This window comes from Betta splendens, chromosome 4, assembly GCF_900634795.4.
Source record: "Betta splendens chromosome 4, fBetSpl5.4, whole genome shotgun sequence".
Lineage (NCBI taxonomy): Eukaryota > Metazoa > Chordata > Actinopteri > Anabantiformes > Osphronemidae > Betta > Betta splendens.
In genome coordinates, this window is record NC_040884.2 from 27,823,779 (window position 1) to 28,103,351 (window position 279,573).

The window sequence follows — 279,573 nt, forward strand, 5'->3', positions numbered from 1 at the left end:
GGCCGCCGCGGCTCGTTTGGACTTTTCCCCAGGGCCCTAAATGTTCGTCCCGTCTGCTTTAGTGCCTGCGCAGAGCCGGAGGCAAAGGTTCAGAGCGGGGTCTGTGTGACGGGCTGGTTCTGGGCCTGGGCTGGAGCGCTGATGTGTGGATGTGGATCATCTGAGCTGTTAAAATGACCCGGCACCGTCCCCGTGCGAACGCAGCACAGAGCCAAGTTCTGATCTGTCATCATCATCCTCCCCCCGTCGGTCCCTTTCTCAATTAGCTCTGTTATTTTTGACGCCTCATCCACACGTCTGTCGTCTTTTCTGCCCCAGAAGCGTCGCTTCTGCGAGTCCGGCCTCTCAGACTAAACAAATCCGCGCGTGCGAGCTGACAGACGGGCTCAGTCCTGTCGCTGCCTCTGACAGGCAGAACGGACCTGGGTTCGGGGCGGGTCAGGCACCTGTGAACACAAATCTGCTGCGGAGGAGCAGTGATGTGGAACGCGCGGCTCCCACCGGTGGGATCAAACCTGAAGCTGATCTGTGATCATTTACCTGCTCCTGCTGCTTTAGATGAGATTATCACCGTGACTCAATCACACGCTCACATGCTCTCAGCTGACGGCTTCTGACCCGCAGCGGAGCCTCCGTTTATCTAACTCATGTGCTTCTCCCACATGTTCGCTAGCGACGGTACGGACCCAAGGCTGAGGACCCCTCACTCATTCATACGCGCACGCACACCCACGCAGCCTCTGCCTCCGGCTCGCAGACGCCACCGGTTCTGAAGCGCTTTGTTTGCCTGATTCAGAGGCTGCGGCCGACCTCCTCTGGGGATTTCAAGGCCAGCTCTCTGTGTGGCGTGCGTGTCCTTTGTGCGGCCAATTAACAGGCAGGGAGCCTGTCAGGAAGGTGCCGGGCGTCTCGTTCGGCGCTTGTGTTAGCGGAAGTCCAATCAGGCGGCTGACGGCCCGAGTCACGTTTTGTCAGGCCCGTACGCGCAGTAAACAGCAACGTGACCGCAGTCGTGTTCCCCCGATGACGCGGATGTCGCCGACGCCGGTATTTTAATAAAATGCTACGCGCTAAGCGGTGTTTTGGTCCCATTTCCTCCTCGTGACTCGGCTTCTCCTGGGGCCCACCGCCGCAGACGGCGCCTGAGCCCGGCCTCCGATGAGCACATAACGCCTGCTGCAGGGAGGAGCGGTGGTTGTAAACCAGCCATTAGGATATCACAAAGTGAGAGGGGACCTAACTGGACAGAACCCACTGCTCCGAGGAGCGGGACGCGCCGGGGCTCACTGTCCTCAGCAGTGGGTTCTACAGAACCGCTGTGACCCAAGATGGCACTTCAGGCTCAAGCCCTTCTGTCGTGTAACGCTGGCAATTTACTGCCATGACAGACGCTCGAGCGAATTCACATATGCATGTATTGTATTAAAAACCTTGAAGGAAGCTTTTTCAGGCATCTGGTCGCCTCCGTGGCAGACGTTCTCCTGGGTTGATGCAAGAGAGAAAGTCAAGGTGAGCACAGTTTACTTTCTAAAGGTAAAAAACAGAGGCTTCCACGTATCCTTTAAGCTGACGCGTCAGAGAATCCTGCGCACAAATATTCCATTCAGAACCAGCGTGTCAGAATATTACGCCTCCATCCTGCAGAGCCCGGAAAAGGAAGCCGCTTACATGCGTTAAAGGTGTTGAGCGTTTAAACTGTGGCTATGATAGTAGCTGAGGCTGGTAAAACAAAAGTTGTCTGTCCTCCAGACACAGACATGACCTCAGTGTGAATGAACATGTCACATGACCGTGACAGAGGGACAGAGTGAAAGTCACGTTATCTCCATTCAAGGCATTCACATAGAAACATTTTTAATGGGTTGAGCTTCTGGTCGATGTCTGTCGCCAGGACTCGGCTCCTGATGTGATGGATCGGCCCCATATACATCAAAGCGTTTTCTGTCAGCTTACCTAACTGCATGCACTTCATAGCGGTGCGGAGACGAATGCACAAATGTCACTAGGTGACCTAGTAAGATTACCATCACGACTTTTACAGAAAAGTGACCCGGGTTCTTGTTCAGACGTGAAACTGACACGTTCAAATGCCATCAGATTAATGGAAGCTCATGTCTGAAAAGGGCAACGAAATGGGGACACTGCTGCCAGGAAGTCCTTTAACACCTTAGTGTATATAAGCACTTTGTATGATTCTTTTCTCTACCCTATTACATCCAAATCTCCCATGTAATTCTGTACTAGAGGCTGATAAAGGCCTCAGTAGTTCCACGTAGCAGATCTCCGGTCTCTCAGGCACCTGGCAGAGTGAATTATTGCGGTTCACAGGGCTGGAAAGTAGGTCAGGCTCCAGTGCTTCCTGCAGGATTCGCAGCTCACTGTGGACATGCATTTGTACAAACACATCTATTGTTATTGACTGTGAGGACAAGATGCTCCCGAGCCTTCAGAGTGATAAAGAGCAACCCAGGAATCTGGATCAGCTATAAAAGTGAGGCATGAATGCAGCGAGTGTGGTGTGAGGCTGAGTTGTGCTTTAAGGACGTTTGGATGCCGGTGAAGAGTCACAGTCTCTTCCCACAGTTTAACAGCAAAACAAGTCTGTCAGCGCCATTTGGGGGAAACGTGGGGAGAACTAGGTCAGAGTTTATGTAGCTTCACAGCAGACACCCAGTGACCCCCTGACCCCCTGTCATGAACCTGTGTCGAAGTGAAAGCTCTGCGAGCGTCCTTCTGTCAGTTTCATCACGTTAGGAGTTCGCTGTGCGCATGTATTCCAGCAGACACACACACAGATACAGTTTCCAGGGCTGCCTGTATTAGATGATCACAGTGAACTGTTATGATCCCCGCTTTGTGATGTGGGAACAATGTGGCTATTGTGCCTCCAGGACCGTCTAGCTGCCTGAGCTGAACAGGTGGGTTCAAGGGGAGTGAAGCAAGGAGAGGTTGGACTCATCTGAAGAATCATTTCTTTAATTTTATCCAGAAAAGTCCAAATAAATGTGGAAATGTGAAGTTATTATACAGACATTTACACAAATTCAGTCATCAGTTCAACAATGAACTCTGTTTTTGCCTCTTATACCTTTAAGCTTTTCTGTATTTTTAAAGATGTCAACACGCTAGTGTGTCTGTACACTGTTGAGTCTGTGGCAGCCATTACCCAGCATGCCCTGCTCCTTTGTTTACAGTAGCTGAGGCAGTGCACATGTTAACGAGAGCCCTGATGGATCTGCTTGGAACAGCGTGTACCACCGCCCAATAAACATAGCGAAGCTGCGTGCTCCCTGCTGTTGTCTTTGTGCAGCCGGCGTTTCTCCGCGTTCTGATCCAGCTCTTGTCTTTTTGCTCATCTTCATGCTTTGTTTGCTAGGTTTATAGGTTTAATGAGTCCCACCAGTGCAGACTGAGCCCGCAAAGTTAACCATGATAGTAATAAAGTTTAATTGTCCAATCTACCTCCTCCATTCACCCTCTTATGTCCTACTATTTAGTCCTAAGGGGTTCTGGAGCCGATCCCAGCTGTCAGTCTAGCAGAGGCACAGAACATTCACCAGTCCATCATCATCCATTTATCCTCTAATGATGTATATAAAGGAAAATCCGGCTTTGTCTCGTTTTGTGTTTGCAGCCATCCCAACACACCCAGTCTCTGGAACACAAAGCTCTAGCAAAGTTCCAAATAATAGTTCCTTGTTTAAGTGCATTCCTACAAAACAGTCTTAATACATCATTTCTTGATGTTTCAGAAGCCTGTGCCAAATGTCACCAGGCTGCAGTGAATCACAGACTCTAAGCTGGAAGATTATTTCTCTGCAAGTACGGAAATGATGCATAATTCATTTTCCTGTCTTTGTAACGGCTGAACGACAGGAAGGTCATCAGTGCTTTTAGTAGTGCCGCCAGCAGCATTTACTGGAAACAGTCTCCAATGCTCCTTTTTTTTCCTCCCTATGTGTGTTTCTCTGTCTGCATTGAGCGCACGTGCACCCACATAAAAATCCAAACGTTCAGCCAAACGTCTGATCTCAACTGAGGCGAGCAGACCAGGTCCTCTGAGGTTCACCTGCTGGCCTGAGAAAAAAATCCAGACTTGCTATGAATACAAAAGTCCTGTCAGCACCATTCAGACATGAGGAGGAAAACACACAGTGAAGATTAAAGCTCCAAATAAACAAAGCCTGAATTCACTGCTCCCTCTATTCACCGGTTACCTCGCGTCAACCCAGAGGCCGCCCTACAAAGCCTGAAAAACAAATGAAGCAGATTTTATCTCAAAGCTGGAGCAGATAGTCAGATTCTACACAACCAGGGTTGTTTTCATGCCATTTTGTTTTGCAAATGAGGATGTATATGAATGAAATGCTGCCTTTACCTTACAGGCACATGATCTGTATCCTTATCCATCAGTAAACAAATGAAGAGATGCAATAAAGCTAATATGAGTCTGGAAAAGGGCAGCTTCATCCAAAGTGTCCCCGAGTGCTTTTGGAACAGACTGGACTGAAATAGAAAAACGTGCGGGAACGTTTTGTATGAAGGGCTCGCCAACTGCCACCGCTTATAATTATTTCCATGCCAATCAAATGTATTTATAACTGGGCTTAGAGGAACGTGCCAACCAGTGTGTTTCCCTGTTAGCCCACAGTGCATACCAAGCGTCTGATCGACAATGAAACCCTTCCATCCTCCCTGGCTCAGACTGGCAGCACGTCCATGGCATTACCTGTTTTTCTGTAAATTCCTTTCCCATTCCTTTTGAACTACGTTAATCATAATTATTTGTTGTTTTCCTCTCTTTTTGTTCGCATGCTAATGGTAAGGAGATAATTGCCAGGAGATTGTTGTGAAAGCTCAAACTAAGACAGTGGTTAATGAGGTGTCCTGAGGCCCTGGGACTCCTGCAGAGCTTTGTAGAGAGCACACACTCATGGCCCCCATCTTTGCTGAGGTGATTGGGCAGCAGATTTATTACTTATTTGGTGCTCAATATGTTAAGAAGAAAAACAGACTGCTTAAGCTCTTGTCTCTGGCTTTAAAGAGACACTTATTTTAAGTATGAAAACAAAAGTTTTTTGAGCCTAAATACTAAATGTATTTTAATATTTCTGACTTAGTGTTAATAACTAGTTTTTTTAAAATGCAATTGCAATTTCATTATTAGAAATTTTCACAATAGCGCTAAAATGAATAAAATAGTAGGTCATATATGTACATGCATTTTCTATATAAAACATTTAGATTTTAGACTGTTAAAAAAAACGTATGCTTTCTCAGAAGCAATGTGTGCTAATAAAAGAATACATAATCTATCCATTAAGTGCATTTAGGTCGGTTTTCCATAAAGACTGCGTCTCTTTGACGCCTCTAAAATAAACTACATATCCCAAAGCCATCGTTTCGTTGTCTTATATGTGGTTGGTCGCTGGTCAGCAAAAGATATCTCGTGCAGGCCTCTGTATGGTCTTACTGTTCTATCGATCAAACTCAAACCAGTCTGGACCAATCAGCGTCGGTGGTTCCCCCTGGTGGGTGGGACCACAGCGCTTCCTCACACAACAGGCATGTTCCTTGATCGCTGCTAACAACCTGCTGTCTGCAACTTGCTCCCGCCGCTCTTCACTCATGCTTTGACGGTTTTTGACGGTGGCGTTTGCGACGTACGAGGATGAGGATGAGGCCGTGCGGACTGTGAGCGCAGCGTGACCCTCGGCCCCGTGCTGCCTGCACGGCGCACGGCGTCTCTCTGCCCGCTGTCTGACGCTCGGGGTTGCAGTCCGGCCTCCTGCGGCGGCTGCGAATTAACATCATTCCTACGCGTCGCCTGGCTCTGAAACCATGTTTATTTCGTAAAGATGGCGGCGAGGGGGACACTGTAAACTAAATGACTGTCAGAAACATCGCCTCCATTTGTAATATGGTGAGTAAGCCGCTGGTTATGCGTGTTGCTATCGATCAGCCTGCAGCCACTGTTGAACCTGGGGTTGAGTGATGGACGTGAGTCCGTCCCCCTGCTCACCGACGCGCGCGCACGCACGCGCTTGTGCGTTCTGTCAGTGAATCTGATTGGGATCAGTGCTTTCAGACGACTCTTTGCAGCAGGTCCCAAGGCTCGTACAGGCCCGAAAGGAGGTCGCTTAATAACGCAGACATTTTGCGTTTCAGCACAAGCAACACAATGTGCAATTTGTAAAGCTGTCACCGATGATTGACAGGTGAATGCAGCAGCCGGCCGTGATTGCATAACGTGGTGCTGCTGCAGAGGACTGGTCCCATCGTCTGGTAGAGAGAGCAGGGATCTGCACTAATCTGTGTTTATGTTGTGTTCAGGGAGCAGTGGCTGAGAACAGACGTAAAAGGTTCTGCTTAATGCCACAGGTTTTATTCAGAAGGGACCACGATGACAAGAGCCTGTGTCAGGGCACTGAACTCTGGGTTATGTCACTGTGGACAGACAGACTCATAAACCTAGTGAAGAAATGCATGAATGCAGCACAGCTTAGACCAGGAAAGCTTTAATTTTCTTATGTGGCCCAAATATAATATATAACAGAATAAAATTGAGTCTTAAGACTCATAAAAGATTATCAGTGAAAGGAAAAACAAAATATCCTGATTTTAGATTTTGTGAATGTGAATATTCTGACGTCTGAGTTATTAAATCTCTACAGAAATGAGGCTAAATTAACAATTTGGTATTAGAGGAATAAAGACACATTTGTGCTTTTCATTTCATAAGTAGCAAGATGTCGGCCAAGACCTTCAAGCGTCTAAAAAAATAAACTTTGTACAAAACACAAGGTCAAACACTGCCGACATTAATCAAAATAAAAAGTGTGTCATGGCTCTCAGCAGCTGCTTCTGTTCTGCTCGTCTGTGTTGTTTTCTCGCTGGATGAAATGTTTTGTCCTTGTAAATGAATAATGCAGCCGCCTGGTGTTTTGAACGGGGAGCTCTAGTGTTGCGATGTGGCGTCAGGTGTCCGTGCGGACGTGCGACGGGGTGTTTTGTGTAGATTTTCTGTAGGTGAAGGTGCTCCATCCTCACCCCCCGTCTACGTCCTCGTTGCCAGAGAGGAGTGTGTGTGTGTGTGTGTGTGTGTGTGTGTGTGTGTGTGTGTGTGTGTGTGTGTGTGTGTGTGTGTGTGTGAGAGAGAATCTGCAGGCGTGTGGGACGGGAGCTGAGGAATCGCACAAAGACGCATTCACAGTCTGCTATGACGGTCGCTGGAAGTGGAAGCCTTCGCCGGCTAAATTGTCCTCTGTTCGCTCAACAAAGCTGGGGTTGATTTGCAAAAGCTCTGACAGGAGATAAGTGGCCTGTGTCTGCAGTCAGACCCAAACCTGGTCCTACCTGTTTAGACCGTCTCCTGTTTCCTCTTTGACAGGAGGCATCGAGATGACTTTGTAAATTCTGTGGGAAAGTGAAATTTGGCTCATCCTGTGTCTTCAGAACCTTCACATCACGACACAAAACTACTTGTTTTGCCTTTTCAGGGCACCAATGCCTCTGCTCTGGAGAAAGACATCGGCCCGGAGCAATTCCCCATCAATGAACACTACTTTGGGTTGGTCAACGTGAGTATCACAGGCAGATCACTGACAAACACGCCGGTGTCGCTTTTCAAAACCAGCCGCCACGGGACGCTGCGCTGGTGACTCACGTCCACAGGCGACCGGCTGCTGCTGTTCCTTGAACTAAACACAACCTCGCCTCACGTTCACGTCTGCTAATTCGCATCGGCGCGACAAAGGGTGACCTCCTGTTTTGTCCCCCCCCCCCCCGTCAGTTCGGGAACACGTGCTACTGCAACTCGGTGCTCCAGGCGCTCTACTTCTGCCGGCCGTTCCGGGAGAACGTGCTGGCCTACAAGGCCCAGCAGAAGAAGAAGGAGAACCTGCTCACGTGCCTGGCCGACCTCTTCCACTCCATCGCCACGCAGAAGAAGAAGGTGGGCGTCATCCCGCCCAAGAAGTTCATCTCGCGCCTGCGGAAGGAGAACGGTGAGAGGCTGCGTAATGTTACATTTTTGCTCCGTTACTTCAGCATCACAGTTATTTCATTTTATTGTCCAGCTGCTGCAGGTGATGCAGCTGTAACCGGTTTTATTGGGTGCTGTGTGTGTTACTTAATATTTGTTATGAGTCCAGAGCTTTATGAATGACTTACGTCCATATGCGTACAGGTATTGTCTGTGGGTTTGGCATCCAGTCAACAGCTGGAGCACACCTGTAGCAGCAGCTGCTCCCTTCTGTTCACCTCAGTATGTTGCCTTGTGTGGACCACAGAGTCCCAGCCTCACTAATTACACTATGATCCTCAAACTCCTAAGTGACTGTGCTGCTGACAGCCAGGATCCCCCATCATTCATCACTCCCTGAATGGTGTTATTTTTGCGCCAAGCCCTAAACGAGAGCTGCACCAAGTCGTGGTCTCTGCTGCTCTGAGATCAGCGTAGACGTCAGGTGTCCCAAGTCTGAAGACCGTCATTTACGGTTAATTTGGTGCTGACATACAATGCTGCTTTTCTGCTAAATGTAGGCGTTTACAGCAAAAGAAAGTACAAACGTGGTTGTGAATTCAGGGAAGACGCTGCAAAGTCTTCGAAGGACATATTTTGACATTTACTGCTGTTTTTAGCAGCATTGTACTGCATGTAAAGGAAAAAGAATGAGTGGCTGAACATGTGCTCAGATATAAACTCAGAGGCTTTTTATAATAACAGTCCTGTTTTGTGCCTGTTGTGCACGTGTTCATACATGACGGGCGGTGGTGGGGGGGCGGTGGACCTGCGTCGGCCTGAATGTGGTGTAAGTGTGAGGCGAAGGGCAGGTGCGGTGGTTGGAAGGTCATTCAGAGAGTGGAGCCGACGAGAGGCTGACTGTCCTCTGCTGTTCATCTCGAGGGAGGCTCTTCATATGAATGAACAATGTGATCTCTGTTTGCTCAGCTTTGACTCTCCATAGATTTGAACCATGCTTTCTCCCTCCCTGAACTCCCGCTTCTCAGTTTTCACTGTTGATGTACCGACCTGTCAAAACAAAACAAAACAAAAAATGGCTGCTGATCATGATGATGCCTATTGACTTATTAAAGGTTTACTCGCACCCGGTCCAAACTACAAACTTTGTCCCGCAGACCTGTTCGACAACTACATGCAACAGGATGCGCACGAGTTCCTCAACTACCTGCTGAACACGGTGGCCGACATCCTGCAGGAGGAGAAGAAGCAGGAAAAGCAGAACGGACGCCTCAAGAACAACGGCGCCGCCGTCCCGGCCGAGAACGAGGCGGAGAACAAGACGGAGCCCACGTGGGTTCACGACATCTTCCAAGGCACCCTGACCAACGAGACGCGCTGCCTCAACTGTGAAACGGTGAGTGGGCTCCTCTTTGTTTGTTTCATGCAGTAATAAGACGTCTGTCCACGCGCTTTACGTCACACACTCGTCCTCAGCATTGTGAGGCTGTGGAGTGGGCCGGGTTGCCATGAACAACCCCTGCACACGCCTGCGGAGACACAAAGCCACTCTGGACAATAAGCATTTCAAAGAGTACCTCTGGGTCTCTCCTCCTCTGTGACAGGTGAGCAGCAAAGATGAGGATTTCCTGGATCTGTCCGTAGACGTGGAGCAGAACACCTCCATAACACACTGTCTCAGGTACCTCCATGTAACATGCTGCACAGTCAGTCCCAGCTGAAGCGCTGACAGTCGGTCTCACGGAGCCTTCTCTCCTCCTCAGGGACTTCAGCAACACAGAGACTTTGTGCAGCGAGTACAAGTACTACTGTGAGACGTGCTGCAGCAAGCAGGAGGCACAGAAGCGGTGAGTAGTGACGGTCTGAGCCCAAACGCCGCCGCCGCGTGTCGCCGCGCAGCTGAACACGCGTGCTTCCCCGCAGGATGCGAGTGAAGAAGCTCCCAATGATCCTGGCGCTGCACCTGAAGCGGTTCAAGTACATGGAGCAGCTGCACCGCTACACCAAGCTGTCCTACAGGGTGGTGTTCCCCCTGGAGCTGCGTCTGTTCAACACGTCGGGAGACGCCGTCAACCTGGACCGCATGTACGACCTGGTGGCGGTGGTGGTTCACTGTGGCAGGTACGACGGCAGCCCAAAACGTCGCGATACGGGACGCGGCGCGTCACAGAATAATGTCGTTTACCTGTTGATGACAGAAACCAACATGGAGTCTTAGGATTTCAGCATGGTTTTGTCCTGTTTCCTCAGTGGCCCAAACAGAGGTCATTACATCACCATAGTGAAGAGTCACGGCTTCTGGCTGTTGTTCGACGACGACATTGTGGAGGTGCGTCACTCCAGTGTGTTCGCTCACCCCCTTTTGTGCCCTTCAGTTTTGCTTGTGTTTTTAAGTAAACCATGTTTCACTTGTGTTGCTGCAGAAAATTGACGCCCAGGCCATCGAGGAATTCTACGGGCTTACCTCAGACATCTCCAAGAACTCTGAGTCAGGATACATCCTGTTCTACCAGTCCAGGGAGTGACTGGAGCCTGGCCACGGACACAGGATGAGACTGAATAGGTTTTTTTTTTTTTAACCCTTCAGCCTAACACACTTAGAGTCCTGCCATCTCCATCTCGTGCTGCTCCTCTCCTTTAGGTCGAGCCTCTCGGACACGTGCCAACGTTCTGTCCCAGCGTCAGCCTCTGGGTTACCTGTGCTACCCCCCCCTCTCTCTCTAATACATTAGTTTATTTTTTAGTCACCTGCATCTGGACTGCACTTTAAAGCAAACGCAAACTAAAAGGAGCCGATAGCCACATTGATCCCCACGTGGCTGGCGTAGACTAGTAGGAGAAGCAGGAACGCGATGCGGTGCATAGGGACAGCTGGCAGGAACAACACTGTCACTGTGTAGAAGGCCTACGTCCATGACGCCTCCGCCCTTCACCGCTCTCACTCTGACCATCGCTGCGCTGCGTGAAGCTGATACACTGTATATTGTGCACATTCAAAGCAATATCAAAGCTATTGCAGTACTAACAAGCCTACATCGACCCAAACCGAGTAACTTGACATCGGATCCTCCCATTATCGCCCTTCGTGCGACTGTCAGCTGTGACTCAGCTTAGTCTAACAAGCAGTAACACTAAAACCCAACTGAGCCTGAACACTACGCCCCTGCAGGTGTCCTCATTGAAATCAGCTGGATCTTTATCTTTTCTATTCTGACAGAAACCTTCTATTTATTAAATGTATCCTATTTATTGCTATTATATTATACTAGGTGATGAAGGTGTGTTAAGACTCTCAGTGATGCACAATCTAATAGGACAGAGAACCAATGTAATATTATAGTTTGCATGTTAAATGAAAATAGAGGATTATGACCCAATCCAGATGAAAACGTGAAACCAGTGAGTTCACAGTCAGTCTGTTCCTGATGGATCTTTTCCCGGTGCTGCGTGTTCATTCTCTCAGCCACCCAGCCGACTGAACCCCCCCCCCCCCCGCGCGCGCACACACACACACACACACCTCCCACCTGCTGGGATGCTCCTCGTCCACCCTGCGCCTCGTGACAGTGACAGTGTGTCCTGTTGTTCCGATTATTGTTTGTCTATTGCTCAGATTCCGCCTGGCGCAACATCCGCTCCGCTGTTTTTCTAGGAGTTACGTTCCTCGCGGCTGCGCTGCCGCGTCTCGGTACGGAGAACGGGGAGGAGCGGGCCGAACCCGCATGCGAAGCGTTGAAGCTGCAGGCGCTGATCTCACTCGTTTCACCATCTCTTTCCGTTTAGTCCGATACTGAGTGAAGACACGGTGAACACGTGCCAAACTGACTCCAGTTGACCTGCTGACCTCGCAGGCGTCTTTAATGGAACACTATTTTCTTTGTAAAGAGACAAGTGTACATTATATATTATGTAGAAAACACTTCTGGACATAGGAGATATTTTTTTAAAGTAGCGATAACGATGTAAAGACATTCATGGCTTCACTCTGAGCATTGGTGTGACCCTCTTAGCAAATACTGTGCTCCTTTACAATCACTGGTGGAACCGCTCAGAAGCCGCCGTCTGTCCATCACGTCGCCGTTGCTGGGTCGAACTGAGCCAGGACCGGAACCGGGTGAGCGGTGAGAGACTTAACACTGATCTTCCATTAACACTTATGCACTCACTCTCACGGAGAGTTGCACTTGGTCTTATATTACTGTGATAACGCTCTGCCCGTGCGGGCCCGTGTGCGGGGAGCCCCGCGTCGGCCGGGAGCCGACTGAAAACTGAAAGTGCACTTTACGAGTGACGAGCTTCGATGCTTTAACATGAAGAACCACGGTCTAACACGCTCATTGTGAGTTCTCTCGTCTGTTCAATAAAATGTTTATCAACTGCTCTGTCTGATCATCTGTCTTTGTTTCCCACCTTTTAGCTCGTACATGTAGGAGAGTAAACAGATGAGTCACTTTTGTTCTTAGCTGCTATCAGGTTCACAGATTTGGAGGATGTATTAAAAAAGGCTTTGATTTTTTCCAACTTAAACATCCATTGACTAAATTAAATATGATCTTACAATATCTGCTTACAATTCTGCCTTAAAACAAGCATCTGTGTTCCTTTAGAAATGACTGAACTACTTTCCTGCCGTGCAGACTTCTCCTTGTTTATTTCATTTTCTTTCCATTTTGTTAGAACCAGTCTATGTAATATTTGTTTATATCATCCCATTTCATATCGGAAAATAATTTCTGGGAAGTACATGCAAATAAAATTCCAGCAACTTGGTTTATTTGCTGAACAATATGTTGCACATTTAGTTCATTCGTGATTTAGCTGCTGAACTCTTAACTCTTATACTGATTTAGCAGTATTCAGTGAACTGATGCAGGAAGAGACCAGCTTGATAAGTATTAATCCTCATCACCTCCACAGCATCTTAGCCTGGAAGGAACGTCCCATGTGTCTGGCTTTTCACTGAGAATTAAACAACATGTACGTCTTCACGGTTATCAGCTTTGTGTCCTCTCAGTCACCCTGAAACCTCAGCTAATCCCCTGGGGAAAAGTGCAGCAGGTGCCAGGAGTCTGGCACAGTGTTTACTGTGTTGATGCTTACTCCCGTTTGCCATTTATTACAGTATGTTCTACGGAACGACACCATTAGACCTTTAACATGTGAAAAAATGCAATGCTTGCTGCTCTATTGTAGCTACACAGCATATTGATCTGACAATGCTGGGCAGCAGATCACACTTCATACAAACCCTTAACGTCTTCCAGAGGGGGCATCGGGTTTAGTTCAGTTTGAGGCACAATAAGAGCAGGAGGATCTGCGGTGGATCATTTGTAGTAAAAATCAAAAGCAGCAGGTGGTCTCTGACATGACACTGACCATACGTTCTGTTTTCTGCGAAAACAACCTGGGAGCTTCCCAGAAGCACTTTCTCCCCCGCGGAGACAGGAAGGCGCACACAGAGAGCATCATAGCGTACGAGGACGCGGCACCTTCAGCTTCTTCCCAGGAAGCACAGACATGTTGCATGACAGTTATGAGAAGCAGAGGTCCAGGAAGCTTTTTGTGGGCGATAATGAGGCAAGGTGTCATCTGTACAGTGACCCCTTCCACTCCACTGTAGCTGTCAGTTAGGTACATGCCACTTCCAGAAGCAGTCCTACATAGACTGTACAGCTGCACAATTAAATATTAAACATCTGCCTTTCTGTAATTAAGAGACATCAGATTGATAAATAGCATAAAAAATGAAGATGAATGATGCTAACTGTTTAACAAAGGGCTCCCTTTTTTACCAGAGGCTCCATCAGGAAACTAGACACTTTCCAACTCCGTATAATATGCTAATTTCACGAGTGGAGCTGTTCTCTTTGTGCTTCTCACAGGGAAGGGATTGTTCCGTGTTCAGTCCTCCTCTGCAGATTAAAGCAGCTGGATCTGCTGCTTTATCGAGGTTCCCGTCACAGGCTCACTCCTCAGGCTGCAGAGATTACAGCAGCCATCCTTAGTGGGGGTTCGTTCCAAAGAAAATAAATGTATTTACAAATTACTCTTTTTTTATCACACTAAATTAAACAGTGGAAAATGGGCTTAAGTTCTTAGTCATGGTTATTTTGGTGACTGTGATATTGGGAAAACAACTAAGCCTTTTAGAGCATGAGTCAAAAAATAGATGTTGCTATAAATTCTTGTGAAAAGCTCCGAGAGGAGGACTCTCCCAGTTAGGACCTCCACCTCCAGAACTGGTGTCAGCATGGCCTCCTTTTCCTTCTACAGACCCCAGTAAACCTCAACTCCCAGTACCAGGCCCCAAACCTTGGATGCAGACCGAGCTTAATGTTTAATGTGCAATTTTCCAGCTTTGCTTATGTAATCCAGGAAATGAGGTGACGCGCAGGACACAATAACGGGAGTCCTGGCGGCTTTAATAGAATAAAACAAGAACAAAACAACATAATGAGATAGAAACACAACAAAATGTAGGAGCTTATATTCCAGATCAGTCACAAAATGTCCTCATGGGAGCAGAGAAACAAGCCAGTTACACATTACCACCACTGTGCCTAGTAATATAAACCCTTGACATTACCTTTTCAGCTCTATTTATAATGTCATTTATTCATTTCCCATGATTGTTAATATACATATATGTATCCCACCTATGTGATGCCTGCTGCCCCCATGTGATCAAAGTTTGCAACGCAGGTGAACCTCTGGCTGCCGCTGCTGGAGTTTGTCTAATAATATGCAAATGATCTAACAGTGCAGTGAGAGATATTTCACCATTAGTGGGAACAGAATGTGTCACCTGGCTACTCTCATAATTATTAGGATTTTAAGTGTTGACGGGCAGACTATTACATAAGCCTGAGGTTTGTGCCAGACATTCTTCTTACACGCTCTCGCTGACTCATGAGTCACAGTCTTTGTCGTGATAAAAACTGAGTGTTGGTCCCAGTCAGTGGCTTCTCTGGCTGTGTCGCAGGGGTGTCTGTGGTAGATCCTCCTTTTCCACATGACCCTCAGTGTGTGGGCCCACGAAGCCAGGCCACGGTCTGTCTGATTGTTTGCTCCTCATCTGGGATGGTTAGAAGTCATTATTTTAGTAGTTCAAGTGATTCAATTCATCCTGGTTGATGTGTATTATATGGGCTCATTTAGGCTTGTGTTCAGAATGTTTAGTCTCAACACATCAGAGCCAAGCAGTCATATTTCCTTCGCAGCTTGCAATCTGATAGCAGGGAAAGAGTTCCAGAGTCGCGTAAACACCAAGAAACCATTTGCATGATTCAGTCTGGGAGTTGTAACAGCCTTAGTGTAAGAACGCAACACCTTCCCAGCAATCGCTGACTATTCCACACAATTCGACTGCCAGGAAATGTAATCAGCTGATCAGCCACATCACCTCATGGAAGGCGGAATCAACTCAGATCCTGCGTCCCTGTTACGTGGCTTTTACCGATGCATCACATCCATCACTGCTAATGTGAAGCAAATGAAACGCAAACCGGACTCCCTTGCATTGCGGTGAGTAAGTAGCTGCGCGGGTTCTGCACCTCCTGGGGTGTTGTACCTGTGCAGGTGTGTTTCGAGGCTGTTGAGTGTCCATAAATGGCAGCACTTCAGCCGCTCCTCCTCTCTGCAGTTACTGCAGGCCTGGAATCAGTCCCTAAATATTAACGTTGAGCAGCAGGATTCGTTCCAAGAGCCACTTGGCCGTTCTATTTATATTGTGAGTCTAGTTCTGGGTAATTGTCACTTCAGTGTGGGCGAAAGCATTATTTACTGCGGCTATTTTTGCAGCAGTCCTGCTTTATTTAGCACAGTCTGAATTAGTTGGAGCAAACACTTCTTGTTTAATGAATTTACACTGTATTTTCCACAAAGGATTTTAAAACACATCGTACAGAGATGCAGAAATTTCTTTTGATGAGGTTTTAGTCTGCGCTGTGTCGACTGATGATGAATTTCTCTTATTTAATCAATTAACATGAAGAGTAACCAATGCAGTACACAGGTTGTAAATGGCGCCTTAGGGAACCATTGTACATGTAACAGCATCCTCAGTGTCGTCACTGCAGACAGGAAGTGGGAAGAATCCCTCAGGCCTTTCTAATCGCATTGTGGAGCTCATGACATTTCCTTCATCTGGTTGGAACCATCAACACACTTTACTCTGTTGTTTCAGGGCTTTGAGCTTCAACACCTCCTTCTATCAAGTGAAGCTGAAAGACCTAGTGTTAAAGTCTAGTGTAAAACTGCCATCTAGTGGTGAGTTCACACTCAACCGCTCCTCAGTGATCTGCTTCTGCAGGTCCTTGTGTTCAAGGATCCGGTTTTACATTTGTGATAAATCACATAAATATAATGACACAGCTGATGTGCTGCTAACATAGTGTTACTGTAAGGCAGCGGACCAGAGGTTGGTTCTGGAGCCTCACACCTAAGAACCCAGGTTTGGTCTCCACCATCTCTAAATGTGCAGCAAAGATAGAAATGGACTAAAGACAGAGATAGGACATGTCGATGATCCATCAGACCACAGGTACAAGAAATCTCTATGTGGCCTCCTTTGATTTCCCCCTCCTCTACTGCTTCTGCCTCCCGTTCCTGCTCAGGGTGGAGGCGTCTGGGGCCGGGGCCAGTCCAACACGCAGAATCTCCGCCAGGTTTGGCCGCCTGTTTCCATGAGAGTATCAAATATGAGCTAAGTGTAGCAAGTCCCAGCAGAGCAGTAAGCTTCATGAGTCACACCTGCGTTCGCTGCTCCCCGCGCTGCCGCTGCCGTGCCGTGATGTAAACGGAGAGCCGTTATTCACGTTTTTCACATCATCCAGATGTGCTTTTATACGCAGCATTTCTAAGGACATTCAACACACCTCCGGCGCCAGCAGATGGACGCAGGCCTGACTCAGAAGCGATCTCCTCCGTTTTCTAGACAAAAACAGGTCATAGTAGGCTCTGAGGTTTTAATGATGTGCTATGAAGGCTTGTGTGGAAACTAATGAAGCAGAGCCGCTCAGCCCGGGCCCAGCTTCTCCGGCACCGCGCTTTGAAGGTCACCGAAAGGCAGGACACGTCATTAGCAGGCCCAGTCTGGACGGCTCATTACAAAACACCTGCCCTCACGGTTTCACGAGGAAAAAAGGCCCGTTTTCTTTTTTCCAGGTGGCTCGAGATGTTTTGTTTCTCCTTAACTGGTAATTGAGACGGCAAAATTCAGGAAATCGCACATCAGCACATGCGTCACAGTTCATGAGAAACTATTATGAAGAAAGCACAAAGCATCACTTAGCCTGAGATATTTCTCAATCAGTCTTAGTTTATGATGGTCCAGATGTGTAATGGACGACGGAGCAGGAAGAGGAAGCCGTCTGGACAAATGGCCGCACTGGGAGAAAGAGAGTCCAAGTTCAAAGTCACTTTTGGTTGTTTGATGAGAGGGGTCATAGCGAGCGGGAGGACGTGCTCATCCGCGGCGTCGCCTCCGGAGGAGTCGCTTCGCTCGGCGCCGCCACGCTTGTTTGCGCCGCTGCATCGACCGGGCTGCAGCCTGCAGGCGGCCCGTCATGACCTCAGCGCCATCAGCGCCAAGAACGGGGCCTCTGGGTGTTCCGGTGCAGATTAGGGGGGGAATAAAGGAGGGCGGGGTAGCGCTGGCCCCGCGGCGCTCTTACAGTAATCCACACGCAACACGGAGATGATGCACGAAGCTGCAGTTGCAAATGCTTCGTCTTTCCCTCCACTGTTTTGCTCCTCCTGTCATAAATTGTCAGCTCATCTTGTGCGAAACCTGCATCCAGCTTCATTCCAGATGTGTTTAACGGCCTCTCAGGGCCACAGACAGAGGCCCTGTGTGGACCTGCGGTGGTTCATCTACTGAAGGGTCAACATGACAGGTGACAATTTGCATATTCTGTAGTTAATTTGTCAGGGAGTGCGCGCTGCATTTATTTATTATTTTTCCTCTTTCCTCTTCCTTCCCTTCATTCCTTCTCCCCTCTATTTTAAATTCCCCTTGATTTACATGCCGCAGTCTGACCACCCATAACCCTGTCACCATGGGCTGTGATATACAGCCCTATTAATATTGCTCTCCTGGCCTGGCTCTGGGATCGGGGTGGGTACTCATCATGCTCAAGCTCCAGAAACCCAACTCTTGCCAGCACTGAGCACATTAAGATGAGCCAGAGGAAACATCGCATGGTCCAACTGAGCCAAGCTTCTGCCACCACGCTGGAAATGTGAACTGGATGGTGCATCCAAGTCTCTTCAGGGTGATTCAACCTATGACAGTCACTAGTTACAAACAGAAGGTGGCTAAAAGCACCACAAATCTATAACCACCAGTCACCTGACAAGGCTGAGAGTCCTGACGTTTTGGAGTCTTCAGCATGATCTGTTTGGATTATCCTCCATCATCTCCATCCATCCACAGTCTGCAGTTACTGTTGCACCACAGAGCACCTGTGTAAACAACCCGGCCACCACCAGCAGGCCCACAGAACGGTCCTCCTGGTTGTATTATGGTAGCTGGACCTGGTCTGGCTGAGCACACAGGACGCTCATTGTGTGGGAATGTGATGACAAGCCATAGCAGACGTTTCCAAGACACGGGTTTCTGCATAATCCGCTGCAGAATATGTTTCTTTTAAACATATTTAAACAAGTATTCAGTCTTACTGATATGTGGGTTGTTTATAATACAATATAAATATATTATAATGATAATACATGTGGGTTATTTATGGACACAAAGAATGAGACTAAAGCCAAGACGCATACATTTGCCTATTTGGGGGAAAAGCATAATAAAGTTTCAACATCCAACAGTGAATTTCAATGCGTGGTGAGGCTCGCTGGTGCAGGACTGGCCTGGAGGTCAGAGGAACTAATTAGACGGCAGAGACTGCTGCCTTAGTAAATGAATGCATCATGACTGGCACGCCGCTGCTGGGATCTCCTCAAGGTTTCCATTCAGATGTGAAGATATTGTTGCACACATGAAGGATGCACGGATATGACACTGGCTATTCTCTCTGGTCTGTACGCGTGGAAAAGTTTAGTATTTTCCTTCAAGACGTCTTGTTATATTCATTTGATTCCATGACCCCTCGCGATAGTCTTTTTGATTTTCATACAGTAAAGCAGCCTTAGTGATTATTATAAAGTCAAATGTTAAAGCCATCAATGCTATTATAAATGAATGGTTACCTCGTTTAAATGGCACAAGCAGATAATACATCACAAGTCAGACATGGTGAACTCAAACAATATATTGTGCATTCAAGCTATTAAAAGGTAAATGATGTACAGTATATTATTAAAACACAGCACACAAATAAAAAACATGTCAAATCGAATGTATCCAGATATTGCTGGAAAATACCCAGCCGCCAATTAGAATGACTTTTCTGAAAATTAAATTTATTATAAAGAAAAACACAAAAATAAAACATAAAAACGCTAATAATAAATGTATAATCAATATTGGTTAGTCAAGTATCGGGACTAAGTTACAGTTAGCATTAGTGAGCTTCAGCACCATTCTATACAGGACACCTTAAGACTGTTGCATATACAGTGTAGTGTTACTGCGTTAGTCTCAATTACCTCGGAAAGCATACTTAATTAAGTAATCTACAGTTAGTATCTATACAAATTGTAATTATAGTGTAAATATTGTAAACTAATACAACTGCACAATCAGCTGCCTGACTATTGTGTCTAGTAACTCTCAGTCTTCCATTAAAGCCTAAACTCTGAGCTGCCTTTGGCTGGTACAAGACACGAGGCGTTCACTGTCATTAATTGGTGAAAGCCCAGCTTTATTTGATTTCAGGTGTGGGCCATTGGGGCTGCTGGATGGAGGAGGTCACAGGTGACTTGCTCTGAGGCGTTCAGGAGACAGGCTTCTCCTGCTGTTGAATGCCTGAAACACAATGTGATGCTTATTTTATTAATAGAGTCAAAGTAAGTGAGGTTAAAGTATGGTCTGTACGTACCATTGGGGCCATTGGTGTGCATGTTGTTAGTTGGAAAAAGTGATACATTTGTATTCAAAAACTAAGGTTTTGCTGGAGTAACTGAATAAATTCCAGTAAAGTTGTGATCCATTCACTTTGGTGAACAAAACACTAAATACTCTGTGTCGCCTGACTGTTCGACAGCTATTTCATATATTATAGAAACTTACAAGGCTGCGGGTGGGACTGAGAGAGCGAGACCGCACGGGGCTGCTGCTCCTGCTTCGGCTTCGGCTCCACTGCAAACACAAGCACAGCATCGGTCCACAGGGGGTCCGTACACTGATGCTGCTCTATTGGCGTCAACAGCAAATACTGGCATCAAGTCAACAGATATAACAAAGTCAGTACCATTGCGCCTCTCCTAGTCACGGCTTCTCCTTTCGCGATCACGGCATTTCCTTCCACCAACGCTGGCCACACATGGTAAAACACCAGAGGAGCCGTGAAGTCAGAGTCAAAGCTCCGCCGATACCTGTCAGAAAGAGCATGAAAAGCGGTGGAGGATGCAGGCGCCGTGCGTGTGTTGAGAGTGACACCTACTGGTCAAACATGGAATAATCACACTAAGCTCACAGTCACACGCTGTTGCTGTAAACTAATTGTTTACAAATGTGGCATAAATTATTCCATTTACTAGAGCCAGACTGCTGTAACCAGTATTGTATGCAGCACTGACTTGTTGTCGTTGTAAAGTTCTCCGTCGCTTGCAAAGGCCAAGTCGAGTGGGGGGTCCAGAGTCTGCATGGCAAAGGCCACCCTGCAAGTCTCCCTCACCAAGGCACTGACGAGGACGAAGTCCACCTCTGGCGGGAAGGAGATCCGGGGGTTCACGTTCATGGCATTAATCACGTCCTGCGGTGAAATAAAAGCCCGGTCACACATGCTGATGTCAGAGGACATTCACTTGTACATAAATACCAGAGGAATTTAGACCTACATTGACGCTGGCTTGTACATCATAGAGGTCCAAATTCCTGACAATGTAATCCACAGCTGCGTCTTCTAGACTCGATGGACCAAAGTGAGACGGCGACAGGTTCTTCCTCACGCGCAGCTTGAACTGACGGTAGGCCAGTTTCGCTACGTTAAAGGACTCCTAGGACGAAACGCTAGTGAGAACACTTCCTCCTCCCATCGGCCCATCAAACACAATACTGTTCATCAATCAATAACTAGGGTTGTACCACGACAGCGATGAAGATGATTTTCTGGACCATCTCTAGATCCTCAACGTAGCGCCGCAGCGTTGCCTGGGCCTCCAGACGCTCCGCAGCGTACAGGTCGCTGAAGCGGGACACGAGGCGGGCGTGGCGGGACGCGCTGGTGAGCCGGGCTCTGGTGGGCGACTCGGCCCTGGTGGGGCTGGAGGAGCGGCTCAGCCTAGGGAGGGGGCTCGGCGAGCGACTTCTAACCAGCCTGGAAGGCAACAGAACAGCACTGCATCAGCACTTGGTGAATGGCTCTGTGTTGCGTTGGCTTCGCGGCGGTGGGTGAATACGAGCACCTCTCCTGCAGCACGGCCTTCTCGGCGCTCAGATAGGACACCTCGTCTCGAAGCAAGCGGGTCTGACGCTCGTAGTCCTCGACCGTAGCCAGCCTCCGCTTGTAAATCTCCACCTCCTCGTGCGCGGCTTGTAAACTGAAACAACAACATTTTGAATCAACAGAAAAGCATCCACGTCGTGTGTGAAAATGGGCCTGAGTGGATCACCCACTCTGCTTTCAGCTGTAATATCTCATCCTCAATGGCTAGCAACGTGGTTGTGGACTTGCTCTTTGCATCATCCAGTTCCCGCTGAGCGTCAGCCAACCTGTTGAAACAGACTGGTTCAGCTGGACTTTACTGCGCTCCATATATCGTTCTGGTGGTGATGGTGTTTTAACAGACTCACTCTGCTCGGACCGAGTCCAGCTGTAGGCGAGTTGAGCACAGCTGAGTCTCCATCTTCTGCATGTCATTTTCATGGGATGCAGAGAGCTCTCTGATCCTCCTGTCCTTTTCTACAGAGTCCTGCATACAATATAACAGACACACATTAACACTTCATGTCACAAAAGAAAAATATGGCTGAAGTTGTAAAGGATGTCACCTGGATGAGCTGAAGACTGGTGTCATCGGTCACTGCAGGCCTTGCCATTGAGAAACAGCTTCCAAGCCAAGGAAGCAGTCGTGTTTTGAGTGTGTCCACTCCAGCATATTGTCCGCCTGATTGATGACCCAACACAACATGCATTTTATAGTTATTCTTGACGTCATATGAGAAAACAAACTCCCAACCTGCCAATCTTACCTTCAGCAGCCGTGAGGTTAAGGATGGCAAACAGTTGTCCCTGGATCTTGGCAGCCAGCTCAATCAGTTCACAGCATCTATTCAGATTCTGGTCACAGGAATTCACCTACAGCATAAAGGTAAACATACATTTACTTCAGACTAAGATTGCATTGAATCTTTTTTGCTCATAGCATAAAGCATGTGAAAGTGTAGTTGAAGTTTTAGGCCATAACAATGAAGAATATAATTGCATTACTACCACGGTACTGATTCATTGATTTATTGTTTATGCCATTCATTAGCTGTTGTATCAGTTCAAAGTGCAGCCTATAAATAGCGATTGTATTTTGGATTGTAACTCCCTGTGCAAAACAGTTCGATAAAGCGGCGGCGGATTTCAACCGGAAGTAGCAGGACGGGAACCATCTTTCTCGTAAAGTAACAGATCTTTGGAGTAGCCTAGCCGTAGCCATGGCGACTGGCGTCCATAGCAACCAAACTTAACAAAATCAATGTAATCGAACTGAAAGCGAGACATTCCCATGCTTTAATGTTTTAATTATTTTCATGTATCTCGTTGCGCAAATACAACATTCAAGTGCATTTTTCATCATTAAAATTAAAATTGGTGAATTTTTTACCGCTTCGATAAAGCTCAAACTAAGAGAATTCAATGAAACAATGAATCATTGCCTATAACTCGTTGACTGATGTTCTCCTATCGATCGCAGCTCTACATGTCTCCGTCTTAGCTAATAGAGTCTAGACCGACCCAGGGAACGGGGGAAGCGTCCTGGTCAGATTTAGGTCGCGCGTGACTTATTGATGAACTTACATGATAGTCTCTGTGCCAGCTCTCCAGCTTATCCTGCAAGACGCTGAAGGATGAGGTGTGGGTCAGCCTCCTCAAAGCATCGGCCATGTCCGTCCGCAGCAGCTAATCCTCGAAGGTTCGAACGCCCCTGGAGGACGACAGCAGCCGCGAGCAGTGTGAAGCGCTGGACCGTCAGCTTTCACACCTACGACGCGGACACCACGCGCCGCTTCAGTTGTGGTAACCATGTGGGGAGACTAGGTGACAAGCGGTGTTCTAAATAAATTACTCCCAGAGTCTCGCTCGTGCAGGTTGTGATGTAACTAAATACGATGGATGGTCACTGAGCCGCACAGGGAGCCCTGTGTCACAGACGTGCTTAAATTGTGTGGATCAAATCAGTTTATAGCACAGCCTACAATTTAAATGATAGCTAATTAGGTCAAATATGCACAGAGGGGTATTATAACGTTAAACCGTCTGCAACGACGACAGCGGCTGTTTCAAAGTTTTGCTCTTCTTGCTAGCAGCTCACTATTTATATTTGGAAAATTTGAACGGACATGGTTTTCTATTTTAGGATTATTCGCTCATTGGTTGAATGAAAGCGGAATGTACCATTTGTGAATTATTTTTTTTTTGTTTTCCAGAACGCGCTAAACACAATTAAACCGCCACTTGTTTATTGCCGTTTGGCTCGTTTTTAATGTTATGCTCGTAACTATTCTGCGCCCCGTCAGTAACGCACAGCCCGTTCTGACCCCTTCGCCTGTGGAAGGTGGTCTGTCCCGGAGCCGTAGCAGGAGAGGGAGGGTCAACATGGCGTCTGAGCAGGTCTGTTATGTTTCATATGTGTTGTAAATCTTGCAATTTACTTCGTTTTTTGCCCAAATTTATATGCAGAGAGCAAATACAAGTATATTAATAGTGACCCGATGTTTGAATCGGAACGTGTTGAGCTTTTTGCCCGACGGTACCGTTATCTGTTATCTGGCCTCTACATTAACGGTGCTACCTGGTTATTTAGAAATACTACATTGTTTTCGTTTGTTTTTGGTGACTTTACGTTTGACAACTAACTAGTGTAGATAAAAAAAAGCAAATGTGATATGATTTAGTCCAGTTCATTTTCCGTCAAAGTGAGCGCGGTTTATTTTTAGTCGTGTCCACAGACAGGCAGCCTCGGGAATTTAACTGAGAAACATTCCAACACACAAGATGCACAGAAAATAAATAGAAATACTAAAAGCAAAGCTAAACGTTCTGCTAATAGCGTAAAAAAGTTATATATAAAACGATTGTTGAATGATCAAGCCTGTCCCTTCAGGAGATCCTGTTACAAAGCCACTAAAAGAAGTCTATAACGAAATACATTTACAATATGTAATTTTGCAACTTTGCTGACCTTTTTTCTGCATTTTCTGCTCCAGGAAAGCTCCAATGGTCCTGTGAAGAAATCCATGCGAGAAAAAGCCATAGAAAGACGGGGTATCAACAAAGAACATAACAGTAATTTCAAAGCAGGTTATGTACCCATAGAAGAAGAGCGTCTTCATAAAACAGGGCTGAGAGGACGCAAGGGAAACATTGCAGTGTGCGTCATTGTCCTCCTTTTCCTCCTCGCCTTAATTAACCTTATTGTGAGTCTAAATGTGCTTGTCCATAGATCCTTGTCTTTAGACTTCACTGATAGTTCTGTTCACGAATGATGGTCTGTGATTGTAACAACTCACCTGTCACTGCAGATCACGCTGGTCATATGGACGGTGATCCGTATCGGTCCGAATGGATGCGAAAGTATGGAGTTCCACGAGACCGGGCTGCTGCGCTTTAAACAGAAGGCGGACATGGGCATCGTTCATCCGCTGCACAAGAGTACGGTCGGGGGCCGTAAGGACCAGGACCTGGTGATTGTTGGCAACAACAACCCGGTGCGGGACACAGGACACGCAGTCCACTCTCCAAGTCTCATGCATTCGTAAAAGTGACACGCGGTGTGCTCTTTTTTTGTGTGTGTCCCTTAGGTTGTTTTTCAGCAAGGCACGACTAAGCTTAGCGTAGAGAAAGACAAGACCTCGATCGTCAGTGATGCTGGCATATCCTTCACGGACCCTCGCACGCAGACCACCTTCTTCAGCACTGATTTTGAAAATCACGAGTTCCACTTGCCCAAAGGAGTCAAAGTCCTCAGTGTTAAAAAGGCTTCCACTGAGAGGGTATGTTACTAATTTCTGTCAGCTGACCACTTGACAGGGAGTGAACTCTCACTGCCACTACAGCCCTTACAAAATAAAGTCCCAAATAGCAAGAAATATGTTTCTTGCTATTCATAAAACTTACATAAAACTTACAGTTGGAGTGTGGAGGCCAATAATATAAATGTAATACTGTAGTAAAACACGGGTGATGAATACTCATAGCATAGATTGTGCTGTTAATACGGTCAAATCTCATCTTTTGTCTGTAATTTTAGATAACAAGCAGTGCAGCATCTGATCTGAGTATTAAAGGGGACAGCAAGGCCATCATTCGTGGTAACGAAGGTGTCAACATCATGGGCCGAACAGTGGAGTTTAAAGTGGGTGGAGGAATCGAGCTCCGGGCTGTAAGTATCCTCGATTAGGTGCTGTAGTCCTAAAGGAATGCGTAACAAAGAGCAAAGTTTAGTATAAAGATAGAAAAGCGCTGCTGAGGATGAGAGCACGAGGATGGATGAGCACTGCCCTTTCTCTGCACAGGAAAACAGCATCGTGCTCAACGGATCAGTGATGTTCAACGCCACACGGATTCCTATCTCCGCAGGAGACGGGTATTTTGATGAGCCCGGGGAGCGGTACAAGCTCTGCATGTGTGCAGATGGAACTCTGTTCCGCGTGCAGGTGAAATACTCCAACATGGGCTGCCAGACATCAGACAACCCATGTAAAAAAGCTCACTAGGAGCCTGGACTGGAATCTGCTGCGTGTTTTTACAGTCACTGCTGAAGTCAGATTATCCATTTTCATATGTAGTGCAAATTCTTGACTCACATACTGATACCTCAACGACAAATTCTGCTCTGCTTATTTTTGTTTGCCAAACAGATCATGTGTCACAGATCATTGCCACTTGGCCAAAGATATTTACATACCAGTAAAGTGTTATTATTGTTTTGGAGACTTAAATTTGATATTTTATTAGCGCTTAGCACATTTAACATTATACTGCCCATTTGGTAGCATTTACTTCAAAAGACACTACAATTACTTTTTGCCTTACCGCACATTTTATTTTCACTGACAATAATAAAACACTATGAGATTAAATTAAGTTATGTAGTATCAAATATTATATTTATTACTAACCGTAATACAAAGCAAGCATTTAAAGCCATTAATGCCACAGTAGACGAGGTCACTTTCTGTCTATCATGCATGTGCCAACGGAGTTACAAGGGATGAAGAACTATATATAATATTCATTTTGTTTGCTATGTTTATGTAGCAAAATAATCCAGTGTTTAAAATCTGAATGAGAGTGTAGATTAGACCTCAGATTAATGAACCTATTTACTTGTTTATGTTTGTGTGTGGAGAGGTTAATTTATCTGTTACTTGGTTTACAGACTTTACTGAGTGCTTTGAATTTTGTGCAATATACTATAAACGACCCAACTGTTATTTTGCTTTGAATCATACTATCTGCTTTGAATTTTTGACTGCATACCTGTGGTTTTGATGCACAAAATGGAAACCAGAGGGAAAGAAAAAAACGGTGTCCAACGATCGGTGAGATATTCGTTTCAATAAAGAAACATGTTGCTATGTGAAACTTTGTTATCGGTGGTTTCAGAATGTCTCGAGTGTTTACATGGTCATTTAAAACCATAAAGGAGGAGTTCAGCTGTTTTATTATCTAATAGAATGCGCGGGCCGGGGCATGGTTCTCTCTCGCCATAAACTTCCAAGTTCAGAGTTATCTATCACACATGAAGGAGAAAACAATAATAGTAAGACATTAACCAGGCGTGTAAATGATTGAGGGGACCACAGAATGGCATCTCCGGGTCTGGTTTACGAAGGCAGACGCAGCAGAACACGCTTCAGACTTTGGTCAGAAGGTGCTGGAGACAGAGTTAATACACTGGGAGCACAGGGTGTGAAAACTAAACTTCTTTGTGGGACAGAGAGTGTGTACTTAGGTGAGTTTGACGTTTCTTACTCATGATTGTGTTTATAGCCGTGAGATTGAATCTTTCTAGCATCTCTAGTCTTCTATATCCTGTGTATTTACTGTGAACTGTCATTCGTGATCAGCGTGTGGTGATGGCAGTGGCACGGAGGCTGCTGTTGGCTGCTGGGCTGCTCCTTTTCTCCTCCGGGCTCCACTGCTCCTCGCCCCCACCTGGCTGCTCAGAGTCATGCACCTGTCAGGGAGCTCCCCTGTTGAACTGCTCCTCCTCCGGTCTCTCCTCGGCGCCTCAGCACATCCAGGACTCTGTCACCGCGCTGGACTTGTCTCATAATCTCCTCAGCTCTGTAACGCTGCTTCGGGCGCATCGCAGTCTCAGGAATGTATGGCTGGGGAATAACTCTATCACGCGCTTGTCTCTGTGTGTCGAGAGAAATGTGGGAAGTCGCGACGTCACAAATAGACGTGGACGTCGCTTGGGACCCTGGAGGAGGCGAGGATGTGTGTCTTGGGCCCCCTCCCTGCAGCTGCTATCTGTTGAAAAAAATCAGCTAGAGCAACTCCCAGAGGGTGAGTCGGGGTAATATAGTCATATACTCATATTACACAGCACTATAAGCATTCCTCCCAGTGAGCACAACATAAAACATGCCTCAAATAAACAAGTCAAATCTAGATGCCACCGTTGGTTAATGAATCATCTTCATCACGCTCCGATTTATTGTTAAGTTTCTACTAAGAAGCTCTTCATGAGCTCAAACATGTAAAAGGTCTTAACCTTCTTGTGTTCTTAAATGGCTTACAGTGACTTAGTTATAATGTCAAACATCAAGACATAATAATAATAATGGTTTATTTTTATGTCTTTATATTTAAGTAGGGCATTTGTTCTATTTTGGGTTTTCTTTCTTTCTTTAAATATACCAGAATGTACTTTGTCACTCACAGTAGCAGCCACAAGCTGTAGAAATGTGTGACTTCCCATCTATTATCTATACCACTTATCCTGTTAAGTGTCACAGGGACAGTAAAGGATTCCAATCAAAACCCAGCCTGAATTACAACTCATTAAAGAGCAATCGATGGGGCTGTTACACAATCTAGATGATGTGCGCCTATAATTGCACAAAAGTCATTGACTAATGTGAGTGAGTCAGACCCAATAAATAGGCCCACCTCACAGCATTAATGTTTGCCAAATGACAGGCTAATGATGTGGCCTGTGTGATATTGTTTATCTTTAGTACTTTGCTCTCAGATAATGAGAGTAAAGAAGCAGCCAGTCACCGTTTTACTGACATTCCATTGAAAGGTGTAACTTCTCTGTGTTCCTCTGCATCACTTCACGAATCCCCTTGTGATTGGTTTAAAGGAGTGCATTCCCTTTGCGTGTACGGGCGGCCTATTTACATGCAGCCATAGACCTGCCTGCTTGGTATTCGCCTCACACAGGCCTCAGTGTCTTTCTAATGAAGCACAGAGCCACAGTGCCTCACTTCATCCCAGCCGTCCTGGGGAGAATGTAATAGGCCAGTGCAGCACAGACCAAGCGTTAGTGAGCACCACGTTGGATGCTTAGGCTAAAGAAGGTGTGTTTGTTCATTAGTACGGATGAGATTGATCACGGTCACGTCCCAGAAAAGACCAGGCAGCGGTTTGTATTATTTAATCTCGTCATTAAATCAGTGTTGTACACTAATCGAATTAAAGCTCTTCATAAAGCTTTCAATTCAGTAACTTGCTGTAAAGAATGAGGACCATCACAGGACTCAAAGAAAAAGGCACACAAGCTTATCATCGTCACTTAATAGCTCTATAAACTGTCATTCCTGTCTTGAGGACTCACCCCATCTGCTCTAATCCCGCTGCTGCTTCTCTGTCATCCAGGGCTAGAAGGCAGTAAGTCATTGCAGGTCCTGCAGCTGTCCTTCAACAGGATCTCCACTCTACGACCAGGAGACGTCAGAAAGCTTCCACAGCTGAAGGAGCTGCACCTACGACATAACCTCATCACAAGCGTTGATCCTCTGATGTTTCAGGACTTGGCCCAGCTCAGGGTAAGTCTGACTTGTTTACGCTGCACACACTGCATTTAATTATTTTCTGTTACCACTTGAGCTTTATGATTAACTCTGAACAGAAAAGTATTTTAAAATAAGGATGGGTCAGAGTAAACAGACCTTCACTGATCATTAATATTTCTATATGTATGTATTTATATTTCTAAGGTCCTTGATCTGAGCTTCAATATGCTGACCAGCCTCCATCCTTTGACGTATCCTTCTCTGCGGAGCATCGGGGCAGACGTGAGGCTGGACGGGAACAGGTGGCACTGTGACTGCAGCCTGCGTGGTCTGAGGAGGCGGATGGTGTACGACGACAGCAGAGGCCTGCAGACCTGGAGAGTCCTGTGTGACTCCCCTGCCGTGCTCTCAGGCAGAGACCTCCTCCAGCTGGAGGAGGACGACCTCAACTGTTTAGGTACCGAAAACATGTCAGGGCTGCACCGAGATGTGAGCGTCTACAGTGGCTCTGAGGTTCTGCTGACCTGCTCCACACAAGGTAACTGTTTACAGCGCAGCCTAATCCGGAAGAAGGCCTGACTGTTGGTTCAACGCATGCACACGTTGTCTTTCTCTGTAGACCCAGTGTGGTGGACGCCCAGCGTTCAGTCATCCAGGGGCCAACCACAGGTCATAAGTGACATCACCGACCGAGACGCTGGACTGTATGTGTGTGTGTCTGAGGACCACAGGGTCGTGTCTGTTTTTAACCTCCAAATAAGTAAAGTGCAAGGTTCAAGAAGACACACAAGGAGTTTACACACACGCAACCAACAAGTAACCCCTCGTACCAGCCATAGTCAGTCTGAATTTAATCTGGCTGTGTGTCTCTCCGTTTTCATCACGTTTTTCGTAGCCTTTATCTTAGGAGTCTTTTTAAGACCCTATATTGATGTTCTTTGGAAAAGGGTCACTACCAAGAAAAGGTCAACTCCAGCCGACTCCGAGGCCCCTGTGGAACAAGGGCAGTATGATAATGAAGCCTTCTCCAGTGGCGAGGAACCTGGACAGGTACCAGCTCACAGGGAGAGAAGAGTCACGTTTAACACTGAACATGTAGACATCAGAGACGAGAACAACGTGCACTACTATGACACTGTAGTTGGTGGCGAGCAGGAAGTCAGCAACAAAGCGGCGGTGGTTGAACGTGAAGCGAGGCAGACAGGAAGCAAAGTCGTCACAAGCGGTGGCCGCGCACACGTGGAGTTGGAACCCATCCCCGACCCTGACGAGCTGGAGGAGAGGAGCCTGTCTTCATGCTCCGATTCGTCTCACTCTGACAAGGTGTTGAGAGAAAAGCCAAGGCTCCAAAGAGACACAACATTAACCAAGGGTCCTCAGCTAGAAAAGGAGTCTGTTCAGCAGAGGCCTGAAGTTGCAGTTTCTACCGAGAGCACGGGTGGAATTCCTGAGTTTGCGTCGGAGCCGTTTTCAGACTGGTCCCCGCATACACGCAACCATAAGTCAAAGGACTTTGATCTGTGGCAGGAGAAGGAGGAACAGTTTGAGTTTAGCGACTCTGTCCGGAGCGCGTCCGAAAGATCCAGCATCGATGAGGCACCGGCTTCACACAAGCACAAGAGACATGACGCGTCCAGCTCCAGTTCCTACTTCAGCGACGACGGGCCGACGCAGTACACTGTGAACTCAGACCACGAGGAGGACGGGAATAAAGAGACGACCCGCAAAAAAAGAGACATTCAAAGACCTGCAGCGAGGCCGGAGCGCTCGTCTTCCTCAGAGTCCAGCGACGGTGACCTCGAGCCGGTAAAGAGCACCAGCGTCACGAAACGGCAAGAGGAGAGAAAGGATACGTCCACTTCTGGAGGCAGCAGGACGGACAGAGCCCAGAGGCGTACGAGGGCCCCATCGCTGAGCTCCAGCTCCTCCTCCAGTAGCGACAGCGAGGATGAAACACATCGCATCACGCCAGGAACGATGAACCCCACTGGGCTTCCTCTTCAGAGTCCAACTTTACCAGCACGGTTCCCCACTGTAGATCTCGAACACATTCCCCGAGTTAAAAGGCGCTTAGATATCAAAGCACCGTCACTGGGCTCTGAGGCGTCACACAGTAGTGACAGCGAGAATGAAACACACCGGCCCAGGAAGGTGGAGACTGCAAAGCCTTCACAGACCAAAGAACCTGCGTCATCTTCTAGCAGCGATAGTGAGGATGAAGCACTGGGCCACACGGGGAAGCTGAGACCCGCAAAGGTGGATGTCACATATAAAGAATCTGAAACACAGAGTGACCCGGTTGAAGTGTGGCCCGTCATAGACCTGCAGCGTATTCCTCACATCAAGAGGCGTCTGGATATCAGAGCACCATCACCAGACTCCAGTGATAGTGAGGAGGAAATAAGCGGTCACACAGGGAGGCGGAGCGCGACAGAACTGGAGCCTCCAGCGCATGCTCGGTGGCCTGTTCTAGACTTTGACCGCTTGCCCCGAATCAATAGGCGTCTAGATATCAAAGCTCCGTCACCAGCTTCTGAGTCATCTTCTTCCAGTCTCAACAAAAGTCCTCTGAATAACAAAGCACCATCAACAGACTCTGATTCATCTTCCAGTAGCGACAGTGAGGATGAAATCACCAACCGGACGGTGAAGCAGGAGACTGCAGAGCTCCCACTGAATGATCCAGATGCAAAGTGGCCTGTTCTAGACTTTGAACACCCGCCTCACATCAGGAGGCGTCTAGATATCAAAGCACCACCACCAGCTTCTGATTCATCATCCTCCAGTGACAGTGAGGATGAAGCTACAAAGTACATAAAGAAAGAAGAACGAGATCAGATCCTCGTGACAAGACCAGCTCCACATGTAAGACACAAGTCGGACTCTGACTCATCTTCCTCCAGTGACAGTGAGGATGAACTCACAACCCAAACAAAGAAACTGGAGCAGGGGGAGATCCACCTGACGACGCTTCCAGGGGAAATATCACAAACTGCGAAACCTGAGCCAGAAACGCGGTGGCCTATCATTGATCTAGAGCTTACTACACACATCAAGAGGCGTCTGGATATCAAAGCACCATCACCGGACTCAGATCCTTCTTCCAGCAGTGATAGTGAGAAGGAAATAAGCAGTCACACGGGGAGGCGGACCCCGACACAGCTGGAGCCTCCAGCGCATGCTCGGTGGCCTGTTCTAGACTTTGACCGCTTGCCTCGAATCAAGAGGCGTCTAGATATAAAAGCTCCGTCACCAGCTTCTGGGTCATCTTTGCCCAGTGACACGGAGGATAAAGCTATAAAGTACATAAAGAAAGAAGAGCGAGATCAGATCCTTGTGACGAGACCAGCTCCACCTGTAAGACACGAGTCTGACTCTGATTCATCTTCCAGTAGCGACAGTGAGGATGAAATCACCAACCGGACGGTGAAGCAGGAGACTGCAGAGCTCCCACTGAATGATCCAGATGCAAAGTGGCCTGTTCTAGACTTTGAACACCCGCCTCACATCAGGAGGCGTCTAGATATCAAAGCACCACCACCAGCTTCTGATTCATCATCCTCCAGTGACAGTGAGGATGAAGCTAAAAAGTACATAAAGAAAGAAGAGCGAGATCAGATCCACGTGGCAAGACCAGCTCCGAATAGAAGACACGAGTCAGACTCTTCATCTTCAAGTAGTGAAAGTGAGGAGGAACCAGCGGATCAGAACCTGATGCAGAGGCCACTAGACGCAAAGTGGCCCACACTAGATCTAGAACGGGTTCCTCACTTAAAGAGACGTCTAGACATCAAAACACCTCCGCCTCCTCCTCATTCACCCTCTAAGAGCGAAGTTGACAAATATAAAAAAAAGGAGGTGCACGTGTCCAAACTTCCTGTAACAAATTCCGAAACAGCAAAGTGGCCAGTGCTTGACTTGGAGAACATGAGCCTCAAGAGGCGTCTGGATATCAAAGCACCCTCACAGGACTCTGAATCGTCTTCTAGCAGCAACAGTGAGGATGAAGCAGCACATGGTCACATGGAGAGATCAGAGGCGCTGATTGATTTAAAAACACAGTGGCCTACTGTAGATCTAGGTACTATGACAGGTATCAAAAGGCGTCTGGACATCAAAAGTCTAACACCACCTCATGAACTGTTATTAGGTGGTGAGAGTAAGAGCCACGCTGAGGCAGACGAATTTAGACCCTTCTTCACATCAAGCAGCTCAGACGAGGCAGAGACTTTAAGGAACCCTCCGATGAAAGGGATGTCAGATGCAAAGTGGCCTGAACTTGACCTCAGCAGAGCTACTCATGTCAAAAGGCGCCTGGACATCAAGGCACGTACGCCTTCACATGGGTCATGCTCCAGCAGTGACAGTGAAGATGAGGACGCGAAAAAAGACGAGGTCGTAAGACGTCCAAAAAGCCCTTTGACCAACGTGTTTCAGCATCCAAAGGAAAAACCCAGCATCACATTAGAGAAGTATACGGTTATCACAGACTCATCATCGACAGCAACACAAGACAAGAGCAGCACGGCAGCAGAGATCAATCCCGAGCTTCAGTCGAGGTGGGCCACTATGAATCTTGGAATCTCCCGCTTCAAAAAGCGCCTTGACATCACATCGCGCTCACCTCCTTCCTCCCCCAGCGCTCGGAATGACGGTAAAAGTCCCAAAGCCCGCAATGAGGAGACGAGGGATCAGCTGGTGGAATCTGATTCGGTGCGGCCCAAACGGAGTCCCAGCAAAGCTTCAGATGTCAGCGCTCCTTCCCAAACGGAATCATCATCCAGCAGCACCAGTGAGGATGAGAGGACGCGTCACAGTGCTGGTGTCCCGCGCATTAAGAGGTATCTGAACGTCAAGGCCCCCTCCCCAGATCAAAGCGAGTGCTCATCCTCCTGCAGTGAGGGCGAAGGTCAGCTGAAGAGACTCCCTCCTGGAGAGAGCAGACATGAATGGACAGACAGCGAGTCTGTGATCACCTACAAGCGTTCAATAATGAAAGCTCCATCGCTGCCCAGCGAGAGTCATGCAGCTACACATCAACATGACATGGGATTTCCCAGTTTTAACTTTGATGATGTAGTAAGGAAAAGGATTAACCACCACAGAAGCGTCAGCGATCTGGACCTGCCGCCCCAGATAAGGTGGACTGGCCATTTATCTGACCTGTCTGTCCACAGCGCAGGGAGGAACCTGGACATGTCTCCTCAAACCCCTGAGCCGGACAAGTCAACAGGCCGCACAAATGAGATTCTGAAGACTTTATCTGAGGAGAAGAGAGAAAAGAGAGGCCTTAACGCCCTAAAGGTCATGTCATCAGAAAGACGAACATGGGAGACAGAGGAGCCCTTAGACCTGGGCCCACGACACGACACCAGTTTTAACCATCGCTGGTCCGAGGACGTGAAACAGCCACTGAAGCAATTTCACGTCTCCTCCACTTCAACGGATGAGAGAAGAGCTGCAGATTTGCTGTACGGCGTTCGCAGCTACAGGAGTCGCGACCGCGGCCATATCGAACCACCCCAGGAGGCTCCGCCTCCTGTTCCCGAAACGCCGCCACCGGACGAGGCGGCCGAGCCGACGCCGAGGTCCCCGTGGGGGAGCGGGGCGGCCGGCAGGAAGGAGGAAGGGTCCTCTGCGCTCACGCCTCAGAGCCTGGTGCGGTATTTAGACTCCTCCATGAATGCCAGCGACGTGTGAGAAATGAGGAGGAACGCACTGTGGTTTGGAAAAAGCCTGCGAGCCCAATCCCACTTTGTAAAGCATCAAATGAAATGTCAATAATAATTTATGTGGATCTGTTGTAAAGGGCATATTTATGCTTTTTTTTTTTTAAACAATTACAAACACGCTGTAAACAATCGAGCAAAAAGAATCAGTGTCACTGATGTCAACTAGATTGTTATACTTGATAAATAAATTTTTGGGCAATAGTATATCAAGTAAAAGACCCCAAATGTCTGTAAGTTAATAAACCCCTTTTATTTATGTATATAGACATAGGTTATATTGAAAACAAACATACAGACACTTACATAGTTTACATACATATATACACTTGGGACAAGGCTGTTCATCCTCCTGCACTGGCATGGGAGAAACGCTTCAACACTTCTCTCTACACAGTATTTGGTAAGCGATCCAACAACGACCTGCAGCTTCGATTCGACGCTCATGATCACAGTATTAAAACGACCGCAGAAACGTTCGGAAAGTTTCAGCTGCTGTGAACGTCCGTGACGCGAGAGCCGACGCGTCCTTCCCACCAAATTTGTGTGCGACGCGTCACAGGCGTTGCAAAACAAGTTATAAAACTAATAAAATAAAATCAGACCTCTTGCTACTTGCCACTTTACAGCATGTATGAGGCGTGTGAGAGGGGTTAAATGCAGGAGGGAACACCTGTTCCACCGTGAGGTTACGGGTGTGTTTCCAGGTCTTAATATGCACAATCATGTGGTTCATCAGAATTAAGACAACATGACTGTGAATATCAAATTAAGCACAAAAAAAAACAAAACACTTGCACAAATTCCTGTACAAAACAAAAATGCATTTGAAAAAAAAAATCTCATCCATTCACAAAAGGCTCTGTTGGAGCATGCATGCAAATATTAAATCTGACGATTCAGCATCACACCACAGCCAAAGACAAAAATTTATACATGGGTTACAAGAACATTATACTAGGCAAAAAGAAACAGCATAGCATCATCACAGATTTCAAAACGGTCAGTGTCCATTGTTTTGATTAGATCCTACTGGGTTGGTACGAAGCAACGCTTTCAGCAAACCTACTGTCCTACTTAGCCTAAAGGACCTTGTCCTGAGAGGGTCGCAGGTCTTCCACTGTAGTTAGATTAACACTGTCAGTGTTGGGGAGATGCTACTCGTAAGACCTGAAACTATCAGTGGACCAAGGAAGACAAAACAGATGCCACATATCAAGACAAAATGGACACCAAATAGCTCTATGTCAACTTATAACACAGTCTGAAATCATCCTGAAATATTCCCTGACCACTCAGTGTGTCTGCGTGTGCATGGACAGGTGTGTTGGTGTGTTTCTCACCAGGTATGTACACTGGAGTTGTTGTCTGTGTGTGGGACACACAAAGTGACTTCCAAAGTTTGAGGCACGATAATACTCTTACCTACACAACGTAGATGCATAAACTGGTCGCGAGACCAATAAATGGTGATGAGAGCACAGGTGGCTCACCGCTGTACTGTAATAAGAGCTAGTAAGCAGCAATGCTGATTCGTTTGGTGTTACGAGGGTCCGAAGCCTTCACGGGAGGGGTAGCAGACTGCTAGCATCATCTCGAGCAAAACAGCAGGAGGGAACAGAAACTGGCACAAATCAACAGTAAAACGCACAGGCATGCGAAGCCCGTGATCAACCATTTGACACAGTGTGCTTCTTAAAAAGAACACATATCAGACTCAAACCATGAGAAATAATAGCTAGTTCCGTCTCTCCAGATAAGCTCGAGTTCAAGTCCATTGCACAGATCTGTAATTAAATGTGTCCAGGTCAACAGAGTGACACCTTTTAAGACTCGGGACACGGCGCGTGAGTATTCACTTCTGCTGTTTTCTGTGCTGTAGACAAGAGGTGGCGAGTGGTGCTCCACACGACAACATGTTGCTCCCATCATCCTTACACGACACCACGTTATCCTAACACAGACAGCAATACGACATGTCACAGTGAGAGAGAGCAATGCCACTGGGGATTGCTGCAAGCTTGCCCACTATGCAACTTGGGTAGGGAACATAACTCCGCAATGACAGCGCTCCGCCTCCAGGCTCTGGGCAGCATGCACCTATGCAATGCAAACCCAGCACCCCCACCCAAGCCCACCCACCCACCGCCCCAAACCCTCCTTTAACAGGAAGCACCCACAGCCACTGCTTTGCTATTTTTGTATTGTTTACTTATTGGTTGGAGATTCTCATAGTTGTTGTTGTCACAGTTGAATTTTTCCCCCGTTTTTCTTCGCAGCTATAACATCTGTCTTTCCTTGTACCATTCCACAAACTCGTCCAACAAAACTGGCCCTGATTAAAAACAGAACAGGGGAGAGTTCAATAGATTAGAAAACTGTTACTCGCATAAATCCTACATGAAAAAAGCAGTTGTGAGATTTAATTACAGATACTGTGCACTCACAAGCCCCATCCTCATCATAGTTACTGAGGTCCAGGTTGATTGTCCTGCTGAACTCTAAAACATTGCACCATTGGTCTTTGTTGATGACTTTGTACTTAGATTGCTGAGGACAGATATGTAAATGATGTACATTAATACAGAACCACATCAGTTTAGTTTAAGCAAAGCTTTTCATGGATACACACCTTCATACAACAATCAATGATGAAAATCACTGAAATAATATTAATACCTGCAAGGGATTCTTACCTCTAAAAACTGGTTGAACACAGGAAACAGCGGCCACGTCTTACCCAGAAGAAGCCCCAGCATGCACTTTGCTGTGTTCAAGTCCAAACTCCTCTGATCCTTTTCCTGTCCAATTCAAACACAGAAGACCTTGTGAAATCACTGCAAAATATTCAGCACCTGTCTAAGATGATTTTAACTTGCTCCAAACTTTTTAAAAAGGTTTCATTACAAGCTACAGGCACACCATCAACAACTGTTTCCAAAAGCTCCCAGTTTAACAGAGTTTGATGTGTTTTAAAGATTCCATGCCTGGGAGCTTTTGCTTGACTTACCCGAGCAAAATCAAAGGCATATCTATAAATGAGCTTAAAGCTGGTGCTGTCATTTAGGACAGATCTCAGGTAGTCCAGTGAGTTCCTCAGTCTTTCTGTTGAGTCGCACCTGACAACAGCAGAACAGAGTCTTAGCACATACTTTAAATCAAGGTCTGCTGAGAATTATGGTTGATGGAGAGTAGGTATCTGACATACTGCAGCGAGCCCATGCCTCTCAGCCACTCCTGGAGAGTGAAATACCCCATACTCTGGGCGTCCAGCTTCCAAGCAAGAACCAGCATCACCACCTGGGCACAAATAACGAACTTTATAGCTGCAGATGTTCCAAAATAAACCATGTCAAACCAGATCATCAATCAGCTGACATGACAAGGCCATCACATGTCAAGCACACACAATTAGCCAAAGGAGTGTATGTTAGAATTACTTCCATACTCAGGCTGGCAGCAAAAATAAACATCAATTTAAAAATGTGTAAATATCAAAAATGCATAAAACCATGCTTACATTCTCGGGCTCTACACCGATGTCCTCACAGAACTTCTCCATGCCGTCTGGTCCAACCACATCATCGCAGCCTATTTTAGACAAGCCAAGTGTGAAGTAACGTACACTCTCAATTCCACATGTGGAGCAAAAGCCTCCGCTTCTCCACTGAAGTTCTGATAGATGTGTGATGATGTAACTGGGGCAACTGCTGGTGGATGCCGTTAAAACATAAGCACCTACCTGCATATTCGTAGAACCACTCCAAGCATCTTTTACTGGAAAATGTCTCCTCCTCGCAGATTTGTGATGTTTCATGTTTTCTGAAAACGCTGTAGAGGAACATCGTTTTTAATCACTCAGAATTAATAGGCTCTTACTATTATTAAAAATCTAATTAAACTACACAAAAAAACAGCAGTCAGGTGCTTGTGTTTGACATCATCTGACCTGTCCTGGCGACTCTTTTTGGCCGACATGTCATCCCCAGCAGAGGGTCTCCTCTTTTTCCTAGGTGGCATGGCTCTGGAGCAGCAAGCTACAGTACGACAGGGGAGACAAGACAGAATGAAGGTGCGCCAACGGTAGGCAATAGATAGGATATGTATTTTTAAAAAGCTAGCTGCTAAATCTGGGTAGGTTCTATATTGGCAGTAGCTTGCACCACTTTCTGTAGGCTTTGAAAGGCAGCACTACCTGAGGGATGATTATCCTGTCCAACGTCTTCTGTCAGGTTCTATCAGAATGGATGAAAACAGTCCACATTGGTGAGGAGAACAGGTAGATGCTTGACACATACTCACACACAAGAAAAACAAAAATTTAGACAATACACAAACTGCTAATATGTGTATTTACCAGCCTATGCAAGGTGTGGTGGATCTTATGGATGCTGGCCAGTGTAGTCAAGTGGGAATTCAGCTGAAAATCTGGTTCCACAAAAAACACCAAAAAGTCTAATTAAAGCCTAATTAAAGTCTAATTAAAGACACAGTCCTCTGGTCTGCAAACCGCATCCATAGGCTGAAGCAAGGCTACAGGAAGGTGACATCATCCCAGCACCACGAGAACCTCTGATTAAAATCTCATGTATAGGTTGAATCAATCACTCTAGACCCCAAAAGAACTCGTTGGGATTTCGGTTCAAGGGAGAAAACGACACAATCACACCTCACTCGTACCGTACGAGGGAGTGACTCTCGGCATACCTCGAAAGACAAGGCGAACTCGAACCTATCTGACAACGCGTGCTACCCTCACGCCGTGTTACGTCTATGCACGTCTGCTCATGAGCTGCCACGGGAACAGCTTTGCTTTTATCATTTCTCTCCAAAGGCCCAGAACCAGATCACCCAGCGCCCTGTCGAACACACAGCACTAGCTTCATACCTAAAATAGCAGCGCAGACGCGCAACTTGCACAGAGTTTACAAAGTATCTGGAGAGTTGGGAGCATGGGCGTTGTAGTCCATTTCCCCCAAAGAAGCCATTAAAAACCCGGCGCCGGCTTGGATATTGGACTACAACTCCCAGACCCTGACAGAACAACTATTCCTTTTAGACCCTTCTACCCCCCAACGTTTACACACACACACACACACACACACATACACAACTGATTGAATGCAATTGTCATTGTTTAAAAAAATCTAACATTATATGCCCACTAGCTTATAAGCATTGCGCAGGCATTTTGCTGCGGGTACCGTAGGTGCCGCAAAGCTCGACAGCACTACTGCAGCGGGCAAAGAAAGATGTTTTAGACAACTGCGTCACAATTTTCATTCTGTGTAACAGTCCGCAGCTGAAGAAAAAACGAGCGATTTACAAAGACAGTACGCGGACGCCAGGTTTGAGTTGAAACGCGCAGTCAGTGCTCCGTAATGATGACTAGAAAGACCACATTACAGCTATTGCCATCGAAAAGCATCGGGGTTTAAGTAACGTCGACTGGATTCAACTGAGGACACAGATAATGCTACGCCAAAAAATAACTTGAGGGAAGCTGCCGTGTTAAAAGTAGCCACCTTTGTGTCAAAAACAAGTGAGAATTCACTAGTTATCCTCCCTTTGTTGTCGCCCAAGACAGCACTAGCAAATACAAAGAGACCAGCAAACAGCACGGAATTCATGCGTCCTCATCAAATCCCACAGAAGCACAGGCTTAAAGTAGACACAGCAGCACAAAGCGCCTGCTTGCTCCATTGCGACAAGCGCCACATCATCCGCTAACTGTTCAATTCGATGAAGAAAACCGCTATAGGTTACTACTTACTTGCCGCATCAGAGTGCATTTTTATGAAACATACAACTGTCTGTGGGAAGTCCGCAGACCGGCCAATAGGCGGTCCTTGTCCACGCAAAGCACGCCCGCGGACGATGATTGAAAAGGAGCCTACCTGCTCTCCGCCTCTGTTGGGTTCTGATTGGCTATGCGGACTGCCACTCCACACGAAGGCGGATAAAGAATTAGACTCCTCCTATGCAAACACGTGATTGGTCGGAGTTTCTAGATTTTTCCAAACAGGTTACAGTACTGCGGTGATTCATTGGTCGGGAGATTTTTATGAGCACGTCAATCATCACAATTTCCTCGTGCATGCCGCAAACCTGCCCACGATGCGATATGATTGGCCCCCTCAACACGGGAAGACCTCCCAGTGTAGCTTCTGTTTGGGTTGGTGCGGGGTGCGTTTGGCTGTTTTACTTTTGTCTCAATCTACTAGTACGCTACCGATACCCACGATGGTCAGGTCCGCTGGTAACCGTAGATTCGTTTTTTTTAGTAAGGGTTCTGTGCTAAATAGCGCTTCGGTTCCTGTGTCCAGTTTAACACTTCTGAGCACTGCTTGTCACAGATCTCAGCTATGAACTAAAACAAACACATATCTTTACGTGCGATACGTGCACTTTGTATCGTCTTCTCCTGTCTTGGAAAATCTTTTATTCGTTTCTTCTCGTTATTCAGCAATCATTAGTTGTTGTTAGATGTTAATTTCAAACACACTAAGTTATAAGCGGATATGTTTTTTTTCCCTTATGCACTAAGGGCTCAGACGTTTTACCTTTCAGTTCCATGTACATTGTTGACATTGAAAAGTTACAAAAAGCATTTATAATACAAAAATATGAAATGTTATTATATGAGAATACAAAGGCCAAAAGTGAAAAAATAACGCATTGCTTCTTGTATTGAGTCGTCAGAACTCTGAAGTAACTCTTTCACACCGAGTACCTATGATGAATTGCTACTGGACTTTTATTTTAAACTATAATACAATATCTAAACGTTTAACAAATCTTAACATGAAACACTGACCAGTATGGTAGTAGTGGAAAACTCTGGGCCTCAAGACTTTAAAACAATTAGACAGCATTTCTAAAAGTGTGATATTGTAGATTTTTTATGAATAAAATATCCTTGATAAGTTAACCTTTAGCCAGCTTTGCTTTGTCTTGATTGTTATTTCAGCTCTGCAGACAATTTCTGCCCTCTAGTGGACACAATTATTCAGTCCTTTCCAGTCTCAGGCGCAGCTGATAGACAATCTTTGTGATAGATGATAATAAATAGCATGCATTCAATTTGAATAAGTGTCTATGCCCATAGGTACAAATACAGGTATGTTTCCATGTTGCGTGTGACCTATGAAAGTGACTTTTAGTCCACATAAGTGCCCAAACTGAAACTCTGCAGTAATAAACTGGTCTGAATCTCTGCAGCAAATGGTGGACACAACTAGTCAGTGATGAGACACATTTTATAGTCGATGCAATATAGGGCTGCCTGTCACTTTATCATTAGCCAATACCATCTCCAAAATATTAGCTTTTTTGAGCATGATATTGAACCAGAAGAGAATAAAATCTGGAATCACGTCTGCCTCTGGAATTATGTCTGCCTTTACAATAAATAATAGTGCAGTTTGTATCATAACACACACTGATATTATGGTAACTGGTAAATTGGTAAAGTAACACAAATAGCAGCTTAAGTTTTGATTTATGGAGAAAATAGAGTACAGCTCCACCAGCATTTTTAGGCCTAAATATGACAGCTGCCCATGTGAACAATGAAATGTAAAATAAGGTGTCTGCAATTGTTTTTCTAACCTAGTGAACATTCACTTTATTTTGTTTACAGAGTGGGTTCTTCTTTTTAATAATGACTTAAAGTATAGAGGCCTTTTTGCTTTTTTACAAAGGTAGTAGAAGTAGAAGAAGAAGAAATAGGGATGATTATTCGCCCATCCATTATCCTATGGCCACCACATACACCACAAACATATGGGCATTTTAGTGATGAACCTAACAGCATGTCATGGAGTGTGGGAGAAAGCTGGAGAACACATGGTTTATGTTTATTTATATACAGCTGATTTACCAACAGGCCACAGCCTGTGAACGTGTTTTTTCCAAGGCAGGCAGAGTTTTAAAAAATGAGTGAAGGGAGGAGCGTTTACTCTGTGCTAAACGACAGGCCAGTATATTACCTGGAGAGAAATAGGAATCTTAATTAAAAGTTATCAAAGTGGCTTTAGAAAGGGGAGGAGTACCATAGAACCAGGCCTTTGTTTGGAGCATGAAATTAAAAAAGCACAGCGTAATAAGGTGTCGGTAGTGACAGTCTTTTTTGATATAGAAAAAGCAGATGACGTTATGGAAGGAAGGACTGGTAATTAAGTTAAGGACGTGAGTACAGTCAGCCTACAAAAGTGTTGCTAAATTAATGTCAGGAGAAAAGTGCCAAGTCAGTCAAAAGTTTTGTGTAGACTGTAGAAAATCTAGTCGGTAGATTAGATAAGGAGATCAGTCCAACTATTATGAGCCCAGTAATACCACCATGGTTACTAGAGGAGGCAGACACAAACTGGGCGCTGCTAGAGAAGAGAAGAGAGGAAAGGAATGATGTAGACAAAGTAGAAAATGACATTGGGTTAAAGTATAAGGATAATGTGAAAGTACATACACATGCATCTAGAACAGTAGAGGGGAAGGTAGGGGTAGCGTTTGTTGTACTTGAGATAAAGGGGTGAGTGGGAGAATCAGTGATGTGCTCTCAGTTTTCACAGGGGAACTAGTGGCTATTTTATTTGCATTGCAATGGGCAGAGGAAAATAAACCAGGAAAAGTCTTACTAGGGTCTGATTCCAGTAGATGATCATTAATGAGCATAAGACACATGGAGGGTAATGAATGTGCAGACAGGCAGGCAAGAAAGCAGCAGGGAAAGTCGAGGTGGTGGAGGTAAAGATAAAGTATGGTAAGGCAGAAATAAATAGTATAGGTAAAACTGGGACACAGGGAGTCGGGAAAGATGTGATTATAACATGGAGGCTCCGTGGAGGTAATGAGAGCATGTAGTGGGAAAAGGAAAATAGAATAGAACATTGAATTCTCCAACACAGAAGGTGGCGGTACTGCACTACCGAGTTTGTCAACCGCCAATAAACAAGACGACGAAGAAGAGGCTCCGAGGCGGCAGTAAAAGCGACTTGGGGGCGCGTCACAGTGATTGCGTCCTGTTAGTGTTGCTGTGAGCACCTAAAGCATGAGTTCCGAAACAGCCGGGGAAACGTTCACGGTGAAGACCGAGAAAGCGGCGACAGCGGGATGGCAGGTGAGGCGACACACGGGGGCGACACACGGGGCCGAGGGGCGACACACGGGGCCGGGGGGGAGACACACGGGGCCGGGGGGGGCGACACACGGGGCCGGGGGGGAGACACACGGGGCCGGGGGGGAGACACACGGGGCCGGGGCCGCCGCCGCTTACTTGAACCTGTCTGTGTGCCCCACAGTGCCCTTTGAGTGATCCGGCCACCAACACGGCTGAGATGAGGAGGATGTGGAAAGAATGCAGCGAGGAGAGCTTTTGGTACCGAGGTATGTCTGATTCACAGCAGCCTCATGACGCGCAGCGCCCTGGAACAACTTTAGCCGTAAGAGTTAACAAAGTAGCCACCGAGGCGCGTGCGTTTGAGTGGAAGCAGAGTCCGCATCGCGGTCACATTCAGATTGTGGACCCTGAAAATACTGTCTGTTGACTAAACGTTCTCAGGGGCTAAACATTCACAACGGGAGATAAATGAAGGTATAATCCCCAGAAGTCAATAGAGGGACATGTCTAAGGCATTAGACTAAAGGGCACAGGGACAGAGAACGTGCTGATGCAAGTCACAGTCACCCAGTCTCCACGTTTTCCAGCACACAAACACACCCACCTGCTCAGAGGCAGGGCTCCACTGTATATAGACCTTGACCTGGTGTGTCAGTTGGCTTATCCAGCTGTTGATTGACTGAACACACCTGATCCAGGTAATAGACAGGAGCTGGAGCAGGGAGAGCTGAAAAACCAGAAAGAGAGTGGCCTGAGTTTGACTTATTAGAAAGGTTAAAGCTGCTTTTTCTGCTTCATACTATTTTGTTTAGTATTTTGTGTATAGAGACCCACACTGCTGGGATCAGTATTGTTTTGTTGTTGTTGTTGTTAATATTATTGTTATTAAAATGTTTCCTAATTCTAAAGGTATTCATACCTTTTTAAATACAAAATAATGGATTTAATTGGATGAAAATCCTTGTTTGAAGAGGTAAAAAAACCCTCAGTTTTGAATGTTCCATATTAAAGTCGGTAATATGCTGTTAGTCAGCGCGTTTGGTCATCAGATTTATTTTGGGTGTTAAGGTCTATGACTTATGACCAGCGGGTGCTACACTAGGTAACTTGTGTGAACTGTGTCATAAAAAACACCTGGAACACGGGGACCAACACTAACAAGAAACTGCAAGTCATGCGGAGCTGCACGGGCTGGAGGTGCTGTTACAGTAGATACAAGTTACAGTAGCTGCTGTGATTCAGATTCTATAAAAAGTTTTTACATCTGCAAATGTACAGTCATTGTTTTGAAACAGATTTGTTATGAACTCCGTTCCAACTCTTTTATATTATGTCTTTTTACGTTTCCATAACACGCTTTCTTTTGTTCAGCTCTTCCCCTCTCTCTGGGCAGCATGGCCATCACTGGTGGTCTCCTCTACAGAGGTAAAGTACTTGCAGCCAAACCCTGTGGTTCCATCAAATCTCAGTGACATCTTGTTAAACCATAGTTTGTTAATGGTGTTATTTTGTTTAAATTAAATGCTCTTTTCATGCAGGTGTTTGGAAATCATCCAAGAGATTTGGTCCCTTTCCAAAACTAGCAGGTGTGTTGGACCTAAATTTCTAACAGAGTTTGTAACAGTCCTTCAACAATTACTGACATGTAACCTGCATTTTTTTCAGTGGCTGGGATTCTTGGTTACACAGTAGGCATAGCATCGTATGTGAGAACTTGCCTAAACAAGTTCCACGACGTTGGCATTGATGTTGAACCAGGCGTTGGACCCTGGTCCAGGAAACGTTACCACGTTTCTTGTCAAAGGTAGTTTGAAGGAAGGAAGGAAAGGAAGTTTACTATTACTACAAGAACGTTTCTACTCAAATATGATTTGTACCACAATGTGTAAATGTCAAATATTTATTCCATCAGATCCTGCCAGTATGTGTGTGAAGAATGCAAGAAATGGCTCAAGCTGCACCTGCAGAACAAAACAAAAGCTAAAGGTGAATAGATGTGTTGCCAAAGCTATCAAAAACAAATCTATAACAATATTATTGTATTTTTATTTTTATATATATTTTTCTCCATACTCTTAAATCATCATACAGCAGTCTTTCATTGAAATGTGCACTTACTTGGCACTAGGGGGCGCTACCTTTCTTTCAGTCACATTAAAGCCTAAATGTTGCTTGTTTATCTTATCTAAACTTTGCAGGAATTTTATTTAGGAAAACCCTTCTGAAAAAATTACCCAGGTATTACTCACAATAATAGTACTTCAATCAGAATCCAGTTAGGACGGTTTATAGCAACAAAACAGGTGTGTAGGGTGTGTAAAAACACTTCATATGCACACTTTTGTATACTTTATGAAGCTATTCTTGTAAATGTATAATAAACTATTTAAATGCATAATAATAGAAAACAGGACCATAGTCAATGTATTAAAAGTAGAACCTTTACATGCATGAAATACACAAATAAAACTAAAAGCAGACATACACCAGATGATAATTATACTTGTGTGTTTTAGTTCTTAATGATTGAATGCAAAATAATAAAAAGTTTAAGAATGAGTTCTATATTGTACTGTGATTTTTTTTTCTTCATCAATATAAAGGTGACACAAGCATCTTTCCCCAACGGTTGTTTTAACCATACTCGTCATTGGTTCAGGTCCTTTAAGTACCCGCCCAGCCCTGTGTTTTTCGGTGTATGCCGTCTTCTATCACAACTGCACCCTAAATGAGTGTAGACCTTCGACGTCACCCAATCAACAGGTCCTTTTCTCAAGATTGACACGTCTTCAGTGAAATAGAGAGGCGTGTTCAATACTGGGACGCAGCATCGTACCCAATCATAATAAGGGAGGCGGGACAAACAAGACCACCGTCTGCTCTGACAGTGTAGCTCTCCCAACACTGAAACAGACTGAGAAAAAAAATCACCACTACCCAAATCCTTCCAATGGAAGAGGGCCAGGACGTTGAGGCTTGTTCGGCAAATGAAAAGAACGCCTGCAAGCTAGCGACGCAGCCCAAGTGAAAGGGAGAGACACAAAAGTTGTGAGTATGCCCAGCTTAACGAATATTTAAGCAACGGAGGTCACTGCGGCTGCTGTCTAATGTAGTTAACGTCGGCTTAGGTTAAGTTCCGTGATTAACTTTGCCGTTGAGGTTAACGTTAGCTTTCCAGCTGAGGCACCACAATTGGCTGCCGCAGCGTGCTAAAAGGAGTTTGGCTGCCCCGCTAGTGTGAGTTAATCGCTTAGCTTCCTTGCAAGTTAAATCGTAGTCTACGTGCAGAGTCGTGTTGTCATGAAATGTAGTTTGAGCTTAGCTTTTTAGCTAGCTTGGCTGTTAAGGTCGCTAACAGACTAACGGCACGATGGGAACATTAAGTTATAGTTGACAACTGGCTGGTAAGCTAGCCAACATGAAGTTGTTGCTGCTGATGTTAGCCATGTTAGCATCCTGCTCAGTGTTCGCTAGCAATTTACTCAATATAGGATCAACCCAAGGCTAACTGCTAACTGAAACAGGAACCTTAATGTACGTGCGTTATTGTTGTTGTGTGTAGTTTCTCGGCAGTAAACGCTGATGGTGTCAGTATTGTCAACAGACCCAGTTAGACAAGTGTTTTTAATGCAGCAGATTTACCAAAACACAAAACGTTTAAGTAAATCTGGGTCACTTTGCTTAGCTGTATCACGTCTGAAGACTTTTGGTTGTAATAAGCATCAGAACTCGAAGGGGCCGATCCAATATGTCCAAGCATGATGGACCTTTTGCATTGGCATAACAGTGAGAGAACTGTCAGCCTTGCATCTAACATTCCTCTGAGGACTTCATTCTCTCTGTTCAAAGTGCATCGCACATACAATGAGGCATTTGTTCCATTTCTGTATAGACCAAAGCAGTGGCACTTCGATACACACAGAGAGGAATCTTGTCACTGTTGTGTAGATGGAACAGCCCAGATTGAAACGGAATAAGTGCATGCTCCCACATAAGGGTTGACTATGTGATACAAACTGGTTTTGTTGAGGCCTGTGAGGATTGTCTCACATCCAGGTCATGTTTATCAGATGTTTGAAAGATGTTTCATCTTCCATCTAGAAGACAACATTCTGACTAACTGGCACGCAGGGGCAGCAATTTAAAATATCAAATTATACATACAATTATAATAATTAGTTTTTCCGTAGCCTGAATGTTTAAATATTTCATTCATGGTGTATGTGCTGTGCATTCTCAGGTGTTTGGGACAAACAGTACAGATACTAGTACAGATGTGCAGTGAATTCTTTTTTCTAATTACAAACTAAAGGGAATCCCTATAAATTGCAGATACCCATCTATCTGCAATTGGAAGGTATGGGGAAGAAAAACCAAGCTCTGTAAAACAACCCCCACGGTGGCCCTTCAGTGGGCTTGCCCATGGAAGGATTATCTGTTAACTCAGAATTTCAGTGGTGGCTATATATTACGTAATGTGGAAACAATCTCTCTTTCTAAATTTGAATTATTCTTGTGTAACAATTAATCATTAATCTGAGGGCAGGATTGGGATTGGGGTCCTGTGGTGTATTTGGGTTTTAAGAATTACACGGGTTGTATTTTCATTACCAGCAGGCCAGCATCTTTTTTTTTTTATATGAAACCTGTTTTCGATGCTTAGAGTATACCTTGGTACTAAAATGGTATCTGGAGAAAGTAAATAATGAGGTCCCCATTTACTATGTCTTGAAGTTTAGTAGTTATATATGTAAGCCTATAGACAACTAGGCATTCCTGCTCTACAATATCCTAAACGTTTATATCTTTAGTTGCCATTTGTTAAAATTGATTGTCAGCAGATGACCTCCTTTTTTAAATCTAAACTGATGAGTTCAGAGTGTGTCTAGGAAAGGGTGGGGGCCATTTGCACATAGCTAAATTATTAACTGGGCATCTGATGAAATAATACACAGACAATTGGCAACAAATCTTGCCATTGAATTAAATTGTGTCCACAGCCAGGTCCTCTGTATGATAGTACCTTTCTATCTATGGCCACATTGCCTTGGACTGAATGTTGCATTAAACTTAGAACTGACTGGACCTGCTATGTGTTATTCTGTTAGGATAGGAAGTTCACACGGTTAAATGAAGACTTCCTGTTAAGATTACAATATTCATTTAATGGAAAATAATAGAAAAATACATATTTTCATAATGGTAATTTGAAATAGCTGATTAACACATTCTTTTTAAAGTACAGTAGCATACAAAAGATGGAATTTGTAGGCTTTGAAAAGTAGCTGTGATTTACACGAGTCATTTCCTTGAAAACTTGTATATTATAGCACATTAAAAGGTCTGAGTCTAGCTAGAAATATCCTATAATTGAGCCCTGCTGAAGAAGATTATCCTTGGCTTTCGGAGAGGGTTTGCAGTGTAATTGATGTTTGGGTCTGGCTTTACCAAAGAAACCACCCTGTCATTGCCCTCAACCTGGCCTAAGCAGAGCTGCCCGCTTTTCTCTCAAGTTTAGATCCACTGATACATTAATGAACATTAATATACATCCATCTATTGTTTCTAAGCAAATGAATATCTGTTGAAACTTGCAGAAAGTGTTTACTCACTTCCAGTTGTGCATGGAAGGTGCTGGCAGTGATTACAACAGACCAGGCCTGTTATTTTGTGTTGTAGGCTTCCATATATAGGCCTCTCTCTTTGTCCAAGTTACTGTAACACACTGCTGTTTTTGACTTTAAATTTGCCCTGATAGGTATAGATACTAAAAAATAAAAGTATTAATGTTTACATTAAATTTGTGTTTATATATTTTAATATTCATTGTTGAACTGTGATGACATTTGAATGCACGTTCTCAAATTTGTTTTTAGATACAAGTTGTTATAGGAAATAAGGAACAAAGTGTTGCTCTGGCATTACTGGAAGTTGACATATGGTCGAGAGGAGAAAAAGAATAGAGAATCAAGATTTTTTTTTTCTGGGTTTCCTGTCTTACACTAGGAACCTCTTTTGCCTCCTTGCCTTTTCTTGTATTCAGAAAGTTGTTGATAAATATTAGGTGAAGGCAAGTAAGCACGGATCATCTGAGACCTGCTGATAATTCACATGTTTGAGCTATTTTAGGAAGGAAAGGTTAACACTGTAGGTGAAATGCACCTTTTGGGTGCTTAGATAAGGAGCAGGTGGTGAGTCTGTGGCTGTATTTGCTACGTTTAGGTTGTGTGCGGAGTTTGGTTTACACTTTTTTTGTGGTTTCATTTTTTTTTTTTTTGTTGCTTGGAGTCGCTGAGTTGGAACAGGAAGTTCGATGTATTATGCACACGTCTGTCTGCATGAGAAGTCTGAGAACCTGTGTGTACGGGGTCATAACATTGGTATGTCACTATGACATACTAATGTGACACTGGAGCTGTGCATTTTTGCGTTTCATTCAGATTCGGTTTGACTTGCTGGCCTGTTCTCACCAGCTGTTATCACTGGTAGTGGAAGTTCTCACACCTCAACTTCTGTCTGGCTGCCGTGTGATTCAGTGGCTTGTTCTTCCTTCCTTTGTTTGAATGCAGTTTGATAGGGTTCTTAACTGAACGGTTTCATTTGTGCAAGTCAAGTTTTACTCGATTGTGTTCATTTCTGTGACCTGCTCTATTTATTCTTGGGAAAAATTGTATTTTGCATGCTCTGTGACCATATGACTAGATTGCTAGATTAGATAAAAGTTGACCTTTTCAGCCACTGTAATGATAAACTAGATGGAAAGTACAGTTTTGGAGTGTGTGATGGCTTATATAAGTGTCTCTTGGATGTACTGTGTAATCTTCAGATTATTACTCTGCTCAGGAGGAGGTTTTAATCCTACCCTAGTACAGAACAAACTAGGCTGAAGTCAACTGTAGGTTGACCCATCACTTAGCCATGACCAAAAGCTTGCTGCCTATTAGTGTTCTGCCTCTATTTCAAATCTTTTTATAGTTGTAATATGGCAATGAAGTTTCCCTTTGGAAATATTGTCAACACAATATTTTAAAGTTAACAGTACTATACACAATGTTAATATACTTTAGAAGAAAATGTTTTTGTGTTTTTCTCACAGTCAAGATAAAGGAGGATGTTTTGTATTTAAAAATGTGTCCTATTTGTGTCTCTTTGTCCTTTTCACTTGTTAAACTGTAACTTCTGTGCTTTTTGTTTTAGATTTTTGTGGAACTAAATTCTGGACCCTCATTTGTTTTTCGCGTTCCAGACCCTGCTCTATGGCCTTAAGGTACGTCACAGGAGTTAACTGGGTTGTGGTTTAGGTTTTATGGAAACTGCAAGGTAAGTAGCGTGGGAATTAACAGGATGTTGGATTAATCTTTGCTAAATTCTAAAAGAAGCAGAGCAGAATTTCTAGTTGCGTTTTGTTGGTATTTATGTTTCCCAGCAGCATGAATTATTGTATTTTATCTTTTGGAATGTTTCACTCTTGACTGCTTGGAGTTAAACAAAATCTCCATGAAGTCATAAACGTTTAAGTAACAGTTCTGTGTGAACTGAGTTAGTTCCCGTATGTGTTTACATAATACTGCACTTTGCAATATGGCTAAACATGGTGAGGCAGAGTGTCTGGGTTTGTCTCGCAATGTCCTTCTATTTCATGTCAGTGAGTCACCAAACAAAGACATTAATCAATAAACCAGTAATTAAAATTCATACTTTTAAAATCTTGAAATCAAAAAAGAAACACAATACTATATGATCCTCCAAAGAGGAAAGGGTAAGGCTTTTGTCACAAAGAAAATATTTTTATTGAGAATTCAAACATGGTAGTGTGATTTGTGTTTGCTGATTAGGCATCTGCTCATGTTTTACTACAGTATTTCTTAGTTATTGATGTCAGATTTAACACAAAAGGGTAGGTATGTTGCATAAAGTGTGAATTGGACAGTTTGTGGGTGGGTCACGTTGCTTAAGTATGGAAGTTTAAAAAGTCAGAATGCTCTAGTATGTTCCTCTAAATGCTATTTTTGTTATTATTGCATTGTCAGAGCTGTTTGTCATCGTTGGTCAGAGCAGAAATTAGAAGACTTTAAATCAGGATATGGTCGTATCCTGCAACAGATTCAGACACCGTGTATCGTCTAACAGCCGCAACCAAGAGCGACAGGAGGCTTGTTTGTTTTAGCTCAGATGCTTTATCTCATCTAGAGTGTTTTGTTTTTGTTTTGATGTGTGTGTGTGTGTGTGTGTGTGTGTGTGTGTGTGTGTGTGTGTGTGTGTGTGTGTGTGTGTGTGTGTGTGTGTGTGTGTGTGTGTGTGTGTGTGTGTGTGTGTGTGTGTGTGTGTGTGTGTGTTACGTTACGATGTGTTACCTGCCGCTGTTGAATTCCAAAAACATAATTGTATGGCTGTATAGCTTAACTTTTACAGGGAGTCAGACTTGTGGCTTGTGTGGTCTATGTTTGCACCATTAGAGGGCACTGCAACATTGTTTTGATCTTATTTACCTTCACTTGATTTGACTCTGAAACCGTTTACTGACATCCAGTGGTGAAGCTGCAGATCAGATGTAAGCACACCCAGTGACTACAGCTCAGGTTGTACTGACCAGCTGACTGCAGCACAGGCCTGTAGTCCTGGACCCCAGCCCACTAGTTTTCCTGTTTTCTCCTGCTTGAAAGCAGAACAAGGCAGAGGCGGGTGGGACCCAGTATGGCACAGGAACGCTGCACATTGTTCTCAGAGCTTCCTTTTCCACATTCCTAGGTTGATTGGGATCTGGGCTTCCAGTGCAGGGGTATTGTTCTAGCTTAGCCACACTACAGGCCTGTCCTCATCAAACCACTGTTGCCTCCACTGACCATTGTGGTGCTCAGGCAGAGTGATGACCATCTTTGCCTCATCAGTCATCTGTCTTTGCTGTGCTACTCTGCGTCTTAGCTTAGGCCTCAATCTTTCCCCTTTTAAAAACTAGTATTTAACTTTTTGCTCCAGTGTGCAAATTATGTTGTTCATCATTTCTTATTGTCTTAATAACAAAACTTCATCACATCAAAACAAAATAATAGTCCTGCAGCAGACTAGGTATTTAAGTTGCAAAGGCTCATCAAACCATTCATTGCTTAGACATCCAGGGTCACATTAATTGTTCAACAAGGATTTATTAAGTAAACATGTTAAACGTTCTTTTGGTTTGATTTGTTTCTTCTGTTTGACTTAGCATATGCATCTACCAATCATTTTTGGGCATGATGCAAAGTATTATTATTATTGCCTGTGCAGACAACTAGTAGACAGCACTAGCTACATTTGTCAATTTATTCATCTAAACTAGCACAATTCTATTTTTAGCTCTATTTTATTCCTCACTATTATTTTTAGCTGTGGCTTATACTTGAGCAAGTTTTAATAATAGATATAAAAAGTATTGTGCAGTTTTCTGTTGCATAGCCTCTACTTTATAAAAACTTTGTAGTAATTAATAGTTAAAGGTGTTAAAAGCAGTTTGGTGCACAGCAGTACTAAAGTCATCTCTAATTGTTGTTGCGTTCAAATGCTGTATTTATTGAGCACTGGCTGTGTTTGTGCTTAGATGGCCTATTAATTTTCGCACTCACTCCCACAGAATAGAGAATTGATGATCTCTTTAGGTGGCGAGCTTTTACGAGAATCAGCGCAGTGTAGTCTGCCTTTCTTCCCATCTAAATATATTTGGACGGGTGTGGGATTGCTGCAGGTACAAGCTGTGCAGGCGAGCAGAGCACAGCAGTCTGGCATCACCCTGTTTCACAGACCCCATCATTTTCTGCTTCTCTCTGTTGGAGCTCAGCAACATTGAGCAGAAGTGAAAGTAAAGGGAAGGGTACACACAAACAAACACTTCAGTATGAATGCTAACAAGTAAATACATTGTAACTATGATAAGGGCTATCAGTAGCCCCGCAGGCAAGCAAATATATCCTCGTCCATGGAGGCTTGCTACTTAATGTCTGTCAGTCCTCTTCCTCTCTGGATCTCTTACACTGATGAGCACCACAGGCCAGCTAGGTGTGGCTGGTGTCGTCTCCCTTGTGATTGGCTGGTGGCCCAGGCTTGTTTTATCTCCTGTGGAACATGTTCTAGTCCCACCCCAGATAGTGCCTGGCACTCAGACATAGCCCTGCCCATTCACAATTGCATCACGACTTACGAAAAGTGCCATGTCTGTTTGCTTTCTCACTTTACTGTGAGCAAACAGGTGAGGAAGACTGTCATGTGAAGTCTGCTACGGTAAACGGCTTCTCCCGTACTCGTTAGGCCAGACATGCAGCTTTAGAGTGCCGGTGGATAGTTGAGGTTCTGTTCTGTCAGAACCTGTCAGAGGTTGTGCGCAAGTTCTGCATATAGATAAACAGCTGGGCACAGATCTCTGCTTGTCCGTAAGTGGGACAGATGAGGCAGACGGCTAGATTTTACAATATAATGGAACAGCAGAGACTATTTGACTACGCACCTGAGTGAAAGACTGAAAAAGTTGTCAACCATGGAGTTTCTGAGGAGCCTGGTTCCAGCTGTCATCTCAGGTGAGGGGGCAACAGAAAATGCTGGGGCGCTGCCCAGAGACACGGGTCCACGTCTTCTTCGCATGAAGCGAATGGGCCTGCTTTCCATGGGGCAGACCATTGAAGAAGATCCAGTGACTGAGACAGACTCAGAGGTTGCCTCCTCCAGACCTGCTCGCACTAACCGACCCCGACTCAAAGGTGTGTATTGATGCAGTAATTTACTGTCCTGGTTATGTGCTTATCTGCTAGGCGACTGTATTTTGGAGTACTGTATATACATTGGTGTCGGGCCCACACCTGATATTGCTGAAGGCTTGTGTGGTTTCTCAGATTGTGTTGCAGATTCATCGTTAAGTGACTGAACTTGTCACTCTTGGCTCACATAGATAAACTTCTGTATTGTATTTTTTCCGCCTAGTTGGCCAACTCTCTTTCCAAAGTATGACCTCACATCAGTAACCAGACAGAACTGAGATTAGCTGGTGCAGGGAGAATTCTCTGTCAGATGTGTAGAGGTACAGACACACTACTCTGACTAAATCAAGTAGATTTTGGACTACGTTATAGTCTAAGATGGGTTTGTTTCTGTTTATTAAAAGCGTTACCTCAGCAAACGGTTCAGTTTCATAAACATACAGTGTTTTGCACAACTGATTCATTAACATAATTGCTAACAGCTTCAGGTTACGTTCGAAAAACAAGTTTTGCCTAAATGATTTTATACAACCTGCTCAGCACCAAGTTGCAGAGAAAGTAAGTGGACATCAGTATAGTGACATAATTGTTTGCAAACACGTTAACAACTTATGGAGTATGATACATATGTATAGTATGTGGTGATATAATCCGTAATGGGTGTGTTCTTTTGAGTGTGGTTTGGAGTCAAGAAACCTGTGGTGAATCATGTTTTCTTTCCTTTTCAATTGCATAATTTATTTTTATAACAGAGTGTTGCTATGTACCAGATGATCCCTTTGTGGGGCTTCTTGCAAGTTCAACCATACACTTAGTGACATAAATGCTGTCTAACGGGAAGAAAACTACTGTCTGAGATGAAGCTTTCTTACATCTTGCTGGCCAGTGAATGGATGATGTTGTGTTAAACGTGATGTGGTGTTTAATATAAAGGTTATTCTGCTGCTTAAACATGCCTTATACAAATATAGGTTATACAGGAGGAAAGACTTAAAAATTCATTAAGTGATATTGAATCACACCATGCAAATGGTGACTTTCTTGGACTTGTATTTAGATCAACAAAACAAAGATCTGTACCTGGCTGTAGCACTATTTTGTGTGTTGGTACTAAAGCTTGAGTTTTGCTGACAGTGTTAATCCTTTGCAGTAGGTCTGCTATTGTGTAGTTAAACAGTACTTAAAGGTTTAGTAGATGCATGTGTACACACATAAATTATGTCTGTGTGTGCAGGCCAGCCTGTTTGCACCAGCACTTGGGTGATGAATTTTTCTCCCAAAAAGTCTCCCAATATATGTTTTTTCCCTCAGTGCTACCTGTCAGAGCATGCTTGCTCCTTGTTTACTCATGGCTAAAGCATGACTGAGCTTTCTTCTGTTCTGTACTCACCTAGCCTGTTAGCCTCTAAGAGCTGGATTAACCAGGTAGCTACACTAACCTAAAGTAACAACCAAAGAGTCCACTGGTTTGGAGATTTGATGAGTTCTAAAACCCAAAACGTATACCTTCAGTAACTGTAGTAACATGTTAATTCAGCTCAGAGTGATGGCGATCTGCTGATACATGTGTAAAAATTCAAGTTCGGTGAGATAAAATGGCCTGTCATAGTAAAAACCTCTATCTTTTCTTTCACATCATGCTGGTGGCTGTGAGTTGTAAGAGGTGATGTGATTCCTATCGTAGCAGAGCTAAGAAGGGAGATCTACAGATGGTGGAGCACCATATTCATTCCTTATAAGTTACCCTGTGAATCAGAGCTGCGTGCCACTCCCTTGTTTCAGAGCTGGCAGAGCCTGGATTGGTTTTTAAGGTGGTGCAAGTGGGTTTTTCCTGCTATTTGCACAGAGTGACATAACCCATTTGCTGGGTTTGATTAGGACAGTATTTAGTTAATGGGTGCAGCAGGCTTCCTATTTGTGTTGTAGGAGTGTTTGGAGCATGTCAGTGAAAACGTGTGTGCAGCTGAACACATGAATGTGACCTTATTCTGAGCAAACCATAGGGTGTTTTTTTGAAACATGCTGGACTTACTTATTAACAGAGTTGGTTTTGTGAATGGCATCTGTTGGCAGAGTAGTCTTTGTTTGGCTAGGAAGACATATACTGTACATCATTGTTCTGCAGTCAGCACTCACAGAATAAATGCTTATCCATGGTGAACAATTTGAAGTTTGCTCAAGTGCAATCTTAAGTGCTCTGAGTAATGAGCTGACTTCTTGTACATCTGTCAAGATGAGTTTTAATTTGGTTTTGCCTGGTGTTCTGCTCAGTCATTCCTCATGGGCAATATGCTTCTGACCCATGAATGACTCTGCTAAAAGTAGTTGGCCTTTGTGTTGTGCTGGACGAATGTAAGAAATTAGCTTGCAAAATATGTTTCTGTACTTTGTGCAAGGTTACTTATAAAACTTGATAATTTCTGGAGGAATAAAGAATTACACCGTGGAAGTTGACCACTGCCCCAATTACGTTTGTTGGAAATATGCTCAAATGTTTCTTTTAAAAATGCAGAATTTGTGTCTTTGTGATTATGAGCAAGTAAAAGTGAGAGCTGGTTCCCTCAAGGGAGCATGTGGGAGGTAAGGAGGTGTGCTGAGTTGTGCTGCATACCCCGATTGCTGTTGGGGATCTAAATGGCGTGTCCTCTGCAGCCCAGGCAGCACCGGGGAGGTCAGGGATTGAATTACAGCTCCTATCGATTATTGTTTCCACCACTGCCCTTCAGAGAGGCTAGGACAGGAAATGCATCCTCCACCCTGTGGACTCCTGGGAGGCTCTCCTGTACTGTCTGCAGTCAGTATGAATAACTGTCAATCAGTGCTTCCACTTTGTGAATGAAGCCGCTATGACCTGCCATGTATATTTGGTAGAGATTATTTTATTAGTGAGCTATTCTTTACAGGAAGTCAGTCATAATGTTGTTTGTTGCGAGTCCTCAACTTGTGACAGCACATCTTTGCTCTAATGGACTGAGAGACGTGATGTCTGTGATTTCTCTCTACTCTTAGTAAAGCTGGTTTACAGACAACAATCCCTGCAGAGGTCTTTATCTGTTTGTACGTTAACTGGCCTGTTTTTAAAAAATAATGTTTACTGATTAGAAATACTTCTTTCCTCCTCCCCCTGATAAACCCCTTTTAATACAATTTTGAATAAAATGTCTTTAACCTTTTTAAAACAAGACTTTTTGTGAATTGCCAAGAATTAGCAACACTGAAATAATTCAAAATTTACAGAATACATTTAACTGTAGGCAGAAGAGCAACTAAATGGGGCAATATGTAACTGCTTCAAATGTGCAATGGGGCTATAAAGATTCTTGGGTTGTTTACAACACAGTCGCAAAGTGGAAGCCTGCATCAGGGCAGCGCCAGCCAAAGCTTGACAAAGCGTCTGCTTGTGTTTTGTTTGTTTGCAGTGAGCGCTCTCATTTTGCATAACTTGTATAGTGGAGGGCATGTGACGAAGGGACAGGCTGAGGGCGAGGGAGAAGTGAAGACTCAACTAAAAGGAGACAAAGAGCATTTGTCTTTCCAGCCTTCCCAGTGATGTTCCCCTCAGAATATTTTGTTAACAAATTTAATCCTGCCCTTGACTACAAACAGCTTGGTGTCATGTGGATTGGTCTCTGGGAAGAAAAAAATGACCATCAACACATGATTAAAATATCTAAACCCGAAACGGGCCTATGTGTCTGTTTGTTTGCGCTGGTTGCACACTAATGCATTCTGTAGTGTGTTAGTGTATCATAATTTTGTCTGATAGCTTGTGAACAGCAGTGAGGAAATGCTTGTATATCCACTTGGGGTGAGCAGTTGTTTTCATGATCTGCCATTAGAAACTGATGGACACCCCCTACTGATATCTTTTTGTTTGGTTTTGGGAAATATCTTAATGTAGCTTGTAATCTGTCTGAGTGCAGCTCAGCAGTTTACTTTGTGTTAAAGAGATGGATAGGCATATGATAATAATTGTTACAGTATTTATGGGAAAGCTAGTGATCAGTGTTTTTTTGCTTTCTTGCTTCCTTCCTCCTGTTCTTTCCTTTCCCTCTTACTGCAGTCAGGAATGACGCATCAGTATTGCTGTGGAGCATACAGGAAGTGTGGTTTTGATAGACCAGTGGAGAGGCAGCACAGTAGCAGCTCTGACATGCGTATGCATTGCTGAACCACGGCCAGAGAACACTCGCAGCATTTTGATGACATCACCCACCCCCACACTCCTGCTCCCGCCTCCCCGTTTGCTGTTGAAACAAGTCCTCTCTCACTGGGAGAGAAATGAGCAAGCATCAGTAAAAGTACAAGCGCTGGCTGGGAGGAGGAGGGGCTGCATGTGAGCGAATGGAGTAGGAGAGAGATTGGTGGGGGGCGGAGGGCGGCTGACAGTGCTAGTGGGCTACGACAGGCAAACACACGGGAAGAGAAGAGGAAAGGGAATATCGCTGTACATTGACAAGTCTGGCATCGTCAACTCCTGCTGCCGTTTTCTCTCCTATTATGAGCAAAAGTTATCACGCAGTTTGGTCCTTCTGGATTTTTCTCTGCTGAAATCAGGATGAGAGACTCTGTGGATTGGCTATGGAGCAGTAGGCGCTGGGGTGGAATACTTCTCTAAATAAAAGCCAGGCTATGCTGTTTCCCGTCTTCTGCAACTGCAGTTTTGCTAGGAACTAGGTAGCACAGAAAACAAACTGATCATTTCTCTCGTCTCTCAACTCAGTAGTTGTCCAGGGTCCTGGCGGTGGTCTTCAGATCACTGGTGCTGCAAGTTTGAAAGGTCTAAAGGAAGGATTAAAGTGACAGGAGCCCTGTAAAATATTGGCTACTAGCGAAGCCAAACTTTTCAGTACCACTATGCTGAGCTTGCAGGATTCTGTCTTCTTTGAGATCAGCATCAAATCTCTCCTCAAGTCTTGGAGTAGCAGCTGTAAGTACCCGTGCCAAACTTGCGAGCAGCTTTGCATAAAAACACTTGAACATCACACTTTTGTTCACACACATCCAGGAGACTGCGTTTCGTATATGCCTGCATGCAGTCAGTTATTGGACATTTGGTGGTTATTGAGCCTTTTCAGGTTGACTAATTATGTTTACCTCAGCATGGCTGGTGTGATGTGTATGCAGGAGGCAGCACTTAACCTCTTTGTTCAGCTTATCATTGTTGTACGGGCTCCTGGTTGTCCCACAGATAGCGTCTCTATTGATGAGCATTCGTTAATGCATAACACAAATGAACTTGGCTATTCCTGGCTCTATATTAGTATTCCCGTCCTAGTCCTGTTTATTTATTTATTTTAGTATCACTTTACCCAGCCTATCGTACTTCCACTCTAGCTAGTATTCAGCTCTCTTTTTGCTTCTCCTTTAATAACCCTCTTCCCCTTCCATCTGGTGCAGCTAATGTTTCCCTGCTATTGATCTGTCTTCTGGATTCCTCCTATTATTAGCTTTCCATACAGTCCGTATCACATCCGATGATAAAATGCTGTCTCTTCATCCTTGCTGAAATGTAGTGATGGATAAAGGTAGATGTCAAGGAGCAGCAATCTTAATTAACCCGTTTCCACTGCTGATTCATTGCTCCTGTGTTGCATACAGTAACAACAGGTTCTGTGCAAATTGACTTAAAACACTTTGTGTGTGTGATGGATTTTTAATAGAGTTGGAAAAAGGAAATCTTACAAGTTTTGAGTTAGACTTGGGTCATTGACCTGGATCCCCACACAGCTGTTACACAGTGAGCTTCACATAGCCTACAACAGATAGCTTTACTTAGATTGCAGAACCACAAATATTGCTGTTATCTATAAAAGAGAGTTATGTATAGTTTGCCTTCTTTAATAGCTCAGCATGTATATAATCATATACAGTTGCTTCACAGCATCTAAATCGCATCACGAACATGGCTTGTTTTAAATTTAATGCAAATAGATGAAACTGGCATCTTTTCTATCATATTACCAGTCAGTAATGAATGGCAAACGCCACTATAGATCCATTGTACAGTAGTACACCTGTGGCAAAATAAATACAATTTTAGGTAGATACTGTATGTGTGTATACTTGCAGATGTAAAGAAAAATATTCTCATCAAATATTAGCACAAAACACATTGTAAAACTGTGAGTGTCTTATGGCTTCTGTGACCAGTGGTAGCATTGCCTCAGATATTGTCAGTACTTCCAGGAACAGATGAGACACACCTTTCTGAGGCACTAACAGGATAGAGGACCACGGAGAAAACTGAGGACTCTCCTTGAGCCTTTCGTGTGAACGGACTGCATCTTTTACAGTCGCATCTCCAACATTTAGGAGAAATCCCTTGTTACTGTAGGGTACTGATGCTAAAAGATGGTCCCAACCGACCACAGGGCATTATGGCTGCAGTTTTAGCAGCAATAAGGTTTTTTGTGTGTGTTTGTTTTTTTTAACCTTTTTTAGAATTTTTTTTAATTCGAATTAAAAGAATAAGCATTTTGGATATGAAACAAGATAAAGAAAGAAAACAATTTTAATATAAATTGAAATGTTACCAAACATACCCATGTACACAAAAAAGCTGCCCAATGTCAGGGTGCATCATCTTCGAGTGCCTCCATAAAGGGTTCCACTGTTGAAAAAAAACAATATCAAAAAAGAGAATTTTGTAAAATGTGCATTGACAAGCTGTGATGTTTCTTAGGGAATGTCAACAAACAAACAAAAAATCATAATAAACTAGCTCTTATTTGCAGTTCCATAAATATGTAGTGTGTTATTTTGATTTGCTGTGTCTGTGCTCAGTGCCTCATATCTGTGCAGGGCACAATGTAACCTTAAGACTATCTAGAAGTGAAAGGTATTGCACCTTGTTAACAATCTTTGTTTCACTTGGGGTCAAAAGGGTAATGGCCAAATTAGATTCTGAAACCTTTTGATTTAAAAATAGTAAATCATAGAGTATTAGAAGTTCACCAAAGGTAAAAAATAAGAAAATTAGGTTAGGCTAAAATGGGAGCGATAATCTGCTCTTAACCTTTCAGAGGTCTGGTTAAATATGTGCTCTCGCAGTTTTCATCTCCAAGCTTGGTTGTTTGCTGAAAGTTGTGTTAGTAGAATTTCATTTGATATTTGTATATAATGATGCACACAAACAGGTTGTATAGGAAGTGTTCTGTGACAGTGTATTGATTTGTCAGATCACTTTCATGTATTCTGATCAACCAGGTGTTTTATTGATATTGGCAGGAGTTCACACAAGCAATAAAAAGCATTTAGTAGGAAGAAAACTTCAAGATTACAGACTAGACCTGGACTAGAAAACGTCCATGGTTTGCTTACTTTTAGAAAAAGAATTTCATTTACATTCTGTGTAGTGTTTGTATCTTTTAGTCTAAACATGTGGTTTGTCTATAGATCTGATAATGGCCAATGAGAGGAGGTTGTATATACTTGCCCTATTGTGGAATAAAATTATTTAGAGACCACATTTTTAGGATTTAGGAAACGTACATGTAAACATGGAGATAAATACTTATGTGAGCATTTTCTGTCTTGTTAACACAGCAGCATGTGTGGAATTTGAAATGCTTTGTGAAAACTGGATCAGCTGAGTATCTAAAGCCCAATTGGGAAAAGCCAGTAATACTTGTAATCATCTGAGAAAAATCATTTTGTAAATAGTGGAAAAAACTACTCCAATCAGCAGAACGACTGTTAAGGTGTGCAGTGGTGGTCTGCTGTACAGTAGCCTCTTCTAAAGGCCCATCACAAGTGCTTGGCCTTGTTTCGATTCCTCACAAGTGGCCTAGAGATAATACGACCTATTTCCCATAAACACTCGGAAGTCATTGTTTTGCACTTGTACTCTGCAGAGCACGATGGTACTCATCAAGTCCAAGCATCGTACCAGGACCTGTACTGTAAAACTATACAGTAAAAGTGCTGAGTTTAAATTGCATTGCATTTATATACTATTATATATAATATGACACGTGCTTGACTTTCAGTCCATGTTCATTAGCGTTGCCTATCTGTCTTGTTGATTCATTTTTATTTGGTCTCTATAAAGAGTGAACTAGTAGTAACTCGTCAGAGACTGAGCATGTTTAGACACAATAGCAAAACTGCCTCTGCACCACGTGAACTTTAGCACTAATTCTTTTCACAGAAAATGGACACACTCAGGGCCCTGCATTCCAGCAGTATGTGTGTTTGTGCTGTTGTTTCTGGTTGTCTGGGCAGGGGAAGTAAGCAGGCATTTGGCAGAGCTTTATTTTAACTGTGACAGGGTGGAGGCCACAGGTGTAATAGTTGTAACTTTGCAGTGTACTCATTTCATAAACACAACTCTGGCAAAGTGTGACTTACAGCTATATTTGCAGTGCTGCTTGTCTTTTAAAGACAAAAGGATCTGAATTCTAGTGAGGCCTGTAATAGCACATTTAATGTCTTATAGTAACATACACCTTTTGCATATCAAAACATTGTGTCTATAGCACTATGCAATTTATTTTCCCTGTCATGTGACTGCACCCAGCTTCCCTTTAAAGTATACGACAGGCCTCTCTTTTTTTACATATCGTTAGCAAACCTTGCTTAAAGTTTTGCATTCAGCTTTGAATGGGAAACTAACGATGACATTGGGATCACATGAGTCACTAAGTTTTACTTGGAGCAAACATAGCTTAAAATGGTGAGAGGTTAGCAAGCGTCACTAAGACTTGTGCAATAAGGTCAGCTTTGGCAGGAAATCATACTTCGGTATGCCACAAATGATGGGCATGTCCTACATGGAGAGGGATTGAGGGGGCAGTGCAAAGGCCCCGAAAAAGGATTCTTGCTCTCCCCATCGCCCTAGTGTTGCTGTTAACTAAAACGTACAGTGTTAAAGTATTCATTTGTGTCAACTAGTCAACAATCCAGCTTATCCAAAGTGGGACATAAAAGAACCATTGAGGGGTTCTAAGGACACAGCACTGATTGGGTACTAGGAGCCTGCTATGTGACGTCATCAGGGTGTTGGTGAAGCACAGTAAACAAAGAGGGAATTGCTTGAAAGGCTCTCTGTGCTGCTTGACATGACCAAACATGGCCAAAACACAGCTAACACTATTAAACTGCCTCTGCCATTTTATCACACTACTTTTTGTCGAATATGAATAGTTTAATTCTAATGAAATGTGGTGTGCAATATAAACTGTCTTAGAGCTTTATTTCATTAAGTTTTATTAAATTATTGGAGATCATAGTTGCCCAAGTCATGTAGTCATACTGCAGATATGGTGGTGGAATTTTAACAAATACATTTTACACACAATTTCATAATAAGACAATACACATTTTATTTAATTAATTGTGGCAGTTACACACAGGCATCATAAAGCAATACATGATTGTAATATTCTTCCTACTAATCATTCTACATTTTTGCTTCATATTTTACTTCAAGAAATAAGACAATAACATTATCTTCAAGCATGCTTTACGTAGCTGGTCACTAGTTTTCAAACACACTTTGCAGTTTTTGCTTAATGTTACTGTAAGTAGTAGCGTGTAATGGGACACTGTACCACATGGCAATTTTTGATGGCTAACATCTCTCATGTTTTAGCTCGCTTTAGTCTTGGTCTCTGTTTTCCAACTGGTCTGAATACCAGACAGACAGTATCGTTACAAACAAATCTAAAGAGACTCACCTTCCTGAATAGTTGATTGAGCAAACATGTTTTGCATATTTTTTTTCCCTGGTTATCAGGGTATTCTAAATACATGAGTGTTTCCAAAAATAAATCGATCAAAGCTTTTCTCAGTAGAGATGTTACTGGATAGTTATAGATAGTTCTAACTATCTACTTGGCTGGACTGTAACCATTGAGGACTAGACTGGAAGTTGTGTCATAGTCCTAGCATTAAAAGTGCTTTCATAATTAGAGTTAATACCTTTTGAATAGATACTAATTTCCTTTGTACTTTGTATTGTAAAGCTAAAGCACACTGCATTGACACAAATCAATTGATTATTTTTTTGTTCTTTTAAAGATTCAATTGGAAAAATTGTAGACATCTTAACAACACTGGAAAACAGGATGATTTGCCTATGCTCTTTGAATAGGATGGCCAAAGGTCTTGCCACATGCAAATTTGCGCTAGGCTCCCTTGGATGGCAGTAGATGAAAACGTTTTAGAAAGACGCTCTAAGGATTTCATTATTTCAGTGGGTTTGAACTTTCTTCACCTTTTTGTTTGAGGTATGGCATAAATACTGTAGTTTAGTTCTGGCATGTTTATACATTTGTATATGTGGTGTTAGTACATTAGTAGTAAGGTAAGTTATTTTGTTCTAAACAAGACAGGATTACTTTTATGTTTTTCAGTGATATTTGAGCCTATTATGTGTAATGCATTGAAAAGTTGTATACTAATAGTCAAATATACTTTGTATGTTTTCTCTAATCAGCTCTGGAATATCTGTCGCTTTCTTTGTTGCTCTCCCGTGTACTTCTGTTTGTATTCTGACGTACAGTATGTGTGACACTGAACACTTAACAAGACTGTGACCCTATATCATTTCCTAACCTGTGCCCTCTGCCCTCTTTGCAGCTTCTGTGCCAGTCAGCAGCAGCGTGAGTAGACGCCGTGCCCCTGCCTCTGTGACTTCCCAGTCGTGGGAGAAACACAACATTGCCGTCATGTCGAGCATTACTGTTGACCCCGAGCTCAAGCCTGGGGAGTTTGTCATCAAGAGCCTGTTTGCAGAGTTTGCTGTTTTGGCTGAGAAGAAGATTGAGACAGTGATGGCTGAACCCCTGGTGAGTCCACAAGGCTTGAGATCAGGAGTTAAGAAACTCAGGAAATGAGTGTAGACATACAACATGTGTGGTGGTACGCGGTACTATAACAACCCCTGCTCTTTTGCAAGTAACTGCCTTAACTTTATTCACTTCAGGAAAAAAGGTGAAGTGATATGATGTAATTTTCTTGAATTTGTGCAATCTCATTACTCTAGATTTTGTCCTCACTCTCATTCAGACCCTCACTGAGTTTATATACCAGAGTAAAGCATGACTCTTATTCTCCCTTACTTGCTGGCTCATCATCAGGTGTGCCGTGTGACTGACCGCAGTTGGCTGTTACGCAAGTACAGACTGCAGGGTTAGTAACACACTTATGCTCTCACTCTTTTACAGGAGAAAACCCTGTCGCGGTCCCTCCAGAGAGGCGAAGATGCACAGTTTGACCAGGTCAGTATTGCTATAGCCATGGGTGAGAATGCAAAAACAGTATCATGTATATGTGTGTGGATGTGACAGAATTATTTTCCAGCCCTAGGAGTAGCTGTCCCTCGCGTGCGCGCGCGTGTGTGTGTGGTTTGCGCGAATACCCAGCTCCGCCCAATCAATCCCCCACTCAATGGCCTGTCTGTCCATCATCTGTAGCTGATGCAGAACTCTATACAATGGGCCTGGCTGCTGCAAAGTGCTTTGTTAAGCACAACACAAAGCCAGTGAGGATATAGTGCTATAGATCCAGTTGTCCCTTTTGTGAATGAGCAAGAGAAAACGGGTGTAGTGAGCGCAAAAGTGAGGTGTAGAATTGCTGTGTCATCCTCAGCAGTAAATCAGCATTGGTGCTAGAGTGTATTTGCCTGGCACCATAAGGGCAGAGGGAGCAGTTGCATAACGCTCCTGCTTAGCATCAATCATCCACCTCACTTGTCATGTTGCACTTGTCCTTAAACACAAACACACTTAGGCTTAAATAGTTTATGTATACCGATCACCTCATCTCATGTTTATGTATTATTTAAAAACAGTTTATTGTAAGCTTGTCTCTTAAGAATACAGCTGTCACTTTATTTATGCTCAACACACATCTTGTTTGTTTTATGTACCCTCCGTGTGGGTATGTATACTTTTCATATTTATGGAGAGTCTAATGCTATTATAAATTGTTTTTCAGTTAATAAGCTCTATGAGCTCAATAGCAGAACACTGTTTGCCCTCCCTACTGCGCACACTGTTTGATTGGTACCGGCGGCAGAGTGGTACTGAAGATGAGTCTTATGAGTACAGGCCTCGCTCCAGTACTAAGTCCAAAGGGTAAGTTGGCCCTCCTTCAGTCATTTTAATGTTTTTTCTGTTTTGAGATTAACTATGCTTAACACATCCTTTTAATCTTTTTTTTCTTCACCACATTTTAGAGATGAACAGCACCGGGATAAAGATTACCTTCTGGAACGGAGGGATTTAGCCATAGATTTCATTTTTTGTTTAGTTTTAGTGGAAGTTCTAAAGCAGGTAAGGTCTGTCTGTCTGTCTGTCTGTCTGTCTGTCTGTCTGTCTGTCTGTCTGTCTGTCTGTCTGTACCTCTACAGTTGTTGCTGATTTACCATGACGTCTGAATATATTTCTGTGACTATAGGACTATTGATTATTTTTATATGAAGACAAAAAGCATTGCACCTGTAATATTTGGTATAGGTGTCACTTCTGTTCTGCCTTTTATATAGAAAAATACCACATCATTTAGTCATAAAGAAATTAACACAAGAATAGATTCTAACACATCACAGAGGGTGATGTGTCATCATTTATTGTAAAGTCCAATGGGTTTTCACATTCTAGTAGTGTTCCTTCTAAATTACCATCGTTCTTGTTGGCAATGTTTTCTATACTAGTTAAAAGACAGGAAGGCTGTGTTCCTTTTAAAATGGTGAATGGAACTGTTGCACAGTGAAAAGGCACAGCTAAAGGGCTGGAATGTGCCGGACAGTAAAGAAAATTTTACCAAGTAATTTAATTAGACCACTCTTTTCAAGCTTTGGATTCTATGATACTGAAACGAGCTACAGTCTTTTTAGTAGGATCTTCCTGCACATGAGGAACAAGTAAATAAACCAATGACTCTATACCAACTCCCAAATGATCTTGTTTCTAAAGAGGGCTGTCCAAATCTAAACAACACTGAACTTAATGCCAGTCCCTGGAGAGCAGAGCTAAGTTGTTCTTGGCCTTGTTCCTGTAGGGAAGCTGGTGAATGGTAGAAAGAATGGAGACTTCTAATAAAGCTAATGATTATGTATTTACAGATTCCTCTTCATCCAGTGCCAGATGTTTCAGTACACGAAGTTCTAAACCTGGCATTCAAGCACTTTAAACACAAGGAGGGGTAAGTATCAGCATTTAGTCTGACGAGTGACGCAGTTAGAATAGAATGCTGATGAGTATACACTCTACCGTGACACTTTTAATTTGTAAGGTTGACTTGGCAGTGGAGGATCATTCATGTCATGGTGTCACTGGTAGTTTTGTAAATGGGGACTATTAATGAAAGAACATTAACTTTAATTATGAAACTTTAGTCAGCCTCAGGTAACTTTTTTTATTTTTTTTAAAAAGGCTTATTTAGCTACTTCTGTTATTTTACAGATACTGTGGCCCCAACACTGGCAATGTTCACATCATTGCAGATTTGTATGCTGAGGTTATTGGAGTCCTCACACAGTCAAAGTAAGACATGCCCTGCCTAAATTTATAAAACTTTTCATCTTTAATTGTGTCTAAGTGTTTCATAAGCTTAAATTAATGAATGTGTTTGTGTGTGTCCTCAGATTTCAGGCAGTGAGGAAGAAATTCATCACAGAACTGAAGGAGCTCAGACAAAAAGAACAGAGTCCCTATGTGGTCCAGAGCATCATTAGTCTCATCATGGGCATGAAATTCTTCCGGGTTAAAATGTATCCTGTGGAGGATTTTGAGGCTTCTTTCCAGTTCATGCAGGTAAAACTATGGTTGTCTACTTTCATATTGGTGTGAGTTTATCTACAGCGAGTGTGGCCGATATACATGTTTTCTAAACCCTTTGTTCAAACTCAGCCATGCTTTGTAACAACAGCTTCATGTTGTAACAACATCATAAAGCTAGATAAGTAATTATCATGGGTGACATGTGCCAAGAAGGAAGTTTAAGTTTCTTTCAGGTTTTACTAAAGGCTGTGAATAAAGCAGTAGTTTCTTCATTAAACTCTAGACAGCAACACATTCACTGTTCTCTATTGAGAGTTTATGTTAGCATTATTAGGCCTGAATAAGTTTTGACTTTGTGTTTATCTTTACAGTTTATGTCCGTTCTTGTGAATGTGAGACTTTGTGTTCTTTCTCAGGAGTGTGCCCAGTATTTTCTGGAAGTTAAGGATAAGGACATAAAGCACGCTCTAGCTGGCCTTTTTGTTGAGATCCTCATCCCTGTCGCTGCGGTGAGTAGCAATCAACAATTTTAGTACAATTAGCGTGATCTCTTTGAAAGCGGTTGACGTCTTTGGTAATAATGTGTTTACCTTTTAGGCTGTGAAAAATGAAGTCAACGTGCCATGTCTGAAGAACTTTGTGGAGATGCTGTATCAGACAACGTCCGACCTGAGTTCCAGAAAGAAGCACTCTTTGGTAACAATTCCACCATCATAGCTGAGCACATGTTCTCCACAATCCAATCACTATTTACTGTACTATGTCCTCCTCCTTTTGTGTTTGGCTCTTCCTGTATTTTGTCAACATTATTATTGGCCTCTTAACACAAAAAAGTTTGACGTATAATAAATACCTACAGGATAAATATCCTGTTAACCCTTTAACTGCCCAACTTATGAGTACAGTTTTCATTTTGTGATGCATTGTTGACTGTTCCCAGGCTCTGTATCCCTTGGTGACATGCCTGCTGTGTGTTAGTCAGAAGCAGTTCTTCCTCAACAACTGGCACATCTTCCTCCAGAACTGCCTTTCACACCTTAAGGTAACGTACTGTATTATCGGCCCTAGCCTTCACACCCAGTAGAGTTCAGCTAATGTGTATTCAGTAGCTCTAATGAATAGAACAATAACTGCATTGTTCAGATTAAAGTGTTTTAAGGACATCATACCTAACTGGCCAAGTCAGTTTGAACTTCAGAAATCTTATGACTCATGTTATATAACCCTAAATTAAATTAGGTGTTCTTGGTCAGAGTATAACATTGATGTTGATGCTTTTATTTACCAAACTGCACTCTTTGTATGAAATAAATCAATGTATCACAAATGTATTTTGCAAAAAAGAAATGACATATTGTTATCATGATACTGATGGTTATATGCTTCACGATTGATCTGATATTGAGTTCTAAAGGGGTGTGCTCTGTGGTTCTGTCTGAAGTTCATAATGTACTTTCCCTCCCATTATCAACAACCAGATCTGCACAGGAATAGCACTTGATTTTATAAAACGATAGCTCTTAATCGATTGTAAGTGGAAGAACTTTCAAAATGGACACAATGCAAACCTTTAATAGAGGTTTATTAGGTGTAACAAATATTTACTAGTGTGACTACAAGTAATATCACAGAATTCAATCGGCAACGCTAATAAAATTATCTTGCGTGTTGTATGTTATTACCCTAAACATGTTTAACATATTTGGTAATACACCTTGCTTTTTATGGTCCTTCAAGTGCTGTTTTACCTGAGGTCTTTTATGATTCATTGCAATCCAATTATAAACAAATCAAACCTACTTTCTTCCTCCTGTCCCTGACCATCACGAGGCCAGTTCATCCTAGAGGCTGATTGACTACGTCACTGACTGACTGACTCAATGACTGTCTCTTCCATTCTACATTGATTACCCTTTGTGGAGACTGTATGATCTTGTGGTGGTTAGAGTTTCCATTTGTCGTTGTGATGGTGGTTTCCAGTGGCTTTGAATTGCTGTCTGTCTTCTCAGTGATTCCATTATAGTATTCGCTTTCATCACTGTAATTGTTTTAGGTTTGCTTAATTTGAAAGCCATAATCAGTCCTCAGTGTTGATGCTGATTCTTTGATTGAGATAGTTCAGTGTGTTTGTGTGATGGCTCGACTGTAGCAGCGCTCTCAGTAATTTTGGGTTTATTGTTCAACCAGTGGTTTTAATCCTGTGGCCGGTATTTGGAATTATCCTAAGGATTATTTGATTAAAAAACATGTTAGGGTTATAGGTGGGCTTCACAGTGTGATAATCATAATTAATGTCAGCTTTTTATGTCTAAATTAAAACAATGAGCCTTCCAAGAAAATATTTCTGCAATATATGAATCCTCTCTACTATGCTGAACAAATTATTTTTGATTAGTGACAAAACACAAATTAAATTAGTGTAGAGTACAAGTAACTTAGTCTCTAATGTTGTTACTAATGATTGGTTTTCGCAAGTCATGTGCATGTTACTTATCTTTATAGCTAGATTTTTTTTTTTACTTAAACATGGATTAAAGTAAAGAAATTAATAGACTATACAAAACTAAGCTAAAAGAGATTGTTTGGGCTATTTAAGTGAGGTCCCACTTTTAAAGTGTGATTCCCACAGGGTTAAAACACACTTAAGCTTGCTTGACATAAATTGAAAGGAACTGCTGGTCTGGGTCTTGCCGATTGTTGTATTCATAGGGAGCCAGGCATTTCCTGACTTTCAGTATCATTCACGTCTTTAAATGTCCTTTTTTTTGTCCCATCATTACTGCTTCTCTGTGTCTATTGTTGCTGTCCCACTGTCTGATTTCCACACCACAACACACCTTAGCTGGTTTACTTTTGCATTACAAAATTTTTTGTTCACTCTTTGTTGGATGATTTGGTCACAAATGGACTGTGACTTTACAGTATTACTAACATGCCACTAATAATTATACTTACAGATTTATGACATGGCATGTACAAAAGTCCATTTTCTTTCACTTTCATTCCAAGAATTTAGTTTTGGTTTATGTACCACCACAGACAAGAGTGAAAATGCTTTGAAATGCTCTTGTCACATATTTAGTTTTTGTTTTTGCTTCTAACTTGCATGTGTCCCTCCCCAACCCTCCATTCTTTGTCTCCTGTCGTATGATCTTTTTCTCACATTGACTCGCTCCAGATGCCGTCTAACAACAGCATCCGAAAGCAGATTGAGACGCTGCAGGTGAGTTATCTGGTGTCAGTGACCTGCCTGAGGCTCCCTTCCGGTCACCCATCCAGGATGTACAATAGTGCAGTTCTGCCCACGTGGGCAATTGGGAAGTGAGATGTTCTGATGTTATCTGTTGTGACATTGGCATGCTTCTTCAGGCAGTGAAGGGAAACACATGGACTACTTTGGCGTTGTGATTTTACCTTAGGCTTTGTTGCTGACATCCTTATGTTTATTACAGATGGGAACCATATTTAGCTGATACATGCATATACTACATTGAGTAAATACATGCATCTACAGAGTTGTATTAGTCCACTTGTCACTGGGCAGAGTTTTTTTAATAGTAATTATTAATAACATACAAAATATTAAGTAATTTAAATGTGTGTGCAGCTGTATTTATACTTGCCTTACAAGGATCTTAATCAAGAATCTGTATCTTTTTGAAGTCATCTGCATCTCTACTAGTAATACTTTACAGTTACTGACTACAAATATATTATGAACCAGACACCTTTTAATTAAAATCCTCCAAAATAGTTCTTTTGTAGTGTTTTTCCCCAACCAGAGGCAGGTGGATGTTAAATGGCTATTGTGAAGTAGTTTGCAGTGTGTTGCAGTGCTACTGTCTAATTTTTTGCGTCTTGCTAACAGGTTGATACATTGTCTGGCAGCAGTTAAACTGTGCTTGTGCTTTTTTTCTTGCGTGATCCAGTACCTGCCAATAGTCATCTCTAATGTCAACTGGCTGGCTCATTGGTTGAGTGTTATATTCATTCATTTTAAGTTGTTAATTGGCAGTGGCTAAGATCTGTATGTAACGTCTGAAGTATTTTTATTTGGTTTGAGCCTCTGACATCTCTGATAGCTTACCCCTTCATGCTGTAGTATGCTTATACCAAGCCATAGTGTGTAGACACATACATTGTCACCGTGGCCTCAAACAGCTGTGCCACTCTTGAGCCAGGCTCAGGCCATGGTGGTCTGTGTTGTGTATTTAGATGTTTATAACCTTTTGTTGATTAGCAGCTATTTTCCACCAGTCATGAACATTCAGTGCTTTGTAGTTTAATTACCATAGAAAAGTCATTGGATTGCAAGGCGTAGAGGTAGGTAATTGGTCCTTGATGCAGTTTGATCAAACTGTAACATGCAATAGCCCAACAAGGTAAAGCTGTTGTATGGACATTTTTGGTCCATCACCATGTTTTGCACTCTTGTATGTGTTTTTGTCCAAATAGAATCTAATTAATTCTGTATAGCTTCACAGGCCGATGTTAGTCATATATACAGTTGGTGCATTTTTATGTTTCATCTGTTTTTTTTTAAATAGCATCAACCTGACCTGTCAACTTTATGCATGAACGTAAACTGATAATGAGTGAGTTATTTTTTTCACTCCCACAGAACAAAGACCCCAAAATGTCCCGTGTAGCACTGGAGTCACTCTACAGACTGCTCTGGGTCTACATCATCAGGATCAAGTGTGAGAGTAATACTGTCACACAGAGGTTAGTCGCAGAGTCAGGTGGTGGTGATGCTTGGAGTGCTCATGCACAAACTTAAACTCACAAGTAATATAAACAATAACCTTGGTTCTAATTATGCCTGCAAATATCTACTGTCTTTCCTTGTAGTCGGCTGCTCAGCATTGTTTCAGCACTTTTCCCTAAAGGCTCACGCAGCGTGGTGCCAAGGGACACGCCTCTGAACATCTTTGTCAAGATCATCCAGTTCATAGCTCAGGTGACACTTAAACACTGTTTTAGTTAAGCTGAAAGGTGTATAGGCAAGTAGAATCTGTGTGTCTGATCTGTTTGCTTATTGCCACAGGAAAGACTGGACTTTGCTATGAAAGAGATTATCTATGACCTCCTCTGTGTGGGCAAGTCTCACAAAACCTTTACCATCAATCCAGAGGTAATGTCTAAAGGTTTGGGATAATATCTTTGGAGTATCGATGGGTTCTTTCATTTTGTCTCTCCATCTGCCTCCCCCAGAGGATGAATATTGGATTGCGAGCCTTTTTGGTAATCGCTGACAGCCTACAGCAGAAAGATGGGGAGCCTCCCATGCCTACGACAGGAATCATCATGCCTTCTGGCAACACCATGCGTGTCAAAAAAATCTTCCTTAACACCACTCTCACAGACGAGGAAGCCAAGGTTATAGGTAAGTTTAAGTTTCAGCAGCTGACTACATGGGGACATTTTTTTCTTACTGTGAGCGTAATGACTTTGCTGGGTGTTTTCAGGCATGTCACTGTATTACCCACAAGTAAGGAAGGCCTTAGACAACATTCTTCGACACTTGGACAAGGAGGTGGGACGCTCCATGAGTATGACAAGTGTACAGATGTCTAACAAGGAGCCTGAGGACATGATAACGTATGTAACTGCCACAGGAATTCATTGTAAATGGCGTGTTAACTGTCTGTGGCTCTGCGTGCTTCTAAGCCGGTGCAGAGTTTCATAAATTGTTCGTCTTGTAGGGGAGAAAGGAAGCCAAAGATCGATTTGTTTCGTACGTGTGTGGCTGCCATCCCCAGACTGATACCAGATGGCATGAGCAGACAAGATCTAATAGAGCTTCTAGCCAAGTAATCCATCCTCTCCCACCTTTCTGCAGACATATCACTGCATCTACTGGATCTTTTTCAATATCTTTCATCCTTCACATTCCTTTTATTTATTTTTAGACTGACCATCCACATGGATGAGGAGCTACGTCTCCTTGCCTATGCAACTCTTCAGGCGCTGATGATGAATTTCTCAGAGTGGCGGGAAGATGTGCTCTCAGGCTTTGTCTATTTCATTGTTCGAGAGGTGACCGACATCCACCCTACCCTGTTGGACAGTGCTGTCAAGATGCTACTACAGCTCATGGGCCAGTGGAAACAGGCACTGTCAGGCAATAAAAGCCATGATACACAGGTAAGTGCGTGAAGTTTTGTCAGTGGGTGTTTTTTCTTTTTTTTTTTTTCTTTTTTTTTTTTTTTTTTTGAGACCATTTCTATTTTGTAGTAATTTTATTTCCATGTGCTTTCATCAGGCTTCAGGCGCAGGCCATCCTCTGTGTCTGGAACGAAATCATCCGTTAGGTGTGCTTCACGTGGTGGAAGGTTTAGCCCTGGTGTTGCTATGTAGCTGTCGCCCTGCAACGCGCAGGCTGGCTGTTACTGTGCTGAAAGAGGTCCGTGCACTACACTCTGCATTGGGCATTGGAAAGGTAAGTACATTTTGCTCTCAATGCGGATGCACAAATGTGGAGTGGCTTTTACACTACTACTCTGTTTTCTGACATTTGTTCTCCACCAACTTTTCAGGGGGATGAAGAGTTGGCTATTGATGTAATGGACAGGTTAAGTGCATCGGTGTTGGAGAGTTTCATTCATCTCACTGGAGCTGACCAGGTATAAATGCTTTGCTCTCTTTTTTAAGAATTAAACCTGTTAACATCCTGAGACCTAACATTTGGTTTTCTTTGTAGACGAACCTGCTGTATTGTCCGAGTGGGATTGATCTCCAGGCACTAGCTGAGTGGAGCTCATCTCCTATCAGCCACCAGTTTGATGTGGTGAGCCCCTCGCACATCTGGGTTTTTGCCCACGTCACTCAGGGCCAGGACCCCTGGGTCATCAGCTTCTCCAGTTACTTGCGACAGGAGAACCTTTCCAAACATTGCCCCACTGCTCTTAACTACGCTTGGATGTTTGCCTACACTCGTCTACAACTACTTTCTCCACAAGTTGACATCAAGTATGTTTCCTCGACTTCCGTTTTCTCAGTTTGTATTAGTTTGCCTGTAATTGCGTGTTTCTCCTGTAACAGTAACTGCTTTGTAAACCTATCTTTAAAAGGTTCACAAAAAGTACTACAAAATAGTACTTTTTTATTTTGTTTGAAATGAAATATGAGTGACTAAAGGCAGCCACGTTGTTTCTGGGCTTGGCCCCTCGAATAATCTCTGAACATTTCTGATTGTCGACCTGCAGCAGCCCCATCAATGCCAAAAAAGTAAACAGTCTTAACAGCAGTGACTCCTACATTGGCCTTTGGAGGAACTACCTGATCCTCTGCTGCAGCTCTGCCTCCTCCTCTTCAATGACTTCCTCATCCTCTGCTTCTGGCTCCGTCCGCTGCTCCCCGCCTGAGACGCTGGCGTCTACGCCGGACAGTAGCTACAGCTATGATTCAAAGGTCAGGAAAGAGCCTGGAAAAGATACTGAAATATGACAATAGGACACACACGTTACATGTGTTTCTATGTCTGTTAATAGATTGTTGGCACTCCGTCCCCCTCCTCCCTGTTTAAACACATTGTTCCTATGATGCGCTCTGAGAGCATGGACATCACAGAGTCTCTTGTGCTGGGGCTTGGCAGGACCAACCCCATGGCCTTTAGGTAAATAACATATAGAAAAAAGATAATAAATATCACCTATGACCGTGCTAAGTGCCTTTCATAACCCACAGAGAGTTGATGGAGGAACTAAATCCCATCATAAAAGAGGCGCTAGAAAGAAGACCTGAAGTAAGTGCTTGCTGTTGTTCAAGTCTTAGAAGAACTTTGTCACAACTGTAGGTTTAAACACTCTTTCCTCTGCAGAACATGAAACGGCGCAGGCGTCGTGACATCCTCAGGGTCCAGCTGGTCCGGATATTTGAGCTGCTCGCTGATGCTGGTGTCATCAGTCAGATGTATGTAACAATAAACACACACACTTGTAAAATTAGAGTTTTATATAGGTTTGTTGAAAGCACATTTCTGTTGGTTTCTTTTATAGAGCCAGTGGAGGGTTAGATGGAGAAAGCCATTCTCTAAACGGCACATTGCTCGAGTATGTTGATCTGACTAGGCAGCTGCTCGAAGCTGAAAATGACAAGGACTCTGACACGCTGAAGGACATTCGCTGTCACTTCAGTGCACTTGTAGCTAATATCATACAGAATGTGTCAGGTATGCTTCTGAAATCTGTCCTATTACAGTTAAAAACTAAATTTTCTCTGTAGTAATTAAATGTTTCTCATGTATATCTTCCATCCTATACTTGTCCTCAGTGCATCAGAGGAGGACCATCTTTCCACAGCAGTCACTGCGACACAGTCTGTTCATGCTGTTCAGTCACTGGGCTGGGCCCTTCAGCATCATGTTCACTCCTTTGGACCGCTACAGTGACAGAAATATGCAGATCAACCGCCATCAGTACTGTGCACTAAAGGTACACACATCATAAAACATATCAGTTAGCTTTCTCCGTTCACTGAAACCCACACTGACTGTAAAAATAACCAAGCGGTTGTTTTGATCTCACAGGCCATGTCAGCGGTGTTGTGTTGTGGACCTGTAGCTGATAATGTTGGCTTATCTTCTGATGGCTACCTTTACAAGTGGCTGGACAACATCTTGGATTCTCAGGACAAGAAGGTAGGAGAGATTGTACAATTCATCCAACTTTGATTATGGTTTGATTAACACTGTCCTCTGTAAAGCAAATGCTCACCATCACACCTCTTCTTTTGTTTGTGGTATCCTCCAGGTTCACCAGCTGGGTTGTGAGGCTGTGATGCTGCTGCTGGAGCTAAATCCAGACCAGAGCAACCTTATGTTTTGGGCTGTGGACCGGTGTTACACTGGTTCTCGACGTGTGGCTGCTGGCTGCTTTAGGGCGATCGCTAATGTCTTTCATAACAGGTACCCTGCATTTCCAACTTCTAAAGACTGTTGTGGATTTTTTGGTCTTTATTGAGCCATCGTTTTTTGTTTGCTCTTAGGGATTACCAATTTGACACTGTGGTGCTGCTTAACCTGATTCTGTTTAAGGCGGCAGATTCTTCCAGAGACATTTATGAGGTGGCCATGCAACTGTTACAGGTGTGAATTTTACTACTTTACTCATCTACACAGTTTGACACTCTTCATTACATTGTATAATGATGGTTATTCCTACGATTCATATAAAAAAATAGATCCTGGAACCCAAGCTCTTTCGCTATGCCCACAAACTGGAGATCCTGCGAACAGATGGCATCTTGACCCCTCCCTCACCGCTGCCTCACCTATATTCAGTGTCTTACTACCAGCTGTCTGAAGAGCTTGCGAGAACTTACCCAGAGCTCACTTTGCCCATCTTCTCAGGTTTGCTGCATGACAAAAGTGTGATATCTTTTTTTTTTTAGTTTTAAATGTGCACAGTGCAGTAATCACATGTATTTCAACCCTCTTTAGAGGTGAGCCAGCGAATCCAGACAGCCCATCCTGGCGGTCGTCAAGTAATGTTGCACTACCTCCTACCGTGGATGAACAACGTGGAGCTGGTGGACTTCAAACCAACTGTACGGCGAGCAGAGGATTGTGGAAGTGTTGAGGATGAGGAGGATGCACATGAACGGGAGATCATGATGGTCAACAGCCGGCGCTGGCTCCGTGGAGAAGGCTGGGGCTCCCCTCGTGCAACAACCATGGTGCTAAACAACCTCATGTTCATGACCGCTAAGGTGACACAGCTAATGGGCCATTTATTTAGTTTTATTCAGACGTACATTTAGGAGATCTTGATAGAGGCAGTGAATTGATCATAACTTTGTTTTATTTTTGCAGTATGGAGATGAGTTTGCTTGGTCAGAGATAGAGAATGTCTGGACCACGTTGGCAGACAGCTGGCCAAAGAACCTGAAAATCATTCTGCACTTTCTCATCAGTATGTCAGGAGTCAACAGTGACCCCAGCCTACTGCCCTATGTGAGTCACAACACATTATGTTGTTGTAAAACCTTGTGGACCGTCCACAACTTGCCTTATGAATGTGCTGTATGTGTGTCTTCTCAGGTGAAACGGGTGGTGGTTTACTTGGGCAGAGATAAGACTATGCAGCTGCTGGAGGAGTTGATGTGTGAGCTTGAGTTGACTGATCCTGTTAGCTCAGCTGTTACTCACATGGACAACCCACCCTACTATCGCATCACTTCCAGCTACAAGATCCCCTCAGTCACATCAGGTAATGACTGCATAAATTGCAATACATCCCTGTAATTTCGGTGTTTCAAATACAAAATAATATATTTCCAATATTTGGACGGTTACTTCTGTCTTCTCAGGAACTACCTCCAGCAGCAATACTATGGTGCCAGAGAACGATGGTCACCATGATAGCAAGGTTAAAGACTCGAACATGGAGGACAGGTATAAGCTAAAACTAACAGAAATGTAGGTATTTGTAGGTACAAGATTGTGATTCATATGGTTTAAAAAGCTAAAATTATAACAGGTGTTTGAATTACTGGTTTAAGTGTCAACTAATCAACCTAAAAAAGTATTTTTTTATCTCTGGGTAGAAAAAAATGCTGACACTATTCTTTTAAATCACACAATCTTTCTGCAGTTACACTCATCTGGATATCTACAGTGGTCTGAATAGTAACCTAAACCGCCAGCACCATCGTCTAGAATCTCGTTACAGCAGCAGCTCTGGAGGCTCCTATGAAGAAGAGAAGAGTAAGAGAAAGTCTTCCACATTAAAACACTATTCAGAATAACTGTATGTTACATTTACGATTCCTTTCTCTTTTCTCTAGGTGACTCAATGCCACTGTATGCAAACTGGCGCCTGAAAGTGATGGATCATAATCGGCCAGAGCCTCTTCCTTTCCCTCCAACAGGAGGCTGTTGGTCTCCACTGGTGGACTATTTGCCTGAGACCAATACTCCTGCTGTACCACTTCACAGGTACCACAGTCTTCAACCTTCTCCTTTTTGTGCTTGTGTATTCTTGTTTCGCATTAACCCACATGTTCTGTTTTTCAGATGTAACATTGCAGTCATCCTACTGACAGACCTCATTGTGGACCATGGTGTCAAAGTGGAGTGGAGTGCCTATTTGCACCTGTTGCTACATGCTATTTTTATAGGTGATGTCTGGCCTTTATTTCTGTAGCTTGACCGTCCATAATTGTCAAGAAAAGATTGTTTTCTTATTTTTGTTAAGTTAATTTCCTTAAATTCATCAGACCATATTCTTTCTTTTTCCAGGGTTTGATCACCAACATCCAGAAGTCTACGAGCACTGCAAACGTCTACTGCTTCATCTGCTAGTTGTCCAGGGGGCGAATGGCAACGTTCGGTCTGTGGCTATGGTGCTTTTACGAAACCGAGACTACAATGATCCAAGGGTTCTGACTGTGAAGCCTATTGCTCCAGACCTTAACCTCACAGGTAAGTGCTCACTGTAGATTAAAAAGTAAGAAATATTAAAAGTAAACCATCGCAAACTAAAGAAAAAGTAACAAAACTGTTGCACATAATTGTTTGTGTTGCCAAAACAGCTCACTAGGTGGCAGTAACAAACCTTATAAGACACTGGTTAGAGCAGCATTATATTTGTAAAGCTTACACTAACAGATGATCAATTTAAGTTTGTCACATACATGTTTTAATCTTGATTTTATTGCTATTATGTAGATAATAAATGTTTTTTGGTGTTAAAAAATCATCAAAGAGACTACAAGTTTGCCATGCAGGTCAATGTGTATGTGAATTGTTGCTATAGGAGTGCAGGAGATGGCGTCAGACTCTCAGCCATCGCCCATGACAGACTCGGGCCTCAGCACGAGTTCCACATCCTCTAGTATAAGTCTGGGGGCAGGGGGCACAGCTCTGTCACATCTCTCCCCTCCACTGTTCAGTGAGGTAGATGTCAGTGTTGAACAGGACGAGAAGGCCAAAGCTCTTATTGAGTTCATTACATCAAGGTGAGTTTCAAACTGTTTCATGACAATGCACATTTTTCGTTAAATACATTTATACAAGTCACTACACCACAATTATTACTTGGTCTGATGCATATTTAACCCATTTAGATGTTCAGCACCTCAAAAAACTATTGCTCATACTTTTTACTCAATTATTTGCTTTCATGCTTCCAGCAGTGTCTAAAAGGAATGGGTATTTTTATTTTGCATTGGTTTGATTTTTTTGTTTTAATTTGTTTGTTTGCTTTGTTTGGCCTGATGAGATGTTTGGAGGTGTGGTGTAAATCTGCAGCTGCTGACAGGTCATGTAATCTGATCTGTGTTTTTTTTCTTTTTCCTGTAGAAAGCGAGGCCCACTGTGGAACCATGAGGATGTGTCTCCCAAAAACCCCAACATAAAGAGCGCTGACCAGCTGAGCGTCTTTGTGAGACATGTAATGACTGTTTTCAGGCATTCACCCTCAGGTCTGTAACAATTAACAAAGTTAATCACTTTATAGTTATTTGCTTGTTCTTGTTTTGTATTCACCTTTTTATATGTTGTGCATCCCTTCAGGTTTCCCGCTGGAGTCGTTGCTGAGTGAAATAGCTCTCCGAACAGCTCTGTCTTGTTGTTGTCGCCACTACGCTGGCCGTTCCTTCCAGATTTTCAGGGCACTCAAACAACCTCTGACTCCTGCCACGCTGTCTGACATTTTGTCTCGGCTAGTAGAGACTGTAGGAGACCCAGGAGAGGAGGCTCAGGTTAGAACCAAAAGAACACACGATCCTCCGTAGTGGTCTCTGACACTACTTGTCCGTTTTTAATATATGTCTAGTTAATTGTTTTCACTGCAAAGGTCAAAGGTTTTTTTGGCTCTACAAAAAGAAAAATATTTTTGCAAGTAATGTTTGTCTCATCTAGATCCATATTTTTCTGTAATGAAAAGATGTTAACAATTATTATGACAGGAGAATCGTTTGTTTCTTCAAGCTGACTACTGTTTTTTTCTCTTTAGGGCTTCGTCATTGAACTGCTTCTGACGTTGGAGGCAGGAATTGACACACTAGCAGACACGATGAAAAACTACGACCTCCTCACTGCTTTAGCACAGTAGGTCATCCACGAATACCTTCTCTATTACTGACTCTTTCAGTTACATGGATAATAACAGATTTACCTGTGTTCCCAACAGAACTTCTACACGTGATCATTTGCTGGGGCCTAAGTTTGCTTCCAACAGGAAAAGCACAGGGCAGCTGAATATGAACAGTGGTGGTCTATTCCATTACGTCCATAATCGCAGCAGCTCCCTCCGTGCTAGCCTGATGGGTGAACGAAAAACAGACAGACGTAGGAGCAACACCCTCGACATAGCAGACAGACTCTGCGGTAGCCACGGAAACCTGGCACGTACGCGAAGCTTATCGTCACTTGGTGGAGGAGGGAGTCCAGGAGGGGATGCCGTACCCCCCGTAGACCCTTCAAACCTGATGGCCACTGTGTTCTGGATTGCCGCCTCTTTGTTGGAGTCGGACTACGAGTTTGAGTACCTGCTGGCTTTGCGTCTGCTGAACAAGCTTCTGGGCCAGCTGCCTCTAGATCGTGCTGATAGCAGAGAGCGTCTGGAGAAGGTCCAAGCCAAGCTGAAGTGGTACAGCTTCCCCGGCCTGCTGCAGCTCTTCCTGAAGGGCTTCACCTCTGCTTCTACTCAGGAGCTCACCATCCACCTGCTCAGCAAACTCATCAGTGTCTCCAGGCATACATTAGTAGACCCTTCACAAGTAGCAGGTAAAGAACATTCATTGTTTAAAATACCTAAAAAACTGTTGCACACAGACTTACATTGTTCTCTTCATTGAATTTATTGCTTTGTGTGTTTTTTCTGCATCCTGTTTCAGGTTTTCCTTTAAATGTCCTGTGCCTCCTGCCACACCTTATCCTGCACTTCGACAGCCCAACTTCTTTCTGTAAGGAGACAGCAGATAAAATAGCCAAGGTTTGCACAGACGAAAAGTCCGCCACACTTTCCAACCTGGCCCACATGATGAGTCTGTACAGCACACACAGCTATTCTCGCGATTGCACCAACTGGATCAACGTGGTCTGTCGTTACCTCCATGATGCCTTTGCTGCCATAACGTTGAACTTGGTCACTTACTTAGCTGAGGTATGATTTTAGGCTTTTTGTTGGTACTCACAAATGGAAATATAAAAACACTGCTTACCATGAAGGTGTCTGTCTTTTGTTTCTCAGTTGCTGGAAAAGGGCCTTCCCAGCATGCAACAGTCTTTATTGCAGATCATCTACAGCCTGCTAAGTCACGTTGATCTATCAGCAGCTCCAGTCAAACAATTCAACCTGGAGATCATGAAGATCATTGGCAAATACGTTCAGGTGAGCCTTCAGCACACTACCTGTGGTCTATGAACAGCACAATTCAATATAAGAAAGAATACGATTCATCTAACAGGTATTGACAAGATGCTGCAGTAGCTTTTAACAGAATCCTGTTACCACCCAATGCACTTTGGGCTTCTCACTCACATCACTATCGTTGCCTTTGGTAATCTCACATGGTATTAACCCATGGTGTTTTCTTCTGTATAAAGCATTTATGTAGTATACAGTGTCAGGGTTTGTACAATTTGACTTGTATACAACTGACATTGTTTAGATATTAAAACAGACCATAGTTTTTGATTTCTGTGAGTAGGAGAAAATTAGTATTTCAATTCCCGCCTACATAGTCTTACAATGAATCATCATCATTTTCACTCTTTCTTTTACACAGAGCCAGCATTGGAAGGCGGCTCAAAACATCCTGAAGCTGGTGGTGTCTCGCTCAGCAAGCCTTGCTGTTCCAGATGATGTGCAGCACTCTTACAGCACCGAATCATGTGGCTCTCCAGAAATCGCCTTTACTCGTATATTCAATAATTCTTCTAAGGAGCTGCCTGGCAAAACGCTGGACTTCCACTTTGACATCTCAGAAGTCAGTGTTCTGTGTATTATTACTACATTTCCAGTGTTCACGTCAAGGTTATTCTGTTTGTAACCTTTCGGTAATTTGACTGTTCAGACACCAATCATAGGGCATAAATATGGTGATCAGCGCACCGCAGCGAGCAGGAATGGAAAGCCGCAAGTGATTGCTGTAACTAGGAGCACCTCCTCCACATCATCAGGCTCCAACTCCAATGGTTTAGTGCCAGTAAGCTGGAAGAGGCCTCAACTCTCTCAGGTACCTCTAGGACTTATATTAAAGCCTTACATCTGTTGTTTGGATCTGATACGGATGATGTGTGATGGATTTTGCACACAATGTATCATCATCAAGTAATGTACTTTTATCATTTTGTTTTTGTGTTCTTGTTACAGAGACGAACCAGAGAGAGGCTGATGAACGTCCTGTCTCTTTGTGGCCCTGAGTCTGGCATTCCCAAAAATCCATCTGTAAGACTCCTCTCCTACTCTAAAGCCTCAGACAAGGTCTCTGTAAATTCACAGTTGAAGAATTCTTTTGCCTTCTTATCATTGATTGGCTTTTGTAAAAATGACTTTGAATGGACCTATAGGGATTCTTTATTGTCTGGCATTAAAGGGTCTTCCCTCCTTCCTTTTAAAGGTGGTATTCTCATCCAGTGAGGACCTGGACTCTACCGACCAGCAAACCAGTCTCATACCAACAGTAGAGGAGGTGGTAAGAGAGGAGGAGATGCAAGGTGAAGATACAGGCAGTGAGCAGCAGTTTGGTGTCTTCAAGGACTTTGACTTCTTAGATGTAGAGTTGGAGGATGCTGAGGTGAGAATTGATCAAACCTTTGCATTTAGGTTTAGGTTTTATTTGTTCACATAGTCAATAAATATCTACACTGTATAGGCATGTTTGTTACTAATCCATAGCTTTGTATATTTTATTGTTGTTGATTAATATTTGTGTTGTTCGTCCAACTTTTTTGTCCTGAATCTTCTTTGTAACTGTCCTAAGTCTACTAACACATGTTCCTTCTCCTCTCTTGCCACAAGGAGTTGCAGGTAAGTCTGTGGTGGAAAGCTTGGTAGAGATGTGTCCTGGTGCCTCTGTTTTGACATCAAATTGTGTTTTAATTCTTTTAATTTTTTTTAATTCATCGCTGAGTTTTGTGAACGTTTATCATATAACACTGAAAAAATGCAGATCAAAATGAATGCACCCACTTGTCTTGTCTTGGAATGTCTGTGTTCAGTAAATATTTGTCTTGTGCTTTGTTTCTTTGTTCTTGTCAAGCCTCTTCCAGATCCTGTAAATGTAAGCAGTATGTCTCATTGCGGTTTGCTTTCTTGTTCTGTAGGGCGAGAGCATGGACAATTTCAACTGGGGTGTGCGCCGTCGCTCCCTGGAAAGCATGGACAAAGGCGACACGCCGTCATTGCAGGAGTGCCAGTACACGGGCAGCACACCAAGCCTCAACCTAACCAACCACGAGGACACAGATGAATCATCTGAGGAGGAGGTACTGAGTGCTAGCCAGATTCTCACCCGCTCCGGCCTTGTAAGTCCCACTCTGATCAGGGTCTCCACAACCCACCGTGCTCCACACACAGCCCGCTGGCATGGTGTGCGTGTGTGTGTGCGCGTGTGTATGTGTGCACGCGCGCAATGAGCTGCACCTGCTGCCAGTAGGACAAGAGGCTAGATGCTTGCTTCTTTGCTGGTGGTAGATGCACAATTCAGACGCCAGACTCTCTACCTCTCACTGCTAAACTAATGCCCCTCTCCTTTCTAGTATTTTTAATAGGTAAGTACAATATAGGAACATTTAAATAACTTTGGTAAATTCACCTTGGGTCAGAGTAAATCAATAAATTCATCATTTGTTGAGACCAAACATGTTCATCTTCATAGTTTAATTAATAAAAATACCTCTGATATAATTCAAGTGCAAGACATGACCTGTAATATTCCATCATATTTCTTTGCACTTTTACTAGTTTAGCTGCTTCTTCCTAACTATTTTTTCTTTTGTTGTGCATTGCAAGCCAGGTCTTCAAATCTGCTGCTAATAACTCCATTCATAACAGTTCTTTGATAGTGATTCTAATTTAAATATTTCCTTTCTTTGTTCTGCTGCTCTTCTTTATCTTAGTGCACGGTGAGAGAATGAGCTTTTGCCTCTCTTGAACATTGAATATAACTGTTTGTAGACTTGCAGTGTCAATAATGTCAGCAAATTGGCATGCTGCATTTTCGCAACTGTCAACTAAGGTTTAGATTTTTGAGGGATGAATATTTTTTTATGTTGGCATGACTTTGCTTATTGCTGAACCCTATTTAAAAGGCTGAATTATTTGAACGGTAGATTAAAATCACTAACTTGGTTCTGCTTGACACAAAAGCATGGTTATGGTCATTTCCTATTGAAATACAAATGGTTTAGACTCATAGATGGTCTTTATATTAAAATAAAATTAAAATTCTAATACTTTTCAAGATAGAACCACAGGATGCAAGTCATAATATTATTATTTTTTTATTTATTGTTTTTTAAATTTTAATTTTAATTTAATGCAATAAAGTAAGCAAATACATGAAGTGTAATCTAATGAGCCATTTGGTTGAAGTTAGTTTTTAATAACCACAGGGATAGTTGTAAAGTACCCCTGTTTTAATTCCCAGCAGCAGAGTGTTTGGTGACAGCCTTCACTCACCTGCTGTACTCAAAATAAGCCTTGCATTAACTGAGTCTATATTTCTTTTTATCCAGCTAACTGGTCCTTTATATGTTCTAGCTCAACAGTGACTCTGCTACAGATGACACCACATCCAACCATGTGGACTCCTTGCAACAATCCCAAGAATCATCCAGCAGTGCCCTGACTGAGGAGGCCAGCGTCCTACCCTCTCTGCCGTCACTTCGGCTGGATAGTCCCATGTTGGAGAGGGCCCACTCAGACAGCGCCAGCAGCCAGCTGCCTGAGGTGCGATCAATCGGGAATAGCAATAAGATGTGGTGCACGGGTGCTTTCTAGCTTGTCTTTTCTTCGCCGTTTGCCTCTTACCTGCTTCTGCTCTACTTGTTTACGTGTCTTTTATGGAGGCAGCGGTTCAGCTACCTTCAGGGGGGTCTTTGAAGGTGCCAAGCGCTTGGCATTTAAGTGTCTGCCTGCTGCCGGGTTAAGACTTTGTGTTCTGCTTTCGCATTTTGTCCCTCCTGCTGCCATTTCCGTTGTCGTTGTGCTTTGGGTGTTGCTTGCCTACTAGCTATGCGGTGGGGCTCGCTTGTATGATTTGGGCAGCATCGAAAAACAAAAGCTCACCTCAGGTCAGCTGTTACTGCTCACCTCCAATAACACAGCAACTGACCATTTCAACTAAACCTGCCATTAAAAACTTGAAATGGACACCAACTCACCAACTCACTTTATCCTCCAGCAGCTGCATGTGTGAGTATCACTCTGTCACAAGTAGTGTGTTAACTTAAGTGAATAAAAACCACTGGCACTCTAGACAACTTAACCTGCTTCACTGTGCTATTGTATTAACATAACATAGAGCAGCTTTTCTAACGGCTACATTTCTTACTCTAACGGTAGTTCGTAAATAATATTGTCTTGTAAAATGGGAATTGTCTTGTACAGCAACACGTAAATGTAACTTTCTAGGAATTCGAGCTAGAAAATGATCATCCCCTTGAATGTCATCCCAAGGGCATCTCCCCCATCGCAGGTTGAGCTCTTAGTGTAATGAGCCTTAGATAAAACCATCAATACTCATACTCATTCACTCCAAGATGGCCATGACCACTTCTAAAAGCTTTCTGTAATAAAGCTGCTGTCTCTGTGATGTACTGGCTGTCTGCCACACTCGGCCTTCTTAATGCATTAGACTAAAAAAAAAAGACAGGACAAAAACAAGCAAGTTTAATTAGAGCTCCTGCAGCCCCCCCAAAAATCCGTCCTCCATTTATGCGCTTTACTACAACATGTTACATATGCAGTGTGTCTCAGTCAGACTCTGTGGCTGGTTTTCCGTTAAACAAGTTAGATACAAATATATACGGTTGTTGATGTGATGTACTCTACGCTGCTCACTGCTGAGTCCTGCAGCATCCGTGTCACAGATACTGTCTACCATTTACATTTTAGTAGTAGAGTCCATTTAGATCTACAGTAACGTGCATGTCTTGGCATTTCAGCGATTAATGATATTACCTTGTGTTTATTGATTTTTTTTTAAATTAATTTCTCAGAACTCATTATATTAGCCTATGGACTACCATGAGTAATTTCAGGAACATGAACATGGTAAAAATGCTGACTTAAAGGTTTTTTTTCTTGTTACAGAAGCTACAATGTTAAGTACAGGCTATAGCAGTGTTAATTCAGGCTATATAAAGATTAAGCAGTAACTTTTTCTCCAGTTGATGTAGACAATTTTGACACCTGAAATAGGTTTTATGTTTATATTGGGCATCATCTGTTCCTGAGCGCCTCCCTCTGGTTGATCTATAGGATGCTGTGAGCGTGACTGCTGCAGATGAACTGAGCAGCAGTGTGAGTGAAGATACTGGGTTTTGCAGTGCCCCCCCTCTTCCCTCTGACCCTACCGAGCTGTGCGACCTTACAGACCCTCAGGATCCTCCAGATTCTCAGGGCACTCAGGACCCCCACGAGACACAGGACCCTCAGGAGGAACTGGACCCAGCCCCCCCTCCCCCGCCAGCCATAGATACTCCACCAGGATCTCTTAGTGAGGAGGAAGCCCAGACAGTTCTGGCTCTTTCATTGACATTGCCATATGAGACTCAGCCAGAACCAGATGCTGATCCAGACAGCACCTGTGGCTCTGTGTGGGAAGAGGATGTGACACAAGCCTTGAAGGAGCTGGATGAGCGCTGTGAAGAAGAGGAGGCTGACTTCTCTGGCATGTCCAGGTGAGTTTACCAGAATTTTAGTTTTAATCCAAATGCATGCTGACCTTTTCTCAGATCAGTGATCTGTAACACAAATGTTTAAAGCAAAATCCTATGCAAGATACATTTTAAGAATTGTCCTTTAAAACTGTATCATAAAGTGATAAAAACATTGTAGCATAGTTGTAACTTAGGTAACTGTAGAACCTTCTGAGATGAACAGATGTCATCTAGATATTTTTATGCATACTGGTCCTTTTTAATTCATTAATTAATTTCAGCATATTTCCTGGTTTTGTTGTGTATATATTCTTTACCTTCACAAGCCTCCAGTAGCATGTTGAAAAGAAGTATCCCCACAGCATGTTGCTGCCACCACTATGCTAAACTGAGGGGGTGATATTTTTGTGAGCATGTGCAGTTGCAGCTTATGCCAAAATAGCATCTAGTTCAAAATTTAGAGAGCTCAATTTAATGATGAAGTTGTTTAAACAGCATTAATTTTTTTTACTTTTACTTTTTACTATATTTATTTTTATCAAAATCTGTGACTGATAGAGAGGTCTATATGGTAGTTTTATTCATCCATCATAAACATGCATTGGATCACGGTACATAGGGGGTCTGTCTTGTGACATTAGGTTTTAAATGCTATAATGGGGGTTTTCCTCCTTTGGTATGGACCCCATGTAGCCCGGGACTTTGAAAAGCAGACTTGAGCCAAACTGGCTCACCTTCAATGTTCCCTCTTGAAGGTGGGCCAATTCTGGTTGGAGGACTATCATGAAGTCATGATTCCCACTACTCTCAAAAATGGAGAAACCTTACAGAATAAGCAAGCACTCATGCGCAAGCATTCAGTCAGACTTTGCATGTATATATCGTAGTACTCAAGGGCTTTTACTCTAAAGAAATCACTGAGTGTATAACTTGTTTACGTATAATGCAAGTGATTGCCTGAGGTGGATGATCAGTTGTGTTATTTGGAAAAATGCGTACTGCTGTTTTTATCATAGCATTTAATACTTGTATCTCTGTGGCTGGCAGTGGGCTCTGTTTCTAGAAGAGGGTGCATATGTTGGTGTGCGTGTGCCTAGCTTGCGTAGAGCTCTCTGCAGTTCTGTGTGGGATGGGAGCGCTGTTAGCCGTTGCAGCACAGTCATTCTGCAGATGAGGGGAGACGTAAGGGAAAAAGAAGCGGGAGTTGGGGTTATGATGAGGACAGAGACTGTGTCCGCTGCCGCTCTTGGCAGCGCAGGCTTTAGATACTTGTATTCAGTCTGCTTCTTCAGGTTGTTTGGTCCTACAGGCCTGTGAGTATCTGCTATGAATTTGTGTGAGAGAGAAGAGATGTTTGCATGATGCTAAAATGCTAATAGCTCATGTTGTTATTGTGCTAGAGCACTGCAGTAGATTATAGCCCTCAATATACTGCAGCGGAGTCTGCAGCACAGGAGGCAGCTACAGCGATATGAGGTTGTTCACTTGCAGCGAGGGCTGGCAAGCGTGTGTGTGTGTTTACATTTGTCCTGCGGTAAGGACCGAGGGGAGTGTAAAGCATGTCTGGCTGTAGCTTATTGGTCCCGTGTGTTTCAGTCAAGATGAAGGTGACGCAGACTGCTTCCCAGAGATTCAGGCCTCTCCGCCCCCTTCGCCCTTCCTCTCTGCCATTCTGGCAGCATTCCAGCCTGTTGCCTACGACAATGAGGAAGATGCCTGGCGTTGCCATGTCAACCAGATGCTGTCAGATACAGATGGCTCGTCTGCTGTTTACACGTTCCACGTGTTCTCCCGGCTCTTTCAGGTAAATGACTTCTCAATGTTTTGTTGAATGCATTTTTTTTGCCTTTTTGGTATTTGCTGCTCCCGAAGAGCCTTCTCATCAACACTCTTTTTCTTTTTCCCTTTAATGTCTTTTGCTGAATGTAGAGCATTCAGATGAAATTTGGCTCTATTACACACGCATCTGTTCGCTTTCTCGGGGAAAGGCTCCAGCGAATGGGTAATCAGTTCCTCAGCTCCTTGGAAGTCATGACGTCTCGCTCTCAGTGCCCCACTGTGCTGCTGGATGCAGAGACGGTGAGGCTGTTCTGCATGACCGTCTGCAATAATTTCCTTCTAACTGATTAAGCGTTTTCAGTATAGTCATGCAAATTCCTCAATATGTATGTGTGTCCTGCTGTAGATATTTGTGTCATGTAATGTGTTCGTGATGGGTGGTGTTGTGGTTAATGTATGTGGTGTCCTGTCTTGCTGTTGTAGCTGGTCTCTTGTGGACTATTGGAGACTCTGAAGTTTAGTGTACTGGAGTTGCAGGAGCACCTGGACACCTACAACGCAAAAAGAGAAGCAGCAGAGCTTGTAAGTGATTTATTTTGAACTATCACGTTCTCCTGAAACAGTTTTCTCTAAATTCTGCAATGTTGCAGTTTCAGATGAGCTATGCGCGTGTGGGGGTATGGAATCAGTATCGGGTAGGAACACATTTAGCTGTTGTTAGTGTCTGCATCACTGGTGACATCTCCTGCTGTAGGGATAAAAATAACCTCAGCACTCCTAAATCAGTTAGAGGAGCAGGCGGGAGGAGGGATGTGGGGGGAGGGGAATGAACACATGAGATGAGATTGCAGAGGGTTCAGTGATGCAGGGGCGCTAATTGAATGAGACGGCAATAGTCCCTGGAGGGGTGTATACCATCTCATGCCCTGGAACAGGCCTTCTTTAATTCGCTAAGTACGAAACTCTTATTAAATCCCATCCCTGACCAGTTTTTGACATTTTTTGTTATTTGTAATGCAGATAAATATGCTCAGAGGAGGTAAAAGGCTCTTGTATTTTTCCTCTTTACCTAATCTGTTTTTCTGTCACCTTTTAGTGGCTGGAGAACTGCAGGAAAACATTTGGGGACAAAGACAGCAACCAACAACTCAATACTCACGCACAGGTAGGAGTGGACACTGGTTTAGTGGATGAAAAAGTGGCTCTATGTGATATTGAAAAATCTATGTCTATGGCTGAACAAGTCACTTGAAGTCCAACTGAAATAATGTTTCACATTTACATTATCTATTTATTTCTTTGAGGAGAAATCCAAATGAATTTTATGTACATACTTTGTGCTTTCTGTAATACTTTGTGATTTTATGCGTCATAGTTAAGAGCCACCAATCAAATGTTTGCGCCATTGTTCTGTAGTTGGCAGACAGTCTCTGACTCGCAGGCTGCCACTGACTCTGATTCGGATCTGAATCAAAACAAGAGCTTCTCATTGTCCCATGAACAAATATGACAAACTGCACCAGAGAGGTGTCAGAGCAAGCAACCAAGCAGCCACCAGGGAGCACTGTTAGCGTCAGTTTCCAGGCTATGTAGCTAATTAGTTCAACGTTATTATTGCAGTGAGCGGACTTGGTTCTGTTTCTGAGCTGGAGCTATTGTGGGCTGACCAGATGCTGTTGGTCCAACTCTGGGACTTAAAGGAGCTTTTCTTATATTCTCCCAGAGACATTTAAAATAAAACTATAAATAAAAGATAATATTATTTATTGCATTTTGCAACGTTGGCTTCAGTTGGACTTCATAGATAGTGTTTTGTCTTTCTCATGCAGTGGGGCTGATGGTTGTTTAGCATCCACACAGTACTATAGAAATGAGTCACACTCAGCGATCCTAGGTTGCATGATCTGTCACTCCTCATGTTAGTGGACACAGTTTATCTTAGACCAGTTCCAGGAACCTGAAGCTGTGGATTGCATGCTCCCAGTTTCCCCCCAGTAAAACCGATGTGCTCCTTTCGTCCCCGAATCGACACATTAAAAGTCTTCAACTCTTCTTCCTACTTCAGCACACAGTAGTCTGTTACAGCTGAGGCGAGCTTGCATGTTTCAGCACTGGGCATTCCCTGACCTGTGTGAAGGGAAGATGAGGAATCACTGCTCTTTGCCTGTCAGGTCACTGTGTCTCAGCTGCCATGTTAAAGCTCACTAATTCTTGGTCTTTCTCTCCTTCTGTGTTTTTTGTTTTTTTGTGTGACCTGCTCACCCTTTTGCTTAGCAAATGGAAAATCTAGCAGTAAGTGGTTCTCATATTATAGACTCTAATAATCATGACATCTGACCATCGCATCTCTGTGTACACATTTGCGCCGCTGTTGACAGCCACAGAATGTTCTCTGCTTCCACAAGCCCACCCACCTCTGTCTCTGTTCCTACCACGTTCATTACTCAGCTCAATGCTCCCATCCACCCGATCATAATATAAGCTTGTTTATATGTCTGTCACTGGATAATCAACATCTTAACTGCTTTTGTACTGCACTCTGATTCTGTCTGGAGATAGATGATGAAACCTTTAAGTGTAGTATTTCTAATGATTTTTTTTTTTTGGGGGGAGGGAAACGCCACCCTGGGTTAGCAGAGGCTGAGAGATAGTATTGTCGTCATGGCTCTTCCCATGTTGTCCTGGATTAGAGTTTGAGCTTTTAATAATTACCCACTTAAATGTGGGTCATTCATCTAGATGGCCATAGTGGGGAAAAGGTGAAGACAGGCATTTTTCTAATAGAGCTCGCTCGCTATCCTCGCTAATTGAGGTAGTAGTCGCCTCACCTCTTGCTCCATGGTCCAGACCAGGTGGCACTTTGCTCCAGGCCTCTTAACCCTTTCATCTACTCCTCCTTCTCTAACCCAGGATACGCATCTGTCTAATCACGAGCATCAGTGCAAGTCCAGTGCCGTATAGGCGGCTGTATGACACGTAAATGGGTCTTGTTTCTGTCTCTGTAGGAGTTGGAGTTATGTCGCAGGCTTTACAAGTTGCACTTTCAGCTGCTGCTGCTCTTCCAGGCCTATTGCAAGCTCATCAGCAAGGTGGACACCATGAAGAGGGAGGCAGAGGTGAGACCAAACAGATTAATATGCATTGTTGAAATAGAACAGCCACAGTCCTTATCTGGGCTGCATTTCAACTGAACTTGAACTCAATCGATCAGTTGTAATGAAATTAGACCGACTCTCATGAAGCAAAGGGTTCGACTATTCCAGTAAATATTTATTTTGTTTGTTTATTTTGTGGACCTCCTTGGTACATCTGGCACGTTTGCTGTGATATGCGGCGTTACGATTTCATCTCTGTTTCTAAGGTGACCAACATGTCGGAGGAACTCACTATCCTGGAGAGCTGTTTAAAGGAGGCAGAAACAGGAAATGACTGTCAGGAGGATGTGTGTATGTCTGACACTGCCCAGACCAACACAGAGATGGCCATCCAGTCCCTGATTGAGAGTCTGAGAGCCAGAGACTTCAGCTCTGCCATCACACAGGTCAAAGCCTTTAGGTAAGATCCTGTTCAAATCAGCAAAACATCAAAAGCAGTGACGTTGTGATGAGGTCATGCTGCATCTGAAAATAGGCTGGAAGCCAGGATATCATATACATCTGAAAATCATTAAATGGATCAGAAGATGCAAATTATAATACAAGGACAAACTGGATGTTATTTATATTTGTGATAATGTTGTTTCTGTCTGTCTGTGTTAAGAGCAATAAAAAGTAGGCAAAGCAATTTCCTCCTGGAATTAATACAGTTTTTTTGTTTTTTTTAATTAAATCTGCTCAGTGAAAGAATATTAAAAAAAACATTGCTGTTACTTAAACTTAGTGAACGTAAACTCTGGTTTGACCATATTTAGCTGCTGTCAGTCACACACACTATAGCTAATATAGCCATGTTATATAAAGTTTGAATGCTGCCACCTGTTTGTCATCAACCTTTGTTCTGCAGTATCTTCATTAACACCTTGGCTTCATGTTTCATTCTTCAGGTCTTTGTGGCCCAACGACATCTTTGGCAATGAGACCGACAATGCAGTCCAGACCCTTCTGCACATCTACTTCCGTCACCAGACGCTGGGGCAGACGGGCTGCCTGGCAGTGGTAGGCCCCAGCAGAGATCTGTCACAGGCCAGCAGCCGCCTCATGGAGCTCAACCTGCAGATTCGAGAGGCTCTAAGTCAGGCGCAGGCCTGCCAACCTCACACCACCATGGTCAGCACTGGACTGTGAGCCTGTGTCCTACAGGCAACTGGAGTGGACTAGTCTGGATACAAATGAACCCCCCTGCTCGCCTCAGCTCAGGAGAGAGGCAGACAGTGAGGGTTCCCGAAGGAGGATGAGACACTTCAACTTAAAGGGCTAAAGGATGTGTGGGAATAACTGTGACTGTGTATTGTTACATGTATGAATGCTTAAAGCTTCTATCTTTTCCCAGACAAAGCCAACTTGCAAAATTCAGTTGCAATAAGTTGTGTGGTGATGTGCCTGGGAAGGAATAAACAAGGCCGCAGTGGGATGTTACCTTTTTTGTTTTCTTTTTGCTCGATCTGACCTGATGGGCCGAGTGTACAGACCAGTGGCTCCGCTGGGCCTCAGCTGGGAGATTGCATAAGCGCATGCAAGGACACAGCATCAGGATCCACGAGCAAACAGAAAAATCTTGTTTAAAACTGTTCGAAACGCATGCTTTAAAGAGAAAAGCACTGCAAGAATATTTTTGAGAAATGTATTTTTATTAGAGCTAACATCCTAGGTTGTAAATGTTAGGATATTTAACATGTAATTGTAACCCTGTGGCACATGGTTGCTTTTGGGGGGTGTAAAAAGAGAAATACATTTATTGATCTGCTCTGGGAGGAGAGTCGCCTTCAAGCAAAACTCACTCTTTAACCAAATAAGTATATGCCTTTAGAGACTCTTGACTGTGTGACATATTGGATATTCTGGTATACACACAATGCATATAATTGCACAAAAGTGCAGACTGGCTACAGCTCATTATGGAAACATAACTTATTTTACTCTGTATATATTTTAGAAAATGTATAGTGTAAAACCAGTATTTTTCCCTTGTACTTTTGTGTAATGCACTGTTCATTCAAACAGGATGTATGTATAAAGCTGATGCGATGAGATAAATCTAACAGAGTTGAGTCAATAATAATCCGCTCCATCTTTTTCATTGGATCACAAACATTTTCCAAAGGCTGCCTTGGTTGTTGGTCGGGGTCTCACACACGGCACAGAGGCTCATTTGGGACAAACCGCCTATCTGCCTTGCAGAGGCAGTGGCTTGGGAGATCTGATGTAGCCTCCATCAGCTGTGGGACCACACCAGTCCACATCATGCATTCCTTCTTTCCACTGGGATGTTTGTTTGCAAAGCCTCATGAAGGGAGAGGCTGATCATTGCACCACTTAACCGCTGCCACGTTTTGATTCTTTCTTTTAGGTAAAATGGCTGATGCTGGAGCTGCTATTTCAGAAAGGCCCCACCAGCTGCTGTTACTGCAGGACATGAACCAATATCTGAATGCTTTCTGGAACCTTGTCATGGCACATTGTAACCATCACTGTACTCATTCCTCACCAATCTCTCCCCTGCTTGTCTGGTACATTTGAATGCTGTTATTTAATAAATATTTACCTGGAAGAGATGCATTGTGTTATTTTAGCAGGAGATTCTTTGCACCATTTCTATAATGGAGTACTTTCAGTCCCCAAGTCAAATTCACTAAAACCAGGATTAACCCCTCTAACCATACTATTCAAGTCTCAGGCCAAGCACCAGTCCAACAATACAGAGTGCAAAGTATTTATTTCATCGTAAAGTGCGCTTACCAAGATTTAACAAAACAGGCATGAAATAAACTTAAATAGTTTGGATCAAAGATGGCATTTCTTCTACAAACAAGGCCCCGTGATGAAGACTGCCCCCACATGACTCGTAGCGCTGCCGCTCAGATGATGTATTTGAAGCTGAACGTGCTGTCGCAGGAGAGCCGCTTGCCTTTGCATCTGCCGCACAGGTCTTGTCTGTGGGGCCGTTTGGGGTCGACGTGGCGCTGGGTTGTTGAACAGCAGCAACGGGCTTTGTTGCAGGTCTGGAGGGGAAAGTGAGGGAGCTTGAGACGAGCAGCGCATACAGACTATTTAAAACAGACAGCGGGAGGAGAAAAGGGCTTACGTGACATGTGATGTCCTCAACTCTATACGGGTTAAAGTCCTTTTGGCATTTCCTACAGTACTGTTTGAAGTAAACCTGGAACACACCGCTGTGATTAGGGCAAGTGTCTCATTTAGTTTGCTTTAATATGAGGCCATAGTTCTGCAACAGGAGGAAAAGGCCATCTACTTTGTAGAGTTCTGATCAAGTCCACAGAAATAAAAGGTACTGACCTTGTTGGTGCCCTGAACGCACCACACATAGGCACTCTCCCACCGTAGATTGCATTCTCTGCAGTGATAATATCCATACTTCTGTTCCAGAAACTGGTGGGGAGACAAGTCAGTGAGTTTGAGGGATTTTCTAGAAATCTTTAATATCAGATTAACTCAACTGTCCTTTCAGTCGTTATGAGGTCATTATTTAGAGGCGCCAAATCAGCGGTTGCAGCTCCATTGGCAAGAAGCGTGGTCAACGATCGTTTTGGCAGCGTTTCAAGCCACCGCGTTACCTGAGCGCGTGACTGCACCCACCTGGAAGCGCACGCGCGCCTTGCCCTCCGAGGCCTCGCTCGACGCCTGCGTGTTTTCGCTCGCGGCGGCCCGTTTGTTGACCCTCGGCTTCCCGCGCTGCTCCGCGCCCTCCGCGGCCCGCTCGTCCTCGTCCGTCACGCCGCCGCTCTTCCCCGGGGACCCGGGCGGGTCGCCGGTCTGCGCGTCGCTGCAGGACACCTCCTTCTCGTTGTTGTTCTCGTCCACGAGGAAGGAGGTGACGCTCCTGTAGGCGATGGGTGAGTACACGGCGAGCGTGCGTGGGTAGCGCACGCCGACCGTGGGGCTCCCGCCGCCGCCGCCGCCCGGCGACGTGACCGCCTCCGGCCTCTTCTTGCGCCGGAAGTCGCGCTTCATGGCCAGGAGCGTCCGCGGGCCTATGGAGCACTGCACCGAGGCGTCCCGCTTCGGATTGACCTGCACCGCCACATCCTTGGTGTTCGCCTTCCGGAGCCTCGGGGTGAGTTTGGGGTTGATCTGAGACAAGATGGACTTTAGCTGCGCGCGCTGCTGGTTGTTGAAGGCGTCCGTGTCCCCGTAGTGGGAGAAGTAACTTTCGTATTTCCACCGGGCGTCCTTCGGCCGCGGGTATCTGCCCGCGTACGGGTTGTACGAGGAATAGAAATAGCTGTCGACTGGTTCGTCACCGTATGTTGCCATTTTTTGTTCAGCCGGGACCGCGCGGCGGAGCCGTTTAAATGGATTAGACGCGCGCGCGCGCCGCCCATTAGGCCTGATTGTGTCCAGGTGTGGCTCAGCTGTCTCCTCTCGTTACAGCTGCGATGGGACGTCCAGCTGCGTCAGCACCATATCAGGACCCGCTTATCAGATGCTGTCCAACTTCTAGGAACGTCTGCCTCCGGTCCTGGACATTAATCTTTTTTTTTTTTTTTAACAAATGACGGGTTCTTTCGATCAGCTGATCTACTCCATCCTCCATCCAGCAAGAAAGCGAGGACAATAGCATCAGAGGCAGGTCGGTCTTTTTAGCTCGGTTCTATACATCTTTTATTATTTTGATACAGTTGTTTATACACATTTACATTTTTGTTCACATTTTGGCACTGCATGGTTGGAAACCTGCACACATATGTTATGATATGTTGTGTTTTTTTTCCCCACTTTCTTACACACAAACACGCACGGATTTAAAGCACTGACACTGTCGCACGCCGACGGTGCGACTCACTGATGAGCGTGGAATCCATTCATTTTTTTCAAAGTGACAGGAGTTTCTGTGAACGTCGTAGCACATGAATCCTGCACACGGCTGAGCTAAATACAGCTTATGACATAAAGCACCTCTTTTACCAGTCAAGTCATAGTGAATATTCAGGACGTTAAACCGGAGTTGGATCGGGGGGACAGGGTTCCAGCATGATGGTGTTTGGGTCACTCACTGTCACGGCGCCATAGGATGAGTCCAAGTCCTCATCGTCGTGAAACCTCTGATACGTTATGCCTGCATCCATGGCGTCTCCCACCGGATCCGGCTTGTGCAGGACCTCTTTCCTGTACATCCTGTAGGCCAGGATGAAAACGCCCGCCTCGGCCGCCTGGAACAGGGCGTACAGGAGGGGGAACATGTACATGCCCCCCATCAGCTGCGGGGGGAAGGCCAGCTTCAGGATGGCCGTGCACAGCTGCACGTTCTGGCAGCCCGTCTCCAGGGAGACGGCCCGGCGGCTGCTGGGCGGCAGGTCAAAGAGCACCGCCAGGCCGTAGCCCGCGGCGTAGCCGCACAGAGGCATGAGCAGCGCCACCATGTAGACGGAGGCCGGGATGGTGGCGAGCAGCTCCGGGCCCAGCATGGCTCCGGTCAGGATGAAGAGCAGGATGAGGGTGGCCAGCAGAGACCACAGGGAGGCCTGCAGGGAAACCAGAGAATGGCTTTCAGCTGCTTTTACACGAGGGACCGCGCTCACATGTTGGACACGTTTTTTTTTTTTTAAATGAGGAACAGTGTGTGGATGAACGCGTGCTTCCAGGGCTGCACTCAGCGCATCTCTGCCGCCCGTCGTTGCTGTCTGTTGCCACTGATATGACCCTCCCTAGTGTCTTTTATCAGACGTGATGGGAGGAGCTCTTCCTGACACTGTTGTCTCTGCTCCGGCTGTCAACCCCCACCCATTGACTTCTGACGGACTCTGGTTATAAAATTACGCAGTGCGCTTTTGCGCACCGGTGGTCCTTATCCAGACTCACTGCGGGATCAGGTGACAAAATGAACCGGGCTCATTCACTAACTAGAAAAGCCACCAATTACCTTTAAAACGATGTCGGCCACACGCGTGTGTCGGTACCGCAGCAGAACCCCTAGACCAATGGGTATGAGGGTGCTGCACAGGGTCAGGATGATGGCCCCGAAGGGCATGAGGTTGACCACAGGGGTGTTGATCCACGCCCGGCTGTAAATCCACAGGCACAGGGGCATCAGCACGAGCGCCAGCAGAGTGGACGATATGGTCATGATGATGCTGTGAAAAGAAAAGCAGAGGCGCGCCGTTACGCTCGCGGACGATGAACGCGCTCCCCGGACGCGTTCCGGTGAAGTTCTACAGCGCCTCTGATCGACTTCTGGTGAAGTGAAGCTGCGCGTAAAAGCCGTACCTGAGGTTCATCTCCCCGTGCACCAACAGAGACATGATGTTCGACAGGTTTCCCCCCGGGCAGCAGCCGCAGAGGAGCACGGCCATCGCCGCCACGTCGTTCAGGGAGAAGGCGAGAGCCAGGAGGAAAGCCACCAGCGGCATGATGACGAACTGACACAGCAGCGCCAGCAGCACCCCGACGGGTCTGCGGACGTGCTGCCCGAGCTGGCCGACGTCCACCGTGCAGCCCAGCCCCAGCATGGTGAAGCACAGGACGAGTCCCACGAACACGTTGATCCCGTGGCTGAGCGGGGAATCCCAGAACGCAGGCAGCAGGTGGGGGGATTCCGTCCGCGCGGCCGCCATAAACCCGCCGGTCCCGAGGGTGCCGTCCTCGGGGAACGCGGCACCACTGGCCGCTCCGAACCCTGCCATGACTCCGTCCTCTGCAGATTTAACAGCTTGCTCCAAGGAGTCCGACGGGAGGAAGTCCAGCCAGGCGCCGTTTCGTGCGTCGCCCACCAGCAGCTTTGAGTTGTGCGTGGCGCAACAGGAGGATGGAGCGCGTTCGCTGGCGGTGGGTGTCGCGCGTAAAACGCCTCCCCTAGTGGCGCACGGTCTCCAATGCGGAGCTGCGGTGGAGCCAGTGGTCGGAGGACGTGAGGGTGCCGTGACACGGGGAGTGAGTCACGGCTGAGCCACGGACGGACGTGTGCGCACCCACTGGAGCCTGAGCCACAGTGGATGGACCATAACGCACGCGCCCCTCTTTGTTTAATGAGAAAAGCTACTACAATAGCAGTGAAATCATTACACATCAGTGGTTTCCATTTGGAAAATGACTCCCAGCCCCACGTGGCTTCTTCTGTTTGATTATAAAACCTATCGTTTACACGCCGAGACCGAAGTTACAGTAAACCTGGATGTTATGAGGTTCAGGAAACACAGAATGAATGAAAACGTGCCGCTGCTTGTACAAGTTAAGGGGGAAAAAAACAAAGCACTGATCTCTTCCTTAAAACACCAGTAAAGTGGCTTATTTGTGTTAATATTGCGGAGCAGGTTTTCACTACGGATTATGGATCGATCAGACGCCACAGCCAAAAACAAAGGAGGTTTAGGAAACCAGTATGGAAAATGTTTTCTGCACCGTCAGCTGTAAATTCAAGGATGCTGGACCGAGTTACACCGAGTTACAGCAGCGACAGATGAATCTATAAATATATTGTTGATGCTTCAGTCAAGTGTATTTAGATACTGGGTATTTTTTCATGATTTAAATGAAATAAACATTATTTATTTATCTTCATTTGTCCGGTGTGGGTCAAAGTACCGCCGGCTGTGCTTGTGACATGACGTGATTTACCGCTGTGGTTCCATCACACAGTGCAGCATCGCGTCTCCCACATCAATAACGCGCTTATGCGCGTCTGCAGAACGCGCAGAGGAACTCTGGCACCGCGAACGGGGGGAAATAAATGCACTGATGTCACTTGTCCTCAGGGCGTTGAGGTTGAAGTGGGACCAGTCAGTGACTCAGACTTTTCGTCTGTCTCCTCCCCTTCAGGGACACGCCGTGTCCGCCATTAACCACTGGGTGACTCCAGGTACGTAATGAAACCGGTCTCTGTAGAGGACTGATAATACGTCACCTTCTAGTTGGTACTTGGCCAAATCTGAGTACAGTAAAAGACACTTCCATTAAACTCAAACAAAGCTATTCCTCCTCATGATGTAACTGAAAAATGATTAGTGTCTTTTAATAAGTCAAAATGATGAAGATGTGCAAAGAAGACAAGCATCCGTTCTGCTTTTATTTGAAATGTGACTTTACACAGGGAAACTGAATGTCATGTTTGTGGATATAAAAAAAAGGTCAATAACAAAAACATTCACACAAAAGGTGTGGCATGTCTTTTTGCAACATTTGTTCTAGCTTCCCAAAGAGTCTGAGCTTTGACAGAGGCACCTCTCTCTTTAATAAATAGTTTCATTTACACAATGAGTAATCAATATGTTATAAATATGAAGGCGCATTTGAAACATTTTTAAAGCAATTATAAACGTTTTGATTCAGTTACAAAACAAAGAGGCAAGCAAATCAGTCAAGCATAGATGCAGAGTTACAAATAACGAAAGGCAAATCCAGGAATTGGCACAATGAACAAACCAAATATGTTTGAACTCGAGTGAAACTTTAAATTATAGGCACTAGTTCAAGACCCACCAACCCAAAAACCAGGACACCTGCCCCAACACCGGCAAAAGCCAATGGAAACATGTTTTTGCAATAATTTTTTTTCATGGCATCAATGATACACACTGATAAACCTGTTATGGGGATTTAACAAAGCACATCACTGTTTTTTTTTTTAATTGACTGGGTGAGATTCGGCAAAACATGTTTCTGAGCTCGGGTTTCTTTCTCAACAGATGCAGAAAGTCCGAAGCACTTGAATGAGAAAGTGGAGGCTGATCAGACCTGAGGCTTTTGCCGAGGTGTCGCTAACCACCCAGGTTCAACAAGCTCTGACTGCACACGAAATTAAAAAAAGACTTTGGAGAGTTAGCTTGCAGTTGAGGTTCAAAATGCACATGTGAAACATCGGAATCCCTAAAACAAAATACTGATATGGATGTTTGGACACACTTCTTAAATAATTTGAATAAATAATTTCCAAAACAAACTTTTGCATACATTCTGGCTGATTTACAAGAGGAACGATTCAGAAACATACCCACACAGATGTGCTTTCACGGTCGCAAGACGTTACAGGACAGTTCATCCGCACAGCGTCATCACAGAGATCGCTCACCAACATCTGCAAACACAGGGCGTGAAGAGAGAAATGTGCGGAAACATTTCGACCTGAGGGAGGCGAAGGAGACGGGGCGCCGGGTTTGGGAGGAAAGCTGCGCGATGTAGCGATGAGACCGTCTGACTGATGGCTGCAGAGAACAAGGCTGGAGCCGGGCTGGTTTCTTTGGCATTTCCTGGGCTGTCTGCGCTGCATGCCGGACCCGTCCAGAGCCAGTCCCCACACACAAACATGATGGGAGGGCTTTTTGACACAATGGACACACAATCCTCTTCTTTTTAAATCGGAACTGTATTTATTTTGGGATACTGTGTGTCTCTCTCTCTCATCTCGTTAAATTTCTCTAGGGTAAAGTGCCATGTTGAAGTGTCTGCCTCGTACTTTGACTGCTGGCCCACCTCAGTAACAACCTTCTCTCCAGTTTTCACCGGTGCCGCTTAAGGTCCGAGGAGCAGGAAGAGACCTGAGGAGCACGAGAGGAGACGAGATCAGGCGTCATCTCATCCCCCGTCCTGTCCCTGTGTGTCTGCCGTGTACGTACCTGCGCACAGGCTGGGCCAGTTTGCTGCGGGGCAGAGGGATGCCCCCTCCGGCAGAGGCCGAGGGCCGGGGCAGGCCGCTGCGTGGGGGAGCCAGGGAGCGGGTGGGCGTGGACGCGGCGGAGCTGGGGTTGGCCGTGGCCTTGACCGGCTGCCTCAACGCCAGCGGGGACGGGGTGGCTGGGGTTCGCAGCTTGCTGGGAGAAGGAACTAAAACAGGCAGAGCAGGGGTACAACAGGGTCATCCACATTTAAAGGTTGGAGTCCGTCAGTAGTTTAACTGATGATGTAATGATCAAGAGCACAATGGGATGAGACTGAAGATTCAAACCTGTTTTACTGAAACTAATAAGAAATGACATCTACCGATATTGTACTGATAGTGATGCGCTGACTGGATGCGATGAGAGAGAGACACACACACACGCGCACACACACACACCCGCGCGCGCACACACACAAAACCCAGCAGCACATAACACCAACACAGCCACAGTGTGGAACCACGATCACAATATTTAGAAGGTGAAGGCCTCAGCGAATACTCACTAAAATCACCTTCTTCTCCAAAGCAACAGGAGAGTGGGACTAGACGAAGACAACAGAGACAGGCCTTAATTCAGGGCTGGGAGGAACGAGCTCCCAGCGAGCCCCCACAGCCTGCTCACTGGCTTCTCTGATTCATAAAGAACATGAAGGCTGCACAAAGCAGTGGACACAAGGCTCTGTGACGACCACTAACACCCCATGTACTGGTTTAGTGCTTACTAAAGCTCCTCTTCCTCAGCATAGTACCGCTAGTATTATAAACTGAACATTATGATGTATGCGTTAGTAGAGCTGCTTTCATTCTTATTATGGTTTTAGACTGAAATGACAAATCTAATACGACAAATAAATACATTACTAAAGCATTTTTAGATGAGGAGGCAGGTCACATTTTTCATGTTTTTTATGTTCTTCCCACAAAAACATTGACTATTCAGTAGCTTGATGATGAGTACTGTCTCCAATTTAGAGATAATGTTGATGCCTTAAGAATGAGGGTGTAAGACTGGATTTCTTTTTCTCTGTGTAATAAAGACAACATGATATGTCTAGATGAAAACAGGAATCCCTGAGTTCTGACCAAATCGAAAAGGTTCAAAGAGAGAAACAGTGAGTGACATTGTAACTATGACATGAGCAGTGAAGAGACCCTGATTGTCCACCACAGTCCAGCAACAGCAGAGAATCACCGGTTTGACATGTGATGGCTTCTGCCCCAGCATGTTTAAACTGTGTGTCTGGGAACAACCTGCTTCTACCTTAAAACGATTGCTTTTTAAGCTTTCAAAGTAAAACAACTACTAAAACCTTTCTCCAACTGTCTGAAACATTGAAGATGCTGCCACCTGCTGGACAAACTCTGATACTGCAGACACAGCCCAAAGCTTGTCTTGCAATCATGTATTAAAGCTCCTGAATGGCTGCAGGATAGTTTCTGTGATAGTTTTTGTGCATTATTCTATTTTATAAAACAGCAGTACTACTGTAAAACCTTGGGAGGGTGTCTGTTGCTTTAAGATCACTGCTACCGCCTACCTAAGTAGGAAAGCAATGCTAATGGAGGTTAAACTGCTCTTAGTGCTACTTCAGGCTCAGATGGTGCATCAAAACAAGTTCCTCAGGGCTGTTTCAGCTCCATACATTCTAGCATTTACACACCGCGTGGATCACTGGGATACTTCACCGTCAGCTAAATGTACACAGCGTGATTTTAAGCTGCTTATGTCTGTGTGTGAGACTGATCTCAGTGACTCCAGCTGGTTTAGGAGCAAGCGGTTACCTCTCAGGGTAGTTGGGCTTTGGAGCTGCTGTTTGGGTTTTGGGGTGGAGCGGGAAGGGGTCAAATGTCTCGGGAGTGGAACCGCTGCTGGAAAACATGGATATTTCAGCAGGGGGAATCAGAGATTCACATAATGCCCCGAAGAAATGAAAGGAGCCACCGAGGAGCTGAGGCCATTCAAAGCGTGAAGTATGGGGCCACTAGAGGGCGCTACAGCCAAACAGTAAAGAGGAGCAGCGGGGATAGGTCTGGCTGCTTATGTACCAGCCCCAGCACAAACATAAGAGACCAGAGAAACCAGTGCAAAAGGCAGAGGTCATTGTCACATGCCCAGTACAGCCAAAACTGAGCCTGCATTCAGAAGTATGTGAATAAAAAGCTAAAGAGTCAGTGTGAAAAAAATATCGCTTCAAAGGAAAGGTGCAAAAGCCCAGGTCACCAAAATACCTGGGTGTTTGTCAGAGAGCTGTGTGAGACTTGATAGAAGCAGTCACTACATGTTTAAAGAGCTCAGACCGGACCTTTGACACTTGTAAAAGAGAAGGATTAGTGGACAACACCATTACCTTTATCTCCCGTTACAGGATTAAATCAAATGGATTGTTAAAAGCCGCAGAGCTGGCTGAGATCTGCGACAACACACAGAACCCTGGACACTAAACGTAAAACAGGGACATGCATGTCTGAAACCAGGAGTCCTGTTGGATTCTCAGCGTTGCTGGAACCAGGCTCTAGTTCTTTAGGAGACGTCTCTTCAAAGTGGAAGTTATGCCAAGATGATAAGAGGAGGGACGTGTGTGAATAAAAGACATTCTAAGTGAAAACGATCAAAGACAGAGAGGATCCCAGAGCAACAAAGCCATGGCACTACAAAGCAAAGCAGGTCTTACAGTGTGGGAGCAGCCAGAGGGATTAACAGATGGCACATTAAACAGACTGGAGAGAATAACAAACATTAATATAATGTGAGCGGACACAGTGATATCGATACTGGATCAGACACAGCGAGTCTGAGGCCCAGGAGCTAACGTTTAGCTTGTGTTTGTGTACGCGTGTGGGTCAGGGCACTCACTCGCAGACTGGTTCTGGTGCCGGGGGGAGCCGCCGTTGGGCACTTGCAGGTTGGACTCGCAGCTGCGGCTGTTCTTGACGGGCTCCGGGGCCTGAACGGCTGCCGCCGACGAGCGCGTGAGGTTGGGAAGACTGCGGCGCAGCTTCTCTGCAGCGGCGGGAGACAAGGAGGTGAAACGGCGGCCTCCAGAACCACAGGCACAGGCAAACCTTCAGCGCCGCTCACCTTCGCTCTTCACCACGTTGGTCTGCACGTCGTGCCCGTGGCCCTGCAGCGAGTGGCGGGGCTGCTGCAGGCGGCTGATGATGGGCTGCGGCGAGCCGCGGCTGTGGCCGTAGTCCATGGAGCGGGCGGGGGAGCGCGAGCGGGGGGAGTTCCTGGGGGACACGCGGGGGGAGTGGCGCGGCGAGGGGCTGAAGCGGCTGGAGGGCAGGTGGAAGGCCGGGTGCACCGCCTCCTCCTCGTCCTCCAGGCTGTGCGCGTCCAGCTCCTGGTCGCTGAAGGTGCTGCGCCGCAGCGAGTGGCAGGACGAGCCCGAGCTCCGCCTGGACGCGGTCGCCGCGTACTCCTGCCTCAAACCTTACAACGGACCAAACAGACATTTGGGGGTCAGAGAGAATCAAAGCAGGCGCCTGGAGAAGTGAAGGAAGGGGGCACGCACTCTCTTCCTGCATGCGCGCTAGAATCTGGACGTCAGTGACATCGTTGAGCTTGTAGGTGGTGGACGAGCCCACCGAGTCCTCGTCCATCTCGGACGTGCTCAGCTCGCTGTCCACCGACGACTGCGGGCTCACCGCCGGCGGGTTCCTCTCCGCGGCCGGGTTCCGCTGGTGTGCTGGAGAGAAGGAGTCACGTTCAGCAGCGACGAGACAGCGGCCCGGCGCTGAGGTGCGCGTGAGCGCGAGGGGGCGGTACCTGCGCTGCCCGGCATCAGCTGCTGTCGGACGATGGGCACCCTGCAGGGGGTCGACGACGGCGAGTTGAAGCCGCTGCTGTAGGGGCTGTTGGCTGCGTTTGTGCTGTAGGGGCTTCCGTAGCCCTGCTGGTTGTAGGGGCTCCCGTACAGGCTCCTGCGCTTGTTGGCTGTAAACACAGAACCCAAATACATGACACATTCAGGAAACCTGAACGCATGATGCGGCCGCCTCTGACGGAGTCTGTGGACTTCCACGGCGCCAGCAGTGTCCGCTCAGAACCAGCGCCGTTATGAAAGTGCTGCAGTGTGCTGGCAGCCCGGTCCAGTCTCTTAAACCGTATGCTGAGTGAGGGCCTGATACAGAGCTGCTACGAGAAACACTTAACAATACGCAGCATTCAATCCATCCACAGTCGACGGAGCACAAAGCACTTCTCTGTGAGCCAAAGCGAGGCAGCACTCGGAGGCCCAGTCTACAGGATCCATTATCATGAGACCCAGACGCTGGTCCCTAGGATAGAACGGCGGCCCGGATGGGGTCTCTGAATGGTGGTTTGTTTGTTTTTCTAGCTGCGTTTAACACAGCCGGGTGGTGACAGGGAAGGAGGCTTCCTCTCCTGCGTTAACCGTTAGCAACATCAGCAGAGGAAACTCAACTAGCTACTACTAGTTCTCCTCATCAGAACCCAGCCAGTGGGTTTGACGGCGTGTGCTATTGCAGCACTCCCACTAGAACGACACACAAACCAATCTAAAAAGGGTGAGGGAGCGCAGGGACCAACCGAAATAGAGCGTCCTCAGAATCCTCTTGTGTGAGGATGAGAAGTCAGAAACTGAGAAAAGTGCTGTTCCATTCCATCGTGATGTCATGATCATCTACAGCTACTGCACGAGGGGAAAACGAAAATAAAAGGAGTCTCACAAAAGCCAACAGAACAAAACGAGAACGGATGGAACCGGGCAGAGTTGTGCCAGACGGAGGCGAGGCTGCTGCAGCGTGGGGCTGATGAGCAGCAGGGCAGGTCAGACGTGGGACTGGGGCCGGAGCCTCGTGGCTCCAGGCAACGCAGGAGAGGAACTGGTGGACTGATACCAGCTCAGCGCTGTGTGACTAACGCTCAGCATCTCCTCCCTGACGCTTATATAACAGACACGTCATGCGATCATCTGACTTTCACAGAGTCGAGGCTCGGCGACGGATGGGGCGGTCGCGTGTGTAGATTCGTTGCTTTGGACCGTTCGTTACCTTTCACTCACGATGCGTTTTGGGCGTCTTTGCTTTTCCCTCGTTCCAAACTCAACCAGCGCCATGGCAACGGGGTTTGCATGTTCCTGTGTGAGCGTGAAGCCTGGAGCCACGAGGGTGTGTCTGTCCTGACACTCGCAGACAGACGGCGTTAAATAAGCGCTACTCAGGACCTGCTGAAAGACTTTAAGAAATGATGCGACGCTAATGTGTCATTTATTTGACTTGAGCGTTTTCACGACATTATTACGACTTTAGTTGCGTCTGACTTCAAGCCTCAAACAAGCCTCCGCGTTCTGTGTGCTGCTGCTGCTGCTGTGACCACAGATCACAGAGCTCCCCCAGTGAACCCTATTGCTGAACAAGATCCGACGGTCACATGGGCATTCCACGGTCAGAATGGAAGTGACCCCTCTCAGTTTAGCGGCGAGGATCCGAGGCCCGTCATCCTCACCGGCAGAACGGCTATAATTAGTGGCAGCCGAAGGACCACAAAGCAGCCAGCACGAGCACGAAGGTGCCGAATAGATGAAGTCCGAATGAAGGATAGTGGGTGAAACCATACGCCACAAAACTCTAAATACTTTGCAGAGCCCCTAGTGACATATGTTGGATAATAACTCACTATGTAAATGACCCGACGTCACCTCACGTGTGTCCGCCAGCTGCCCATACATTACAGCCGCTAAGGTTCAGAGCCCATGATTTCCCCACAAGGCGGCTGTGGCTGTGCAGTAACATTAGTCAGGGGTAAATGTGTTTTCTTCTTTAACAATCAATAGAGGAAACAGGAAGAGGCTCTTAGTAATAAGAACTGTCATCGCAACATTTACAGTGCCTTTGATTCGGCCGCCAGGAGAACTATAGATCTAGAATGACTCATGCAGCAACCACTTAGTCGACCTATTAAAAAATAAAACCAAACAAACCGTTTTTCACAACTGAAGGAAAATCACATAGAATCTTTTTCACTGATAAAGCTGCTGCTGTTTACCTGACATGGTGAGGTCCAGTCTGTGGATCAGAGAGCGCTTGGCTGACTCCATCTCAGGGCTGGGGTGGTCCAGGGCCTGGCGGCACCACACGATGGGGCTGAGGGTTTTTTGCAGTGGACTGTCCAGCTTTGCCTCATATAACCTGGAAAACAACAACAATCCACGATCAATGGAGAACTCAACAGTGGATGACTGTCAGGTTACTAAATCATGCGAAACAGTCAGAGGATTAGTTAGCAGTGCTAAATGTTACTGCCCCCCCCAGGTGACCATTTCTCTGTTTTAGCTGTACAACTGTTCTTGGTTTTAACTTTGGAGAGGAGATGAGAGGAGAGGAGAGGGTTTTGCACTCAGACGAGAAATCTGAGTCAGCAGCTGTCAGCTCTGTTTCACCCGAAGAGGAACCCTTTCATGATTTAAGCGGAAACATCACAGGCAAATGGGAGCTAGTGTAGAAAACGCAAGCCTGAAATCTGGGGGATTGCACATTTTCATTGTTCCACAAAACAATGAGTGCCATTCACATTTGGAGCGCCGTAAAGCACGAAGCTTGATGCTTCATGTGCACATGTCCACATGTGTCCACAATCCAGTCTGGTGCTAATTCAAGGATTACAGGAGTCTATGACCTGAGCCGGCTAACGGGCTAATCCCAGATATCGATCTGATCCCGGAGCAGCGTTCAGCGAGGCACGGCTGAGCTATGACTCTGATGTCCGAGGCTCAGTCGCTGCCAGCGCTGCGAGCGACTGAGGCGGGACTTGGGCCAAAGGGAGCATAAACTAATGAGCATTTCAAGAAAAGGGCATCTGGGTCCGTCTATGTGTGCGAAACACATCAACCTCCTGTGGAGGAGCTCCAGTATAGGAGACGTCACTCACTACAAACAAGACAGTCTTGTTTGAGGCCCATCATTACGTTCAGGTCTAGTCAGTAGGTAGTTTTACTGCTTTGTTAGGCAGCTATCTATCAAGTGTACGCGTCCGACAGCCAGTGTGATGAAGACCTCTTCAGGGGATTTCCCTGCCTGGGATGAGAGGTGAGATTTGCACAGCAGGACAAATCCGAGCCTATGCTGGTGGAGTTTCAGGGATTACTCCTCTAAAGTGTATCAGCCTTAAGCCTCCTAACTCTTAAGCACGATGCAGCGGGAGAGGCTGAAGACGAGCAGGGACGGTTGGTTTATTCTGACGGGAGGCGGCCGTCATCCCGTCCTAGTCCACGACACGCGTCAGAATCCTGCTCGTGGAAAGGCTTTCATTCCTACAGGATGAGCGGACGGTCCCGTTTATTGCTGGGTGCTGCGGAGAACTTGTGGCTGCTGCCAACTGTTCTGCTGAAGGGAATCCAGAGGAGGAGCAGCGCCGTGGAGACGTGTCCCCCATGACTGCTGGGCGGCAACACAACTTTTACGCACGCTGTGACAAACCAGGGCTCTGTGACCTCACAGCCAAAACCAGAGCGCTTCCACAGACGATCAGCGGCTGGACCTCGGACTCCCTCTCACGCTGTGAGGAAGGTATGACATAATGGTAAGAGGTCTGACTTCCCAAACAGCATTCTTTGGACGGTGATCCACAATGAGACTGTTTATGTCAGGCGTCGGTCGCGGCAGCTATTAATGTCTGGAGCAGCTGCGCCCCGGGCGATAATAGCTGTCACCCGGCAGCGGAGGCACAAAACACGGCGGCACTGGCGAAACACCTCCCCGAGACCCGGGGCCGTCACTCACCAGCTGTCCTCGTCCTCGTTCAGGCAGTCCATGTCCTCGAGGTCTAGGATTTCAACTTCGTCCAGGATGGACGTCTCCCCCTCGTCCGAGCAGCTGCCCGCGGGGTCCGAATAGAGGGAGTTCTTGGCCGACACCGAGGTGGCCGCCGATGCCCCCTCGCACTCGTACGCCCTCCTGAAGCTGATGCCGTCGTACGACAGTCTGGGGCTCAGGCAGCGGCTGTTCTCCAGCAGTCCGCCGTAGCCGCCCGCACCGACGAACCCCACCCCAGGGAAGCCGGCCAGCCCGGCCGCCAGCGAGGCGGAGTCGTAGCCGGCGCTGAGCGGTCTGTGGTTCCCCGACATCGCCCCGGACGAGGACAACATCGTGGACCTGCTGCGGAGTTGCTCGTTCTGCTGCTCGAGTTTCTTCACCAAGTCCTGGAGCTTCCGCACCTCCAGGTCCGCGTTGATATTTGAGTTGATATCCTCCATGGTGGATCCCCAGCCCCACGAAGAAACGCCGCGGTCCGCGCTGCTCTCGGTCGCTTCTCCGGCGGTAGTCTCTCGGTTCTCGCGTACTGCGCCGCTACCTACGTGTTCAGAGCCACTTCGCTGTTCGTCTGCCGTAAACTGCTCAGCGCCGTCATCTTCTCCGGTTGTTCGTGCTCACGGGCAGGGTCGAGGCCATTTTCATAACACTCGTCACCAACTGTGAAAGACCAACAGGCGGCGGAGGGCACGTCACTGCGTTCAGCGTCGGGAGCGAGCACGTAACCAACACCTATTTGCGCGCGCACAGACTTCTACTCAAAAGTGGTTGTTGCTAAAAAAAACATTTAAAAAATATTTCATCTACCCGTCCAGTATTTATCTTCATATTTATTATTAGTAATATAGAGAGTTGGCATTACAAAAAATAGAACAAATGCCAAACAAAATGCAGTTCATATACAAATATGTATTTTCAGAACACTGTAAAAAAATGGTGCTTAGTGCTTCATCTTAAACGTTTCTCAGTTTTAAGACAGTTCAAGAGCTTCTTCTGACTCCAGCTGCGCCTCTGTCTTCTTTAACACATCTTCTCCAGATTCACCTTCAGCATCCGCATGCTCCTCCTCTCCCAACCCCTGGCTGCTCATGGTAGTTTCAAGCCCATCTTGATCTGCACTGGCGTTCTGTGAATCAGCACCTTCATCGTCCTCATCTTCTACATCCATTTCAAAAACTCGTATGTGCCTCAGATTCACACTTAGCTGAAGAGGAAAAGAGATAAAGTGAAAATTTGGTAATCATCTACAACCCTCGTTCATTAATAGAAAACATTTAACAACCTCTTCCGTCCACTACTCATGTGTGAAACATAATATTTTGAACCAAAACATAAAGACAGGTTTAAATTAGCCGTACCACACAGGACACTTTTCGTATTCCATTGACAGCTACAAACTGGGCCTTCATGTTCTCCAGTTCACGCCACTGATTCCCCAACACCAGGCCTTGGCATGGAATGGCACCACTCTGCTGGTCCAGCCTGAAAACACAGGTGACACATATGCATAGTTATCGTTGTTCACTGAGCATTGTGCCCAGACCACTTACAAGTTATTTTATTCAAAATAGTTATATACACAATCAGAAGTTGCAATTCTGCATTTATGTAACATAAGACATATTTTTTATACCTAAACATGATGAAACAATATATATTATTAGTATGTGGAGTTTATTTATATATGTATATACGCATGTATAACTGATCAAACAATAAAAACCATTAAATGACTGATTTTTTTTTAAATTGTCACTTTGTGTCTGTGTGAGAAACTAACTAAACACAAACCTAAGATTTGGCTCCCAGTTGAATTCAGTCTCACAGCTCAGAGTGGAAGCAAGGGGGAGCTGAGCCAGAAGCCGCCTACTGCTGTCTTCTGCTCCTTGTAAAACCACAGTTAGCATGTCATCGTCATAGAAACGAGCATCCAGGCAGCTGTAAACATAATGAGACCTAAAAACAAAAACCGAAGTAAATTACAACATTAGCAATGTGGCTGAATGAATTCAGAAGTATGAAATGAAAAGAATCACTTACTGGGCTGTAGCATTTTCATCTTCAGTATTATCAAGATGGTGGCTCAGATCAACAGAAATCACACTGTTGGGGGTAAGTCTGCAAAGACAAAACATGTTGGTAAAAAAATGATAAGAAAAGTACAAAGACGTTCATGCATGATCACAGGCACATACTTGTTTGGATCGGTTGCTTTCCTTAATAAGTACAGCTTATGAGGTGATATCTCTGGCATGCAGAACACAACGTAATGCATCTTCCCCTTTTTGTCATTCCACCTATTTGACAAATAAAAGAAAGATTAAGACCAAACTTTTATCTTTAGTTAGAAATTCTTTGGAACCTGTCATGTGTTTGTGTGTTATTTACAATGATGGAAGTTCGAAAAGTCGTGGCGTGTTTTCAAAACTGAAAGACAAAGAAAAAAAACAAAACAACTTTAAGGAGTCTTTTAAACATTAGGCTTTGTCTATTAGTCATGTTTAGTCATTTAGATCATATAATTATTAATTGAGACATGAGATTCTGAACTACCTCTTTGGTATAGTGTACAGGGACAAGACGACAGCCTGTTTTACAGACCTTCCAATTACTTCCTGCATAAAATATACAACAAATAAACATTTTTTAAATTTCTGTTAAGCACATCTAAATTAATTACATCTCTCCACCGAGTCATCTTTTATATAACGGAAAAAGGCAAATAATCACATTCGTGTTTCTTGACCATAAATCTGTAAATTTGGCTAGATTCTTTTGATGAAGAGATGCAAGTATGAGTAAAAAATAGATTCAAATCAATGCAGACTTACTGCAGGTTTTTGGAGACACTGCTCAATCACATTCTCCATCATCCTCTTTACAAAGTGTAAAGACTTTTGTGGATAAGAAGGAAAGAGCAAAGGGCTCCCTAGAAGAGACATTTTGTCTGGTGATTATGATAGTTGTATTTTCTATTGTTTTAAAATATGTGCATACATAATTCCATAATAATTTAACGATTGCTTTTTTGCCACTGTAAAAAGGATTACAGTTCACCCTTTAGATGTGTGCTCTCCTGCAAAAACTTCAGCCACTGGTTTCCCATAGTGTTGGGTGGAGACACAAGATCCTCGTCCTCATCCTTCAGGTACTGGACAGATTCATATCAGTATTAGAATCAAAAACCTGTTTATTGACATGTACAGTGAAGGTTTCACCATATTATTTTTGCTTTTGTGCACATATTAATGTGTTGTAGGAACCGGGTTATTTGAAAAACACCTCAGACAACATAAAGTACTACCAACCTGACCAACACGTTCTACGTTGAAGTACTTTCCTTTACGATCAAAGAGTTCTTCATTCTGTAATCCCAAACAGCATGTAAGCTGACTTTGTGAAGGATGTAAGATTATGTTAAATGAATATATTTTTTAGTACAATTATAATGAGTTTACCTCACTAAAATGCTCAGACAGGAAGTCGGCAACAAAGGCAATGTCCTTCTGAGTCATCTAAGGGGTTATAAGTGTTAGTGGTAACCATAAAAGTACTTTGATAATACTTCAACAGCTCTCATATCAATGTGGTGAAACTTGCCTTGTTAAGTTCTGGCGGTACATGCTCTTCACACATTCTTAGCATAGCTGTAGAGAAATAACACAACACATCAACATAACACATAATCCACCTATATGTGGGATCTTACAAACAAGTTAAACTCCTTCACATTTACTGTACATTGCATTTGACAAACTAATGTTCACACTTACCTACGTACAGCCACCGGAAAAAGGCTTTGAAGTTTTTCATACTCTTGTCAATCACCCTAAATGACAAAAAGCAATGATTTAACAATCTCACTAATGACGCAAGATACAAATGGATTCCGAAATTTTAAAACTTACTGGAGAAGTTCATTTGCTTTCAGAGAAAAGGAACCAACTGCTGTGATAGCGCCTGCAAATACAATACAGACATGATTAGAGGTAAGAAATAACTCAGTTTAAAATAAACATGCAGGTAGCAAACACTGTACCTTCTATAGCCACTGAATCTAGACCAAGGGGTTCAAACTTTTGCCTCCACAAGGACATGCCTTTTACCTCACTGAGGTGGTACAACAGAGCCTCAGAGCCACTGTAGTGAGCAAAAGGGAGGAAATAGGTTTGACTGTGAGATGCTCCGGGTGCAGGATGAGCCAACACATATCAGAAATGACAGGCTCAAATTACCTCTGCAGGTGGCTGATCACTAGCTTCTGGATGCTGGAGTAAGAGGACTCAATAGACTGCCCAAGTTTCTTCAGGCCCTGAGATGAAATCAGAAAAAAACAGTATTATGTGACTTTCAGCTAAACCAGAAAATGCATTTTCCCACCATTATCGTATCAAGACAAAAAATTAACATTAATAATATTCAACTGTATCTGAACTGCAGAAAATTAGGTTACTAATGAGATAATTAGGAATATTAGGACATCTTATTCTCACCTTGACTGTGAGTTGGTTCATTAGAAGAGCCTGCAGTTCAGGGCTATGTAAAACAGAGTTGGCAAAAGAAAAAAACTGAAACATTTTTCATTACATTAAATCCAGTTGTGAAACAAACAATAAAAATTCTCAATAAGATATTTTTCCAACCGCAAACAAAAGTCATGAAAAGAATGGGCTGTGTTGTCACCTTGACTGTCCCCACAGCAAAAGCTCTAGAAACTCATCCTGAACCTGTGTGCTTGTGTTTTTTTCCTAAAGAAAGTGAAAACATTTACCAATTAATATGTTTATAACCTTAGCAACAGTTAATACAAAAAGAATATAGTACTGACCTGAACAAACTTGGTGAGTCGAAGATCCATCTGCATTAGGATGTCCTCCCATGCTTCACACATACAGTTGAGTGAGAGGTGCAAGTACTGCAGCAGGGTGGAGATGTGGGTAAACTTGCGAGCCATCCTGGTGACCTCAGGCAAACAGTCTGACAACAACCCTGTGTCCAGCTGGTCCAGAAGGTAAATTATATTAAGACAAGTAAATGAAAATACAATACAACAATACAAGAGGAGTGAATAAAAAGGAACTGTAAATGATGGGTTCACCTGAACGTAGCAGATCTCTGGGTTGCTATCAGCAGACCTGACCTCTGTAATGATGGACAACGACTTGAGATCACTAGACAGACTCAAGCTGCGACAGGTTCCAGTCACCTGAAGAAGAGTAAGACTTTAATCAAATTTTACTTTAGAAAAACGTATAATATAAAACAAAAAATTCTCTTGAGGAAACATACATACATACATACATACATACACACACACACACACACACACACACACACACACACACACACACACACACACACATATATATATACATATATATACACACACACATATATATATACATATATACACACACACACACACACACATATATATGTATATATATACACACATATGTATGTATGTATGTATGTATGTATGTATGTATGTATGTATGTATGTATGTATGTATGTATGTATGTATGTATGTATATATATGTGTATATATATATATATATATATATAGTGGGCTACTGGAACAAGAAAGAAATGGCTGAGATGCGAGAACAAGGCTCTGTTGGAATGCTACTACTCAAGTAACCCTAGTCAGAGGGGTTACATGCAAAGAATGTGCGGTGAATGGGAACGGAGAAAACCACATTCAAGGCTGACGGCGAAGCAACTAGTAGCTCAGTGTTCCAACATCCACAAACGGCAACTGCTATCACAACTTGATTGACGAGATACAACACAAATGCTACGGCAAGGGGGAGCCAGGACGCCAGGTCAGAGGGGAGATTTCACCATCTCCCCAACCGGAAATTGGGTACGAAGCCCCAGTAAGCACAGATACGCTGAGCGAGGCAGCAACTGACCTGAAAGATAAGATCATGGCGAGACTGAACAGGCAACCCCGAACCCCACTACAACGGCTAAGTGAAGTACCATCAGATCTCCATCTCATGGAAGATGTGAATGCAGCATTGAGAGCGATCCCTACCACAACAATCACAGAAACCAATGAGCTGATATACGCTTCAGCATCAGTGATCCTAGAGGTGCTTGGCTATAAGAGGAACCATGGGAGCCATGAGAAACAATACCCACCATGGAAACGAAGGTTGGAGGCAAAAATCAAGGCAGCTCGGAGGGAAGTGAGCCAAATGACAGAGGCCCAGAGAGGTGCAATGAAAAGACCGATGCCCAAGAGGTACAGTCAGATGCCCATACCTGAAGCACTCGAAACTGCCAAGCAAAGGCTACAAGCCTTGGCCAGCCGCCTAAAGAGATACACCAGAGATAACGAAGCCAGACGAATAAACCGGCTGTTCGCAACACAACCTGCGAAAGTGTACTCTCAATGGCAGGGTAATAACAACAGAGCAGACCCACCAAGGCTGGAAACTGAACAGTACTGGAAGGGTATATGGGAAAGGGAGGCATCACACAACAGTGATGTACAGTGGCTGGTGGATCTGAGGGAAGACCACAGCAACCTCCCTGAACAGAATCCAGTGACTATCACAGTGGCAGACATCCAACATAGAGTCTCAGGTATGAAAAACTGGACAGCACCTGGCCCTGACATGATCCACGCCTACTGGCTAAAGAAGCTCACTGCAATCCATGAGCGCCTGGCAGCACAAATGAACCAGCTGCTAAGGGATGGGACTCACCCTGAATGGCTAACCGAAGGGCGAACGATCCTGATAATGAAGGATCCCTCAAAGGGCACAGTCCCATCCAACTACCGGCCAATAACCTGTCTCTCCACAACATGGAAGCTCGTGTCAGGCATCATCGCAGCTAAGATAAGTGGGCACATGGGTCAATACATGAGCGAAACACAGAAGGGCATTGGTAAGGATACCAGAGGAGCCAAACACCAACTCCTGGTAGACAGAACAGTCGCCCAAGACTGCAGAATGCGACACACCAACCTGTGCTCAGCCTGGATCGACTACAAGAAAGCCTATGACTCAATGCCACACACATGGATCACTGAATGCTTGGAGCTGTACAACATCAACAGAACTCTAAGGGCCTTCATTGCAAACTCAATGAGGTTGTGGAGAACCACCCTTGAAGCCAATGGGAAGCCACTTGCCCAAGTATCCATCAAATGTGGCATATACCAAGGAGATGCACTGTCCCCACTGCTGTTCTGCATAGGTCTGAACCCCCTCAGCCAAATAATAAACAAGACTGGCTATGGATACTGACTCCAGAACGGGGCCACCATAAGTCACCTCCTCTACATGGATGACATCAAGCTGTATGCCAAGAGTGAGCGAGACATCGACTCGCTGATCCACACCACCAGGATCTACAGCTCGGACATCGGGATGTCATTCGGACTCGAGAAATGTGGGAGGATGGTGACAAAGAGAGGCAAGGTAATCCACACAGAAGGGGTCTCACTCCCAGAAGGAAGAATAGCAGACATTGAGGACAATTACAAGTACCTTGGAATACCACAGGCAAACGGCAACCTTGAACAGGCAACAAGGAATGCGGCAACAGCCAAATACCTCCAACGAGTAAGGCAAGTCCTAAGAAGCCAGCTCAATGGCAAGAACAAATCCCGGGCAATAAACAGCTACGCTCTGCCAGTGATCAGATACCCTGCGGGAATAATAAGGTGGCCAAAGGAAGAGATACAGACCACAGATGTTAAGACACGAAAGCTCCTCACCATGCATGGAGGGTTCCACCCCAAATCCAGCACCCTGAGACTGTACGCTAGCCGCAAGGAAGGAGGCCGAGGACTAGTGAGCGTGAGAGCCACTATCCAGGATGAAACATCCAAGATCCATAAGTACATCAAGGATAAGGCCCCAACAGATGACGTGCTGAGTGAATGTCTCAGGCAGTGGAGAACAGAGGATGAGATGCTGGAAGAGGGACCATCATGGGAGGACAAGCCCTTGCACGGGATGTACCACCGGAACATAACTGAAGTGGCTGATCTCAACAAATCCTACCAATGGCTTGAAAGGGCTGGGCTGAAGGACAGCACAGAGGCACTCATCCTGGCTGCACAGGAGCAGGCCCTGAGCACCAGAGCCATAGAGGCCCAGATCTACCACACCAGGCAAGACCCAAGGTGTAGACTGTGCAAAGAGGCCCCAGAGACGGTCCAGCACATAACTGCAGGGTGTAAGATGCTGGCAGGCAAAGCATACATGGAACGCCATAACCAAGTGGCTGGCATAGTATACAGGAACATCTGCGCGGAGTATGGACTGGAAACCCCAAGGTCAAAGTGGGAAACACCTCCCAAGGTGGTAGAGAACGAGCGAGCCAAGATCCTGTGGGACTTCCAGATACAGACAGACAGAATGGTAATGGCGAACCAACCAGACATTGTGGTGGTGGACAAAGAGCAGAGGAAAGCCGTAGTGGTGGATGTGGCAATACCAAGCGATGGCAACATCAGGAAAAAGGAACATGAGAAACTAGAGAAATACCAAGGGCTCAGAGAAGAACTGGAGAAGGCTTGGAAGGTGAAGGCCACAGTGGTGCCTGTGGTGATCGGAGCACTAGGGGCTGTGACCCCCAAACTGGAGGAGTGGCTACGACAGATCCCTGGAAAAACATCCGAAATCTCAGTCCAGAAAAGTGCAGTCCTAGGAACAGCAAGGATACTGCGCAGAACCCTCAAGCTCCCTGGCCTCTGGTAGAGGACCCGAGCTTGGAAAGTGGATGAGACCACCCGCGGAGGGTGAGAATAGAGTGTGTATATATATATATACACATACATACACAGACACACACACACACACACGATTTTTTTGTCTTACTCCTGTGAGAGTTGCAATCTTGTACATTCCATACGCATAAAGCTCGACAAACCCAGTGTCTCCACCAAGAACAAGTATATTTAGCCTGAATGAAAAACAAAATGTAAAAACTCACACAATGCTGTGATAAGAAAAATATTGTGTTGTAGGGAGGGGGGGGGGGGTTAATCATATACCTGACTTCTCCCAAAAGGTTCATTATCTCATCTGACTTCTCCTCACTGTAAAAGAGAACAAATATTATAATAAATAACAAAAACACCTGATACCAGGCTTATATTCACAATACAATGACCCAACCTGAAGATCTTTGATGTTGTGCTGTAGCTGCAAGAAAAACAGAAATGGACAATGTTATTTAATGGATTCCAAAGCTGCTGCTTAAACAACAGATGTCTGTGTTCATGATACACATGATGTTTCTGTAATTGTACTATTTCATTGTATGCAATAAATTCATGTGTTAATTTGAGCATAAAAGTTAAGTCCGGGTGAAATCTCTGACAAGGTCGGAACATCAAATACACGACATTACCTTTTGGGGAGTGTTGGTAACTTGGGAAGAAAAAGTTTAGATTCATCCTCTGAGTTGTAAAAGGAGCTGAGGGCACTGAAACACAAAAACAGACCACATGCTGATTTTGTTTTTCAGTGGCAAACTTTGTGCCGCAGGCGGTACGTTATCATGCCTACCTGCTCTCCTCTACCACTTCTGTCCAGTGCATGCATGTTACAGGGCTGTGCATTGGAAACACATGGAGGATCTCAGCCTTCTCAACACCACACAGAACCACCTGCTTGGTGTCTCCAACACTGAAAGCCAATACTGACAAACAAAGAGGGAATGAAAGTGTGATACTTGTGATAATGATCCAACAGACAAGCAGGTGACAAACAAATGTACTGTAAATCTGAGGTCATTCCTTACTTTTGCCATCAGGTCTCCAGGCAAGTGCAGTGATCTCCTTCCCAGTATACTCACTGGGTGGTAAGCTCCAAACACGCTGGAAACTAGCCAGACGATGCAGAAGCAACTATGCACATACAAGCCATAGCGTTACAAGAACATCAATACAGGTTTTCAACGGTACAAGAGAAATTAGGTCTACCTCTCCAGTTGTGTTGGCCAAAGCGATCAGATCCCGTTTAGGAGACCATGCCATACACAGCACAGGATTAGGAAGCTGCTTCTCTCCAACTTGCCGAAAAGCAGGCATGTTGAGGGCTGAAAAATGTCATGAAAAGATTAGCAGTTTTTTCTTAAAGCAGGGTCAGTTTTGGCCTGTTGAAAAATAACTACCTTAAGTACCTGTTTGTTTTGGAAAATTAATGAAATAGTTGTACAAAAGCTGTATGTATTCAACCCCTTTAAAAGTCTTTACATAAATAATTTATTCATTTAGCATTTCGAAGAATAAATAATAACCTCTATGTGAAAGTGGTAATGTTACCACACACATGAATTTATTTAAAACAAAAAACAGAAAATTAGTGATTCATATACAAATGATCCTCAGAAAACTGGAAATGTTTTTTATATTTATTTTCTAATAATATTGTGTACTTTTTGGCAAAAACAGATTCACCTGTATGTGGAACTTCTTACTACTTATTGTGTATTACCATCAACTCTCTGCCCACAGGTGATCTCCATTATGTAAATATGTACTGTACCTACTATAAGTAATCACCTATTTTTTGTATATGATTAAAATGTTTTTGTAAGACCAATTTCACTTTTTAAGAGTTATACAGAGTTTGTAACAACGGAATTAAGTTTTATCCATGTCAACACTACAGTAGACATGTATTTGAGTTAGTACTACGGTACAGTAGTGGTTCTCTACTCTCTTCTCTTTTCTGGCAAGATTACAAATTAATTCGTGTATTAAAATACACAAGACCTATTTAGCCTCAGTCTCATTTTATGTCAACAGCTGCCTACACCGATATGTGCACAGGAAGATGCATAATTGACTAACGCTGGTGCAAATGTAAATAAAAAATGATGCAGTCAGAAAGTCAAACTAACAGATACAGAGTAGCAATAACGTTACTAGACCTAGGTCACTCACCGTTCAGTTGAAACAAGACAACCTGATCCTGCTATCCTGATCCTGTTATATTTTGCTAGCAGGTTTGTAACCGAGCTCGCGAAGCTAAAGTACAGAAACGTCCAGCTAACCCCCCACCAATAGTTATACAAGCAAGAAAAAATGCGCCTTACATATACACACACAAATAACACACCTCACCTATGCTCTAAAACCCCTAATAAGAGATTTATTCATGATAATTTCACAATTACGCGGACAGCGCCATGTTTTCTCAGCGACCAATCACTGCGAAGCAACGGGAAGCGCGAGGAGACAAACTGTCTCAGAGGTAAAACTCAATCCGTTAATTGCTCAGCTCTTGTGTTTATTCTCTCTAGTGCTACGTCACTGACTGACATCTTCCGATGAAAACATGGACACACAATTTCCCCAAATTGAGCTAATGGTGAGAACTTTGTTAGCTTATTTAGAAGTTTTTTACCATAAGTCAGATGTTTATCACTGTCTAGTGTGAACATTTGTCAGTTGCTAAAGGATACCTGTTGGGCTTTACACTGGTCTCCAGTCATATGAATGGGAAATACACCGTTACGCAACATTTACTGTACAGAAAACTTACTTTCCTGTCAGACTTATAGTTTGGGCTGTGTATTGAGAAAATTCACACAGTTTTGTATGTTTACGATGAACAAATGAAACAAGTTTAATTAGCTTAATTAGCTTAGCTTTATTAGCAAATTTACTACAAAGTATAACCTAAAGGCTTAAAGGCTACTGAAAATTGTTCAGCTCTTTCATCACAAGTACTTCACTATTGTCTGCAGAGCCAGACACCAGCATCACACACTTTTCCCTAGTCCTTCCTAGACCAGTGACTGGCATCCAGTTCTGGAATATTATTGGGTTTGTGTGCTGCTGCCACCAGACCTTCTATAAAGTTAAAGTCAGGTGACTGTGAGGGACGCAGTAGGATCTTCCTGAACTTCTTCAAGTCTCGCTGGTGTGGTTGGTGGTTCCTTTTCCATTCCTTTTGTTCAAAGCATCTCTATGAAGTTTGAAGTAACGCTTTGGCTTCCTATGGCCTATTGGGTCATACCAAACACTTAAAACACTAGTTATGTATGGACAGTGGAATTCCTCCTGGAGTTATCGCAGGCACTTAACTGCAGTCATTAGAACGACGAAGAACCAGAATAGCTCCCAGAGCAGAAAATGTGATAGTGGCCTAGGAATAGACCAAGCGAGTCTGCATGCTTCTCAACTGTCTGTGCTCTTCTCAACTAATGCTTTTGAGTCATTCAGCAGCATCTTTTTCTTGGTACAGTATACCCAATCAGATATTTGCTTACTTGCATAGACAGGTACACGTCACACGTGCAGCACCTTGTTTTCAAAATGTCTGCAGATTTGACCTTGGTCCCACTGGTGCTCAACCCCTGTCTCCGCATCCGTTTTAGTAGTTTTTGCACATGCCCATTTTCAGGTAGTGCAGCCATATGTGAGACAGGCTTGTGGGTGGTCTGGGGTCAACAGGTCGTCTCAACTGGCAACGCTGGCAACACTGACAAGCTGCTGTCACTTGAATGTGTCACGTGCACCAGACGAACGGCAGTTGATCCAATAACGCCTTTGTTACGCATACAGTTTGCATTAAGACCCTCTGAATGTTGCATGAAGCCTATCTGACCTGAATTAATGCATGTGTTGATATAAATATTGCAGCAGTCACGCCCCCCTGAAGCTCTGTGTTTAATTAAAAAAATGCTGGTTGTGTAAAAAATGTCATCACTACCTTCTGTTCCCCAGGACTACCTTAACACTCTCTCCTCTTGCCAGTATTCTGGTGGTGAAACATGAGCCAGGGGCCAAATATAGCCCACACAGTGAGCAGTTAGGGAGCGGGACAGATGGGAGAGCAGGCCACTGCAGAGGCAGTATGCTATTGGACCCTGAACCTGAAAGATCCTGCTGGCTGGCTGACCAATAAGGCTGCTCTCCTGGAAAGAAGCTCATTCTTACTCAATAAACAAGACAAACCTGGAACCAAACGCCCAGGAGGAAGCTTTGAGATATAAATCCCACTTTAAGGTAACTTGTGCTGTGTTGTGTGCGTCAAGAGCATGACCTCATTTATTTAATGTAGCAGTACGGCCATCTTAACCTCATCCTTATATAGATGCCATTCAATCATGACATGTACAGTACTTATTCCGTATCTTGTTGTCTTTTTTACGGACAGTTTGATTCCTTCTTTATTTTACAATGTTAACAAATTTTTAAGAACAAATACACAAGGACGAGATGGATAGGAAAGAGCAGGAAGCAGTGGAAACTCTGGCAGCACTGGCTCATTGATATTCTGTCGCTCACTATCAGTAATCCCATTTTTTCCACATTCATATTTAATCATTGCTGTCGTATTGTTGCCGTTTGCCTTCACAGACCAGTGTAAAAACAATTCGCTGGTGAGTCCTTCGGTGCTTTAACAGACTGACTGACTGTGTGTTGGTGCGTGTCCAGCTCTACCTGTGTGCGTCTGAAGGTTCCTAATGTTTTGTTGAGGCTCCTTTTTCCTGCAGTAAGAGTGAGTGGGGTTGTATTGCTGAGGTGAAACATAGCCTAGGGGATTAAAAATAACAACAGCTGGTCTTCAGGACGCCAAGGGGCACCGAGTGTCACACTGCATCTTATACACGTCTACGTCAGTTTCACCACTTGCATTTGTGTTGATCAGCGCTGAGGAAACTGGAAAGAATAGGGAAACAAATGTGATCATTATATCAGGCATTATCAGACAGTGAATCAAGTGTGGGTTCACATAGTGTGTTGTTCTTCACAGGCTTTTTTTGGGTGATGATAAATGTGCACTTGACCTCAGAGTGAAAACTGTCCATCACTAATTTACACAACAGCACAACGAAATTGGAGATAAGGGCAGATCCCTGGTGTAAACATCAGCATTGGACATTTAAAGCCTTTATACTTTAACCAAGATGTTTATGTTTTTGTTTTCTGTGTTGTTTGTGTGAATGGTTGATTGACAGAAACGAAATCAGTTACTGAACTGATATTTTAAACAATATATATTTTATATTCTTTAAAAAAAACACAAGCCGACTTTCCATCATTATACAGGAATTATTGTCATGATTGTTTAGTCCCTAGTAACAATAGAATAATTACTAGTAATCATTGTAATTCATGCTTATTGATTTAAACGTGTTAAAATGTGTGTGTAAAATGTCTTAATAGAACAGAGTATAAAATGCTAGTCATGCTCACTGTGACCTCAGCAAAGGCCTTTCCTAATACCCACCAGCTGTGGCCAGACAACACTGGCCTGACTCATCCTGCCAGCTATGGAACATGTTTGTATTATAGTATCTGTATTTTAGGCCTGCCTAGCACCTCTATCCTTTCTGTCATATATCTGTCATATCCTTTATTTACTGACAGATAGGTCATGTTCTTATCTAAATAATCTGTGTAAACCAATAGAACTGTCTTTATAATGCTTTCAGGATGCAGGACGGGAGTTGGAATCAGCCACTCCCCATCTCTCTGCTGCTAAAGGACTCGGCAGCAGGCGGGGCTTCGGAGGGAGATGGGGGGGTGTTTTCTGAGGCTTCATCTGATGGGGAACTTTTTCTGGATTCTGTGACAGAGCTGGATTCTGCAGACGGGGACTTTGCAGATCTAACTGCCTTCTTGAGTGTGGAAGAGATTAATCGTAGCCTGGACCTAGCCCGGGAGGCTTTCGGTGATCCGTGTGAATCTGAGGAACCAGGCTCTTCTAACCCTACACCCCAGGAGCAGGCTCTCCAACCTCCTACCTCCCTCCCTGTGAACGCCCAGGTTACTGGAAACCCTTGCAGTAGCGCAAACCAGCACCACCAGACCAAAACCTCCTGCACAGATGGAAACGTGGCAGTTAAAGCCACCACCAGCCAGAATGTTTCCCTTAGCAAACCTCCACAGTCGTTCAGTGAGACTCTGTCCCCTGCTGAGAAGGTAGCTCGTCACAAGCCCATCCAGCCGGTTTACAAGCAGGATAAACCCAGGCTGGTTCACGACCTGGAGCTCAATGACCGGGCAGCCTCAGCCACAGAGTTCTGCAGCAGAGCTGCAACATTCATCGAGGAGCTGTCATCCATTTTCAAAGGCTCTGCTCATTTGGAGCAGCACGTGGAAGAGGACTCCTCCTCCCCTGATAGTGGCTATCTGTCCCCAAGGAGCCAGCGTCCAGTCCCACAGGGCTCTGTCTCTGCTCCCCCTCTTCCTCCCAGCCAGCAAATGCAGACGCCCGACACAGGCACTGAGCCAGAAGGCCTAGCGGGGACGGCCACTCCTGCAAGGTACCAGCACCCTGGAGCTGCAGCCTCATCTGCCTCTCTGTCTCCTCCTCACTTCCTCCAGAAGCTGAAGAGTCAGGAGGTGGCAGAAGGAAGCCCGATCCGTCTGGAATGCCGAGTGAGAGGAAACCCCCAGCCGCTCGTCAGGCAAGTCCCACCTGATTATTATGACTTCATGACTTTTTCACAGGAGCACGCTGCTTTTTTATAGAGTAGCTTTCAATCTCACAATGTTGTCTAAATGTTATTCTTTCCCCTAGTTAATGAAATCCACACATAGTTTTAATGAACCAAACAGAGCCGTTGTAGTATCCCTGTAGATTTTTATGATGGTGAAGTTCATTCTTGGTCTTTTGTAGATCTGCTTTTTTCCTACAGTCCTGTCCACCCAGACTGAAAGGTTGATTAAAATGATTTCTAATTTGTAAATATGGGACAAGTGATTGATGATAGAGGGCCTTACATACAAAGATGCTTAGCTAAAACTGAGCCAGGGACTTCAAATAATTCAAGTCTTGGCTGATTCGAATGAAATTTAAAAGTGTGTGTTGCTCAACCATCTATGGTCTGGTGGTCCTCTTCATCACCATACACACGAAGATGCATGTGCAGTGTGAGGCCTGACTCCTAAAACAGCAGCCAGGCCTCTTCCCATCCCAAATACTGTAAGCACAGGTTGTGTCTCTGCACAGAGCAGATGTGTGCCTTCCTTCTTTTAATATGGATTCAAGTCGGATTACTGGATGCAGCAGTGACTGTGACGTGAAAACCATTTTCCACTTTTTTTCCTTTAAAATATGTGTGATTTCATACGCAATGCTCCTATGTGTACTGTATGCACCAAAACTATTTGCAGGTCAAGCAAAACATGAAGAACATGCTTTTGTACCTCTGATGAAATTCCAGCCCGTTCAGCATTTGAACAGACCTTTATGTCACTGTGACAGTGATGTTGACCAGACTGAGCATCCGAGTCTGGCCTTGCTGACGCGTCCGTTAGAGAGAAGCTGAGTGAGACTCAGCCACGGGTTGACAAGCAGACCACCTGGTTTCTGCTCAGGGGGACTTCCACTCGGTGTAAGCACATTTGTCCGTCGGTACCTGTGCCAGTTGTCAAACGGCTGTTTGATTTGAGAGCACAGCACCGCCTGCTCCTCGTCGTTTGCACCCGTTCATCTGCAAACTATAAATACTCTCCTCTCTTGTTTCTAGTCATGTTAACTTCACAGATCACACAACAAGCTGTTTACTATGCTGTACCTGGATTGATTACAGTTTCAGTGTCTGCTGACTGTGATACATGTAGTTTAGCATTTTTAACTGAATTTGAAATCACTTTTTAAAAACTAAACGCAAATACTAAACGGAACAGGTTTAATTTTACCTCAACAAGTAAATAAGTATAAGTATGAAACCTTGTAATGTTTTTTTGATTTAAAGGCATAGAATTTTCAAAAGGCTTTTTGGAGTCAAAGAGTCTGAATTGCAGCTAGTTTTAAGCTGGCTGGTGTTTTCGGTGTATGTGCAACCAGAAGACGTAAAGTCAGTGACTCAAGACGTGTATCTCCCCGGCAGGCTGCGAGGGGCCTCTGCTGCTGCTGTATAAATAGTCTGCAGGCCAACAGGAGCCAGGCACAGGAATGCAGGCAATGCAATGACACGACACTTTCAGTCACTAGGCTTCACATCTCCCCACACCTTCTTGGGAAACATAAAGGTAGCGTGTAGCATGTTGAAAGATGGGGAAACACGAGAGTCCAGACTCTGTGGCAACACCATCATTATATAACAGAGCAGATAAATGAAAAGTAGAAACGTGGGCTTACGTTTTTGTGCACCTCATAATCTAATGTGTATATATTTTACATTAGTGAATTTGAGTATTACTGGATTGGTTGCAGGTTGTGTTGTTTGACCTGGCCCTGGCATTCAGAACTGTTTGCATAGTGCTGTGCCTTCCTCTATTGTCTGTGGACACTAGATGGCAGCAGATTATTCATGAATCACCTTAAAAGTGAACTGTAGTGAAAGAAAAGGCACATCTTTTTTAATCTTAAACATGTTCAGATGGTGAAAAAAGGAGCTACAGATGTATCTGAGAAAAAACTCCTCGTATGATGTTCCTCTTCTCAGTTTAACTGTGACATTAAAATCCAGTAATAATACAGAAAATACTTTCTCTTATTTCAAAAAGAACCTATAAAGACTTGTGCATATTGTTCCTTTTCTGTTTCACAGTCAAATATATCAGAGTTTTCCCCTCATTTATAACATGTATGGTGACTAAAACATTAAAGCACCCACAGTGACCTCAACAGTTACCATACAGTGGAATTCTCACTTTTTCTGACAGCTTCAAGTAAAAAACTAAATAACTTTGTGAAAGTAGAATCAATGTCAGAGTTGATGTTTTCAATTATTTAATGACCAGTGACTGTATGATGAAGTAAATGACCTCCGTTCTCCGTCTTTCTAACAACCTGCCCCTGACAGGAAATGCTGTTACATCTCCTCGCTCTCAGGTGAATGGGTTTTTCTGACCCGGTGCCAATGTTTTCCACGGCCATCGAGGCAGACATTCCTGGTGGTTGGGTTCTTGGGTTCTCGGGCTTTCGGGGCGCGGTTTTCTGTGGTCAGCTACAATTTGTCTCGGCCGAAGAGTCTTACGGTGCCGAACGCCTGCTATTTTTCAGTACGTCTTCGCTCTGGCCTCGCTCACAACGGCGTCTGCACCGTGCTGTTTATAATGATGCATCTCTGGAGCTGGGATGCGTGTGCGTTCGAACCTTGTGGGAAGCACTTAGTGCATTTTTTCAGTCTGAGGTCATTTTGGGCTTTCTTTACTTCTTCAAGGGGCTAGTTTGGGGTTAAGATTAGCTGCTGGCATGGAGGAATAGGCAATGTATGTCATTGCTAGAAAGAGCATTTCTAAACAAAATTGATGGTGTGAGGTCTGCTTGTGTGAACAGCAGACAGGTTGCGGCCGCCTGATGACTGATTTCTCACTATTTCCACATAGAGAAAATCCCATCTCCAACTGTGGCATGTTCACGGTGCTATTTTAGGCGTCTTGTCTGCTGCTCCTCCGTGTCATTACCCCATCAGCCTGCAGCGCGTTCAAGGCATTTCAAAAGCTGGGAGGCTGAAGCTGTGTGGAATTGAGCTTCTTGGTCTCGACCCGTAAACACGGACCCGCGGGAGGAACCGCTTGAAGCGTGAGTGGCAGCAACGTTTCTGCTACTGAAAGCGACATTCCACATCTCACAGACCGTATTTGCTGTCTGACATGTAGAAGGTGATCAAATTCACACATGCTAGCTTGTCTTTAGCCTATACCCACGAACACATTGAGACTGTCCACATTGAGTTTTTCATTCCATATTGTACCACTTGTTGCTATCATGAAAAAGATTAAGAAGATTTGAGAAAAGAATTGAGAAAGTTTTGAGTTTTGTTCTATAGTTCAGTAAACAGCTTTAGTTTTACTGTTAGTTTTTTCTTTCTGTCCAGCTGATGTTTAGACTCTGCATTGACAACATATTAAATGCATATATGAGTGGGTCATGGCAGCCTGCTGCTGTACTATACAGTACCAGCAAACAGTAACAAGGGCCCTTCCTCCTACACTTGGGATGAGGATGAGGTCATAGCAGGTGACCCACTGCTGACTCATGACGTAGCCTGACTGTAATGCTGACGGTTTGGCCTGTTTCAGGAAAGCCATGATTTTAAATTCTCCCCTGTGGGCTCATTTGATCTCTGCAGGAAGAGGGAAAAGGAGAGAGCGCTGGTATTTTTATACCTGCTTCAAGGCAATTCTGCAAGCATGATGTCAGGTCATATTTACACTCCAAATAATGAAGAAACCTGACTAGAGTGAGGCCGGATTGCGTGGGGAATATTAAGAAATGGACACAACTTAAACTGTGGACAACATAGTTTTGCACATTGGTGTGAGACAGTCAGTCTGACGTGTTATTTAGTTCTCACCATGCTGACACCACAACATTGTTCATGACTGTGTGCACCACATCACCACCGTACTGCCTGTAAACACCATGACGACACAGTGTTGCATCCGTGTGTGGCCTCCTGCAGATTATACACACTGACATATCGGCTGTAAACCACCCAGATGGACGCGCATCCTGCAGCCGTGCCCTCATGGCGGCTTTGACGAAAGCAGCGACCCTGCAACGCCTGCAGCCGTGACTCCTGGCCGTCCGCTGGCCTGGAGGCAAAGTGTGAAGTTCCACCCAACGAGGTGAGACTTTTCCAGCTTGTCTTCCAGCTTTGAAGTGTAGGAAGCCCCTGACCATGACCTCTCATCATCACATCCAGTCCCATAACTCACTCGAAGCGTCGTACCCAGTTATACATGCTCCCATCAACACATGGTGTATGAGCTGACTACTTTTTATGTGTGTTAGTCATTGAAAGCATCTAGGGAGACATAAAATTGCACAGTGGTCACACAGCGGGAGGAAGAGCAGAGGATGCTTTATAAATGCCATCACTGCACACCGAGTGTGAGCAGGACCCCAGCAGTAAACACACACACGCCATTAGGCCTGTGAAGCTTCAAACTGCTGCCACAACACAACAGCTCAAATAAAAATAACAATAAGCATCACACCAAACATGGCTCCCAAAACACCACTATTTCAAGTGTAAGTCATAACTTGGCAATGGTGAATACATTTAAAATGGGCTATGTGTTAAATAAACAGCCAGAGCCATTTATCTATAGCCTGTTGCTGTCTCCCCCTGAGACTGGGATTCTGTCCGTCTGTCCTGCTCTCAGTTATCGCTCGGGGTCTGGAGTCATCCGGGCCCCAGGGTCTGCTAAGTGCTGGGTTACATTCCTCTGTTCACCTGTTAAATGGCTCTGTGCTATTCATCATGCTTGATAAGGCAGAGCCATTAGATTCAGCTTACACTAATCTGCCTTTTGATGAGATCTTCGAGGTTGTTATTTTTGCTGGATGGCTGGTTCCTACGTGGCTGCCAAAGTGTTTGAAGTCCAGATTCAGTCATGTATCTCAGGGATACTCTGACAAATGGAGTTTTAATTTCCTCTGTTGCAGAAGCAAGTTAGCCTCTTTTGCTTTTGTTCTGGATGTTGGAGAGGCGGTATGGCAGCGGAAAATGCATCTATATGCATGTGAGTGTGTGATTGTGTGCAAGGCTTGTTGTGTTTTAAGAAGACTCAAGTTCAAGTCCTCCTCCCCATGTACAAGTGGCAGGATAACAGCTGTGTGAAGGCCAAACTGTCCTAAATCAAACCTTAAGGTAACTGCTTTTGTTCCTTAGTCAGTGTCATACATGGGAAAGGGGAGGAGGAGGAGGAGGAGGAGGAAGATGCTCCGTGTCTGATCAGGCCTCAGATCTATAAATTCAGAGAGGAGCCGGGGTCACAGAGTTCAACGTCTGACAGCAGCTTCATTAATCTCCTCTGGTAAAACGATGTTGGCAGCAGATTGGCTGCCTGTTACTGTCTCCCTCTATGACTTAAAGGCTGATTAATGTGCATCCAGTTTTTGAAGTATCTTATCGGTGTGTTGCTCACTATCTCCAACCATAAAGGCCGCCTCAGACTTGGCTTCACAACTGAAGATGTCTGAGGACAGTAATGTTTAGGTGGACTATCCACCCACACAGAGGAGAGGAGAGGAGGTCTGGCTGTCATGGAAGCAGATGTTTTTGTGTTTTGGTGTGTTTGTGGCGTGGTTGTGGGTGGCGAGTGGAAGGGTGATCATGCACAATTGGACTCTTTCTGCATAATTCTGGCCTACAGTACACATGGTCAGAAAGATGTTGGTGTCTCTGTTTTGAAACCTCTCAGTCGGAAACTGCCCCATTAACGAGATGTTCACTTTAGCAGGAAACAGAAGAAGTAAATAGTGTTAGAGTGATAGTGGCTGTGATACATCTGGGCTGAAGGTGGCCGCGAGCGTAGATCTGCTTTCTGTGGTGTAGCTGTTGCATTAACTCTAAGTCTAATTGTTGTTCCCAGAAAATGTGATACATACCTAAGATTTGCGCTGACACAGACGCTCGTGTGGTTAGACTCCAGCTGTAATTACTCAGTTGCAGGGAGATCGATGATTGTGGTTGTGGAAGGACCTAGAAATGTGTAAATTGATGAAATTTGTTCAGGCACGGCTTTAGACTTAAGCTTCCTCTTGTACTGTCCAGTGGGTGTGAGCACACGTTGTAAAGATGATGCTGTAGATTCAATTAGAATAGAATAGAATAGAAACAGCTACTCTATTCATGTGATCATACTCGGCACCCGTCCACTTCCTTTTATTTGAGTATTCATGTTGTGGGCTCATTTATTTCTTACGGCTGATATGTTTAATTTGGGCTTGTCTGCATGTTCGTCTCAGCCTGCATTTATTAGACTTTTTGGTGAAAGGATCGTCCTTGCTTTATGACATCATGGGGACAAAAACTCTTTGTTAGAGTCTCCTTGGAGGTTGACATGACAACCCGCTGTTTTTGTGACGCATACTGACCCTTGAAAGACCTTTTTAAAGAACTTAATAATAAGAAGTGGCTGTTCGGGGTTTATCTGATTAGTAATGCTGCTTCCCTATATGTACTATACTGTAAGTGCACCTGTGTGTGCTTATATGCTAATAATCCAAGCATGTTGCTCTTAAGGATTATTTTCAAGAACCAGAAGAATTTCATTTAAGGAATCACATGATTGCTATGGAACAGGACAGTAGTAGGACAAGGTTTTATATATACGGTGGGTGAATTCAGCACACCGTGTGTGTGTGTGTGTGTGTGTGTGTGTGTGTGTGTGTGTGTGTGTGTGTGTGTGTGTGTGTGTGTGTGTGTGTGTGTGTGTGTGTGTGTGTGTGTGTCAGACAGTAGCCACAGCCATCTGTCTTCTACTTGCCAGGTGCTGCCAGCCCAAAGTGGTCTATTTAGATCCTGACTGATGCTGCTATTTCTGTTCGGGCCCAACTGGGCTTTTCAAGTGGCCTGTCAGTTCTGGCATGAGCCGTTTATTAAGGCAGGGCCATTATATTTAGTCTCCCCTTTTTTGTGTCACACTGTACTATGAGCTTCAGCCGTGTTATTTTCATAACATCCCTGTTCCTGCCGCCAACAGAGGTTTCCATGACGACAGGGTCACTTGGGCCGGGGCCCAGGGTTGGCTGCGGTGCTTTCGATGGTCATCAGACTGTGGCCTGGACGTGTGTAGGAGCAGACAACTCAGAAACACGCAAGCGCTGATCTGCTTCTGGCTCATCAGAGGACGATTACCTGGAGCAGCCTTTGAGATGCGGAGGAGTGAATTTGATGCGATGAATCCGTGTCGTAAGGACGAAGAAAACACTCGGACAATTCACCCAGCCACTGGAATTCTAATGAGCCGAGTGTGGGCAGCTCTGGAGCAGTTTCTGCGTCTTAAATGTGTCTAAATACATTTCTTCTACTCTTCCGTCTTGTGTGGAATTTGGCAGCTCGGGGCTGCTCCCTCCCTCTCAGCCCTCGGCTCAGTCTCAGCATTGTGTGTATGTCTGAGTCACAGTCACAGTCGCTGTCCTGGTGTGAGAGTGTCAGTAGCTCAGTGTGTGTCTTCCTGCCAGGAGGAGAAGCTCAGTGCACAACCTATGGAAAGCCTTTGACTCTGGTTTAAGTCACGGACGCAGCTCAGCAGCTCAGGTAGGTTGGGTTGAACAGCCATCTTGGTTATAGTAATTTCCTCGAATACGCAGGCGAAACTTTGATTTAATCAACTTAATGATGCATCATAGTTCCAGAGTGGATTATCAAACTGACCCCGGGTCAGGGGACAGTCATGTGAACCATTCATAAATTCAATTTTGGATTTATTCCTCACACACTGTTTAGACGACTCAATGACTATGAATACGTTTTCTTTGAATTATTAAATGAAGCCATGTTTCATTATTTGTTGTGAACAAAATGGAATCTCTGTGCATTTTACCTGCTTTTAACAGATGACACGGACACAGATTAGGTTGAATGTGTGGGTGTGGGGGGGCATTCCCATGAAGTGTGTGATGAGGCTCAGCTGCTGCACATGTCTGTCACACAAGCTTTTTGTCTCATATCATTGTGACGCGTTTAGCAGTCATTTCTGGCTCCGGAGCAGGTTTCACATGCTACCTCATCGTGCATTATGATCCAGTGTGAGCCACTGGATCACCTGCTGAGCAGATCACAGCCACCCTACTGTACCTTGCTTTGATTTCCCCCCTGCTTCCGGTCAGTGCCCCAGCTGTCACCTGCAGCTGTCTGCCGTCCAGAATATTCCTGTGATCTGTGACCTGTGGTGCTATGCACCGATTAACAACTTTCCATCATCAGTTGGCCTTTGCTGCTATTTAGAGATCCACTTACTCACTTAAAATGAGGTCGGCCTTAAACCAACTGATGCTGTCACTTCCTTCTTGTGCCAGATGACAACACTCAAACAAAAGAGCTGGATTACAGGTTATTTTTAATAGCTCTCCTCTCAGCACAGAAAGGGCCTCGGTACTAAATAATTAACGTTTAACTGCAGTCGGCTGCAAAGCAATATAAAAGAAGCTGTAATCACCACTTATTTGACATATACCAGCCTTATAAAGGAATAATGTGTTCCTACAGCACACTAACAATTTAACATAAAGTTCCCACAGGTTACTAAAAATACTAATCAAACAGCTTTGAATGCACCTTTCATGTTATCACACAGCATTCACTTTCCATGCTGAGGCCATGAAGGCTTTGTTTTTATTGTCGGCTTGTGTTCCATGTGAAGTTAATGCTGAATTAATGATGTACTCATTGTTGCTGATACTGGTGTGGCTGCGGCCCTGGAGGGCAGCCTGTGATGGTAACAAGCAGACGTGGGGAGGTTGTGCTGCTAGACCTTCCATTCAGCCTGTAGGAGCTGCACTTATTGTTGGTTTCAGTCAGCGTACGTGGGAAAGAGGAAACTCAATCTGCTTTTTCATCGTGTGTTTGCTTCAATGGACATTTCTCTGTCGTGGATAATAAACCCAACATTGTTTGCAGGAGGGTTTGGGTAGTTTCAGCTGACCTCTATTGTAGTTTGTAATTAGACATAAAGACAGCCTAGATGCCGCCATTCTTGTCCAGTTCCACTATGGTTGACTTTTGTGGTGCCTGGGATTGAAACCAAACCCTGAGAGCCAGTCTGGGAGTCAGAGGAGTCAGATCCATCCAGTCTACCCACAATTGTAATCCACAGTGATTGTCCAACAGTCTGATCGATCACTATCTGAGCGTGTTCTTGCAAATTTGTTACTCCTATAGCGTGGCAAGGTCATTTTTAAGGCTGAAGATTCCTTCTGTCTCTCCTCCCTCTGTGCTCTGGCCTCCGATCGTTTGGGTTTGCGGTGAAACTGGGGCTGCTTTGTAAGATTTTCCATCAACAGCAGCAAATAACAACAGGGTCAGACGAGGAGAGCGCGGCCCCTCAGCACGCACTGTGTAGGCCAGGGCAGCAGGCTTGGTTTGGCCTGTCCCCATGGTATGCTCCCCTCTTCTGCACAGTATGTGGATGCAGGGAGCGGCGTGAAGCACAGCTCATCCTCTCTGCATGAGCTCTCAGTTGTTGTAATTGAAACGTGTGACCCTTTTCTTACCTACAGCCTGTACTGGGAGGATGGGGACGGGCTGGTTGATGTGTAATGAATGTAGGATGGGCGGGATACATGTGAGATGAAAGGTGAAGCACGGTTGCTTCCAGTCTGAATCGATTTCATTTCTGACGGCATTGTGTTGAGAGGAAGCGGGTGGTGGAGCTGCACTCGGCCAAGGAATGTCTCCTTTCTTTCATTTTCCTGAGAACACTGAGTTACCGCTTTTCCAACACATGCTGCTTCCCATACCAATTACACTATTGATGTTTGGATTCCTTCTGTGTCTCCTGGACAGTATGTGACTCAACAAAGCACCCCCCCTCCCTCCTCCTCCTCACCCCCCTCCCCTCTGGGGGGGGAAACATGCTGTTCAGGCCCAGCACCGCGTTCAGCACATTCCACAGAAATAGAGAGGGGATTAAACGAACATTACCGTCTGTCTCTAAATGAGTTTACTCAGTAATTATGCATAATGATAGATCATTAACGTTGATTAATACGGGTGTTTTATTGTTGTGCCTTTTGGGAATGGCTTCTTGGTAAACGCTCATACAACCCTCCGAGGAGCAGAGGCTGACGACTGTCCAACGCTGCTCGGTTCTTTAGTCAAAATTGTGCACAAACAAATTTCCATTTCACTTCCTTTTCTCCTGCCGAGCAGATGTTTTGCATTTTAAAATCCAGCCACAGGAGCCCGGGGGACTCATAATATCACTGATAAATACTATTCTCCTGTGTTTTGGTTCACACATGTTGATGCACAGAAGTTCCATGGTTTCCTTGTCTGCAGATCCGGGCCACCCTGTAGAAAACACACCTCTGTGTTGTTCGCTGGCCTGTTCGCCATAGTAACACACATATACACAAATCAGGCAGCTCCAGTACCTCCAAACCATAGTCATTAGTCCAATGACGTTATGCGTTTCAGTCATTTTCTGTGTGTGTTTAATTTAACGGCGTTCGAAAAAATGTCCAAATGATTTTCCCGTGTTCGAGGGGATTTGCATGATGCGGTTTGAATCAATCTTCCATTTTCTTCCATGCGTGTGGCTGCGATGACCACAGTGAACCATTGTGATTAATACTGAGACGGACTTAGAAGATGTTTGCGGGGTCTGACCAACAAAAGAAACCTGAGCTTTCCAAGCGAATCCCCAGCAGACATGGCAGTCACCCAAGCAAGTTGTTTTCCCTTTTCTCCACCTGGTTATAATCCAGAAAAATGGATTTCAAAACCACTTACATATTGGTTTGGTCAAACAATCAACATTTTACTTAGCGCAGAAGAATTTTGGCCTGCGTCATATAACGGGCCCCGCTGCTGTCCCACACTTTCTCTCACTGAATCATGTTTGCTGATCACATGGAAGCCTGAAGCGTGACACACCAGACGGGGTCTCCCTGCCTCTGTCACAAGCACAACGCTGCTTCCTGTCATTGAGCTCGCAGACGTCTTCGTGTTACAACAAATACACTGACTTTCGAGACCAGACACGGCGGCCCTCCACCTGTCGCTGCTGCTGACGGGTTGCCCAGTCTGAATGAGCGTATCGTGACTCACTCCCCCTCACGTCCTGCTCCTGTGCTTGTCGTTCGTTCATTCACTTTCTCTGTCTCGGTCTCTGGCAGGTGGAACTCCACTATGAAGTCTCATCTGGGGGTTTTGCCTTACATTCTGGAGCAGGAGTCCAGGTGTTTGACTGACAGGTTATGGCCAAGCCAGAAATCTTTATACATCTCTTTGAGACAGCTGGAATATCCTTGGGTCAGGGTCCTGCACAGACGCAGCTGTTCTCCTGGGTCTCTGGGAATTCCTGCTTCTCCTGTCAGTGTAGAGGTCAAGAAGTGAACAAGACATAAATGCTCCTCATACATGTTGAGTATGGGACCTTTGATTTCATGGATAGACGATGGGTCACACTCACAAATCAAGACATTTGAGGGCAGCATTTATGCGTGTGTGTGGTTTTAGGAGGTGTTTGATAGGACCCGCGTTGTTTGATCCTGCATTTGATGTGGCAAGATTTCGCTGGGGGAGCCCGCTTTGATCATAAGCGTGCGATGAGAGACGAGACAGAGGAAGCTCGCTGCTCTGCGGGACCCTCTCATCCCTCCTGGGTCTCACACAACAAAGCCGACGTTAGCAGATACCAGAGGGGCTGTGTAAATCCAGGGCGGCTGCCTGGGCACACGCCGCTCCGATGGGGAGGAGGGGGGGGGGTGGAGCCGCTTCCCGTAAACCAGCGTCTCGTCAGTGCCTCGGGGCGGCTGATGTTTGGTGCATCTGTAAAGGCAGACGTGCCCCCGGGGGCTGTGTGAGCGTGTCAGTGAGTACTTATCGATGTGAGACGATCGCCTATGTATTTGTCAGACAAGAACGGCCCTTCCTTCTGTAGAAACAACCTCGCTGGAAGAACTGGAGAATGATTGCTATTGCCTCGGGAGTGAAAGGTAAAGCGGTGGAAAAAAACCTGCCGTGATGAGTGTCATCATATCTGTTCCAACCCTCCTCCTCCAGGTGGTTCTGTGAAGGCCGTGAGCTGCACACCTCTCCCGACATCCAGATCTGGAGGGATGGAGACCTGCACACGCTGGTGATCGCCGAAGCCTTCGAGGACGATACGGGACGTTACACCTGCGTGGCCTCCAACAGCCTGGGAGCCGACAACACCTCTGCCGAGGTTTACATCGAAGGTCGGCGGAGTGACCTTTACGCTCATATCCACATGAGCTGCCATGGAGCCTATTTCACTAAATCTGTGCTGCCCGTATGTTGGCTTGCAGGAGCTTCATCAACGGACTCAGAAGGAGAAGGAGCATCGTCCAAGCCCAGATCAGGAGCCATGCCTCAGTACGTGTTGTGTTACGGTCTGTGTGACCTCGTGCCCCAGTGATCCTACAACACTGAACAGACTGTCTCAGCCCTGCATCAGTCGGCTGCCTGTTACTGTTTAACTAGGACCTTAAAAGACCCCAATGTGTAAGAACGCACAGGGTTAATGACGGGTCCTTACAAATGTTAAAGGAACATAACATAATAGTAAAATGATTAAAACAAATTACTGATCTTTCTACACATTGTTCATGCTCTTTCTGTTTACACACCGAAGCCAAGCGGTCATTTTTGTGCATCGATCGACGTTCTGTTTTGTTTAGGGCTCAGAAGAAGACCACCTCTATGTCCCTGACGATACGCTCATCGTCACCCAAAACCACAGATGTTCTGCCCCGCCGCTCCACCCTGGTCCAGTCCCTGTCTCAGCCAGCTCAGCGGGTGAGCCAGCTGAAACACACAGGCTGGTACCGCGAAGCCGCACGGGCTTCTGCTCTGTTCTGACACCCGGTCTGACTTGTCTTCTAGATGCAGAGCCCGGTGTCCCTGCTCTGTGCTGGAGACGCATCAGGGCCTCCTGTTTTCACAAAGGTACGTTTGTTTGACATGTAATTTGTGATGAATAATTATGTGTTTCAACCCTAGCCTGCTCATTTTTGGCTATTTACTTCTAAACACTGATCTGGCTGAGTTGGCCTTTCGGTCGACAGAAGGAGTGTTTAGCAAACTGTTGCGTGAAGCTAAACACATGCTGTTTAGCAAATACTGTAGCCCTGAGATCTTCCCTCATTAGGACCCAGATACATGCTCTGCAGTACTTACTGACATATACACAACCTGATACTCGTCCTCAGAATCCTCGCCTTCCCATAATAACAGTATGCAGTGATGTGGCTTTCAGCAGTGGGGGTCAGATAAAACATACAACAGCCGTTTTCCTCTCAGAGACTTCGCCAATCCTCCGACAGCTCCGAACCCCCTCCCTCCTCGGGCTGCGGGTCCTGGGCCGGCGGGGCCGAGACAGGCCGAGACAGAGCTTCAAACGGACCTGTCAGACCCACAAGGGTCAGGTCTCTTTCACTCGCTTCCCGCCAGTCAGCCCCTAAATCATTTTCCACTTCATTACAAAAAGATAGTTGTTCCTCGTCATCCTCCTCCTCCTCTCCCACCCAACCTCCTCCGTTTGAAAGGTTGCAGGCTTTAATCATGTCAGCGAGAGGATGTTCGCCTCTAGTGATGTCAGCACCATGATGTCACCCCAAACACACACATACATGATGCGCATTCTGCTTTTGGTCTTTCAAGAATATAGCCAAGCCACAGACACAGGGTGAGAGAGAGAGAGAGAGAGAGAGAGAGAGAGAGAGGTTCAGGCTCACACAGTGCACATTTAATTTACGCTGACACTGAGTGCCTCTTGTTGATGGATGTGCTAGCTCATGTCACTTTGACCTGTTAGCTAGAAGAGTGGAGAACAACACGGTGTTGAAAGTGGCCTCTCCATCAGCCATTATGTGGATGTTGTTTTAGTCCTGCAGCACTATTAGGTGTCGTGTGACTGACTTGGCACAGGACGGGAGGTTTGCACGGTTGAGGTTGGCCATCCCCACCTAGATTTCAATGCCCAGAGGACTGAGAGGAGCATTGTAACATGTTGAGTTGTAGTGGATGAGTTAAATGTAGGATTTAAGGACCAATGTGAATGGTTAACTTACTGTTTATTGGCATTAAATATTGGTTAAGTAGATTGTTAACCAGAAGCATGAGTAGCTCAATCTCAGCCTCTGTTCAGTGGTCATATACCCTTGAATGTTATTCAAGAACCTCCATAAGTTTAATTGTTTAATAAGAATACAATGATATGTTAAAATATAAATAGTTTGCAGTGATCATCTTTTACAAAGAATGATGCACCAAAACCAGACAACTGAATAAACAGTCAGTGGTTGTTGGAGGACGAGCACTGTTTTAATGACTCATTGTAGACTGAGGACACAACAAAAACATTTTTTGAATGATTTGTTCAGTTTAACGAGCTGGAAGATGGTCAGCAGCCATGAAAAGACTTCAACTGGCAACCTTATGCGTCTGCGTGTGTCTCGTGCCTCAAATAGTGTTTCCTGACAGTGTGTCATCCCGAACCCTCCATTTGCCTCCAACCACGTCCTCCTGTCTCCTCTGAAGTAGATTTATCCTTTTCATTATCATACGCTTTTCATTTCCTCGTCATTCGGCGCTTGCTCGCTCCTTTTTCTCATTACCTCGGTCTCAGTCTCTTATTATGTGTCTTACAACGTCCCCTTGTTCTCCCTTGAAACTGTGCAGCTCCTGCAGGACGTTCAGGCATCTGAGGGCCAGGTGGTGGTTCTGGAGTGCAGGGTCCGTGGGAGCCCCCCTTTGCAGGTCCGATGGTACCGGCAAGCGGAGGAGATCCAGGACTCCCCTGATTTTCGCATTCTGCAGAAAAGTATGGGATCCCAATGGTCGCTGCAGCTCTTTAGCACTAAATTAGTTGCACATGCCTGTGACTAAAGTATCTCTGCTCTTCCTCTCCTCATCCTATAATTTTCTGTGAATCAGAGCCTCGGTCTGCAGCTGAGCCAGGTATGACATCCCAGACTATGGTAGTATGACATAACACGCACACTCACATATTTCCCGCCTGTGTAAGTGAGGGTCACCTCAGGTGCTCCTTTCGGGCTGTTAGTCACAGACGATATGTGTGCGTGTGTCCTTCTCTCTGCTGCTTCACTGCACGTCTGGCTACGAATAGTGACTCACCAGCCGCTCGTCGCCTGATTTCTTTCCAGTGTCATGAATGATTCGATAAAGACGCACTGATTTGATGTGTGTTGTTCTAGAGGAGATCTGCACGTTGGTGATAGCCGAGGCCTTTCCAGAAGACGGAGGTTTGTTTTCCTGCACCGCCTCCAACCCCTATGGCTCCATCAACAGCACAGCCCGACTCACTGTCACAGCAGGTGAGTTGAACTGTGAGAAACAAAGAAATACAAAGTTAAGGTTTTTTTTTTAATATCAACAAAGAAAGAGCTTTTGGAACTTGACTGACTTCACCTGACTTATGTGTAGCATAACATCTGTTAGATCAGTGACCCTGTGCAGGTCCTCTGGTTTGAGGTCAGTTTTTAAACTCGTATGTTATTATATTTCAGTTAGGTGTCAATTGTATTATTATTGTGAGCTTTGTATGGGAGCAAGGTGTGAGTTGAAGCCTATGTGTATTCTGACAGACAGAACTGTGTATGTACAGTACAGGAAAGGCTGAATAAACAGGAATTGCATCATTCTGACTGGATCCAGCTGCTGCTTCAGATCAGCAGCCGTGTGTGTGTGTGTGTGTGTGTGTGTGTGTGTGTGTGTGTGTGTGTGTGTGTGTGTGTGTGTGTGTGTGTGTGTGTGTGTGTGTGTGTGTGTGTGGTGACCAGAACAAAAACTAAACATTAAAGTCCACTTTTTTCCAATTTCCTCTTGTTTTTTTCCCCTCGGCAGCTGAGGACTCATCCAGTAATGGCATGTCTGGTGAGAGCTCAGGGTTTGAGGATGCAGCAGCCTTCCCCCCTCCTCCCCCACCCACAGAGATCAGCCTCCTGGAGCTGCCACCCAAGATGCTGCCGCAGCCCAGCGCCGGGGCTTTTCCTATCAAGGAGGTGGAGATCTGGCCCAGCGTGTCTGCTCTGCCTGCAGTGCAGATGGGCTCAGCAGTGGAGGATAAGAGGAAAGAGTCTATCCAGAACGGCCATTACCCAGATCCACCATCCCCTCCAAGCCCACCTAAAGAGGCCACACCACCACCACCACCACCACCACCACCACCTCCACCTCCACCACCGCCAGCTCTGCTACAGACTGACGCTACAGCTGGCGTTCCAAGTTCAATCACAGCCCCAAGTCCAGCTCAGGTGGCCTCAGACTCACCTCCAACCCCAGACAAGCTGTCTCCATCCCCTGGGAAGGACGGCCCTCCGCTGCCGACCAAGCCCAAACCAAAGCTGTGAGTAGTGTATCTGTTGTGTCCCCATGTGTCCCCCTTAGCCCTTAGGCTAACCACTAGGAAGGGTGGGTGTGAGGCAGACAGACCAGGAGAGCTGTCTGAGGTCTAGTGGAAATGAAAGGGTTAATGGGGAATCCCGGGCCCTTTCACAGCAAACACATTCCCCTGCCTTTCTGCTGGTGTCATCGTGGCATGGTGTGTATCAGGGCGCGTCTGCGGCTGTAAACAGATCTGTGCAGCTTCTGCTGGATGGCTCCAGTTGTTCCTGTCTGACGTGGGACTTTGCGCCAAGCCCCAGACAGCGCTATTGTTTTGCACCTTTCTGTGAGCTCTGTAGGGATCAGGTAGGATGTCACTGTTATTAGAGGAGAGTGGGAAATTGAATGAGTGAGTGGCCCTGTGTTTTGAGCTGTCTGCTGTGAGCAAGCCTGTTGAGCATGGATCTGTATCACAATTGCTGATATGACTGAAGTATTTCTTCCTTTGTTAGTGGGAATACAACTCTCAACATTAGGCCACACACAACGAAATCATGTACTGGTTTATTTCGACATCCAGCAATGTTTGTCCAATTAAAGGCTGCTTCTGTGGCTTATGAGAGGCTGCATGCAGACTAGGGAATCTTGTGTTTTGCATTGCGCTGTCCATTTGCTGCATGGTCCCTAAATTTGATTCCTGGCCGTTCCTGGGTGCTTTTGCTTATCTGTTGAAATCAGTGTTATGATTTGTTAATTCTGTGCTTCCAGAGCTGAGAATTTAAAGGAGGAGGCAGAAAACTACAGGTAAATATTTAAGTATAAACTTGGTTTAGTGGCTAAAACACAGCAGTGTTTATGCAGTACTGTATGTAATAGCCTACATTACGCTTTAAAAACATGGGGGCACAGTGTAAAGCTGCTCTGTGACTTTTTCCACCATAACAACCTGAATGCTCTACTAAAAACATTTGCCTCCTGATTGTGAAGCCCTTAGTCAGCGTAAGGCATCTCTCTGCTGCTCTGTCCCCTCGAAACGCTATAATCACACAGTAAAAACCGCAGCCCTGCCTTTAACTAGAGGTCATGTTGCTGCCAGGCCTCACTCCAGCTTCCTCAGGTAACGTGTGCGAACAGGAGGCTCTGAACCTGGAGCCCCCCACCCCCCGAGGTTATCGACGCGTCCATCACATCCTGCAGCTCTGTTGGCCCGTCCTGCACAGGACGTTCGTCGTCTGTGAGCCTCACGCTGCTGTGAAACATCATCAGAACACAACAAACATGGCGTCCTTTGAGCAGTAACCCTAGTTTTCTACTTTAACAACTTTTTTTATACTTTACAAGACTTCTTTTAAATACACACTGCGGCATTCTAACAAAGCATTTTGTTTTAAATTCAGTCGACACTGTGGAAACTCTGACCCCAATGTCTTGTTTCTAGAGCGAAGTAGCTTTATTCTTTTATTGCATTTAGATAAAGGCAGAGAAGCTCAATGTAGAAGCAATTTTATTATGCAAGTAACAGAGATCAGAGTCTAGACATGAAGAACAGCCTTTTTTTTTAAGATCAAGCTTTGCTCTAAGTAAAAGTGACTCACACTCACAAAATCTTATATTATATAAATAAAATATATATTACTATATTATCCAAACAATTCCAGATTTTTCACTGTGTCCGGGATTATTTATAGAGGTGCAGCTGCATCCAAGTAAATTACAATCTTGACACCCGTGTTTTTCCAGAGAGCCGTTCATGTTCACAAATCTAGAATAAATTGTTCTAAATCATTGGAATAACACGCTGGAAGCCTGTGTAGGAGATGCTTTTCGTTTTAACAACACTGAGCTGATGAGGTGGAGGAAGTGGCTGTGTGACTTGGCAGGCGGGGCGGCCTGCTGGAGACCTGAGCTGTGAAAACAGACCTGATGTTTTCTCCCTGCAGAAGGAGGTCGGTCGCTTGGCATTTGGGTTCGCCGCCTGGTGTTGACGCCAGATGTGGAGAATCGAAGGAAGCCGCCAACGGAGCGGCTCGCCGGCCCGTTGGGGGCTGCATTTGACCCAGGCTCTGGGCTGAGAGAGAAAGCAGAATCTTTCATAGACTGTCCTTTTGTGGGCTCCTCACATGATTCCACGCACAGCAACAAATGACTTTTTGGATAGTAACTAAGATAGTTATTTAAATTATCAGCTAGAAGACAACCAGTGTCTAAATCTGACAGATCTGACAGGACCGAAGGCTGCTACAGTATATAGACATTAAACAGCCGTGAGCTGATACTTTGAGACAGACCATATTTCAGCTGGATGAAACTCTGCATCTCGACATGAGGTCATCGCCGTGTTGGACAGAGTTATGGCCTGTCCTGATTCGACATAACAACTCCCCTGTGTTCAGGGCTCTGCAGGCTTTAACTGTACACACGTGACCCTCTGTAAAGTTATATCATGATGGACTAACAACACCTGGAGCTTGTAAATCTCTGTGTGTTGATGAGTGTGTGTCGATGGATGAGGTGTTAGTGCCGTCGGTGTCCGGTGTCCGTTTTCGTACACTGATTAAGGTTTGTGCTTGCTGAGTGCGACAATTTGTGTTTTGTGCGATCGCTCCAGTATTTTTCACCAGTGCAGAGGTAAATAAACATGTACATTTGTATGTTTTTGTACATTAGGTATGTTGCTATATGCTTCTATAGCCCCCTTTTTTATCATTACACCTTTAACATTAGCGCTTGATAATGAACCCCGTCTATGTGAATGTGGAAAACAAGGCTTCAAGTCAAAGGAGGAGACTCTGAGCATTCAGTGCAACACGCTGAAGGTGATAATCGGGGAAAAGCGTGGCATTATGGGCTGGGATAATGTCTGGGTGGGCATCAAGTCGCATAGCAGCAATTATCTTTGAGCCATTCTGAAGTTTCATCTCTTGTTTCATAAGCCCAGAAATCAACTCTGACTCGTGAAATTGTTCTCTTGCACGGATGTCGCTCCACAAAGTGATTTTCACGCATGAGCTGAACTCTCACAAGAAACATGCCTGTGGAATTTTTCCTGCGCATGTTAATTTTTTAGCCAGCGACTCCAAATAATGAAAAGCAGGCATGCATCAGCACTTAACGGCACCTCAAGCTGGTCTTTTCTCATTACATTGATGTTTGCATGATTCAGGTCGGCTCGGTGCTGTAACAACCACTGGCTGCTTGGGTAATCTATGCTGATACCTGCTCATAAAATCCGTAGAGACACCAAAAATGCGTGAGCGAAATTAAAGCAGGCCCGAAAACCCCACTGTACATACAGTGTGAAATAGCAGCACCTCATTACACTCATAAAAGGCTTTTAATTGAAACAACTAGAGCAGATGTGTCAAAGGAGAAAGTGGAAAAATCCACCACTTTCTAAGCTCCAGGTCACAACAGTGACCCAAAGCATTCCTAAAGGCTGGATGTTACCGCTTAGCTGATGCTCATACTGATGTTCTCATAACTGATTGTAACCATTAATTCGAAGACAGGTTTATGCTCAACACTGAGGAGATTTGATTCCTATCCAACGTCCAAAACCAGCCGATCGCACAAACGCAGCGTTTGCAGCCTCCAGCCCCCGGCAGCCCACAGTAACGGCGTGTTTGGGTGTGTGCATCCAGGCCCGGCTGCATACAGTACCCCTCTCTGTCCACGTCCACTGACATAATTACTGTGCCGCAGAGATTAAATGATCTCTGCAGTAGCTCCAAACCTCTCTAACCCCAGCGAGGTTGTCGTCGGGGCAACAGAACAGACACTGAGGGCAACAAAGCGCTTTGCCAGCAGCCCTCACTGTGTCACACACTCAGCTCGACCGGGGTTTCGCTGCCGTGTGGCGGCAGGTGATTGGCTGCCGCTTTCCTGTCCTCCGCTGCTTTATTAATGGCACCGGCGGTTTGCTTTTTCTGGGGTCTACACGTCTGTTTCAGTGCTGAGCAATGGGCTGCGGCTGCCAGGATTTGTCGCATATCTGCGCCGTGACTCAGAGCTTCCTCTCGGCAGTGTGTTTGTGTTTACGAGGCACAAGTCATGAACTCTCTAATGAAGTATTAACAATCACTTTCTTGTCGAGGTGTTGCTTGTGGTTTAATGGAAAGCAGGAAACATGCATGTTAAACAGCCACATATGGTGCCGGCTACTCGGAGAACTCTGCTTGTGGTTCATCATCATCAAACATGTAATTAAAAATGGAAGCAAAACACTGCCTGTGGATCTGTTCCCTCGTATATACTTTGGTGAGTGCAGGCCACACGGGGTTTTGATTATCTGGGGGCACGGAAAAGGAAAGAAACTAAACGTTAGTTGTCACCAGAGAGAGAGGGAGGTTGTGCAACAGAATAAGTGAAATGAAGTCACCAGAGACACAAGAGAGCAGGAAAGTAGATAATTTCACATCAACATCCAGAGTCAGAGATGGGCAGTCCTTAAAAGGACATGGGAGAAAGAGGATTGGCTGTTACTCCACACAGAACAAGCACTGGATTGGTCGGCTGAGCTAGAATGACCTGCACAGAATGGAGAAACTTTCCAAATAAGGAAGAGAGTTGTGGGATCTGACCTTCGTAGTGCGCAGAGGGGGCTGAAAGAGAGAGAGAGAGAGAAAGCGCGATGAAAAGACGCACAGAGGGATGAAGGGAGCAGGAGATCAGGGTGTATGCTTGGGAGTTGACAGCATGGAAACTAGCAGGCCTCAGTGATCCCCTCATCGGAGGCTGAACACCCTGGAATGTTAAACACAGAGAAACCCGTCAGCCCACAGACACACGCACTCAGACAATCACATTGTTCACCAATGACATCAATCAGATTAGTCTGATTGAGATTGTGACTCCGATGGTCGGGTCTGACTCGCCTCCAAGTGTCAGTGACTCGCAACTCGAGACAGGGAGAGGGCTCACACACACACACACACACACACACACACACACACACACACACACACACACACACACACACACACACACACACCACACACACACACACACACACACACACACACACACACACTACACTGGACCAGGTCTCCCACCTCCCATCTACTTGCTGTGACTCATCGCAGCCTCAAAATACCCACTCCCTCTAAAAATAGAAGCGTTCTCCAGAAATAGAAGGGAAGTTTTGTTTCATCTCACAAATATGAAGTGGAAAACTCTTTAATTGTGTAACTGAATATTTTGGGGCATATTTCACAGGATGAAATCACATCCCTGTGGTCTTGATCATGTGCTCATGCGATTCTGCATTAGCACCAAACATTCCATTGATCCAGTAGGTGAAACCTCCAGGTTCTAGGTGTTGGTTGAGCCAAGGTTCCTTTCTGTGTGGAGCTGCACGTTCCACCCACGTCTCTCTGGTTAACGATCTATGAACAAGGCTCCGCCCCCCTGACCTTTATGAAGACGAGCAGTAAAGATACGGGATGGATACAGATAATCATGTGCTCTGTCATCATGTAGAGAAGAAGGGTAGATAAAATATTAGTGTGTAATATTTCTTTTCCAGTTTTAACCTCAAAGCTGAAACCGAGAAAAACTGTACAGTTACTTTTTAACTCCCACTAAACTCTTATTCTGAAAAAGGACAGCGTTTGGTGAAAAGAGTGGGTGCTTTTATTGTGAAGAGGAGGAGTCCACAGACAGACTTGACTCATGCTGGCAGAGAGAGGGGGGGAGAGAGAGAGGCTGCGTGTGTCACTGGCTGCTCGCTGCTCTATATATGCAGCTCGTACCTGGCAGGGCTGCACTCAGACCCAGTCCACGCTCCTGCAGGGGACTATCAGGCTATCGGAGCTGCTGCTGCACACGACACCACAACACTGCAGGTAAAACTCTTCTCTTGTGTAGACTGACAAGCCGTTTACAGTGAGCAGGACTGAAAGAGTAAGAGAAGAATGTATTTCCTTAAGCTTTGGAGAGAACTAGCCATGAGTTGTGTTCTTTGGGCTGATAAGACACTGGAAGAACAGACAGATGATGGAGGTAGAGCGAGGACTGGGTTTTCATGATGACACGCGCCCATTCATTTCTTAGAGGCTCTGAAAATGCGTAGAGTTGGGACCGTGAAGGCACAAAGAGGAGAGAGGTGCTGGTTTGAGCGCGGAGCCTGCGATGCAGACTGACAGTGCTTACGCAGCGAGCCTTGTTTGTGTGCACAGCTCCTCGGTGGAGTCAGATGGATTAGTTAACACAATAGAGCCTGTTAGGTGAGAAAGCAGGCGTCTTACTGGGCTGTGACTCTTCTGTCTCGCTCTTCGTCTCCCCCCTTCCTCCTCCTCCTCCTCTCCCCTTGCTCCTGCTGCTAATCCCATTTGATGGCCACGTCTTTCCCACTCCGATCCAGTGAAGAATGTCCTCAGCATTCCTGCTATTGAAAAAACCCCTGGTCTCACTTGGTCGGCGAAGACCGGTGAAATGATGGAAGGATGAACGCAGGCGTCTTGGGAGGAGCAGGGCTGTCCGATTGTGGAGAGCCCTCTTCACCTACACTTGGTTGTGAAACGCGAGCGCCGATAGGGAGCAAGCGGGAAAGTAATACTAGAAGAAGAAAGGATGGAAGTGGGGCAGAGTGAGAGTGGGTGAATGGAGCAGCCGTGAGCTGGAATAAGAAAAACAGCCCTGTGCTGCGTTTTAAACAGAGAGAGAGGGGGGGAAGGAAAACAGTCTGGTTCTGTTTTATGTGGTGTGTCTGCAATTAGAGCCAAAGAGAACGAAGAGAAGGGGGAGTCGGGGGGGTGGGGGGTTAGAGGCAGCACGAGAACAAAGGCTGCGGGAAAACGCGTGGTCTGACAGGGAAGGAACGACCTGTTGAACATGGTGCTTCCTGCAGCAGCAGCTGCAGCAGCAGCAGCCTGGGAGATGTGATGATGGTGAAGCGTTGGTGGAGGTTTGGGGTGAAAGCACAGCCGGTCCTGAGAGGGCGCTAGCAGCCATGTAGTGACACTTAATATTTACATACATACATTAAAACCTAATGACAGACAAGGCGTGAGGGGCGTGATGTAAACTGGATTATAACATGACTCCGCTCCAGACAGAGATGACAAAGCGTTGCTCAGTGCATCAGCCAGACGGGTCCTAAGTCTGAGTGCAGCGGTTTAAAGCTGACGGGTTTAGTCAGCCACGGTTGCAGCCGGCAGCGCGTCAACGCCCGAGGCCGTCACACACGATGATGCAAAGCTGTGACGCGTAGGATGTGAAATCCTGATCGCTCTGTGTGTGACTAAGTCGATGTCTAACACTGAGAGGGAATCTGCTCGTGTGTGTGTGTGTGTGTGTGTGTGTGTGTGTGTGTGTGTTTCCACGCTGTTTGTGTTGTAGAGGTGAAACCACTGCTCAGTTTGACTTTCAGATATAAATCATTAACCGACACCAAGGTCACACCGTTACTTAGCCACAGGTGTGTGTGGGAACAAACACAGCCTTTAGGAGCAGCCTCACGCTGTTTACAGAAGGAAATCCCCCATTACGGGCGACGTACACTCAACAACTTCCTGCCATCCGCCGGCCGGCCGGCTCCTGAGACGGCTCCGTCTTCCTGCAGCCAGCTGCGGCGCTAACGGGTTAGCCGGCGGGCGGCTCGCGGGCGCTCCAGCCGCGAGGACGGCGGCGAGGGGGTTCTCACGCATCCCGGCTTGTTATCGTTCAGGAAGCACAAACAAGTAAACACGGCCGTTTAAGATGTGAGGGTCTCCCTTTATTGAAGCAAGATGCTGCTGAAGGCCCGAGAGAGACCCAAACCCACTCCAGACCAGATTCCTCGTTTCCCCTTCCACCCGTCTTTCATTTCCCTCCCTACCAAAGAATTTACAGGCAGGATCCAGCCCAAGGAAATTATTTTTCAGGATGAAATGGGAAGACTTAACTGCTTTGCCTATTTTTACTTCAAAAAAAAAAAAAAAAGAGAGAGCGAGGCAATGAGAGCGGCAGACGCAGCAGTGATTCTGTGTTACAGCTGGAATGACAGACAGAGGAGCTGGAGCGCTTTCTCCCAGCGAAGCGCGGCGCTGTGGTCCAGCTGGCTCGGAGCGGGGCAGCAAAACAGAGGCGTTGGCATGGCGACAGAGGAGCACTTCCCTCCTCATGTCCCCACTGCAGCGCAGACAAAGACTAAGCGGCCCGGTGGAGGTCTGCTCTGCTCCCCGAGCTATTTGCAGCTACGTTATAATCACTTACGCTTGGCTTTGGGCAGAGGTTGTGCTGCTTTTGAGGAGACAGCTGGGATGAAAGGGCCCAAAGCCCAGCGCCTTGTGGCCACGGCGGCTTGGCTGCTAGAAGGCGGAGGTTGCACTTCTGCTGGGTCACGGCGTCCGGGTGGATCCGAGCTCTCCTGCAGATACGCCACTTTGTGCCGCGTCACGACAGGGTGACGCCGAGTCAGCTCGTTTGACAGCACGGCGGCGGCCGCTAGATAACGTCCTCCTCCCCCAGTCACACGTCTCCGCAGGACGGCGTCGGAGGCCGCGTTTGAAGCCCCTCGAAGCAGCGTGTCGGGGAGAGAGAGAGGGGACGCGGCGAGGAAATGGAGTGCGCTTCCTCCCCGCGGGCGCTTCTTCCTGATGCTCTGACAGCACGGCCAAAAAAGGAATCAAGGCCCCGCGCGGCGCCGCCAGCCTCGCGAGCTGCCAAACTATTCCTGTAAAAGCTCCTTTTTGGTGGAGGGGGGGGGTGCGTAAAGAAACGCTGAGTCGATGGGGTGGTGAGAGGCAGAAAGGACCAGGTCCATGGGCTGGTGAGCAGAGTAAGCGGCTGCGGCACAGCAATCAGTCATGTTGCTATTGGACGGCGCGCTGCATTTGTCACAGCTGTCAGTTCACTGGTGCTGTTTGTAAATGTAGACGGGTGGAGGGGGGGGCACAGGAAGGGCTCTGATGAAAAATAAGCCAACGACTTCGCTGGTTATTCCACACCTGGAACAGATTAGGGCACGGGAGCCCCCCCCCCCCAGCATGCGCGGCTGCTTTCGCCTTTGTCCTGAGGTGTTTTTGAAGTCCGCCGTCTTTCCAACTCTCCGGGTGCTGACGTGAAGCTTGTTTTGCGAGACTTCGGGGCCAATGACACCAGCAGAGTTCCCACTCTCCCGCGATGACATGACAGCGCTGTGAATCAGCCACGCTGTGGGAGTGTCCTCTGTGAAAGAGCCCAGCACGTCATCGCCGGGACGAAAATCCCCCGTCACACAGATGGCACAGCGTTGTGTTTGTGTTTTTCATAGAGTCTGTGAGAGTCTCACACCAGCACAACTGTAACACAGGATTGAACCAGTGATTCAGCTCAGCTCCTGTTGAAAAGCATTCGGCCGATGACATCATCAGACTATGAGGCTTTCACTGTTTTTGACTTGTCAATCTCCTTCAGGTTCCCATTTCATAGATGAACCAACCAAACAAACAAGACAAGCCCATTACGTTATGTATAAACTAAAACGCCATCATTTCTCCAGTTCTGACCTCATGACCTCTGACCTTTCCCCTTAGCTATGAAAATTCCTGGCGTCAGTGTTTGACATCTGTCACCTGCTTCTTTTTTGCAGGAACGCGTCCCAGCTGAAGCAGCTGCAGGACCAGATTCTCTTGGAGCAGCAGGAAGCAGCCAGTTGGCAGCAGCAGCAGCAGCAGCAGCAGCAGCAGGAAGTCCCGCCTCCACCCCAGGAAGCGCCTCCACCACCTCCTCCTCCTCCTCCGTCTCCGCCGCTCCCCCCTCCCCCCTCCTTCCAGGAGCTGGAGAGCAGCGTAGCCATGCAGGCCAGCACCTTCAACTACGCCCGGCCCAAGCAGTTCATCGCCGCCCAGAGCCCGGGCGCGGCCGCCTACGTGGGCCCGTCCTCCGGCTCCTCCGGGTCCAACCTGTCCTCGCCCCTGTCTCCCTCCGCCTCGCACAAGCCCTTCGGCAGGGTGCCGATGCCGCCCCTCTCCAAGTCTGGCAGCGTGGAGTCTCCGGGCTCCCCCTCCTTCCCGCCCCCGCCGCCCCCCTTCCTCAGCGCCGCTAACCTGCCCGCTCTGTCCGGTTCCGCCCAGGACTTCCCCCCTCCCCCTCCGCCTCCCCCTCCGCCCCTCTCCATGTCTCCAGCCCACTCGGACGTGTCCTCGCCGTTCTCGTCGGTCCCTCCGTCTCCTGCCTCCAGCTTCCTATCCTCCGTGTTGCCCTCCACGCCAGGCAGCCCCCCAGTCAACGCTCTGGGCCTCCCCAAAGGCAACGGCACTGTGTGAGTACCCCCCCCCCCACGGTGTCACGCTATGCAACAGTCTACTTGTTATACAAAGTATGTCTCAGCAACTGTCTGCTGCTGGATGGAAGATGACGCGTTTACATTTTTAGGCAGCATGTTTACAGAAACCCCCCCATGACACATAACGGAGTCCCTAGGGTGCCGAACCTTGGCCTCTGCAGAACTAGACAATATACACAAAGAGTCAGAGTCGGCGGTGAGTCAGAATCAAATAAGCAATGCTATCAGTGCGTTCAGCGACGTCAAGGCTGCACAGCTGATACGAGCTGCGGGGTTTCACCCCAGACTCATCATGTTGAGCTGGCAGATAAAACCTGACGGCCCCGGAGAGTGGAGCTTGCTTATTTTCCTTTGCCTCCATCACGGACATCCCGCCTTGAACCCGTTGCCAGTCGTTTTTCATCGGCCCCTCGCTCGGCCCTGCGCTCCCCCTCCCGCCCTGGCATTCCTGCCGCACTCGCCAGAGATAAGACGACACGCTGTGGAATGCTTATAGCCGGACACGTCCAGATAAGGCTGGACGTGAGGGAGGGGGGGGGGGGGGCTGCGGAGATAAGCCGCGTGCGTCTCACAGCGGAGTGCTGACAGAAGGCTGTTGTGTTGTCCTCCCCTCAGCAAAGCGTTCCCCAGGAAGTCCTCGGTCACCAAGACGCCCCGCATCGCCTCCGACTCGGACATCCAGGGGTCCAAAGATGCCGTCATCCAGGACCTGGAGAGAAAGCTGCGCTTTAAAGAGGAGCGGATAAGCAATGGTCAACAGGTGTGTGTGTGTGTGTGTGTGTGTGTGTGTGTGTGTGTGTGTGTGTGTGTGTGTCTATTACTACAGGAGAATGAGCGAATCCAGTAACACAGATTAACCAGTCATCCATCTGTACCACCCTCAGCATAATAGTCCATCCGCAATAAATGATGACATCAATAATTAACATGAGGCTTAGAAACCGCTGACGGTGTGTGACGGTGTGTTGGGCCACTCACACACTAACCAACGCTGACCCCGATTAATCCCTGCTTTCAGAGGTTAACCTATGAGGAGAAGATGGCTCGCAGGCTGCTGGGCGCCGACAACGCCGCCACAGTCCTAAACACACAGGACACAGAGGAGGAGCCGGTCACACAGGTAGGGAGTCTTGATATGGGCTGCAGGGGCAGAACCACGCACACGCACACGCACACGCACACACACACACACAAACACACACACACACACACACACACACACACACACACACACACACACACACACACGACTGATGCTCTGCTCCACTGGCTTTCCTTTGTGTACAGTCAGTTTTGACTGCACCCCACCCCCACCACCCCCCTGCTCCACCCGTCTTCCCCCTGTAAACACTGCTGAGGACCAAGTTCTAAACGCTCCATAAAAAGCTCGGTTTATGCAGACTGGTAGAACGCAGAGTAACGCTGTTTGCAGCATCACGTGATCACAGACGGATGTTATTCATGTTTTCACACAAGCTGCCGTTGCTGCATGTTAAGCTTCTCCACTGTGTGTCAACCATCACGGCTTTGAGCATGTGACGCACGTGTCCGGGTGTTTGATACCGTGTGTGACACACACCATGGCCCAACACAAGGACCAAACCTCTTCTTTCTCTCGACAGGAGGACAGGAAGTCACCCGATAGAGACTTTTTCTCCCTCAAGGTTCTGTTAAACCTTCTTTCAGACACACTGTCACTGATAAATCATAGTTGTGCGTCTCACCCACTTCCTGTACAACACAGCACATAAAACCCACTTCAACCTGTGTGATGTGGTTCTACAGCTGATGTGACGTTAACGGAGCACACCTCTCTGGAACTTTCTTGACCAACCTGTGTCGTCTGAACTGAGCCAGACAACGACGCATGTTGGAGCTTGACTGCAACACAAACGCCTGCGAGCGTGTTTGCTTAGTCAGACCACACTTCGTCTGCTGCTGTCACGCAACGCATGCTGCCCTCTTCATCGGTGTTTGGCATTAGCTGGCAGTTAAGTCACGTCCTCTGTCGTGTTTGAGATTTGAGCACGGCCGTTCTCGCTCAGAGTCCAGTGGGACGAGCTGCAGCCGCTGACTCCGTTGATCAGGACGAGCCTCGTCTGCAGCAGCGTGAGCTCCGGAGGAACCAACAAACCTCCAGCTGTGCTCGAGCCTGTCATTATCTGTGTGATGTGTCATCGCTCTGTGCTGCTCTGCAGATGTTCCCTCTGAGAGATTGACGAGGGTGTCGGGAGGCGGGAGTGGCTCGTTTGGGCAGAGGCAATAAGAAATCAAGAGAAAGTTCAGCCGGGGGGACGATGCAGACAGGTTCAGCGGGGTCTGAGACACTGGGAAGGGGCTTCTGATGACAGCTCTGCTCGTCTTCCCTGGCGTGTAGGAATACAAAGTGTCCAGCTTCGAGCAGCGCCTCATCAGCGAGATCGAGTTCCGCCTGGAGCGCTCCCCCGTGGAGGAGTCGGACGACGACGTGCAGCACGACGACGGCGACGAGCAGCAGGGGGCGGCGCCGTCCTTCGACCACAAGCTCAAACACTACAAAGTGTTTGAGGGCATGCCGGTCACCTTCTCCTGCAAGGTCAACGGAGACCCCAAACCAAAGGTGGGACCCTCTTCATATTACTGAAAGGATGTCATCGGCCGCATGAGCAAACACAAGTGGTGATTGCGGTCGTTAGATCCACATTCTGAGGTATTTCTGATGACTTTGGCCTCGCTGCCTGGGAGTTGCTGAGTTTGAGAACTGAGCGCGTCCTGTGTGCCGTGATAAGGAGAGGCCCTTTGCACAAACACGCTCCGGCCTGAGCTGGCTGCCGGCCTCCGTCCGCATTAACGATGTGGCGACGACAGGCCTCAGGATAAACTGATGAAATTAAAGGGAGGCCCAGAGATAACGGTCACCAGGGGATAGGGGTTAAATGACAGGATCCGAGTGTAACAAACGCGCAGAGGCCTGTACGGCTCTGACTCTGGACGCCTTGTGCCGCAGGTTTACTGGTTCAAAGACGGCAAGCAGATCTCCAAGAGGAGCGAGCACTACAGGATCAGCCGGGACGCGGATGGAACCTGCTCCCTGCACACGGCCGCGGCCTCGCTGGACGATGACGGCAACTACACCGTCATGGCCGGCAACCCGGCGGTACGTCAGCTCGTTAGGCTAACGGCCTCCATCCTGAGGAGGAAGAGGGCGTCGAGAGAGACGGGAAACCACTAAAGCACTGACGAGGGTCAGCGGTTTCCGGCTTGGGCGCTCACATTTTGTGTCCACACCTCATGCGTCTCTCTCTCTCTCTCTCTCTCTCTGTCTCTCTCTCTCTCTCCCCTCACAGGGCAGGGTGAGCTGCACCGGCAGGATGATGGTGCAGGCGGTGAACCAGCGCGGCCGCAGCCAACGGCCCACGCCCGGACACATGCGCAGGTGAGGCTGCGCTGACAGAAAAGATGGCCGCTCGCCATCTGCTCGCCCCACATCGTTTTGTTCAGACGTGAAGCAGCTGTTGACGCAGAAGCGCCGGCTTTGAGCTGAATCACTCCTCGCTCTTTGTGGGGCTGTCATGTGGATGTGAGGGAACACCTGCAGCGTGCCCGGCCCCGTTCACCCAGAGCCCGCTAGCGCGGCTCGCACCTGTAGCGCCTTCTCTGCACGACACGAGCAGCTGCAGTCGGCAGCGAGAAGCGAGATCATAATCAGACATTCTTCATCTCCCTCCCCGGCTGACGTGCAGGCGGGGCGGTGATGTCATCGTTGTTGGGGCAGAGCCACCTACTGGTCCTGACCCGCTGTCTCGGTCTCCACTCAGCTGTTTTCATTTCACATTTCACCCCTCTGCTGCTCAGGCCCAGGTCCAGGTCCAGAGACAGCGGCGACGAGAACGATAACATCCAGGAGCGTCACTTCCGCCCTCACTTCCTGCAGGCGCCGGGTGACCTCATCGTTCAGGAGGGACGCCTGTGCCGCATGGACTGCAAGGTGAGCGGAAGAGAAGACCAATTATGGAGCTTTATGATCTGGCACATGATGATTTAAACTTTATATGCTGCTTTGATTTACCCTTGTGTAGGTGAAAACTCACTATGAAATAAAAGTGCTTTAAAATAACCGAGACATGGCTGGAAGAGAGCGCTGGCCACAGCAAAGAGAATATTTTAATCATAGTAATAAAGAAAAGGCCTTTTCTGATCCGCCCTTTAATTCAGGGAGAGTCCGTCTCGCTGCTGCCAAGAAAACATTTCTCTTTCTGTCTAATCCAGCTTTTTAGGGAATATAAAAACTAGCAGAGACACCGTGTTTCATCACCGCCTCGCGGTATGAAGGTCTCAGAAGACAGGGAGAACACAGAGGTGTCGCTTTTCAGGGATCAGCTGGAATCAGGTTTTCTCCAGTTATCGTTCCTTGTTCTCGTTCCCCCGTCACGTTGCCGCGCTGCAGCCGAGACTCTTTGAAAACCGGCACATGTAATAAAACGAAACCGACCCACAATTAAGTTGCCATGAAAAGCCTGCCTTCTTAAGCCTGTCAGAAATAAGCCGAGCGCCTCCGTCCTCCTGAGCCTTCAACGTGGAGGATAATTATAGCAAATATTTGTGTCCAGAGCGTTTGGGCTTCTCCAGAGTTTTCATGCTACGGCTAAAAACGTAGCGAGCCGCTTCCAGAAGCACTCATCACTTATCGCCATGCAGTCTCCTTAGTGACGAGAACATGAAGGTGCTTGTTCATACACAGATGGAGCACAGATGACACCTGGCTCCACTGGGAAACACAGCACCGAAACACTGCCGCCTGCATGTTCCACCGTAAACACGCAACATGTGCGGCTAAGATGCTCATTTTGTCCAAGGCCGGACTGTGTAAACACTGAAGCCAAGCATCCTCACGCGTTCACTGCCTTTGCACCCCGCAGGTGAGCGGCCTGCCCACTCCGGACCTCATCTGGCAGCTGAACGGACAGACCATCCGGCCCGACTCCGCCCACAAGATGCTGGTGAGGGAGAACGGCGTGCACTCGCTGGTCATCGAGCCGGTGACGAGCCGCGACGCCGGCATCTACACCTGCATCGCCAGCAACAGGGCTGGACAGAACTCCTTCAACCTGGAGCTCATCGTGGCTGGTGAGCAGACCCGCAGACGGCACATGGGGGGGGGGTGATGCGACCAGGAGGTGAACGTGAGTCTGTCCACAGCCAAAGAGATGCACAAGGCCCCCTCGTTCATCGAGAAGCTGCAGAACACAAGCGTGGCCGAGGGTCATCCTGTGAGGCTGGAGTGCCGCGTGGCCGGCGTTCCGTACCCGCAGATCTTCTGGAAACGGGAGAACGAATCCTTCACCCACAACACGGACAGAATCAGGTGAAACACGAAGAACCGCTTGAAACACTCCCTGCTGTTTGCTTCAGCCTCGCACATGGAGGGGGATTAGAAGGCTGAGCTAATCCCTTCCTGTGTATGTTTTTTTTTTTACCCAGCATGCACCAGGACAACTGTGGCTACTTGTGTATGATCATCCAGCCAGCGCTGAAAGAGGATGCCGGTTGGTACACGGTGTCAGCGAAGAACGAAGCTGGCATCGTGTCCAGCACCGCACGCCTCGACGTCCACGGTATGCTCCCTGCTGAGAGCGAGCGAGAGAGAGCGAGAGAGAGAGAGACACACACACTCCCTCTGTCTGCCTCTAACCCATTTCTCTTCTCCGCCCTCAGCTCAGTGGCAGCAGCCGAACCTCCCCAAGCCCAAGAAGGTGCGTCCCTCCACCAGCCGCTACGCCGCCCTGACGGAGAGGGGGCTGGACGTGAAGGCCGCCTTCTTCCCCGACTCCAGCCCGCTACCTCCCGGGGGCCTGGTGGAGAGCGACGACCTGTAGAGACAGTCAGGCACGGAGGACGACGTCACGCTGAAGGCTGGCCTTGCTCCTGAGGAGGGGGACGGAAAGCAGAGCCCATCCACCGTCACTGAACTCCAAACACAGACCTACAAGGTCGGACCCAGCGAGAGGGTAGTCATGCTTTTCTTATGATTTGTAGTCTGACACAACACATTGTAGTAGAGAATTCATCGCGTTGGTGCCCCAAGCTTCGCTTTTATCAACTGGACCTGGAAGTGCCTCTGATTTCTGTGAAGAATGCAATGAAAATAAAATTACTATGCATGTCCAAGTGGTGCCAGACTAAAACTGCACCGACTCAGTGTAGATGGAACTCTGACGAAGGAGATCTCAGACCTGTTACGTGGGCGTGTGTAGCGACAGTAACTGTAGGTAGTTACAGGTCACAGATGCAGGACAAGGCCGGGCCTTAAGAACTGTACAATTATAGGCGTTGAAATAAGAAGAAATAAGGTTTTTTGAAAAGTAAACGTTCACGCGTGCGCAAGATTTGTGGACGGAGCAGAACTTTCAGGAAGGTCGGATCGTACGATGAGAAGACGAACGAGCGGGACGTGAGTGAGCAGGTTGAGAAAAATGGAGTAATGGTGGGAAATTCTGGTCATGTTTTTTTTCTTTCGCTGTTTATTCTAGAGGTGTGAATTCAAACTAGGGTCACGGTTTCTGTTTGTCAAACACGTTTTCCATTTTATTTTTATATGAAACAAAAATCTGCAGTTTTGACACAAGTTCTACCAGCGATCCCTTAGTTCTGTCTCTACCTTGAAGTTTTATAAATGTATTTACTGCCTTAAATCACATTTAGGATTAATCACATTTGCTTTGCATGTCGTTTTTGGACTTGTACAGTGCCAAAAAAGCTTCGACCCAGATGTATAAAACACAGCTTTTCTCAGCATTCAGGGGTAGCAAACTTTCTAAGATGGTGAAAAAATGAAAAGCAAATTATATTTATATCTATTTTTGTCACCTCTGTGATACCATACGAAGAAGACGTCCTTGTCTGAGTCTGTTTGGAGCTCGCATCAGCCGACAGTTACCGTGTTTGCACATTTTTATGCCAATCAATGCCTGTATATGGATTGTTCTCCTGATGTTATTTTAGGTTATGAAAGTTAATAAAAAAAAATCTAACTCTTCAATCAGTGTGAGATGTTTTTATAGACTGTCAGGCTCTTCCTGAAGCAATAAGACCAAGCCAACAATCACATTATCAGCCACAGTGGGAAAAGCATCCCTGCTAAAATCAGGCCATCCTCCGATACAGAACACAACATTCAGCAGTCGGAAGCGAGAGGCGTTCGGGGTTTGGGTGAAATAGAGGAGCAATGTGCACGACAGTCACCTCCAGCTTGGTTTGTCCAGACTACATGCACAACCGCACTCCCCTCCACCTCTAATTCCCTCCAGCTGCAGCCTAACAAGCCGCCCCTTCTCCGGCCTCCAGAGGTGGGCCGTGTGGGCTGCTTGACGGGGCAACGTGCGCTGGTGTTGAGGGCTTCTTCCGTGGGGGGGGGGGGGAGACCGTGTTGATCCACTGATAGAATTTAGGAGCTCAGGGCCACGAGGTCTGGACTGGGCCAGACATTCTGGAGTCAGCAGCATTAGTCATGACCCGGTGTCACGCAGGCCGGGCCTCGGCCACTGAGGGTGTGTCAGCAGAGCGCGTGTGATCTCGCCTTGTACAACTTCACTGATCATAGATTCAACAAAAGCATCCGCCGCCTACGGCAGCATCCCGAGGAAGGCTGCGTTTCCTACATGGTCAGCTGCAGCCCCCCGTCCACCACCAGCACCTGTCCGGTCACATAGGGCGACTCCAGGAGGAAGAGGACAGCCCGGGCCACCTCCTCCGGCTCGCCGAACCTCCCCAGCGGAACGGAACGCACGGCGTCCTGCTCGTTCAGCCCCGAAGTCATGTCGGTGCGGATGAAACCTGGGAGCGAAGAAACGTAGGAGCGCTGTGCGTATAAACGTCGAAAGAGAGTAAAAGGTGACACGAAGAGGAAGCGGGACTGTACCAGGAGCCAGGAGGTTCACCCGGATGTGTCGCGAAGCAACTTCTTTAGCTAAAGCGCGTGTGAAGCCCTCCAGACCTGCTTTACTGGCACTGTACACACTCTGCCCGGCATTGCCTTTCAGACCAACAACAGAGCCTTCAAACAAGAAACACAAACAACCGTTATCCATTCCCCTGAATGTGCATTAAAGAGTAGTGTCGCCCTCTAGTGGCCACACTAGGTAAACGCTGCCGCCTCACTACCTATGTTGACTATAGCTGCTCCCTGGACGTGCAACATGCTGCGCAGGGCTGCTCTGCAGGTCAACATGGATCCCAGCAGGTTGCTGTGAAGCACGGCCACCATCTCCTCGGGCTTGGTCCTCAGCAGCAGAGCGTCCCTGCCCGGGGGGAGACGTGTCAGCCATGAGGGTCGGACACGGGGACGAGTCGGGTCACCGCCTCACCTGTTGATGCCGGCTGCGTTCACGAGGTAGGAGACGCCCCCGCACGATCTGTGGATGCCGTCGAAGGTTTCCTGCACCTGCTGCTCTTCGGAGACGTCACAGCTGAAAGCCACGTGGTCGCCTGGAGCGCAGACACAGTGAGTGTACGTTGACACGATTTGTCCACATCAACGCACAACATGCAGATACGCTGACGTTCTACCTGCGGACAGGGACGCCACGGTAGCCTGTGCGGCGTCTTTGTTCCTGGAGACGACAGCCACCCTGCAGCCTCGGTCTGCCAGCAGGCGGGACACTGCCCTCCCGATGCCCCGGGACCCCCCGCACACCACCGCCAGCCTGGACATGGCCCTGCGCTCACAGCGCATACAGCCACAGGCGCGTGAAACGGCTCGACGAGTGACACGGACCAAAGTGCCAGCGTCGCTCCGCTCGGTTTAGTAGAGACGTGTATATGCGCCGAGCTGTTACTCACCTCAGGCTTGGCTGTTATAGGTATTCGGTGCAGGCCTGTTGCAGTTTAACGGAGTTTATTTCCCGTACGACTCAAGCAGGGGCGTTCATGGGCGCCGCCATGTTTGCTGTCGCGTTGTGACGTTTCACGCCGTCAACCGGAAGATGGCGCTGTTACACAGGATTGAGGCGCCACGTCGGCGTTGCTGTTTTTTTTTCTATTACGTGTTCATTTTAGGCAGACTAAATAAAAAAAACACATTTTACAGTTGTTGTGAACAATTAAGTAGGGAAGCTTTGTTTTTATTATTATAGATTATGGGCATTTTAGTTGCAGTAACATAATGTCAATGTGTTTGTGCCGTAAATACTTAGAATAGTTACAGTCCAGTTACTGATTTCTTTTTATGCTCACAAGGCTGTTCACACTGAAGTAGCACAAAACATTGCAATCGCTGTCTTCCTCTTTATTTGCATCATCTGTCCATTTGAGAGGAGAACAGTGTGCAGCGGAGTGAGTGATGCTGACAGTCGGAGGCCTTGTCGTTCAGCTGCAGCATCCGCCAGACGAGGACCTGATGGGACCGTAAGTCACGTTCACATTCTGGGCCCAGCGGAGCGGTAGACTGATCCATGTCGGTGCAGCAGCAGGAGAATGAAACCGCCACAAACGGCACGCGCTCGAAACGCTCCTCTGCACCCCAGTGTTCATTAATATCGACTGTGATTGTGCATTTGTATTCTGACCACAAGACATTACTCCCTGTTTTCACATTAGCAATTTAATGGCGCTTGCCAACAGGGGCATATTTTGCTCTCACACACACACACACACACACACACACACCAACACATGCATAAAGACAAACGCACACACACACATTATCAGAAACAGTTTTGTGGAACCTCGATACTGTGCCTGTGTTTCATTACTGAGCCTTTTTCAGACCTGCGTGACAAATGACTTCAGTGTATTACCGGTGATTTCCTGGACATTATTCATGCATACAATTTAAAGTAAAACCTCTGGACAATAACAGAGTAAAATTCTTCAGGAAAGCCTAATTAGTGTAGTTAGTACAGGAACGGGTTTAAAACGCCTTTCACCAAGCGACTGACACACCTACACCTCAAACACTCATGAAACTCTTGACCTTGAGACTTTACACAGTCGCTGCAACTATAAACGTTTTACCTTTGCTCACACATGCAGCTCATCTACCGCACTGTTTACAAATCTGCACATCAATAATGTTTCCACCAGATGTATGAAAGTCGGTTTAAATGCGCTCATTTTCATTATTTCTGCTCAGTATAGTCTTATGCTCGTACAATAGAATAACTTATTTCCATGGTAACCCATCCTCTGCAGGGAGCTGCGCACCGCACAATGACCTCTCTGGGTGCCTGTCAGTTTCTGTCAGTGTTTCCCAGCTGAACACACAGGGGAGGCTCACCTCTCTCTGCAACACTCTGCTCTGCTGCAAGGCACCAGAGAAGCTCCCTTACTTCTGGAGACACTAATGTCAACTTTTACTGTGCCTTACCTGAAATTCATTTAATTAGGCACAACTGTCGGTTCACTACTTTATCATGGGTGTAAACCTTTTCAGTGTAATGCAGTCAGTGTGACAGAACGAGAAGAGGAGGGAGGGTGAAAGCGCATATTCCTGTCAAATGTGCTCTGCGTGTGTTTGAGAATGCTCGTTCTGCACCATTTGAATCCAGCAACATAACACAAGGTCACTGGGGGGAAAGAAACTGCAATACTGCCACCAAACAATGTATGGAAACCATTAGCTTTTATTGTTATAGAGATTTTTACAAAATGTGCTATTCCCTCAAATACTTCAGAATGTTCTTTTTTCACATAATAGACTTGTGCCAAATTTCAGTTTCACAATTTTCAGACATAGAAGACTAACTACAGACAAAAAAAGGATCAAGTAAGTCACCTTGGCATGAGGAAGATCTGTTACATCGACTCAAACAAGCTTAAATTGCCACGTGTTCCAAAAGATGAAAATATATTATAGTAACCGTAAGAAATGCTTCATGTTTTCAGTCTGGATTTGTGCAGCCTACGCATGATATACGGATGAAAGGTCAGTATGATTAGAAAGGTTTTGATAGTGCATACATATGTGCATCTGTGTTGTAGTAAGTCTGATGTGTTTATTAAAGGCGTACCAGTGAAATGAAAAGACACTCAAAGGAGCTGTTTGAGCAGAAAGCCTGAGGTTCGTGTGCTGATGGCCAAGACATCGGGTTAATTCTACATGCCGTCCAGGAACACAAGAAACAAAAGGCCCGAACAGTGATTTGTACCATCCGTTCCGTTCCCACACTCTCTCTGCAGGTTTAAAACAAATCTCACCACACACCTGCAATCAGTTACACAGTGATTCCCCTCAAATAAAAAGAAACTAAAACAAAAAAACAAAGACGCTGTTTGAAGCTCCGGGTGCAATTCAGTCACCAAATTTGTACTCAAAGCCAAAGGCACCAGTCAGCGAAAGTGTCCAAAGTGTTTCAATGTCCCCACAGACTTCAGGTCACTGAGAGGAAAGTCATTAATGATAACCAACACTTGGAAGTCTTTTAAATTAATCCAAGATGTTATATTTAATAAGGATGCAATAAGGAATAAGGCAGTGTTCATTCTCTGAAGTACTAATTCAATTCCAGTCAATGCACAATTGAACATAAAATTTTCATTAAGATTTACAAACGACCTTAACCACAGAATAATAAAAACAAATAATGGGCAGTAAAGTGATTGGTTCCAATTAAGGGAAAAAAAACAACTGTGCCTTTTAAAACTGAAGAGAATTATGCTACAAATCTCTCATTGGAGTGATATGACGATAAAGTACATTACTTCAGGAAAACATGCTGTGCTTTTACTGCCACACGTCACATTAGGAGTGAGTTATAGGATATAAAGACTGAGAGCCAGCTGAAGGCTGCATCCTGTGTCCCACTGCATGTCCACGCGTGACAGACGACGGTCTGCGGGGCAGCAGGTGTCAGACTGGACATAAATATACACTGAAATTAATAGGCTGTGCGCAGTTAATGAAGGTTTATGTCGCTCTCGTAGTTTAGAGCTACGTCTGAGGGGGTTAGGAGAGCAGCTACTCTGTTCAGTTAATACAAGGAAGGTATAAATAAGCAGCATTGGACTGCAGCGACTATGTAGGAGTTTTATGCTGCTTTTCATCTGCTGACTGTTTAAAACAATAGTAAGACTTGAACTGCTGTGGTAAAATGTGACAATGTGGCTTGTGCAGGCCAATCTATGAAATAAGTTAAAGTGTGTAACATATCTATATCAACAGTTCAGTTGTTTTAGACTAATCATCTCTGTGTCCTTATATACACAATACAGTCAGAAACAGTACAAGGCACACATTTAAACGCGGAATCGTTACAAAGATATAAATAACCAACAAATAGAAACAGTTCATGAATAGTGTGCTCTCCATCAACTGTGCTTTCATCCCCTTTTCCTCTGCAGCTCTCCCTCGTACATCACCACCGGAGCCACACTGGGCTGTGAGCAGTTAAAATGTGGTGTCCAGTCCTGGTGACCGTGCAGATATGTTTGGTTTGTTCACAATGTGAGGAGTCTCGCAGTGACCGGCCGGGTCAGCAGTTCTTCACCGTGGTGGGTTTATCAGATGAGGTCTACAAAGCTGCCGGGGAACAGTCCCGTCTTGCCGTTCCTCTGCAGCGTGCCTTTGAACCAGCCGTCCTCCCTCTTCCTGTGAACAAACACAATGTCGCCTTCCTTAAGTTCCAACTCGGCCTCGCTCTGGGGAGGATACGATACCACCACCCTGTACCTGGGGAGGACAGCCAAAGGCACAGTCGGTCACTGATACACACCACAACAAAGACAGCTGCTCAGTCATGTCACCATTACCGTGTTACACTTTCTATGACGGAGAAAGACAAGCGGGACGCTCACAATAGAATGAAGCCACGAGTTTACATCATTGTACCTCTCACATATGATGGGCCTTGCGTCATGGTGCTGAGATACGAGAGAGGAGCACGGCTGGCGGGGAGGAGGAGCAATGGGAGCGCACCCATCCAGGGGACTGCTTTTCCAGTGGGAGGGCTCAGGAAGTGAAGAGGATGATGAGGGCGAAGACGCAGATGCAACAGCAGCAGCAGATTCAGACTCAAGGCAGCTGACAGAGCAGGAGGGAGGGGAGGTGTCATGCCCCATGGCACCATGCAGCATTTCTCCAGCAGCAGCTTGTTCTGCCTCCAGGGTAGGAGAGGAGGGGGGCGATGGACGTGACTTCTTCTTATTGGAGGACAAGAGCTTCAGAAGACTTTTCTTTTCTCTCTGCAGCATAAAAGACAAAATATCATTTTATGTGGAGATCTAATTATACAAACTGTGGACAGGTATCGTTATGGTGTGGGGAGGGTGTAGGATGGACGGAAAGATAAAACATCTGTGCCTAACTCATGTTTATTATTATTGGTGAAAGCAATTACTGTAAAAGACCCCCCTCACCCAGCTGTAATGCACTTCACCCGTCTGACAGAAACAAGCCTGCTGTACCTTGACATCCTTCTCCAGTCGACAGGCGAGAGCTGTGCTGTTGGACATAGCACTGAGGGCTGAGCCGTTCCCAGGGCCAACAGGCACCGGGCGCAGAGCATCCCCGTCCAACAACGCAGCACTGACGTTGGGTGGAGTCAGCGAGGAAGCAGCACAGCCCATCGCCACTCCGGCTCGAGTGCAGCTTTGGGGAGGTCCGGAGGAAGGCTGCGGGCAAACCACGAGGTGTGGGAGATAGGTCACGGGCGTCGCCGACTGCATCGGAGTCACTGCTGCGGTGGGCCGGTCCTGACTGTGGCACGCAGCTGCAAAAGGAATTTAAATAGATGTTGTTATAAGGCCTTTTAGACGCACAGAGCAACCGTATACCTCCCACGGAAGCTACCTGTCCTGACTGCATTGCGAGCCTGATTCACAGTCATCTGGGAGCTGACATGCAGCGGGACTTTTGGCTGCTGGCCCGTGGCTGTCTGAGCCACCGTCACCACAGCTGCAGGTTGAGAGCTGGCAGAGGCAACGCTGGAGCACACTGTGGTGGGTTTACTGAAGTCAGGCCCTTGAACAATAGCCCCAAGGGGAGCAGGAGAGGGGCTGACGATGGTGACCCCTCTACCAGCTTGAGTGCACAGGCTCATGGGCACTTTGGGCTGGGTGCTCCCTGAAGCCGTTCTGAAGTGAGGAAAGGGGAAAAGCTTTGAGACAGCTCTGAGGTGAATTAATACGAAACTAGGCATGTGTAAGTGTAAGTGTAAAATGTCCAGTATGAATGATATGACTCACCTACTGACAGGACTCATGTAGTTCCCAGGGAAAACTCCAATCTTGCCCGTGTGCATGGAGGTGCCCTTGAACCACCCATCCTGACAGCGTTCCAACACTAAAAACATCTCTCCCTTCCTTAGCTCCAGCTCATCGTCCTTACGGGGAATATATGGAAACATGGCCACATAGCTGGATCCAAAAGCAGAGTACACAAATGTCAGCAATTCAGCAAATGCACACACGTTCTGTACAACATGACATTTGTTCTCATTGTAACATGCTGCCTAGCAGTACATCTGTCATCATCATCTGAGACCTTCCAGCACAGACTGTGCTTGCTGACCCAGAGAAAATCGGCACTGGAGGACAAAGGTTTTTGGAGGTCATCTTTTCACATTAGTGCAAGAACAGGCCCAGAACAGCATCCGCAAAGACACGGGTCTCTGGGATGGTCTCCGTGTGATTTTGGTCGATGTTGTCAGGGGCAGGCAGCATACATGCCTCAAGAGTCTGACATGCATGCACAGGCAGACTCGGATGACAGCTAGTGAGTATTCATGAGGTGGATCTAATTCTTATCAGGTGTGTGGAGTCTTGGGGGAGTAATGAGGGTAAAGGTTAGACGGTCAAAAGTCAGGGGTGACCGAGAGGATCTCCAATGGGACCCAGGAGACGGTCACCCACAGGTTCTGACCCCTTCACTTGTGCACTACCTCACAAAAAGGTGGCGGGGGCCCACAGACAGGCAAACTTTCCCCTCTCCACTGAGCATGTGCACCAGGACCCTGGGCCACCGCTACGCAAACAACCGCTAACATCTCGCTGCGCATTAAAGAAGCCTGCATATTTCTGCATGGGACTGTTTTTATAACTCACACTGTGGGTCTTTGTCTCCCACTTTGGTCGCTTATGCTGGGGGAGGGTCTCTGTCCGGCAGTCAGTGGATATGCTGCTCCAGCAGCAGAGGACTGTGGAGGAGGAGGTGGGGGTGGCGGAAGAGCATCCTGTAGAAAAAAATAAATAAATAAATAAACAAAAATTACATTTAATTAAAATTTCACAACAATTCATTACTTGTTTCCTCTCAGTGTGGAGCTCAACAAACCAACCCGAGCCTCAAAAATCAGACAGTGTATGTTACAAAATAAAAGAAATCCGTTTCTTTATGAACAACAAAAAGGGGAAAAGAATGAGAGATCATCTGTCATCTGGGTTATTCCCTCCGGTTGGGTTTGGCAGACACCACAGTCTTGTCTCTGACTTCCCTCCCTGCAACTGACAATATCCATTCTGCTTGTTTGTTTGTTGCTAGGAGACCACATAGCTAGACGTTAAATCCATTGCAGTATTTAATTGGGACCATATGAAATAAAAAAAAAAACATGTCTGTAGGCACGGTTCAGAGCAACCCTCAAACCAAGCATGAGTGGATTCATCTTGACTCACTTGTTTTCCCTCGTTGAACGTCTGTAATGTCAAAAGAGACTCATGCTTTTGACTAGAGGCTAATGAGGAGTGAGCATTTTAACAATATTTTTTGATAACCCTAGTCAAATTCATTCTCCAAGTTCCTGTATGAACACAGAGCGCACATAAACAAAATACTACAACACGCACTTTTAGAAATTGTAAAGAAGAACTAATTGCCCAAATGAGCTCTCAATGAGTCAGAACGATGGTGAAGACAACTCCTATACCTAGGAGCAAGGCAAGTCTTCCCATGCTCAACATTGCCAGCTATGAGCAGCAGAGTAATAGCTTCCATGACACAATGGGGGAGGAGAGTGGCACCCAGACAGCCCTGTGGTATGTGCATAGACCTGTGTGTATGCGCGAGTGTTGATGTGCGTTTCGGTTCACTGCTGACGCTTGAGCTGAGATAATTAGGCTGCCTGCGGGCTAGAGAAATCATCTGTACGAAAACATCATGTAGGTTTCCCAAGTGAAGCGGAGAGCTCAACCTTTTGTGTACACATTCCTGCTCATTCAGGAACTCCACATGCCAGAGCATACACATTGACAGACAGGAAGTGTGCATGCTGCTTTGTGTGGGCTGCAGGGATTTCTTGACATTTGCAGTACCGTTGTTTTTTTGTTTTTAGTCTTTTTTTTTTAAATCTCGGCAAAAACCTGAAGAAGAAGTAGAACTTTGGTTCAAAACTTTTCCAGAGTTTATTGACAAATGTCTGCTACTATATGTTGTTGACAGAGTTCTACTTTGAAACAACAATCACTTGTCGACACAATGAGAAGTGCCATGAAAAGGTCCCCTCATCTAAATGAATGCGTTCTCTCAAGGGAAGCCTTTGAGTTAGTACACATTCCTGAGTTTGAACCTGCTCCTATTAATTATCTCAACTTACTGTAATGCATTTGTGTGTGTGTGTGTGTGCTTAAAATAACAAGCGTGTAAATGACCGTTTTAATGTGTGAAACATGAAATTGTGTAAAAATCAACAGTTGCAGTAGAAGCTTTCATTAAACCGTGAGGTGTTTTCTTTCGCCGGAGCCATAGTAACAGATCTGTTTATCTAATCGGTTTAATACACCTCACAAAGCAACATATAAGCCTTGGACAATTGGAATTTTTTGCTTTGTGCAGTAGCAACATTTAGAAGACTTGAAGGTGATTATACCTACCACAGCTATAGATGTGTAGCTCGTCTCCGAGGGAAACGTGAAGACTGTTGCTGTGGTAACTGGACTGCTAGGGGGTGGGGTCACAATCAGTCCAGTTGTGCAAATGTGTACCTGTTTAAAGAAAATACACAGATCAGCTATACAACAACAGCTTTAATGTAGAGGTCCGTGTCTTTAATGTATGGTGCATGGCAAGTCTTATTGACATGACTTGTAAATAAGGTGTACTGTTAGCCTGACTGGCACCAAGGAGGATCAGGATACAGAGGTTGGAAGAAAAGTTTGTTTATTTCCACAAGTCTCCTGATAATGAGTAGTGGGAAAAAGATTTGGCTACAATATACACATGAATAGAAGGCTCACTTGATACATAAATCATACCAATAAGGACTCCTGATGGTGTTGATGTAAGATTAATATTTAAGCTAAGTAGAGTTTGGAAACATCTTTTGACAGTGCATCTTTAAAAACAGTTTGAAAAAGTCAGACAGGCAGAGCCAGAGGTGAGGCGAGTTCACCCATCTATATAAAAAGACCTGAGGCTTTAGCAGGTGTTGGGGGGGAAGTGGACTGAAGCTTGGACTTTAGTGTATCACAGGTTAGTAGAAACATGTCCAGTAACTTACAACATAATGTAATCTCAAATATAGTTGTCATACATTGTGGTCAGTATGGCTTCATGACATACAGTACCACTAGTCAGAAGACAAAGCTAAAATGTGGCTGATATGTGCTGACTATGCAGCATATCAACAAGGTGGCTTCTTTAGGTAAACTATAAATGACAAAAAGTGTGACAAACAGGGGACAACCAATCACGCTGACACTTATTCTTAAGAACAACCACCACAATAAAAAACCTTATGTATTGTAGTAGGAACAAGATCTTAATTTAAGTTAAAATGCGGTCTAGTAGACGTTTTTTAGTCCTCTAAACATCTTTGTATCTGTTGTCTCTAAAAGTCAAACAAATCAAAAGACAAACTCCATTGTTTGGCAATAATAAAACACGTGTGTTGCTGTTGTCATGTTGGGATTGGTATGGAAACTTTGAGAACAAAGCTCAAGTCATTTTTGTGGATAAATGGAGTCACGCATCTACGAATTTTAATTCTTGATCCAACGCAATGGCCTGTTTGATATTACAGTGGAAAGGGAGATCAGATTAATTCCTGAGAAGAAAAAAAAAAAAAAAAAAAAAAGAGAGGAGCAACAAGCATTTCGTAAAAACAAAAGAGTGAAACCTGGGTATGTTTTAAAAGACTGTTGCGAAGTGAACACAAGAGAATGTAGTGTGCTTCATGTGCTTACCTGTGATGGTGCACTACAGGAAAGCCCCCCACTGATCTCTCCGATCCGAGCAGCTGCTGTGGGATTGCTGGAGCTTATGAGGACCGGCCCGCTGATTTCCATTGAGTGGCGCTGGGGAGGAGGCGCTAGCATGGGTTTGTGGGACATAGTGAGAGAAGTAAAGGAATGTCGCTTCTTGCTGTTCTTCTTCTCCCCTGCTCGCTGGGCACCATTGCTCTGGGGGCCTGAGGAGGCCCCCTCACCAGCGTCTCCAGTGGAGTCTGACGGCTTGTCCAACTCAATAAGCTGCCGAGCTGCCGAGTTGAACTACGAGAGAATAGGAGACAAGGCCATGAAGACAGAAGTAATGTGAAAATGGAAGCTACAGATTAGCAGTGTTTGTCAATAGGGTATTAATTAGAATGATCATGAAAACTGTCATTCTTTATTATAATCTATGAGGTCTTTATATTGTACAATCATTGAAGAGTTGTTGGCTGTGAGCTAGTTATGAATCACTTTGTAACCCTTTCAGGCTCAGTAATGTGTAACTGTATATAAAAAAAAAAAAAATCAAAAGGAGACTAAGACTAAAAAGGCACCAGTTAATCACAGGGTGCCCTCACTTGCCGTCACACTTTGCCTCAAGCACCTCCCTCTACTTAGAACATAAAAGCCAAGTATTTTACTCCAACCTGGGAGAGAGCCTGTTCAGGTTTATCGCTGGAATATAAGCACACTAAGGCATGGGGATTAAAACCAGAAAAGGCATTACATTTAAGATCATCTTTAACAACATCAAGAAGTTTTAGATGTAAATGTAAGTATAGACAGTGCTTAAAATCAAAGACATTTAAAGGTATTCAATGACAGTGAAATGGTACTGCATTTTTTTATGAAACCTCAAAGATAGGCTTAGAAATATTCTACTTAAAACTATGAATGAAAAAGAATAGAATACACTAACAATAAAAAGAATCACACACCACCTCACAACTTTGTAAGTTGTGATATGCTGAAACATTCTTAGAACAAATATTTACCTGCCTATTTAAAAACTTCAAAACTACAGTGTAATTTGGACCTTAAAAAATGAGTAAAAATGAAATCATCCTTTTGGGAGAAAAGGCTCAATTCTGTCTAGATTAATCCCTAAGCTTGTAAAGTGACGAGCTCACAGATGCTGTGACTGTTTAAATCTTCAAAGACATGTTTAATGGTTCTATGAAACATAAGCATTTCAAAAGGAATCCTACACAGTTTGGGAAGTATGTAAGCAAAGGAAAGCCCATTTAAAGACTTTGGCACCTGAATCACCAATGATTAGTGACATATTGACTTTAAAGAGACTTTAGTTTCTCACCTCTACATAGGAGATTGGAAAGATTCCAATTTTATCTCCCAGCATACCCTCTGCCCAGTTTTCATCCACTCTGCGGATCACGGTCAGGATATCATCCTGAGAATTCAAGAGAGTGTGTCACTGCATGTGAAAGAACCCAATTAAGCTCCGTTAAAACTTTATTAAAAGTAAATTCCCCAAGACCAACAACCCTGGGGTCTGAGGCCCAGAATTCTGTTAACTAAGCTCATTTCTGTTTTGCTCATGTGGCAGTTCAACAAGTGATGACATCAAAGCACAACCCAAACAGCTCAACAGATAAAACCACTCAATTACTGTATTTAAGCTTTGTACAGCATTCATTCTCTCCTGGCTAATTACAGCCATTCATCAAGGCGACTGGCTCAGACTCTAAACCACTTCTCTGGGCGTTTTAGTTAAGAGCTCTCACAACACACCCACGGCTTGATTAAATGAATGCTTGGGAGACAGAACGGCAGCGTAATCACAGGTATTTCTGTCCTGCTACAGTGACAGCTTAACACGAATATGGGTACTGCATTTGGGTACATTTTCAATTTAGTATTTATAGTAACAAATGGTACTGTCTCACCTTTGAGAAGGGCAGACAGTCCTTGTCTGCCTCCTTGTCTTTAAGCTCAAAGTCATACAGAGCTTTGCACTGAGGTGGTGGCTGTGGCAGCGGCTTGATGACCTGAACAAAGTTGGTGGGGAAAAAGCCGTGGACTCCACCCACTTCTCCGTGGTACCAGTTTTCATCCACTTGCCGCCGCAGAATAATGATGTCACCCTTGCTAAACTTGAGGTCTCCTGGTTCCTTGCCATCATAGTTGTAGAGCGCTTTTGCACACGGGAGCTGAGGGACACCCTAAAAAAAAAAAAAAAGAGCATGAGAATACATTTAAAAAAACTAAACAAATGACAATCATGTTTGAATTAATTTACTTTGTGTCAATTTACACCATTATGTAAAGATATGAGAAGTGGGTTTGCCCAGTATAAATAGCTGCATGCTAAATATTATCTATATCTTCTGGCCTTGTGCCAAGTAGATTCACTTAACAACAGGCAAGGGGTAATGGCCACAATTTCACATACAGCACCTGTGAGCAATGTTTACAAGGCTTAGGCTTCAGTGCAACTGTTAAAATGTGTTGAAATACATGTGACGAGGCTGTTGGGTTGTCACCGTGAGTGACAGATTAACGCCTTCAGAAGGCCAAGGGCCTTGTTGCTTTATATTGCAGCAGCACGTTTTGTATCTTAGCCTGCTAGGCAAGAGTCCTGAAAGGCCCATTCAGAGAATGACAATCCAGGAAAAGAGGGACAGCGAGTAGGGGGAGTAGCAGGATAGCGAAGCATCAATGTTCTCCATTCAGGATGGGTGTCCACAAGGAAGGCTTCAGTCCAAACCAACCCCCAACCATTTATCCTACTGCTGTTAGACGTCCTTTGGAGTGATCGGAATCACAAATACTCCCAAGAAACAGGATGGCAACTCTGGAATTGAAACCCAGAAGTCAACAGGGAATGCAGACCGTGTTACACTGATACCGGTATGGGAGTGGAAAAACTGAGCCAGAGTAAGAGGGGTTAAAGCAGAGTTTGAAGCTGGCTCCGCAGTCTTGTTAAAGGCTAATGAACCGTTTAAAGGCTCAGCAGAGAGTAAAAGTACAGAATGAGCCGTGATGGTGAGCCAGGGTGACATTACCCTTCTGCAGAGAATCACACAGTCTATCGGTCTTGGGCTCTGATGGTCTAGCATGTGGGAGAGAAAAATGGGAGGAGGGTTACTGCAGCCCCCTGCACACTACACTGGGCCTCCTTTGAGGGGAAAACGGGGCTTTTGAGCCCACCCAGGCCTGGCAGGGAGTTTCGTGATGAAAATTCAGATGAAATTAGAAGAGCTGCCATTTTTGCTTCAAATTACAGCCTGAAAGCTTTAATTACGTGGTAAGGATGAAATGCTTCACAGCTCAAAACTTGACGTTTGTGAGCAGTTGTTCTCACACCACTGCCAAGGTTTGTAGAAACCCTTTAGTACTGTCAGCATAGTCCAAAGTCAGCAGTGTTATGTAATTGCACCCATAAAAAGCAAAGGTAAGTCCTGCATAAGAAAACAATGTCTATTCTGTCAACTAGAGTGGCTCAATGTACATTTCCATGTTTAACTCAACTTAATAATAATGTGGTCTCTAGTGGTAAGACAGTAAACCTAGAGGTAGGCGATGGCTGTAGCACTTAATATTTGGTGTCTTCCTATAAAGAGAGCTGAGCAATAGGCCTAGAGACAGAAGCAGCTTAAATTCGCTCTAGAGATAAAAGCCAGACTCCTTTGACTAATGGTCAAAGAAATGGCAATCAAGTCTTTACCCCTTCAATCTATATCTTGAGTTCTTCAGTCAGACTATTGAGAGTCTGCAGAAAAAATCATGTGACAGATCTTGAAACACAAAAGTCACCCACTGCAGCATCATCTCTTCATAGCTGGCAGCTCCTTAGATAGTACATACTGCTGTCTCATCTTACTCCACAAATGCTTTTCTTGGCAGATAACCGATAGTGATAAATACCAGGGATGCTTAATTAATTAGTTCTATTACTACATTACAACATTTAATCTATGACAGAGCAGGCAGATAAGCAGCTGGTTGGTATGGATGGTACCACTGTACCGTATGTGTAGGTGTGTTTAGGTGGATCTATGTTAAGCATCAGCTGGTGTGTGCAATTACTTCTGTACTGCAGATAATGCAATTGTAAATTACGACATCCTCTGCCACAGCAAGCGTTCTGCTCTACAGCGCGGCCAAATGTCAACAACCAGTGTGCAGACACGCACAAAAACACAACGTACTACCAGATAAGACTAGGCCAAATGGGGATAATTATGCTAACAGCTGGGTTTATACAAAAATGTTGCCAGGATTTGACGGGAATAAGCCTCATGTAGGCTCTCTTATTTTATTCTCTTATTTTAACAGGTAAAACATGACTGTAACATTTGTGTTTGTCAGCAGGATTGTGTGTACCCACAGCAGAAAGAAACCCTTCCCTCAATGTGCAAGTGCCAGACAATGGTAGCAAAGACTCCATTCCCATATGGACACCTCCAGCAGGGGGTCCATCCATTATGTTAACTGCCTTTCCTGTTAAGGGGGTGCTGGAGCCAATCCCAGCTGTCTTTGGCCAAGAGGTCGCCAGTCTATCACAAGGCTGACACAGACAGACACATTCACACTTATTATAGGAATTGAGGGGCACCAATTTACTGGATAACTGCATGTCTTTAGATTGTGGAACCGGGCTGAATTACCTGGAGAAAAGCCATGCAAAAGCAGACAGAGACAACATGCAATCCAGCCAGCAAGGGGATTGGGAGAAAAAAAAGAAAAAAGGAAAGAAAGCGAGAGAGAGAGAGAGAGAGAGAGAGAGAGAGAGAGAGAGAGAGAGAGAGAGAGAGACCTTCATCATTATAAGGCCAAGACATTTCATCTGAGGCAGCGCAAGCAGCACCTGCCACGCTGACTATGAAGTCAAAGGACAATTGTTTATTACCCATATACCATTTACTGGAGACCTTGCTAAAACCATTGGGACAATGTCCAGAGGAACATGCGGGTCCACACTCTGTCCAGGATTTATCTTTCACACATGAAGCACACAGCAGGAGAATGTCCATGTCAGAGATTTCCATCAGAAAAAGGTCTGAGAAAAAAAGTTCTTGTTCTGGTGAGGTGTGGTCCAAATCCTAACATCTTTATCTTGTATCTTGTAATGTAATCCTTCACAGTCCTAGTAACTGGAACGTATTATAACAACATCTGTATTTTTATCCTATACAAGTTATGATTATGATTATGGTTATGATTTGTTGTAGGTAAAAATACTGGGTGTTAATAAAAGCTATGCTTTTTTAAGTATCCCATTTTAACTAAACAGAGTATGTCCAACATGCAGTGACATGGGGATAAACAGATCATTGTTTAGAAGGAACAACTAATCAGAACACCTGAATAATAAAGTGTGAATAGTTCCTACAGATGACTCTTGTCACAGCAATCTTATGACACAGCTTACTCATCTGGGGCTGTTGTTTCCCTCGCTGTCTGAGACAAAAGAAAAACTTCTTTTCTCTGGTTTCTATGGAAACTCCACATAGGAGCATTTTTGGCTATTAATGGGGTTCTTGACAGTGCAGTCAATCTTGTGAAACTGAGACACTGAGCCAGTGTCCTGTTCTAAAATTGGGTGCAGCATAGTACCATATGGGAAAAAAATCGCCTAATAAAATATTTGGAAATACACTTCCTTCACAAGAGTAGGTGATATGTTAGTGGTCACTTGTCTTATATTTGGACACAGCATCAGGTTAACTTGGCTTTGTACAGTGCACTGAAATACGAAAGAGTGATTAGCTTACTTGTCTGTTGCCATAATATATAATACTATATGTAATACATAAACTAAAGCAGACTTAAGATTCTGCAATAAGTGTTTAAATCACCATAATGGTGGCAATCATGTATCTACTTACTATCTACTACTAATGAAATAAACTAATCAAGCTTTCCAAGAGCTTTACTTTGACAAATCACTGTGCTGTTTGTTTCCTACTTCACTAAATACCAATTGTGGTCCCACACATTAGTCTACAGGCACGAAAACACTCTGTCTGCAGTCTGGAGGCCAGATGGAAGCTTAGATCATGTGAGAAGAACAGAAACTATTCAACTCGCCTTGTTCCTGTGTCAAAAAAGACATTTTCCAGTTAAACCTACTTATACAGTTTTGTGAGAAACACTGTTTTGCAACTGTCTGCACCTGACTCACTTACAGAAGATGTTTAATGAACACCCCTTCACTGAACCAGGCAATGTACAGGTTTACGGCCAGTTCCTGACATTGACTTGCATTTCTGGATTTTTATTATGTCTCTCAAAGCATTTAACATATGGACATAAAATCAAGATGTTTCAGAGTAGAGAGCACTTATGGCACGGATTAGTCCTAAATCGGTATTATAGCAGCATGAAATTGTGGGGCTTTCGAACACGCAGCTATGTAAAACCACCTGCAGATGAATTGTCACCGTCTTTTGGTAAACTACTGTGCTTTGTATCATTTTTTTACCTGCTTTGCCCAAGGTGTGGGGGTAGAGGCTGGTTGACAGTGTCAGTGGCTGGCACCATCGCACAGAGAGTGAGTTCAGATGCTATATGTTCCAAGTTATGTGTCTGGGTGTCAAACCAATACAGAAAATTATCTAGTATCTATTTATTTGAAAGTAACCCTATTCATACTGAAGAACCAAATCCAAACTTAAATATTTTCTGCACAAACAGAGTAACAGAGTGCTCTTGTATCCAAGCTACAAGTGAATTACTTTACAAATGTCACAGTATCTGTTTATTGAGTGCCAGTCAATATGAGCTGAATACTAAGCATTTCCTCACATTACTCTCCACTGTGCTGGTGAAAGCGTGCAGTGTCTGTGGCCTTTTGTTCCTCTTAGTCATTCAGGGTGAGCCACCTGCTCTACTCTGCTCTGCTCAGGCTGACTTTGATTTACACAGGGTGTTGCAAGAATGAGGAAAATTTAACAAGAAACTGGACAAACACTGGTTCTGTTTAATATTAGATCAAATCTGTTATGGTGCCGAGTCTGATGGTGTTCAGTTTGCATTTAGAGTGGACACATTTCTGGAAAGAGTTCAAAGTACAAATACATCATCTCTTCTCCAGCACAACACTGACCAAACTGTCCACACCAATCTCCAATTAATCTAGGTGTAACTTGTTAGCTTTTCTTTATCTCCACTCATTGCCGATTGGCCTCATGCATTGGAGCAAGAGTGTCAAAGAGCAACGCTCAGAAACTACAAAAGTCTGAGTGGGGGCCCTGACTGGATTCTGTTTTTCAGTTAAGGCATGCTGTGTGATTAGCCCTTTTCAGATCAGCGCTATAGTATTACAGCAGACACTGCATTTAAATAGTGTGTCAGACCTGTTTTGATGGACCTTAGGCTTCTGTTTTTAAATGTTCTACGATGACCATTTGCAACACAGTATAAAACTGAAAAATTTGTAATAAATGCTTTGATGTTGTCGAGTGGTGTTGACCACACTGGCAATTGGAGGGGCATGGCTCAAAAGACTAGAGACATTTGACAAGCAGAAAATTCTTCTGACCCCGACTCACATTACAAAATCTCAGGTTGCTGTGGTTACTTAGCCCACAGCAATATCATTAAGCATTGGGAAGAAAACAGAGACAGATGCTAGTGCCTCTAAAACTCAGGATGTTCATACACATGGGGGCTAATGGGCCTCTGCTCGACACAATTAGCAATAACATCTCACCCGTCTACAATGATGAACGGAAATAAAGCGTGATTTTCCTAAACCTTTACTAACACACCTGGGTTTTGTGGGTGTGTGCAACACAAAGAGCCCTCATGGACCTCAAATCAGTCCATGACTAACTGAAAGCAAACACATTTCTCTGGCTTTGTCAGGAAAGACAGCTAGGCGTGTTTTTGTAGCATGACTGAGCTCAAAGTACATTTACCTCTAGTCAGAAGAGCCATGATGAGACATGTGTTAATGCACTTCTCTGGTCAGTGCTTGTGGTAGGATGTGTCTGCTATAAGCATATTAGGACTGAAAGCTTCCTTCCCTAAAAGTGCAAATTCTTCTCACCCACTCAATCCTATTTAAGTCCTTTTTTAATAATTAATCATGCTGTCAGCAATGCAGGCCCCACACATGCAGTACATGAGAAGTCATTCAGCAGACTGGTCTCAAAGATCTGGCACTTTTATTTCAAAGTAAACTCTGATTATGTTTCTAACTAACAGAAAAGTAACTGTATTAAGATGAAGCAGAATAATTCTAATATTGTGTTTCAAATTTCTTCCGAGTTCTGTTACAGCTTAATAATTTGGGCTTTAAATTGTTTTACCAAAACTTAAATGCGTAGTACTGGGTACATTTTCCATAGCTAGGAAGATGTCACTCACGGAAGAAAGAAAAAAAAAAGTACTACAACAACAACACAATAGAAACAAAAACCTTCTATCTAAAGACACGACTTGACGTAATTATTCTTCAATTTCTGCAGGAGGTCTGGGACCACACATGTCTTTTATGTATTAACAAGGTGAGCCAGATGCAGCCGCTGAAGGTACATCATGAGCCAGTAATAGCGCTGGGGTCAGAAGTTAAACAACTGAAAACGAAACTCCCAGAACGTCATGAATCTGCCTCAGGGATAGGAACTGAACACTTAACATGCCAGCAGTCAAACAGCCCATGGATGACCAATCCTGGGTCACCAATCACAACACAGGGTGAAAGGTCAAACTGCTCTGTTGAGGCCAGTCAGGTATTAGGAGTACCTTGGGAGTAAGAGAAGGACACATGTTGTCAGACAGCTGAAACAACAGTCATAAGAATAGGTTCCACTAAAAATAACATCCTTTTATTTGACTTGAATAATTTAGTTACTGGTATAATTTAATAAAATGAAAAAAAAAATTAAAAGTGGCCTGTAAAGTCAACAGATGATAAAAAATGCTACATTAAAACATTTTCAGAAGGAGTCTTGGCCATTGGGCCACACATTAAAGAAGGTTTTGTTTCGCTGCACAGGTGTGATAGGACTGTAAAGGGGAACTGGTCTGCTTCCCTTGCTGTCACGTTGACAGAATTAGAGATGTGACATGGACACACAAAAAAAAGGGGCTACAGGCAAAATGAAGATTTTTTTTTTTTGGTTCGAGGACCATCCGGAATTTATAGTTACAAACAAACATCATCATAATTAAAAAGTCAATAAGGCCAAATCTCAGTTCACAGAGATCAAAACAATCCATGATATTCAGACAAATACTGGTCAGATGGTAGGTATTTTGAATGAATATGGAAATATGCCTTGCAACAAGATACAACGGCTGCAGCCGAGTCTGCCCTGGGGCCTTCAGGTGCAGAGACACGTCAACAAACCTTATTTATAAGCACAGACCCTTATTAGCCTTTTGAATCACCACATTTGACAGCACCACATATTCGACAGCCCAGAACACAATAATACATGTTGCTACTTATGGAAGGTATACTAAAAGAGGCGAACATAAGGCAGCAAATGAAACAAGACTAGACAAGCCCAATGTTTAGAGGAGCAACAGTGACCTGCGACAAGTCGGCATTCCTCAAGCAAACAGACACACTTACAGCGTCTGAGGTTAAACGAGAATGAAAAACAAGTCAACTCCTTTCTACAACACATCTCATGAAAGGACACAGACAGTCAGGTACACACCCTTCGCCAGGAAACGACGACGCCATGGCTGCACCTCAATTAGGTCTTTTGAACTTCTCCCGGGGAATTATGTTAACTCACTACAGTAATTTTCCACTGCATAAAAGGCCACTTGCTCATTGACTGTATGTTTGCCAAAAAATGGAAACAGTAAAAAAAATGCAAGAAATGTAAAGAGGTGCAAAAGTGCTGATTTATGTGTTTGCCTGTGCATGTTAGACACAGGTTAGCAGTAGACTGCACAGGATGCTTGCTCCCAGTGCATGATGGAATATGCTCCAAGATTGATGGCATAAGAAAAAAAAAGTTATGAATAAATAGACTTGTATTTTTTTAGTTCAACATCCTTGGCAGACAAACAAGATTGTTGTTAAAAAACATTACTATTTAAATTTTTGGGGCATCAAGTTACAACAGTTCATTAAAAAATATATTTTGGCACTGATACGATGACCTAATGGAAGTAAAACCTGACCGACATTAGTTGTTTCAAAACATACTACGGGTCTAAAAAACTGTGTACAAGCAGACAGTGACAATCAGGGGCATTAACACAGGTTGTTGCACAACATGTGTTTTCTTTACTCCGAATGAGAGTCAGCAGTTAAGAGGAGAACAGGGAGCAGTGCCAACTCACTGTCTAATAAACTCTAATCTCATTAGCCCTTTAACAGGCTCCAGTCTGGATTTAGACTGTGAGGAAGGAGGAGCAACACAGCATAAATATGGGGAAAAATACATGGCTTGTGTCAGAGTCTTGCAAGAGAAAATTACAGGTGGCTCCAAAATACCTGACACGCACTGTTCAGAAGGTCCTGGCCACTAGTAGACCTCCGTGGGAAATACAGAGGAGGCGAGAGAAAGTGTGAGCATGTTAAGAAAGCAGGAATGAATAGACCAAAAGCCTGCCGAAAAATTCCCAGTGGAAAGCAGTAAGTATGTGTTTGTCAGTATGTGGGCAGTGCGAGGGTGTAATGATGGGGTTCTGTCATGCAGGCAGAGGTCAGCCAGCCAAGAGGAAAGGCTTCAACAACAATATGATGTCATCAAAGAGGGCCAGCATGACTCACCAACCTCAGACGAAGGGAGGTACACAGGAATTTTTATTAAGATACCGCTACATGAGAAACCCTTAAGCAACACACTTTTTCTAAAGGAGAAAAAAAAACTAAATTTAAAGTGTGGAGACAAAAATTAAGAGGAAGCGCATCATGCAAATAACCAAGAAAACAAGACTTGGCAGTGTCTTATAAGTGACAGGACATTAGATAACAGCCATCACTCAGCAGCAAAGAATACCAGAAAGAAAGGATGTGCTTCGCTTCCTGTTTCTTTTGAATTAATTCAGTGGACTTTCAATATAATAAGAGCTGTAAAAGGAAAAAAGGTGGAAACACTTTCCTTGTATAAATGACCTAATTACATCCCAAAGAGATTTGAGCAGTAATATCAGTAATACAACAAGCAGGAGTTTCAATAAAAAGCTCTATTTTAGGTCTGTGGGAGTATCGGCTCAACTCTCCAGAGGACTATAATGATGACTTAAGCCATGCACGCAGATCTCCTTTTAAATCTTCTCTGCCTCTCTCGTTTGCTCCAAACATTGGCTGCAAAGAATCCTGACCTTTGACTTCCGAGGCCACTTCAGTGACTTTAATGCTCTCACGCAAAAATACTACGTTTTCCGTCCCTGTGAACAAAATACTGTGTTTTGAGTCAACAAGGGCAAAGGGAAGACAAAACACCCATGTAATAGAGCACCATGAACATGAGTCATCATCCTGACAGAGAGCCAGACAATCACGGCACTACATTCAAGATGTACCGTCGCATTTCCCTCATCAAAAGAAACACCGGGGGTGAGCGGCGAACAACAGCTACAGGCTGCTGGTTACGAGGGGGGACATAAAACCAACTGTGTGGGTTAAACATTTGGCCCTTTTGGTCCTAACACCTTCAATAACACTCATCAGCTTCTGTTACTCTGCATGTGGACGGAAGGTTACCAGCCCCTATACTTGTGTCGGTCAGTCAGAAAGATCAGAGGGGAACGAAAACAAAACCCTGTTGTGCATCTGTCAGGCAGTCCCCACTGATCTCCCCTCTCAGAATGGCGCTGGCCACATAAGAATTGGAGGAGGAGCTTTGCTTGAACAAGGCCACATCACCAAAAAGGAGTCACTTCTGAGCCTCAAGACACCTCAAAAATTCAGAGGACAGACAACAATAAAAAAGGAGTGGAACTGAGGGTGTCACCCTGGGGGCAGTGAAGCGCTAAGTCCCCATGGAGCGCTGACCAGAGATTGAGCCGGGCAATCTGCAAGAGCTTTGATCTGTGCCTTTCATGTTCTGAAAAGTTACACCTGCACAGCCAAGTCTTTGCTTGTTCTCAGCAGTTCCTTTGTCATCAGCCATAAGACAGCAAACGGACAGTGTCCAACAAAACAGCAAATCAAAAAAGCACAAGAAAATATTTTTGAATGCACTAGATCCTGTCACAGAGCGCTTTGATATGCGGTGTATATTAGCATTAACCCAAGCTGACGTTGCACAGGTAAACACACATATGCAGCCAAAAAACAAGCCTCTCAGAAGCTTCCAAAATGCCAGAAAGCTGTAATAAGAACATGAATCCTCTGCAGTGAAGCAAAAAGCGGCAGGTCCCCCTGTAGCGATTTAGGTCTCTGATCTCCAAACCTGCATGGCTTGGCAGATCCTTTATCAGCTTTTCGAAATTCCAATGTTTCTAAAACAAGGTCTTGATATCTTTTTATCTAGTCTATCAATGCAGTGTGAAGGCCCAAGCAGCTTAAAGGAGGGGCCCTGGGGTCTCCCACATTTTTAAAGCCAATTTTACAACACTTCATAAAGTAAAACCAAGATAGTTATTCAGTAATGCATACAGTTCAGTCAGTTTCTGTGCATTGTAATTCCACAATCTCCTAATTTTTATACCAAAACAATAAACATTTATAGAAAATATTAACTTTTACAAAAACTATGTAAAATAGTCGAGCTCTAATAGCCTGAGCACTTGCTTTTATCTTGTGCTTCCATAATTAGAGATGCTCTTGCAGCTCCTGGTCCCCTAAGCTTTCTAAAAATATTTTTCCATTTTTTGTATCGAAGATTTCATTGTTTAAACAATGCGGGTGAAAACAAGCTCCTGGCAATTTATACAACTTCGTACAACTATGCTTTAAGGCATCTCTCAGCAATCTCCCCAGAGTCCTACGCTGCATTTCTCATGTAAATTTCGTTCACAAGCAACACTACAGCAGGGACCTTAAGTGTAATAAAGGCTCATGACAATGTGGGAAATCAAGATTGAGAAATTTGCTTACAGTAAAGGCCTGGCTGTAACCGGAGCAGGGAGCAGAGTCATTTGTTGGCTCAGCCATTAACTGCTCTAAATCACTACCATTAGTAATGCTGGGCTGCTAGTCAACCGCCTGGCTTTAGGGTCACCATGATAACAGTTAATCCACAGCAAAGATTAGAGAGAGCAAGTAATGCAACATGCTGTTTTTAATCCACAGATTTTCTCTGTTTTGTTTCAGCTTGACCCCAACAATGGGAAACACAGATTTGTGCTCTATGATCCATGTTTAGTTACAGTGAGGATACTAACCCGGACAAGGGTGCTCTTGGCCTGAGCTCGCTGGGGTTGTGCTCCTGGTGCGGCCTGATCCCTGGTCCCAGTGCCATGTGCTCTGGCCACAGCTCCAGATGTACCATTCGCGCAAACACCAGCTCCAGGACCAGCCCTCCGGGGCCGCTGCTTGATGCCGTCCAACAGGCGCACCAGGAGGATGTTGCTGGGGAGTTCATCCACGGCGCACTCCACCAGCGTGCGGCACTCTGGGCAGCGCAGCTCCCCGCGTGACCCCAGAATGCCTTGGAGGCACCTGCGGCAGAAGGTGTGCTGACAGGGAAGCACCTTTGCGGAGGCATCGAGCCGCTCCAGACAAACGGGGCACTCGAGCAAATCCAACAACACTGACTCGTCCATTGTCCGTGTTTTCTGCCTTGGCGTCAGCAGAAAAACATGATGCCGATAAGGTTTTGTTTGGAAACCGGATCTGTACGGTCACGTCACTCCCATGCCTCAGCTATGGCCATGGCATTTGCATCAGCTTAAAAAAACCACAAAAAAATGAATAAAAAAAGTTAATGTCTGCAAATGATTAAACTATATTTACAAGAAATACGACACAGTATGACTTTATATATATCACTTACAAACTGACATGTAATACTGTAAGTAAGAGAACAGAAAACACTGTTAAAGCGCAATACTGCTGCCCTATTGTGTTCCACTGACTTTACAGAATCGGCGCTGAAGGGTAAGTTTCTTTTGATCCACAGATATAAACGAACTACACACGGCGAGCTTACAATTGAACTTCTGCCCGATCAACACGCCGTAAAAAGCCCAGAAGCGGCGGCGTAGCAGCGGGAGACTGTGATTTGCCTTTCAAACGCGACAAACGACGAAGAATAACTGCAGGACGTGCTCATCACACGTCATCTGGTCGACAATAAAACCGCTATTTAAATCGCAGCGGCGTCGCCCGCCGCACTAGCGTTAACATAACGTGTAGGTGTTAAAACAATGACGTTTAGCTCAATCGAGCGAATAGTGGGAATATGTCAATATTACGCAACACTCGGTGGAACGAAAACATGTTCCGATACTTTTTTTATGACAGCAGTAGCACTCCGCATCATCACTCATTTTTCCGGACACGCAATAAACACAAACTACACATGTGTAATTTATAATTACGTTGAGTTTGCGAGCAAATATCCGCCGCTAGCAACTGTGCTATATTATTGGTGTAACTTTGTCAAAACTAACATTTAGAAGTTTTAGACGCATTTGTAAAGGGAGGAAAAAAGCTATTCGTGAAGTAAGTTCTCTTGTAGAAGGCATCTTACGTATTATACGCGAGAGTCGCACAATAAATGTCATTTAACTCACCTTTTCCCAAACAGGACTCCTCCTCTTGTTGCCCCGTATCTCCCAATTTCTGCCTCCTTGCTAACGTTAATAGTTAGCAGGCTACCTGGGACCTTTTAGCCACTTATGTGGAGTACTCACCGAACAAATGCTGTTGTTTTCCGCCGGAGGTGCGCAGCGGTGAGTACGAACGCGCCCGCGTCAGACACACAAGTAAAAGGTAACACGAAACGGACACAGGCGAGACAACGGAACTCCAACTGCAGCGAGCGCCATGCTAGTACGCTACTTGTGCTCTGCTGGACTGTGCTGCTGTGAACAAGCGAGAGGGGGAGGGAGGACGTGGTCTTCAAGTGCTGTCGGGAAATGGGGAGATTCGAAGAGGGTGGTGGTGGTGTGAGGGGAGGGGGGGTTACACGCGAAGTAGGCAGCAAATTGTATGAGGAGTAATATCGGGAAATCTAATCTGTGATTAATGTCAGGGATCACGTGTGACGTAGGCAGCAAATTTACACGAGGAGTAATATCTGGGAATCTTACACAGTTACACTAACGTAACTAAAATTAGTGAAAAATAGCTGCTTATTTTAACTAAAGCATGTCTAAAACACATGTAATCTTTCTTTTCAATTTCAATTTCGCTGTCCGAAAAACTAGCGAACACATAAAAACATTTCGGCACACTGCTTTTTTTATCTACTATTTCCCATTAAAGTTCAAGTGGCACGCAGCGGGGATTCCCAGGCGAACCAGAAGGCGGCGCACAGCTCCTCTGCGTGGAAACTACTTGTTTTCCATGTGTGCCATAGTTACTCAACCTGCCACCAAGATATTTTATATTGCTGTTGCATATCCAACAGGATGCTCTGTCATATTGGTCAACCATTATGCTGACGTTGTGTCTCTATAATATGTAAGAGGGACATCTACTGATCCCAGTTTCTAAGCTCTGAGCATTTTTATACCTTTTATAATAGATATCTTTTAGTTCAAGCTGAAGGAATTGCTACACCATTTTCATTTTGTGGTGGCTGGGTGTATATAGGGTTGTATGATGTACACTTGGGCTTCAGATGATCAAATTATTATTCTAGTATAAGCTACTTCAAACCCTCCAGCGGTACACTGCTATTTCATATTTATTCTTGAGGTATTGTTTAAAATAAAAGAGAGTAGTTACTTCAAAGACAATGCTATTATTGTGAAAAAATATATGGAGTAGACCTTTGACATCTAATAACCTTCACAGCACAGGGACAAAACAACTTAGCGGAGAGCATGGAAGACACAGTTAGACAATAAACGTGATTTATTGTGTCTCCGTCCGAGGACACTGCATATTGAGCAAGGGGGAGAGATGAAGGAGAGGAAGAAAGGCGCAATAAAGAAGTAGATTTATATGGAGGTGGCTCTCTCCTGTCACATGTGATCCTATGGGAGCTGGCAGGAGCCCTCAGGTCATATTTCCTCACTGTGAAGAGGCTGCACACCGCCCCTCCACCTCCAGGCAGACAATAGCCCCTGCCCTCCTTTTCTGCCTGACCCCTGAGTTTTACCGCACGCTCTTCACATGGTCAGTGCCGCTCGCACGCAGGCTTCAGCAGGCCTTGTTCAATGTTGTTGCAAAACTGCAGCAGGGATGCTGTGTAAACTTTCTAAGCTAATCTTTCCTAATGATCGCACCTGAAGGCAGAAACAAGCTCGCTGAGCCGCACACTCGGAAACGCACGCAGACACACTCCTATGATTGAGGTGACAGCTGTGCTGCTGCCTATAAACGGGAACACAAAAAAATAGCAGAGGACCTGACAAGACATATGTCCCGATTCCCATGAAGGGATGAACCCTGACTGAAATATTGCTCTGTCTTACGCAGTACTTTACCGTAAATAGATGTTCAAGCTACAGCACAAAGAAAAGCAGCAGCTGCATACCATAAAGAAAGACACCTATTTTTAAGAAGTGCAGATTACAGAGGTGTCATCTGTAAGGTTGGACACAAGTACCTATAATTTGATTGAAAAACAATGTTGTCTTCATTGAAAGCTGACCAGAAATGTCACAGACTGTGTGAATGTGCCTTTAACAGCAGGACAGATACTCCCATCTGTGTTACTTTGATAAGACTCACAAACATAGTAACTCTGCCTAAGGCAACCTGCTCTCAAATTAGATTATAGGCCATAGCTAAATGTCTATGAATGCTGCCTGATAATGGCTGAGCATGCATTTGCATTCATTTCAATAATATTGGATTTATGACTTGAATCAGTCTCATATATTGAAGCACACAGGCATAAAACTTGTCATTGCAATCTTATTAAATCAGTAATGGCATCTGTGAACACAATGAAAAGATCAATATCCCAGCTCCGCCCACCACTGATAACCTGGATTAGATCAACCATATGATAGCTAACAAAACAGAAAAAAGAAACACAAATGACAAACTTTCAGCTTATCTAAAAAATGTGTTTATTATGTAAACATTTACAATATTTACTTGAAAAAAATCACAAGAATTATCGTTAGCATGATCAACATTGCTTTTATCAACAGTGCAATTTTCTGCACCAACCATAACCCTGACCTCGCTCACCGACGTTACACCCACTGCCCCGACGTCAGCCTTGCTACAATACCATGGCAACAGTCTCTCTATGATCATGTAGTAAATTAGTTTAAATAAAATATTAAGAAATGTCTGGTCCTATTAGGTAACGTCTAACTTTTTGTGTAGTGAAAACTGTAAGAAAGTGAGGTTAAACTTGCTCTGAGTAAATCGTTGTAGTTTTGAGGGTCACCTGGTTTATGATCTGAAGCAAACATTGAATGTGTGACAGTTAGAAAAAGAGAACACCTGAGAAGACTCAATCTCACCACTGCAGATCCAACAACAAGCTGAACGAGCTTTCACAATTTTATGAATATGAAATACCTGTCATACGTGTATATAGACTTTCACCAACAAGTGACAGAACCTTGAAGTTTACTTTGGTTATTAGGAACATGTATTCGATAATGCACTTTCAAATAAACACTTCAACAATAATATCAGGTGCTGAGAAGTACGAAAGTATGAAAAACAGCCTTGGGCGTCCTAAATATTCTTCATGCAAGTGTTTCTGAACACTGTTAGATGCATGGCTGCAACCCGTCATGCATAGATCCTTCTGCTGATAGTGTGCGTCATAGGAAGACATCAGATTGCTAGAAGATTGTCATATTTGCCAGCGGCTCCATTGCCGAAATATTATTCATCATTATCTAGTGAGAAGAGAGAGAATCAAGTTGGGAGAGAGGCCACCGTTAGAAAAATGTCTCCTTCAAATAAAAAAAACAATTATTAGAGTTCCACTGAACCACCAGCCACAGAAAAGCTCATTTAATCATTTATATAATGCATTTTAGTAAAACCACTTCAGCCATGGCAGTGATACATTAACTTTCCCTTGGAGGGAATGCATTACCAGCAGGTCACAGATTTCCCTTATCTACTAATATCTGCTTAGTTGATACTTGTAGACATTTATGGATTCCTGGATATACACATACTTAAGGATCTGGTAATGACCTGCATTTTAACAAAGAGCAAAAGATTTGTAGTGCTTACATTTACTGAGGGTGGTTGATGATATTAACTGCATTTCAAGAACAAATACAGTCAACCATCAAGTAGAAAATGGAGGATTGGGAGTTCTGTCGTCAATAGACAATACAACTTAACTATGATGTATGGCTTTGTTCTCCGTTATGTTTCAAAATACGCCCAGTGCTGTTGTTGTATGAATAAGAGGCATAAGATTGTGACAGATCCTCGAGGGAGAAAGTTGACATTCGCATCTTCTATTGTAGGTGGTAAAAATAGAAAACAAAGGAATTGTCAAATTCAGATGTTCTGAGAAAATGTATCTGCTGCTCCCATCTTGAGGGTAACTTGTCACACTCAAAACAAATTACCCAACACGCACACACGCGTGCACACACGCTCGGCACACACGCGCACACACGCGCACACGCGCGCACACGCGCACACACGCGCACACACGCGCACACACGCGCACACACGCGCACACACGCGCACACACGCGCACACACGCGCACACACGCGCACACACGCGCACACACGCGCACACCTTATCTGCTGGGGCCCTTGCCTGACAACTGATTTGGCACAGAGCAACTCTAAGCAGATAGTGGGTGTAGAGGGTGTGTTTCACATCCACTTAGCCTCTTTACGACTTGGTGAAGCTGCAGCGACGCGAGAAAAGAGGATAGGATTTGAGAGATTAGATTAAACACTCACTGTAGTCTGGCACAAGCCTGTGCTGTGGATAAGGCACAGTGGACAACCGTGCAAGAAGTGAGCACAACTGGCTACAAGAACACTTTAGTGGTTTAGACCCTCACCTTAAAGCTCTGAAGAAAACAGTGTTGTGGAAAAGTAAGAGTGTGAAAAAAAACCTGGACAACTGGTTGCTATGGTGTGGACTTAACTCCGTCAAAAGACACGTTGAAATAATACAACCATACATGGATGAATTAACTCCTGTTACCAACCTTCTTGATATGCACCATCTGCCATCACTAGATGAAGGATGTTGGAATACAGGTGCTGGTGTTCAGTTCCCAAAATGCTCAAAACCAAACTAGAGCCCAGGTCAATATTCTCATCTTCATCTTCATGTATAGCCTTGAGAAGCACAACAACACCACCACATCTGTTTAACCTGCCCTGCCTTGTAGCACATAACCAAAATAGTGAATGAATGGCTTTGAGATTCACAAAGATAAAATAAGTGTGAAACCTTAATCTTATTGTAAGCCTCGATGAACTTCTCAAAGCCCATCTGCTGCTCCAGGTTGAAGCGAAGCTCTTCCAGGCGACTAAAGATGCTGTCGTGATGTTCGACCTCGCTGCCCTGATCCTCTGCACTGCCATCTGTGTGGGCAACAGGATTTGTTCCTTCAAATTATACTGCTTCACTTTGGGCTTTCATCACAGTAGAGGTGAACCATTTTTTGAAAATACACTTTTTATGAAGAATAAATCATCTGACACCAATATGCACACTGTATATTATTTCTATGAACTAAGTAAAACAAACAGGGGTCTCATATTTTCAGAATGTTGCGAGCCCAGATTCCTCCTACCTGAATGCCACTCTTCATTGAGCTGGCTGTCATTACTGCCATTCTCTCCCACACCATTGGTAAGCAGCTCCCCAGCTTCCTCATCACCGGGGCTTTCATCAAAGCATTCCTCCTCGTCATCCTCCTCCTCGCCTTCATCCTCCTCTTCATCGTCATCCTCTTCATCGTCATCGTCGTCCACAGCCATGTGACTGTCATGATCGATTTCAGCTGCTATTCTGTTGAAAAGCTCGTGATCTTCGCCGTCAGGAGGGTTTCCATTGAAATCACCTGCTCCTGCCTCTTCTTGCAGCAGTCTCTCCATAGAGGCCCTGATGTCCTGCAGATCTTCATCCTCATATGCACTAGAGAACAGAGCATATTCATCTCACTGTCTGATTGCAAAGGAGGCTTAACTTTCAAATACTGTTGCTTATGCCTGACAACATTAATACATGTCATAAAATCACTTAGTCACGAAATTCAGTTTGTCTTACTCTTCATTCTCAGACTGGTCATCATCTTTAGCTGCGTCTTCCAGGTCCTCGATTTCCAGATTGTTGTCAGGTGCCACATTAGCGTCACTTGTCACTCCAGAGTAGTGCTGAGTGCTGAAGAGACGACTGAGGTCTGGTAGCGAGCACGTTCGCAGCATCTGACAGTTCAATACAAACAGTGATATTCTGCTCTGACAAAACAACAAGTAGAAATATGTGACTCTTATCTTTGCAGCTGAAACTAAGGTGACAGGTTATATAGAAAATCTAATTCCTAAACATCCTAAAAAAGAAAAAAACCAACCTAATACCACATCCAGTTCAGCTAAGCTCTGCAGATCTCACTGTCCCTGATGAAGGATATGAAAGATGGGTCGATGGATGCTCTTTTCTGTCCTACTAGACCTAACGCAGGTTCAGACTACGTGATTAATAGTATGGGCTTCATTCCAGGTCCTCTCATAAAAACAACTAACATCCAGCATAAAGATACCACACAGCATTACACTGAAAAAATGTGTTGTCTTGTTAAACTTAAACAAAAGCATGGTCCTCTGACCTCTCCTAAGTTTTCACCTTAGGGTTGTTGGCGTCAAACATGCCCGTAGAGAGACCAATGAGCAGGGAGTCATGGTGTTTTGAGCGCAGAGGTGAGACGGAGCGTGATCGAGAGGCCAGAGAGGAGGATGATTCATCCATAGAGGACTGGGCTGAAAGAATTGCAAGGGCAGCAGTGCGTCGGTGGGCAGGGGAGCACAGCTTCACAAACAGAGGCTCTTCACACTGTGCTAGACCTACGAATACAAAGCAAAAGAAGACATTTAGTTACCATAGGAAATAATGCTAAAAAAGAATGGATGTTAATTCACTAAACATTATTCTGACCTGAAGGTTCTGCTGATTTCTGGACATGCTTCTCATCCACCTTAGTGTAACTTGGTCCTACATCGCCCCCTGGTGGCCTGTACATGCAACACACTTCAGTTCCCCACAATTTCTCTTCTATAGCTTGTGGACATTGTTCACTCCAAAGTTAATATTTTATACCAAATATTTTAGGAAAATATTGCCAACATGGAGATGTATTTTTAAAGCCACGTGTGCCGCAGTCAAATTCACTTATAAACCATTTTAGTAATGTAACGCCCTTCCAACCAAGCAGAGATTGAGAGGATTTGTATTTGATTTTTGTAGGTTCTAGAGCAAAGCAAAGCAATATTAACGCTAGAAGAATGAAGGCTGGACAGAGCAGAGGATTCATTTTAAAACTCACTCTGGCACTAAGTGCTAATGTTAATATAAATAATAAGAGATAATTACACTGATGGTTGAGCTTCCCGCTCCCATGCTTTTCGAACACCAGCTGGGTGGGATAAGGCCTGTTTAGGTGTGTCTTCCAAAACCACTGACTCTATATCTGTAGGATCTGAGAGAAGCAAGGCAAGATAGGATTGCACTGTTCTGAAAATACCCCGAAAACAAGAAGCTGAAATGTTGTATTTGATCAATATGAAACACGATGACATACTAACCAGCAGCCTCAGTAGAGTCGGGTGGCAGTGATGCTCCTTCTACTTTACTGGCAGACACAGACGTTTCTTGATTGGAGGCCTCTGTTGTAACCGAATTCTCCCTCTGAATTTCAGTGGCATCAACAGAAGGTGACTTTGAGATAAACACTTCTTCAGGTGCCATGGCATTGCCAGGTGCTTGTTTAGAGGCATCTGTGGACAGTATGGCAACCAAGCCTGGTTTTGAGTTTTACATATTGCTTTCAGATAATGCAGCATTCTTACAGATTGACAAGACCTGGCTTCACTAACCAGAATTAGAACCCTCCTCACAGATGGTGACATTCTCCAGCTGCTGGGTGAGAGGCTGAAGCTCTGCTTCCTGAAGTACTCTCAACACCTGAGAGTGTGAAGTCTCTCCCCAAGCTTTCCTAGAGGCTTCCTCCTGCAGCCCACCCATCCTTATGACTTCACCTACTGTTTTCTCTGAGACATTACACATCCACAGAAAGAAAGAAAGTAGACTTTTCTATGTAGATTGTTGTAATTTTCAGAAAATGTGACCAAGAAGTAACTCACCAATGGTTGTGAAATGTGTCTCCACTAGAGTTTGTTGAGGTACAGAGAGAACAAGTGGAACTCCAGACTCCCACTTCTTCCTGTCTGCAACAGGAGACCCTTCTTCTGGACACACTGAGATGGCTGAAATAATGTCAAGGGAAAAAAATGACTCTTATTATATGTGAAATGAGTATGAATTTCATTGTGAGTTTACAATCACATAATTACATATAGCACAGATAAAAGGGAATTACCAGAACTTACTTACAAACAGGTTAAATTCACTAGATGGTAAACCTTTATCTTAATACGTGATGAGGGAAAACATGCAAGCTTTTGAGGAGGAGCAACTTACGAGCTGTAGTGGCACAGGTTTCCTCTAGGGTTTGCTGAGCCACAGCAAGCATGGGCAGTTCTGCCGCCTCCCACTTTTTTCGGTCTCCATTTGAGGAGGGGGCTTTGTCAGTATCGGGCTGGTTCTGTTGGGAAGCAGCACTCGGTTCTGCAGTGGGTGGATGCACCTCCTCACCCCCTTCTGCTGAACTTTGGCCTTTTAGGTTCAGGTTTAGTCTGCGCAATATCTGCTTTTTCTCACTCTGTTACAAGGGGAAGCATAAAAAAACCAAGATTGATCTTTTTAATTAATAAATCGGGGAGCATTTTGATTTAGGGAGGTTTCAGCTTAAAATGATTACTGACAAACTTACCTGTATGGTTGATGAAGTCTCTGGCTCTACCAAATTCTCTTGTAGTGGTGTAATCTGTCAAACACAAAATGCAAAATGGAATTAGCCAAGCAACATAAACACTAACAAATGGATACAGTGCGACAGAAAGACTCTAAATGTATACTAACTGCTCCAACATTCTTCAGGGCAGCAGTCATGGATATAGCTGGGGTGGAGGGTTTGGATGCAGGTAGGGCTGGAGCTTTGGCACTTGGGTCTGGTTCAGAGGGATTGGGCTGTGGAACAGGATTGTCAGAGGTAGTTGATACTGCTACTGCTGCCGCTGCTACGGTTCCTGCTGCCATGCCAACCTTTACCCCCCGAGCTGCAAGCTTCCACAATACTAACAATTAGATTGCCTCTGCTAAGGCAACGGGAAGGCCAGGTGACAGTAGAGACAAGGGAAAATTAGGGTAAAACTAAGAATTTGAATGCTTACATGTTCCTCCCAAGCTCTCTTTTCCCTCTCATACGCTTCTTTCCTCTTCTTCTCCAATTGCTCTTTCAGGACAGCAGCACGGGCATTTGCCTGGGCCTGGCAGATAGATACACAGACACAAGTTGCAGTAGGGGTTCTTCAGTTAATCCTTAACATTCTTATTCTGCTCCATGTTTATACAGGTTATTTTTGTTTTACTGGTTGCCAGGTTATTGTTGCAGTGATTGCATGATTGAAATGAACAGAGCTGCCCTGACACTTGAATCGCTAAAAAACAAACTGACATAGTCAAGGCAAGGTGGAACTCGGAAAGACTGACATAATGTTTTTGTGGTTTTAAAAAGACTGTTAATAACAGTTGTAACGGGAAATGCCTTATGTTTCTTAATGACTCACTTTTAAAGCCTCTATCTTCTTTCTCCTCAGCTCCACCTCCTCACTGGACTCCTGGCTGTCGGAATTATCACTGTCATACTGAAACACACAGAAAGCAGCAGCCACAGGACAAAAAGTCAGAAAGGACAACTTAACGTACTCGCAGCACTCAAGAGTGGTGGACTGTACCTTCTCTCCTCTGAGCCGGGCTTTGATTTGCTGACGCTCATTGAAGTTCAGCAAGCGGATCTGCCTCAGTTTTTTTAAGTACTCCTGAGAGCAAATGCCAAACAATTAGTTACAGTATGATGAGTGTGAGAGAGAGACAAAAAGTGGCAGCAAAAGTATCTGCAGGTAAGGTTCATTAAGCTTCAAAGACACAATATGACGTTAACAATAGTACGTGAAAACATCACCCAGCCAGAAACAAAAAACATATTTTGCAATTAGCAGTGAAATACAGAACAAGACCCACAAACTCAACTGAAAAGCAAAACAAAGCTGCATAAATAACACAGTAAAGTTACTCAAAATGAAGTAAAATACACAATAAACAAATGCATTTATTGCTATGAACAGTAATGGCTGTTACTTGGATAAATAATACTGCAACGGCTCACATTAGACAATGGAACGCCACAAATTATGCAAGGACGTTGGTTGGAGCGGCTGGGAGGGACGATGGGTGTGTCAGAGGGACGTTTGTGCAGACATATGGGACGTGCCAAGCCAGACGTGCCATGAGTGAGGTGGAGTGTAAAGTTCAGCATTCAGGTCTGCTCTCATACCTCCTCCTCTTTGTTGACTCTGGGCCGCCTGCACTGAAATGAACCGGCTCTGCTTCCAAAGACGGCAGCCAGGTTTTGCCGAGTACCCTGTTTACCGTTCAATTTTACCACACTTTAGAAGGATGCAGGCCTCACATCTACAGTAGCTGTCACAACAGTCATGAGCTGGGCCCAATAGGGGACCTTGTTCAACAGCACCACATTGGTCTTAAGTGCTTTTTTCTTTCACTTTACCTCATTAGTTCACAAACTTCTTTCTCACAAGCCCATGTAAGCTCCATAACTACCAAGAACCAACTGCCTACACAACTTAGGAGATGATTCATACTAACGATTATACTCCAAATGTTTTTTCTTTCTTTTTGACAGGTTTTGACAACCTGTGTCAACTAACTTAAGGATTATAACCATTTGTGCTTTCAGCTTAGAAATACTTTGACTTATTTCTTTTACTTATGACTTTAACAAGGTCACATTTGATGAGCAATTTATGCTAAGAACCTTGAAACTTTCCACCATCAATTATGTGTATCATGTTTCATGAATGTTTCTGCGACAACATATGTTCCCAAGCGGGTCATAATGACTAGGGCATCTGTATTTCAGTTAAATGATTATTTACACCATTGATTAGCCTTTAAATTTGAAAAACGTCACACTACATACCAGCTGTCCCTCAGCACGGACTTTGTTTAGCATGGCTTCTTTTTTGCGCTGTAAAAACTCCTCCACTTGATCGGCCCGCCCAGCACCCATCTGACCACGTTGCCTAAAAACACAATTGCACATCAACACTTGAACTTCTCTTTGTGCTCTAGCCCGTGACAAGGGAAGCCTGCTTGACTCCATTGGTTGGGAAGAAGCAGCATGACTGACCTACTCATACGGGCTTGTATAGAAAAAAGCTGCAGCCTCTGAAGCTCTCTCTTGATTGCATCAGGGTTTAGTCGAGCAGTGCCATTAGGCAGCACTGGACCGGCAGCAGCCGGTACTCCTCTGACACACAGAGGCAAAACCATTAAAACACACCTAACCTACTACCTACCGAGCCACAATGAGAAGACAGTAGAACCTACCGGATGGGAGAGCCCGGGCTTGCAGAGGACGTCTCTCTGTCGAGGTCTTTAGGTTGCGGTTTAGCTATTTTGTTTAGAGCAGCATTATAGTGTTCATAAGATCTTTTGCTCAGGGCAGAGGGGGCAATACCCGCAGCCCTCTTACCACCACCACCTACAAAACACTGAGGACAGGACAAAATTATTTTTGGTTTGTATGTACTGTCTATTACCTGTAGACTATGGTTGGTTTGGCATTTTGTACCTTCTTTTCTGGGCTGCTGCCTCCACTAGAACTCAATACATGTTTCCACCCCTGCTCTCTGGCTTGGTTTATGCGATTTATCTGGAAGATACCATAAGATCAGAGATTTTATTTTACACACATTGACATTTTCCCTGGCTTTTCTCACCAAAAAAAAACAACTTGATGCCCCATTTAACAGTATTTCCCATGTACCTTCTCCTTTTCATATCTCTTCATTTGTTCTGCTCTCAACAGGAACATCTAAAGACAACACAAGTAAGTAAAAAGCTCAAGCGTAAAACATGAGTATAGCCCCTAATGTGCTCACCTGCTCTCTCTGTTTCCTTTCTTTCTCAATTAACTCCATCCTCCTCTTTCTGATGCCCTCCTGAAGTAGAAACACAACAGTATCTTAATTTAATAACAATTATATGAAGAAAAGTGATAAAGAAACGCACATTCAGGCACAAGCCAATGCGACTGCTCTGTCATGTGAGAAAGGAGGGAAAGGTTGGTTAAAATAGAAATCAGTTAGAACCAGAAGTGGAAGATTACTGTAAGAGCATAATGAGAACAAGAACAAAAAATGTAAAAGCCTTCACATGTGAATGAATGGAAAAGTGAGGGGTAACCAAGTAGTAAACAAGTTATGTGGGACTCTCAGCTGTACCTCATGTTTTTTCCTCTCTTCGTCTGTCTCTCTTCTCTGGGGGACTGCAGGAAGAGGGGCCTGAGCAACATATAACACTGTGGTTCAGAGGTTGCCAACACACTATGATATAAAAACAGCCACCCAGACGGGTACAGGTTCCGACATGCCAGTCGAGGAGATCAACATCAAATAAAGCTTTTTCTAATGCCCTCAACAGCAAAAACCCATTAACGATCTACTAACCGGTTTATGCTTTACAGCTGGTTTCCTCTCTGCTGGCTTTTTGGCTGCATCTGAAACCTTCTTTACAGTTAAAGGCACTCCATATTTGCTGGCTGGTTTGGTAATTTTTTGGGCTGGGGCAAGTGGTATGAAGCCAGGGGCAGGACGTTTGGCTAGTTACACACAAAAAAATAAAATTTACAATAGAAATGACAGCAGGATATAATGTTATACTACAATAAAAACGAGTATGTTATAATCATAAACTAAGTCTTAACTAAGTTTTAAACTTAGCAGTGTTTACATACCTGGTGGCCCCTGCACTGCACCAGGTTTAGGCTGCTTGTGAAAAAACGTATGGCGGAATTCCTGAGCAATGAGCTAGAGTCGGAGGGCAGCTATGGTTTAGAATAAGGTATGGATACGAAAAAATCATAGGTAAAAAGGGTCTGTTGTACCTGTGGTGTGAGGAACCTCTCTATCCTAGAGGAAAGGAAAGGTATGTCCAGAATGCTGTTGACTGATGGCCTTTCTCGAGGATCGCGTTTAAATAACTTTGCCAAGAGAAAGCGAAGTTCTTGGGAGTAGTGAACAGACACAGGAGGATATGATCCACGTATAATCTTCAGAACTAGATTCTTCATATTGCCAGCCTCAAACTGAAGAAGATACACATATAGGTGCATTATAATTCTGCTCAAAATACATTAAATTTGCACCAGCTCACTCACTAAATACTTACTGCATGCTTAAGAGTGCACATTTCATACAGGACACACCCTAGGGCCCAAACGTCACTGCACAAGGAGAGAAAGTGATAAGGCAAGGGTAAGCCCAAGGGCAGATTTACATTAGTTGCTACACTGTTCTAAATAAAGTAGATTGGATTTCATGCATACATACACAGAGAGAAAATCAATACTAGCTTCCTGCTGTAGCTATCCACAAACATGCTCACTCAATAAAAATGGTACGTGATGCCAACACCCAGAAGGCACCAACTAATCCAGATAATTAACTTATTACCTTTTGTTGTTGTACGGTTTATTTTCGCAGATTTCTGGTGATAGGTAATATGGGGTCCCTATACATGTTCTTGCCAGTTCTACAGTGCTAAAATTAAAAACAGAATTCATTTGAATTACGCTTTGCTAAATTGTTACAATATAGTTACCTCCAAACATATTATTCAAAATTCATACCTGTTCAACACCCTTGCAATTCCAAAGTCTCCAAGCTGTACAGTTCCATCTTTTGTCAGAAATATGTTCTAAAAGGAAAAATGCAAACAGATGAGAAATCTAAATTATATGTAAATAACAATATATGTTACAATTATAATCATCATTTAGTAATACCTGTGATTTGATGTCCCGGTGGAGAATCTTTCTATCATGTACATGTTTTAATGCCAAACAAATTTGCACAAACCAGTCCAGGATCTAAGAAAGGTACAACAGAGTTTTCATAATATTAACTTCAAATTTCATTTAATAACAGTTTTTATTAAAATGTGTGGAACAACATGCATATACATTAAAAACATTCAGCAACAGTTCTATCTTGCAATGTTAGCAGTCCCTAGACAAATATATCCTAAATGTCTCAAAATAGTCATAAGCATACAGTACTTGTTCTTCTGAGAACAGAACTCCCTTTTGAGAGTTGATTTTCTTGAAGAGGTCTCCACCTTCACAGTAGTCCATCACGATATACAGAGAGCCTGACTCTAAAAATAATTTACAAACATTATGGTAGATACAAGATATAATGTTCACTTGATCATAACGTCTACTAAATAGACAGTGTGAATACCTTCAAAAGACTCCTTATATTGGACAATGTTGGGGTGACTCATTTTGGCAAGAACTGCAACTTCTTTTCGAGATTCCTGCCTCTCTCTACTTGGCATCTGTCAATGTAAAAAAGAAAATACGAAAACAGACGTGAAAGAGCAAAAAATATATATAATTTAAAAGCTGACATTTGACATATGGAGCTTGAGGACTATTAATATGGGCTTACACCAGAAATGCCGATCTCCTTGATGACATATTGACGTCCATCCTCTTTTGCTTTGACAAGGATGGCTTTTCCAAATGAACCTTCCCCAATTTTCTTCACCTTTTCGTACTTGTCCATGTTAGTGGAAGGACTGGTTCTTCATTCTGGCTCTACAGAAATATCAACTGCATTGATTAAAAACACCACATTTGAAGTATGGTTATAAATTCCTTGACTACAGTTAACTTTGACAACACACAAATATGCCCCATTCTGTAACTACACACGAATGTCATGATAGAAAAGAGGGCTGTCAGACAGACAAGCGTCTCTTGTCCACGGCTACTACGAGACAACAGACAATACCGCTAATAGCAAGACAGCTATCGTCACACAACACATAGGCGAATGACGAAAAGTACACACATTAAACATACTGACATCAAGTGCACAGTAATTAAATGCAAGTCATTTTAAAAACCATTGCGTGACTGTAATTAGCTGACTAGCGACGCTCTTACCATTAGTTTTTTTCGATGCTGTCTTAGATTCTGATGCCTGCTACTTCACGTGTGCTCTCTATCTAACTACTGCTCGGTTTCCCTGAATTTTCATTGGCCAACGTCAAATGTTTCGAACACCGATTGGTTCCCAGAAATGTCTGCTATCTCTCGTGACCAATCATGTGCATGATGTCCACCTAGGCTTACATATTTGGACGCGGCATTGGCCGCTTCATTCCGTTGCCATAGATATATGGATATATGGGCCCGTCGCTGCCATGTTGGACAGGGCAAAAGCGCGCCTGTAAACAAGTACAAAGTGGTGGTTTGTATATAAAAACATTATTATGTTTACATTTCTTGCCTTTTCTACTTTTATATTCAAGTAACTGTAAACTAAGTAAAATAAGTTGCAGCCACAGAACCTTGGCAGTGAGATTATAACTGCTTCTAGACACCCAGGAGAGCAGTGTATAGTATATCAATCTAGGCTGACATTAACCTAATTACATTTCAGGAAAGGACGGAAAGAAATTACAACAACGCGTTTAGAGCATGAGTTTGGCTAATTTTCTTAATCAATACAATGTAGACACATGTTTCCATCATTTTAATATTGTTCGCTTGGAGAAAATGTTAGAACATATTAACAAAAAGTTGTTCGAAGTGATCGTTCTGTTTTTGTTCTTTGCTTTATGTTTTTTTATGGTTGTTTTTAGTTTTAGTGAATATTATAATTGTGTGTGTCCATTTTTCATGTTGTTTATCCTAGGAATTATTTGCATCTCTGTAGACCTAAAATAAAATAAAAGATAAAAAGAAATGTTTTCTATATTTTTAAATATATGTTACCTGGGCGTAGGTACCTTCGACTTATTGTTACTAACATGACACATCTTATCTAACACTGATCCCAGACAAGCGCTGACTTTGTGTCACAATCCGTCCACACTGTAAAGCTGCTGAGGTCACGTGACGTAACTTCCACACGCCCCCTGGGTGATTGTAGCTCATACTGCAGATCATGACGCACTGACCGAGCTCCAGGGTGAGAAGATGGCTCCGTTTCCAGACGAGGTGGATGTTTTTACTGGCCCGCACTGGCGAATGAAACAGCTGGTGGGCCTGTACTGCGAAAAGGTGCGTTTGAGCGAGCGTCGGTGGACAATTTAAAGTTTAAAGTGTGTGTGGCGGTATGTGGCCAGCGGTGGAGTGAAGGCTAGCTAGCATGCTAGCTAAGCTAACGTGTGTAATTTCATAGCAGTCTGGAATGACTGTGCTGAAGCAACTGAAATTATCACGACACGGGTTAATTTTGTATTTTCACGCTTAGACGTGAAAACGTAGTCAACAGTAAGTGACTTACCAGCATGTATCACAGCTACCATTTGTTCACTGTTATTTCGCGTACCTAACTTACAGGACAGCTTGTTGGGCAACATTATTAGCAGCTACAACTGCTTTTAACGTTTTTACACATTGTATCATTGTGCTTGTCCCCTGTGTCTTTTAACGTGTGCTCATTAGATTAGCGTTACGTGTCAGATAAGCCCATTTAGCCTCTGTAGCTAATGCTGAGTGGGTGTGCTAACGTGAGCTACGTGTTTCGGTGCACAGCCGTTATGTTGTCTGAGAACGTGCGTGCCTCACCGCAGCTGTTGTGCTGGCTTAGAAAACTGTCAATTATTGCCCTCTAATTCTACCAGCAGCGGTGCTAATAATTGTATTTATCGTGCGCACAGCAGGTATGGCTTTATTAGGTGGCTCACAGTATGGGTTTGTTTTGTTTTCCACAGCTGTCACAAACCAACTTTTCCAACAACAATGATTTCCGCTCATTCCTTCAGTCCCTGTGCGCCACCTTTAAGGAGTTCAAGATGCACGAGCAAATCGAAAACGAGTACATCATCGGCCTGTTGCAGCAGCGCTGCTGCACTGTGTACAACGTACACTCCGACAACAAGCTCTCAGAGATGTTGTCTCTCTTCGAGAAAGGGCTGCACAATGTGAAGGTAAACGCGCATAGGCTGATGTTTTATCAGCTCCTTGCCCCTGCAGCTGATGCTCAATAGTGGGAAGAATTCAGTGCCAACAGACACAACATATTTGTTTTTTTTATTTTGCTTAAGAAGAGTCACAAGTTATTGTTGCCCTTTTCAGAATAATGCACTTGTATGAATCTTTACTTCCGCCACGCCACAGTCAGGAACATTCTGTTGCTCCAAGATCCTGCCCTATGTCCTGAGTGAAATGTTTGTTCTGCGATTAAATAATGCTTTGTTGAGATTTTGGGATGGGAGCCATTACATGGATTTTTCCCCATGCTTATAGAGTCTAGGGAGGTTGTTAGATAATTCAAGTCAACTTCCAAGACATCAGTGTACAAATAATCCCCCATGTTTATAATGTATTGCATGATTAATAATTGTTGTTTGTTTTTAGAGTGAATATGAGCAGCTTAACTATGCGCAGCAGCTGAAGGAGAGACTCGATGCTTTTACACAGGACTTTCTGCCACATATGAAAGAAGAAGAGGAGGTATAAGATGTGTAATGTTTGTTTTAAGTACCCACATTAATTAAATGTGGTTAAATCATACTCATAAACAGCAAGTATAGTAGCAAAATAGTAAACACACATTGAGGCGTGTTGTTAAGAACTAGTTACAAACTAAAAAGATTAACTCATTGCAGGTGTTTCAGCCCATGCTAATGCAGTACTTCACCTATGACGAGCTCAAGGACATCAAGAAACAAGTGATAGCTCAACACTCCAGCCAACAACAACTGGACTGTGCCGCTGAGGTGTTGAAAGGCTTCCGGCTATGGAGCCAAGCAGAGGAGCTGCATAAAGCCTTTAAATATTCCGATCACGAGAAGATAGATTATGGTGAGTGAACTTATTCACAGATGCTGAAAATATTCTTGCGTTTCTATTTGTAAAGATATGTATATAATATATTCATGCATATTTATCGGCTCTGTCATTTGTGATTGTATATTTGTATACTGTTGCAGAGTTTAATTCCGTAAAAAGACCCGAACTGATTGGAATGGATCATATTAGTTGAAAATATTTGCAGTCTGTTTCCTGTAATAGACACAATCTTGTAGTCAAACAGGTCTGTTTCCTGGCAAACACTTAGTCATAACAGCAAAGGCGTTATGGATGACAAAAGCCTGTTTATGTGTCCCAGTACACTGACTGGAAGCCAGCCTGCGTAATACTATGACACCGAAACTCAAGCAGCTGGGACTCATCCGCGTTATATTCATAGTTTACACATGAAGTTATTTAGCTAATTGTCATTATAATTATAACTGAAATACATAACCTTTTATTAAAGGTTACATATTTTGTTTACTAGGAAAGCTGTTTTGTTCTCCTCCTCAGAACTAGAAAAGAAACAGGATTCTTCAACCCACATCTCCCAGCTTCCTACTGAAATTATGCTGAGGCTGTTCCGGTATCTGGGTCCTGCAGATCTGTGTCGCTGCAGCCAAGTGTGCAGCACTTGGTCTGAACTAGCCAAGACTGGCTTTCTGTGGAAGCACCTCTACCCTGTGCGCTGGGCCAGAGGTAGCGTGGGCACTGCTCACAGAAACAAAATATTATTTATTTAACTGTCTGTGCAGTTTTTAAGTTACACTTTTAATTCCCTACATTCTAAGGTGATTATTACAGCGGCCCCCCTGGAGATTTAGACCAGGAGCCAGATGAGGAGTGGGTGAAGAGTCGGCAGAATGAGGGTCGGGCCTACCAGGAATGGGACGAAGATGCTGATGTCGATGAGTCTGGTAAACCAATCCCAAAATACAAAAAAAGTATAATGAGGAATGTGCTGTTGCTGCTAAGTTGGTGTGCCCTTAGTCAACAAGAATGGTACTTATCAACACTGCCATCCAAACGAGTACCTGGGCTGCAAGATCATAAAGTACATTTGGTTGAACAAAATTGAATAAACCCCCATTTGTGCTCGTTTGTGTTTAGATGTGTCAAGCTGCTCAGAGGGTTCCCTGGCAATCAGCACTGCTCAGAGAGAGAAGAGGCTTCTGAACGGGATCATCCAGAACCTACTCCCAGCTGTGGGTCAGTCTGTCAAGTCCATTGTTCTGGCATACAGTTCTACCCTTTCTAGTAAAATGGTAAGCCATGCAAAGTTTTGAACACCCTATTCATACATTAACTTTAAATCAGTATTGATTCTATATTTTTCATCTTTCAGGTTCGCCAGATTCTTAATCTCTGCCCCAATATCACTCATCTAGATCTGACCCAGACTGATGTGACAGATTTTGCATTTGATAAGTAAGTATTAAAATTAATTCCAGAAATAGCATAAAATGCTTTTTGAACAGTAGAGGATGATTATGCCTAGAGCCAGCTGCAATTTCTTCTCTTCATATACAAAATCCTGTTTCATTGTGTTGTTGTCCGTTATCCAGCTGGTCGTCTTTTGGAGCCTGTGCTCTGGAGCACCTGGACTTGTCCGGCTGTGAGAACATCTCCGATTACACTTTGCAGAACCTGAGCGTCGGGTTAGGTGAACTTGCATCGTCCACCTGCTTTGACAAACGCCCCGAGCGAAGAGCCAAGCTTCCTAAATCATCCCCAATGCCCATCACTCTCATGGATGAGAGAAGCCTCCACCCTTTGCGGCGGAAGCAACAGGCCATCATTTTTAAACAAGGGACAGGCCGTTCAATGCCCACACACGTGTGGGTCCTGGACACCACAGACCTCGCTGATATTGAAGATGCTGCAGAGTGGAGCCGCCGTGGTGGAATGCCTCTTCCTAATACAGAAAACTTTGTAGAGACACAGCTTGTGGGTGACTCGTGCTGTTGCAGAAGGAGCAGGATGCAGGGGCACAGGACTGGCTCGAACGCCTCCTATTTGCATCAGCAGTATACCATGTCTGGGGAAATGTTCTGTGGTCACTCGACCTGTTGCACTAGTGACATGGCCCTCAGGACGTTTACCGGGCCCCAGTGTAAATCAGGCATCACCAGAAACACCACTGCTGAAAATCGGACTAAATGCTCATTTAGGAGCGTGCAGTGTCTGGAGCCTGAAAATAGGACTGACGAGTCAAAGGCAAGACGCTCACTGAGATTTCTCAGCCTCTCTGGATGTTATCAAGTGACCGATTTGGGTCTGAGGTAAAAATCATGCAATGTTTAATTTTATTTCTCACAAGACCTGACTTAAACACTTCTTTCTGTGTTTACTTATATTAGAGGCATTTCTGGTTATCTGTTAAATACAGCATTCTGCACTAATCTAGTTTTGAAGCAGCATTAAAAAAACAAGTGTTGCAAGTGCAGTTGATGCTGTAATAACTTGTTGTAGTGTCATCACACACCAACACCTATACTACTAGACTCCTCCTTCGTGCAGCACTGCTCACGTACACCTATTTGGCTGAGATTCAGAGAGAGTGCTTATTCACAAGTAATTAATAAGGCAAAGTAGAAAAACAGATGTGCTAATCAGGTTATGTAGTATCTGATGTTACCTTAATTCAGATTGTAATGGGGGCACAGACTTGGTAATGAGGCCGAATGGTATTGTTTGTTTCAGGGCTCTGTCTCAGCTTGGTGGGCTTCCTGTCCTGGAACATCTCAACCTGTCAGGCTGTCTCTTAATCACAGAGGTGGGCCTGCAAGAGCTGGTGTCAGCCTGTCCCTCCCTCAACGATGAGCACTTCTATTACTGCGACAACATCAACGGTAATGAAAGTGAAACTTAAATGGTTTGCTCAGAAATCTAAGCACACAAGCTCAGTCTAGCAAGGTGCTCTAAATAAAGCTTGGGTGTTTAACTGTATATGCACGTCATTGTGAATAGAAATGATTTATGACTAGACCTATGACATGTGGTAACTGATAAACTCTACTAACCTCACTTAGTGTCTTGGTGTAAGTAGCTGATGCTGCTGAGGTGGCGGGTAAGTAGACATTACTGTAGCAAATATGTGATGTCATTATTCACAGACAGGGCTTTGAGCAACCACTGGTGTATTTGAACAGCATCTGCAGTTGATGATTAAAGGCTAGAGTGTTGTCTTTTGGCATTTATCAGAGTAGGTGACCGCTGTGTGGCTTTCTCTGTAGGTCCACATGCCGACACCGCCAGCGGCTGCCAGAACCTCCAGTGTGGCTTCAGAGCCTGCTGTCGCTCAGGAGAGTGACCTGGGCAAGCGATGTTCTTCTAAAAATGTCACGACTCCTGTTTGTTGCACTTTATCCCAGGAATATCATTTGCTGTATTTTGTCACTTAAGATGTTTCTAGATGCTCCTGTTCTTTCCATTTATGTCTTTAATTAGATGTAAACAATCCTTTAGAAAAGAAGGGTGTGTGGGGGCGTAAAGGATTGTATGATTCTGTGAATGTAAGTCATGGGGTTCTTCTGTTTTGGCTTTGAAAATGTAATAACTAGAAACATCAATTTCAAATTTGGTGTTTTGTGGTGAAACAAGTATTTTTTTCTTTACAAACTATAAAGACTTGCCTATTTCACCTCTTGTTTAGTTGACACATGCATCATCAGATTAGTGTGAACTCAAGTCAGAATTCAAAGTATTTATTATCATAGGCAGTACATTTTTTTAACAAATTATTTCTTCCTTTGCTGTCCTAGGAATCAAACAGTTTTGACTTAAACATCTTTACTATTTATTGGAGAGTAAAGTGTGGAAAATTAAACAGGAGTTAAGTGAATACAGCCTCCCCCCATTGTGTTGCTCCTACTGACAAACACAGACAGACAGATCTCTGATCGTGTATCAAAAATTTTCTCCAGTGCTCAAAAACTGTGACCAATGCTCAGTCAGTTCCGGTCTCATAAGCAAACCCTGAAGAGCATCCAAAATGTGAAACATTTCAGTCATATAAAGGGGCAGTGGACAATATTATTAGTTGCTTATGTACATTTACAAAATGACAGATTTGCAAAATATATTCTTTTGCATATACATGAAACTACAATATGTACAATGTAATGGCGTCAGCAGCTTCAAGTCTTAATTTCTTACCAAAACCAAGGACCCTGAGTGATAAACAGCGAGGCAGTCGTCTTGTGTCATGTGCGAACAAGAGAGGCCAGGTACACCCACACAGACAGGACATTATTAGGGTAGGGGTGCACATACACAGCCAGGGCAAACTCTACATTTGATGCCTGAACGTTGTGAACTCCGGTGCTGTACACTGCCTCTACGATGGGCCGGATCTCTGAGAATGGCAGGTGGATAGGGAACCCTGAAATCTAAAGCCATACAAGCACCTGTTAGTGTCCGTTTATAAAATGAATTTGATCCTACTGTCATTAAAACTAAGTTGACTGATTACTGGGTAGCTGTTTTTACAGTCACACTCATTATGGTCTTACCCTGTTGTCTCCCAGCAGGCTTTGCAGCTCATGGCGGTGTCCCTCCGCCACATCCCGCCCCCCACTCATCTCCAATTTGGGCAGGAATTGTTTCAGGGTGCTGGTGCAGTAGCGGTTCCAGCGGGTTGGCTGACGAGGGCGCCATTCCATGATCTTCTCCTTCAGGATTTTCTCAATTCTGTTGGGAGTGGCATGTGTTATGACTAATGTGTACAAAGAAATCTTAATGACACGGTTAGCATTTACAACTCACCTGTCCTGAAGCTGAACTGCAGCTGCTTTGTCGACACGTCGATATATCAGCTTTTCTAGCTGAAATGAATTAGTAGTAGTAGTAGTAGTAAAGTAGTAGTAGTAGTAGTAGTAGTAAAATGTTAGACATAATCAGAACACACGGAAAAAATCAGCTAAGGATAAACATAGTGGGTAATGAAGAGCACTCACCTGTACACTAGAGAGGCCGGGGTGGGAAAATGAGCGGCTGAAGAAGGGCTTCCACAGATTGGCTTTTGTGATGTCAAAAGACAGCCGCATTGGTAAGGCATATTCCTGAATATTAAACCAAACCTGCAAAAACAAGTTCCACAAAAGTATAGGGAGGCAAAAATGGGAAATGATTAAAAAAAGAGGAAAAAACAAACAAAACCAAACATTCTTTTAGCGATTAGCTGCTCACATTGTCGGCATTGATCAGGCATCCGACTGTTTGCAATGGACAGAAGGTGTCGTACTGGCCGTAGTACTGACCATTGCTAGGATTCCAGATCAAGTAGCGGCTCTGCTCGTAGGTCAGGACGTACGCTGTGGGTCCCTGAACATAAACAAGGAAAACATCTGGTGCTGAAGATGGATTAACATTATTTGAGAAAAACTAAAGCTAAGTTTGAATCAGTGTAGGTAAATAACGTTTGTTTCAAATGATCACTACCCACCTCTGGTATAGCAGTGCCAATTACAAGCCAGGCTTTTTTGCCCATAGACAGAAAGTAGTTACACAGCAGTACAGCATGTTCCTCTTCATCCCCTGCTAGGAGCGTGAGGAATTGCTATGAGCAAGAAGAGGAAACCGCAGATTAGACTGCCATCTCGCTCCCCTTTCAGTCACAGTACAGCAGAAAAGATTCACTCACATCACAGGTGCTCCACAGGTCACAGTTACTAGAAAACGAAACCCTGTCCGGCAGAGAAGGGATGAGCGAGACAAACCGGGCTACAAGGGCCTGTGCGGGGATAGAGTATGTAAATACGAGAAAGCCAGACAGATAAGCAACTACACGACTGTGTAGTGACTATGTTCAGTTTGACACACTGACCGTGGCTTCCTGGGGACTGTTGGGGAAGGCGTCCAGCAGCTCCTGTGGAGGGTTGAGCGGTCGGATATACCGTGTAATGAAGACCGTCTTCCCATTAAGGTCTATGACGGTGGTGACACAGGGTCTGTCTGGATAACCCCGTGCTGCCTCTCTTTCAAACCTCTCTGAAGCCTGCAGTAAACGCTCATCTTCTTGGCTGTCAAACTACACAACAGAGGTCCACACTTAACTGCAGATTAGCACAAGTCAGCTCCATTATAAAAAATAAACAATTATGGAAAGGTGGAATGTTCTAATGGAATGTTACCTTCACTTCCCTTATCTAGTACATGCAGCAAAGCAAGCACAAAGAAATGACAGAAGCATGACATACATAAAAGGAAATGAATGTTTGTACACTACCTGGATGAGCGATACAAGCCATCCTTGAATTTAATACCTACTTGGACATGACTTACCTTTTCTCTAATAGATTCTCCAGGAACCAGCTGTGGCTCAATAGTGATGAACAGTGTGATAAATGCCCCGTCACTCAGGCTCCGCAATATATCATAATCCCCATTAGGGCCATAGGTCTGTTCATTGCTGTACCCCAGCAGAACTGGTGGTGTGTTCACCTTGAAGGTACCATCAATCTGTCAGATGAAAGAAAATAAAAAGGACAAATCAGCCAATGTGTGTTTCTATAGAAAGGTCACTGGTCAAGCTAAACAGTCTGTTAATAGACACAATAACACCTCTTACTCTGGACTGAGAATAAATAGTGCTGAAAGGAATCTTGACGGAGCCCAGCCAGTGCTTCTCTACTTGCGTGTGTATCAGTTTCCCTCGGTCTTTGTCATTCTGTCATTAGGTTTGGACGCAAAGAAAATATAATGCATTCAAAACATCACAAACTGATAAAAGTAAAATATGTTTAAATATGTATGTTTTAAAAAATATGTTATAAATATAAATATGTTTTTTAAAATATGTAAGACATAACAGTGGTTTACTCACCACTCCAGTTTCATAAACCACCTCATCAAACAAGTTGATGAAGACGTCGTCTTTTACGGCCTGCAAGCTAGCTGTGCTATAATCACCATTTGGAGCACTGTAGAACAGAAGAAGTGTTGTATATGTCAAATACAACACTACTGGCAGCTGAATTAAGTAGGTAAAACCATGTCACAGAAAACAAACACTGTTCTGCACTGTGGAATTCTTAGCTGCTGACCTAAAGGGCAGCTGCACCTCTTCATTCCAACATGGGTTCGGTCCATCCGCAGTAGTTGTTTGCAGCACAGTGCGTTGGAAGGACACCTCCACAAAAGGCCTCACTTGTACCTACCACACACACACACACACACACACACACACACACACACACACACACACACACACACACACACACACACACACACACACACACACACACACACACACAACACCATAAATGGTGACAACAGTATTTCCCACTGAGGGGTAAAGTAATGTTGATGTATACTGTACATGGTTAAAGAGCCAGTCACTGCCCTGGATGGCACTTTGAGATGACTGTCCTGGTTTACTAGAATAAAAACATTAAATCAAAGTTTGATCTCTTACCACCTACCACTATTAGAAATAACACTTGCTATCACAGAGAGTATTCTGATTACAATGGGTGCACTGAACACTTACTTGCTCTGAGGTCTGCGAATGGGAATGTTGTAGGCCCGAATGATGTTGATCAACAGCTTGATGTCTCCATCAGACAGATTTTGAGCAGTTACCTTCTTTCTTTCTTTCCTCTGAGGTTTAAGGGGCCGTTTAGGTTCAGCCAACTTGAAGAGGTTTATTCCAAGAATTCTAATTATCACAAAAAAAACACATCTTGAGAGTTGTCATCTAAAACTTATATTAGACTAAATGGAGTAAATTGTTGTTGTCAAACAGGGACAAGACAGCCACCAAACGTACACAGGGGCTGCAAAGATGCGTAAACACATAACAACACTGATGTGTACATTGTTGACTTGAAATATGTTATTTCCAAGAAATTATATAGTCTGTGTTGCTTAGTCTGGATTCCTTGCGAATTATTACATAAACGACCACAACACTGTAATAAAATCTTGTTAGTAAGTCGTTAGCTAAACCAATATTAACTATTATGTAAGCAGATGCAGCAATACTCTAAATCTACATCTATTCTACTCTATGCTAACCGTATTACATTTACAGAAATATACTTTCAGTTGCTAATTTGGAGAAGAGCTAGGATGAATAGAAGCTTGCTTGTCACTACTGTGCTCATAGTGATTCCAAACAAATAAAGACACAGAGAGCATGAGAATAATACAAAGACATACCCTGCACCCGCACCACTGTTAAACGTACAGAAGAAGAGAAGCAGAAAAAAATGAAATATAGAACACACAGAAAAACTTTCAACAGTAAAAAAAGGCAAGGTAACACACCCATTAGTGTGACTGGCTGTTGATTTACATTTGTGTGAATCTGTGCAGATGTGATTAAAAACTGAAACAGTATCTTATTGTTATCATGTCCATATGTTGACCAGCTTGAGAACACTGGCTTAAGCAGTTCCAGAGAGCTGTACTACCCAGCCAGGGGAATGCAGCGTTGAGCTCAGGATCAAATAGACCAAAGCAGCATCACGCCAAGAAACAGACCCACATCCCCTGGAGGTTTACACAGGCCCATACAGGTCATTTTTAGGTTAATGTGGCTCTTGATCCCACAGCTTGAGGTAATCCAACTTGTCAAACCTTTACATCTCAAGCAAGGGGTTCAACCACTTGTTTAGTTGGTTTTATGCCTATATGTTGAGTTTAATGCTTTTTTTGGGACGCTGTCCTAACTGTAACACATAGCATGTATGACAAGAGAACGATGCACAGGACAAACTAATCATAACGTCAGCTGTGAAGGATGCCTGAGGGTGTATTTACCCAATACTCGGGATCTCCTCTTCTATCACCAAGTCAGACAGGATGTAGTGATGCTTGGCAAGAATAAATCTGTTCATGACTGACTCTCGAATCTGTAGGAAAATAAGAACAGGGCATTGTATCAAAATGTTTTTAAGCACTACATTTAGAGCGCCTGTACTATAGATTCCAGTAAATCATTAGGCGTGACCGCTCACCTTTGAAAGATATTTGGCCACCAAAGCCCTGTGTGAATCCAGATGTTCTTTGGTGTCAATACTGTCTCCTTCCTTTAGTCTTTTCTCATACTCCTAAAATTATTTTGGAACCAAACATAAAAATAAGTCTCCAGAGACCTAATGCATTCTCCTTTCAACTATATCCTTTATGTCGAGAAATTTGTAAGCCTGACCTGAAACATCTTATCAGTGACCTCCCTCTCCAGAGCAGGGATGCATTTGTAATTTCGAAACTCCGCAACTTCCTGGTTCCTTAGCCTGAGCAGGCGAAATCTTCTCGACTTATCCAGCTCTTCATCAGTCACAAAGCTAAACTCCTCCTGCAGTTGTTCCAGACGGAAGTAGTCTGGAGCTGTGACTTCACCGCTGCTTGCCACCTAGTGCACCATGGATCATTTTCATTACATAAAAAATGATCCTCTTTATTTAAATCATGCTCATCAGCAGAACCGTATGCTCCTACCTTTAGAAGTTGCATGATAGAGGTATTCTTTGGATCATTGGGATCCAGACGTGACTGTGTGGCCCACTCCCCGATTTTCTTCATGTCATACAGTCCAGATGCCCCGATAGATGTGACTGCATCAAGTCGGCTCAAGCCACTAACACAGAGATTGTGCATTGCTAAATAATATATATTTTACTAGCTGCAGCTTATTTTAGAGTAATGTGGATTATAACTTGCTGATCACAATACCAAGGTTTACGTCATACTACAGTACCTTTGTATGCCAGCAGGTTGTTGAGACACAGGAGGTGCAAGTGGTGTATCATCTTCTCCAATCCCCCAGGACACACAGCATGACAGCTTGCCAGAGGTCAACAGGACTTGTTTGTTACTGCCATCAGCTTCGAAGGAGAGGGGGACATCTGAGGAGGCAGACGGAGGGACACAATAAAAAAAGGTAAGAAGCAGAAAGGCAGGAATGAATCTACAACCGTAGGACTACTGTGTCTTAAATTTGAATTATTACCACTTCCAACTCCCTCGTGGTCGAACATCACTCTCTGGTTACTGCTAAACTCAAATTCCTCAATGGGGACATTGCCCGTCAAGACTGAGGGTTCTGGCACAGGAACATACACTTGAGCCAAGAGGGAACATAATGATCCAATCTCCTCAAATACCTGCACATAGAAAGTATTCATGCAGAAACAGTGACAAAGATGCAGCCTTTCCAGCTATCTGTCTATGCAGAACATGTGTGCATTAGACAAAGTGACGGGATGTTAAATGTTTTTTTAGTGTTTTCACAAACTATACCTGCAAATTGATGCTCTGTGGACAGTTAACTATTTTGAGATTAAAAATCTGACCAAAGTGCACTCTAAAATCAGCGTTCAGGGAGCGGCTGTCAGTCCGAGAGACCTCCTTGCTATTGTATAGGATTTTGATGAACAGCGAGCGCTTAGCCACATCCTCTCTTCGAGCTATTTCAACCCTAGAACAAGGAGGAAAACTAAATGAATGAAAGACATTCTTCGTACTTTTCTCAAAGTAAAAAACGTAGAATAATTTACTACTGTTGAATACTAAATGTGTCGCATCAGTAAATACAGGCTCACTCCATTGGTTCCTACCTGGGGCAGAGTTCGCTGGCAGTGATGTTTCCTGACGCAGACAGCTCAGGGATCAGGATGGACTCTCCTGGTTTCCTGCGTATCCTGGAGGCTTTCTCTCTGACTTGCTGCTCTATAGAGTCGAAGTCTGGCTTCTCAGGAGCCTCTGGCTTTGGGGGACTTTCCTCTATTGGCCCTTCTGATTCACTCAACTCCTGGTCTGCATCTTCTTCTTCTGTGTCATCCTTTTTCTTTTTTCGCTTTTTCCTTATGGTTTTCTGAATGAACATATACAGATACAGTATATCAATCGGTCTGCTTCAGGTTATCCTTATCCTTCATAGATGCACACATTATTATTTATTAGGCACCTGTTTCCTTCTCCATTGCTTCCACTCCTCTATCTGTTTTTTATACTCCACCATTTTTCTCTGATAGTCCTCCTCAATTTCTGCCTCCAATTCTACAACCTCTGCCAAGATTTCATCTTCATACACCCGCTCATCTGATGCTCGGTCCACATTATCTCTGGAGCATTAACAATAGACTTGATTAATAAAAATACAGACACATTATTCAGCAAATCTTTCTGTGAATACAGCAATCTAATTTTATTTTGGATAAATTACCGTCTGAGGTAGAGCTTGTACGATGTGTTGGTGAACTTCTGGAATTCTCTCAGAACCTTGATCTCTTTCCACACTTTAACTATGTTCTTCAGCAAAGTCCTGTCTTTCTCCTGCTCACTGTCCCTGAGCTTCCGAGTGTTTCTGTGAAATTCAGGGGAGAAACATGCTACAAAAAATGCTAATCGTTCTGCCTAAGGGTCCAGGAAACCTTCCATGGATGCTCAGGACTTTGATTGGTGACAATCTAGGAAACTTACCGAACCTCCACACTGTACTCTGATATCCTCTGCTGCATGACCTGTGTGAGGCTTTGCCCACCGTGGATTTCAAGCATGTTTCGAAGTGCACGCCTCAATCCGTTCAACTACAGTACAGTGGAAAAAATTACAAAACATATAGATGCTATAAATTCTCTACGTGGAAGCATATCCCCAAATGCAGCCTATTCTAATGTTTTAAAGACTCGTTGACAGAGGATTACTAGGCAGACTTAAGTGGCGTCGTTTACCTTGTCAGTGAGGTGGCCTGTGAGGTTAATGCGCTGTCTGGTGAGGTACTGATCATATAGCTGAGCTAAACGGGCCCCCAGGACATGTTCACGACTGAATAGTGGATGATGGGAGAAGATCAGCCCAGACACATCAACATCAAGCTGATAGTCTCCCTCTGGGTCTGCTGCACCAGAAAAGGACAAATTTGCATACTTGGACTTTAGTGCCTAGGGGAAACAAAAAAAACACATCTAATCATCACTGATGACATAGACACAATGACTAAGTAATCAAACTCCCATCTTTGGATCTGTGTTAACAGGCAAAAATCATAACTATTATACTGTCTGATGTTCCACCCCCACTTCCCAAGAACAATTAAATGCAAATGGCCTCCAGATCTTCATTTGTGGCAAATGGCTGTGATTGTGATTGCAGTGAGAGGCACAGTGGGCCTGTGTCTGACCTTCCTGTACAGGGTTTGTAGTGCAGGGTCCAGGTCTTCCTCCATGTGGAATAGAGGGGGTCTAGTGGAGGATTCCTTTATAGGGTCAGGCAGTGCAATGATCCTGCCATCGTCACCAAACCATTTCTTTCCCTTAATAAAAAATATATATGTTAAACATTTATTTTTTTAGTCTTTAAATGTTACTTAATTATAAATGCAGTTACCTCCTCCATTCTTAAAATACGGTTCTCCAGAATATTTTCATTGGTCAAGGATACGGAGGGCCTCTCCCCTACATACAGACCCTCATCCTCCAGATAACGAGGCTGCGTGTTTTCAGGCAATTTAACGGAGGTTGGAACTATGAAAACGATACATACGCAGATAAATTAAAAAAAAAAACAACTAATAACCTAAACTGAATCTGTAGAGTACTGGTATGTTGTAGGTGTTAATTAGATGATTCGGACAATTATTTATTACCTGTTTGAAAACTTGGAGTAAAGAGAATCTCACTTTCTTGCTGTATAAGATTTCGATATCCAATATACTCCGCCTTCTTCACTTCTAGAAAGTCCTGGGAAGTTAGGTCCATGCTGAACAAATTATCCTCTTCATCTTGCACAAGAGGGGCTGCTTCACTCTACAGTAAGACCAAGTACAGAAGACATTTACACCTACAAATAACTGTATGTGTAGAACATGTATAAACCATGATACGCACATCCTGTAGTTAAGGATTCAAAATGATATTGAAACTTGTGATGAATGAATGCAAAACAAAGCTCAAAATCCTGAGTTTCTCACTGAACTTCTAACTTGTATTGTCAGCAAAACCTTACTTGGTCTTCATTTCCACCTTCCTCCTGCTCCTCAGCTTCATCCTCCCCTTCTTCATCTCTGTCCTTCTGAGATGTTTTTCTGTGTTTTTGTTGTTCTCTGTTATTCCTCTCAATATCATTTTGTGTATCTGGTTCAAAGTTGAATGTAAAGAAATTATATGCCTCTTCAGCTGTTGGTAGCCCCCTTTCTGTAGGTAACTATAAAAAACATTAATAATAACGACTGCATAAGTAACAGAATGTGATGATCTTTAAATTATTGCAATATGTTTAAGCTTTACTGTTCTTGGTGCTTCCCGGAATTTGACCCTGGTGCTGAGGTTATCACTTCTTCCGACTCTGTCTGGATCAACCTGTAAAGTACTGGGGTTAAACCTTCACTGCTGCATTGTATTCTGTGCTTGGATTAAAGTAAGTGCTCACCTCTCTGTCAAATTGTGTCATTGTGTCTGTCTCTGTGTCTCCTAGGCTCTGTCGAAGGCTGACTGGCTCAGGTGAGGTCTCCTCCTGGTGAGAGCGCTTACCTCTTGACTGCAATGTGAGAGGGTATACATTATTCATCACCTTTTTATCAAAGATTGGGAAGTAGACAGTTTTACCAAGCAAGCTGGGTCTGCAGAATAGCATTAGAAGTAGCATACTGAAATGTAACAAAAGGTCATTTGGCTACCTTGGCTACTCCCAGCTTCTCTTCCACATGCTGTGTCAGACTATCTTCTAAGTTTTGAGAGCCAGAGGTTTTTTGAATTCTTGACCCTAAAAGACAAAGCACACCCCAAAATATAGTGCAGCAGGAAGAAATATTGTACAGTGCCATTATTGTTTACTGGTCATTTTTAATGATCCGCTCAACATCTAAAAAGCATAGAAGGAGATGCAAGTTTCATAAAGCCATAGACACTCGCCTCTCTGAGAACCAGTTGGAGGTCTAGTCACAACCACGGGTTCATCTGTCTTCTCAGCTGATCCGCTGCCTCTGTTGTTTGAAGCCTGAAGGATGGATGGCTCTCCCACATCATCGACATCATCATCCCGGGACTCCTGGGCTGAAGACTGTTCAAGCAGCTAACCAGGAAAACATTAATGTTACCTTTGTTCTGCCAAAGTTAATAAACGGGCAGAATTGCTTTAGGGTTTGGTTCCTGAGAGGCTGCGAATGGAACATGTACCCTTTTCTTTCGCTTCTGTCTCTGGGCCTTTAACGTGCGTTTCAGTGTCTCTCCTGGATCTTCCTCACTGTTTTGGCATTCCTAGTGTAGCACAGATGTAAAGTTAAATAGCATCACCAAGACTAACCTTGCCTTGAATTTCTATTTCTATTTGGCTACTATAGTACACAGGTATACATAATAAAGCTGAAAGCGTGTTCATTGGCAGCAGGGAGAGTGGAAGGATCGGCGTTGAGCAGCCAGCAGCACACAAAAGAACACTACAGTCTACAAAACACACACCAACCTTCATCTTAGTTTGTCGTTTCTCCCCGATCAACTTTGGAGACGAAACCAGAGCCTATTAAGTATAATTAACGTTACATTTACTAAATCAAAAGCAGCTTTTATCTGTGTTCCTGCGTATGACTCGTTCACGTCATGCTGGTTCTCGTCAAGGGTTTTTTTTATTTTGTACAGGGTGAGCTCTACAGCGCTAACATGAGTTTACAGAAACAAAGCAAGACAGAACAGTGACTCTGTAATCACATATCAGTTTTATAGTTTACCTGAATGTCGTCCTCATTCTTGTTTTTAACCAAAGTTTCGTGCAAAGCGCGAGTTTTCTTTCGCAGCTTTTCTCGGATGTCACTAGAACAGAAAGGCGAACTAGCTTATCGTTATGTAAGCTAACACTTACTGCGTCTAAAGTCGGCAACGTATAGTTAATGTTATGTTAATACAGCCTTTGACAGAACCCAAGAAGGCAAAAAGTAGTAACGTTACCTTGAGGTAGCCAGGATGGCGATGATGACGCTACTTATCTTCACCAATATCAGTCGAGCAGGACCACTGCAGATTTGATCTAAACTAAACTAGTACTAGTGAGTTTGTGCTCATGTTGCCAGGTTGTAACTGCCCCATACATTTTTCTCTAAATATGTAACGTGTGGGCACCCTAGCGCCGTTATCGCTGCCTAGTAACCACATAAACTACTTTTCAACCTACCTTGAATTACCTCTCGAAATAATCTTCAGCGTTTTAGACTTTCCATTGGTAGGAGTTGCTTTCAATCAAATGACGTCACCACTCACTACGGTGTCCGCAAGGTCCCAAATTCGCAACTTCTTTGTTGTTAAAGATCGTAGCTTTATGACAGAGGGATTTTTACTTTTCATGACAAATGTACAATATATTTGTCTAACAATGTTTCAGTTTCGTCCTTTTGAGAAGTTAAATAGATCAAGATCATAAAACAATTCAAATAAACTACTAAAACAAATAAATGATCAATTACAGTATAAATCAGCAAATAACAATTTATAGTAATATTATAAGTAGCAGTACCAAAAAATATAGCTTAACCATGCCATGTTTGTAGTAAATCTCTTGAAAAGTGACCATCAGTGTTTGGTTTGTTCTATGCATAGTCTTCTGCCAGTGTGTCAAAGTAGTTTGTGTCAGGATAGAGAAGGAAGCCAGAGAACAAACTGTCAGCCCAGCCTGGGTCTGCAAACAAGCCGTTCTGGTCATGGAAGAAGATCTCCAACCACACCTCATCTTCTGGGTTTAGGTACATCACAGTAGACCCAGAGGCCACGTCATGGTTCCCTGTGTTGGCATCAAAGGTTTTGATGCGATACTGACCGTTTTGTACCAGACCAATAGCCAGATGTTTGTTGGCCAGTGTAATGTCATAGGAGAAATAATAAATGCCTGGATATGCACAGATGAACTTGCCCGTCTGTGGATTGTAGTGACCACCCTCGTTAAACAGGACTTTATTGAACTTGATGGGGGTGTTCTCCTCAGGGTAGCTGCTGGTGATCCCCATGGAGAAGGCAGATTTGGGCAGCAGGCTGCCACATTTACAGATTCCAGCAGTTCCCCGTGGTCCTCGTTCGCCTTGGTCCCCTTTCTCTCCGTCACGTCCTGGAGGACCGGGTGGGCCCAGATCTCCTGTATCTCCAGCAGGGCCTTTTTTTCCTGCTGGACCACGGTCGCCTCGCTCTCCAATTTTACCTGTTGGACCCACCCTGCCTTTAAACCCTGAAACACAAGAAATCAATGTCACGATTTATTTGGCAACATTGACAGAGTGACTGATTTTTGTTCATCCAACACATTGGACACTGTGATAAATTATACCTGTTTCTCCCTTTTCTCCCTTTTCCCCCTTCCTGCCATCTCTGCCATCTCTTCCGGGGATACCCACATTCCCCTCTGCCCCTGGGGCCCCGCTGGGACCCGGTTTACCAGGCAGACCTGGTGACCCGGGCACACTGCAAATTAGACGGGGCGCTCCTTTCAGCTTGGCCTCAGACAGATGTCCAGAGACGCAGTGGCACAGACACACTACTCCCATCAACGCCCACATCTTCAAATCTGCACAAAACAAGACATTGTAAAAATTAGAAACCCTTCTGTTATATGTTTAGTTTCCGTTCTCTAAAAAGGGAAAGCTGCTGCCGGACCAGAAATGAAAACCATGTTTTTCAGTTTCACCAAACCAAAATAAGCCACATCCTCAGTGGTGTTGTCAATGCTAGAAGGTAAAACACATATAAGTTCATCAAATCTGTGATCAAGCACAGCATGTGGCCAGATGTGATTCTTTTAATGAGGCGCAACTGCCATTTGACTGTCTCACACTCTGATGTTCTCATCTACCACAAAATAGCATGTGAGAGACCTCAAACAAAACCTTTGCCTCTGTTCCAAGTCTTCGTTTTGGCCAAAACATTCCCAAGTCATGACATAACACCCAGCACAGTTTTTGTCAGGGGAACCTAATCATGAAGCAGACACAAACACCATACATTTATGTGTGCAGGAATGGCAGAGACACAATCTCATCTCGTATTACTCAAAAGTTGTAACGGTGATGATGGGCCAGAGGTGGTAAATCCAATCTGGCAACCGTTTGAGTGTTGGGAAACAAATAATCCATTATTAGGTGGTTCTCATTGACACAGATGCTCGTTCTTTCCATATTTACCCATGTGGGTGTGAGAATGTGAGGACTTGCTTGTTGGCTGCCTGTTTCTGGTTGGTGGGGGCGACGGAATATGTGTGTCAGAATCATCCCCTTGTCTGTCTTCAAAAAAAAAGTGAGTGTATACTATAACATATCACACACACCCACTGTCTGTCAGAGCGAGATGCCAGTGCTATGAGAAGACACAATGAGATAAGTAGAAAGAAACATAAACACTGCTTGACACTCACTCGCACACACTTCCCAAATAAGCAGGGGCATTAGTGGAGCATGTTTTTAATTTGAAGGGCAATGAACTGGTCTCAGAGCCAGTGTGAGGTCCTGTGAGATTGAAACCCCGCCCGCCTCCGCGGCAATGATGTAACTGTAAGCAAAATAGCTATCACTAATGAAATGACCTGTTTTACGCACACGGCCGCTGTGTATGACAACATAATGAAATGCATACAAACGGTTTGCAGACACACACACAAAAACACGCCAGTCATCACATCACTTTCATCGCTTTCATCATGTTGTACCTCATGGACTGTACTGCTTCTAAAATCCAGTTTCAAACTCCAGCTGCAGTTTCCTGTGTTTACTCTAAAAAGCAAAAACTCTCTCACCCCTTTGAATGCTTCACCAGAGAAGCAAAATAAAAAATATTGCATTTGGCTGTGCATCACAAAAAATCCCTATAATGGGCCCTAAATGTGTTTCTAATTTATTTCCACAAGTCCTCTGATTACTCCTCAGGTGGTGCTCTAAAACGCTTAAAAAACAGAGATATGATCTAATCTCCTGTAGAGCTGGATGCAGTTATTTATTCCTGAATAGTGACCGTATCTGCCTGTGTGTGAGCACAGCTGTACACACACATCAACACACAGATGGAGATTTGTGAGGCATACAAAGTCTTCGCTCGCAAGTTGTCAGGGACAGCAATTAGCTTGATGTTCGCGTTTGAGAAAGTTCTGTGCAGACAGAGGTATGTAACCAGTGTTCTTACCCCACTGTTGGCAGCTGTTCATCTCCAGACCTCATCAATGAAGCCACCTGTCCTATCTTCTTAGAGTCCAGTCGTTTTGGTGATCCGAGTCGCTGCTCAACATGTTCGCTCGCCTTTTTCTGCCGTGTCCTCAGACATCTGTCTTGTAGTGAAGCAGCGGCAGGAGCACGCTGGACTCACTCCATCCCCCCTTCCACCCCCCAATTTCTTTATCCACTCCCATCGCTCTGCTTCCTAAACGTCTCAAGACAAACATCATCCAGACGAGCCCAGAACGGGGATGTAGACTCAGCTCCAATATGTCATGGATGAGAACAGCTTTATTATGACACGGCCTGCGTACAAGTCAACAGCTTAGATTTTGTGGAACAAATCTGTTTTTCTGTCAAAAGTCAGATTAATAAAAGTCAGAAGTCATTTGTGTCATGTTGTGCTCAGTGTTACGTGTAAGTCTGATGCCTTGTCCCTAAATCGTGCACAATTAGTTTGAAATGTGTCCCTGCCTTTAATAGTCCAATATGAAGAATACAAACCAGAACAACATATTTGTTCTTATTATTTTGCTTGTGAGCCTAGTTTGAGTATTTTTGAATCCAATGCATGTCAATGTGAATCTTTTCAGTAAAGTATATGTGTTATTGTATACAGAGACTCTGCACCTTGATGGAGAGGAGCAAAGGAGCAGCAGCCATTTTGTGTCCAAACAGAATGGGTCTTTATTTAGGAAGTGAAAGGGGGAAAAAAAGATTGTAATCAACACCCCATTTAAATACAAAACCAACAAAAATAAAAATAAACACAATATTCATTTTTGCATATCAAAGAACCATTCAGTAATAATTACAATCCAAACACCCCATAAACCACTTTTGTGAAACTATACACAAAGTGTGATTAAGAAATTAGTCACTTTAACAATAAAATTAGAAATATTTAGCTTTAAAAATAATGAAACTCAAAATAATATCTTAGCAATTAGCATCTTTAAATTATATATAGTGTATTTCCACATAAAAATACAAAATTATACCAATGACATTTAAATATGAAAAATTATGCAAAACATTCAGCTACTAATGAAATAAAAAGTGGGATAAAACAAGATGAAATGAAATAGAAATATGCATGAAAAAGTCTCTCTTTTTGTTAGCAAAACACTATCCAAAATAACTACAATCATTTACATCAGTACAAAGATATCTGGATTTAAAAATAGTTGCAATGAAAAAACGGGGTTTTTATTTTTTCTGACAGTAAAAAATGACACTGTGGATCAGAAATCTGCAAAATATGCAATGAAAAAAATAAATCTGCATTAAAAAGGTTTACACTGTTGTTCTTACTTTTATACAAACATTAGAAACAGTATTGCACATCACAACACAGATTCGAGGTTAGTCAGCCTTTCAAAATGTGTTATATTCAAGTTTCAGAGCATCTACGAGGACAGGCAGCTGGGGCCTCGATGCAACAGGGGAGAATCTCAAGTGTCTTCCAAGAATATAATAAAACCTTCATGTGTCCTTTCCTTCAAATGAAATGTGTCATCTGTATCAAAATAAGAATCAACCGTATATCAAAAACTTTAGTGTTAGTTACTTATGACATGATTCTCTGTCTTTGAACAAAACGTCTGACATAAATAGCACTGGAGGGGGGAAATAAATCGTATAATAGACCTATTTAAATAGAAAAATACAATCAAAATCAAATAGGGTTTTTTTTGTCTACAAAAATAGTGAAATAAATATGATTTTTTACAAAACCAAAGACACGTACAGAACAAGGTAACAGTGTTCAACGTTGAAAATAGAACCTCACAAAAACAGCACGAGTCAAGTGTTACAGGTGACGATAATCAAACATGTTCGCATCAGACACCATGAGAACTAAAGCCACGGGGGAGGGGGAGGAGAGGGGTGACGGGGGGTGACGGGAGCTCTGACTCACCGGCCCTCGCAACATTCGCACAACATTAGAATATATTAGAAAATATCGGATTCCTGCTCTACTCACACGGAACATACATAACTTAAGACCACTGCGTCACGCTACATCTTAAATAAGCAATTATGAAAAAATAAAATTTAATAAATCATCTGTAGAATTATAAATACAGAGAGACAAGAGAGAGTTTCAAAGGATCCACATCTGCACTGAATTCACTCTGGGGGTGGACAAGCAGAAAAGTAAGCGTGGAAATAGAAAAGTAGTGCATAATATACTGTATATTATAAAAAAACATATGGAAGGGACAGTGATGGGTTGAGAAATTAAATTCAGTTACGCTTCGGTAACGGGACACACTAGACGCCTGAACACCGATACCGAGGAGCACACACCAGGACATGAAACACAAAAACCACAACAACACCAGAGCAATGCACTTGTACAGTACCGACCGGACGGCTGGGCCGCCGCCACAGAGAGATTGTCCCTAAACAGGCTTTTAAAGTATTAAGTGTTTTTAATCAAGGGTCACGGTGGAAATCAAACACACAATCTGGATAGGAACAGAGGGAAGGGAGTTTCTTCTTCGGCGCGCCCAGGGACCACCTGTCATCATCCTCGTTATAAAAGCTTGGTTGGGAGACACTTAATCATCCAGCAACTGGGTCAGGGCTGCGCAGCGCGGCCGCCCCAACTAGTCAGTAGAAAGCAGAGTCAAGTGTCATGTGAAGACGCTTAGAGGCTGGATCAGCGTCTCCCTCACCAGCTCTCCAGCCTCTCACCAGCATCAGGTCTGCTGGGACCAGGCTCTGTCACATCAGCCGCTGGAACCGCTCAGGGACGCGGGACAGGAAGGGTGAAGGCAGAGGCGTCGACGCTTTAATCCTCCTCTACGTGAAGTGTTGCTTAACTAAACTAGAGCCTCAGTCTACGCTAATAACAGTCACACGGCACGGGGACGACACATGGACACAAACCACTGAACGCCACTCTGCTTTTTTTTTTTTTTTTTTTTTGCCGTACGAGCCACCACGTCACGAAATGATGGCGTCCACTAAGCCTACAGTAGAAACCAGTGTCACTTTTTGTATCGTTAAGTATGTAAACGAATCAAACAACAGAGAAACATCAACGCATGCAAGTTTAAATACATTTTCTTTGAAGTTATTTAGCTTCATTTGATTTTTTTCCCTCTTAGGCATCTGTAGCCGACAATCATGCTACTCATTAGAGATTTTTACACCTTGTCTTCATGTGATTTCAGTGGTTTGATTTTCATTTTTTGGAAATTAATAGTATTTTCTTCTCAAATCTATCCTGCATGCTAGTTGTGTAGCTATTGTCATAACATGCACGTTTAACTCTTTCCACAGCAATGGGGGCCATTAGTGGTTGAGTGCATACTGCATTTCCATTTTACATGATTCTGCTTGATAAATGGCATTAAATATAATACCTACACATCTATTCATATATATATGTATATATAGCAGCAAAGCTTCTAAAATAGCTTAAGTATAAATGTTGAATACAGTTAGCAGAGACCAAGTTTTGTGTGTTGAGGTATTACTCAATGGGTCAATATGAGCACAGATATAACCCTATCATCTGTTTCTTAATAAACTCTCTAAGAAGAAGTAAGTATTAAAAAACAGCTTTTTGTTTCGCATTGGAAAGGTATCAATTCTAGGTTGGCTATGGTTTTGCTACCTTTGGTGAATGACCTGGGGCGGGCGTCAACGTTGGAGAATTGAGGTTTTCCCAGAACCGAGCGTGCGCTACACGCACTGTGGGGTAGCTAGCAGCAGACAGACAGACAGACAGACGAGCTGCCCCCATGCAAAAAACATTCCCGTATCTACTTTAAATCTCACATACAAAAATAATAATAATAAAAAAACCTACAAAAATCAATCTCTTCTTTTGTTTTTCAAATCTCCACTTAGAAAAGATGAAAGTACCACAAAAGAGTTGTAGAGTTGTCAGAGCCTGAGATGTGGAGGGGGTTTTGGTGAAAAACTGAGGCTTGTGGTGATTGGCTGCTACAAAAGATATATAGATATATATATTTATATATAGTATATACTGTATAGTGGTATGTACTTGATTATACTGCTTAGGACAGAAGGCGGGGCAGAGCGAGGCTCTTTTTTCCTGTTAGCCAATGTTTCGCGTTCCTTCCCTCTGACTGACTCTGTGTGGTCGCGGACGCACCTCTAGTTCCACCGGAAGTGGATCTGGCGCGGCCGGTCGGCCCCCTCTTTGACCAGGGGCTTGTGGAACTCCCGCCCGGCGCGGGAGTGGATGTTGGCCCAGCAGAACTCGCAGTAGTACTGCAGACAGGTGACATTGGCGCAGAAGAAGGGAGCGAACTTCCCTCCACAGCGAGCGCCCTGGCACTCGTCGCACAGCTGGTCGTCCAGGACGTACGGCTTCACCTCCACCTGCAGAAAAAAACAGGGACATAATGAGGACATGCATACAGATATACATGTATAGTAATGGATACCTTGGTGCACCGGCCGTACCCTTTTGTCAATGTCACCGTGCTGCAGCTGGACAAATCTGGCGCTGATGGCAGCGATGTAACTCTGCTGGTTGGAGAAGGCCACTCGACCTGCACCCTTTGGGTATTTCAGCTCTGGGTCGGTGTCGATGCCCGCGTAGCAGACTCCGCCGTAGAGACGATCCATAATCATGGCCAGTTCAACTAGTCAGAGTGAGTTAAAAAAACATCATGAAAACATCATGAGAGAGCGAGGTTCTAATTGTACTTGCAGATGGATATTGCATTTTGCACATTAAGCAGCCAGCTGACCGCTGATTGAATAGGTTGCCTCGACAGTCGGTGAGACTGTTTAGATATAACAATGGTACTGACTTGCTCTCAAGGGACGGGGGACGCCTCCCACAAAGATGGTTTTGCGTGGGTCAAGCGGCTGAGATCCATCCATCACAAAATCGCTGTCACTCAGGTTCCAGGGTCGAATTTGCACCTAGAAGCAAATGATGAATGAGTTTTCCCAGTACTGTGGAGACCCTTCAGCGTTGTTATGTGTGTGAGCTGCGGGACTCACGGGCTTGTCCTTGATGGTGGGGCTGGAGACGCACAGGTAGAGCTTCCCGTCCTCCTCCATGCAGGCTTCGATCAGAGCCTGCACCGAGCTCTCCTCCTGGAACAGCAGGAACGCATATCCTAGGAAACACACAAAATGCACATCTGCTTAGTTGATCAGCCGTCAAATAGGCCCCAAAGCTGCCAGACCCAGTGTAAATACCGGCTGCTTTGGCCAATACCTTTAGGTGGAAAGTAGGATTTGCTTTCTGCTTTGTGTGGCCAGTCCACTACCAGATGACCAAAGCGGCGGAAGCTTGAGGTTATTTCATCTGAAGGAACATAAATGAGGCCAAAATGAAGCAACATGATTGAAACAAGACCCTGAATATAGAATCCTTAAATGTAGCTGTCATCACCTTCGTCGATGTCAGGGGGCAAGCCTCCCACAAACACCTTACGGGAGAAGCGCTCGATGCGCTCCCCGTTTTGATAAGGGTAGCAGTTGGGGGAGCCGAGCACTCCTGGAACGCCCTGGTTCCTGTGGCCGTCGTCGAGGAGATTGTCATCGATAGGAAAGAGTGACGAGCGGCCTGGAGAAGACAAAACGGCAATGAAGTAGATCACGTCACACCAAATGTCAAGTATCGAACCGAACAGACATGCAACTCAACGCAGATTATGAACTACAGCGTGAACATCACACATCTTCACGCCACGCATCGGGGTTTATGGAGGTTTTAGCGGCAGGAAGCACCGGATTAAAGCAGCGTTACAGTTTTCACACGTGAGACCAGGTCAATGTTGTGTTCTCCATGCGGAGCTGAGTGGCGGTTAGAGCAGGTGGGGAACAACACTGTGACAACAACATCTGCTGAGCAGTGAAGAGTTCAAAAAGAAAATGTGTGAATAGGGTCATCATAGATTTTTCATTTTGTCCCTTTGCAGAAGCCAATGTTTTGGTTTATAATAATTATCTAGTCCTAAATTTCTTATTTATTATTCATATTTATGTCACACAAATGGACTTGTAATACTGATGAGCCAATAAAACAAGGCGTCTTTGTTTTTAATATCTTTCCATATCTTTACTTTACTATCACTACTGACCCACTTCTGAGATGAACCAGGCTCTATAAAATGAAAGGTTTTCTAAAAACTTCAGCTGTAACAGGAAGTAAAGGCAAAGCGGAATAAATACAGCAGCCTTGGTTGATTCCAAATGACCTTTTATGTTGCTGTAGCTAAATGGTGACATCTCTGATGGAGAAGACCTGAGGCTTGAGACTGTTTGAAGCATGAAGGGATCATGAAGTCATGAAGTTACATTAAGAAAATAAATTTGACACAAAACCATAAAAAAAGCTTAATAATTCAGAGCCACGACTGCAAACATGACCAAACCTGAATCCCTTGTCTGGATAGTACAGTAATACAAATATCAAAGTTGGCATTTCATAGCCAATAATCATTTACTAGCGAAAAGGAAACCTTAATAATTGTGTAAAAACACTACAATAAATAAACGTGTTGAATTTAAAGCGAGACCATTTGAATTCCAGACTGAAGGCCTCAGTAGTTTGGCGCCCATTCATGCAATAAAGCAGCCACATAAGAATAAACCACATGGGGAAAAAAAGAGATGCTGTAGAAAGCTGAGTTTACCTCGATGTCTCCCAAAGCTCCTGGCTGCATGTAGGAAAGTACAGAGCACACGGTTCAGCGTTGCAGACATTTCTCCTACGGTATTTTTAACCTCTAACATTTGTATCTGATGTAATCCTATGATCTCTTCATCCACATCCATCAGACACAGAAACACAGCGAACTGACATGAAGCAGCTCCGCTTAGATCCTCCTGAGCTCCAGAGCAGAACATTTAGAATCTTATTCTCACATCTTTCCTTGATTAAAGACACTGGGACAGGGCAAGCATCTTTATGACCTATGCCATTCATGCATTGTATAGAACAGCACCTGTGTATAGCAGATGACTGCACTGTAAAATTACTGTACAAAATCAGCTCTATTGCACAAATTCTATTAATTGGAGCCAGTTACAAGCAGGAATAATAATAATAGCAAAAACATGTTCAGAATATTGGCTGATGTTGTCATGGCTCAGATTTGTGCAGGAAAAAAAGAAGCTGCAGGGCTGTAATTATTGTAAGCAGCGCTGGAAATGTATTGAGGGAAAAGAAACGAATATATGGGACAAATGTAACGCTCCTTCTCGTGTAAGCATAACACGGATAAACTGCTTCGCCGATCAGAGAAGTGCTACGCAGACATTTTGATGGTAGACGACACTTGGAGTAAACATCACGAGAGCTGGAGACAGAGAGAGAGAGAGAGGTGGTGCTGGGAGATAATTACCGTTGAGCATGAGTAGTTCGTCAGCCCCGGGGTTAGGGCATCCCACACGCCCTGACATGAGAAACACACACACACACACACACACACACACACACACACACACACACACACACACACACACACACACACACACACACAGGGATGAGACACTGAGCAGATGGAGGACAGGGCGAGGCCGACGTGTAAGCGAGTGAGGACACACACGAACAACACAGACGACAGTTTTCTGCCTGGGAATGTCTGCCAACCGCCGTGTCCCACCCCTGCAGGGACCTCGACCAGAAGAGCTGAGCACAAATACGATTATTTAGACGAAACCACTGAAGTGCTTTGGCGTGAACCCTGAAAGGATGCGGCGTCGCCATCTGCAGTGAGATTCAATCCTATTACTGACTGAAGCTGTTTACAGGCTACAGCGTAAGTGAAATGCCACACGGGCCTGAAAAGCAACACATGAACACCTCTGCTCCAACTATGGCCAGATAATAATCAACAAGAATGTTTATTAAAAGATAAGGGATAATACACAAACAATTGCAGTAATTTGTTTTACCAAAAATATATTTAAGATAAACTTTTTAAAATTTGAGCATTTGTTACTTTTTACATTTAACATTTTTTCACATCCACATATAATGATTAAACTAACTAAATGTGTCCCTATAATAAGTTATTTTGGCAAGTGACAGCTATAAAATGCAACCTACAGTAACCTAGAATGGGACTCATAATGTAGCTCGCTCCACCCAGTCCTCCTTCTCTCCCTCTCTCTCTCTCCACCCAGTGGTTCATATAGTCAGGTGGGGAGGTTTCAGCGGCTGCTCTGCAAAAAATACTTTATAACCATAACTATATTTCTAGTAAAATAACAGCATTGAAGTTACGAGTGTACACGCTTTACTAAATGCCGCCATTATTGTGCCCTGGGTCCTGTCTCCTGAGCCGCTAGCCTGAACGCACCGTTAGCCGTCGCGATGCTATAAATGGCAGTGCCAGGCCTCGGCAGGCCCCCCCTCCTGGCTGTCATACGCAGTGTGTGAAAGTGTGCTCACGTCTAAAATTAGTCCCGCTGCCGCTGTCTCTGCTGTGCACGCTGGCCCGTGTCGTCCCCATCTGCTGGGGCAGGAAAAACAAGGAGCTCGCCCATGAAACGGGGTCAGGGGTTAGGGTCGGATTTTAGCGGGGTCTTAATGAGAAAATAACCAACGTGACGTCACGCAGTTTCGTTATTTGCGGGTCATATTTTGAAGCGGTGGTGCGGCTGAACCGTGATGCTGAGGCAGAGCCGCGAGCAGCCATCACTGCACGAGTGAGTTAAAAGCGGTGCAGATATTTGACACCGCTCCTCTAATGTCCAGGACGGGGGGCCCGGACAGTGCCGCGCCGCAGAACACTCTCTCCTCCGCTACTGCCACCGAGCCATGAGGGATAATTCAGCCTCACCTGCTAAAATAACACCTGTCGCTTATTAGAGACACCGGCAGCGCAGAGAAGCGCCGCCTAAGAGCGGGAGGTGCAGCCGGCGGCGGACGAATTAGGAGAAACCGCGGTACGCTGGTGCGTGGAAAAACACGCACCTCTGACCTCTGACCCCCGCACTTCGCTCTGTGGAAAGGGAGAGCCCAGCTTACCTTTCATCGGATCCTGCTCGGCCCGCATGATGTCAATCAGGGAGCTCTCCAGGGAGTGCATGTTCAGGCTGTCATACATTCTGGGGCGATCCTGTGAAATAAGGAACACGTGTGAGGTTTAAAATGATCTACAGTCGGAACTGGCATGAACAAACACAGGGCTTGGTGCGTGTCTCACTTCCCACGTTCCGAACACACTTCCTAGATTTGGCTTAAGAATAATAAATCCTCTGAGGTCCAGGTATTTGGCTTAACATGTGAGAGATTTAACAGTGTGCGTAGCTTGCGCTCGGATTAACATTCTTTCCGTATTTATTCACTTTAGGAGTTTCAAGGTGTGTTTGTGAGCGGTGTCTATGGATCCCCCAGAGGACTTTGGACTCCATCCCAGAGACACAGAGGAGGAGAATGGAAACCAAAAGCAGCAGTGGCATTTAGCCGGGGAGTTGAGCTCATCAACTGTTCCAGTGAGATACATGTAATCACCAGCTATGGTGGTTCTGGTGGACCAGCGCACCACAGGCCTCAGAACGTAACCTGCCACGCCCTACGCTACAGCAAAGTCAAAGGGTTGTAGGCTGTGAGAGGGGGGGCCTTTATTGTAAAGGTTCGACATTTTAACAGAGAACTTCAATAAAACCCAGTAAGTACAAAGAACTGCTGTTTCTGAAACACTGCAACAACATTGCGTCAAAACGAGGGCTAACCTTGGTTAATCCAAATTAGCATGTAGCTCCTGGTAGCATGTAGCCATGTAGCTTACTGGGGTTTTCATGGAGCGATTGTGCTGTCTTATAGGCGTGAGGAGCATATGCAAATTGTTTGATTAAGCGTATGGACGTAGGCAAATATGTGATTTGATTTAAATGTTTGGATTGTACATTTTATCGGCTTGAACTGAGCAGCATAATGTGGGAGATGTTCACAAGGTCTCGCGAGAGCATGAGCGTTAGCGGGAAGAGATGGAGCAGAGATCTCTGCCGTCGTGTCGCCCGCTACACGACGGGCGACGTTCGAAGTTTAATGAAGAATTCACACTTCTCTTCTCACAGCAAACAGCCAACGAGGTACTTGTTTTATGTTTGTATTTTATCTGTGTTGAACTGCTTTTATTTTGTTAACGGTTTCCTTTTAAGAATGTGTCTGAGCGGCTCCTTCCTCACAGAACCCCCACGTATGTACGAGCATTCTGATGAGAGTAAAAGTAAACGTCCACACCTCTGGGTGATGTTAAAACTGTGACACAGCAGGGACACGGCGTGTCAACGACGGCCAAACATTAAACAGAAAAGGAAGGAAGGAAACCACTTGGAATCTGAGAAATTCTTTGTCTGACATTGTTTATGGAAATTAACAATCCGTGGAGTTGGGCCTGTTTCCTGGAATAGGAAGCCTTGGACTTCTTGGCATTGACACCTCTAATTATTTGAGCTCATAGCATGTGCCAAGTTCACATGTGCTCCATTTGGTTACAGCATTGTTTAGATCATATTATTTTTCTTTAATTTAGTGTCCATTACCAGTATTTTAAAGAGTTGGTGGCACTGAGGGGTTTCTGGAAGCCATTATAAACAAAAGACAACAAGCCACTGAGATTAGTGTAAAATTAGAGCAATCCCCATTTTATGTATCTATAGATTGTATATGTTATTATATGACATATATGTTTTTTATATAACTGATGACTGATGAGGGTGATTCTGTCTGGATCCAGCATCATGCTAACTTCATTTTAAACTTATTGCATTCACTTGATTAAAAACTAATGAGACCACAGTGACCACTGTATAAAAGTAAATAGACGTCAGCTTCATCATATCATCTTCATCATAGTCTCGACTCTTACGAGGATGAAGCTGGACAAAATGAGCGAGTGAGTGTGAAATGAACTGCTCTGCCTCACTTTCAGCAGCCTGTCGCTTGACGTCGTCAAGACATTTGAATCATTTGAATCATTTTAAAGTCAATCAGTCCTGACTCCTCCCTGTTAAACATTGCTACTGTTATCACATCAACACACACATTTACAGGCCAAACCAACAAACAGGAATGGCTGAAAAACGCGCACCTGCAGGGGCAACAGCGTGTTGCTGTTGCTGTCCGTGCGGAACATGTTCTCCTCCAGCCACGACTTGGGCCCCAGCGGTCCTCCGGAGCGCGGGAACTTGGGGGGAGCGATGATGTTGCTGGAGAAGGGCTTCTTCAGGGGCGAAGCGTGGCTGACGGAGCCGGGCACGCTCATGCCGCTCACTCTGCGGTGGTCCCGGCCCCAGGACATGCCCCCAGAGCCCCAGCCGTTGCCCTGGTGGCTGCCCCATGGAGACGGCTTCACCATTGGCTGCGCAGAGACACAGGAGGTTACACAGGCATGCATGCATGATGATTTTTCATCTGTGCTGCACATAATATTGTGATTTCATCATATCCAGGGTTTCCGCCCTTTCTGCTCCCCCTGCCTGCCACAGCAGCCTGATCTGCTCCAGTAATGGGTGGGTAGATAAGAAGATTTAGGGCTTTAAGACTTATACTAAGCATCACATGTGCCGTGACACCACCAGTATACGTTACACACTGTCTCTACCTGAACCCTGCTCACACTCCCCACATCGAATCACGTGAAAATCATACACAGAGGACAATCAACACACGTAATTAAATAATAATAAAACACGACCCTCATCCTCCAACATGAATGCTTGTCTTGCATGTTTAATATAACTATATTTTCAAAGCTTGTGCATTCAAAGCAAAGGGGTCAAAGGTCAGTGAAAGAGCATCACCACAGAGGCGCTTTAATCACACACACGCCCAATGTGCAAATCACATTCGAAACCTGAAGCCAAGGGCCACTGCCCTGAACTACTGCATAATCTGAACGTTTGACTACGCTTCCACTGCTATTGTTCGTCTCTCTTCAGGGTGATTCTCTGTGCCTCCCACTGTGCGTGCACACACACACACACACAAACACACACACACACACACACACACACACACACACACACACACACACACACACACACACACACACACCATCGCCGCCGAGTGACTAGATGTTTTCGTTTCACACAAATAAGCATCTATTTAGGAGACCTTTGTGTTCCCACTGAGCGAAACCACAAGATAGGGACGGTCTGGGGCCATGTGACTGCATCCCACTGCCAGCTTCCAGGAGAGAACAACAGCTAGATTCAGTGATGGGCCCTTGTTCTGTCCACCCCTCCCTCCCGCTCCCTTTGCCTCCAGAGTTGTGACTTCAGCCCTTTCACTGAACGTTGAAACTGCAGTATGAAGACGGAAAAAAGACACACACACACACACACACACACACACACACACACACACACACACACACACACACACACACACACACACACACACACACACCCTGAACGCTGCAGGGCCTTCATGATTAAATATATAGCTGGCATCCATTTCTGGGCTCCATCATGTGAGAACCGATATCACAGAGCTGCCTTACGCCATGTGCCACCTTCAGAGTAAACGTGCGCATACGTAGCAGCTCACCTGATGTTGGTTGTAGTTGTTCCTCTGCTGCAGGAAGCCGCCATGCTGGGGATGCATCTGGGGACTGACCGGCGACCTGCGACTCTGCGGCTGCTGAGGGACATTTATTTGGGGCGAGAAGGGACCGCTGAAGCCCTGCACGTTAATCCCGGCGCACGGATTAGCGGAGAAACTCTGGAAGAACGCCGGGTTGATGGAGGAGGGGATACCTGGGTAGAAGCTGTTGTCAGAGTCCGTGCTCGGTATCTGGTTAATGGCGTTGGCGTGGATGGGGTTGATGGAGTTGGGCGCGGGCGGGGGCGAGGAGCTGGTCTGGACGGACCAGGCGGTGCCGAACCCGGGGAGGGAAGGCGACGACGCGCCCCCGCTGGCGCTTTGCATCTCCTGGGCGGAGAGGTTCGGGAAAGCGGCGCCGAGACCTCCGGACAACATGTTGCCGGTGCCGCCGCTGCCATTGCCGTTATTTATGTGGTGGGCGATGGGGGAGTCCATTTGGATCGTGTCTGGGTTCACGGAGGTGGAGGAGGGCGATGGCGACGCAGCATCGGCTTCGGGCTCGTCCGCTGGAGGGCCGCTGGGCTCGAGCCTGGGGAAGGGCTGCCTCTGCGGCAGGTGACTGAAGAGTCCCGGGGGCGGGGGCGCCTCGGTGGGCTGACCGAAGTCGGTGTGCTGACCTAACTGCTGATGGATTTTTCGGCCGTGCTGAAGGTCACAGACAGAGCGCGTCGCGCAGAAACGGTCCCGGTCGAAGTAGGGGAACGCTATTTTCTGCTGCGGGGGCTTGTAATCCGGCGTGCGGGCGCCGAGCGGCCGGCCGTCGCGGCTGTCGGCTTGGTTCGGATGCCTTCCGGACTTGCTGGCCGCGCTGCCGTCGCTGTCCTTTCCCTCGGTCGGCGGGGGCGGTTGCGTGGCTGTCAGCCCCGCAGGCTCATCCTGCATGTTTTGCCGGTGCGCAGCAGCTGACGGGAGCAGCGGGGACGGGGCTGGACGCGGGGAACCGGCGCGGCGCTCCGGCGGAGCCGACGGGGCCCGGGTGCGTTGGAAAAATGGATTTCAGACAGCGTTCCGGGTCCCTTTCGTGGGAATACGTGTGTGGCCGGGCTGTAGGCTGACGGCAGGAATAGAGGAGGGGGTCCGGCCTAAGCGAGGAGTCGGCTCGTTCGCGTCCCGATCTCGGTTATGCTCGGTGTGTTTGGTCGCGAGCCTGAGCCCGAGCTTTCTCCGGCCTTCTGGTGGGCTAGCCTAGCCTGTGCGGACCGTTCCCGTCCGACCGTGCTCCCCCCTCCTCTGGTTACCGGCTGCGCTGCTGCTGCGGCAGAGGATTAAAGATCCCCGACGAGGATCTACGTCACGGCCGCATCACGCGTCCGCGCGCCCGCCCGCCCGCCCGCCTCGAGCCCGAGCTGCAACCAGGACCGCATTGTTTACGTCATGTTTTCATTATTCATAAAGTGCAGTAGGCCGACACCCTCCGCGGGTCCCTGGACGTGGCCTGCGCTGTAGGGTGGGCTTCACCGTCAGCCTGATTACAGACAGCGGCATAAGTATGTGCCGTAGCTCTTTAGGATCGCGTGCTTTGCTATAGGCTCATTCTCATGCCGTTGTAATTTTAGACCTTATTCATTAAAATGACAAACGTTTTAGCCATTTCCGGTTCTGGTCCGTGTGTGCGATCATAAACGCTGGACCGTAGCGTATCGCACCGCGGCTCGTGCCGCTCTGTATTCAGTCCACAACGGCCGCGCGTGCGTCTGCGCCGGCGTCACTTTACGCACGGACGCCAGCAGCTAAATATAGCGTCGGCCCGTGTCAGGGGAGATGAATCCTCATCGCCTGTTCTGAAGCCAAAGCTGACAAACAACATGAACGACTGGCGCGTCACCGTCCAAATTCACCTTAAATCACGAAACCAATATCAGCTGGGGGGAAAAAAACAGCTCAGAAAGACTGGTTTCATTTTCCCGTTTAGCAGCAAAGGGCTGGTTGCAGATAAACACTGTTAGTCCGGCGCGTTTGGTGTGAACACAGGAGCTTATTTGTTGTGTAACATATGGTGCCAGGGCTCATTTCTCTTTCTCAACACCGGAGCGGAATAAATCATTGCGCTCTCTGTGTGTAAATGCGGTTTCTAATGAGGAAGACAGATAGCGGCGTAGCGGAGCAATGTGCTTGATCAACCCACCATCTGGTCGCTGCTAATGACTTATCTCTGCACAAACTGCGCGCAGCTCTCCACTGCGCCTTTTCAAAACCACCTGATTACAAAAGCAACTTCCCTGCCTCTCCTCAGAGATCATTTCCGGCCCAAATGCGACCCTGCTTCTCCTGGTGAGAGCTGGGCTGGTGCCAGACAGTTTTCTGCTGTGGAATATATCATAGTTAGAATGCAGACCTTTCCTTCATTTCCTTCAGTTTCAACTCAGTGACGGGATTTAACTACAATCACAGATCGGCCTTTTCCCCTTTTCACGGCACCTTGAGCTGTTTTGGGAAGTAACAAGACACCCCCGCCCAGAAATTCCTCGTCACAGGGTCCCAGATGGGATGGTCCCACCAGCGAGGGGGCAGGTGTGGTGGCCACGGTTGGTGCTGAGCACCAGTGATTACCCTGGCCCAGTAAGTGCTGCAGGGAGTTAAATGGGGCAGGCTGCCAGCTGCTGGTGTCTGATGATGATGGACTGGGGGAGGGGTTTGACCAGGGTGGGTGGGGTGAAGGTGGGGGTGGTGTTGTAGGTCCATGCTCTGACTCCCAGCTGCTGTCACATACAGAATATGACACATCGACCCCAGACCTTTGGCTCTGCGTGCATGAGCTCCACCTGCGTGATGCCGATCAATGCCCAGATAAACACGTGACCTAATCACTTCATTACAAGCCGCAGCCGCTCTCTGCATTTAAGCAGGTCACAGGTGACGTCGCCACTCGTGGTTATCAGGAAGCACCTGGTTCTCCGACCGCTATCGGATTTCACTGTTTGCGAAGCGCGATCTATTTCGGTCTCCGTCGGACGAGGATGGCTGCCGCGGCTGCAGCTGCGGTCGTCATAGCAACAGGTAATATGCGTGGCCTTCTGTGGGGCCGATCGCTCTGCCTCCGTAGCCCTCTCTGGATGTTCAGATCCTGGGGGGCATTGATCAGCTGATAGATAGACAGACCTGTCCATCAGCTGGGCTCTCATGGTCGCCGTGCGCCCGTGTGCCACTCAGCACCGCGGCCCACGCACTGATACACAGGGTGATTGTATTTGCTCATCTTATAACGAACGAGTCAGTTTGCCTTTCACGTTCGTGTCCAGAGGCAGATAGCTTGATTGGATTAACCTACATTTCAAGCTATCTGATATAAGAACCAGCAGCATCTCTACCCCACACACTTCGCTATGAGCAGTGTTGATACTGTAACTTGCTTATTTTGCGCTCGTTCTCCGACGCCCGGTGCTCGTCGGGCTCGCGGTGGGCCTTTTGTTCTGACTCGCGCCCAGCATGCCCTCCAGGACGGAAGGTGCCTTTGTCGCAGTGAATTGTCCCCTTTGTGGCGTCTCTTTGGCGCCTGAATGGCTCTTTGTGCCGCTGACGGATCGGGCTTCTGCAAACAGTCGTCTCGCTCGCCGTCGCGGGCCCGACGGGCCCAGACGCACGCCACAGGTGTCGGCGGTGCCACGTCCACGCTGGACCTTAGATGGACTCCAACCAAAGCAGGATTCTAGGATTCCTATTACTTGAGCAGCGGGTCGGGTTGTTACATATTTGCATTTTACGGGCCGCTGCAGAAGGCGTGTGGGACTGATTAGGCGCTCGCTCTCTCCGAGGCTGGAGGACTGAGACCAGACAGGCGCATCTGTCGTGTTGTGCACATATTAAAACTGTGGAATCAACGTGATCTCTCACAGCCCCGTGTTCTTTACCGTAGCTTTCATCATCCGTGTTTAACCCTTCTCCTCTTTGCATCATCATAACTACTGCTCCTGTCCCTAATACCATTCCCAATATTCCCATGAGTGTGCTCCAGTGATTGTGGCAGCATCACATCTGTCCCTTTTGGCTTTTACTTGTGTGTGTGTGTGTGTGTGTCTGTTGTCTTAATGTCAGAGCAAATTACCTTTTGGTTGTGGCACAGAAGCCAGGTCTTTGTTGTAACAGCAAACATTCACGTGTCCAGATAACAGCCCCCAGCCTCCCTCTCTCCATGGCCTGTTTATTTGCACACAAATACACAAACGGCCCACGCACACAGGCCATAATGTCAGGCATCAACAGAGGCCTAGCGCGCGCGCGCACGCACACACACACACACACACACACACACACACACACACACACACACACACACACACACACACACACACACACACACACACACACACACACACACACACACACACACGGATGTCTGTGTTGCTGTTGTAGATAAGACAGAGGAAACACACCCATGCGTTTTTACAGCTGCTTCTGACTTTGTGGGGACGAGCACCTGCCCGTCTGCGTACTGCATTATTGCAGGTAATGTAATTAGCCGGGTGCCTGTGTGTGTCTGGGCGTTTCTGTGTGTGCATCTGCACATGTCTACCCTAAACTGTCAGAGGGCAGCGAAAGGGGTCTACAGAGCTGAACTGCAGCTGGGGGTCAAAGGTCAATAATGGCAGGTGTCCCTGAGTCAGCAGGTGTAGGAAGAGCAAGGATAAAAAGCAGGATGATCCTTTGTACCTTTTCTATTCCTGCTGCCCATAAATCGATCATTTGCTACTATGACATTATAATTATTATATTTTATTATCACATGCTTGTTAAATTAACTTCATATTCATGGAATTTTATGCACCATCACATGCTGACTTATATGATCAAGTGTAGGTCAAAACATGCACGTTGAATTAGAATTCTTTCCAAATACTTTTATTTAGAAAACATTTGTATGAATTTAAAACTAAATGTACACACATACATAAACAATTCCATTTCCTTAAGTTTGTTGGTCTTATTATAACATTATAACGTAATTAGTCACTATGTGTCTTTTGCCTTTCTTCCTTCAGGGAAAATACTGGCTCTTCCTCATTTTGAATTTCAGTGGCGCTTAGTACTTTAAACGTTACTGCCACCTAGCGGTACGAACTATGCACACACAACATCCTGAGGAAGCATTAAAAACAGCTGACTTTGAATCATAAGCCTTAAAGCATAAACAGCACCTTTATATCAAGAAAAAAATAAAAATGCTTACTGAAAAATAAATGGGATGAAATTTATTGGAATGTTTGTAATATAAATTTTAGTGGACTGCCCGTCCACTAGAAATAAAAAAATAGAAAGAATAGTGGTAGTAGGTGTAATAAGATAAGAAGACAAATGACTGAATCATGTTTCAGAAAATATGCTTTCATTCTTTAAACTGCAGTTATCTAATAAAACCTGACTAAGTTATGGAGTATAAGTAACTGTAGCTGTGATTTCAGTCAAATCTCATAGCATTTAATTGAAATTATATGCAGACTAGTGTGATAAGACACATCTTAAAATGTCCAGAATAAACAGCACCACCATCCAGGTGACAGTCATGGAAAATCAAACAAAGGCAGGGGGTTTTATCTGATATATACAGTAGTAAATAGCCCCATCCCCCTCACCCCTTGCTCCTCTGGCCTTTGTTGCCTGGTCTGCAGCTCAGACCTGCAGCTTTTCTAGTGAAGGCTGAGAGAAAAGGTGAATGGAGACCAGCAGCTGGTCCAGATGGTTCTGAGCAGGTTCATGGAGGGGTTTGTTGACGAAGGGAGTGAAAACTAGTCTAGCGTTACATCTTTAGTCTATGCCAGGTTTCAAGCATGTTGCAATATCTATTTTGTAAATATTATTAATTAAATTTAAACAGATTAAACAGATTACAGAAAACTGTTTCCAATGCTTGAAAATCTATTGAACTGAATTGAAGCATGTTTTTGTTGGTCTAATCTTTCTGCAGGTTGACACAGACCTCATTTTGTGCAAAATCCTTAAAACTAATGAGGATTTGAAAGTCAGTCAAATAACAGGAGTATAAATCAAAGGTAAAATATTGTTATTGATTATCTTTTCTTTTGAAAATGTTTATTACCCAAGACTGTAGACAAGCCTCTGATTACTGTGAATTATACCAGCTCAACACTGGGAGGAGATATAATAAACTCATCGGAAAACTAATCTGGTTACGAATGGATGCACTCTATTTTTCCTGTTAGTATCATCACTGCGTGACTTATCTGTAGCATTTGAAACTGCAGGGAAGCAGTGGCACCCATATCAAATACAGCTTCACAGAAGGTGCTCACTGACATACACATTTAGAGGATAAAATAAATATTGCTGTGTGGAATTCTGTGTTTAAAGCACATTTCTGTGTGCAACCATTGGTCTGCAGGGTCCACGGAGGCTGGGAGCATCGTACATGTCATGGTTTAACAACGTTAAGCATTTTGCTCACTGACAGTTTCCTCTAGGGATTTCACTCACAACCCTTTAATGTATCAGGCCCGAAGGCTGCCGGTCATAAGAAACATGTGAGTGAAAACAAGCTCCATCCTACTAAAATGAGGAGTGAATACAAAGCTAAGCTAAGGTATAATACTGAAAGTGGACAAGAGCGATGGATGGAGATAGAGGAGTCATAAGAGAGAATCCATTTTATTCTCTGTTGACTATTTCAAATTTTGTTGATGAAATGTGGGCCTATGAACACGCAGCAGGACGATATCACAAATTAATTAACTGAATAATGTGTCTGATTTGCTCAGTTTTTACGAGGGGAGTTGCTTCAGATATGCAGTGTGTCTTCATGGACACAAGGGGGCGGTGTTCCCCTCCTAAAGCCGATCCCAGATGTTGCCATAACAGAAACGACACTTGGGATCAGGGGACTCACGTCTTGGAGCCTCTGTAATAACCCTTCAACGACGTACGTGCCCGTATTAAATCCAGTGAACCATGTTCTAGGGCATTTATATGTATTTGCTGAGCTTCATGTTCTTGGTTTTTCCCTAGGAATGCGCCAGTGTTTTTGCTGGGTGAGTTCGGTCACGTCTAACGTTTCCTATCAGCCAAACTTTAAACTTGGCGCGCTCAAGCAGACTGCGATATTGTTGCTGGAATGTTCCATGAACGGGTTTTATGGTCGTTTTCCTGTGAAGACTCTTTTGGGATGGAGTGAAAATCCTCCTCAGCAGACAGTCCGCTCGTTCAGTCCAGCATCTTTGCTGAAATTCCCCCTGACGGCCACAGAACAAATCTAATAAAATCTGAGCACCTCGCTGGGCCTTCTCGCGTCTCAGTGATGACTGCAACAGCCTCCGACCACATGGCAGCGTCCTGCACATCAGGCTAATGTCTCAGCGCTGAATTCAAGTGTAATAACTGTCATGCTACAAATGCACCAAGTGTTAAAACGCACGCTTACGGCTTAAGTTTCCACTCGGCTCTGGGATTCTGTTGGACGGAGAAACGCTGCGGTCGGTGAAACCGTGGCAGATGGAGGAGGAACATGGGCCTTAAACAGCAACGCAATGAAACTCTGATTTACTGTTATTTGAAAGACTCAAAATATTCGCTCGTGCTTTTGTATTTAATTGTAAATCTGGTACAATGTTAGAAAACGAGTTCATTTATTAACGTGATCAGACAAAGCTCCTTTGCAACGAAGTACGGTGTTAACATCATGTCTTGCTGCAGTATTCTAACTTCTTATATGCTCCACCAAACACATGTTCACTGCAATGTCTTTGTTGTCCAGTAAACCGGACCAATTCCTCTTGTATCCAGAATTCAAATGTTGGAACATGCACACTTCAAACATGTTTTGCTTTGTTTTGCAGACTAAATACATCATTGTTATGCTACACTTGCCAAATCATAAACCATAAACACACTGTAGCTCTTACTGTCTGAGATGGAGAAACAAGTGCTGGGTCTGTGAACTGGATGCAGCTGTTGTGTCCTCACAAACCCGATGGGCTGTGTGATGCTCTGCAGTGGGTTCTGAACCACAACCAGAACCAATAGTCTGAGCCTCTGAGCATCTTCTGTGCAGGAACTGCAAAAGCAGAGGCCTGTATCAATGTGTGCTGTACTGTATAGTCAGTCAGGTGAAGGTCTTTGTGTAGTGTTTGTCGTCCTGTAGCCTGTAGACAGAAAGCAGAGTGAGGGAAGCGGAGCCTCCTCCACTTGTCTCTGCCTCCTCGCGGCTGTGTTTACAATCGGCATACCATGCTCTAGAGTTTCACTAAAAAGGCCCAGGCAGTACTCCTGTTTGAATCTGCCTGTGTGTGTGTGTGTGTGTGTGTGTGTGTGTGTGTGTGTGTGTGTGTGTGTGTGTGTGTGTGTGTGTCATTGGGAATCTAAACTTCGCTCTCTGTTTATGTCTCGCTGTCCCCTGAGCATTTCTCCTCATAATAGGATGAAGTCGGACACCGACAGCTACCGCTCTCTTATTGGATAATGAGAGGAAGTTTGACGCCGACGCGACATGTGCTCCTCATCTGTGTCCTCTCTCGTCTGCTTCCAATCTTCCACGGAGCGAGGGAGGACGAGGGCGCATCTTACGGACACATGTTGGAATCGGCCCGTGTTTATGCGTTGCATTAAAGCCCTGCAGGCCTGTCTCATCTCCGCACACAGGTTGGTTGCGTGCTGGCTGATGGGGTGGGGTGGGGGGTGGGGGGGGGGGCTGCTGAAGGCCAGGTGGGTGTCCTTAACGCAGCGTCTCTCCCTCCTTCATTCCTTCCCTCGAACTGTAACCTCCCTCCTCACCTCCCGCCCTCCTCCGTCTCATCACCAACTTCATGCTCTGACCAGGCGTCTATTACTAGAAAACAGCGAGAGAGCACCCACGCGTTCCACCCCCCCCCCCCACACACACACACACACGCACGTCAAAAACTAATGGAGAGCTGTTTGCAGAGAGAATGTTTGCTGTTTGAGACTCGTAGCGGTGCCGAGTTAATGATGAACTCGGTTTTAAGGTGGACAGAGTTCTTCTTTTCCCCAGCGACGACGAAGGAGCCTCTCCGCTGACATTAAACGCATGGTGAATGATGCTCGTCACGCCTCCCGGGCCGCGCTCGGTGTCGAATGAACGGGCCTCGGCCCAGGGAGGTATTCCTTTCCTTTCTCCTGCATTACCTGAGCCGTAAGGAGAGCCGCTGGGTGAGGCTCACCCCCAGAGCCAACAGGCCCAGGTCACGGCGGGATCGCAACCAGCGTGTTCTTAGATCCAGAAACGTCCAGAAACCGTCACATCCTCATCCATTACACACATGAACAGACAGTTGCTCATGACTAATCACTGACCTCGCGCATCAGCGGGAAACAACCGAGTCTGCCGTTCTTATCAAAGCTTATGTGACGCGCACACAACCAGGATCAAGCGCTGGTGGAATGGATGACTCCATATCCAGAGAGCAAACACGCCCCACATTTCACACAGATAACAAAGCGGCGGTTCACTGGGTCAAACCTCCTCATGTACCAGACGGGTGAGTGAAGCACACCATGTCATACTGGTTCCAGTCTCTCAGCCCTCTGGAAGCAGAACACGGCTCATCAAAAAGTACCGCACGAATACGTCAGTATGAAAAGGGGCAAATCCTTAACATAATGAAATGAACTCTACTTAAACGTTTGTTTTTACGGATGAAAGCAGCTCCAGTACAAATACATAACTATGTGAAATGTTACGTTTTCTTACCGTGCTGTTAATGAGCGAGGCCTCGTCGAGAACAGTGGGGAATGCCAGATGTGGATGTACAGATGTGACTGGAAGTGTGAAAAAGGGCGTTGGCGGGAAAGAGCACGTGTGGCTCCGCTGACTTCCCCTGCAACAATGTGCATTCTGTGTGAATTGTCTCGGGCCGAACTGCCTGGAACGAGACTGTCGGAGGGCGAGGGCGTCTGCGTCGAGGGCGAGGAGAGAGAGACGGGGGATTAGCAGGAGCGTTTTCCACCTCCGTGTCCCCTTTTCCCTTCTTATGGACACATTTGAGGGATTTTGGCAGTGTGTGTGTGTGTGTGTGTGTGTGTGGGGGGGGGGGGGGGGGGTTGGGGGTCTCCATGTCTCCAGAGTGGATTGGTTTTCCCAGCCTGCTGGTCTGGTTAATACCACATTCATTCTAGCGCCTACAATGGTCTCATGATGTGAAAGTCAGCGTGGCCTGAATCATAAAGTAAAGCATCAATAACTTCATTTGCTTCTGTTTGCAGCAAATACAGACACTGGTGTGTTTGCGAGCGGACGCGTGAAGGAGGACCCTGTTCTCCGTGCGGGAGACGCTAGATGACGCTGTTGCACCAGGACGCGGTCCAGCTTCCCTGTCAGCGGCTGCAAAGGGACCTGCCGCTCACAGTGACTGACCCAAAGTAAGATCAGAAACGCTTTAAGTCACATCCGCGCGCGTGCACCTTCGTCTTTGCCTCGGCGTCTCTTCGGTGACGCGTTTCCAGTCTTTAACGAAGGCGTGATTAAAAACCAGGTCTCTGTCTGAACGTGGCTTTGTCGTGTAAGGTCACAACCAAACAGGCCTTGGCGGAACCTGAACGCAGCACGCAGCCGATCACGCATCCACGGCTACTTGAAAGCTCCTTGCGGAGGAAACGGCAGCATCCTCTAAGTGACCGCAGACGCGGAGGCCTCCATCAAGCCATAAATATGGGGCAATTCAGCTCCGAGACACTCGACTCTTATCTTGTATAAACACTGGCTTCGACCCAGGACCGGGCACCAACACTAATGCCTAACGTGGGAAACATCCATAAACTGCGCTTTTGTCACGTTCCTTTCACATTTCCGCATTTTGCGGCGTCCTGAGCGTAAATGCGCAGAGGTGATGCATCACGATGCAGGTTATTATGATCATTATGATCGGGGCTCGTGATGAAACTTGCCTTCACGTGGAGCCCCGGGGGTTGCGTGACTTTCATGGTGCGCCACTGGCCAAAGTAATAATTTCCTGGGCGCATCGGAGTAAACAGGTAGAGAATAACAGATATGAGGGGGAACCCCGCTGTGTGCGCCATTTGACAGTTACGCAAAAACAAGTAAAGTAAAGTTAGACAATATTTGTATCTTAACAATATATTTGGGGGAATTCGAGCGATGTGCGCGTCCCGTATTTCCCTCTGCGCTCCAGTCTTGGACTTTGAGAGACACTTAAACATGGGAGTAACTCTGTCTGGTCTCCGTTGGGATTTTTTTTTTTCCTGATGTGTTGCCGCTGCAGAAGTGGGCTGGTTCTGTGTCTCCGAGTCTTCCTACAGAGGGAAGACGAAGTTTCGCACCAGTTTTGCCTCCAATCCAGTGGAGGTTTCAATAGCAGCGGCGCGGCAGGGGAGGGACGCACTGCCAGCACTCAGGATACCCACTCACACACACGGACGCGCGCGCGCACACACACACGGGCTCTCTCTCACACTCCTGCCCACTAGAGACCAGTTAAATCCGCAAGAAAACTGCAAACACGCACCAGAGCAGTCGTCTAATCCGATTGATAGGCAGCAACAATAGAAGTGCAAAGTGGAGGAACTACTGGACGCTGCAGAGGACGACGCGTGGTTTGATTCTTCTTTGAAATCGCGGTAGTTTGAAGGCACTTTTTATTGCAATTTCGGTGATATCAGCGTGTTTTTTGAGCACATCAGACGCCGTCCATCTGATAACTTCGCCGTTTCACATTCGAAAGGTAAGTCTCGTCTGATTGTAGTCTATTTTAGTGTGATCGCTCGTGTGGCTTGTTGTGTTTTTTTTCCTCTTGAAGTGCATAAAAACTCCACATATATTCGGAGCCGGGCTCTCGGAGTAAAGTAGTGCCTTTGAAAAGTCTGGCACAGAGAGCGAGAGAGAGAGAGGGGGAGAGAGAGAGGGGGAGAGAGATGTTTTGAGGTTTACACTCCGCGGAAGTTAAAAGTTATTCCAGCACGTTGCGCTCGCATGCCCGTTTAATTTGAGGGCATTTCGGTCCGGGCTGCGCGTCAGAGCACGCGGCGGGGCGCCGGCGGAGCGCGTTCAAACTCACGAACTTTAGAAAATCCCCTCGCTTTTGTGCCCGCCGAGGGTTCCCATGCTCCCGGGGGTGACACCGCGGCCAATAAAGGCGATTTATCAATACGCGCATTCTGCTCGACGGCCCGTGCGCCAACGCGTACGCGCACAGTTTGCGTGGACAATCCACGACGGCGGCGCTTTTTGTTGAAAAAAAAGGGCAATTACGCAAAATGTTAGTCGCCCACCGGCGCGTTTGCGCACCTGCGACGGCCCGGGCTGATGGAGGCGAGGGCGTTAATGAGAGCGTGTTTAACGTCGGTAAAGTCGGCGTGTATTTGTCACTTAGAATCGGTTCCGTTGCTTGAACTAAAACGGTTCGAGTCGGAATAATGACACTTTAGCTCGTGTTGTTTTCCTCCATCCGGCCCATGTGGGAGCCGTGTTTTTCCTCCCAGTCAGTGTTTAATGAGAGACATACCCGGATTTGAATAACTGTATTTAGCAGCGGGGCGAAGCCACACTGTCTCCCTTGTACTTTCTCAGGAGAATGAATCATGAACAAAAAAAGTCCTAAAATGGGAAGGTCTGCGTCGCATACCGTAACTAAACCGCGATTTGCATATGAAAACTCTTTGGCTGAAAGAATTCCGCCAGTGTTGCTATAGCCGTGTGCGCCCGGAGAAGTGACAGGCTTCAGCGGCGGAGGCTACAGTCTCCCCTGCGCGGCCTATTGTCACACACACACACACACACACACACACACACACACACACACACACACACACACACACACACACACCGGTGGAAGGACGCACGTTTTTTATTTCCCTCCCTAAATTATTCATCATCTCCACACCCCGTGCGCTCCCCGTGCGCTGGATCCTGCGTTTCTGCAGAGCCCCTCATTGTGCTCCCCAGACGAACAGGGGCAGAGTTGCTCCCACCGGCTGCTCCACAGCCTTTCTGTGCTTCCCTTCGCCCTGCTTTTACTCACACACAAGGTAGCTGCTGGTGATTGACTCATTTCCCACGATGCAGCATGTGCTGTTGGATGATGGGTAGTGGGTGGATGACTTTCCCATGGAGTATTTGCTCTTATAATCTATAATCACCCCTGCAGCCACAATGCCAGCACATCAGTCAAAGCCCCCCCCCCCATCCCCAGTTCTGACCCTCCTCATATAGAGGTTCCAGGACGCAGTGTTAAACGCGAGCTCCAGAGACGGAGCATGAAGGAGCGGACTGGAGGCTGTGAAGGAAAGGAAACTGGGCTCTCCTTTCCACCGCGCTGTCGTGCCAGCGTTCGTGGTTCTGACGATGTGGAGAGTCGAAACGCTGTGACTGATGCTGTGAATGGCAGCGAGACAGGCCCTGAGTGATGATGTGGACTTATACACAGAGCGGAGCAGAGGAACGTGATAGTTTGAACACACACACATACACACACACACACACACACACACACACACACACACACACACACACACACACACACACACACACACACACACACACACACACACAGATAAAATTCTCCCCGTCTGGATTAGAGCCCTCGCCACAGTCTTTACCAGCTCATTAATGAGCTGCTCCGCTGTCCAAGAGCACCAGACCTGCTTTAGTTTGGCCTGCGCGGAGAACAGGTCCAGATCCTGTGTGGTTCCATCCTTGGCTCCCAGGCCTCCGTCAGACTCCACTCCAATCCCCACATTGGCTCTGTAGTGACAGCGGTGATGGAGCTCACCGCTGAGGACCCACCATAAATCTGCCTCCAGCCTTCCTTTAAGAAAACACACGGCGGCTCTGGGTGCAGCGAGCCTCCGCCAGGCGTCTTGTTGGGTGGAATCTGAAATGTCTCTTTATTTGTGTTGAAATTAAACTGTCTTTTAGTCCCTCCCGTTCTGTTAATGAGCTCCATGTGGCAGCGAGCAGGAGCCTTATCCGTCTTGACAAGGAGCTGGAGGGAAGGAGACGGGGACCGGTTGAACAAAGCGAGGGGCGAGAGGGAAGGTCGGGGGCCGATATGTGAGCGCCCGGGACGCACGCATGTGCTGTGCGCCACATACAGACGCACACATAAGCGTTGGTCAGGTGGATGGAATCTGTGGCTCTCGCTTTAATCACCAGTGGACTGTGCACGATTTTAATTTTCCACTTGATTGATGCGATTCGGAAAGATTGCCTCCATCTGGGAGATGTAAAGACAATAGTGTGAACATTTAGTTTTGGCTTCGCACACGATTCCCTTGTAGTGACCTCAAATTAGAACGGGGCCAAAGCTGTTATAGCTGAGACTCAAATGGAGGGGTCCCATTTTCACAGGGATGGAGACAGAGTGGGGGTCACTCACTGAAGGTCCATAATGCACACATCAAACTCAGCCATGGGAAAGGAGGTAATCACATTTTCCTCTGTTAATGAAAATCTTTGTAAACTGCTGCAATTGCCCTTTAATCCCATTTCTCAGCTCTTAGGGAATTCTAGGATGCTTCCCGCCAAAACGCGCATTAAAAGCGAAATTCGAACGTGCAAATTGAGAGATAAAAAGCAGCAGCAAAACAAACTTGACAAGAAATGACCTTGCCTCAAAACGATCCGTCCCCCAGTCCGCGCCCGTGCATTCTTCCCCGTTCTAATTAAACATTAGGCTTTATTTGTTCCAGATGCAGGTTTTTTTTGATGTGTTATTTCGGTGAGGGAAGTCTGGCATGAGAAGGGCACAGGCCTGCGTGTAAGCGCGGCTCCGCGGCGGCCATGTTGACTATGCACCGGTCCATGCGACCGCAGTGACCCGCCGCAACTGCTCCGGCATTCTTATGTCATCTCTCTGCAGCGCGCTGCGAATGCGCGAAGGCTTCAGGCATCGGGTCTGTTGTGTCACATGCGAGGAGCACGTCGGCCGCGCTAACGAAGCCATCGATGAGGTGGCATCGGTGCGGAGGACGGATGCTGCAGTGAGAGACAGCTCCGAACAGCTCCGCACACGCCACCTCAGCGCCGCCTTAAGTATTAATAGACACGTCTTTGTTCCGACTGACACGCTTCTGAAGTGGAATGAGACGAGCCGAGGCGATAAGGATCTCCACTCCCTGTGAGTCAAACCTCAAAGTACCACTTAGGCGGCTTTCCCTCCGCGCTCTGAAGTCTGGCGCTCCGACGGGAGGCCGGGCTCAGACAACGGCGGAGACAAAGGCACTGACAGCAGCCGTCAAAGGCTTTCTCCCCTGCCCGTGTCTTTAAAGGGGCCATAACGTGGTAATGAAGCCGAGGAGGTTCGTCCGGGCCCGGCTTCTCTGGGTTTAGTTTTGTGTTCGGGAAGACTGGCAGGAGAGCGAAGGTAGCAAGCGCCAGAGACAACGCTGTGTGTGCACGAGTGTGAGAGACACGGGAATTATTTGTTGATGACAACGCTGTGACGGTGAAAGGAGACAGACGAGGGCGGGCGGGCGGGCGAGCGAGCTGAGGAACGGAGAGGGGTCATTAAAAGGACACCGTTCCACTTGCAGTAAATGGCAGTAAAGTATCTGGCTAATCTGCCATCATTACGCTGATTAAATCACCGGGGATTTGGCATTTCCATCAGCTGCAATCAATGGGGCAAAATCAATAGACAGGGGATACGTGAGACGCTCCGAGCCACGGTCAGCTGCACCTCAGCCTCCCTCTGTGGACTGAACCGCCAAACATTTCATATTAGAATCAATAAAACTTAAACAGTGTGGATTCGGGGATTTTGCAGTAAGTGTTTTATGCAATACTGTGGTTCCTTTGAGCTCTGAGAAACGTCTTCACTTGTACGTCTGCGTTTGTACCTAATCCCCCTTTCGTCCCTGCGGCCCGGAGCGCTCACCCACTCTCCTATTACTCTTTGTTCCTCACGCATTGATTTGCTCACAGATGGCGTCTGTGTTGTTTCCGAGCCTTAACGTTAAATGTTAATTAGGTTAAAACGAAACGGCACTAAACAAAAAAAGTTTAAATATGTGATGGAAAATAATTAAAGGCGAATCAGAACGTCTGTTATCAAAAGCAGGAGATGCCAGACATGACTCGTTAGGAGTAGTTTAGTATTTTCAGCCGGTGCCAGAATGAAATGAAAGTAGGGGAAAGCGAATCTGAACGTTCTATGGCAAAACAGACACGTCGGGCAACTTGTCAGTGATATAAGTCATCGATTGTGGCCATTAAATGAATAGTTAGACGTCTGGCTGATGTTTATTCCCTTTGTAGTCCAGAGTTAGATGAAAGATCGATACCAATCTGTCTGGACGCTAAATGCGACTCTAGCAGCTGTGAAGCAGCTTATCGTAGCTTAGCTTAGCATCAGGTTCACTGGCTGTGTTAAAGTATTGTCCTTTTGCTTAACCTACGACTCAGGTGATTAGAAATCCGATGAAAAAGACAATGACTCACTCAGGCACGAGTTCAACCACCATTCCATTGTCTTGAGCCATTTTAATGAACATTGCAACAAGTTGATTTTACAGGAGGTTGAACACGTACAGTGCTGTACATCCATTTCACTCTCTGTTTGAGATGACGATGAGGAGCTGATAATCTTTAGACAGATCCTTTCTTCGTTCTAGACTGAGCTGCTGTCTGCGAACTGAAAGAATGTGTGTGAAGCCGTGAATGAAACTGAACTCGCTTCTCTGTGTCTCTCAGAATGAGGCAGTGTAAAAGCTGGAGTGCGCTGCCGCTGCTGGTGCTGCTGGTGCCGCTGGTGCTGCTGGGACTGGGAGCGCTGGCCCAGAAACTGCCCACGCGGGACGAAGGGCTCTTCCAGATGCAGATCAGAGACAAGTCGCTATTCCACGACTCCTCTGTGGTGCCCGACGGGGCCGAGATCAGTGGCTACCTCTTCAGGGACACGCCTAAAAGGTAAGCTCTCCTTCTCCTCAGACTCAACGAACCCACTGAGCCTGTCATTAAACCTGTCCACATGTAGGTAGAAGCGCAAACAGAGAGCAGAGAACGTTAGACTTACGGCCACTTACTGTAAATAGACTGGAAACATCAGACGCCCGTCTGTAACGCGACCTATCATGCTGATGCAGAGACTAAATAATAAATGAGACAGTCGTCTTCGTGTAACAGAGTCAGTCTGAGCTGACAGGCAGCGAAACCAAGGTCAGTCGAACGACAGTATCACTCGATGCTGATGCGTTCCATCCGTTCCGCAGGTACTACTTTGTGGTGGAGGAGGACAACACGCCCCTGTCGGTGACGGTGACGCCGTGCGACGCGCCCCTGGAGTGGAAGCTGACGCTGCAGGAGCTGCCGGAGGACGCCAGCGGAGAGGGATCAGGTACGAGTGACACCGGACGGCGGGGGAGGAGTTTAATGACACATTGCGTGGAAGTATCCTTAACCGAAACACACACAGCGCCGTGATGTTAGCTTTGTGCTCTAGCTAGGTTTTAATTAAGTCACAGTCGTGTCTAGTCTGACCATTTATGATGTCTGACTCTGCCCCCGTTGACATCTATAATTTCAGAGGAGGGCTTTACTCCAGTCAGCCTGCTAAATCAAAGACATTACATCCCTTTACTTAAGCTGTCTTGGTCTTCTTAGGGTAAATCCTGCTGCACTCTGTCTGTCGTCCGTCCTCTTTTCTTTCCCAACTCTCGGCTTTTTCTCCCTTTCGTGTATCGCATTAAAACTTTCTCCATATGGAGGGTGGCCTTCCACCGCAGAGGGTTTTGCCAGATGACTAGAGTAGATGTGAGCATATATTTAAATATGAATACCTGTGTGTGTGTGTGTGTACTGGTCAGATCATATTTTATACCATGATTTATTGGGCCGTTACGCTGTTCAAGACATGCACTTCGGCTCAAGAGAAACGAATCCATCCTGATTCAAAAGAATAATGTCACGCAGTGCCGCTGGTATAAGTCTTCGTAACATACACGCAACAGTAATTCATCCAGTGAACTTTCTTCCTGCTCTTAATGTCTCAAGTGGGAGCAAACCTTTGAGCATTAATTTTTAGTACACTACTGAGCACACTCTGGTTGACAAACATAATATTATGGTTTGGTGCTCAAACCCGAGTAAGAGCCTGGACTCCGTGTCTCGCGCCGACGCTACAAGGCTCCTCTTTGTAGAGCAGCTTTACTGGAAAAGGAGAGTGAATGCCGGCCTGTGATCTTTGGGATGTTTGGAGTCAAAACACGGCGGCCGTGTGAGGGGTTAATCGTCCGTGAGGCTCGCGGAGCTTCGTCCTGACCTCACAGCAGCAGCACATTAAACATTCCTTGGGTAGGCGGAAACCAATTTCCGCCAATGCCAAATGCGCCAGCGGCGGAAAATGCTGTAAAAGTCATGTTGAAATGAACGTGTGAGGCGAATGGCTTACGGTGTCCCGGTGTCTCGTTCTCCAGGGGAGCCCGAGCCGCTGGACCAGCAGAAGCAGCAGGTGACGGCGGACGAGGGCACGGAGCTCTTCGCCTACAAGGGGAACGACGTGGAGTCCTACGTGGCCACCAGCTCCCCGTCCGGCCTCTACCAGCTGGAGCTGCTGTCCACGGAGAAGGACAGCAACTTCAAGGTGTACGCCACCACCACGCCCGAGTCCGACCAGCCCTACCCCGAGCTGCCCTACGACCCCCGCGTGGACGTGACCGCCCTGGGCCGCACCACCGTCACCCTGGCCTGGAAGCCCACGCCCACGGGCTTTCTGATGGGCCAGCCGGTCCAGTACTGCGTGGTGATCAACAAGGAGCACAACTTCAAGAGCATGTGCGCCGCCGAAGCTAAAATGAGCACGGACGACGCCTTCATGGCGGCGCCCAAGCCCGGCAGAGACTTCAGCCCGTTCGACTTTGTACACTTTGGCTTTGTTCCCTCTGACAATGGGTTTGGCAAGGACCGAGGGCTCACAAGTAACAAGATCTCCCGGGCCTACGTGGCCAAACCCAAAGCGTCAGACATCCAGAAAGTGTGCATCGGCAATAAGAACATTTTCACCGTGTCCGATCTGAAACCAGACACTCAGTACTACTTCGACGTGTTCGCCGTGAATGCCGCGACCAACACCAGCACGGCGTACGTGGGCACCTTCGCCCGCACCAAGGAGGAGGCCCGTCAGAAGACGGTGGAGCTGAAGGACGGCAAGGTCTCGGACGTGTTCATCAAGAGGAAAGGCAGCAAGTTCCTGCGCTTCGCCCCCGTGTCGTCCCACCAGAGGGTCGCCCTCTTCGTCCACGCGTGCCTGGATGCCGTGCAGGTGCAGGTGCGGCGCGACGGCAAGCTGGTGCTGTCCCAGAACGTGGAGGGGGTGCGGCAGTTCCAGCTGCGGGGGAAGCCCAAGGCCAAGTACCTGATCCGCCTGCGGGGCAGCAGGAAGGGCGCCTCCACCCTCAAGCTGCTGGCCACCACGCGGCCCAGCGGCAAGCAGCCCTTCCCCTCGCTGCCCGAGGACACGCGCATCAAGGCCTTCGACAAGCTGCGCACCTGCTCCTCCGCCACCGTGGCCTGGCTGGGCACGCAGGACCGCAACAAGTACTGCATCTACCGCAAGGAGGTGGCCGGCAGCTACGGCGAGGAGCAGCGGCGCCGCGAGCAGAACCAGTGCGCCGGGCCCGAGACCCGCAGGAAGGCCGAGAAGGTCCTGTGCAAGTACTTCCACAGCCCGAACCTGCAGAAGGCTGTGACCACAGAGACCATCACGGGCATGGAGCCGGGCAAGACCTACCTGCTGGACGTTTACGTGGTGGGACACAGCGGGCACTCAGTGAAATACCAGAGCAAACTGGTCAAAACAAGGAAATACTGTTAAATGACTCTGCAAAGGATAAATCTATTATAAATCTATATATTAAATAAGTTTATTTAACTCTAAGTGATATTCTACTAAGGAGTGTATACAGACTGACTACTCACACAGCTGATGGGCCTGTGGCAGTGACTGAACTGTTTATAGAGAGATATCGACCCTGTATATTTATGTTTACACGTCATCGGTGGCCCATCGTCGAGCTGCTTCGTTGCCCGGCTTGTCGACGCGACATCACGTTGCCGCCAGGGAGGCAGAACATCAAAGAAGATCACCTTTCCTTTGTCCTTTGTCGCTGCATGACTCTTTTGCTTTTGTCCGTCCTGCGTGTTCCGTCCCGTCGGTTTCACACTTTGTCCACCGGAGAAGATACAATAGCCGTCTGTGTTGTATAGATCTCTCACTGCATATTCATTATATGTTTTAGGAAGAGTTTAAATTATTTTATACTGTACGTTTCCTTTTTGATTGTTTTCACGGATGACAAATGATTCCAGTTCCACGAGGACATTCCCCGACGCGTCCCAGCTCAGTGTTTTGCTCTAGAGCCCATCTTGTAAATGTGTCCTGTGCTGGAGCTCTGTGTTATGATCACTGTGTCGCCCTGTCGCTGAGTGTGTTTGAGTGTGTGTGCGTGCGCGCGTGTGTGTCACATGTACAGAGTTGTCCTGCCAATATTCATGTACATAAACACTAAATATAGAACAAATAATCCCTGTGTCACCCTGGGTGTCATGTTCTTTTGCCAAGCAGTGAACGTCACAATGGTGGGTTTGGGAGGAAAGAGCACACCGCGTATTGTGCTAGTAGGCTGAGACACTGTAGGCTCGCGTAAGCGAAACCGCATACTCGAAGTGATCTGAAATGATAACTTGACCCCGAGTAATGATTTGTTGAGAGGCAAGGCACAATGAAGGATGAATTATGAGCTGGAAATAACTTTTCTATTTCCAGAATCCTGCTGATTACACTGAAGTAATGAGCTCATCATCATTTTTAATCCAGTCCGTGTCTAATTGACTTGATCCTGAGTAGGCAAATGATGTAATGATGTTATAAATCAGTGCATCCCTGGTTGTCTTCTTTTGCTGAACAATTAACATTTTTGAACTCAGATTCCTAGTGAGTAGTTTACACTAGAACTGTATTATATCTTACGTTCTGCTGCTGATCTGCATGACAAAAAAGTGCTGCTCCACAGGTAGGTGATGATGTATGATCTCAGTATCATACACTGTAAGAAGAAGTGATTCTGATTAAAGTCAGATGTATCTAACTCAGGGCCAAGAGAATAACTAGAACATTCATTTATAGCATAATAAAGTCCTGCGTTGGCCAACCTTAGTTAGTCATACCAGACAAATTGGGGCTGCAGCAGCTGAGGCTGTTGAGACAAGCAATGGAGCATTTAATTGCTTATCAATGTAACTTTTGTTAAGGAAGTGTGTTGTTTCTGCTAGTGAAACGGCTCCAGTGACATCCTAATCAGAGTAGCACACTTGGACCCTGGACAACATTTGAACCAAACCCATTTTAACACAGGTGACGCTGCACAGACCCAAGTGTTCTGTTCACGCACCTCGTGTTATTCTAACCGCAGACACAGACTCTGAATTTGGGGAAATTGGGCGGCTCACGGTGCCATTTAACCATTAGGGCACAGGTAACCGCAAACGAGTCCGGAGAAAAGCCAGGAGCACATTGGTGAACATGTCCACACGTTCCAATTAAGAGGAGTCGCAGGTGAATGGAAATGCCCCCTCGGCCGTGGCCAAGAAACACAGCTGTTGCTTGTGATTTGCCATGTTTCCATCCGGGCTCCGATTCATCAGCACTACTCACTGTCAATCAAGGGCTCCCGGTCGGAGGAAACGCAGTGAGACTCCACCTGGTTTCCATTAACCTGCTGTTGGCCTGGAATAATGTGGAGGAGCTTCCATGAGAGCTGTGGAGGTGTCTTGAGTATCGCCGTGAGCCGCGCTAATGAAGCCGGGCCAGCTCTGCCTCAAGTGTGAATGGGATCTGCTGTGGAGCACTTGGCTTCTTCGGAGAATCCGCTGCACTCTCATCAACCCGGGATGGAAACAGTACAGAAACGTGCGTTTTGCCAGCAAATGTCAGTGCGTCTCCGCGTAAACACGCACGCAGACATGCATATACAGAGGGAGCTCTATCCAAGAGCGCACCATCTGCAGCGCTGTCCGTGTTTATCTTGCGCGTGGTCACGAGTGCTGGACTTTGATCTATGAGCTTTGTGTATCCGTGTGTACATGGAGCAGGGTAAGGAGTGAAGACAGACATGTAGCGCAGGGGAAGCAATCACAGCGGCGCACAGAAGATCTGGCTCTGATCTCCACTCACCACTCCGTCGGATTTGGCCCCGACGTGAGCTCAGCCTTTGGAAATGTAAGAAATAGAACAAAAATGAGGCTTTAAATGTGTCCACTGTGGCATCAGGAGACTAAGTCCATTTATTTATAACTTACAAATCCATACATCAAGTTATGGAAACTCAGTACTGCGTAAAAGTAAAAATACATAGGCACTTTATCCTGAGTGCATACCGGAAAATTATATATTTAGTGTTCCTTGATCTGATAATTCAGACTTAGTGTGGTTTTTAGAAACTAACACTAGCACAAGGCATTGAATCCGTCTTCTGTCCTTAATTTCTTTGATCTGTGATTTCCTACAAACTCAGCAGGTTTAGGTATTTTTAGTCACTTTTCATAAAATGCTTCCATGGCACCTCTACATACAGCTTAAAGATATATTTTGAAAAATATTTCCATTAAAAAGTTGTACATTTTTATATCATGGAGAAATATGAAGGCGACAACAGTATCCACAAGTAAAAATGTGCCCTCGAGATCTTCCCAAAACATTTCCACGGTTGCAGTGAAGTGGATGCGGAGCATAAGAAGAAAGCGTTTGGTGAAAGTGAGCAGCTCTAATTTGTTGCAGAAGTAGGAGCCACGCCACTCCCTCTCCTTACGGAGGGGTTCAGAAGTTGGCATTTGTGAGCGTGTTGTGTGTGTGAATACACTTGCTGCTCAACTTAAAGCTGAGTGACACTTTTGGACAGAGATCATGAAAAGGGAGCAGAGGTTCAAATGGAATCCAAACAGAGACAGACAGCAAACAGACGGGCACGCTGGGAGGGCTTTGATTGTAACTCCTGTGGCAGTGAAAGGCTGTGAAACAACTGTTGTGTGTAAAAAAAAAAAAGCTGTGTCCTGAATGAAAGACTCCTGCCATGTACAGGCTCAGTTCTACAGTGCAGTGTGGTTAAAATGAAATGAATCAACCTTACACTGATGGCACTGTCTCAGAAAGTGCCAAAGTAAACTGTGCGAAATGAAGTTACTGCGCGCACGCACACACACACACACACACACACACACACACACACACACACACACACACACACACACACACACACACACACACACACACACACCGTGATGAAACTGATTCCACTTCACTGGCTCCAGGGATACATCAGCGTTGCGGCTCGGGTCCAAACCAGCTCTGATTTAGCAGAGGGCCAAGCCGAAATCAGAGGCTTCCTTCCAAACCCATCCTGACCAAGAGCCCCATTCCCAGGAAGGGTGGAGAGGGACCAGTGGCCCTCAGGCCCTGCCCGTCTCAGCTGATTTCCATTAGGATAACTCAGGCAGTGAGACAACAATGCCTGGCTCCTGAACGTGAGCTGATTTAATCCCGCTGTAATTGTAACTCTAAGGTCAATTTCATTATCATACACTGGCTCGATCGATCCTCTGTGTAATAAGCGTTTTAGGATCTCCGGATCAATAGCTGTTGTGGTGCTAGCGTGCTACTGTAGCTGCTACCTCCCCTGTTGCCTGGGCTGCATACAGTAGGGGTGGTCCCCTTGCTCTCTAGCTCTGATAAAATCACTTCTAAGTGCCTGTAATTTCTCACGCTTCATCGATAGTGTAATTTCAAAAGGCTGCGTCTGAAGACCCCGTTTTAGTGGCGACCTGAGTTTGTCGAACGAAAACATCATTTATCCAGTGACCTCGGAGCGTCAGGAAATGGTTTGCTGGCTATTCAGCGACAGCCTTGAAATAGGGAGCTGTGGTGAGGGCCTGCGTAGGTTTGTGAAACATGAAACAAAAGGTGGTCTGGCCCCTCGGTCTACAGTATCAGGTTGGGGAGGTTTCAAAAAAATGCACACATCCATTTGGAAAAACGTGTATGGAACCATTTGTATGTTTGCCAAACCGAGGTTTTCCTCCAGTAAAAATATTTACTTAACAAAAAAAAAAACTCTGAAAGTATTTATTTCAATGAAATCTTTTCCCTTCCCTTCACCGTGTCCTAAATGTGGTTTCTGTAGCTTTTGGCCCTCCCACACATAACTGGCAGTCCACCCACTGATCAATGCCTCTGTTTTCTGCCTGGGCACTTTCAGGTTCAGACTTTTGGTCAAGTGTCCCCATCGGGATAAATTCCTGTTGTAATGGTGAACACACAAGGTGTCTTTCAGAATCGTAGTCAGGCATTTCCAGATCCAGCGCATGAGGTGCTTGATGAGCTGGATCTGAGTTCCTTCATGAGTGAAAAGTCCTCAACCATCACACAAAAGCAAACTCTGGGAGCTATCTGTGCAGGCCAGGTTGCCTTCACAATGACTCCTCTGGTTTAGATGCCTTTGTGTGTGTGTTTCCCGTGCAGGTGTTGGTGATCAGAGGTAGCTGGAATAACCCAGGGATCTTACTGAAAGCTGAGTGAAAGTTAATGGCTTGGAGGGTCCTCAGAGGGCACAGAGGAAGAAAGGGGTCATGACATTTAATCGTCATGCCCTGACAGGCCAAAGCACTGACAGAGGGGTCAGAGACAGGAATGGACCAACGAGGACATGGGTGGGGCGGACACACACAAAGGCTTTCTCAGTGTAGTGATCAGGCTTGTCACCCAATAAGTCTCCCTCTAACCTCTTTCCTTTGGCTTAACTCTGAAATACACCTGGAACATGACTCCAGGCCACTGATGACATCTCAAATATAAGAAAATCCCCACTGAAGGACATGTTTAGCCCAGTCTGAAGTAAAAGCCCTTTAAAAATAGCAGCCTGACAAACCAGCCCGTTGCCTCTGAGATAAACATGCGCGTCATGATTCACTCTCTACTATAATTGTGAACCGACACTGGTCATCTGGACCAATCATGAAGTAGTTTGGCCCGGAGCCACGGCATAACAGGAAGCCATCGGCATAAACATGAGCTCTAAACAGAGTAAACAAACCCAAAAGAACACCGACACGCTCCTGATTAAAGAGGGAAGACGTTTGCAGAAGAGGTGCTCAAAAACAGAATATACATAAACAGCCGGTGATTAGAGGCAATGTTAATCTCTGTGTGCAGGGTGAAAGTCAATAAATCAACATGAAGAGAGATACAAATCTGAATTAGCTGGACATAAGCCTTTCAGTTTGAGGCGTGAAAGCATGAGATGTTTTTGTCGGCGCAGGTAAAAAAAAACAAGGCCATGTTAAGTTGAAAGTAAAAGTTCTGTCTCACAAAACTGCAGGACAAATGGTAAAATAGAGCAAGTTAAATAAAAACACAAATTCCCACTGTGTAGTTTATTTATCTTGTGTCTTTAGTCATAAAAAAATATTTGATGGACAGTTTACTGTCACTTTTGTAAAAAATAAAGCAATTGTAACAAGAAACAAACGGTAATAGGAAACATTTGATTAATGTAATAAATATTGTTGTTTGATGTGTTTTCAGTTATACTTATACAACTTATGCATGTACATGTGTAATAAAAGTATTCTCTAGGAATGCAATCCAGTAGAATGTATGAACATCACAGACTGAAATGTTACTTTGACATGAGGCAAACTAGGAAATAAAAATGTATTATAAAAAACTTTAAAGTCACTAAAATGTTTGAGTGGTTTGAATTTGTGACGTGACTTTCTTCATGTGGGGCCTTGTTTAGATGGAAATGCTGTGAAAGCAGTAATTGCATGTTTGATGTGGTTGCAGTCACTTTCACTGGGAAACCTAGGTATGATCATAGTCCTGCTGCTGTGACATTCAAGATGGTTTGGTTCAGAACTGTCTGACCCTCAGTGTGAGACTGTCCGTAAACAGTAGTTCTTGGACTGCGGAGATGGACTGCTTTAGACAAGCAGCGCAGTTTGTATATTTAAAAAAAAGATAAATTCAAGCCAATTCACCAGCAAACGTCCCAATAATCTAAAGGTTGTGGTGCCAGTCTTTCAGAACCACGTGACTTTCTCATGTTCAGCTTACAGTGGGGTAAAGAGTGTAATAAATCTGATTACTAAGAAGGAATTAATTTGTTCTAATGCAACCACTACAGAGTGCAGAGCTAAAAGTCGTCTGATGCGACGTCCAGCCAAGCAGCGTGACAGCGGAGACGGCGCTGGCTGCGGCTGGGAGTGCAGCCTGCGTGAAGCAGGCTGGAGCGGCGCGCGAGAGCGAAGGTAGCTTCTGGTTACAAACTTTGGACCAATCAGAGCGCCGCCCTGCCTTTCTGCAGCGCGAGCACCAGAAGTTCAACCTGGATCCCGAAGAAACCTTCTGCTCTAAGTTTTTAAACTGACAATGCTGGTTCACTTCCGCTGACACCTCTGACAGCCAACTAGTTGTCATTGAAGGAAACAATTCCGAGTAATGACAATGTTGGGTATGTACGTGCCAGACAGATTTTCCCTGAAATCGTCCAACGTCCAGGATGGAATCGGTCTTTACACGGCGAGGCGAGTGAAAAAGGTTTGTTGTTTTCGAGCTGGGAAGCTTTGTATCCGAGTTTACACGCGGGGGGCGTCTTGTTTCTAGCCTTTTACGCGGTCTGAGCGTCGTAGAAGCGTCTTTTGTTCGCCTTAATCCCCGTAGTCTCTGTCAAAGTCTCAGTGCGGACGCAGCGCGGCCGTGACGTGAAGTGCCACGTAGCTACAGTAACTCCAGTAGCTTCTCTCCGCGCGGCTCCGCAGCGCATTCATGTCGGATACCGGGGGTCGCGCGCACGGCTCGTGAACCAGCACCGCCACATATGTTACATACAGTACACGTTAGGTTCATATGGACACTATCCCATGTGCAGTTGTTCCTTTTGGGCGGCATATCTCCATCTGACTGAGCAGTGACTGGAGCTCTAAGAAGCGTCATACTTCCCTGGGTTCACGTATGAGCAGGGATGCATTCACGTTCACAGCGACGCTGTCGTGTACTGTACATCACACAGGTTGTGGATGAACCTGGCTATAACCTGGAGAACACGTCCGCTCGACACACGCCCCCTGTTTGTTTTTGCTCCTCTCTATGGCTTAGAGTCAAAATGCTCACATTACAGTAGGCTGGCCCAACATACTGTATATCCTCAGTGCTGTGGACGTTCCACCAGGGTGTACAGTGTTTAAATATGAGTCCATTTGATTTGCAGTGGCATCCCTTTGTTTTTTTTTTTTTTTAAGGGAGAAAAGTTTGGCCCCTTTGCAGGCGAGAAAAAGCTGCCTGGTGAGCTGGATGAAAGTTCGGACACCAGGCTGATGTGGGAGGTGACGGCAATACAGCGACACACACACGCCCCAACACAGTGTCTCATCAGGTTTCATAGCAGTGATAAAAGTGTGGCTTTAGCTTCAGTCAGGCACAAAGCACATTCTCTACCATAAGGAAGAAAGGTGCGGAGGCACATTTTCATAAAGTCAACATGTAATTACGCTGCTGATCAATGAACCAGAGCGACTGATTTAAACTGCCTCTGTCATGTTGTGGTGAAGCCACTGTTGCTTACCATTCATTTAAATACAGACGCACACTTATCTGTGGCTGTCACATTGCAGGGACCAGACCTGTGCAAAAGATTAGGTGTAAAGCAAAACACACTTTGATGTAAAGACAAACCATGAACACAGGGAAAGAAAAAGAGTCTTTAATCACTTCTGACAACTCATGCAGCTATTGTTTTTTTCCCCAGGTCCGAGGCACTAAGGGAGATGTACTGTATATTCTGGATGCTAGTAACCCGCGCTATGCCAACTGGCTGCGGTTTGTCCATCAGGCGCCTTCACAGGAGCAGAAGAACTTGGCAGCCATACAGGTATATTTCCTCTCAGTGGACAGTGAATCCCTCAGACTTGCTTAAAAAAGCCAGGGCTACATTTTACAGGCAGTACACATCTGTCAGGATTCGGTAATGATTCTTGGCGATGTGACTGTAAAAAGATCTGTAAGTGAATTTTTACGTAGGTAGAATATGTTGATATTTAGTTTTATTTTATTTTTTATGGAAAGTCTTAGAAGTGGCAGATAAAGAAGTCCCTCTTCAGCGTGGAAAGCCTTCAGAGCAAGAGCTGAAAACTCCTCTTTTCTACAGTAACGCAAGTTAAAGATGTGGGTTTTTTATTGCTTATGTTCTGTAAGATGTCCCAGATGACCACATTAGTTTCAGATTTCAGGTGAAAAGGGAAAATTCATTTGATAATGAAGGCTAAAAACCCTGATTTACCCTGCAAAACATACCCCTTCTTAGACAGATGTCTGAATTAATTAGTGTGTTGCACGCGTAGTCCATTTACTGATGAATAGAGGCTGCTAGACTAAATGGGATCTGCTCAGTTATGTACAAGTTTAATAAAAAAGCACAATGTAAACTAAATAATCAGAAAATATATTCTGATATATACAGTATATTTCTTTCTGTTCTCTGTATGTACTTCAGTGCGTTTAGCCTTGATATATTTATTGTTGATTTGCCGGGGGAATGTTTTAAAGAATTGCAGCCACCAGATTCTTGCATTTAATTTGTTACTTCCGAAAGACTCCGAGAACATTTTTCAAATGCTGGATCTGGACAATTTTCAAAACACAACCTCTTTGAGTATACAAACATACGTTCACGCACACTGGATCTGGAAAATTTCACCTCTTGCACCTCTCTGCAACGGATAAAAAAAGAGGCTGTCCTTCAGGGTGGAAGAAAAATAGTAGTGGAATGAAGAGAAGATTTCAAATTGGGGCCAAGTTCCTGCCATTATTAGAGAAATGCCCAAAGTGATTGGTCGTCTAAAGGTCATCCATGTGCGTTAAAGCTCTGTGTTTCATCAACAGTGACATTTATTGTGTGGCTTCCTCTTCTTAATCATTATTTATGTATAGTTAGAATCACATAGTTAAAACAGAATGATGCTTTTATATTATTAGCTTGACCTTTAGGGACAGGAAAGGTTTTGAGCCTTTGACCTGTTGCCTCAATGAAACTTTAATATACGTACTGTTGTTGAGTGTAATGAGTTATACCTTCACCCAGTCTCAGTGGCTCGGTGCACATTACCAAAGATGGTTAAAACTGAAATGTTTTCTCATTAGCCACATTCTTGTTAAAATTGCTAGCTGCAGCTCTGCCAGCAACTCTTGGCACTGTTATAATTGTCTGTCCAATTGACCAAACCATGTTCTGCGTTGCATTAGGATGGAGAAAACATTTTCTACCTGGCTGTGGATGACATAGAGACAGACACAGAGCTCCTAATAGGCTACCTGGACAGTGACATGGAGGAAGAGGATGAGGAAGAAGAGGAGGTGACCATTAAAGATGATGATGAAAACAGTAAAGAGGCCAAACATCTTGTTGAAATGGGTACGCTGGGATTGAACCATCTTGCTTTTATATTTTTATATAATCCAAATTTCTGATTAGAATAATATATGATAATATCTGTTTTCCAACTGCTTTCTCCATTATGGGACACAACTTGCTCATATTACAGAGCTAGTAATAAAAAAGGAGGACCACCCCTGCTTGCTGTGTGAGAGCAGTTTTCCCAGTGAGGAGATCCTGGCGGCCCACCTCCAGAGTCTACACCAGAGGCCCAGCACGGAGGAGAAGGAGTTCAAATGCAGAAACTGTGGCAAGAAGTTCCCTGTCAAACAGGCTTTGCAGCGCCAGTGGGTTTTACTGGTCACTTATACTATTTATGAAGTAGTTCTATCTGTACTTTACACACAATGTCTGCAGGTCATGAAGAAATACGAAAAAGTAGCAAGTCAGTTTACGTTTCATCTTGTGTTGTTTTTATGGGGAAAAAAGTCAGTGTTGACTGAGGTGCTAAATGTAACGTTACAGTCAGTGATACTGTAGGTAGCTTAGCGAACTGTAGCATGAAGACCGTAAACAGGAGAAAAGAGTAAAGTCAGAAGACTTTCATACTCTACTCTTGTACTCTCTACAATAGACCCAATTCCTCTTCTCCAGACCTTGTTTACCTGCTGCTTGCTCTAGCTCCATATTTAATGTCATTGTGTTCTCTGTTAATTTAATTATCATAATTAATTGTTTTCTGTATTTCTAATGCATTTGTCTACTTAAAATGCATATGTGCTCTTTCTTTTAACTTTAATACTGACTATATTTCTCTTGAATCTTTACCTTGTTGACTACTAGGCGACTAATTTGCTTTTATTTTGAATCTTTTCTCAGTGTTTTGCATTGTTCTGAGTCACTGGATCCATCAGCTGACTCTAAAGCGCACCAGTGCACCATCTGCCACAACACTTTCGGCTCAGAATCTAGGTAACATCACCTAAAGTGAAATCGCCTGTATTGAGTAAAATGCACAATGGTTACGAGGTATTTTTCTATCGTGCTGCTGTACTATGGATGGATGTTTTACTAGTCTGTAACACACTATGGTCCTTTTTCCTCTTACATCAATGAACAGTTTTGAGCAGCATAAGGAAGCCTGTAAAGGGGATGCCAGGTTCATCTGTAAAGCAGAGAGCTGTGGGAAACGTTTTAGGAGCAAAGACGCTCTGAAGAAGCATAAAGGAAATGTTCACACAGGTTGGCATCTCTCTTTTATCTCTTCCTTCACATGTTTGGATGCTCTTTTGCTCATGGCTTCTTCTAACAAAGCTGATCGACCATCAGTACACATGAAACTGAGGCTTTGCTCAGTCTGTTAAAAATCCAAGCTACATTGAGCCACATCCCTAATTACTTGTGCTCCATAATTGCTGACCTGCATGTTCTGGGGGCAGCTCACTCTTTCAGATAATTGGACTTCCGTAGTTCTTTATGAAGGGATGTCTGTGCAGCCAGAATCAAGTATCAGCCCAAGATTATGACATTCATCTTCAAGGCTTATGGAGTTGAGATGAGGGACTTTGTTTTACCCATGTGGTCAGGACAAGGTGCAAGTGTGTGGGCGAGGGGGAAGTGCATGAGCCACGACAGATGTGGGTCATGTGAGTCTGGAGAATGTGTGAGGATGTCAGGATGACTGGGCCTACAAGAAAAGGATCTGAAACGCTTTTGGCGTGTTTAGTTGTGTAGATTAGACTTACTTTCTTATTCATCATGTGTTTCTCTTTACCTCAGGGAGTGCACGACGGAAACTTACATGTACTATATGCAACCGTAAATGTTCGTCGTCTCTGAATCTCCAAGAACATAGAAAGGTAAGAACATTCACTGCACAGCTCAAACTATACCCGAAGAACACTTTGCATTGGATATGAGAGGATTTACTCAGCTTAGGTAGTTTTGAATGATCCATTTTAACCCTGATGCCTCTTTTAGCTGTACAGTAGAATCCATCACTGTTTCTATAACCCTGTGTAACCTCCTAATCTCCCATTTGCCTTTGCTTCCTGTGCTTCAGAGTTCACTTTGTTCAATTCCTCTTCCTCCATTTGAGGGTGTCTTTTAGATGAAGTTGTTAGAAATGTATTCCGGGTGTCACAGAGCCAAGGGTCTTTCACAAGCTCATCCCACAGGCTCTGTCTGCAGAAAATGAGGTTTTAGCCACGGCGACGGGGTTTTCCTTCTTACTGGTGGAAAGCAGATTTGAGGATAAACATTTAAACCTTTTCATAGACACACTTAAAATGATTGTTTCATCTTATTTGTATGAGGCTATGTGCTTCTTTTACATCTTGCTGCACAAAGATGCAAATTTAATTCATGTTTATTCTATTTACTAAATTCCTAATTGTTACTAGGATGTGCAACATGCCAGATGGAAAACACTGCACTTCATTAGCAAAGGCATTTTGATTAAGCTACCGGGGAGACAAAGTGATCCAGAAAAAACAGCTGTGGAGTCACAGTCATATCATCAGTGGGTATTTAAGTCTGGGTCAGACTACTGTAAACAGTACAAAGGCACATCACTTAAGGAAATATTAGCTCTGGCATTACTTTACCTGATACTGACTTATTCTGTTGTATGTTTCTTCTTTGCTGCCATCTGTACCTATACTGTAACTCAGGTCAGAGGTCAGTGTTCAAGAGAAGCATTTTTTTTGCTCTGCTGTTTTGGTGTAGACATCTGCCATTACATCAACTGACGTGATGTTTAGTGAATCAGCGGAGCTCCAGGCAGTTTTATTGAGGTCTAAACAAACAAGAGTGTCTAACATTTGGCTGTGCACATTGATTATGTAGAATCACGCACACAGCGAATGTTCTGCAGTTTATTGTTAACAGTGTTCAATAAAGTTTAGGACACAACTTTTTTAATGTTGGCCATATTACTATTCAGATGTCTCAAACAATCTGTCTGGCTGGTTGTCATTCGTCGACTGTAATTCATTCATTCATTATCCTAACTGGTAATTGCGACATTTCATTTTCCCCTGCCAACATCTATCATCCAAATGAACCAACAGACATTAATTTAGCCCGACCAACCTGTTCGTCATCAAGCCTCTCGCACATTGTTCAGCATTTAGAATCACCTGGAAGATGTTACATACAGTATAGTGCATGATTTATCCTACTTCAGCCATCTATGACTCTTACAGTTTCCCATTCTTAGGGTGTTTTAAAATCGGCATATGTAATATGATTTGACAGTCAGAATATTTTTCTTTAAATTAATTAGCATTAGAGGAATTGAATCTTGCAGTGTGTTTTAAATTTGGCACATTTCTTGCACAAATTCCACCAAAGATATTGGGTGGGACCTTGTGTAATACTCTTGCCATTGAGCAATCAAACTTTCCATAATGACATGTTAGCACCAAAGCAGCTTAAAATTGCCATTATGATCATTTAGCTGAACAAGCTTTTGCAGTAGCAGCTGTGACAAGAGGAGCTGCTTTGCATTAGCATATGCTATTGTAGCCGTACGCCGGGGAACTATTGAATGTGCAATTATTGGAGCTATGCTCTGAAGCAGAAAGGCGGTGGAACTTTTCATCACTTTAATTGCTTTTCTGTCTGTAGACATCAGTCCAATAAAAACTGACAAGATTTAGCTTCTGTTGACCAGTGAAGTAGGCGATCGTTGAACTTGCACAGACACTTTACCCTGAGCTTTTTCTAATTATCCACAAGACCTGTACTCCCTTTTGCTCTTTTGTTGTAGGTACATGAAATATTTGAGTGCCACGCCTGTGATAAGAAGTTCATTTCTACTAATCAGCTGAAAAGACACATGATAACACATTCAGGTAAGAAAATAGTGCATTAGAAAACATCACGTCTTTCACTTTATCACGTTAGCAGTTAAAGTGAAAAGTATTTTTGTTAATTTTTCACCGATTAGAGAAGCGACCGTATACGTGTGAAGTCTGCAATCGATCGTTCAAGCGCCTGGATCAGGTGACAGCTCATAAGATCATTCATAGCGAGGACAAGCCATACAAATGCAAGCTGTGTGGTAAAGAGTTTGCTCACCGCAATGTCTACAAGAATCATAAGAAGGTGAGCAGTTGTGAAACCACATATAATAATGCACTGTTGACAGTCTTTATACTGCAACTTTACATGCTGATGATTGGGATATTAGTAAAAAGTCACCTGTGGAGAGAATAGTAGCGGGGCTGTAATCAATCAGGATCTTGTTGGTTACTGTTATCTGTGGGGTCTGGCCTGGTCCACCCCTGAGGTTTCTTATGTTTACTTTTGGGATTGAGGTGTCACTCAGAGAGACAGGTGGGGGATGGATGTGGGCCAGCAGAGAAAGAGAAGCACTTTGAACTTAAAGCCCTTCAAGCTGCTTATCTTTATCGAGTCAACAAACCCGATCAGTTTGGGAGCCTCACGCACAATCCTCTCGCATTAATTTAAGAACCCTCATCAGCATCCACAGTGAGGCTGGATGCGGCTCCTCTTACACTTCATAAACATGCTCATGCAGCTGTGCTCGCTCTACAGACCCACTCTGAGGAGAGACCCTTCCAGTGTGAGGAGTGCAAAGCGCTGTTTCGCACTCCCTTCTCCCTACAGCGTCATCTACTCATCCACAACAGTAAGCATAAATGTAAACTGTATCTGAGATACCAGAAATATGGTGTATTTCTTGAAGTCTAGTCCTTTCACTCAGTATTTTCATCTGAAGGTTTATAGTTTTCAGTAGCCCTTACTGTTGTTGTGAATATTTATGTCAACAGCAGGCATTATAACTGTATCATCATCATATTAAGCATGCCAACAAGGAGTCTCCCTGGGTCTTCCTGGTTAGTTGAGCTACAGTCTCGCCTTGGCAGGATGCAGCGTTAGTCTTCAAATTGAGCCAGATAACAAAGAGATTGGAAAGCTCAAGGCATTTCCTGCTGATGTCTCTGGAGGGAGGCTGCATAATACCAGGACTCTTATGTATCAGATTCTGGACAGTATGTGGGCTGGGCGGACCGAGTGTGTGATTTCACTATACTGTAGGTGAGGAAATAGACTTGATATTGAATAAATGTGTCTGTACTTATGAGTTAAAGCTCGAGCACTGCATTAACTCCCTGGCCCACACAGAGAAAATGAGGCACAGCTGTGGCAGTGTTTTCAGATGAAATCAAGTCTTTTTATTTTCAAGTGATGCTCATGCAAGAACATTTTTGTATGCTTATTCTAAATCCCTCTTACTTTTAATTTAGGTGATGTCAGTATCGTGTAACGGTTCTAGTGACACACACTACATGGCTTGCATCGTGGGTTTAGAATACACATAAGGCCATAAAAGAAAACTCTTGAGTAGAAAAAAATCAATGAATCCCACAAATTCACTTAAATAAATCATATTGTATGTGATACTTGATAGGTTATGGATTATAAAGAATGAGTTTGTTTTTATGTGATTCTTGCATGAGTCCCAAAGAAGTATGTAGCCATCGAAATCAATCAATCTCAAATATAGAACAATAAAGTGTGTGCATATACAAATGATGTATGTACTGTATGCGTTTATGGTTTGAAACCAGACTGAAGCCCTGTTCCAAGTAATAATGAAACCTTTATGTGAGAGCTTCACTAACATTCATTATCACATAGGGCCTGTTGTGATTTGATTAAAAACAACTTTCGCTGGCATTCCATTTTATGGAGCTGACCATCACCCGCCCTTGGTAATAGAAGAACGAGCACAAGCTTGTAACCACTTGCTCCTGTCACACAGGCTCCTCCAAACTGCTCTCTGGAAATTGAATGATCTCCATATAATGGGAACAACAACTCGTCAACAATAGAGGCTGTTACATGGAGGCTGCGCGCAGGGGCGTGAAGGAAAACGTCAGTCTGAGACTGTGCCCCAGCTCACTGTCTGTCTGGCACTGTAGCGCTTAATAAAATACTGCCATTTTTAAACAGGACAATTAAAACCACTCTCAACAAACATGTAGAACTTTTTTGCCATACTTTTCCCCTGGGAGATGCTCAGCTACAGATACGTGATAAAAAAGACCTCTGTTTAAATAAAAGCAGAAGCAGACCTTTGTAAGGATCATTGTTTGGGATTGTCTTCTTTGTAGTTTTTCTGCCCACACAATTGCCCCCGGTGAAATTGGGTCTCCGCATGCTGTGTGTGATGACGGTGTATTTAGGGGCGCAACAATAGACAACGGGAAATTGCTCTTACAAACAGACATGTGTCCTCGCCGCAGGTGAGAGGACGTTCAAGTGCGACCAGTGCGACGCCACCTTCAAGAGGAAGGACACGCTCAACGTCCACATCCAGGTGGTGCACGACGGCCACAAGAAGTACAAGTGTGACCTGTGCGAGAAGGCCTTTGTTACTCCTTCTGTCCTCAAGAGCCACAAGAAGGTAAATGGAAGCAGGTTGACACAGACAGATTCAAACGTAGGTCATGATTGTGCGTCGGCAACCCTGTGACTTTGGTTCGAAATAGAGTTCAAGCACAATTGCTGCTGGGTTCATTTCAAATGCAGACACAGCTGTTATCATCACTTGAATTGATTCAACAAAGTGTCTCAAAGTTTTGCTTTCTCTAAAGTTACGTCCACTGGGTGAAAAGTAAAAAGCATTCCACTAAATTCTTACATTTTCCACCATCAATCTTCCTCAATCAAACTAAATTTTAAAGGGAGGGGATGACAGCTACTTTACGTTTAACTGTTTCCATTGCCTCACATCCTCCTCCTCGTAAAGTAATGCAACTAACTGTGCTAATATTTTCAACTGTCAAAACTAGCAGAGACATCCATCTTGACTGAAGGCTTGGAAATCAGTCTCTACGTTGATTAGAAATGGCAGTTAGTCCATTAGCGCTGCAGGGTTTTAGAGCCCAAAACAGATCTCGCTGCAGATTATGAACCCTGCGTCTGACACGTCCGGTGCGGTCATGGATGAAGATTGAAACCAAACAGCTTCTTGGCACGGAGTAAAAGAAAGCGTCTCGGAGATCGTCTCCCAACAGTAGGGCTGAAGACATGCATGTTGAACGGTCTCACTGCCGAGAGATCTGGCTTTGATCAAAGGCAGGTTGAGGAGGAGACGACAACTTGTTGGCTGTGTTTACATGTGCAGAGCAGCCGCTTGTTTGGCCCAACGTTTACTGAAACACTATTTAATGTAGACTATGATGCACTGCAGCGGTTTGTGCAGTCCTCACACCTCAAGCACAAACTCTTTGTACCAAAGTCCAATCAGAGCCCTGCGCACCAGATCTTTATTCACATACTGACAGCTGAACATCTGCCTCATGTTTCTTCTGATCCCAGTATGAGCTTAACTTCAGTACTCTCACAAATGCTTTTAAAAAGGGCTGCAAAGATGATTTATAGATGAATACTTGATTAGTTTTTAATGTTCTACTAGTGAATGTGAAAGTGATGCTTCTTTAGGCCCATAAGGAACTAAGGTTGAATTTTGTAGTCGACTGAACAAGCTGCCTTTTTTGTTGGTCCAAAAATGTATATGAAGGATTTCAAGGTTGAAGACGACATACGATGACATCCTCTTTTACTCTCGAGGCAAAACAGATTGAATGTGTTGAATGTGTGTGCCTGTTTCCCTAAACATGAGTCATATGTGGAAATGCGTCACTACACAATTTGCTTGTGTAAATAAGTGGTAATGGTGTCCATATCTGGCAGAACAGGCCTGAGTTATGATGGAGCAACCCTGTGTGCTTTTAATTGAAAGGTTGTGTGTCTGTGTGCCAGCATGTGTGAGCTTGCTTTTGTTTGTATTGGACTGGTTTATCTCTGTCACTGCTGCGCAATGAATGAAAATTATATAGTTGGCTTTAAATACTTAGAGACACTTAGATAATTTCCTATGAAAAAAACCCTTATAATGATAATTACATGCAACTCACAAAAATTCCATACTTCTGATTTGAAAGTGGTTTTCCAGTGTTCCCATGACTAGTGTTCCCTCTGGGTATCTGCTGATGAAGGTACGCAAGCACTGTTTTCTCTGTTGTACAAACAAGTAACTGAATAATGCAACACCAGCGCTCCATCTGGGACACACGTGTTCATATATGGGGATGTGCTTGCGTGTATGTGTGCGTGTGTGTGTGTCTGCATGCATGTGTTAGTGTGCAGGTATCTGTGTGTCTTTCTGCATCTATGGATGGAGCCTTTGTAACGAAACACCCGAGGTGTCAGAGTGACACAGTGGGGCGATGGAGGGAATGGATTGGGGCCCAGGGAGGAGGTGTTCCTGTATTGTTGTACTGCTGTTGAAGCTGTCGCTCTGAGTTTGAGCTTTTCATACTCAACGATTATTCTTGGGAATTTACAGCAGGCCAGGAGGTGGAATTCTGAGCGGACTTTTCAACAAGGAGAGAGGGAAGGAATGGAGCAAAAGGGGGGAAGGGGCGAGGGGAAAGGTAGAGGAGGTAGTATGCACTTTCCACATGCTCCTCTTTCCTGCTTGCATGTGTGGACCAGAGCTCTATGCTGCAGACTGTTGAGGGAGAGGAAGAAGTAGGAGGAGGATGAGGAGAGGAATGCATACGTGCACCCTGGCCTTTGATCCTAGAGGTTCTGGACCCTGGCACGTTTGCGTCACCTGTGCTTTTTGATTCTACAGTCGGAGCAGCTTCGTGCATCTCCGTTTCGTTTAATCGCCTGTTAATTACTGATACATCAGTAGTATCTTACGGATATTGATTTCTGATCATGTTCTGATGACTGTATGTTCTGACACTGCATTCCAGCCATCGCCGTGGATCACATTGTACTTTGTAATCTACTGTAGGAAGGATGTGAGGATGAATGTTACAAACGTTTTTCTTAACATCAACCATATGTCTGTTATCATTTCTCTGCCAGACACACACAGGAGAGAAGGAGAAAATCTGCCCGTACTGTGGACAAAAGTTTGCCAGCAATGGCACGTTGAGGGTCCACATCCGCAGCCATACAGGTCAGTGGCCGTCCACAGCCAATAACACCTTAATTATCAATAAATTATTCACTAAATCTATAGAAATGCAAGATTTAAACCTGCACAAAGTCGAGACAAAGCTATTTTAAACCTTCCTGCTTAAATGTAGAGAAGATCAATGTTTTATCATGGTCGTTGTTTAAAACAGACAAATAACTACTGTAGATTTATATAGCTTGAAAGGAATATCAGCAAGAGTCAGCATCTAAGAAAGATTTGGTTTTTGCAAATCTGTCATCAGCACAAATCAAATCATCCAGAATCCCCCAAATATGAACAGTTCTGCTGTTCCACTTGCAATTTGTTTGGAAACTCCCGTCCATTTTGTAGCATTGCTTGTGATAGCCTTTGCACAGTGCCACTAAAATAGAGCTCTGGATGTTCATTAAGCGGCCTTAAACTGGAAAGCTACACATTCCTGCGTGTCTCCCTACCAACAGACTGGTGCAGAGACCTGGCATGGCCACACACACACTTCTTGGCCTCTAAACTCTTTCACTCACTCTCGCTTCGTGCTGTCTTTTGTCCACTTGTGGCTGTGTCCTTCTCTTTCTTACTTCCATTTAAACTCCATTTTTCTTTCCTTGTCGTTTTCCCGTTTATAGTCCCCTTTTATTAATTTTGGGAAGAGACACTGTTTATTCAGCAGGTTTTCTAGCCCATAAGTCACCTGCTGCAGGGCACTAAGTGGATTATGCACACATGGCTGTATCAGTCCTCCTCACGTCTTGACCATTTGGTCTTGCTGTTGAATCCAGGTACAGCTACAGCATGTCCTCCTTAAGTCCAACCAAATGAGCGAATAACTTGTGTGAGTTTAAAACATGCTTTCTGTCATTCGCTCTCCAGTATCTGGTGCCGGTGGATTCCAGGCAGTGAATTAAAAGTAATTTCCTCTTAGATCATATTTTACAAGCTCTCTCGCTTCACCTTGAGGTGTGGATAAGAATAGGGTTTCGAAACACGTGTGTATACTTGAGCGGTTTCACAACGGTCCATTGACGACCCCACCACACTCTGTCAACAACGTCCTTTGTATGTGTGTGTGCGCGAGCTGTATATGTGTGTTTTCCTACATAGGTACGTGTGAAGGACAAACCAACAGAAGGAGAGAACGTATACCAGTGTGGGCTGCAGCCCAGTCTGATTGTATTTATATAGAATAAACAAAAGAGAGGAATGCTGGGGGAGGGGTGGGAGCCGAGGGGACACCTCAAAGAAAGAAAAGAGAAACGAGAGAAAAGACCGCTCCAAGAAAGCATCCAGCCGGATGACCCTTGACCCTGACTGGCTGTAAATCTGTCCCCTCATTCTATAGACTGGGGTTTTTCTTGTTTGTTGTGTTTGTGTGTGAGGGGAAAAATAAGCTTTGGGGGAACAGTGTGAGTCTTTCCCTGAGAGATCATGATAAGACTCATCCTGTTCTCAGTGTTTTTTATTGGGCATATGTAGCTCATGTAACTAATCTGAGTGCATGCCAATTTTGGGATACATGAGAAAAGTCATGAAACAAGTTTAAAGAGGAACCGCTCCTCTGTCAGTGTAATGAAAACTGTTAGCTGAGGTAAAGATCTTTACATCAACAACTTGTCTGGATTCACAGGATCTGCATGGATCATATAGAGCCTTCTTTGTCATTCGAATCAAACACTGCAGAGCATTATGAGAGAAAATGTTTAACCAATTAAAGAGAAACTAGAAAACCTAAAAATGTATGATCACCTTGGATGTAGTTTCAGTTCAATTTTGTTATTATGCCATGTCAACCTCAAACAAAATAGCTGTAGTGCCACAGGCAGGCGTCTCAGAGCAGTCTTTATGAGATCACCGACCGCCCATAAAATGTGAGCTGTCAAAAACTTGGACATTGGGGAACACAGTAGTCATGATGGATGTTTCTGTCATGTTCTGAATTATTCTTTTTGGCTCCATCACGGAGTCAGTGTGTCTTTCTCCACATCACAGCTCAGTGAGAGCACAGTTTCCCACCACGTGTGCCATGATGTGGTAAAAATCCTTAGTGGGGTCATGAAAATAATTTGTGCCAAGGGAAATTCAGCCTCGCTCTCATACTGACATCATAGGATGGGATGCGGAGTTTGGGCACGTTGGTCAGCGTAAGATCATGAACTGCGTTGCAACAAGCTGAAGAATGTTCGCCCCTAAACATGCATATAATGTAAAATGTGCACTACATTCAGTCAGACCAGACAATGTCCAATACCGTATGTTTGCATGTGTTCAACAACACTCAAGGGGGAAACACATCATAAAGTTAATCGATCATAATCCTCCTCCTAATCCACTGAGACAATTAATCAATGTAACAAAAACACAACACAAGACAGGATTAAACAAAGCAAATGCAAAGATGACTTTAAAAACAACAGAGGCAGCACCATGTTTGAGTCCAATAACAATTGGACCAATACTTCAATAGAAGAATTTGAATAAAGCCATTTGTAGTTGCTGTTATGATGTTTACATTATGTTAATGTTTTCCATAAAGTTTAGTGTCTTGAGTTTTATTTGAGGTTAGTTAAACTCTGCAGTCAGGCTCCATGCAGATTTAAATTCAAATGTTGTTCCCATTCATCTACTGTAATGGAATATTAGGCCACATTGAGATAAACAGCTGGTAACACAAACACATAAATGACTGTAAAGAGATGACGTAATTAAAAGAGCACCAGCAAGCCTCAAATGAATGAAAGTGATGTGGAAAATATGAAAGCGATCTAATGTTTTCATCAGTCGATATTTTTAGTTGAAGGTTAATTGAACCATCAGTGGAATATGAAGTCACGTACTTCACACACTGCATGCCATGATTTATGAAAAGAGTGTGGTATTTTTAAGACGGTTACACTGCATAAATAAATGCCCACATTTTTAAAAATCCATACTGGCATTATTCGTCTAGTCAACAAGCAAGGACAGTCCCAACATTCACAGATTGAGGTTTTGAAGGGCTTGTTAAGCCTGAGACAAACAGAGCATTATACTGCAGTATAAATGTTTGAGGTACAACAGCAAACCCAGTGATGCAGTATCTTCTGTCTCCCACGCTCATACCGTTAAAAGTAATGACACATGACATTAGAAATGACGCCATAACTGAAAGCAATGGGTGAACATTAAAGCTCATCCAATGCCCTGTATTATTTTACTGCTATTAAAACAAACAGCCCCCTTTTTCTCCTCAGGGACGCGCAACTGATGCACAACAAGCTCCAGTTCTCGCTGGTTAACCATTATTTTCAAACCCATTGAAGGTTCTGTACAATAGATAAAACACATACAAGCCACAGAATGAAGCTTCTGGTTTTTCCTCAGAGTCGTACAGCAAGGGGCGGTTTTGTAACTCTTGGACTAGACATGACAAGTAAAATTGATCTGCTTTACTGAATTAAAGGTTTGTGTTAGTATGTGAAGCATTTTACCATCTGTAGATCGCCGCCTCCTACTGTAATTTGAAACATCAGTGTAATTAAACAAATGACCATGCTGGAAAACTCAGTCAATGTGTATTTTTATGTAGCGTATGGTACAACTAATAGCTATAATTGAGTTTTTGTTTGTCAAATGGACAACGGTTGTTCATGATCAAGGCATAATTCATATTTTCCTATCTTTAGAATGGCAAAACACTGCAAAATGGTGTAATTTTTTACACTGAACAATAGTGGTATATTTTATATAGTTGAATAGTGTATTTTTTGATGCATGCATAATTTTGTTTTGTTTTCTTTCAACATGTTGCAGCTTTAAGAGATCTCATGACAGAGGTGCCCTTATGGACATCTGGCAGAGCTCTGGACCTATTTATGTCCTGATGATTTTGTTTGTCTTCCCTGTGGTCATGGTTACAATCCAGTAAAGTCAAATCAGCATGTACTGAATTATAGTTTGTCCCTGTGATGAAAAGCGTCTCATTATCACGGCTAAAACTGCCACTCACCCGCTGGTGCCGGGCAGAGCCTTCATTTGGATGGAGGGCTGTGTTTTGGAAACGCTTGTCCGGCTCAGATCCGCTGCATGTGTGGTATGGACTCGTCTGATACGCATATCTATACGTGGCCAGTTTAAGAGAATTGTTTGAGGAAGTGGCAAAATCTACTGAGACCCTGGCTGTAATTAAAAGGTCAAGTGTAAAAGTTGTTGGGCATTCCTACGGCTCATCAAAGGCAATCTCTTATCATCCCCAACACACTGATATCGCGTTACCTCTGCGGCCGCTGTCGGCATGTGGCACAGGGCAGGGAGGAGGACAGCGGAGGGCCACTGTCTGGGCCCGACTAGAGGAAGCCGGGAATTAATTTCAGACGGACGGCGCTAATGTCTTTCAGACCGCGGCCCCGGAGCTACAAAGCGCCCTCCATACCATGAACGCTGCACGGCAGGCAAAGCGACCAAGCTGCCCATCTGCTAACCAGACCCGCAGCTGCATGCGCACATTTACTGCACACGAGGGGTGCCAAACGGATCGATTAGCAGACAGGGAGTGTGAGGGCCACAGCAGGAGGCGGGGGCAGACACCCAGGGTCAAAGAGATGGTGTACTATTTCAGCACATGCTAAATCAGTTACCATCTTCCACACACATAAACCCCGGCTCAGTGCTCCAGCCACCCCTCATAATCCCCAAACAATCTGGTTCAATCTGGCGAATAAGTGGAGGCTCTCTAGTTACAGTAACACTCACACAACAGACACTAAGCCTTTTGCACGGCTAACACAACGTGTCCTGCACATTGTTGCAAGACTGTTACTACTTAAGTTTCCAAGTAGCATTTGTTTATTTCCCATTTCACTAAGTGAATGAGTTGCTCTTGTTTTACGAGCAGGTTGAACTTGCTGACCAATAGCAGAGCTCAGTGCGTGACCTCTAAATTATGATTCTCACGTATTACCCCTTTAAGAACCCGATGAACCGAACTCTGCCTGCTTAACCGATGAGGCACAGTTATCCAGAAGCACGGAGTGTATAGGTTAAGTAGGTGAACTGGTGTGCACTTGGGGTTGTCCTCTGTGTTCCTAGGGTGCGGTTGCCTGTGCTTCGTATTAACTGACAATAGCCAGCGCCTGGGAGGGAACTGATCCAAGCCACAGAAGTACACTGGTACACTGAGCTCAGGTTCTATTAGCGCACTAATGCCTTCCCCAGGACACCCCGAGGCTAGCGGTGGGCCTTAACCTGATACCACACATGCTACATAAGACATAGGATTGACTCTCCTCTGTCACCAGACACATCTGGGATTCAGATTTTCCTGTTTGTCAACAAAAGGCCTCCTGAGGGCTAAAGTTGCGCAGGAGGGGGATTTTTTGGGGACACGGTGCTGAGCTGCCCTCTCGCACATGTCTGCAAAAGTGTAATCAGTCCACATATGTTATGTTAACCCTTTCTACACCAGGGCTCTAGCGCTTGGGTCAGCGTGCTCTCTCCCTGTGCTCCTCTGAAGCCCTCTTGTGGGAGGTTTATGGCGGGTGTGGACCTTGACTCGTACTTGTACAGTATATCTGCGGGAAGACAGCGGCCGTCGCTTTTCTGCTGATAGGACGAAGACTTCAAGGGATGTGCTGTAAATCATTTGAAAATAGGAATTGGAATCTTAAAAATAAAAACGGAGGAGTACTGGTAATGTTTAAAAGGAACTTTTTCTACCGGGACAGGTGCCCTTGAACACAGTTTTGTGTACAGCGGGTGGATGAGACGGGTCTTCTTACAGTATATATTCCCTGGATTGACTTTATAGCTTAATATGCTTCTTTGCATTCTGACTCCCAAGGAAACACAGCTAATTAACCTCACTACTTAAAGGGGCAAAGCATCTCCCCCAACAATAAAATGAGTTGCTTGCCTCTTCAACAATCAGTCACCGAAGAGAGATTATGTTATAATGCAGCAGATAAGAAATTAGATCATACAGCGAATGGATGTGCAGCTGTACGGGTCTATTTTTGGCAGTGCTCCATTAAACTATGCTGTGTGTTTCAACCCAGAATCCTTTTGCCGGTTTAATGTTATATTTTCCCGATTGAATCTTTAATTTGAGCTCAGACCTATGAGTTACCTCATATTCCTTATATAGATTAGTAATCAACTGTGGTGCTCCTATCTGGCCAGTGGATCAGCACATAGTAAACGGATCCATGTGTCAGCGGGCGGTTTGACTGACAGCCTGTCACTTTCTCTTCGGCATCAGCGGCGCGCGGACAGATAGGATCTGTAGGAGCTCGGCTAGGCTGCTTTTGATCCAGGCGGGATAAGCCACAGCGCCTATACGTGTGTGCTCCCGAGCCACTGGCCAGTTGTGGCTCCGATAGTGGTTCGGGAATCGTGGCCAACACAAGCTTTTGCTCCGCAGTGGAAAGTCAACGGGCAGCAGAAATAACTCACTCGCAGTGAATGATATGTGGTGCACCGGTAGCCAGGTCAAATGTGTGTTAGAGCAACTGGGGAAGTGAAACACAGTTGTTGCACACACACACCCAGACCATGTGTGCCGCATGAAGTCTCTCTTTGTATCGTGGCCAAAATACATTTTCCATATTTCATCTAAATATCTACCCGTGAGTATTTTGTTCTTCTGTGATACTAAGTTTGTTTTTGACACGTTGTAATTCTTTTCAAAACCTTATTTAAATCATTCACACAAGTTCTCTCCCTTCCCTAGGTGAGCGTCCGTACCAGTGCCCCTACTGTGACAAAGCTTTCAGCAAGAACGACGGCCTGAAGATGCACATCCGCACACACACCCGTGTAAGTGTTTCTCTGTGTGATCTGACATATACTGTATCTGTATCTCTCTTATGTCACATTATATCAGCACAATCATGGCTTAGATGCATGTGGATAAGTTTAACTAAATGAACAGTGATTTCATCAAGGCATCTTCTCTAGACCTGCAGTACAAGTTCACAGGCGACACAAACAAACTGTTCGCTCACTCAATGCTCACCGCCGTACGTGTGTACAGAAACTCTGACACGCCCACGCCTAGTCAAAATAGCCCTGTCTCCTCTCTGTCTAACACTTGTGACACTCCCTGCCCATTTAATCATGAGGTAATTCCTGCATTTACACGCGCTTTCATAAATCATCAGGTAATACCTGCAATCATGAAAACACACAGATTATGGTAATACTGGCAGAGGACAACATTAGGCACCATCACTCATACTATGACTTTAATTTTGTTGTAAACGGAAAACATGTGACAACAACTGTTGACCGTGTGGTCGAGCAGACACTCACAGGAAACTGCTTTGATGGAGGAGAAAGCAAAAGGTAGTGGACATGATTAGGTCATTTCCTGGGTTGGATCATCGCTCCATCATTTCCGGGCATCGCTTCTCGTCCCATTGAAGTGACACTTACCATGAGCATCTGGGTGCGTGTGTTAGTGTCACTTTTGATAAATGAGACTTAATTTGCGTTTCATCATGAAGTTTCCTCATCGATTCATACATCTGTGACTCTGACAGTTGGGTTCCGTCAGCC

The 279,573-nt window shown here is 45.1% G+C and overlaps 20 protein-coding genes and 2 long non-coding RNA genes across 60 annotated transcripts in view; 11 read left to right on the forward strand and 11 right to left on the reverse strand.

Moving 5' to 3' along the window:
- The first annotated feature begins 5,523 nt into the window (after positions 1–5,523).
- Positions 5,524–12,363, forward strand: usp46 (ubiquitin specific peptidase 46). Its single transcript, XM_029148573.3, has 9 exons — positions 5,524–5,923; positions 7,500–7,580; positions 7,793–8,006; positions 9,142–9,380; positions 9,589–9,665; positions 9,748–9,831; positions 9,908–10,105; positions 10,235–10,313; positions 10,408–12,363. The coding sequence occupies exons 1-9, from the start codon at positions 5,888–5,890 to the stop codon at positions 10,507–10,509; spliced, it is 1,110 nt and encodes a 369-aa protein (XP_029004406.1). The 5' UTR covers positions 5,524–5,887; the 3' UTR covers positions 10,510–12,363.
- Positions 12,364–19,242: 6,879 nt separating this feature from the next.
- spata18 (spermatogenesis associated 18) lies at positions 19,243–23,350 on the reverse strand. Its single transcript, XM_029146943.3, has 12 exons — positions 23,119–23,350; positions 22,302–22,407; positions 22,101–22,216; positions 21,903–22,021; positions 21,726–21,821; positions 21,515–21,649; positions 21,195–21,426; positions 20,948–21,106; positions 20,687–20,862; positions 20,359–20,482; positions 20,178–20,246; positions 19,243–19,913 (listed from the first exon to the last, which is right to left on the reverse strand). The coding sequence occupies exons 1-12, from the start codon at positions 23,203–23,205 to the stop codon at positions 19,857–19,859; spliced, it is 1,476 nt and encodes a 491-aa protein (XP_029002776.1). The 5' UTR covers positions 23,206–23,350; the 3' UTR covers positions 19,243–19,856.
- A 253-nt stretch (positions 23,351–23,603) lies between these two features.
- Positions 23,604–26,907, forward strand: sgcb (sarcoglycan, beta (dystrophin-associated glycoprotein)). Its single transcript, XM_029146944.3, has 6 exons — positions 23,604–23,931; positions 24,528–24,737; positions 24,843–25,028; positions 25,122–25,313; positions 25,571–25,702; positions 25,836–26,907. The coding sequence occupies exons 1-6, from the start codon at positions 23,809–23,811 to the stop codon at positions 26,034–26,036; spliced, it is 1,044 nt and encodes a 347-aa protein (XP_029002777.1). The 5' UTR covers positions 23,604–23,808; the 3' UTR covers positions 26,037–26,907.
- Positions 26,908–27,044: 137 nt separating this feature from the next.
- On the forward strand, positions 27,045–35,811 carry LOC114853506 (protein clarinet). The gene is made up of 5 exons (XM_029146942.3): positions 27,045–27,277; positions 27,393–27,837; positions 29,155–29,324; positions 29,496–29,829; positions 29,911–35,811. Exons 2-5 carry the CDS (start codon positions 27,402–27,404, stop codon positions 34,989–34,991), a joined length of 6,021 nt encoding a protein of 2,006 aa, XP_029002775.1. The 5' UTR covers positions 27,045–27,277; positions 27,393–27,401; the 3' UTR covers positions 34,992–35,811.
- Positions 35,255–40,927, reverse strand: dcun1d4 (DCN1, defective in cullin neddylation 1, domain containing 4 (S. cerevisiae)). Of its 4 annotated transcripts, none has more exons than XM_029146945.3 (11): positions 40,794–40,927; positions 39,378–39,448; positions 39,216–39,255; positions 38,970–39,057; positions 38,763–38,851; positions 38,541–38,611; positions 38,229–38,320; positions 38,031–38,139; positions 37,717–37,821; positions 37,468–37,570; positions 35,255–37,355 (listed from the first exon to the last, which is right to left on the reverse strand). In XM_029146945.3, exons 1-11 carry the CDS (start codon positions 40,810–40,812, stop codon positions 37,300–37,302), a joined length of 843 nt encoding a protein of 280 aa, XP_029002778.1. In that variant the 5' UTR covers positions 40,813–40,927; the 3' UTR covers positions 35,255–37,299. The 4 variants fall into 4 exon arrangements, with proteins under 4 accessions (XP_029002778.1, XP_029002782.1, XP_029002781.1 ...); XM_029146949.2 differs by lacking the exon at positions 40,794–40,927 and adding an exon at positions 40,546–40,773; XM_029146948.3 differs by lacking the exon at positions 40,794–40,927 and adding an exon at positions 39,728–40,534.
- A 3,028-nt stretch (positions 40,928–43,955) lies between these two features.
- Positions 43,956–46,697, forward strand: ociad2 (OCIA domain containing 2). Its single transcript, XM_029149263.1, is given in 7 exon segments — positions 43,956–44,138; positions 44,320–44,404; positions 45,510–45,563; positions 45,677–45,724; positions 45,804–45,942; positions 46,051–46,082; positions 46,085–46,697. Coding segments are annotated over 7 exon segments (465 nt in total). The 5' UTR covers positions 43,956–44,069; the 3' UTR covers positions 46,123–46,697.
- A 331-nt stretch (positions 46,698–47,028) lies between these two features.
- Positions 47,029–95,911, forward strand: fryl (furry homolog, like). 12 transcript variants are annotated; one of them, XM_055508140.1, is made up of 63 exons: positions 47,029–47,186; positions 51,336–51,405; positions 65,444–65,652; positions 66,031–66,084; positions 66,803–66,942; positions 67,044–67,140; positions 67,932–68,011; positions 68,272–68,352; positions 68,454–68,622; positions 69,006–69,098; positions 69,187–69,285; positions 69,530–69,631; positions 71,768–71,812; positions 73,211–73,314; positions 73,441–73,549; positions 73,637–73,723; positions 73,804–73,975; positions 74,058–74,190; positions 74,295–74,402; positions 74,502–74,736; positions 74,855–75,031; positions 75,129–75,215; positions 75,293–75,561; positions 75,798–76,002; positions 76,083–76,207; positions 76,279–76,336; positions 76,412–76,503; positions 76,590–76,762; positions 76,864–77,024; positions 77,120–77,230; positions 77,343–77,497; positions 77,578–77,677; positions 77,773–77,941; positions 78,032–78,300; positions 78,404–78,544; positions 78,632–78,800; positions 78,901–78,985; positions 79,185–79,297; positions 79,378–79,528; positions 79,607–79,710; positions 79,832–80,014; positions 80,349–80,550; positions 80,894–81,015; positions 81,107–81,294; positions 81,549–81,643; positions 81,726–82,321; positions 82,432–82,700; positions 82,788–82,928; positions 83,326–83,526; positions 83,614–83,775; positions 83,913–84,023; positions 84,160–84,336; positions 84,866–85,066; positions 86,304–86,492; positions 88,026–88,447; positions 90,023–90,230; positions 90,356–90,505; positions 90,689–90,787; positions 91,302–91,370; positions 92,480–92,497; positions 93,211–93,321; positions 93,567–93,760; positions 94,248–95,911. In XM_055508140.1, exons 3-63 carry the CDS (start codon positions 65,533–65,535, stop codon positions 94,486–94,488), a joined length of 9,291 nt encoding a protein of 3,096 aa, XP_055364115.1. In that variant the 5' UTR covers positions 47,029–47,186; positions 51,336–51,405; positions 65,444–65,532; the 3' UTR covers positions 94,489–95,911. The 12 variants fall into 12 exon arrangements, with proteins under 12 accessions (XP_055364115.1, XP_055364116.1, XP_029002062.2 ...); XM_055508141.1 differs by lacking the exon at positions 51,336–51,405 and having other exon boundaries at positions 47,041–47,186; XM_029146229.3 differs by lacking the exons at positions 47,029–47,186; positions 51,336–51,405 and adding an exon at positions 54,303–54,862.
- A 148-nt stretch (positions 95,912–96,059) lies between these two features.
- On the reverse strand, positions 96,060–97,654 carry zar1 (zygote arrest 1). The gene is made up of 4 exons (XM_029146249.2): positions 96,958–97,654; positions 96,658–96,750; positions 96,446–96,520; positions 96,060–96,362 (listed from the first exon to the last, which is right to left on the reverse strand). The coding sequence occupies exons 1-4, from the start codon at positions 97,633–97,635 to the stop codon at positions 96,219–96,221; spliced, it is 990 nt and encodes a 329-aa protein (XP_029002082.1). The 5' UTR covers positions 97,636–97,654; the 3' UTR covers positions 96,060–96,218.
- Positions 97,655–97,796: 142 nt separating this feature from the next.
- Positions 97,797–102,137, forward strand: LOC121202145 (uncharacterized). The gene is made up of 3 exons (XR_005897513.2): positions 97,797–97,951; positions 101,070–101,173; positions 102,000–102,137. It is a non-coding gene; the product is annotated as an uncharacterized LOC121202145 (long non-coding RNA).
- On the reverse strand, positions 97,942–100,270 carry slc10a4 (solute carrier family 10 member 4). The gene is made up of 3 exons (XM_029146248.3): positions 99,586–100,270; positions 99,242–99,452; positions 97,942–98,843 (listed from the first exon to the last, which is right to left on the reverse strand). Exons 1-3 carry the CDS (start codon positions 99,999–100,001, stop codon positions 98,316–98,318), a joined length of 1,155 nt encoding a protein of 384 aa, XP_029002081.1. The 5' UTR covers positions 100,002–100,270; the 3' UTR covers positions 97,942–98,315.
- On the reverse strand, positions 101,351–111,430 carry slain2 (SLAIN motif family, member 2). Of its 6 annotated transcripts, none has more exons than XM_055508150.1 (10): positions 110,714–111,430; positions 108,981–109,123; positions 106,740–106,907; positions 106,486–106,659; positions 106,050–106,403; positions 105,825–105,971; positions 104,753–104,836; positions 103,474–103,512; positions 102,927–103,134; positions 101,351–102,848 (listed from the first exon to the last, which is right to left on the reverse strand). In XM_055508150.1, exons 1-10 carry the CDS (start codon positions 111,184–111,186, stop codon positions 102,785–102,787), a joined length of 1,854 nt encoding a protein of 617 aa, XP_055364125.1. In that variant the 5' UTR covers positions 111,187–111,430; the 3' UTR covers positions 101,351–102,784. The 6 variants fall into 6 exon arrangements, with proteins under 6 accessions (XP_055364125.1, XP_055364124.1, XP_029002079.1 ...); XM_055508149.1 differs by having other exon boundaries at positions 104,753–104,839; XM_029146246.3 differs by lacking the exon at positions 104,753–104,836.
- A 125-nt stretch (positions 111,431–111,555) lies between these two features.
- On the reverse strand, positions 111,556–121,954 carry anapc4 (anaphase promoting complex subunit 4). The gene is made up of 28 exons (XM_029146243.3): positions 121,663–121,954; positions 120,697–120,812; positions 120,516–120,621; positions 120,281–120,413; positions 120,123–120,197; positions 119,888–119,914; positions 119,764–119,808; positions 119,588–119,672; positions 115,842–115,949; positions 115,572–115,742; positions 115,427–115,491; positions 115,237–115,279; positions 114,979–115,055; positions 114,783–114,883; positions 114,652–114,703; positions 114,517–114,572; positions 114,344–114,390; positions 114,202–114,258; positions 114,052–114,108; positions 113,801–113,894; positions 113,575–113,672; positions 113,297–113,358; positions 113,132–113,170; positions 112,939–113,040; positions 112,784–112,861; positions 112,535–112,699; positions 112,102–112,225; positions 111,556–111,947 (listed from the first exon to the last, which is right to left on the reverse strand). The coding sequence occupies exons 2-28, from the start codon at positions 120,802–120,804 to the stop codon at positions 111,714–111,716; spliced, it is 2,409 nt and encodes an 802-aa protein (XP_029002076.1). The 5' UTR covers positions 120,805–120,812; positions 121,663–121,954; the 3' UTR covers positions 111,556–111,713.
- A 7-nt stretch (positions 121,955–121,961) lies between these two features.
- palld (palladin, cytoskeletal associated protein) lies at positions 121,962–159,721 on the forward strand. 8 transcript variants are annotated; one of them, XM_029146255.2, is made up of 24 exons: positions 121,962–122,089; positions 123,481–123,732; positions 125,166–126,143; positions 138,153–138,328; positions 138,419–138,485; positions 138,791–138,908; positions 138,996–139,058; positions 140,793–140,934; positions 141,048–141,071; positions 141,329–141,448; positions 141,978–142,479; positions 143,226–143,261; positions 152,008–152,679; positions 153,319–153,463; positions 153,722–153,823; positions 154,326–154,367; positions 155,081–155,302; positions 155,690–155,839; positions 156,030–156,118; positions 156,538–156,670; positions 157,602–157,809; positions 157,882–158,047; positions 158,164–158,297; positions 158,398–159,721. In XM_029146255.2, the coding sequence occupies exons 3-24, from the start codon at positions 125,167–125,169 to the stop codon at positions 158,556–158,558; spliced, it is 4,449 nt and encodes a 1,482-aa protein (XP_029002088.1). In that variant the 5' UTR covers positions 121,962–122,089; positions 123,481–123,732; position 125,166; the 3' UTR covers positions 158,559–159,721. The 8 variants fall into 8 exon arrangements, with proteins under 8 accessions (XP_029002088.1, XP_029002083.1, XP_055364117.1 ...); XM_055508142.1 differs by having other exon boundaries at positions 121,984–122,089; positions 123,451–123,732; XM_029146250.2 differs by lacking the exon at positions 143,226–143,261.
- On the reverse strand, positions 159,722–161,413 carry cbr4 (carbonyl reductase 4). Its single transcript, XM_029146260.3, has 5 exons — positions 161,248–161,413; positions 161,046–161,166; positions 160,843–160,979; positions 160,601–160,735; positions 159,722–160,515 (listed from the first exon to the last, which is right to left on the reverse strand). Exons 1-5 carry the CDS (start codon positions 161,411–161,413, stop codon positions 160,337–160,339), a joined length of 738 nt encoding a protein of 245 aa, XP_029002093.1. The 3' UTR covers positions 159,722–160,336.
- LOC129603982 (uncharacterized) lies at positions 161,043–163,907 on the forward strand. Its single transcript, XR_008694484.1, has 2 exons — positions 161,043–161,182; positions 161,258–163,907. It is a non-coding gene; the product is annotated as an uncharacterized LOC129603982 (long non-coding RNA).
- On the reverse strand, positions 163,282–185,766 carry sh3rf1 (SH3 domain containing ring finger 1). Of its 3 annotated transcripts, XM_029146258.3 has the most exons (13): positions 185,563–185,766; positions 185,443–185,502; positions 184,090–184,594; positions 172,728–173,003; positions 172,136–172,231; positions 170,794–171,099; positions 169,483–169,593; positions 167,719–167,846; positions 166,861–167,031; positions 166,466–166,749; positions 166,081–166,385; positions 165,506–165,858; positions 163,282–165,346 (listed from the first exon to the last, which is right to left on the reverse strand). In XM_029146258.3, the coding sequence occupies exons 3-13, from the start codon at positions 184,468–184,470 to the stop codon at positions 165,178–165,180; spliced, it is 2,580 nt and encodes an 859-aa protein (XP_029002091.1). In that variant the 5' UTR covers positions 184,471–184,594; positions 185,443–185,502; positions 185,563–185,766; the 3' UTR covers positions 163,282–165,177. The 3 variants fall into 3 exon arrangements, with proteins under 3 accessions (XP_029002091.1, XP_029002090.1, XP_029002089.1); XM_029146257.3 differs by lacking the exon at positions 185,443–185,502; XM_029146256.3 differs by having other exon boundaries at positions 185,443–185,766.
- A 2,106-nt stretch (positions 185,767–187,872) lies between these two features.
- Positions 187,873–200,239, reverse strand: nek1 (NIMA-related kinase 1). Of its 6 annotated transcripts, none has more exons than XM_029148265.3 (36): positions 200,155–200,239; positions 199,655–199,803; positions 199,445–199,541; positions 199,261–199,358; positions 198,988–199,071; positions 198,832–198,899; positions 198,656–198,742; positions 198,372–198,426; positions 198,088–198,288; positions 197,938–198,010; positions 197,651–197,802; positions 197,426–197,485; positions 197,084–197,143; positions 196,969–197,016; positions 196,774–196,854; positions 196,530–196,693; positions 196,330–196,449; positions 196,120–196,222; positions 195,454–195,540; positions 194,855–194,938; positions 194,687–194,764; positions 194,291–194,386; positions 193,980–194,087; positions 193,831–193,884; positions 193,479–193,719; positions 193,142–193,264; positions 192,875–193,048; positions 192,584–192,775; positions 192,372–192,477; positions 191,937–192,013; positions 191,628–191,845; positions 191,052–191,209; positions 190,576–190,919; positions 190,230–190,363; positions 189,982–190,114; positions 187,873–188,688 (listed from the first exon to the last, which is right to left on the reverse strand). In XM_029148265.3, the coding sequence occupies exons 2-36, from the start codon at positions 199,769–199,771 to the stop codon at positions 188,675–188,677; spliced, it is 4,089 nt and encodes a 1,362-aa protein (XP_029004098.1). In that variant the 5' UTR covers positions 199,772–199,803; positions 200,155–200,239; the 3' UTR covers positions 187,873–188,674. The 6 variants fall into 6 exon arrangements, with proteins under 6 accessions (XP_029004098.1, XP_029004095.1, XP_055364123.1 ...); XM_029148262.3 differs by having other exon boundaries at positions 193,980–194,183; XM_055508148.1 differs by lacking the exon at positions 197,426–197,485 and having other exon boundaries at positions 193,980–194,183.
- An 835-nt stretch (positions 200,240–201,074) lies between these two features.
- On the forward strand, positions 201,075–206,860 carry fbxl5 (F-box and leucine-rich repeat protein 5). The gene is made up of 11 exons (XM_029147210.3): positions 201,075–201,276; positions 201,933–202,148; positions 202,579–202,674; positions 202,830–203,025; positions 203,530–203,715; positions 203,808–203,933; positions 204,127–204,281; positions 204,362–204,444; positions 204,582–205,298; positions 205,720–205,868; positions 206,253–206,860. Exons 1-11 carry the CDS (start codon positions 201,193–201,195, stop codon positions 206,327–206,329), a joined length of 2,085 nt encoding a protein of 694 aa, XP_029003043.1. The 5' UTR covers positions 201,075–201,192; the 3' UTR covers positions 206,330–206,860.
- On the reverse strand, positions 206,708–221,335 carry cc2d2a (coiled-coil and C2 domain containing 2A). 3 transcript variants are annotated; one of them, XM_029147208.3, is made up of 38 exons: positions 217,905–218,526; positions 217,688–217,769; positions 217,426–217,479; positions 217,140–217,220; positions 216,876–217,035; positions 216,641–216,726; positions 216,394–216,501; positions 216,252–216,323; positions 215,971–216,168; positions 215,612–215,771; positions 215,353–215,489; positions 215,147–215,278; positions 214,698–214,907; positions 214,447–214,553; positions 214,190–214,330; positions 213,932–214,088; positions 213,582–213,838; positions 213,265–213,442; positions 212,975–213,128; positions 212,723–212,870; positions 212,464–212,602; positions 212,174–212,377; positions 211,980–212,072; positions 211,783–211,874; positions 210,509–210,676; positions 210,338–210,395; positions 210,063–210,172; positions 209,843–209,939; positions 209,588–209,686; positions 209,302–209,478; positions 208,844–209,047; positions 208,661–208,750; positions 208,463–208,576; positions 208,207–208,341; positions 207,975–208,097; positions 207,784–207,842; positions 207,531–207,708; positions 206,708–207,407 (listed from the first exon to the last, which is right to left on the reverse strand). In XM_029147208.3, exons 3-38 carry the CDS (start codon positions 217,429–217,431, stop codon positions 207,222–207,224), a joined length of 4,818 nt encoding a protein of 1,605 aa, XP_029003041.1. In that variant the 5' UTR covers positions 217,432–217,479; positions 217,688–217,769; positions 217,905–218,526; the 3' UTR covers positions 206,708–207,221. The 3 variants fall into 3 exon arrangements, 1 of the variants encoding a protein (XP_029003041.1); XR_008694412.1 differs by lacking the exons at positions 206,708–207,407; positions 207,531–207,708 and having other exon boundaries at positions 207,825–207,842; positions 208,278–208,341; XR_003785611.3 differs by lacking the exons at positions 206,708–207,407; positions 207,531–207,708; positions 207,784–207,842; ... (30 more) ...; positions 216,876–217,035; positions 217,140–217,220 and adding exons at positions 219,268–219,504; positions 221,109–221,335 and having other exon boundaries at positions 217,425–217,479; positions 217,905–219,168.
- Positions 221,336–221,799: 464 nt separating this feature from the next.
- On the reverse strand, positions 221,800–235,479 carry cpeb2 (cytoplasmic polyadenylation element binding protein 2). 4 transcript variants are annotated; one of them, XM_029147396.3, is made up of 11 exons: positions 233,649–235,478; positions 232,189–232,458; positions 230,121–230,211; positions 228,490–228,540; positions 227,779–227,802; positions 226,533–226,706; positions 226,356–226,445; positions 226,136–226,254; positions 225,940–226,054; positions 225,587–225,768; positions 221,800–225,502 (listed from the first exon to the last, which is right to left on the reverse strand). In XM_029147396.3, the coding sequence occupies exons 1-11, from the start codon at positions 234,585–234,587 to the stop codon at positions 225,275–225,277; spliced, it is 2,283 nt and encodes a 760-aa protein (XP_029003229.1). In that variant the 5' UTR covers positions 234,588–235,478; the 3' UTR covers positions 221,800–225,274. The 4 variants fall into 4 exon arrangements, with proteins under 4 accessions (XP_029003229.1, XP_029003230.1, XP_029003232.1 ...); XM_029147397.3 differs by lacking the exon at positions 227,779–227,802 and having other exon boundaries at positions 233,649–235,479; XM_029147399.3 differs by lacking the exon at positions 228,490–228,540 and having other exon boundaries at positions 233,649–235,477.
- A 9,185-nt stretch (positions 235,480–244,664) lies between these two features.
- Positions 244,665–254,149, forward strand: ndnf (neuron-derived neurotrophic factor). The gene is made up of 4 exons (XM_029148036.3): positions 244,665–245,344; positions 250,312–250,527; positions 250,830–250,954; positions 252,033–254,149. The coding sequence occupies exons 2-4, from the start codon at positions 250,313–250,315 to the stop codon at positions 253,427–253,429; spliced, it is 1,737 nt and encodes a 578-aa protein (XP_029003869.1). The 5' UTR covers positions 244,665–245,344; position 250,312; the 3' UTR covers positions 253,430–254,149.
- A 5,718-nt stretch (positions 254,150–259,867) lies between these two features.
- Positions 259,868–279,573, forward strand: part of prdm5 (PR domain containing 5) — a 24,773-nt gene continuing 5,067 nt past the window's right edge. The window contains exons 1-14 of the mRNA XM_029148033.3: positions 259,868–260,203; positions 260,905–260,988; positions 261,411–261,533; positions 262,904–263,072; positions 263,203–263,380; positions 263,913–264,005; positions 264,154–264,275; positions 264,813–264,892; positions 266,806–266,890; positions 266,986–267,143; positions 267,597–267,690; positions 269,312–269,472; positions 271,953–272,046; positions 278,747–278,832. Of these exons, the coding sequence (XP_029003866.1) occupies positions 260,105–260,203; positions 260,905–260,988; positions 261,411–261,533; positions 262,904–263,072; positions 263,203–263,380; positions 263,913–264,005; positions 264,154–264,275; positions 264,813–264,892; positions 266,806–266,890; positions 266,986–267,143; positions 267,597–267,690; positions 269,312–269,472; positions 271,953–272,046; positions 278,747–278,832 (1,626 nt within the window). The 5' untranslated portion in view covers positions 259,868–260,104. The remainder of the gene's footprint in view (positions 260,204–260,904; positions 260,989–261,410; positions 261,534–262,903; positions 263,073–263,202; positions 263,381–263,912; positions 264,006–264,153; positions 264,276–264,812; positions 264,893–266,805; positions 266,891–266,985; positions 267,144–267,596; positions 267,691–269,311; positions 269,473–271,952; positions 272,047–278,746; positions 278,833–279,573) is intronic.

Bases quoted from the DNA above. Each gene is read 5' to 3' on its own strand.
- nek1 (XM_029148262.3), bottom strand. From the start codon at position 199,771: ATGGACAAGTACGAAAAGGTGAAGAAAATTGGGGAAGGTTCATTTGGA. The intron at 193,265-193,478 runs GTAAGTTGCTCC...ACATTATTTCAG, and splicing joins AACCTGTGCCACTACAGCTC to CCATCTCAGTGTGTCCAGAA. The intron at 192,776-192,874 runs GTTAGTGAAGCC...TACTGTCCACAG, and splicing joins TGAGGAGGGTTCTAATTCTG to ATGCCTCTAAACAAGCACCT.
- zar1 (XM_029146249.2), bottom strand. From the start codon at position 97,635: ATGGCAACATACGGTGACGAACCAGTCGACAGCTATTTCTATTCCTCG. The intron at 96,751-96,957 runs GTGGGTGCAGTC...TCTCCCCACCAG, and splicing joins AGGCGCGCGTGCGCTTCCAG to TTTCTGGAACAGAAGTATGG. The intron at 96,363-96,445 runs GTAAGCCCTTTT...TTTCCCCTCCAG, and splicing joins TTGAGGACATCACATGTCAC to ACCTGCAACAAAGCCCGTTG.
- usp46 (XM_029148573.3), top strand. From the start codon at position 5,888: ATGACTGTCAGAAACATCGCCTCCATTTGTAATATG. The intron at 9,381-9,588 runs GTGAGTGGGCTC...CCTCTGTGACAG, and splicing joins GCTGCCTCAACTGTGAAACG to GTGAGCAGCAAAGATGAGGA. The intron at 9,666-9,747 runs GTACCTCCATGT...TCTCCTCCTCAG, and splicing joins TCCATAACACACTGTCTCAG to GGACTTCAGCAACACAGAGA.
- cbr4 (XM_029146260.3), bottom strand. From the start codon at position 161,413: ATGCGCTGTGAGCGCAGGGCCATGTCCAGGCTGGCGGTGGTGTGCGGG. The intron at 161,167-161,247 runs GTAGAACGTCAG...TCTGCGCTCCAG, and splicing joins CGTGGCGTCCCTGTCCGCAG to GCGACCACGTGGCTTTCAGC. The intron at 160,980-161,045 runs GTGAGGCGGTGA...CCCCCCGGGCAG, and splicing joins AACGCAGCCGGCATCAACAG to GGACGCTCTGCTGCTGAGGA.
- slc10a4 (XM_029146248.3), bottom strand. From the start codon at position 100,001: ATGGCAGGGTTCGGAGCGGCCAGTGGTGCCGCGTTCCCCGAGGACGGC. The intron at 99,453-99,585 runs GTACGGCTTTTA...TTCTTTTCACAG, and splicing joins CACGGGGAGATGAACCTCAG to CATCATCATGACCATATCGT. The intron at 98,844-99,241 runs GTAATTGGTGGC...GTTTCCCTGCAG, and splicing joins TGGCCGACATCGTTTTAAAG to GCCTCCCTGTGGTCTCTGCT.
- sgcb (XM_029146944.3), top strand. From the start codon at position 23,809: ATGCTCGTAACTATTCTGCGCCCCGTCAGTAACGCACAGCCCGTTCTG. The intron at 23,932-24,527 runs GTCTGTTATGTT...TTTCTGCTCCAG, and splicing joins TCAACATGGCGTCTGAGCAG to GAAAGCTCCAATGGTCCTGT. The intron at 25,703-25,835 runs GTAAGTATCCTC...TTCTCTGCACAG, and splicing joins GAGGAATCGAGCTCCGGGCT to GAAAACAGCATCGTGCTCAA.
- palld (XM_029146255.2), top strand. From the start codon at position 125,167: ATGCAGGACGGGAGTTGGAATCAGCCACTCCCCATCTCTCTGCTGCTA. The intron at 153,464-153,721 runs GTGTGTGTGTGT...CCCTGCTTTCAG, and splicing joins GGATAAGCAATGGTCAACAG to AGGTTAACCTATGAGGAGAA. The intron at 156,119-156,537 runs GTGAGGCTGCGC...TCTGCTGCTCAG, and splicing joins ACGCCCGGACACATGCGCAG to GCCCAGGTCCAGGTCCAGAG.
- sh3rf1 (XM_029146257.3), bottom strand. From the start codon at position 184,470: ATGGACGAGTCAGTGTTGTTGGATTTGCTCGAGTGCCCCGTTTGTCTG. The intron at 173,004-184,089 runs GTTAGTATCCTC...TTTTTTTTTTAG, and splicing joins CCAAGAGCACCCTTGTCCGG to GGTGTCCCTCAGCTCCCGTG. The intron at 167,847-169,482 runs GTAGGTATAATC...TTTTTTCTACAG, and splicing joins GCTACACATCTATAGCTGTG to GATGCTCTTCCGCCACCCCC.
- fryl (XM_029146229.3), top strand. From the start codon at position 54,643: ATGGAGTTTCTGAGGAGCCTGGTTCCAGCTGTCATCTCAGGTGAGGGG. The intron at 78,986-79,184 runs GTATAAGCTAAA...ATCTTTCTGCAG, and splicing joins GACTCGAACATGGAGGACAG to TTACACTCATCTGGATATCT. The intron at 81,644-81,725 runs GTAGGTCATCCA...TGTTCCCAACAG, and splicing joins CTCCTCACTGCTTTAGCACA to AACTTCTACACGTGATCATT.
- anapc4 (XM_029146243.3), bottom strand. From the start codon at position 120,804: ATGCCTGCTTTTCGGCAAGTTGGAGAGAAGCAGCTTCCTAATCCTGTG. The intron at 114,259-114,343 runs GCAAGTTTCACC...ATAACCCCTTAG, and splicing joins TACCGCCAGAACTTAACAAG to ATGACTCAGAAGGACATTGC. The intron at 112,862-112,938 runs GTATGTGCCTGT...TTGTCTTTGCAG, and splicing joins AAAGCAACCGATCCAAACAA to ACTTACCCCCAACAGTGTGA.
- dcun1d4 (XM_029146945.3), bottom strand. The intron at 37,822-38,030 runs GTAAGTCAAGCA...TGAATTGGACAG, and splicing joins ATGCCTTTGATTTTGCTCGG to GAAAAGGATCAGAGGAGTTT. The intron at 37,571-37,716 runs GTAAGAATCCCT...ATCTGTCCTCAG, and splicing joins TGTTCAACCAGTTTTTAGAG to CAATCTAAGTACAAAGTCAT.
- ndnf (XM_029148036.3), top strand. From the start codon at position 250,313: ATGAGGCAGTGTAAAAGCTGGAGTGCGCTGCCGCTGCTGGTGCTGCTG. The intron at 250,528-250,829 runs GTAAGCTCTCCT...TCCGTTCCGCAG, and splicing joins TTCAGGGACACGCCTAAAAG to GTACTACTTTGTGGTGGAGG. The intron at 250,955-252,032 runs GTACGAGTGACA...CTCGTTCTCCAG, and splicing joins CGCCAGCGGAGAGGGATCAG to GGGAGCCCGAGCCGCTGGAC.
- cpeb2 (XM_029147396.3), bottom strand. From the start codon at position 234,587: ATGCAGGATGAGCCTGCGGGGCTGACAGCCACGCAACCGCCCCCGCCG. The intron at 228,541-230,120 runs GTAAGCTGGGCT...TTCTCATGTCAG, and splicing joins CGAGCAGGATCCGATGAAAG to GGCGTGTGGGATGCCCTAAC. The intron at 226,446-226,532 runs GTGATGACAGCT...ATGTTCCTTCAG, and splicing joins GCCCCCTGACATCGACGAAG to ATGAAATAACCTCAAGCTTC.
- LOC114853506 (XM_029146942.3), top strand. From the start codon at position 27,402: ATGGCAGTGGCACGGAGGCTGCTGTTGGCTGCTGGGCTGCTCCTTTTC. The intron at 27,838-29,154 runs GTGAGTCGGGGT...TCTGTCATCCAG, and splicing joins GCTAGAGCAACTCCCAGAGG to GGCTAGAAGGCAGTAAGTCA. The intron at 29,830-29,910 runs GTAACTGTTTAC...CTTTCTCTGTAG, and splicing joins GCTGACCTGCTCCACACAAG to ACCCAGTGTGGTGGACGCCC.
- spata18 (XM_029146943.3), bottom strand. From the start codon at position 23,205: ATGGCCGATGCTTTGAGGAGGCTGACCCACACCTCATCCTTCAGCGTC. The intron at 20,483-20,686 runs GTCAGTGCTGCA...TCTTTCTGACAG, and splicing joins GAACTTTACAACGACAACAA to GTATCGGCGGAGCTTTGACT. The intron at 20,247-20,358 runs GTACTGACTTTG...TTGTGTTTGCAG, and splicing joins TGACTAGGAGAGGCGCAATG to TGGAGCCGAAGCCGAAGCAG.
- cc2d2a (XM_029147208.3), bottom strand. The intron at 210,173-210,337 runs GTACAGTATACA...TGTGTGTGGTAG, and splicing joins GTGACTGGCTCTTTAACCAT to GTACAAGTGAGGCCTTTTGT. The intron at 209,940-210,062 runs GTCAGCAGCTAA...TCTGTTCTACAG, and splicing joins GAGGTGCAGCTGCCCTTTAG to TGCTCCAAATGGTGATTATA.
- fbxl5 (XM_029147210.3), top strand. From the start codon at position 201,193: ATGGCTCCGTTTCCAGACGAGGTGGATGTTTTTACTGGCCCGCACTGG. The intron at 203,934-204,126 runs GTAAACCAATCC...GTTTGTGTTTAG, and splicing joins TGCTGATGTCGATGAGTCTG to ATGTGTCAAGCTGCTCAGAG. The intron at 204,445-204,581 runs GTAAGTATTAAA...TCCGTTATCCAG, and splicing joins ACAGATTTTGCATTTGATAA to CTGGTCGTCTTTTGGAGCCT.
- slain2 (XM_055508149.1), bottom strand. From the start codon at position 111,186: ATGGAGGATATCAACTCAAATATCAACGCGGACCTGGAGGTGCGGAAG. The intron at 109,124-110,713 runs GTGAGTGACGGC...GTTGTTTTCCAG, and splicing joins AACGAGGACGAGGACAGCTG to GTTATATGAGGCAAAGCTGG. The intron at 106,908-108,980 runs GTAAACAGCAGC...CTGTGTTTACAG, and splicing joins ACTGGACCTCACCATGTCAG to CCAACAAGCGCAGGAGCCTG.